Genomic DNA, 246,637 nt, shown 5'->3' with positions numbered 1-246,637 from the left:
GTATATAAATGTATATATAACCATGGTTGAAATGAAAATAGTTCAGCTACCATGTGAAGTTACAGCAAAACAAAGATCTTGAAATACAACTGTTTGCAATTTTCAGATTTCGAGAGCTCCCGCTGTCTTGACCTTTGCCATCCATGCAAAACAAGTCCACTCAGACAAAACAACTACACAAAGGTAGGTGATTCTGCAGGAAAACAGCAGACCTGGCAACCCGGAGCAGAACAATGTCTTTTTAATACTGGTCACACTGAGCCACTGTTAAAACCTAATGATAAACTGCATTATTTCCACACTTAATCAACATAGAAACACCTACAATAACAGTCTGACCAACCACCACCAACTTCTGTTGTTTGCATCTGCATTCTTGTACAGCAGTGTGTGCAGAGTGTGAGACATTTATGTTGTAAAAGGCTGCGGTGAAGCAGCGAGATGAGACCTTATTCATAGCCTCCACTTTGCTGGGTTCAAACTCCACGCAGTGTATAGTCTGTGGTGTGTGGACATATTATTTTGTCTGTATCTATCTATGTATATGTGTGTGTGTGTCAAGTTGTTTCCACAGTGGATGTCTCTGATGTCGAGAGCTCTGTACCAACAATGCTTGTTTTGTGGAAGTGGTAGTCTCCAGCAGAGAGACTATAACTAGCTGGGCCTCTCGGGTCACACTCTTCCACTCCACACACACATAAACACACACGTGCACATGCATGAACACACGCACACGCACACACACACACACACAGAAAGAGAGAGAGCTTCTTAGTACATTTCTGGCCCCCAAGGGCCCCACAGGATACTCCTTTTCACTGTGTTCCACACCAGCGACAGGTCTTAAATATGTGTGTGTGTGTGTGTGTGTGTGTGTGTGCGCACATGTGTGTGTGTGTGTGTGTGTGTGAGAGAGACAGAGAGAGACTACGGGGGAGCATTATGAAGGAGTTGGCTGAAATGGCATCCTCCATGGTTTTGTCACAGCGCACAAACACATCAATGCTTTTGCCTTTTCCCATACCACGTTGAGTTATACTCTGTTGGTCCAAAACAAGCTATGATTAATAGCTGTGGTTATTTATATTGGATACACACACACACACACACACACACAAGAGGGTTCGCAGTCTGATTAAGTGTCATCTTTGAAAAATGCCATGAGAAATCCAGCGAGAATTCAGAGTGGCATTTCGGAGTGACCGCTCTGTAAATCAAAACCCCTGGCGGCGCAAACAAACAGCGGAAGATATACAGTTGTTTCTCTCGAAAGCAATAAAAGTTGAAAAACCCAACAATAATTACCCAACAGTGAGCTGCCATTCCCTGTTATTAACTAGCCATTTAAACCCTTTGTCATCATGGCAACATGTTGAGTTTCTTGTTGCTGCTCTTTGTAGTATAGCACAAGGATACCTTTCTTTTTACACAGACTCTGCAGCTTAAATCATCCATTCAACGCAATTCTAGAGTTTACACAGGAATGCCTCAAAACAGTTTGAACAGACCCAACATATGTGTGTAAAAAAGGGGGCAAAAAGGGAGGGAGAGTCAAAGTGATATCTGAAACCATGGCATTAGGGTCCTAATAAATAGTCCAGGGGAGGAGACAGCCCGATACTTCGCGAGGACGACAACACCAAATGCCTCTGACCTCTAACCCTGAATATGTAGGGCAGTGTGAGATTAATGTCGGGCATTATCCACAATAATGCTCCGCTCTCCATTATGAGTGGAGAGCGGACAGCAGCATCAACGTGACCAGATCTGAGGAGATGAAAAACAGCGGGAGACAGAAAACCACTGGTGAATTCTTCAGAGATCTCTATAGGCACATAATGTGAGGCTATGGTTACACATGTCATTTCATGTGTGACTTTTATGTTTCTGCCTGAAGCATGCATGCATTAAGTGACAGGTCAAAGTGCAGAGGAATATTGTTTTGTTTTTTTCTCTTTTTGTCTTTTTGCGTCTTCAAAGCCACATGTGGAAGTCGTCACGGCTCGCACAGACATCGGAATCTCGCACAGTTTCATTTTCAAAAAGCAAGAAGCCACATTAGATGAACAGCAACCTCTTTCAGGCCCAAAATGTGGTCGAGCAGCAATGTGAACTTAAGATATCGCACAAATGAAACTTCAGCCATCGGCCACCACAGAGGCACGGAGCTGATACTTTGGTGCATGAGGTGGATCGTGATAAGTGGGAAAGAATATGGCAAAAATGGTCCTTTCCCAGAGTGAATGCTTGTTATATGATCCAGGACTTTTACCTTACATGGGGGTTATGCAGCCCATTGATCTCTCCAGCAGCACTGAACTGTGAAACTTGTTGTATTTGACCACTCAGGCTGTGTTACAGGGCCACACTGTGTTATAGTTTGTTCAACATGGAGGTCCCCTCGTCGGGCCGTCCAAACCAAACACGAGTTGCGCTCTGCTCTCTGTGGGGGCACGGAGCAGTGTGAGGAATGAACATGCCCGCATGTGTGTTTGTCTGTGTGTGGTGCAAGGACTGATGGCTGCTTCTGGAAATGCTCCTAATTTAACACCTTTCCTTTCCCTGGTATTGGCTGCGACTTTTCTGATTTCCAGAGCTCAGCTTTTAAAGGCCGACAGACGCTTGCGTATGAGCACAAGGAATTTCGTATGGATCAACTACTGGCCAGCCGACTTCTAGAGAGTGATGTTGTCACGCTTCGTACAAAAAGAACTGTGCCGTACCCGTACGGGGGACAGACACACTGGAGATGTCTCTTCCTCATAAGAATAAAGAGGGGGAAGCTGAAGTTGAGATGTTGTACATGTTGTGTAGCCTTCAGGATGTTTACAGCTGCTATAAGTGAATTTCCTGTCTACCTCAGCAATATTTATGGGTGGCCAAAACAACAGGTCACAATCTAACATACACACGGTCACTCAGGGCTGCAGGAGCTTTAAGGCAGCTTAAAGGCTGTTGTTAAACAGACAAAAATGTCCAGGTGAAAACTAAACTGCTGCTACATCACAACATTTTTTGCAGCATTTTTTTAAATATGACTGATGAACTCATTTGTTAAAAGCATATAAATAGCAAGATTTATCTTGCTTAAGATGTTTTTTATTTAAAAAAAAAATAATGTTTCACCATTTTAATCACCACAAACACATTTCCATTGTACACATTTGCAGTTGTCTTTTTTTTAATGCTTTATTTATAAATATAAACCACAGAGCAGGATGCAAAGTGAAACCGATTTGGTCAGATTTGACCTAACATGGAGACACAGGTTGGAGGTTAATGAAAGCACAGAAATCCCACCATGTGAGTATCATCCACTGTGTCTGGAAGGTATATGTGTGTGAGTGTAGAGCAGGAGCCAGGTTTTCTCTCTCTCTCTCTGTGACTATAGAGACTAAAGCTATGCTCGGGGTTGTAACTCTGTGACCCATTCACATGGTTAATAAAACATTCATAGAAGCAGAGGAATGTTATGGTTTTTGTGTGCGTGTGCATGTATGTGCGAGCAAATGTGTGTGTGTGTGTGTGTGTATGCTTTCATGTGTGTGAAAGAGGGTGAATTTGTGTGTGTGTCCTTGTGTCTGTGATGTTGGGCCTCCTGCAGTGACCCCTCGGAGTGCACCATTTTGTTCGCAAACAAAGGGCTGGCTGTTCCCCCCCCCACTTCAACCATGGACTGCTCCAACACTGGCGACTGTCCACTGCTGAGCTAACCAAATATTTCCCTTCCTGCTCGGAATTTGTCTCAATAAACAGGTTCGAGTTTGAGGTTTGCTTTCACCTCTGGCTCTTTGTTTTTGGTACAGCACTCCTGAATCCGCAGGTGGTCGTTGCAATTGTGCCTCGGGCTTCTTGTTTTACCTGAGGCTGAAAACTGCGGAGGCAGGAGCTTGACTTTTCGCACAGCTTCACCTCATGTGACGTTTCGATCCTCGCACGGAAAATCCACCCCGCAGTACAACAGGCTTTTGTGGGAGCACTATTTCATGTTTAATTGACGTCCGATTGATTCAGATCCATTTTCTTCACTCCTGTCCGTAGCAAGGTATAGAGAGATGTATTGTGCAAAAGATTACACTGACTGACAGAGTATTTTCATTGCTGCTTGGCTCAAACCTGCTTGACAGGAGAGCTGGTCGGTGATTAAGGAAAATAAATGGAATATGTGTGTGTCTCTGTAAACGTTTAAAACACTTGGAGGATTGATCTTCTGACATACAGCTTTTGGTCTCGCATTGGTCATGTTATCCACTGACAGAAATGTCAAGGTAATGGACCTTGAGTAATCGCTAGATTATTTCTTTTGGTTCACATTCACTTAGTTAAGATGGGTTTATGTGCAGACATCAATTTCCATAGCAGCTCGAACGGCTTCCAAGAAAACCTGCTCTTAGTGCCATACAAATGTTGTTTGTCAGTTTTTGCTTATCCGTTCATAAAATACAGTCGCCAGGGCGAATTATTGTACAGACCATGGTATATGAGCACTAACTCTGTGCTCAGACACTTAAGTAAGTGTGCGCGCAGAATGTTCAGTGGGTGATTTGAGCTGTGACTGGTGGTGCCGTGTTTACTCTGACGCCCATGATATTCATTACAGGCTGTGCTGTGTGCCGCTGCTTCCTGAACAAGTCCCATTGGCCTGTGACCTTCACCTTCACAGGCTTTCCTTAAAGCCCATTGGGCCTGAGAGCCAGGAGAGAGAGGAAATTGCACTGGGAGATTGATTGGCTAAATCCTTAAATGATTTGGATTTCTGAGCAACTTTGCCTTTGGTAGTTGACTGTCAGACAAAGATGGGAATGTTTTGCCTTCTTGACAGGCCACAGTTTAAAAAAATATTCTTGAATTTAAGTGAAATTTGAGGTTTTTTATTTTAGGCCCGGGGATTGCGGCAGGCTTCATAATATTGACAGAAACCGGAGACAAAACACTTGGGAAAGCGCTTGAGTATTTAAAACTGTAAAACAAATCAAAGCGCTCTTATTTGTCACTTCCTCCTCACTTCACTTTTCTGCTGTTTTCTTAACTTGACTTGTGGGAAGAATAGACAAAGTGTGTTTCTTCAGTGGGAGGTGATAATTGTGTGTGTTTTATCACAACGTGATATGCCCGGAGACGTTCATCACAATATCCTGCTGAGATTTACATGAGGTTTGTTTCTGTTGGGCTGACTTTTACCCGACGAACTCAAGGCTGTTGTCTCAGAGCTCCAGCTGCCTAAAGAAAGCAGATATGTCATTTGTGTTGGGAATATGACGGCGGGGCCTTTTCATAACGTGACGGATCTGTCAGACTGACCCTTGCTCTAATTTGCTTCTGTCTCCATCATTTAGCAAAGCTGGTGTGTGATATTTCCCAATAAATTGACCCTCCTGGCAGAGTAATAACTAAGATATCTATTTCCCATTAGTGGGGGTTCAGGCCTCCTGTCGCTTTCTGGCCTCTAATTGGACATGACTGATGCTCCGGTGATGTCATGTCAGCAGTTTTCCGAAAAAGCGGCGATAGTGGTGAAAAACTGATTAGTGAAAATTCAGGAAAGTAGAGATCGAAAAGAACCGTGTTTTTTTATTTCCCAGTCGTGTTGAATCAGTTTGATATTTCACCACGCTGGCAGTCGGTGATACAAGAATAAACATCTCATCCACTGAGGTCCATTGTCTCTGTTGATGTTACAGGCAGGTCAGTCCACAGAATAAATATACAGTATGAGAGAGTGAGATCCATGTACATCGTCAGCTCCAGAAAACCCGCTTAAAGGTCAAGGCCGGAGCAGATTTGATTAATTAACCCTTTGTTTGATAACTTCCTGGTTTTGAACAAAGTGAACATTCAGCTTCCTCCACATTATTGCTTTTATTCTGACATCAGCGGATACTTTTTTTTTCAAATAAACACAGGGAACAACTGCCACCATATATCACACCAAGAAGTTTTAGAAAAAGTTTTCGTAGGGCAAGTTGTAGTGACAGATGCATTCGAAATTCAATCATGAAAAGTGCTACGTAAATAAAATATTATTATAAATTAAAAATGAGTTGAGGGAATTCAGGCAGTGTGTTAAATACTAGTGGTTATTCATCTTTATTTTTGCTTGTCCTTGCTCAGAATTGTTTAATTTCAAAAGTTTGTTAAATATCTTAAAAACTGTGGTTCCACACATTCCCTCACAATTCTGAAAACAGTGACAGGAATTCAAACCCAGCGTTTGATTTGAGAACACAAATGGCATTTTTGCTTTATTAATTACAATGATCTTATATATTTGTTTGCTGGTTATGAGATTAAACAAAATAAGATATTGGCCGCTAAAGTTTCAAAAGTTTGACAACATCACGACAGCACTGTATGATCGATGGTGCTTCTTCCTTTTATTACAGCCTTTGCATATATAATATAAAAGTTATTTATTAATGGGTTTGGATATGTTAACACTCGTGTGTGTTAACATTCCGTCTCCATGTAAACCGACCCCCCCCCCCCCCCCCCCCCCGAAATTAATAGACTCCCCCCCCCCCCCCCCCCCGACACTGTGGGAGCAGCAGGGAGGCAGTGTCAGATGTTACAGCGCATGTGTACTTACTGAGTGTGTGCATGCACATTTGTGTCTGTTGTGCACTTGTGCTGCACTCATGAATGCCTCCAAGGCCATGGCCATGGACCATGAGGTCTCCACATTATGTCTGCTGTTTGGCACATCACAAACAGATTCTACAATCCACCCATTCAACTTAAAAGCATCCAAGTGACAGGAGTCGAAGAGAGAGAGAGAGAAAAAAAACACTCCTATCAATCTTAGTGACGTCTAGTCTCTACGAGGAAGATTTTCCCGATTAACACTTTCAACATATGAACACTCCTGTTCTACCCTCGACCTCCTCTACCTCAGAAATTGGTGGACAGAGAATGAGGTAGCGTTAGATGATAGATTTGGATAGACGATGTCTGAGGTCATGTTTGGCAATTAAATAAGCCCAAGTCAAAAATTCTGTTAGGAAAGTCATTAGTACAGTAACAAAATGGGAAATAAGCTAATTTGTTGAAAGTAAAATACTGTAAACTTGTATCCTTTACCTTTTGGCTCCATTAAGTGCTTTCACCATTCATTTTTCCATGAGATTTTTGCACTGGAAAAATCATTAAATAACAATTAAATCATAGTTAAGCGAGCGCGTGTTTTTGTGTGTTTTTGTGTCAGTGGCAGCTATGAATGATCTCACCAACATGTCCGTTTTAATGGAGTCGTGGGGCCGTATTAGGGAGATAAAGCTGTAACGGGAGTGCACGTTGGGTCATGACAGTGTCAGGGGTGAGACATGTGGCACACACCAGTGTGTGTGTCTGCTAACACCCAGACGTCTGCTGTGCCACACAGAGCTGATTGTTCCACAGCTACAGGCCCTTTAATTCAGGATCCAGCCCATCTCCAGTCCATCCTAGGTCCAGAGAGAGGACTCCCCTCTCCTGGGGTGACTAATGCTGAATGACAGGCAGACACAGATCAAAGCTGCTCCTGGAAGCCCTCCTGTCACAATTTGGAGGGGGCAGAGAGGAGATGATAAGTGGAGAGACAGGAGCAGTATGCCTGGTCTGGACTAGGGCCAAGGATCAAGGATCAGACAGCATGGCTGGACTTTATTAGCTTCATCACAGACAATGCACTCTCCATGGTCGACCTCCACCATTGCCAGATTATCTCGCCAGAGTTTCTGAGAGCAGGAAGGGATGTTTGGTTAATGGATGCTAAATCTGGACTGTACACTTTTGTTTTCGCAAATAAAAACTGACCGGTGCCTCATCAGAGCATTCTATTCACAGTTGCCATGCCCAAAAAAAGTTTCATCCAACTCAAGATGTCTTTTTTTTAATTTTCTTTTTAGAGATATCAATTTTATTGAGCAAAAACCATATAGGTCAACATAAAATGCTGTTCCTGGATTCCCCTGGAGGTGTTTACGTTAGTTTGATGTGCCGAGAAGGCAGCAGGCATGAACTGTAAAAGGACTGAGTGAAGATCTTTGGCAGTCGAAGGAAAAATACAGTGTGTTTGTGTGTGTGCGCGCGCTATTTTATGTCTAAAGTCCAGTCCTACCTTGGGAGAACATATGAAGTATAGTGAAACAAACTCGTCTTTAAGACATGTTTATATTTGGAATATAAAGTTAAGCACAATATGTCACGGTATATCCTGGGAGCATACATTTCTCCCATGTTAACCATTTTAACTGAAGCCAAAGAAAACACTTGGTACCTCAGGCTTCTCCCTATGTTAGTACACATGTTGAAAAGTGGGCCTTTACAGCAGGGGAGAAGTCAGGAAGCATAACGCCAGGTTTTTGTTCATCTGCTGTTGAACCTTTTTTTTAAAAGATAAAATTCAGGAAACCTTTGGCTGATGCATTCTGCAACAATCGCTACGGACATGTCTCATGTGCATGATGAAAACCTAGTTTTCTTGTATGATCTGTGGCTGATTAGAATGTGCTCTGAGGAGGACAAAAACACTCCAGGGGAGTTTATGAACGTAATCAGCAAGCTTTATCTTGCTTTGACACCGCTTTGATGCCTGCCTGTTGTTTCCAATACAAGCGCGAGGTTAAGGTATAGGAAGTTCCTTGTGACCTCCATGGTCTTGCACCCCGAGGCAGTCTTTACACTGGAGCTCAGTGGCATTAATTGCTTGTAGGAGCTCTGCGTCCAGAAAGCCCTTGATGTGATGGATGAATGAAGGGCACAGAGCAGCACTCTGGGCCTGATTGTGTTTCTCTTCAGTCACCACGTTGCCAATACAAACCTGGACAGGCAAAGACAAACAAGTGAAAGGCCAATAAGTCACTCTCCTTTTCCCTCAGAAGAGCAGACTGTGGTCACCAGCAGTTACATACACTGTTCAAGCTTGTTATGGTATGGAGCGACATGGCGCATTAAAGAAATGAGCAAATCTTTTCTCTTATCAGCACAAACACACTGGCAATCACATACATGACCACTGAGCCGTTTTCCAGGCAATCTAGTGTAAGTAAAAGCGACCGCCATGTGCTTGTACGTGTTGTACGTGTGAAGTTGTGGATGAAAGAGCGCCCACGGTATTCCGCCCCTCCCCCGTTGACTTCATACACCAATGGCTGCAAACAGTCGCATATTCTGCTTTGCATCTCTCATCATTAAACCTGTTTGGATTTGGGTAATTATTTTCTTTATTCAGAGGAAGAGTTCAGTGTTCTAATATTGCATTTGATCTGGAGCTCTTCAAACATGTTCTCATAAATCCTGAAATGCAAATCATAGACCCGGAGGATTGCTGTGGTGCCTTGAGGTCTGAGTGCAGTTTTGATGGGGTGAAATTCAAAAGAATAATCATGGTTTTTTGGGGAATGAAAACTGAAACCGTAGCCAGGCAGGATCCACTCTGAAGTGCTTCCGTATGCCTCCTGAGTCAGAAGGCCTATGATTTCATTGTTTAGCATAGTACACTATGTGTTCTGAATTCATATCGCTCCAATTATTACCCATCCAAATCCACCTCATTATGTCAACCTCTCCTTGTTCAAATTAAATGGTCTGTGTGAAGCTCAAAAGTGGCTTGTTTAATTTCAAGCTTCATCCACGGCAATAAAACACTGTTTTTGTGGCCCCCAGGCCTGCTCCCCAAATAGAATTCAAAGTGTCTGCTTTTATGGCTGAGATCGGTCTTTGAAAATAGATGTTGGTCGACCACAACAAATAGCTTTAACAGAATGTGGGTTCTGATCCTATGGAAACCAAAATGTGTTCAAGACATTTACTGTATGTTGCATGTCTCCAAATGTCTGTCTGGATGTGACACACTGGCATATGGCAGATCTGATGAAAAGCAACACATTTTGATCATTTGTAGGGAAAATAGAAGTAGAAAAGTACACACACGTTTGTTTGTTTTTAAACATATGAAACCCTGTTTTCTTCACCAGTAGCTGTGGTGCAAATATGTTCTTATTTTTGTTGTGATAATATGTCATGTATGACATCAAGAACTCACCAGAAAACAAGTTTAGTAGAAAACAGTAGAAAAAAGCAGCATGACAGAGGCGACGAGCCTTCATTGCCTCCATATGTTGCGGAGTGGAGAAAGCTCTTGTCAGATATGAACCCCCGGATGATGTCCAGAGATTTGGATCTGGACATTCTCAGAGTTTGCCGTTCACATATGAGGAACGAAGTGGAACATTGTCTGGGTGAGACACGTTCACAGAAACTGGAGAATCTCTGGAGGATCCAGGTGAAGGGAGTGACTTTCTGACTTTCTCCTGCTGCATTCTCACATGAGCTCACTCGGACGGATAAGCAACGATTGTACTATGGAGCAGACTCTACGCAATCTCAGTGGAATCTCCAGAGTTTATTGCAGGCCTGCGGCAGCGACAGCAAGTGTCGTTTTTGCACAGTGGAACTAACACATATCTGTGAATACAGAGTGAATTTCACTTTGGGGATTTAATGCAGATTGTTCACACTGAAAACAAGAGCCAAATGTGTGTACAAAACTTAAAACTAAGCCGAAACAGTGGTATTGGATGGAGTTTGTGCCTCCCACTCATTAATCCAGATTAATCCTAAAATCCTGGTTCTAAAAGAGGAAAGATTCAAGATTATATTGTCACGTAATTCAGATTATATTCACATTTTACATTGGAACTTGTGTAAATATAGTCAGATGGATGAACAGATGGACGGACAAACACAGTGATCATATCCTGCCAATATGAGAGGGAAAATGACATGAAAATGCTCACACACGCCTGAGCAAATTGAAGTAAAGAACAAAATCCATTCCCTTTATAAAAAATACACAGAAAACCAAATAATTAAAAGAATGGCACAAAACAGGGGGAGGAAGACATGAAAAGATGAGGAGAACAATGAAGTAGCAGAATTTGATGAAGAGCCAGAGGATGAAAAAACTGGGGTTCACTCTATTGTGTCCTTTATAAACCCACACGGTGCATGACCGGTCGTTTTGACAGCCTCGGAATAAGTCGTCTGATTCCTTTTGGCCACTGTAACCTCCTAAAATCCGTCTCTTGCTGTCAATCTGGCCGCAGTCACATCTCAAGCAGCTCCCTCACCCTCTGCAACATTCCTGTACTATTATGAATAATCATAGGCATGTGTGATGAGCACCAGAGCGTCTTTCTTCTGGAAAGTGGCTACCGCATGATGCCTGGGAGGAAGGAAGTGGACTTTTTTTTTTTTTTTTTTTTTTTTCTTTTTCACTGAGAGACTTTAAGGAAGATGACAGCTGACAGATGCATCGCTCTCAGTAGCTGCCGGTGCTGTTTGAGGACTTGGATTGGACGTGAGCGTGATGCTCATCAACCACTTGTCATTGCCTCTTTCACAGAGTACAGCTGAGACAGATCTGGAGGGACTGCGTCGTGTAATTTGGCCCCAAGAGAACTGCAACTGTGTCCTTCATTCTCACACGCCTGCATCTTTTATCTTGAGAACTTGTATCTTTCTGTGAAGGCTCTCATAGTGGGCGGGTCCTCGGGACTGTGCGAGTTCCCATGGGAATGGTTGATCTGCCCGCTGCTCCAGAAAGGTGATGTAGTTCAGCCATTCGGTTTTCTCGCTCTGCCACAGCACGGCTCTCACATGACATGACCCACAGTTAATTTGGATTCCTGAAACCCCAAAGCCACAACTTTATTCTTTCTTTGTGTTTTATGTGCTTTTTTTTTCTTCCGTGGAACTGCTACTGAGTGCAGCTTTATCAGCTCTGCTTGCCTGCTGTGGACATAAAAAACCCTATAGAGCTGGGTGTAATGAGTACAGCTTGTTGATTTATTCCACCTCAAGATCCAAGTTCTGCGTGTCTTTCTCTAAATCTGTTCCCTTTATTTTCTTTCTTAATCTTAAGGTCAGTGGCCAGGGAGGAGTAGATAAAGTTGTTATTTGTTGTTTTCTGTTTCTCTCCCACACACATACAGACTTTCTCTGGCCACTCTCACCAGCTGGCAGTCTTGGATTGTGGAAGAAGAGGGCTTTGTGATTGAGGGCGGCCCTGCTGAGCTCGCTCTAAACACACCCACAGTGCTTCAGGGGAGAGGAGCTGGGAAAGGAGAGGCCTGCAAGAACACAGAGGCCTCCAAACAGCAGCCAGTGACCCAGCCGGTTTGCTAACACTTTACATTATCGCCCCAACACTATTACAATACACAAGGGAGAGAAAAATCCCAGTCGCACGTTTGGACACATCTAAGTGGCCCTACTGTTAGAAATAAGTGTTATAAATACTCTCGGACTTGGCTGCTGCAAAAACGGCGACTGCTGTACAAAGTCAACTGAAGAAAGATCAGAAAATTGCACGTGCCATTATTAAAAAAAAAGAAAAGAAAAACAAAGTGAGCAGCGTTTTTGAGGTTTGACAGGCTTCTGTAATGTGTGGGGCACCTCAACATCTAACAGCAAAGCCAAATAAACCCAGTGTTAGTGCCAAGTGTAGAACAGGATTTTTAAAAAAAATAATCCCATGCATTATTCACAGATAAAAGAGCCTGACATGTCAGGAGAGAAAGCATAATAAACTTCCTGCAGGAGGAGGCCAAAGCACAGCAGAGACAGGCCTGTCAGTTGTCTAGTGTGTGTGTGTGTGTGTGTGTGTGTGTGTTTAAAGACAGCAGAAGATTGATGAGGCTGTCATCTTTGGTGGCATTGCGGTATCATGGTAACAGTCAACTGATGTAATGGAGTGGAAACTTGAACTGTGGTAACATCCAACAGGTGTGTTTTACCCATCACCTCATATTCTCCCATTTGAAATTCATTAGCATAAAGTGAAAATTCTCTTATAGCAACCAGGATCCACTGGTGGTGGGCATTTGAATGTTTTTATTTCACTGGAAAAGCCTCACTGAGTTTCAAAGTCTCTACAAATTACAGTACAAAATAGGCCATTGTTGTTAGAAACAATAAACATATGGAACTCTAGAACATGGTCAGGAATATAAGAAAAACAAAACAACGCTGATGATTAATTATATATAAAACAAATGCTCCATCTGGTTTCATGACCATTATATCATATTGGTTGTCACCATCAGAACTGAAGAAGCCTCTTGGATGAGAGATGAAACATCATATTCACTCTTGAAGATCCAGTGTGTAATACTTATGATGGTTTCTTGGCAGAAATTGAATATACTGAATATGCTAACCCATAAGTATGTTTTTATGATGACTTAAAGCTTTAATTTGTATATGTTTAGGCCACCATCTTGCACCACAATGTGTCTACAGTGGCCTGAATGGTCAAACCTGCCAGAGTGTGTGTTTTCTGTTTTAATGCAGAAGCTTATTTTGCAAAAACAAAAACCCTGTTCTTTTGAGTTTTTGTGAAGATTAGTTCCCTGATGCTGAAAACATTTCATGGAAAGCTGTGAATCCTGGAATGACACCTTCAGGTGACTATTCAGTTCTTAAAAAGATGCAACTATGACAAAAGATATTCCTTTACAGTTGCATCTCTAAGAATTGGAATGATTCGTCTATCCAGAGATGCTGTGGAGAAAAGATATTTCTTTTGTTTCGTTACCCATTACATCAGCTGGCAAATGGTCACTGATATTCCATGACATGTTTCATCCTGCCAGTTGCGATCAGCGAATTGTGCTCTCTGGTTGTGTGACATTGTGGAAAATGTTGGTGTCGAGATGCTGCACTTCAATTTTCGGTCCAGAAATTGTCCATCACGAACAGTGGGCGCCAAACGCTCTGTTTATCTAAAATCACATGTTTGGAATGAGAATCGTTAAATGCTAACCTCATCGTTTTCTCCTGCCCTGCAAGGTCAAAAGAAGTTGTGTTCCACTACCTCTGGTGGTTTCCATATGCTCCATAAGGCCAACTTTTTTTTTTTTTCTCACAATGTAAAATCAAATTGCAAAAGCTTTCCTCTACTCTCTCGTTAAAACTGGCTCCCTCGTTTAAGTTTCCATCCTGTGTTCTCTCTCGGGTCTTTACCTGGTAAACAGCAGAAACATCAAAATCAGTGGAAAACTTGCCTCATGGAGTCAAGGAGTGCTGCCCCCCTTCATTTCCTAGCTTTTATGTAAAGGTATTAAACATTAAACAACCACATTAGTCGGTCACCCCAGACTGAACAACAGCAATGAAACAAGGAGTAAAGTAATGACAAGGAAGAGGCACTGGTAAAGAGAGGGAGTCTTGTATTTAAAAGGCTGACACCGAAGTGACCCGGCAGAATTAGCCTCAGACTGGTGCCACTCCACACTCATACGCTCCAGCTACTTGATATCTTAATGAATCCAAACAACCCGTCGACTTCCTACACGTTTTTGTCTATGTCCAAGACAAGCAGAAATGTGCATGCTTCCCTCTTACTTCACGTATGCCTGTCACTGTTTATTAGCATGTAGGTGTGCCGGTGCCTGTGCAGGCGAGGGAAGAGGACATGGAGGAAAGCCCTGATGAGGTGTTTCACGTGGAATCCCCCTTTAAATGCAGCTATAAGCTCATAAGAGTTTCCATCCAGTTCCAGGTAAACACTGTGGTTTTAATACGACCACACGTTCCCGCTCTGTCCCACTTGCCAAACCATACATAACTGATGTAAGTAAGGTGTTAACATGCTCTACTGAAATGTTCTCAGATCATGAAGTAAGTCTATATCAAGCCGACTGTTACCTAGTTTGCTGTAGGATAATTCTGTGGAGGGAAGTAACGCCCTCCTTATGTGTTTTACAGCCTCTGCTATAGGTCACACACACACACACACACTGGAGTGGTCGCTGCTCTATAAAACTTGCACGGCTACAGTTGATTTCAAGCAAACTGATTGATGCTCCCCAATAATGATCTCCATGGCCCATGCTGTGAGGTTCACTAATTGTTTAACAGAGTGAAATATCGGTTTGCACTCAAGCTGCAAAGAATGACGAGTGTTTTACCCAGGACCATCTGTTAGTTTCAGCAAAACATTTGACTTGTCGTGCTCATAGTGGTGGCCTTGTTCAATCAAAAACCACAGAAACACTTGCACATAACATGAAAGTGTACACATCTTCGTTGTAGATTTGATTGATCACATAAGTGGGTGGATAGATGATGAGGTTTTTTTTTTTCTCCCTTTCTTTTAGCTGTCAGCAGGCACCTTCCTTGATGTGTGTGGGAAAGTGTCAGGAAGGTAGGGTAAGGTCAAACTCATGCACCCCACCCATCCCACCCACCCACACACACACACACACAAAACACACACATAAAAACTTAACGCAGTATACAGTGATTAATGGCCGTTCATCATATCCAACACTGATAAATGAAGCTTAAAATAGGACTTAATGATTTCCGCTATCCATGCACACATCCACCTAAATGGCAATTTGCGTCCGTGACGCCTCGTGTGACAATGAAGATATCTTGCTGTCAACAAACCCATGGTGACTGCAGGAGCCTTCATCTTCCCCCCCGTGGTCTCACGTCACACACAACATCACCGATAAAAGAGAAAAATGCCACTCTCCAGAGCAGATTTGCACGCAAAGTAAACATGTTTTCTAATTCTATGCTGCATCCAAAAAAGCTGTCAGTCGTGCTCTCTTCTCATGTAACACTCGACATGAAAACAGAATGGCTTGCATGGTTCCCCTCAGGCGTGATACAAACTCATGAAAACACACACACACACACACACACATCACAATAGCAACCTGTGCTTCCACATCTACACATCTCTATCTTCAACGGCCTCTGGTGTGGTCGTGCTGCCCTCTCTTTGTGCTCTAAACAGCATCTTCTCATCTTTAAAGAATGACCCATGACCTCTTTGACATGCATTGTTTGCGCAAGAGAATTTAGACTCCCAGCCCCTGGCCTTGGCCCTCGTCTGCAATCCAACCATAGGCAGGGCTGCCACTGTGACTAATGCCTTATGGACCTGTCTCTCCGAGCATGTGTATGTGTGGATGCATTTGTGTGTGTGTGAGAGTGTGTGTGCCAGAGAAAGAGAGAAAGTGTGACTAATGCCCAAAGAATGGTATTTATACATTAGGGGGCCATTAGTAGTTTAGGCTCCTGGATGGAACAGCAGGGAGGGAGACAGGCATTGTCGTAGCCCCCATCACCCCGATCACAGACAGCCTCCACCGATTCTACAGCAAACAACCATTTTTAGGATGTAGGAGAAACGAGCAACAGCTGCCTGGCACTTCGGTGACACCAATACAAATTAAAATTATTAGGGCCCACGCACCGACTGGTGCAAACGCCCTCTCATTTTACCATATGTTATTATCCTTTGAGGAAATCCATCCTTCTCATTTGAAAATAGACCAAGCTTGGCACATTGGACCACTCGCATGCCAAATTGTCTGCCATTGGTGGTGGCGGCACTGCAACAACCGTCTACAGTTCAAAGGTTTGAGAATGTCTAACAAAGCATTCTTATACACAAGAGCTTTCATCATAATCTAACCTGAGTAGTGAAGAGACTTTGGTACACAGCAATCTTTATTTCTCATTTCACGTCACATGACCCGATAACTCCATACCAAGGCCAAGGCCAGTGTGTAACATTCAACAGGGGTCGTGTTTCCTGCGCCCTTGATTCCCCACACCTGTCCAAATGTGCAACACCCATGTCTCATTGTCCCTTGTCCTTTCAGTATAATCTCCATGTTTCCCTTTGTTACTGGCCATTTTTTCCCTTTATAGTATATATATATATACATATATATGACCCAGTTTACTTGTAAATGTGTATTTGTCCAGTATGACCCTGATGCATATATCCCAACTATATTTTATTTTGTTTATTCTGTCTAGTTAAAGCATGTCTGGATGATAACTGAACTGAACTCTGCAGATTCAGTGCAAGTCTCAGTCGAGATATTTAGCATTTTTAATGTCTTTGCTTTTGAGACAAACATTAAAAAAATTGGATATATCTTAGCTCAATAACAATCAACATGACTTCACAAGAAAGGAGCAGCAGTGCAGCCCTGGACACATTTAAAAAAAAAACTCAAAAAGTAGAGAGTATTTATTTATTAGTGCTTCTTTGTGACTGGTGTGATTGCATGCATGTACAAGAATGGTGTGGATTTTGCAGGATCTAGGGTTTAAATACATCAATATACCTTGCTGAAGGTAAAAAGACATTTTCAAAGTGAAATTTTTTTTTTCCATATGACCACAGGACTCCTTCCTGGCAGGTATTATGAGTTTTCATAATGTTTGGAAAGTCTAGACTAAAGCCCAGACAAGGAAAACACCACTGTTCAGTAGAGGAAAGTCCATCTGTTCACAAAATATACCCAACACTCCCAGCAGTGCACCCTGATAAGGTGGTGCAATAACAAAGAAGCGGGCGTTAATGGTACGAGCAGACAAAAGCTGTGCAGACACAGATAACGGATTGTGGAGTGACGGTAAACACATGAATTCATAATGACATAAAAATAATTTTTTTGAGTTTTACCCATCCCCTGTTCTGATATTTACATTTACAAAGCATGAAAGTAAATAACACAGGAAAAAAAAAATCAGTGTGTGTGTTGGTTTGCCCTGCATTGGGTGGGCAGTACTGGATGCCCCGATGTGTGTGTGTGTGTGTGTGTGTGTATTAAAATGGCGGTAAAGAAAGGTGCAAAAATACCATACTGCTCCAAGATAAACCCTGTCTCCCACAGTCTGACATTTACTGAGGCCTGGAGCGTGGGAGTATATAAGGGGGTTGCCCCGTGTTGTGCACACTGTGCATGTGTGTGTGTGTGTGTGTGTGTGTGTGTGTGCATGTGTTTCCCTTCACCTAAGAGAAAAGCTCCATTGATGTAAGACGGTGCTCCCGTCCCAGATTCAAGTGCTGACCAGGGTCAGGAGGAAACTCTGGGTTTTTCCACATGTATTCAGTTGCATGTGTATGTGTGCGTTTCCCATGTTTCCCATGTTTGCACAGAGTGGCATGACGCGTGACTCATGCATAATTAAGGAGCGAGATTCTGTTTATATGTAGCACGGCTTCAAGAGGGAGACAGGTGCCTCTTTGGAGGCCCAGGCTTGGGGAAGGAAGTCTCAGAGTGAAAATCTGTCATAGTGAAATGTTGCGCACACACAGGCTGATCTGAGGCCCCTTTACACAAGTGCAGGTCAACTGGAGACTCTAAATGGCCTGTAGGTGTGAATGTTATCATGAATGTTTGTTTGTGTCCGTATGTTGGTCTTTTGATAGACTGTTGACCCGTGCAGGGCGTATCCTGCTCCTCGTCCAATATCAGCTGGGATCGGCTCAAGCTTCTCCTATGACCCTCTCAGTTTAGGCGAGGAAAGCAAATAGATTTGCAGATAAGCATTTATAGAACGAAAACTATTCTATTTTTGTTTAGTTCTTTTTGTGTTTATTCTATGTTATTTGCTAAGGAATAGGTGCACATATGTGTGTATCTGTATGCACACATGAATACATGTGTAGCTAATATATGAACACATGTATGTTCTTTTTAGCATGTTAAAGATTTACAAGTAATTGATTATTACCCCTGTGAGACATTTGAAGCATTGGAGAAGCTAGTATGTGAGGTTTGGTTTTAAATCTGCTGCTTGTTTTTCTCCTATAAACCATGAAAAGGGGTACAAGTGAGCTATATGCTTATTTAATTTGGAGGATTTGTTTACAGAAGTCATTAGAAAATGGTAATGCAAGGTAATATTATGGCAGCTAAGCCTCTTAGCTCCATCTACTGGAATCCACACTGAATACAACAAAATTAAACGGTCATAAATAACTTGTTGTAAAATGCATGCAAAGAAGCACTGTTGGTATAATGGGCATTGTCCAAAGTCACTCACTCACAAATACTGTATGATCCTTAACACTTAAGGACTCAGCAGAAAATACCTCTGCAGCACACGCACTAACTATACCGATGAATCCAAAGTTTAATTTCTATTTTTAAGTATCTGCACCATCACTTCTGCACATGGAAACTACATCTCTACCAGGACATTTGCATGTGGCTTGAGTTCATGAAGACAAAAAAAAATCTGAGCTTTTCTTTCTTCCAAATTGCTGTGTTTGACATTTTCACGTCCAACACAAACAGCCTTTAACCATCAGCCTTTGCTCCAGCCTTGTCACCCTTTCCAGCGGGCCCCCGCCAGAGACCTGTCAGGTCAATAAAATATGACCTTTGGCAGTGTACATCTGATAAAGTTCCTCACTTTACATGGTGACAGTCTGTACTGGAGTCATTTATCGGGTTTCAATAAAGGAGCACTCAGCGCCTTTGCCTCCTCTGGCTCACTGGTTTGTGACAGGCGGGCAAGTGGAGGAGCAGCCCAGTCAGTGACCCGCCATAGTGCATGTTCATCACAGTGACACTGACCTACTTAACTGCCATCTCGTCTTGGATGTCAAAGAAATCACTGCCTGACATATGGAGAAAAGCTTGGTCAATGTTAGTCAGCCATGACAAATAATAACACCAAGCAGCGACTAACGAAAAGAGAAAACACAGGAATGACTCTTTCGTGGCTCGCCCCCCCCTATTCCTTATCCTTTATCTCATTGGCGCTGTCTTTCAAAACGTAGGTTGATTTACTTACAAAATGTGCTCAGAGTGTACGCGCGCGCCTAAGTGGGAGCCATCACGGCTAACGTCTCAACTTGAATTAGACACAGATTGATGGTGGTGAGGCAGAGAAGGCTCCTCTGCTGCGTACTTAGTAAGAGGCGAATGTGGGAGGCAGTGACCCAGAGCAAAGGTCTCATCAGCGCCTGTCCCCATCTGAGGCCCCTCTGCCTGTCAAAGTCACATTTTAATCGCAAACATAATTTGAATTTACACTAATGAATACAAATGACTCCCAGGACTCCACAAGCGGAGAGTAATAAATTATTATCGCTGCTAACAATCGTATTTCTGGAGCCCTTTTTCAATTAGCTGCCCCTGTGGAGATGATCATGGAGGACCTGCTCAAATGAAGATAAACGACACTCCTTACATCACCGTGCGTCTGCTCCTCTGCTTTAATAGCTTTCTAATATAGGAACATCTTCGACGTGGCGAGGCGTGAGCCTTTTTTCCCCGTCTATTTCCAAGCAGAGCTTGATGAAAAAGTCACTTAATTGAGAGCAGGTGTTGATCAACTTTGCTCTGATGTTAGCACGTGGTTTAGGAGGCAGTTTGACAAAGAGAAGATCGTCCTTGCCACAGACAAAGACCCTTCAGTTCACAAACGCAGGCTTTTGCTGCACTTTTTGTATAACCTGGACCATCGAAAGTGGGGTCTGTGGGCGAACATTGGTTTCATTAGGCCTTTTTTTAAGTAAAGAACACTAAAAAAAATACATATGTATGTGTATATATAGACTAACATCTGTGCTTATGTGTAAATCATGTTCTGATTGTTTAGAACGGAGGTACCTGCACTTTAGAAGCTGATATAGGCACTTTACAAAAAATGTTTTGTTTCACCAACATACAATTGTTGCTTAATTATGTTTAAACTAAAAGAATATTAAAAAAAAAATGAACCAGGGATCATTTACAATACAATTAGTTTTGGTCCACGGCCAACTATCATGTTTAAATTTTGTTATATATCATTCATTGTGCATTCATTTAACCAAAAAACTCCACCAAATGACAAAGTTAAATTTGACGAATTGAACTAAAATTCAACATTTGAAGAAGAATGGAAACAGAAATAGGAATATCCTTCCATCCACGGTATATATTTGGACCCAATCAGCCATTAAAATCACTGTAAATTGTTGTGGCACATATTGCCGTCGCTCCCTCCTTCACGGCGCATCAGCAAACTCAAATTGTATGCCCATTGACAGGTGCTCATTTACTCTGGCTGCTTGAAGAGGTCACATGATAATTACAGCGAATTATGGTCATGGAAAAAAGAAGACTTCGCTGAGTTCTGCTGATGGACTTGATGCTTTGCTGCTCCAGAGCACACAAACCAAGCAACCTAAAAAAGGACTCAACTCCTCTGGCCCGTTCTGGAAGATACTTAAATAACTCTGATGCTATTTGCTTCTGATGCAGTCTGTCATTAAAATAAATCCATTCTCTACATCCTCACATTATCAGCTCTAGATTTTACACCGCTGTTGTCTTCATAATGTAGGCACCTACCTTTGGCAATAAAAGCAAGAATGCATCATTTAATTAAGATGTGCTTTAACCAGTGAAAACTAAATCCTATTTATCTTAATTCTCTTTTATGCTCTTTTTGAAATAGAGATTTGCCGTATAATCTCATGAAAGTATTTGAAATGGATGCTTTATGCTCTGTAAAGAAGTTGCTTTGATGCAAATTGGTTCAAACGTGATTGATAATGCATGTAATTTATGATGCATGACATGAAGTATTCATAGCAGTATTAGTTATCAAAACAAAGTGTTTGTGGTATGTCTATGTCTATTTTTGCAGTGATAAGGTTTTGTTTTATGTTTTCATACTTTTCAGATTTAGCAAAACACTCCAAACCCAGATGAGGACACGGTGTAAATCATTTACTGGATAGTGAACAATTTCAGAAAATTAAATCCTTTTCGAAAAACGTCAGTGGGTGTAATTTCAGACCTTGCTTGCCACTCACCACAGGAAGAAAAAAAACCCCGCTCACCCTTTACATTATCAACTCAAAATGATTACAAGTGAACACACCAGCAGAGACCGTGATCATTATGGGCTTCCTTTGACAAGTCTGAGGTTTTTGAGATTCTGGTGAGCCACAAAAGTGACGTTCTGCTCAAAGAGCGGATGAAAGACTCTCTCTGTGTCTCTGTCAGTAGCCTGTCATCATCATCGAGGAGCCTATGGGGGTCGACTTACAAAGTGCACAACCAACGGCAACTCAGAGGAAATACGTACAGTGCTGACTTTTTTTATTTTTTTTTTTTGTTGTTGCTTGAAACTCAATCAAATGTCACATTTTGTTATACGGACACAGCCCAGTTCAGTTCTCTGAAGACAAGTGTGTCCATTGTGTAATGCAACTGGGAAACGTTTTAAGAGGTGTTTTAGACGTTGTGGTTTTTCCACTTCCACTCTGTGTAACGAGCAGGTGGATGGACATTTCATTCTCTGCCTTCGTTCTCACAGACATGGGCAAAAAAAAGAGTTCTACAATCTGTGCATTTTCTGCCCATATGGTGTGAAAGCAGCAGTTAGACATGATTAAAAAGCTATAAATAGAGATTATACACTAGCTTTAGTCAAATTAAAATGAATGATGACATACTGTAACCACACATGCAAAATGAGGTTTGAAGCTGATAATTACTTTATTACTGTTATTTCTTGTATTCAGGTAATAAAGTTGCTCTTGTATAGGGGCCTATACTTAACTTTAATCCTTTAAGAATGTTGAGGGGAATTAAATCATAACATTAAATGCAACCTTGAATCTCAAATTGCCCAAAAGAACCACAACTCTCTTTAATGTCAAGGTGTAATACATGAAATGTGTATTAAAATGGCTACATGAGAATACTTAAAACTCTCAATGTATTCTAATGTTTCTGCCTTAAAGTAATTGGTTTTGAACATTTCGCCCCATGCACAGTAACATGAACAGCAAACTCAAAATGACCTGGGGGCCAGTGAATCTTCTCATCCGGTCAGGAGGTAAATAATGAATTATTAAAGTAAATAAAACACATTTATGATGCAAAATGTATCTGTAAATAACAAAAACAGATAGAAATAGAATCAAAACATTAAATCAAAAAAACATATAGACAATTGTAATTAAAACACTGGACACGCTTGTATTTATTTAAATGTTGCATTTAATAATGTGTCATACTGTATAACCTAATGTATTAATATTATTATTATAAATATATATATATATATATATATTGTTGGTCAGATTGGGCCACTTTTCATTATCATTTCAAAATAAGGGTAGGGCCACAGGACATCATCTGGGGGGCTGCAGATGTTTTTAACCCCCTGGTGTACAGTGATATGTTAATATATATATATCAGAACATGTTCAATGCGAGAGAAAAATAATATCATGTTGAATCAAATGAGTTTCAAGTAATAATCTGATTTTCTTTGCATGTAGACGTGGTTGTTTAAGACATTCAAGGTGAAATTTGACAGCAGGAGACAGGGGAGGAGGCAGTATGTATGTGTGTGTGTGTGTGTGTGTGTGTGTGTTGGGGGGGAGTTTGTGGCAGCACATTATTTGTGGGCCATGTTTAATCAGTGCACAGAGATAAAGAAAACAGGTCTGTGTCTGTGGCGTTAGACTGTGAGCCCGGCAAAGAGCAGCAGGATTTACCGAGAGCATATGAGCTCATTTCTTCACCTTCCTCTGGCCTTTAAATCACAGTCTCTGTCCGAACAACTCTCTGTTAATTACTTTAGCAACAGCTTTGTTCCCCGGGCCTCGCTGCACCTTCCTGTTTGTCGTATACTGTCAGACGTGTGCTGCACCACGATCATCGCTCACATTAATCGAATGCAGCTGACGTCGTGGCTCGACAGAATTCCTGTAATCACTTTTCAAGATCACTTATGAGTCAGTGAGCCAGTCAGTAATTCCTCTCCTGTCTGCTTGTCTGAAATTGAAAGGACAAGTGTTTTAATAAACTGATATTAGCCTAAATGGGAATGAGCTTTGAATCACCAAGTTGCTGTCATTCCTGCCATAACTTACAGCAATAACAAGGTCTGAGGTAGAGAGCAAGGGGAACGAGAAGGGGAGGGTGGGTGACTGGGTTTGTGTGTGTGTGTGTGTGTGTGTGAGCCATTGGGGCGGTTGCAGAGATAGTGCACAAGGGCAGTGGGAGTACACAGCAGGAGAAAGAGAGAGAAGGGAGAGAAAGTGAAGGAGTAAATCTGGCTTCACCTGGCATCAAGTTTATATGTGTGTTCACGGAGTGTGCACGGTGTTTCCAGAGGTTTCCATGCTGTCACAAAGACCCCAGTGAGCCCAGCTTATTTACCCTGCAGTAAAACCCGAGAGGGAGTATACCCTGCAGTAAAAGTGGAGAGGGGGCTCAGTGGAATTAGATTTAGGGCCACCTCTGGCTCTCTGTTCTGTGTGTGCTGTCAGGGAAAACCCAACTCCGCTGCTTTCCTGACGTTGTTCCCGTTTTGAGTTATGTTGCAGTGTGAGCCAGTGGGACAACTGTGGCACATAATGTAAAACACAAACAGGTTTCAGAATAGTTTTTAATTAAAGAGAGAGGTATTACATTGTTCTCACTTATCTGTTACATACAGTAGTGGCTGGTACAGTGACAAGATATTCATTTAGCGTAAATAAGCTGTTGTGCAATTAAGGGTTATTACATTTTTTTCTTTTTCTTCACAATGCTACTGCATAAGCACTTGCTTTACTGTACAAGGTGCATTTTCTACAGATGAATGCAAAATGCGCTTCTTTTTTTTTCTCGTTCTTGAAAGAATAATCATCGAGAGAACATGAACTTGTAAGTAACCAACCAACCAGCACTGAGTGGAAAGATATTGCATACACAGTACAGAGGCTGATGGCTCTGCGTGACCATCCACATGGCAAAGGTACAGTACTGCAAATGTCCTACCCGAATACTTAGGAAGATGTTTTCAGGTAAGACGTTGACATTCTAATGCCTTCCCCTCCTCCTCCTCCTCCTCCTCATGGACAGCATTGCTTTGCTACATTCCAAATTTTCATCATGTTCAAGACATTCAGCAATCAAGACTCCAGGCTCAGACGTCTGTGTTCAAAGAGTCTACATGCAATAAGAGAGCTGGTGTGTGTGTGTGTGTGTGTGTGTGAGAGAGAGAGAGAGATAGCAGCTAACAAAAACAAAGCTTACAAGCATTTACATCCAGAGGTTGAAGTTCAAACCACCTCACAATTGTCTTTGATCTGTGACTTGCAGATGCAGCTCTGTTGCTTTGTACATCATAGACCTCTACAGAGGCAAAATGGAAAGAAAGTCTGTAAACCTTGCAATGTTTTTTGTTTTTTTTGCATTTTTGGCTGAGATTGTATTAAAACAGCTATGGAATACAGATAAAGGATGCAGTCACATAACAAATTACACCCGAAGCCCAGCAAGTAATGTACATTGAAATCAGTTTGTACATTTTACCAAAGGCGTTAAGCCTTTTCGATATTTTTATTTTTTTTTTTAGAAAATATTTAATCGATTATTTATTAATTTATTTAAAAATGTGTTATGTGGAATCATTCTTTACCTGTGTAAGGATGTGCAAGTTGTGATTGTGTGTACTTGTAGTAAGACTTTCATCGTGACACTGTTTTGTATAAAATGGGCTCTCCAAAAAGAAAAAAAAAAAAAGAACTATTGAAAGGCGGTGCAAATTTCACATTGTTCCAAAGATACAATTTGACTAACTAAAAGGTGAGATGTTACCCTCCTCAAGTTTGGATCAACCAAAAAATCCACCTTGCATCACAAACTGACAGCTGCACATTCATCTAACCATCGTGACGTCCTCTCAAATCAGTTTGTTGCTCTCTGTCCCCGACTACTTGTATCAAATGGACAGTCAGGGTCAGTTTGGAGCAATAAAGTCATTCCAAGGCACTTGATTCTTTTCTTTTCCACGATAAACTGCAAAAATCAATCCTGTTATTTAGCTAATGCCCTTTTCTCCAGGGTTGAAATGCACTTAATGAAGTGATGACGCAATGCTCAATCAAATGCTACTCATGAAAGTTTCAAACATATACTAACTCTGGTTTGACGATCTTAAACTTCTGTTTAACCACTGCTGTTAAAAGATTTTTTTTATTTTTTTTTAAATCCATGCACCGTGAATGGTAAAAATAAATGTGATATGCAACGTGAAGGTGCTCAGGGGGAAAAATAAATAGGACGCGTTCACACAAATATGAAATAAAAACATGCTAGAGACAGAAGGCAAAACACTAGGCCTGAAAACATCAGCGATCTAAATTAAACTGATATAATCACAGCACAGAGGGAACATAAAAGAGCATAAAACCAATGCTGATGTCACTGTCACTCACCAAGAGGCCTCAACACAAAGTATCAAAACAGTGAAGTACACGTTTCATATTACCGCTAAACTAAACTGAGTAAAGGAGAGTTGTCACCTGTCAATGGTGCGTTTGACTGTTACACATCTTTAGTCTGTGCTTTAACAGGCAGGTGAAGTAAAAGTGGAAACATTCAAACTACTTTGTGGTCTCGGGGACTTTCCGGTTGCCATTGTGTGCCGTGAAGCTGTAAAATGCCCTGTAAAACCTCCAACCAGACTTTGTAGCAGAAGAGGTATTGTTCCTGAAACGAGAAGAGACAAGGGCCCACGTCTAGCTTTTCGGGAACTGTATGTTTTTTTTTAAAGCTTGAACTCTGAACTTTGGCACTGACCTTGGTCTGAATCATTCCGTGTCGCTGAAGTCTCATCTCTTTCACAATGTCGCTCACATTGATCTGAAGACAGAGGAAAAAAAAGGTTGTTGAACACGACTACAACATGTGTGTTTGAACTAGTCTATGGTTACAGTTTAATTCTGATCATATCAATAATAATCTGAGTAGAAAACCATCAAAGTCATTCTAGTAATTGTTGGATGCACTTCTGACAATGTGCTGATATCTGCAGTAATGTATAATGTTCGCCATCTTGGTTCACTATGTTATTGGTTATTCAGGTATTTGGTCATATACAACTATTTAATTAATAAATATTTAAGCTACATGTTTGGTAATCGATTCATTGGTTTGAGTGATTTTGAAAGCAAAAACATGTCCTGTGACTCTCTTAAATGAGAATATTTTTTGGTGTCTTAGCTCATCTACACATCATTTCTTACTTTGTGTGCAAAACAGGACATTTGACGACTCTATTGCTTGGGAACGACTGATCAACACTTTATGGACCAATAAGAAGACTTCATGATGCCACGTCACCCTCACGCCAAACATCACGCATCACAGTGGCTCCTACTCACTGGTAAGTCGTTTTCAATGAGAGTAAGAATAACGTCAGTGCAGATAAGAACTCCTGTGCGTCCGATGCCGGCACTGCAGTGGACGGTCACCGGCCCTTTGTGGTGGTGTACTGCCCTCATGTAGCGGATAAAGCGCACCAGCTGCTCGGAGCATTGCGGCACACCGTGGTCAGGCCAGCGTGTGAACTTCAGGTGACGAACAAAATGGGTCTCACTGGTCTGGAATCACAATTTCAAATTAGATTTTTGCTAACAGAGAAGCAACGTCAATGACCACACAGACCCGACTCCTCTCGTACCTCTGTCTCCACCATGCGGATGACCTTAATGTGGAAGTACTCCAGGTACTGTTGGTTCTCCAGGTGAATCTGGTAACGGTCTGTGTGCAGGGGCACACTCAGCTTCTCTGGCCAGTACTTGTGACACTTGACTCTGCCCCGTTCCACTTCCTGGGTCATCATGGCGATGACGTCCGATTTGTTCTCCCAGACCATCTGCCAAAAGGCTGACACTGTGCAGGGCAGCGGGCCCTGGCAGGAGACGTAGAAGAACTCTTTCTCACCAACTTTCATGCGGATGTAGCTGGCATTGATGTAGTCCTGGTTCTCTCCAATGGCAACACGTGTTTTATCATCTAAGGAAAGGAAAAAAAATGTATCTCCACTTGAATTTATGATCTAAACAAAGGGCATCCTCTAGCAGCATTCTCCCGGAGAACGACAACCACTTCTTACATTTTCACACTATTTTATGAATCGACTGATTTTTCAATCGTAAAAACAACACACACTGGAACGTCGTCTTTTCCCCTAAAGCACAAAATCTAACAGCTCAGAAACTCAAGCCAAGAAAACATCTCTCCGAGGTCTGGATTTATATTCCCCAAACCAGCACTGTGAAAACTGTTGTTGGTGATGAGAGGGGTGATAGAGTGAAGGCAGTTAGGAATGCCTTTTTTAAAACTACTCCCCCATCTCTGACTTGTGAGCTAAAAAAAAAAACAAAAAACCACAGTTTAAACCTGGCTTTTAAAATAAGATAAAAGGAAAAGGCTAAAACCAACAAACAGGCAATGAAGCAATACTAAGGTGCCATTCTGTTCCACTGGGGGTCACTGTCTTTTTTAAATAATAAGATATAAATGCTTATTTTGTGTGCATACGCTATTTAATTCAATCACTTAAAACCACAATGACAGCCTATTTCTCAACCCTTCGAAAGTCATAAAAACGACTACACTATTCATTTTAAACGTCCGCCCAAACGAAATGCATCCACTGATATTTCATGAAGAAAGATGTGACTATTCTTTATTAATTCATGGATATCTCAGGTTAAAAAACAGCTTGCTTTAAATCTGTAGTCTTCTTTGGAGGACACTGGACTTCTTTTATTCATCCTGTCTCTTTTTCTTTTTTTTTTATCTACCCCCTGAAATTCATAATGATAAAACAGCTTGTAATATTATTTGCTCCTGATTTATTTCTTAAAAGTATTAATCCCAGATAATTACAAGGTTGGTACCAAATGAAATCTACTTCATCGTCCCATTCTTGGCTGACTCGGAGCTAATTTTATGTGCTGCGTCGGTGAAATATTGCCATTGATGTGTGAAATGATTTGCCGCGCAGAAACGAGCTAAGTGCCGTAAACATACAGTATATCTCCACTACCGTCAGTTAAGGCTTTACATCCAACCCGAACAGAGCAGCCAAGGAAAGAGATACCAAACAGACCCACATATAAATGTCAAGTTTGTGTGTATCCAGGTTTTACAAGCTTTATGCCACCAATAAAAGAAAACACTCCAGTAGGCAAAGATGAAATGAGGCACAGGCGTTTGAACATATGGGGGAAAAATGGAAGAGAGAAGAAAATCCTCTTTAAAACTTACAGGGTAAGATGTCTCTGTAGCGATTCTTATCTCGGTTTTCAGGGGCTTTTCCCACCAGACAGTTGTCCGAGGGCTTCATATGTCCCAGAGCCTGAAATGCACAATATTATAACAGTGGAACAAGTTCTGTTAATCTCATCTGCTAATGCGTATGTTTTTCCTGCTTTTCTTTTAGTGTGCCATTGTGTTAATTTTACAACTATTAGACCATGTGGAGATCAGTTTTACAGTAAAACACATACACACCATGAACTCTTTGACCAGTTCCTGCTGGTCCACTTGATGCTGCAGAATCTGGATTAGAGCTTTGACCCTGGTCCCAGAATACTGACTGGTCCTAGCCGGGCTAATGAGAGCTAAAGCGGCCAGTTCCTCCTCAGATACTATAGGTGGGCCTGAGGACAGAGAACATGATATGATGAGGATGGGGATTGGTGTTATGGCTCAGTGTTACTGTGTATAAAATGTAGAGGTATAGACACCTGTCTGGGGGGAGGTCATCTCCTGTTGGGCGGTGTCAAACACATCATCTTCCTCTTCGCTGCTCCAGCCGTCGGACTGGATTTTTCGGATTTCTTTGCAGGACTGGTCCAAAAGCTTTGTCACAATTTGTTTCCTGGGGGAGTCAGGGAGCAGGGGTGAGACCAGGGGTGAGACCAGACCATTTCAGGAGGGGATGAAATCATGCAAGGCTGAGCTTCCTGTCCCTGCGACTTTTCCACCTAAAATACAGTATAGACAAGAAGCTAAAATGTCTTTTTACTGTCAATGATTGTTCTTTGTAGGCTACACAGAATGATGCTATCATAGATCCTAACTGTCTTTCTCTGTCCATGAGGGTGGCGTTTCATCTGTTACTCTTTGCTGCCTCTAAGTGGTTAAGAGTGGAACTCCAAGAAGGAGCAGGAGGGCGAGGGTGTGGTGAAGGGAGGGGAGGACAGACACAAAGTAAGTACATTACAAGAGCAGAGTAGTTTTTGAAATTGACTACCTGTCGGAAGCTCCATGCAACATATCAGTGACACTGAGTGATGGGCAGCAAGCTTGATGAGAAGGGGTGCTGTTACAACTGTCCTGTTCCACGGACACGCAGCCGAAGGAGGCAACAGACAGGGGGAGCAAGATGTTAGCGGAACATGTTAGTAAAGAGGTGTGTTAGAAATGTACTGTATTAACTCATTAACCATGACCATGATATGGCATCCCATATTAACCTCACTCCACTGGCTGCCTGTGCAATTTAGAGTTCATTTGAAAATGATTACTGAAATGGTCTTGCCCCAACTTCCCTCTGTTTGTCCTTAGGTCTATTCGGGTCTTATGTTTTTATAGTTTATTTGTTTTATTTATCTCTGATGTACAGCACTTTCAGCTGTTGTAGTTTATGAATGGAAAAAAAGTGCTTTATAAATAAAGTTGGATAGGAGGACCAGAGATTGAGGAAACGATCGTACAGCCAGTTACTGTTGCCTGTCGCTCTTGTCTCTTCTCTCATCATGTCATAATTCACCACTGCTGTGACTCTGCGGCTGCTCGGAGGTTTGGTTTTTATACAAAATAATAATCCCAGACATTGGGAGAGTTATGTGTGTGTATGTCCATGAAGGCAGTTGAAACCCCCTCCAGTATATAAGCATAGTTTGAGGAGGAGGAACAACATTCTGCAATATTTTGAGCTCAGACTGCACAACACGTTTTAAACGCTAATGGTTACATATTGAATACAGCCCCTTTAAACAAATAAAAACAACTCAATTAACGTACTTGAGAGGGTGTAAGCTTGCTATTGTGTGTGTTACCTGTCTGATTTCAGTCTCATCAGTTACAACAGTCAGTCGTCGTGGAGTAGGTGGTGGTGAAGTTAGGACAACACCTGTTTCTTTAACTGCAGGGTCTGGAATGACCTCTGAAATAAGAATTGAAGCACAGAATAGATGAATATATAAACTAGTTCCATTGTTTTGTCGTCTTACAAATTGTGAATAATACTGTAGGAAATACAGGGGGTCATATACAGTACCGGTGTGATGCTCAGCTGGTCTATTCAGGACGACATCAGGTGAGGGACAGGTATCAGGGGCCGGCTGCTCAGCTAAAATGGCTTCAGTCTGTGCGGACATGTTGGGCGGTGTGGGTGATTCAGAGTAAATCAGGGGCAGGATGTCTCTGCAAATGGTGAGCTGCACAGTGCCCTCAGCTTTACGCAGGATGTCCACCACCTTGCTGTAGCTCAGGCCGGAAACAATCACACCGTTCACCTGGAACACATCCAGTCAGGATCAGTACGTCAAGCACTGTTAAGACAGACTCACCGTGTGCTGGGTTGTTACCTCTAATAAAATATCTCCCACTCTCAGTCGACCGTCCTGCTCGGCTACTCCACCAGAGCAGATTTCTTTCACTCTGAGCATGCTGCCATTGGTTCCACCAACCAAGGCAAAGCCAAGGCCTCCTCCTTCTGGTTTCGTGAACTCCACTTGCATGATGCAACTCTGTGGGAACAAAGACCGAGAGGGGAAAACACAGAAAGAAAACCAGAATTTGTAGGTTTCTGTGGCAGGGCAAAAGTGACTCAGAAGTGACTAACACAAAAAGCTTTGACGCAGAATAGAGTCACGTTACATGCTCGTATCACAGACACTTCATAAGACGTGCAGTTAAATGAAATAAAAATGGATACATGGAGCCAGAGTGGCAAAATGAGCTTACAGACAAAGGTTAATAAAATGCTCAGAAACTTACATCTTGTTCTTGGCTGAGAGAGAGACATCTGAATTGACTAGCAGTCCTACACACAGCCTCAGCTGAAAAAGGAGAGAAGGGTTATTAATAAGTCAGTGACCAGAGCAGACAACTCCAGTCATTTCACCTAATCTAATGATTTAATATATGAAGCGAGGGAAACTGATGCAAATGATAAATAAGGGGGAAATAGTTAATTCCTGAAATAACCCCGGAAATTCCCTTCAGTACCAGTCTCCATCAGTGTATCCGTTTTCAGTCGAGGAATTTGTCGAAACAGGAAAAAAAAAACAAAGTCAAACATCAAAAAACAACACACACCAACCTCCCACCTCTTCGGCCATTTTGAAAGACAAGTGTTGATAGGTACGTCTCTTGTCTGACATGTGAACAAGGTCGGTCTTTTCAAGGTCTCCACTGTCCCTTACTGCTGCATGCAGTGTCACCAGGCAACTGAGCTACCTGCCCTATAGACCACCGTCTGTATGGCACTGTGCGTGTGTGTGTGTGTGTGTGACGCCTTTGCCCATGCAGTCCAATACACCAGTGGAGGGCCAGAGGCTTGGTAATTATTAATCTTGCTGCTGTGAGAGCCCAGGATCTGTCTGTCAGCATTCAGATCACACACACACACACACACACACACACACATATACACACACACGTACGCACACAGGGCCGCAAAGACAAGCATCTTTCAGCACTGAGCAAAAGAGAGAAAGAACTCACCCTCTTCAGTCGGAGAGTCTTTCTCTGGAGACACCGTTTCATCAAATCGAGCAAAGGACCTCTTGTCCTTTTTCCAGTCGAACAGGCCTAAAAAGGAAATACCTGTTATACACTAACATAAACTGTACAGAGGAACTCTTCTATGTATCAGAGGGCCGACATCTCTTGTGATAAAGAGAGTGTAGATTGGACACTATTGGTATGAATGCACGGATGGTGTCATTTTTATTTTGTTAAGAAAATGTCATTATAAAACTATTCTATTCTGATGCACACGTGAGTACCTGTCTTCCCAGAACTCCTAAGCTTTCTGGTAATGATTGAACTTTTGTCTTTGTTTAACAAACATATCTGGTTTCTAGGCAATTCATCAGAGCATTTAACACGTTTCCGTGGGTGAACTCAAGCAGAGAAAACATCCATAAATCCATACCATTCCACTTGGCCTTTGACGTCACTGGCTGCTCGTCTCTGCGGCAGACACAAACCATAGATTCATTCAAAGGTTTGAAACACATAAACATCTAAACAGCATTTCCCGTCAACAAGGGAACGTACCTGATAATCTTGAGTTTAACTTTGCGAGGGGCGTTCTCGCAGGCTTTGACTGCGTCCTCTAGAGTCATACCCAGCGTGCACCTGCCACAGATGTAGAGGATCTTGTCTTTCGGTTGGACGCTCCCCTCCTCGCTGGCTGGGGAACCCGGCACCACCGCCAGACAGTAGATGCCCTGCCATTTGCTGCCAATGCCACCTGTCAGTTTTATACCTAGAGAGCGCGCACACACACACACACACACACATCGATACCATTCAGTACGAATGTCTTGATGAAGCGCATCTTCAAAAACGTGCGAAAGCGTCTGCAGTGTCCCACCGAGCTGTCCTGAGGGCGTCTTGTACAGGACAATGTCAGGCAGGCTGTCGCAGGGTGGTGGGGCAACCAAGTTACCAACCGCCCTCCCGATGGTCATACTCAGTTTTCTTGGCGATGACCTGAGAATCGTCATGGCAACATCGTCTGCCACACTGGTGACATTATGACCATTTACCTGGAGACAAATTGTTGACAGTCATTTTGTCAAGCACATAGACGTTAGATGTAACGTTTCACGACAAAATCATGTTCGATAACACTTTACTTTACAATACAGTAACATTTTGGTCACGGTTATAACAAAAATGGAAAATATATGTGGGAAATAAGAGAGAAAAAAAGGACAAAAAGGAGGTAAATAGATATAAGATGGTGCTACAATTATATTACCACAATACAATTATTAACATACTTTTACCATATTGTTACTGTACTCTGATACAAAGTGGTTTTATTACGAGCAGACATGTACAGATGTGTGTCATGTCTGTGTCTGTTCACGCGTACAGTGATGAGTCTGTCTCCTGCCCTGAGTCGTCCATCTGCCCTGGCTGGGTTGTCCAGGATTTCCTGGATGTAGTAGCAGTTGTCCAGTTTGCTGCGAGTAATGGTGAACCCGAAGCTTCCGCTCCTGGACTTGGTCAGAAACACTTGCAGTTCAAACTCTTTTACCAATCCCTGACAGTCCAAAAACAAAGAACATTGTATCTATTTAATATATACAACAATGTAACAATATTAATCATATTTCCTGTTATGTGTACTTTAGCCAAGTAGATATAAGAACAGTATCTGTAAACATGTCTCTGAATTATAATATAAAATAAAGCAAATTGGTCAAAAATCTGATATAATTAGGAGAAAAATGTAGTGATTGTATTTTGAAAGCGATAATAATTTGCATTTACAAATAACTTTATGTTAATCTAAGTGTTATTATGTAAAAATGGATAAAACATTAACTTGCCTTTCTTCGACTCTCTTCCTCTTCTTCATCCAGGTCATCATCATCATAATCGTCCTTGTATTCCCTTTCTTTCTTCACCGGCTCTTCCCTCATCTGTATGTGGCTCTGAGCAGGAGGGGCGAGCACTGTGGTTGACAGCAGAGGAGGACTGGCACGAGGAGGCGCAAAGGACATGATCTGGGCAGTGATGGGGGTCAGTGGTACAGCGGGAGGCTGGGGAGGAGGTGCCACAGGCCGGCTGTTCTCGGACATAGCTTTGTAGTGACTCGGAAGGAGCCCCTGCTGGATCGGATGATGCTTGGCTTTCGGCGGCTGTGTTGTGAGCGGCTGAGATGGGTGGGCGAGGAAAAAGGGTGTCACGGTGTCGGAAGAGAGGGCAGTGGGTGGGATGGTAGTAGCGGGAACGTGGGGGCCAGGGTTTGGATTCTGACAGCCTAAACTAGACGAGCCACTGGAGGTCTGAGAGCTGAGGACTGTGAGGTTGCTTGTTGGAGTGCTGTGACTAGAGGGAAGGCTGTGAGGAGGCTCCAGGGTGGAGCTGATGGTCAGGTACTCTTCATCCGCCATGATAGTCAGCCCATTTCCCATGAGGCAGTAGGTCACGCTTCCATCTGCCTCCTCCCTGACACCGCTGTAGAGAAAACAAACTGTTTAAATGCAAGTGGAGCAACAAAACTTGGACTTGATTAAATGTTAGTTGCAATACTGCATACATCTTTAAAGCCATACTGAAATGTGAAATATAAATATTATATCAAGAGATAAGTAAACTGTGAGATTAAATATGACACACCTAGGTTATATACGGCAGTGATGCCCAAAGATTTTATGGGGGGACCCACTCTTCACTTGTGACAAACTATTGTGACTCAATTCACAATATCAATTGTGACAAGAGCAAATTTGTGCACTATATAATGTTTCTGACTATTTTAATAGCCAGTTTTTCAACAGACAAATGTTTCTGCAGTATGATAAAGTACATTACCTGGTGTACAAAGAGTTTGACGCAGTCTTAGGACAGATATCCATTAGCATCACAGTTGAACTCGATGTTGTTGCAACCTCCTCTTCCTCATCATCCTTCCTCTTCTCCTTTGCTTCTACTCCCACTTGTTCCTCTGGATTTCGTGCAGTTGTTTGTGACTCTGTTTGTGTTGGTGGCGATCCAGAGGTATGTGACACGGGCGAAGTGGGCGATGCAGGCGAGGCAGGTGATGCTGGTGAGACAGGTGACGGAGGGGATGTCGGTGACGCGGGTGAGGGTGGTAAGCGTGGAGGAGACGGCGGAGTCTGGTTGACCTGCCCTTTACTATCCAGACGCTCCCGGTTCTCCAAAAGTGTTGGAGCGGCATGATTTTCTGCTGTGATGGTCAGATCTTCCCCTTGACTCGGGGTTGGCCTCACAGCAGGTATGTTAACATCATAATGAAACTTGAGAAACTGGGTGTAGTCCTCTCCAAGTCGGATGTCCAGCGATTGGGATCGAACCTCGCGAAAGGGAGCAGGATTCTATAGAGACAGACAGGAGGTCAAACAACGTGTCTGAGTCACTGGATCTAACGAGGGGTGTTGTCACGTGCATGTGAGCTCACCAGTGTGTTGTCATCCACTTCACATAGTGTTCCCGGACTTGGTCGGCATACGAGCAGATGAACTTCAGAAGGAGCTCCACGTAACAGGAACAAAACCCTCTGCAACGGCATCGAATAGCCTGTAGCTTTGGTACAACTCAACACAGACAACTCAAAATGTACACATCTTTTGTTTGTTTACATGCTGCTGTGTAAATCCCATTGAAACTCCTTGGCAGTACACAAAAGATTAAATAGCACATCAAACGTTGTGACTCAACCGGCTGTCTATTTCCAGTCCCATCAGATTAAAGGATTAGTGAAGTAAATAGACCACTGCCATGGCCAAGACCTCAAGTAACAACAGGGTCAAACACTTCCCAGTCTATCTATTGATGAAATCACCTCGGCATAAAACATCTTAACGCTTTTAAAGGTGTAAGAATGAGTTACATCTCATTGCAAGAGTGCAGAGTGCAACAAACAGAGGACTCATCCCTTCATTCCCAAGCATGTCAGGGAACTGAAATGGCCTTCACACACCAACAAAAAGGATGAAAACAACCTTTCGCAACTCTCTTCTTTCTTCTTTGTTGGAAAGTAAGCTTTTACTTCAAAGCACGAGACACATAACGGCTGTTTGGTTTGGGCTGCTGAAGAAACACGGACTCCATAAAACAAGGCCCTCGTCTAAAGTAAATATAAAGTCTTATTCTAAGACCAAATTTGGTTTAATTGAAGTGATTATACACTCCATTAAAACATCATTTTCTGCCATTAAACCCAAGACTAGACCTTTAAGGTTGAAGTAAACACCCAGTTATTTTTTGACTGCGTCCTTGTTGAATGTTGAAATGGTGGAACTTTTAAGGAATTTGGAAATTCACTGGTATAAATAAATGTGTAAGGATCAGCCAATCCCTACCTGGTAAGACAAGTCCTTTACGGGCTCTCTGTTGACAGACAGAATGACATCTCCCTGTCGCAGGAGGCCACTGTCCAGTGCCGGCTGACCTGGGAACAGACGTTTGATGCGGACCACGGTGCCTTGGTCCGGCCCTGAACGCAGCTGTGAGATGTAAAAGCTGAAGCCAAGGCCGGACAAATTCTTCTTCAGTACGACCTCATGTGTGTTTTCTACAAAAAAAGGAACGAGATGATGAGGAAACCTGGTACGTAAATGTGTGCTGTGTAAAAATCAACTCTGCCATCACTCATATCAACCAATATACATCCAGAGTAGTATATGATTTTGCTAAACTATCTGGGTCTTTTTTTGCCTTACAGAAATTGGGACCTATTCCTTTAACAGAGCTGAACATGCAGCTTCCAGGTTTCAGCGCATGCTGTCTCGGGGGGGACTGAGGCATCGTCAGCCGACTCTGACTCTGACAGCGACCACAATGTAGCTGTCAGATGACTCACAGGCACCTTGGGCTCTGTGTGCAATAGTTTATGTGCGAGTGTGTGTGTGTGCGTGCCTGCCAGTGTCCATCCTTTTTTTTTTTTCCTCTTTTGTGAGCATATCTGTGCCTTCATGTCCGCTCTCACCATCAGTCACAAAGCTGTAGTCCTTGGCTCGACCAGACAAGGTCGTTTCCACGGAGACCTCGGTCCTGGGGGGCTGTGTGTGTGACGGACTGCGGGCTAATTGGGGGCAGGGTGAGTCAGGTCTGACCTCCAAGACTACTGTGGGCTCCCTTTCCAACAGCAGACTCACCACCTACAAGGAGCAGAGGCACATGATATTTCAAAAACATGTTTATATTTAAGGGCCCTTACTAAGAGATGCTAGGAATAACGAACGATTGACATTTGGGAGAAGGAAATCAATATTTCCTAAGGATGGTAAACAGGACCACAGCAAAAATATACTCCGGCACTGCAAAACATGTATATTTTTTCAAAAGCTGAAAACATTTGAAATGTGTGTGCGTGTGTGTGTGTGTGTGTGTGTGTGTGTGTGTGTGTGTGTGTGTGTGTACCTCCCCAGTCCTCCTCAGGCACTCGATAGCTTGTTTGTGAGTCACACCCCTCAGGTTGGACCCGTCAACCTCCAGCAGTCTGTCACCTGTCATACGCACAAACACACATCTCATCATCATTAGCAGCATCACAAAACAGTGTGTGTGTTTGTATCTGTTACCTCTTTAGGACCTTTGCTGGCATAAACACTGACCTTGTCAGGACCAGCAGTCCTCATGGAGATCAAAACCTGGTCTGAATGAGGCAGAACCTCATTTCTGAGGAACTGGAGAAGTTTAGGGCTAAGATTTGGATTATGGTTAGGTTTAGCTTAGGGTGTTCACTGGTTATGGTTAGGGACAACTTTTTGTTGAGGCTGTCAAAATGAATGGAAGTCAATACAGTGTTCCGAAGAAGAATAGCTGTGCAAATCTTTGTGTGTTTGTTTTTAAATATTTTGGTGGCACAAAAAAGGATGTTGAATTTTTCCACAGTTCAGTCGTCTTCTCCTTTTGTGATTATTCCATAAAACTACTCACACCTCAAACGTTTACAGGAACCTTTGAGCAGCCACTAGATCATACATTGAAATGATAAGTTAAAAGGTTACCAATCTGAATCCGCCCATCCTGCTCTGCAGCGCCTCCTGGCACCAGACTCTTGATGTAGATGCCTCCATATCGCACGTTGGTGTTCTTTCCTCCCTTTTGGCGAGAAATATCGAGAACGATTGTCAGGGTCACTGCTGGCCTAAAATAACAGCTCACACCTGACGCAGTATGAAGGGATCTAAGTCACTTAACATCCTAACTTGTTGCCTTTGGACTATTCTATTCTTGCGGGGTTTTAATATCTTATCTTACTTTCTATCTCAACTCAGCAGTAGTAATTAACCTAGATTCCTATAGAGAAGAAGGTTCATGCAGCAACCACTCACAGCCACACTGATGCCAAGACTACCACTGCTTTTCTTCAGCTCCACGATAAAACGCTCGCCATTTCTTAAACTTAAGATAGAGGGGGACCTGGAACACACATCCTGAAAAGCAGCAAAAAAAAAAAAAATAATAACAAAGATTTAGATTCAGAAGTTTTATGGACACAGCTGATGTAGGTAAATGACCACAACAAGAGTTTTATCACTGCACTGCATATTTAAGTGTTCACACAGGGTGAGCAATTATCAGCTCCGACCTCATGCTGAATGTTTTGTCGCTTCTCTGAAAGTGTTATGTGCCGAGTACTGGTTCTTACCTGGGCATCATGTATTCTCACAACAGGAATGTGAAGCTTCCTGCCATGCTTTGGCATCGCCATACTGGACAGGGTGATGGCCTCCTCCAGTTCCTCCATGGCGGGACGATACTCTGTGCCGCTCAGCGTCGTCTGTGACCCGAAGCTCCGCTCCAGTGCCAAGCCCACGGTGCTTTGACTCAAGGTACTTTTACTCTCCTTCAGAGACTCTGGTGGGAAAGAAGTTAAAATGGAGGACATGAGTATACGTTTGGTTTATCACATGTATTTGTATCAATCTACATTAATTATAGTAAGAGACATAAATTATATGTAATTACCATACATGTGTCCAAAATAGAATATCAGGATTTAAGATATGTTTATCTATGGTAACATGTCAAATTAATTCTACATTTTTTTCCACTTCTCGAGATAGTATATAAATCTGTGCATCTTATTCCATTTTTTTAAACTTACGTTTAGGCTGTGACACGATGAGCTCCACTTCTTCTGGGCTGCTCTGCAAAATGGCAGCAGCGTCACTGAACGTCACTCCTTCCAAACTAGTCTTGTTCAGGGAGATGAGACGACCACCTGAGTAAAAAAACAAACAACAACAAAGAAAAGCCATTATAAAATCCTTGATATGTGCTGACATTGATATTATAAGCCAGTTCTTTTACGATAGTGCTGCTCTTTACCTGGTCTGATTCGTCCATCTCTGTCCGCAGGCCCATCAGGCACAACAGAGGCAATGAAGATCCCAAGGTCAAGTTTGCCTGTATTGTCCTCTCCTACGATCACAAAGCCTGAAACAGGACCAGAGAGGAAGACAAAAGTCTCCTGTCAAAGGACCAGATGCACGGTGCTCCACTCATTAATTTTACATCACAGTTCACAGCTAAGTCCAGTTTAACAAACTCACCAAAGCCCAGTTTGGGATCTTTTTTCAGTGTCACACAGACAATCTCCCTCTCTGGGGGGGTCCTGGTTGGTGTATCAACTGTAAAGCACATGTTGTTGTACATAACGTAAATGTAGGTTGTAGAATAATGTCTTTGAACAGTGCATAACACAGAAAAGCCCCTACTGGCTGGATGTAGGTCAAGAAAATTACAACCGTGCCACTCCAATTTAAATTTAAAGACTAGCCACAGATTAAAGAAGACAACTTAATGGAGACATGCGGATGCTTCTACACAAGGCATGAGAATATGAATGATTGATGTCATGGTAACACTTCACATTACAGCACAGCACAGTAAAAACACAATTCTGTAATAGGCAATATTATGGCAACACTATCATGTTTCTCATGCAATTTCCAACATGGTGATAGTGTGATAATGAGGAGATAATAGTACAGTAATACCATGTTATTTCCAATTAAGGAATAGCTTGGTCATAAGAAGTGTAAGCAACCATCAGTGAATATTCTAAAACTTTGTAAATATTACTTCCCCACTGCAAAATTATTATCACACTAGATAGAATCAGAGCGTTACGCTACTGTAGTGCAATGTCACTTCAATGTCATTAAAGGTGTTGATGAAGCTCGTGGTGAGCAAACACCTGACCAGGACACTTGTGATATGCACCTCGTATGGAGGATGAGGCATCCGAGTCCTGCTTCTGTAGAGAGACACTGGACATCATCCTGGGAATCGGCTCTGAAGTGCTACAAAACACGCACAGTTGCGTTTAGTCAAATGTTTATCATTTTCTCTGTGATAAAAGTATGAAATGTGATCATCATCATCATCATAATCATCATCATCATCAGAGGGCTACCTCCAGGACTGTTGATCTTTCATGTCCCTGAGGTCTCCTGTTTCCGGGGGCTCTTTGTTCAGCTCTCTGCTCATCTCCCTCCTCATCTCTCTCTGCTGGCGGAGTCTAGCCTCCAGCTTGGCAGTCAGATCATCACAAGACTTGGAGATGGAGTCTGGTTGGCCTTGTTGGCCTGGATTCAGACCAACATGGTTCAACATGCCCTCTGAGCAGGAGATGCGGTTCAGGCTTAAGTTGCGAGCCCGGTAGAGAGACATGTACTTCAAGTTTTCATCTAGAGAAAGAGAAAAGAGTATGTTTTTATTCTTTGTAGTGCTTGGCTGTACGTTGTGCACACAATGGCTTTACAATTTTCTCACCTGGTATCATGGTGTGGTTCAGTTGTCGTGACGTCATCTCGCTATGAAACTTGTGCTGCGCCGAGCAAAGGTTGAGGATATACTGTGCTATTTTTGTGCTCTCCGTTAGAAAACTGTGCTTTTTCCCACTGGGCCCTCCACACTCTATTATAAGTTTACGCCGCTGAAAGACACACAGAAGTCATTGGGATTCACTTTGAGCCCCACAGCAAAATGAACTGTAAAAAGTAATATCTAACAAATTATGAATGAAAATCCTTTTTTTTATTTTTTACCCCTGTGGATATGGAGTCAGTCTCCCTCCACATAAAACGTCTGGTGACAGTCCGAAGGTGGTTCCTCATCTCGTATACGATGATTCCTTTGACGCAGACTCCCAACACCAACTCTCCCACTCTTTTCTCTCTCCCCACACGGTGGAACATGACCCCATACTCAGGTAACTGCTGGGCAATCTGAGGTTCAAAAAATTGGGGCAATTTTCTTTAATTCTTTTCTTGAAATTGTTCCATTTTCATGATGTCCAACAGAAGACCCATCATCATCAAATTAAAAGCAAATACTAGTAGTTTGCATCTTAAAAGGTAGAAAAATAACCAATGGACAGCATGAAATACTGAATAATAAAATGAATTTTGTCTGAGTGGATGTACTGGTATTCTGGCTACCTTTAAATACTCTATTTCTGCCTCTTCGGGCAGCATCTGGGCATGACTTGCATGCAGTCTTGGCAGCTCTTCCTTGACATTAGGCAGCGCCAGTTTCTCGAGCATCCTCTTGGACACATAATGCTCTGGCTGGTAATAATTCTTTCCATACAACTGGAATGACACACAGAAGAACAATATACACTGCTGTGACACACCCTGAAAGATGGGGCTGGTATTTTAAGATAGAAGTAAACGTTTTTTGGTACCTCTGGCATGTAATCCCCAAACTCAGCCTGCAGAGCAAGGGCTGCAAGAAACAAGCCTGTCTCCTCATTACAGTAAAGCCTGTCCTCCAGGATATCCTTACGCAGCTGTAAGTAGTACTGGTGTCGAGTCAGTTTGTGCCTGACAGAAACAGGAAAAGAAGATGTATTTTTGTAAGATGTTCTTAGAAATTTACAACATTTAATCAAAATACCGTACTTACAAAATGAAGGAAATATCATCAACAAAGAATTTCACTCGGAGATGCACCAAAAAGGAGGATATCTGCCCTTTTTTCCAGCTGTCGGACGCAACTTTGGAGATTTTTGTTTCGTGGTCCAAAAAGAAATATTCATCATCTGCAAATTGAAAAGGAAAAACCTCTTTAATGAAGTGAAACATTTAAAAAGGCTGCTATAAGTGCGCTATAAGTTACTTTTTGACGTGAATGTGTCCTGCCTTACCATCTAGGAAGGCAAGGCCAAAGTAGAAGTGTTCCACCAAGTTTGCATGAGCCACCACCATGTCAAACACGTCTCTTCCCTTGGACCTTATGTCACAGCGAACCACCACGTACTGTCCGTTTGGCATCGCCACGGCCACTTCTCTTTGAGACGAACATGAACGGCCCTTTCTGGACTGTGATGTACACGCACAGACACACTGACACTCATGCACGTAGAAAGAAACCTACAAACATCCACGTACTGTGCATGCACCTAAATATACAGTACTGTGCATGCGATTACGCAAAAACAGACATAGTTTGGCATGCAAGAAAAGACAAGTTAGAAGAGCGTGGAAAAAAAAAAAACCCAGCAGTTTACATTTGCGGTGATCAGTAGCAGAAAGAAGTGAAACAGAGCGCTTACCACAATAGATCCTGGAAGCTCAAGAACAGTTTGTTGTTCATCTGGCATTTTGATGAACTCTGGACCCAGAGCCTATAAATAAAAATAAATATTTACAATATAAACTGTTTGAGCAGCAACACATACTTAAAAGTCTATACAGTCAAATTTCTAATCCTACCTTGGCTTTCCTGTGGCTCAGACTGAGCGAAGAGTCACTCATGGTGAGGGAGGGACTGTGAGATCTGCCTGATATTTTGGGAGAGACGTCATGGTGGGGGCTTCTTCCAAGCCAACTGCAAGTGCTGTCCCTGTGACGCACACCATGAGGGATTCTGAAGGGACAGAATCATGTCCACCTCAAAGTCAATACAAACAGTAAGGGTAGCGGGGGAAAGGTAAAATCTAACTACAGTATTGGCTGTAAATACTGATAGATGGATACATATTTACAGTATCTTATACAGTGTTCTGAATGTTCTCAGTAACACAAGAATACAGCTGGCTTTAAACATGACCGTTTTCATCACCGTCCTGGATTAAACTGCTGTTCATCATCCTTAGATTTATTTAAAATGTGTATTTGGTATATTCTTTTAAACTGATTTATGTTTTGTTTTTTTGTTGTTTTTTTTAACTTAAATTTAACCCCCAAGATTGAAACACACATACTTTTTAAATTTGTCCTGGCACACTGCATTTTTAAATTGAGTTTCCCTCTTAAATGATATCTCGTCTTATATAACGTCTTTATTTTATTACTGTGAACAGTTCACAGTTCAGTACATACCTGTCTAAAGACGAATGGTATAGTGGTGCGGGAGAGCTCCTTGGTCTTTGTCTCCAACGTCTCTGAGGTAAACTCCCTAAAAATAGATTCAAAAGAATCAAAATCATCTTAGAAAAAAAAGGATTTCATTTAATAACAAAGCATTACATCCTACATCAAAGTGAAGGACACACACGAGAGACTCATACCTGACTTTGAGTCAGAGTCTGTTGAGTATCTTCTCCCCTCAGCACTCCCTTCACTGTAGTCAGAAAATGGCCCCCTCTTTCCTGAGATGAGAAATGACAGCAATATTTGACTCGTGTCCGTCTCCTTGCTTCCTGGAGAGGACTGAGGCTGGCAGAGGGTTTAGCCTGGAGCATCCACACTCAGTATCTGATTATTGGCTCTCACAGGATTTTAATCTAGGGCTTGCTTTAGGTTAAGATTTTAATCCTGTTGACCTGTATGCTATGTCAAGCCAACAATACAATGACTGTAACTATTTTATGCATGATGATCGTTTAATTTTCATTTATTCATTTTCATTTCAAGATGAATACAGGATAATTCTGTGCAACACATACAATTTATGTTTGTTTCTGTTTTGTCAAATAACCCAGAATCAGAAATGAGGCAGCAGAAATTGTGCTTAAATTATTTATAAACAAAAGAAAAGTGAGTCTTTGACTGGACTCACCATGAAGTCTCTCTCTGATCATCTGGCTCCTGCCACTCAGAGGGATGTTACTGTCTGGCAAAGAGCCCTGGTCCATCTGCAGGAGAAGAAATCACAACTTTGTCTCTCTCCATAACGCAGTGCTCCCATAATACTCCCAATACAGTATGCCTATAAAATCTGAGGAGTCATAAACAAACACTGGACAAGACAAGAGGAAAATACTGAATGAAGACATCCAGGACTCACTGGTTCATGAAAAACCTCCTCCACCAGCTGTCTGATGACTTTGGTGGGCGGCGGCATGATGGAGGCTTTATGCTGCGACTCGCAGGCTTCCAGGATGGCGATGAGATTGACCCTGCGCTGGGCCACGTCTTCACACATGCTGAGGAGGAGGCTGTTTAAACTGTCGCTCAACTGGACTGGCTGCGATGAGCACGAAGGAGGGAAAAACAACATTACAACAGAGCTGTGAGACTCCAGCGACACTAAAATAATATATATACTGTATATATATATACAGTATATATATATATATATATGTTGTATCGTTGGATGCCCACCTGATTTTGAGGTAGGTGAAAATCAACTGACCAGTAGAGAGTCATACCCAGTGAGTACACCAGCATCTGTTAGACAATAGAAACTCATTTCAATGTGAGATTATCAGCTAAAACAAAAGCTAAATTGGTTTTATGTAAAGTTGGTTTCATTTTACATGCGTGTTTTATCATTTATATTCAACCCATGCACCACAAACAGTACCTTATCAGTATCATCCTTATTATTACATGCAAACAGAAATGACGTTGTTACAAGTGTGTGCGTGTGATCAAGTTAGTTAGTGTGTTAAAAATGTCTGTGAATCTGACTTCAAATTCATAATCAATGTCCAGTGCATCATATCACGTATGTCGCCTAAGAGGCAACAATATTTGTGATATTTACAAATGGGAAATGATGTATTGTTTAAAAATGCAAGTTATGATTTTATGATTTATGGCAGTTTGTTTCTTTGCTGTAGTTCTCAGTTCTTTCATACTTTTTTCATACACTGAATTGCACAATTATTTCCTCAGCCACTAGATGGCAGGATTACATTCTGAGATTTTTACACACCACAGTAGTATATCATTTCACACCACAGCAGACTTTATAGAGATATAGCTAAAACCATATATGAAATAATAGCCTCTAATGTTGGGCATGTCTGTGGTGAACTTTCAGGCGACTTCTCTGCGAGGACAGACGCGAGGATGACTGCACTCACCCTCTCTATGGCAGGTTTGGTTGAGCTGGCGCGGCCCTGCAGCATCTCTGGAGCAGTGAAGGTGGACACTTCATCTGATAGGCCACAGTTCTTAAATGCTAAGGTACCAGTGGCTGACAGCAGCAAGGAGGCGGGGCTTATTATATTACACATATTGTTGTGACCTGGAAAAAAAAAAAAAAAAGGAAGATAACACACAATGATGAGGCTGAAACAGTCCTGTGGGAAAGTCACGCTGGAGTGAAGCTGGCGTTCTTCTAGTCACATGTTTATAGTATAGTCAAAATAACACACAGCATTAAGATGTGATGTATGCGGGGAGGGCAGTTAGTGTAAGTCCTTTACCCGTATAGGAGACATCCACTAATGATTCTGCAGTGCCCAGCAGCAAGGACCAGACCTCCTCCTCCAGCAGAGGTCCCCCTCGTGCCTCCAGTACTTCAGCTAATGTGACAAATGTGCTGCTCATCCTGCACACATTCCTGTACACAGAGTACACACACACATACATGTACAATTACACACATGAGGGCACTTAGCTCTGAGCAACATCTAACATCTCAGGTGTCTTCCATCGCACTGTGGAATGTGTATAGAGCCATTATTCTATCCCCGAGCTTGGTGTCAAGCTTGTTATCCACCGATTTCTTCTCTGGTCACTTTCACTATAACATCTCTGATTCATTGTCACGTCTCTGTGTGAAACTGTAGCAGCCGGTCAACGGTATTCTGTCTCACTTATAAAAGAGATTTTAATCTCAATGGGACTCGCTTGTACAACAGTTCCAAATATGAGAGATAGTTCTGAGAGACTTTGCAGGAAAAAGACAAGTCCTTTGTGCTGGACTCAGGTTACATTAGCCTACAGTCTCTGAGTCTTACTGCTTCTCGCCCTTTCTGCCCCTTCCGTTTCATAATAGGCTTTCATTTGACCCGTAGGTGGTTCTGAGGGAGCTGTACTTCTGGCACCAAAGCAACTGTGTCATGATCCCACTCATTAGCTCACCGTCACACTCTGTGTGGAGGAAAGGTAATGATGAGGCGGTGACGAAAACCTGATCTTATTGACCAGTGACGACATTCAAAACCTGTGTGAGAAACGCTACTTTGACCATTTCTACTTATTTTTTGGTAAAAACACAAATTCAATTCATGAAATCAATTCAATTAATTAGTTTTTTTTTTTTTTAGATTTTTAAAAAAAATATTTCTAATGAATGTCAGTGCTCAGATGAAATGTTTGTTGAGCAATAAAGTTGGAGAATATCTTTCCAGCATGCTCAACCTTAGATAAAGTTTTGGTGACACAGGAATAATACTCTGAGTAAAAACTGAGTGCAGCATTCTTTGGGTTTGATTACATTTTCTTTCAAATTATTACAAAAGCTTTTATCTGATAAATGATAAAGGCGAGGGGGGAATCTCAGCCCTTGTGGCTTTTTTATTCCACTGGGTCTTTTTACTTTGAGTGTCTCAGAGCAGTAACACTATAGTCTGCTCACAGTCAGACGGCTGAACACTTGAACACCCCTGATACAAACTAACCACAGTACTTCAGGCCTGATTAACTTAAACCGTTATCACTTAAACTGATGTTATCCTCATCTCATGACACCTAAAATTGTCCACTGAGCACAAGTGAGGCCTTGTTTGCAGCAACTACTTACCTATTAACTTACGGTTATTTTCAGGGTTCTTCTGAATTAAAGAATGATTATATTGTTTGTATACAGTTTTTGTTAGGATTTACAAAGAGATTGAGTTGGAAACCTTAATCAGATGGACCCACTCTTTAGAAAAACCCATATGTAGTAAAGATGAGTAAAGCTACATGTGTGTTATGAAAACCTGGCTATAAGTTGCAATTAACATTGTCACCAGACTGTCAGTGTGTTCCTGGATTTCTGGTGATATAAAGTGTCAGGTCCTGCTGTCACTGCCCAACGTACACTCTCTATAGATCTATTTTTAACGTCTGATAATCTGATGCTCTGTCTCTTCACACACCAGTTGCTACTGCTCTTTTTTTGGATATAAAAAAAGAGATACATTTCGTCATGAATAGGTGTGAAAGCATCTTCTATTCCTCTTCATGTCTGGACTAAACATGCATACTATTCTAACCCCCAGACAACTTATACAACACACATCACATGATGCAGACAGAGGCAAAGCTGTCCTGTGTATTCCTGGAAATTCGGGGCAGCACAACACCTTCTTCTGGATCTAGGTCTCTGTCGAGCAACCTTCTTTCCACCCACCTCAAGGTGAAATGTTCACATGTTATGAAATACAACAGTATAATGGATGTTGGATGGATGACCAGAGACCAGATTGAGAAGCTGAAGCACACACAGCCTCTGACAAACATCACCTTTTAAGATGATGATTCTGATCCACACAGGCCTGACCAACCATGAAGGCTGTGCATTATGGCTCTTAAATGTGAATAGTGCCCAAAGTGGACTAGTCACAACAGCTAAACAGAACAAATACATACAAAAAAAAACCATGAAAACATCCAACTCAAAGCTGCCAAATCCGGACAGTAAAGAATGGAGACACTACCTGGTAACATGTAACCTGTGTCTGATCCTCTGTGTTATCTTCAACGCTCCCACCACGGATCCAAAATAATCCTTGTGATCATGGCATTGCCTTTTTGACGTGCTCTCGCTGAAGGCAGCTCCGCTCTGGCAGGTAAAGCATCAGTGACATGAACCATACATGGTTCTCAATCATCCATTCATCTGCTCCATTACCACCAGCACCACGCTGAAGATCTGAAACTTTTTCTTTTTTTTTCCCAGTAATTGGCGCTATTCCTAGAGTCTCGCCTTTAAACACTTAATTGGATTATTAGCCTCGCGGTTTGACAGCGACAGGTCAGAGCAACCAATAGCGGGGGTGGCGTGAGATCATCTACACCGATTAAACTAATCCGCCTGACGCCCAAAGGTGCGGTGGATCCTCGGCGGTCGGTGCGCTAAAGAGAAGCCTGGGAAGGACGAACGACCTCGGCCAAAGCAGCGGACTGTAGCCTGCAGCTGCCGCAGCAGAGCTGCTCCCCCACAATGATCATAACACTGCGGTCTCTCTTCGAACAAGGGGTAAGAATGTGTAGTAGCCTCGTCTTGCTGCGGGAGTCGGTGCCGCTGCTGGGACGTCGATCCATGCCTCTTCTTCCCAGCAGCAGCAGGAGCAGGAGCAGGTCTAGTGCGCGCAGCTTGTCCCTGCAGGCCCCGGGCTGTCTGCGCAGGGACAAGGATAAATAACAAGCATCTAAGGCTGTCAGGTGGCTGCAGGGGAGAATTTAAACTACTCAGCGCTAAGTTAACGTAATTGTAACCAGTCCGTGTTCAGTCACATGTCCTGCATGCAGAGCGTGGCGCCGTGGTGGGTTCACTCTCGATGTTGTAGCGTGCGTGGAGCTGAGAGGTTTTCTGCAGAGCCTATGACTGCCGTAGTATACAAATGAGTACACATTTTAATGTGGGCTGGAAATGTAGAGATGATATGGGCTATCTATCTATCTATCTATCTATCTATCTATCTATCTATCTATCTATCTATCTATTTATCTATCTATCTAAATATCTAAATATCTATGGCATGCCATTCAACAATTGTTTACATTTAAGAATATATGGAATGAAACTTTAATATATGGAATAAAACTTGAATATATGGAATGAGACTTGAATATATGGAATATATGGAATGAGACTTAAATATATGGAATGAGACTTTGATTATATGGAATGGAAGTCTGAATATATGGAATGAAACCTGAATATATGGAATGAAACTTACATGGAATGAAAGTCTGAATATTATATATATAACATACAGACATGCAAACACAAGACTACATATGTAGTGAGGTGATAAGAAGACAACAATAGCACAAAGGCACACACATAGGAAGAAGATACAAATGCAATAGTAACACAAAAAACCAACATATAGTAAGAAGGTATATGACACTTACACTGACTAGACAATAACTATGATTCTGTGTAATCATAGACCTGTTTTTGTTCTACCGTCATCATCACAAATGGAAGTTGTTTTTGACACTGTGAATGTGCTTCTCTGTATGAATGTGTCCTTTACGGTGAGACATTCAGCTGTCCTTCCATTTCCTCCTGCATGTGTGAAGGATTTTGCAGCAAGGGCAGTTTGTATATAGGAGGGGGAAACATGCATGATGCATCACCTCCCAGTGCAAATTGTTTCACTTACAAAATAGATGAGAATGACCTTTTGACCCGAGACCTTATGATACACAAAACTATCAGACATTTTTTTTATACCACCAGCAAATATACAGGCTCAATCATACAGAAATGTTAAGTAATGTTATACTGAAATATGTCAATTATGGCTCTGACAGATTATATAATATAGTTATCATTAGGTCCTATAGCATACTGTACATCTACATTAAAACAAGGGGGTCATTCTATAGATAGAGCAACATAGACAGATGTATTTTTCATCTAAAATTTACAAAAAAGAAGAAAAACACATTCAACACCATTGTTTTTAAATCGTTTTAAATCCTTTTATTTTTAAAACTTCGACACAAGAAAAGAGGATATACAGCAGTTTATATTAGAGTGCTCATTTAAAATGAATGATTAGTTAATACGGACTTAATGATAACCATGACACTGAACAGAATCTAAAGCAGAGAACCGTAGGGAGAGACAGTAACATCAATAATGTGATGTAATGTGAAATAAGTTTTATAATCCATAACTGAAAAAAGCTCAAAGACTCAAAGCTCACTTATTCAAAATAACTTATATTCTCTGTAATTGCACTGTTCCACTTTCTGTTTACTGTTCTCTGTTGTTTTTATTGTTTTGTCTTTGTATAGTGTTCAAAAGATGCTTATAAATTAAATGCATTATTATTAATATTATAATAATTAAGTTAATCTTTTATGCGTACCCTATTGTAATAATAACTAATGATGAGCAAACATTAGCTGATCTTTTTGTGTATTTTATTATCGTTATGATAAGTAATTTATCTTTTATACATACGTTTCTCATCGTTACCTAATGATTAATATGTATTTTTGCATAACGTATTCTAAATTGTTGTTATAATTTTACTGCATTAGTCAGTTGTTGATTTTAATATACATTCGACTAAATTTTAACATTATTCATCAAACATTATGATTTCGTGAGCAGATTTTCTCCATCTGGAGCTTTCTGGGTTTGTGTTGACTGCGCCTGGTCGAGGCGGAAGGAAGAAAGGAAGAAAGGGGGGATGGATGGAGATGGTGGGTGTGTCTCTGTGGATGAGTGACGCGTTGCCTGGGACGCATGCCCCGTGCGCACTGCGCGTCCTGGCCTGTCAGTAGCTCCCAGATTGAAACGTAGGCGATTGAATTTGGTGAGGTCATGTATTTTAAGCCGCAAAACGGAATAAACCAGCGTTCACCGGCGGCATAAACAAACAGTCCGCTGCACCGGAGCCTCTCGCCGCTGATCGGAGCTCGGGTCGATCGCTTGTTTTGGATTTGATGACAGAGGTAAGATGAGAATCCGCACCTCTGCTCCTTCAGGCGTGCTCATTGTTTGGCCGTGGGGGAGGGTCGCATGTCGCTGTGTACACGCTCGTCTACCGACTGTTGTTGCTTAATAAGCGTTAATTCTCCTTTTGCCTTAAAGCCAGAATACTCCCTTAAATGTGCGTCATATGGACTCAGTGTTCGCGCATAGAATCGAGGCGAGCGGCGTCACCACGGACACTGAGTGAAGTGAACGCTGTGTTTGTCAAGCAGACAGAGCAGAACAGGCCCTGTCATGTCACGACGCCGGTTTGTTGTTATCGCTGCTATAATGTGTCCTTATTGTTGCGCGGTGCGCAGCTGCTCATCCAGGCTCTGACATGCATGTGTTTCCTCTGGTGCACCAGCAGCAGCAGCAGCAGCAGCAGCAGTAGCAGCAGCAGCAGCAGTAGTCTGTTCGCTAATGCGGGCAACTGTCCGTGTGCCGCCGCTACTGTCCACAAGACGAGTGCAGGGGTCGAGTGGCCAAGGTTAACAGTAACACACTGACAAATACGGAAAATAAGTAGCGCCTCGATACTGGTCCATCTGCACCGTCTTCATTATTAATCTGCAGTGTCTCCCTGTTTAAATCTATCATCTCCGTCTCTGTCTGACGATGTGCATGTGTGGACTGGAGCCAGATATGTTTGCTCATTCCTTTCCAGACAGTTTACTTATGAGTATATCATATTCGGAAACCGTGCAATATCGTTAAATATCGCGGTGTATTATAGAGTTTGTATAAATAAGTAGTATATACAATAGTGTTAATGTACTTTTGTTTTGGGCTGAAATACATTTTTTTTCATTTTGACAATTTTTACAATTTTAACTGTAATCTGTAATTGGTGAGCCAAATACAATTTTCCACCTTGGTGGATAATAAAGATTCTATTCTATTCTATTTTCTCTAAACAAAGTCATTCCTTTCTACATAGACTGTTGAAATAGATAGACAGAAATCCAAAAACAAAATTTTAAATAAGTGTGTAGACATGTGATTTTTCATTGTTGCAGTTTCCTCTCATCTAATTTAAGTTGGGGGTTTTAATTCAAGTGTGCTAGGCTGTTATTTTGTTTGGTTTTGGAGAAACCTAGTTTTATGTTAATTAGTTGGCCAAACAAAACTAGCTTTAGGAAAACTCTGCATTTACTCTAATTCAAGCAGTAATATCCTGCATTAATATGTGTATGTCTTCTGTGATATGATGCACATGTTGATGTTGATGTTGATGCTCACATGATCTTATAACAATTTTCCTCAATATCTTGCTGCGATTGTTTTTGACTGAAATTGCGAGTGCGATATGATTCGCTATAAGAGGGGGAATGGTATTTTGTACATAATAATTCTCATTTTCATTTGAATAGCATATTTAAAATGATCACTGTTTGATATTTGCACAGATCTGTGAGAATCAAAGATAGCAATAAAGAGATGGTCAATTTGACACACATTTTGGCTTTAAGTTATACTGAATAATTGCAATAGGCCGTATTTTGATAACATTTTGATTAATTGCTGCGCCCTCATTGTAAGATTAGGCTATATCACATATGTGATGATGTTACTTTATTTCCTAATCTGCTGGTGAGTGTGCATGCATGCAGCGTTTATGCATCTGTCACAGCAGTAGAACCAGTTAGTGGTCTTAATGTGGTGGCTGGTTGATAATGACACATATCACTAACACACTTTTACGAGGTAACACTTCTGCTGTACACGCTTTGAATGTTTTGCCTCAGTTTTGTGAAATGTTTCTGTGTAAATGATCCAAAATGACCTTTAAGTGTGTGGTTTGGAAGCCGTTCATGTGCTCTTTACACACACAGAGAGAGACACGGCTTGTGTAGAAAAAAAACAGTAGTTAAATCATTAGAGGGTTGTGTATTCCAGGAATGTCCTTGCAAAATGTACCTGAAAGTACTAGAGCTCTGCCTGCACCTTCAAATCTATATATTCACCAGAGACATCCTGGGTGCTGCATGAAACCACTTGTACTATGTGGCTGCTGCATCGTCTCTAAATACAGGAGCTGACACATAACTGCAATCTAGTGGCGTGTAATTGATTTTGAGGGATTTGTCGATGCTGCAGTTATCTGTAAGCATCAATAATTGTTGTTTTACAGCAGGCTCATTAATATTAACAGCGCCCAGGACTGAATAGAAATGAATAAAAAATATATCAGGTGAGTGCTCACTTGACCTGAATTATCCTCATGGACTGCCATTCTTTAAACAAACGCAATGACCTCACATATAACTATACACCACTGACAGTACTGCACTGGCTAATTGCAATGTCATTCATCATTCATAAGTCAGACGCGTGTAATTGTCTTCCTGTCAAAAGCATAGAAAGGAGCCGCATGTCTATTTTCATGTTGCGAGGGAGGCGGATGTCATGTACGTCGTTGTGACGTTGGATGAACAGAAGGAGGGCTGACTCATTTTATTCTGGCAGTTGCATCCCTCATATGGACTGTGTGTCTAGCGGAAGAATGCGGAGGGTGATTATGGTGCTTATGTAAGAATGGAATAAAAGAAAGCGGAAGTGAGCGGTAGTTTCTCTCCAGTTTTGTTTCTGATGATGAAAATGAATGATGTAGCGTCTCTGTGTTGTGAATCATCTGTGCTTAACTGCCTCTTGGTGCAGCTTCTCCCCCATTAGCATGTGCTTTTGCTAAACCTGCGTGTAGAACTGCACTGCAGTTCTGGGCCAGAGTCCAAACTCAAAGGAATTATCACTGGGCTTCATTTTCCAGAGTGACAGTGCCACTCTGAGAATCAGGTTTCATATGATGAAGTGGTAGACCTCCCCTGAGGCCTGCTGTCCTGCCACCCCAGCTGATCATATCAAATCTTCCATCCCAGTGTGCTTGCTGAGTCGCTGAGATAAGCAACTGCAGTGCTCGCCACAAGTGTGGAATTCAGCAGTGTCTTTTCTCCACTGCTCCTTATCTGCTCTCTTCGGAGCAAGGGTTTCCATTTGACTTTTACAATTCTCACGCTGATCTGCTCAGTGGCTGTTGTGGTATCTGTGGTTGTAGACCTGTTCCTATTTAAACTCTGTGTGTGTGTGTGTGTGTGTGTGTGTGTGTGTGTGTGTGTGTGTGTTCACAGAGGACATTTTTGGATGCACAGAGAGCAGTAATTGAAGAAATCGCCATGAACAAAAACAAGCGAGAGAGGGAATTCTACAGCCTTGATGTTGGAGATTCAACATTCACAGTACTGAAGCGATACCAGAACCTAAGACCCATCGGCTCAGGAGCACAGGGAATCGTCTGGTGAGTTTATCTTTAAATATGTGTCACCGGTTTCATTTTGTCACTGGAACAAATGTAAAGAACATTTAATTTAACATCAACTCAAGAAATTACAACGGTAAAGTTTCAAAGTTAACTGTTCTTTCGAGGAAGTTCAGCTTACTGTAAGACAAAAACAAGGACAAGCTACATGATATTGATATTTGAATATTGAAGTGACACAGTGCACATATATATATCCACTGCCTCATTCGACACCGCAGCTTGAAATCTTTCGTTCTCCAGCTCTGCTTATGACCAGGTCCTTGAACGAAATGTCGCCATCAAGAAGCTGAGTCGGCCCTTTCAAAATCAAACCCATGCCAAGAGGGCGTACAGAGAGCTTGTCCTCATGAAATATGTCAATCACAAAAATGTGAGTATGCAAACATCACGCGGTTACACATTACACATTGAACGTGGTATTTTGTCCTTGATGTAAATGACATGATTCTTATGATTTTATACCCACAGATCATTGGCCTATTAAATGTATTTACACCACAAAAATCATTAGAGGAATTTCAAGATGTGTAAGTAGACAGATGCGTGCTAATGTGTGTTCATTCATGAACTGTTTTATGATGCATATACTTGATGTGGCGTTTGCTCAAAAGCTTCTCCGCCTCCGTCTTCTCTGTCAGATACTTGGTGATGGAGCTGATGGATGCCAACCTGTGCCAGGTCATTCAGATGGAGCTGGACCACGAGAGGCTCTCTTATCTACTCTATCAGACGCTGTGTGGTATCAAACACCTCCACGCTGCCGGTATCATTCACAGGGTATGTACTGTATGAGCTGGCCAGCAATACACAGACTAATGCCATTCCTGTGTCACTAAGAGGAACGGTTAAACCAGCCATGTTACTTGACTCTAAAGTATAAGGGCAAATGGTCAGCTTGCACACAGTTAAAGGCTGAATATTATACTTTAATAACCAACAAACCCTCCAAAAATACAGTGGGGAAATAATAATAAAACATAAATGTTAATATTTGTGTCATTTCTAATTGGAAAAGCTAAATTTAACACATAAGTAAGCAACATTTCTCAATCTTTACATTGTCTGAAAGGACAGATTATTGTATAAATCAGCCATATGGATGAAATCAGGTGTAGAGTTAATGCCCATGATATAAACTGCACTTCATCTTGAATAGGGCAGCTTGTAATAGAAAAAAAAGAAAGCAAAAATCTGTAAATTTTTACCATTCTTCCCCGCTCGAATGAAGAAGCCACCTATCTAGAAAATGACAGTGGTCCAGATGTTGTAATGTGGGTCCATCTTGTGTTTTGGTGTGTGTTTGTCTGCAGGATCTTAAACCCAGTAACATAGTTGTCAAGTCAGATTGCACTCTGAAGATTTTGGACTTTGGCTTGGCTCGGACGGCTGCCACCGGCCTTCTGATGACACCGTATGTGGTTACACGCTACTACAGAGCACCCGAGGTTATCCTGGGCATGGGCTATCAAGCCAACGGTGAGTTTTAGTCTATAAGATAGATATTTACTGCCATGCTGTTAACACTTGAAATACTTTATTTTGTTAAATGTCATGGAGGAACCTGAAGATCAACATTCTGTTTACCTAAGCTGCTCTTGTACATAATGGGAATTTGTTGTTGTAAGAAAATGTTCACTAACCTGCCCTCTACTTGCAACTAACCTGTTGTTGTGCATTCCTCTCACCTTTTTATATTGGCTTTGTTCACCATGTTCCACATCACTAGTGGACATATGGTCTGTGGGCTGCATACTGGCAGAAATGGTTCGTCATAAAATCCTCTTCCCAGGAAGGGACTGTATCCTTGGGTCTTTTGAATGCTCCGTCACACTGGTTTTGTTCTCCCTGGTCAGTTCTTGCCTTGAATGTAATAGTTGGTTCCAGGCTTTGGGGAATGGTTTATTGTTCTTAATTCATTCATGCATCACTTTTCATTTCTATCTGCTCAACTTCACCTCATATTTGTCTGATGCTGCATGCATTTCCATGCACGACACCATCTTTTCAGTCTGTGTTATCATCATTTTTGTTGTGTGTTTGTATTGTTTTTTGTTTTTTTACCTTCTCATCATTTTGTTTGCATGTCCCCCCCCCCCCGTCATCTAATGTCTACCTCCAGTGGACGTATGGTCAGTGGGCTGCATTGTGGCTGAGATGATCAGGGGAAGTGTGTTGTTTCCTGGCACTGATCGTATCCTTCCCCATTGTCGATTGATCCATCACTTCATTCTGTGTGAAGAGATCCAACACCATCCTGAGTTTGCTTTCCATTTAGTACAAGTTTTCCAACGTCACGTCCATCATCTCAAAAAAGGGCAGTAACTGCAAGAGTTGTGTGTGAGAAATGTAGGAACGGAGTCAGTGGGTGCACCACTATAGGTCACGTGTGAGTACGTAGACTATATAATTAAAGCTGTGGGTCTGTGCACCTCAAAGAAAGATAAATGCCACTGCCCTAATGATGTGCTGACGACTGTGTAGAAGTAACAGTGTGTGTATATGTGTGTGTGTGGTTGGTTTCCTTAACATTTTCACTGCAGACATTGACCAGTGGAACAAGGTAATTGAGCAGCTCGGCACTCCATCCCAGGATTTCCTAATGAAGCTCAATCAGTCCGTAAGAACTTATGTAGAAAACCGACCACGCTATGCTGGATACACTTTTGAGAAACTCTTCCCGGACGTGCTGTTCCCTGCCGACTCTGACCACAACAAACTGAAAGGTTATATTTGTTTTGATTACATCGCAAAGCTAAATGACTCACGAGCACATTCATCGACGTGCATTCGTAGTCTTTTTGTAGTGATTGATTGCGCAACATTTTATGTTTGTCTGTTTCGTCCCTCAGCGAGCCAAGCGAGAGATCTCTTATCTAAGATGTTAGTGATTGATGCCTCCAAACGGATCTCTGTAGACGAGGCACTGCAGCACCCCTACATCAATGTTTGGTATGACCCAGCAGAAGTAGAAGCGGTAAGTGGATCTCCGATTTGGACCACCTGACCCTTGGATACTTGAAGTTTTTGAAATTAAACACAGATGCGTCATTGAAACCACGTTCTCTTGCTTAGCCCCCGCCGAAGATCCCAGACAGACAGTTGGAAGAGAGGGAACACACTGTGGAAGAGTGGAAAGGTAAGATGACACCAGGAGGATTCTTAACATGTTACTTTTCACTGTCAAATTCAGTCAGCGTGTGAATTAACTCTCTGGCTCCTGAGGTGGAGCAAGTAAACCCCAGTGCTCGGATAAGTTACCTATTGATTGATAAATACATTATGAATATGAATATAAAGCTGGATATTCACAGTCATTTAGTAGGGATTGGATGATACCACTTTTTTTGTCTGATACCGATATCACAAACTCAAGTATCTACTGATACTGATATTTGTGTGATATAGTTATTTTACACCATTTATGAACTATGAAGCTCTTCAAAGTCATTTCAAAGACAAAATTCTCCAACTGTGTAACAAATATTGTTCTCCCAAAAAAAGAAGAAATAAACATGACGAAACATGACTCAGCTAAAATGCTTTTGCTGATTTTTATTTACATTTTTACACTTTGTTCATCAAATTTGTGTCCAGTGATTTTGACAAATACCGATTCATATCTCTATAGTTTACCATTAAACATGCTATTGTTTAAAAGATGATGAAGACAAATCTTCACAAGACATGTATTATTGTACAATAATGACATCAACTTTTCTATGGCATCATTGTAAAACATACTTCATGGAAAATGAAGTACAATAAAAATGCAGAATACAGCAATAAAATCAACAATAAGGTGAATAGAATATGATAAAAGAAGTATCTTAATATAGTCTAAGAAGTAATACAATACTGGATATACTATTGATTATGACTGATATATGACTTTGTACTGTAATTATTAATATTTTGATTTGCAAATCAAATGAGTTTAGAATGAACTACAATAATTAGCTGGTCATGGTCTCTGTCAAGTTAATCAGTAGTGACATAATGTATAAAGAAATCCCATGGGACGTCCGGTAAATGTACTGTACAGACACACACTCATTGTTTCCCATGTAGCCGATTGTTTTCCGTCCGTATCCCCACCACAATACCAGGGGATGAGTTGTGTGACATGTTCTTTCATTAAACCTCGTTTCTAACGTATTCCACTGGGGAATCTGATTCTGTGGAGCACGCGAGGACTCACATTTGTGAGTGAAATATCACTTTCAGTTGTGCAACATGATGAGCTCATCCTCAACCGTGCCAGGTGATAATGACCCCTCATTCATTTTTAGAAGGGTCACACAAGCACAGCCTGTCCAAACAAGATATCTGATGCTTGGACTGTACAGTATGCAATACACTCTGACCGTAGAGAAAGAAGTTTATCGCATACTGTAGGCATATACATACAGTACATATGTGTGTGTGTATACAGTAACTATATATATATATATATATATATATATATATATATATATATATATATATATATATATATATATATATATATATACACATGTCAGTAATCTCTCTCCGTCTCCTCTGCCCTACATAATCTCCCTCTGTTCTTTTATCTGCAGATCTAATTTATAAGGAAGTGAGTGAATTGGAGTGGACAAAAAATGGAGTGATAAGAGGCCAGCCACCTCCTTTAGGTGAGTAATCATAACGAGGAGGATGAATTACATTGAGTCAGTACCATTTTTATTTTAGAGACACATGATGGCTACCATTATTTCAAAAAGGTCCAGTATGTATAAAGTAGTCACATCTAAAGGTGAGACTGAAGATTTGAGGATTCCACCACTCAAGTGATATGTGCCTTCACCTGCCAGGAAAGCTGTTGTTTTTGGTATGCACAGTAAGCTTCTGTTTCAAAACACGGGATGCATGTTGTGGCTGGTTTTTTTCTGCATGTGCTGCTGTTGAAACATGGACCCATATAACAAGGATTTTCCTTTAAATACAAATAAAGTGATTTTTCTATTCAGTGTTGCCAATAAACCCTCCTAAATGTTGCACATTGGACCTTTTAATATTTCAAGAGTAAAGTCATACGATGTTGTTAATTTTCATCCATCCATTTTCTAGCCACTCCATCGCAGGGCCACATATAGAAACAAACAACCATTCACTCTCACATTCACACTTAAGGTCAATTTACCTAATCCCCTTATTGCATGTTTTTAGACTGTGGGAGGAAGCCGGAGAAAACCCACGCGCACAAGGAGAGAACATGCAAACTCCATGCAGAAAGGCCCTTGGCAGCTTAATTTGTGACTGTAAATTAACTGTTTGTTAATTGTACGTTGGCCCTGTGATAGCCTGGCAACTTGTTCAGGTCTTCTATTTTGTCTAATTATAAAATTATAGTCAACCTACTTCAATTAAAGCACAACCTTTTATTCTCAAAGCAGATTTGTACTGTATTTGTTAAACTTTATTCTCATAATATGGATTCTTCACAACACTATGGCTTTAAATTATTGCTACTATTAATACCTATCACCCAGTTTAAATGAAATAGCACTTATGTGGAATTAAAAATTCAAAGCATTGCTGATGTGCATCTGTGACCCTTCGGATAGCATCGGAATCCTGTGTATTTCAATGAAACATATGCGTTTCCATGTGTTTTTCGCAGCACAGGTGCAGCAGTGATCGATAGCCCCCCTCAGCCCACGTCCTCCTCCTCCTCCTCGGCCAACGATGTCTCGTCCATGTCTACGGAGCCCACAGACCCCTGCAGTGACCCCACCATGACCTCTGAAACAGACAGCAGTTTGGACGGCCATACTTCCCTGGGTGCTCTGGCCTGCTGTAGATAACAAACACATACCACACACACACATACACAAACACAAACACACACCCATACCTACACACAAACAAACCTTTCTTCATCAGAGTATATGATGAGACAGGGTTCTGGCCAATGGAACATTTTTAATGTTAGTTTATAGAGCATCGCTTTTAATGTACAGTTTGTTTTTATTTCTCCTCCCTCTTTATGGCTGTAAATGACTGTGGTTTGAAATTGTATTATTATTATTATTATTATTACTGTATTTTTGCTGCAAAGATCTGTGATGTATGTTATGAAAGAGAGGGCTTTGAGTGTTCTTTACATTTGCTGTTTTTAGCTACTGCGGTTAGCACTGCAATATTACGTTGAGTATATTTTTTGGAAATGTTCATTTGGCATTTTTTTTGTATGATTTTTGGGACATTTGAATGAATCTACACCAGTTTTTCAAAAGTAGACTATAGCACATTTTTATCTTTGGTCCTTATGCAAATAGATGGTTTTATTTTGACATCAGTTCTCATCTTTCTTGTAGAAAGCATCCAAAATTAACTTATTTCTTAGTATTATGTCATAACTGATTGTGTGTATCTTGACAAGCAGACAAATGGCCTGTTGCCCTGATACATTATTTCTTTCTTTTTTTTTATGATAACGTACTGTATTTCAAATTATTTATTTACTTCAGTTGGAATTATAGGTAATGGTGATGGCAGAATGGGGTGAATGTACGTCAACAGAAATGTGGTATTGTAAAGGAGCCAGTGATTACCATTAGCGCTGTAACAACTTAATATTTTTAACAACCACGCTAACATAAGAGAACTTTATTTGGGGTCTAAATTAATCACTTTGACCTTTTGGCAGGTTCTCTCAGATATTATTGTCAGCTGTCGGATATTCAAGATATTTCATTTAAGTGCTCTTACTCAGTTCAGTGATTTTCAGCCCTCTCTCCGTGGCAGATGCTCCTCGCGTCTATGGTGCGTCTTTGAGTTCTACCTCACATGTTACACACACACATACACACATGGAACACGTCATTTGAAAGAAATGTGAAAAAAAAATCCCTGTATTTTGTGTTATTTATGTATTTATTTCAAGCTAGGAGGCATCTATTGTTTGTAATGTACATTTCATTCAGAAGTACTATTTATATGCATCTTGTTCTATTTTTTTTCCTCGTTTTCTGTGCAATATAATTCATAGATTAGTATACTTGGTAATCGATCTGTACATTTTAATGTAGATGTATGCATTTTTCTGAGAATCAGGAAACAGGCATTTGCTACCTGCCATGATAACCTTTGGATGTAACTGATGGCTCAAATTTGCCCTGTTCAAGGTTGGGCAGTCCAGGCAGTAACCCCTAGCATCATCTCCCAGAATGCTCTTTGGGGAATGTGACGCATGTCCTGACCCTTTCTGTATCACATTTCTGAAAAAAAAACAAAGGTGGCTTCCTGTCGTTGAGGTTGTTCTCTCCCCTCCATCTTCTCAAAACTAGAAAAGTTAGAATAGACTACGCATGAGTTTTCTCAGCGCAAATCTGGGTTTTAGTGCATGTACATTAAGAAGGAAAGAAAGAAAAGCCATTCAGCACTATGGGGATGATGTTGCAGTCTTCTGATGAGTTAGCCAAATACTGAGCGCAAAGAATAAATCTGTTGTTGTGTCTATAGTAAGGCCCAATGTCTGTATGTTAGCCTTTGGATTTGAAACTGCCTCACTGACGGATCAGTTATCTACATCCGAAATGGAAACTGTCTCCGATACGTACAACTCAAGCAAATAAAAGAGTTGAATTTTAATGTCTCATATCATTCCATTCTACCTCTTAAAACTCTATCAAGAGTTTTAAGAGAGCTTTCAAAAGTGTGAGCTCTTAACAGACGATGTATAAGAAAAGTACCTCATATCATTAGTAAGGGTTTTTCTGGTATCTTACACAGGAATTTAGTCAATAAATAATCACCTACATGACCTATGGAATATAATTGCTAGGAAGTTTGTGGAATGATAAAATGAGAAGTGCTTGGTCCAGAGGAGTTCTCGTTTGGCACTGGCATTGGTCAGTGTAGGCACAAGATGTCTAATGTCAAGTAGTACTGCACTAGAGGTATTTGGTCTTGAAAGCTTTGGGCTGGCTGGTCTTCCCAGAAATGAAGCCCTTCCTCCTCTGATAGACCAGATGATGGCAGGTTGATCTGGTTTAGTTGGTCCGTGTTGCTCCTGTAGTAAGGTCTCCAAGAGTTTTGAAGAACTCTTCCATCTCTTGCTGAAGGAGAGTGTTTCGGTTCTCTGCATCTTGATGTGCCCGCTCCGAGTTCCTGAGTCGGATCTCCAGCATGTGGAACTTCTTCTTCTCTTGGTCCAGCTCCTCTTCAAGGCGGTTAACCTGGGCCTGGTACTTAGAACAGGACTCCTCCAGCCTCAAAGAAAGGAAAAGGAGAGGTCATAAATAATACATCATTCTTGCTTTAATTTGTTTTTGACAGGAATGAAAAACAGACTTGTTCTTACTTGCGAATGCAGCTTTCGTTATTCATCCTCTGTTTCTTCAGTTCCTGTTTGAGCTGGAGGAGCATGTCGGTGAGGTCTTCATCATCTGCCCCTGCAATATCATCCTCAGTGCCACTTCCACTGTGATCCACTGTGACAGTATCAGCACTCTCCCTAACCTCTGTGAGGTTTTCTTGACTTTGCCCTACTTTAACTGCCTTATCGCTTTCCTCTGGTTCGGCAAGTGAGATCTCAACGGACGACCAGATTGAGGAGGTGTCAGCAGGCAGGCTGAGACTGGAGGGGGCAACATTGTCGTAGGCAGACAGTCTGTGGGACTGGTGGAAGGCTCTGTGAGAAAGGGACATTCGAGAGGAGTCTTCTTCAGAGTCTCTCTGTGAGTCTTTAAGTGAGAGTGTGGTCTCTTTAAGGGAGAGGGTTGAATCCTTCAGAGACAGTGTCGAGTCTTTCAGTCTTTCGCCAGATGAAGTGGTGCGCCGGTGAGCTCGGAGGGATGACAGGCCGTTCATCAGCCAGTTGCTCCCACCAGCTGCTGACACATCCCCTGCCGATCCCCCTATTTTTCCCCTTGTCCCCCCAGATGCTGCACTGCCCTTGAAGGAGCACCTCCACGGGGGGAGCGCTTTAGACTGTTTGCTGGGACTAACAGCTGCTTCACTTCCAACTTTTCCTTCAGTTTTGCTATCTGCTTTTTCGTCCACTTTCTCCTCTGTCTTACCTCTACTCCTCCCCTCAATCTGACCATCCTCACCCTTCTGTAATGCTGTAATTGGACTTGATGTAATTGGCTTATTGTCTAGGGAAGGGGTTGAAGATTGGAGTTTCTCCTTCGGGCTTTTGGCTCTTGTGCCTGAGGAGGGTGTTGGGTCACTATCTTCTTGTGAGAGCCATTCCACTTTGCACTTTTGGACAGGACTCTGTTGTTGTGGGGAGATCTTGGTCTCTGTTTCCTGCTCTTTACGTTGGTAAAGTCGAGAGTATTCGCTGATCAGCACGGTCATTAGGTGCTGCACCTGTGAACTTCCTGTTTACGATGACAAACATCAAGGAATTATACACTTTTGATTACAGATTTGGTTGCAGATGAACGTGCTGTATGTTGACATTATCACTGACCTTCCATCATGGTGACAGGATCCTCCACTCTGGGCCGAAGGATGTTGGGTCCAAACACGGTGGCGAGATTCTGAACACTCATCTTGTTCTCATTGGAGTGAGACTGAACCTCGTCCAGAAACCTGAGCCCGCAAGTACCCATGTGTGAACACTTCATGCTGTATTTTCCACATATAATCCTCAGCAACAACAGATGTTTAAACCCTCTTGTATGATATTCAAACTTGGGAAAAAGCAGGACTGAGTCACACCTCTGTCTGGTGTGTGGGCTCAGCTCATCTCATTATCATCATCATTATATGAAAGATGCTACAGAACGAACTAAACTGCCTGATGACGAGGACACATTGGTGAGCGAAGCTCAAATACTTGGAGGTGTTTACATACCTGCAGATATATTTAAGGAGGTTGCGGTTGACCTGAGGAAGGGATTTCACCTGTTTGCCAAGCTCTGTGATACCCTTTAACAAGAGAAAAGTGTTACTCCCACGCTAAACATTTTTTCAAATGAATATGCAGTGTGAAAAGTACGTTTTATGTTACCATTTCTTTGTCCTTGTTAAGTATCTGAGCACAAGACAGAAACTGAGTGTATTTGGAGAATGGAATTATAGGCTCTGGAAGCTCCCGTATGTACAGTTTTAACAGGGATGCCACTGTGTGGACATCTGTAGTACTGTAAGAGAGAGAGAGTGCACATATAGAGTAATAATATCTGGCACTGATTAAAGTTGGGGCAACATACATGAAACAAAAGCCCCCCCCGTCTCACCTGTCAAACACTGGCTTCTCACCACGGTCAAATGCGTCCTGCAGCTCTCGGACATGATTGGTCTGTCCAGGAGCCCTGAAAAGGCCCTCCTCCTCAAGCCCGTGTTCCCGAATGAAACACACACACTGTTCAACCAGCACTGGGACTGAGCGCTGTGGGCCACACTGGGCCTCGTACAACATCGTCTCCTCAAGGTGCTGCCCAAAGACTCCTAAATTCAAACAACACAGAAATTGAATACCAATCTTAGTGGTTTTTTAATGTATGTAGACTTGCATGTGTGTTAGAACACCATACAGTGTGTGTCTGCATAACCTTAAAGAACCAAACCTCCTCCAAGCGGAGCCCATATGACTCTACGTATAGCTCTGACCCAATCCTCCATGTCGCTCTGAGAGTTGGCCATCAGCAGGAATGATTCATGGCTTATCCCTGTTCGATCCTTTTCCCCAGGCCCTCCTGAAAGCACAACCATACTTTATTTAAATAATTCAACTACAGGACAAAATGACAAACACTTCTACAAGACAACTGTACTTTAGATATGTTGTACGGAAGCAATATCGTCTTTGCAAGTTGCGTAGGTGATCATCACGTACTGTAAATAGCATCAACCATATTAGCTCAAGCATCCCCACAAAGTACAAAGACACAGCTGCACAGCTCTGTTCCTCCTTCCTCTGGATACACACAGCGTGATACTTTCCGGTTTGACATTTTAGTTTGACATTTCATTTTATTTTACTTCAGCTTTGATTACACTATGTGAAGCTCAGTCCCTGAATGGGACTTTGTAAATGATTTAATACACCAAAAAGGGGCAGCACTGTTAAATTTGTAAGAGCAAGTGGTTTGGTGTGTGATATAAAATAGGTTTTTCCATTTCTACTGATGAGGCTGCAGGTGCCTCGCAGTGTAGTGTATTTATCAGTACCTGCATTCACAACAGTAAACCTGGTACTGCTGGCCAAGAAAATGACCAAGAAAGACAATGTGTTCCCTGTGGACACCAGTAACTGCATGCACACTCTTCTTTCTGTACAGGGCCTTTTTCTCTGTTCCTGTTCTCTTTCTCTCTCTCTGTTAGTTCAGACTATTTTAAAAGACCACGTCGGTGTATTTGTGAAAACAGGAAATGTGTGAATAACTGTGTGTTAATCATTCAGCTGTAGAAACTTTATGAAGAATTTGTAGGTCAATCTATGTTGGCACAACCTCTACATGAGTTTGGTCCATTATACCCTACCTAAAGCTGTCAAGAGCAGAATTGTAGAAACAAATGAGGTCATTGCACCATGACTAGCAATTGCATCCTTTCTGCTGTTCTGCAAACAGTATGTATATCCTCTGACTCATATGCAGCTATTGATTAACTTCTGTTTTTCATGAATCATTGCAAGATTTACTAAAATAACTGCGTATGAAGAATATAATCTCACATTCAAGCCACGCAGAAACAGCAAACCTGACATCAAGTTAAAATGTTGTGATCTTAAACAATTCCAGGTTATATCACAAACAGTCAAGTGTCAGGTAAAGCTATGTCTCAGCTTCTGGATCCAGCTTTGATCTTGATTAAGCAAAAACCTTTAAAATGTGCGGGATGTAATATCATTCTACATTAGCTAGACTACCTCAGGATTTAGTGACGCATATAAATTTAAATAAAAGCTCAAAGTCAGCCAAGTGTTTGGCAGTCAGCACTTAACAAATGCTTCAGCATCCCTTTGAACAAGACTTATTTGTTGACTTCCCTCCACACAGCTGAGTTGTCTCCACGCCAACTCACCTGGAACGATTTCAAAAAGGTGGCGACCAGGCTCGTCCTGACTGGCCGGCAACTCGTTGACCTGACTGCCCTGCAGAGGAATACAACCCTGTCGGAGAAAGGAGAGGAAAGCTTGAGACAGACGTACAGACAGGCGGCAAGCATGACAGCAACAACAGCAGTGACTGGCCAAGTCAATTAATGGTTCTGGACTTGGATGTGTAATGCAAGTTAAACATTAGCGTTCTGAGCACTATGGGCTCTGGGCATCTGTCCAGCAGAAAAAAAGCAATGATGGATGGAGGGATGACTCAGGGAAACATCGCTTCTTCTAGCCCTCTGCCACTTCCTGATGTGTTTGCATTTATGATAAGGCATAGAGAGGGTGAAAGTTCACCTACTAAGTACAACAGAACCACAGGGCAGACCACATAATCGGTGTGTGTGTCAGAGCAATAAGCACATATTATGGCTTTAATGGAGATTAGGGACATAAAGAGGTTTTGTCTGTGAAAGTTCTCAGTCGTACGGGTCATCGTCTGGTAAAGGCTTATTGTAGGAAAGATGAATGGATACTTATGCAGCTATAATAATATGAACATATGTATGTGCTTTTCTGGTTTGCTGGGAGAGGACGACACGAAAGTAAGAATATACTGAATAGCCACTAGGGGGCTAGGAAGTCTATGTGAAAATGGTGACATCAGTAAACATTTTCCTAAGGATTGAATGGTCTCAATCACTAGTTTCAGGTCTTTCTCAATAGCACATGATGCCAAATTTGTAAATTATGTTCCCATTTAGAGGAAAATAGATGATAAATTATGGCACATATGAGTGAACACCGGTGTGCCTGACAGCTGGAATGGACCAGTAGGTGCCTTGTTGCACATGATGTCTGTCAATGGTCAAATCAAGAATCTCGTGTCACCACTTGAATTTGACACAAAATGTATAAAGAAAAGTATGTGCAGCTCTAAAAACCATGGTCCCACAACAAGTGATGTGCTTAATTCCACACTGTCATCCTGATTTAAAAGAGTCAATAAGCTATTTTCAGATTTGGATAACACACAATGGATTAAGTGGCCCTGGGGCAATATAATACAATAAATTCATGAAGCTTGACTATGTATCAGGCTTTCGGCCAGAATTGATTTGAGTGCAGAGAAATGCAGCCACCTGGCGCAGTAAATGAAATCAGATAACTGTCTTGTATATTAAATATGTGTTTTTTTTGTGCATGTCACCTGTGCCTTGGTTTCATCCTGGTCCTTGTAGAAATACAGCGCTTCGGTCCTCAGGACAAACCAACGCAGCTGCCAGTTTTTCATGATGCTACGCTGCCTCTTCAGCCAGCCAACCTTCAGTGCCTTCTCCTGATCCAGGGGCGAGCAGGGCCTGGACACTCGAGACAGCTCTCCAAGCACCATGCTCTTGGATCGTGCTGCATGAAGACACACAGACTGTATTAATATGGTGAAAGGAAAAATCTTTTGAGCTGAAAAACAAAGAGAGTGGGAGTGACGAGGAAATAGATAAAGGGACAGACAATTAAGCAGAGAAAAGGGGAATTACTTATTTGTTGTTGTTTATCAGATGTTCTGAATATCCACCCAAATACAATCCAAAATAATCATTTAAAAAATTGTCCCTGGGGGCAAACTAAGCCCACAGGCTCAACCATGCATTCCAGATTTCCTATTTAGTAAATTTACCAAGTTATAGCCTCCATTTTGTAGAAAAGACATGCACTGCATTGCTTTGTGTTTCAGCTATTAATAATAACATTGCTGATGTCCACTTTAATTGAAATACAGAGACTATATTAGCTCCACGTAGTGCTTTAATAGAAATAGACTTGATTACTAGCATGGATTATATATTAGCAGCTATATGGCAAACGTATAGAATAGAAACAGCAACAAAAGCTTACATCCTCATAGGTAATCAGGACAGGAAAGAGAGAGGGAGAGAGATAAACACAAAGCAGAGGAGAGAGAAATCAATGAAGTTTTTTTTTCTGTTAATTGCATCTTGCTTTCTGCTGAGGACAGCAGTCAAGGCACAGTATCTGTAAAGGCCTACTCTGAAATTTCTCTCTGTTTCTCTGCCCTGGTTCCCTCTCTCTTTCTTATCAGCTCTCTTCTAGGGACTTCTCATTTCATTCGTGCCCTTTCTGGGTGCCCTTCATTTGCAGAGTCATGATTGCTGGGAGGGGAGAGAACTGGAGACCACGTGAAGCAGTCATCAACAAATCTGTATGCTGACAGCAGAAGCAGACAGAGCAGAATCTATAAATACAGCGCATGCGGCCACGTTGTGCTCATGTATTTTTTTTTTCTTTTAAAAGAAGCAAGACACCTCAGAGAGGAACTGTTTCTTTATATACGGTTGGCAAGGAAGTGAGTATCATCTCATTTGTAATTAAATAATGAACATATCTGCTATGATATACATTACTAATGAGCTGTTATACGTACAAGGTTATTACGGATAATGAAAAGTATTATTCAGAAAATTTACTGGGTAAAATTAGAGGTCCAATGACATCTGCAGTTTGTAATGGTGGACACCTGCTTGCCCCTCACTCTCCCAAATACATCAGAAAACCACATTGGCCTTTGTATACCAGAAACGAGAGTTGTGTTTCTTTGTTTGGACAGTAATCTCTTGCTGTTTTAGTACCTAAATATTGTTAACAAAGTGTTAGGAAAAACACCAGGAGAAACACACACAGAAGTGCGTTCCTGCCATGGTACGATTGAATAGTTTATTACATAACATTTTAGAAATTTCACATACAGTAATGTGCAAAAGATGTAGGCCACCAGTAGATTTGTTGTTTTAGCAATGCTACACTGACTATGCAGTACAATTATTGCTCAATGACAAAGAAAACAACACTTTTTAAAGGAAAAAAAACAGCTTCTAAAGTGTTGCATGACCCCGACTCTCTTAAAACTGGAGTTTTGAGAGACCAACGTTATTGGTAAACTATTCATATCAACGAATATCTGCTGTGAAAAATGTTTATTACACCAGGTTTATTAAACACATGTTGTTGTTCATTCCAGTCCAAATTCCACTGATTGCAGAATTTGACAGACATAAACACAACAAAGCTGCTGGTGCCCTGAGACTTTTGCACAGTACTGTACTGTAAATGAAAATCTGTAATGACAGTGGCAATAGATTTAAAAAAAGAAATACATATAGTTGAGGGAAAAACAAGGTTTTTCTTTTGAAAAGTAGTGCAGTAGAAGTTTAGAGCAAAGCATTCAATTGAAATAAGTAAAGTCCTGTACCACAAATGTGTTCTGGCATCTGAGATCATTCCACTTAGGCATTAAAATGGTCCCAGTTGGTGTGATGCCATATTACAATAATAATGATTATTTATGATGCATATCGTTGTATTGCCTCTTGGAACACAGTGATATCCCTGCACTGTACAAAATAGGATGGAACATCAAAACCTATACAGTTTGCATTTTCTCATGAGCAAATCCCTATTATTATTATTGATTCAAATGTACTAATGATGTTATTCTTCAACCCAACAGATAATGGAGGAAAAAGCCTTAACCACAGCTAATTACCCAGTTTGACCAGTGACATCAATGAGACACCACACACCGCATAACTGCTCAGGAGTCGAGTCTGATATTCAAGCCTCTAAATGTGCAGATCCAACTCTGCGATGCTGTCTGAATTTATTGGTAAATAAAAGGGTCAGAGGAGAGCAGGGCTAACCATTACAGCAAATGAGAGATGGCAAGCACAGAAATACGTGGCAAGCAAACCGAAGTGCCTACTTTGCCCTCTGACTGTGTTCACGAAGGAGAAACAAAAGGCAATTCTCCATCCAGTCAGTTTTTATGGTCTTATTTTTTACTGCTGGTGTAGAATTAGACAATGAAAGGCAGCCAAATGAAGCCAAACCTAGATACGCACACACACTTTCATGCAAACTCATGACGATCAGAATATCCAGTCAGTGTGGCAATGCCTTTAAATCTGCAATCAAGTAGAAAGCCAATACAGGTCTATTGCCATGACATCATTTGTGTAAGAAGTCTATAGAAACCACCTGCTCTGAAGAACACAGCAAGTATTTTTAACACTGCATCGTGATTCTCTCAGGACCAGGAGTTGTAGTGGTGGTTTACAGCTTCCATATCCTTCTTCCCACAGTCATGTGAGAGGCATGCATGTGTGGTGTCTAGAGTCGTGAGGTGGATTTTTACCCCACGTTAGAGGAACTATGTTTGACAGTCAGCTGTTGGGATTTAAAGGCATGGAGATCCGTGCATTCCCCTCACCAGCCTTAATGTAGAGTACCGTCACCTGCTACAGACCACGTCCCACAAGCCAGGGGGTAAATCTTGAACAAACACACACACACACAGTTGCAGAAAAATGTCACCACTCCTATGGCGAGAATTATCCCATCCAGCAGCCATGTTTATGACAATTTCACTGTATCTCCATCATGATCAAACCCTCCAGGACAAAAGATGGCACAATCCCGAGACATGAGGGATTACATCACCCCGTAGTAGTGCCTGTTAAATCTCAATGAACTTAAGATCATGTAAGAAAACTGCTGATATCATTCTGTGCTGGGCTGCAGAGTGACACCTTTTGATGTCATTATCGGTGAACACACTGACACCAATATTGTTATAATTACTGCTGTTACAAAGACAGCAGGTCAGATGTGGCTCTGTAGAGACAGAGAGGGTTGGAGGGGAAAGACAGTAGAGAGTACAGTAAGACACAAGAAAAGAAGAAAAAAAAAAAGGAGAGAAAAGAGATGAGGAAAGGGGAGGAGGGACTGCGCTTACCCCGGCGTGCCTGCTTTATCTTGGGGCTCAGCATGGTTACCGTTGCTGTGCTGCTCCCTCTCATAGAGACATGACTGCATCCCTCTGTTCACACTCTGTTCCTCAACCACACACACTCGGCACTTGACGCTGCTGCCTCGCCCTGTTACTCCTCATCCTCCTTCAGCATCTCTCTCCCCCAGCTCACTGTCTTGCACTTGGACACTGTCTCCATGTGATTTCTCTCACTCACACACACTCTTGTGCACACACACTCACTTACAAGCACTTAACCATTCACTCTCCTTCTCTCTCTCTCTCTCTCTCTCTCTCCCCCCTCCTTTCATCTCACTCCCCCCTCTCTGTCCGACAGATCCAGCGTGCCGTTGTTCTCACATACATATCTAGAGCCCTGCCCATTCTGTCTCTCCCCCACTCTCCTTTTGCTCTCTCTCTGCCTCCTGCTGCACATTTTCAGTATCAATTTCCCCAATGTCTATAAATATGTCTGGCTGTGTGCCCCCTCTCTCATCACCCATTTCTTTTCAATGGCACCCCCCCATCGCCCCACAATCCCTCCAGCTGTTTACTCATGTAGATATTTAATACGACCTCAAAGTACTAACTTAAATCAACACATTCAATTCAACAGACTTTACTCTCACTGTTAAATATCGGATCCAGTAAAAGTGGATATGCCATTGTGCGGTCTGTACCGGTACAACCGCAGATATGAGACAAGGCTTGACTGACCCAACAGGACTTGATCATGACTCGTTCAGGTTAGGATTTATAGTCTGGGGGGCGAATGTTACATTACTCACTTACTCAATCACTTGGTGAAAGCCAGAGCACTCAGGGGTGATGTGATGTTCTCGTTCATATCATCTGTCTGACTGGTAGTGATGTGATAAAGCAGACAAATGCTGCAGTTCGTGTGGCTGGATGAGGCTCAAATGCAGCACAGAGACAACTGTAAGTGACTGAGGTTTCTCGGATTTGTAATAATCTCTTAATAACAGCCTTACAGAGGCTGTGTAAAGAAGACGCAACACATCACTTCCTTACATTTTCCTAAAAGCTTCTCACACAAAAAAAAAGATCTGTGGGATTATAATAAAATAATATGCAAATAGACTAAACAAGAAACAACATACAGTAGATAACTACCACATTTAACACAATGTCCCATATATACTAAACAGAATTATAGAAAAGAAAACTTATACCTGACAGATCCTTTGGTTTGTGACTGGTCAGTGGAGACCTGGATGGTATCATGGCAGCGAACCCATCTGCATGCACAGTGTATGCTTCTCACTCAGGGTTTCAATAATTGCACTACTGAAAACTCAAGTCCTACTTTAGAGACAGACACAATGACATTCACATACCCAGAGAGAAGGGACTACTATACTTGCCACAAACGCACCAGTGATGTGTGTCTGAGGAATGCTGACGGGAACAGATTCTGATAGACGACAGGAAATCAAGACAGGCATGCGGGAGTTGCTCGCCATGTATTCACTGATGGGCAGTCCAGATGACTCTCAGCCCCGAGCCAGACTCTCAACACTGCACACGAGAGCATCACACAGTCCCAAGCAGCAGCTGTTTCACGGTAAAATGAAACACAGCTGTACGATGCTCTCCTGCTGTCCTCCTTATCTGAATATTCAGTCGGTCTGTCTGTCAATCAGGAAGTGAACTGCCGAGATGAAGAAGTGAAAACAGCTGATTCTGTTTAAAAATATTAGGTTTAGTTTCTCTCTTAAATGTTTTTAGTGTACATGTTCTCTCCTAGTCACAAGCTATTAATATGACATAAGAAAACCCAAATTAAACTGAGTCACTACAGATAAAATACATTAGGGATATCGACAAGTGGCTGCCAGTTAAATACACTGATGCAGGGGAAGAATAATGGAGTGAAAGCACTTCATGTCACAGACTTACATGCACTCATCTTAACCACTCCATATGCACAACACAGAGAACAGTAGACACTAAATTATACTACATGACTTCACCACTCACTCACATACTGTACTCCAGACACAACTGCATGTGAGGGGTGTGTGTGTGTGTGGGGGGGGGACATCATCTATAAACTAGAAATATGGTCCTGAGGGACACATAGGAAATGAGTATGTGTAATTGGACGCATGAAAAGAGCATGTCCTATTAGTGAGAGCAGAGGAAGTGTCATGGCGCAAATGACTGAGACATCAGGTCTGCAAGGAAATGACATTATGCTGGAAACAAGGACTTTCAGTGCACCTCCAATTAGTCTTAACACGTTTGATTTATAGTATGCTTTAGTGCATTTATTTGAAGCAACATTTAACAGTGATGTTAAAAACACAAGTTGTAAATGTGAACACTCTCAACATCAAAAAACACAGTTGTGGAAATATTCGCGTGCTATCCACAAGTTTAATCAAAAACTGTCTCTATAATCTAGATAAATGAGCAAGCTATTGCTAGTTACTATTATGAATTAGTTATCCTGCTAGTTACATAGTCACAGACATACACTCTGCTACTTGTCACAAGATTTTTACCAAATTTTATATTAGAGTAAAACACATTATGTGACATTACAAAAGTTACTGAATCGGAATCTAAAGGGAACATCATCACCAAGTTGAGTGTGTACCACGGAATCTACACTGAGTTTGTATATTAGTAAGTGTGTAACGATAAAACTAATTCACAATTTTAAATGTCTATGGCAGATTTGTCCTCTGCCGTTTGTCCACTGCCCACTCGTCTTTGACCTTCCAGCAGAAAAGACAGTATTACAGCCCAACGTTGTCCAAGTGTGTGCTGTCGAGCTGAGCTTTCACACTGCCGGAAGTAGGTCGTCGTTCCTGTGGCGATGGCGTTAAACTGCTCCGTCAGAAGCCACACCTCCCACAGAAGCGTCATGGCGTTCATAATCAGCAGGGCCGCAACCCAGAACTCCTCCCCTAACAGTGCGAGCCACGATGACAATCCGTGATCGCCTGAGGGCATCTTGTTGTACAAGTAGCTTAATGCTGACGCAGCGAAAAAGAGATGAGCTGTCAACATGGAGAGGATGAAGAGGAGGAAGAGGCGGTGGTTCCCCCGGCCGATGCAGCGGTTCAGGAAAAGGCAGTGATGGTCATAGTCTTTAATGCACACTTCACACAGCTTGCAGTGTTTGGTGTAGTCAGGCTGGAACAACTGAGGGAAAACAAAAAAGGGATGGGAAGGACAGATCTTAGTAGTTACAAGAACCAATTCAGCAATTTATGTGAGTTAACTGTAAAATATGCATCATAACTCTCTGTTAGTAGCTTAACATACAAATCCCTGCACCTACATACATTAACTAAGACTACATAATTGTTTTATGTACAGAAATCATCATTGCTGTCGGGTTTACTCAGTTGCATTCTAATATTTTATAGCCCCTTGCATTTTCATACCTTATCATAATATTCTTGACATTTTATTCTAATATTTTATTCATTTTCTTTCAACTGACTACTGTTTTAATTTCACTAGTGTCGATCAACTCAACTAAATAATTCACAATTGTTTTTTTTTTTACATAAACTACATTACATGCGGCTTTGACATATGAGATTTTGGCAAGGACGAGTGCATTCCTATCAAGATGAAGAGGAGGAAGCTTGCGTGTATCCTTATAGATCCATACATCATCATGATTATGCTATTGATATCAGTATATTATCTTGCATGGATAAATGACATTGTAGTTACTTCTGTCTCTTCCTCGCCTCCCTCTTTTCCTTTCTGTCCCCCACCTCTCCTCTGTCCCTTGTTTTTCCTTTCACCCAAACCAGTCAAAGCAGATTGCTGCACATCTTTTAAATCTGGTTCGGTCAGAGACTTCTTCCTGTTAAAGCTTTTAATGCTCATTGTGTTGTTGGGTTTCATTTCGCTCTATAATATTGTAAAGGTCTCTGCCTTACTTGTTCAGTGCCTTGAGATAAAATATGTTGTGATTTGGCGTCTTACCTCACAGTATGGACAGAACCTCTGAGGACTCTGGTTGTTCTCCACCAGGTCAGCAATACAGGAGAATCGAGGATCTGCGTTTGCTATGTCCAGTGTCCCGGGGTCCTGTGTCAACATCTTACACAGTAGACCCAGGACTAGAATGAAGTGGACTGTTAACGCCTGTGCTAGGGGACTGTTTGGCCACACACATTCAACAGGTTAAGGACAAACACGAGTCATTTTAATACACAAAACCTTTCCACTACAATTACGTTTTAATACCCATGTTGCTCTAAGACTGCACATTTTCAAAAGATTATCTTATAAGTAGACAGCAACTAGGCCTAAAAATGAACGTCGTCCATAAAAAAATAAATAAATACTAGAAAGGATATTTGGCATAATTTTTCCATAGAAACAAAGCAGGGAATGGGACATGCCAGCGATGAGGGTTCCCAGGTAGATTGGGTTGGGTAACCTGGAATGAAGACATGTTTTCTGAAGAAACGTGAACATATATTGATAAACAATTCAATTTCTTTTGTCAAACCTTTGGTAGGTGGTCATGCGGTGGTACTGTGAGAAGATGCTTCTGGCCAGCCACGGGAAGAGTAAGCAGCAGATTAGACCCCCATAACCTCTCAACATGGCTGCTATGAGCAGGACCGCAGATCCACTCAGAGTCGGAAAAAACAGTGTCCAGTAATATAAAACTGTTTCGAAAAAGAAAGAAACACAACACAAAAATAGATATACTTCAAATATATACATGCTATTTTTTTTGTCAATTTCATTATATTTTCTTGTAGTAGAGTATTATTTACCATGAGACTCTATTGGCCTGCTGTGTATTGGGTCTTTAATGTGCCGACTCAATAGTTTGGTGAGTTGCTGATGTCTGGAGAAAAATACAATATGACCATGTGTTAATCAGCTTTAGGAACCCTGGAGAAAATGGTTTATATCTATATATTTAAAGGTGCTGAGGGTTGTAACAATCCCTTGCACTTGTCTAATACTCAGTGTTTTTCCAGAGATTTCTAGGGACAGCAGATTCACCTGAATGTTTTCCCCTGCCTGCTTAGATCCAGAGGTGTGAGGCCGTTGTAGTTCTTCAAATGTAGCAGCCTGCATCCTCCTCTCTGCAGCAGTGCCCAGCACACCTCTATTCCACCCCTCTCTGCTGCAACGTGAAGCGCCGTCGCCCCCTCCTGGTCAACTGCTTCCACACTGCATCTCTAAGGCACAAGCAGGGTTGAGTTACACAGATGTTTATGTATCATTACACAGTTCCTTGAGATTTCAAGTGTTCCAAGAGTTATGGGAGGACTTATGAGTCCTGGTTACATTTATTATAGAAAGTCAAAATGATTCGATTTTAGTGGTGTTGATAATTGTTTTTAACCTTGTGAAACTGAGGAGTGTAATAATTGAGTGGCCTTGATGGAGGTTTGTGCTCTCTGAGTCCTTTCTAGTATTGATGCTTATAGTCATATTTCAGTAGATATCTTTACATGACTTCACCAAACAACATGATCAAAATGTTTAATACACTGGTATACAGCCACAAACATTACCATATGGTTAGATTAACCGCGTGTGAATTAGGAGGTTTCCATTCTGTCTTTTATGTTCAGCTACGAGAAAATTATGTACAGCGGGCCTGTTGACATGTTATCTGCTCCAGCCCATAATTATGGTGCATCACAAACATGCATGCACATGTACTTGGCTGTTTACATGTAGCAAGAATCTTCTCCACCAACACGGCAGTATCATAATAAATGATAACGGTCAACAAAAAAAGACATTCAGTCATTTTTCATCAGCAGGCAGACGTAAGAAATGCTCTATGCACATTAATTGTCAGCTGGTATAGCAGCAGTAGCTAATATTTTTTGTTTAATTTTGACTCATAGCGAGAGAAAGAAGACCATAACATACCCGCTCTTTTAGCAAATACCAGACCACTTCTGTGTTGCCTGTGGATGCAGCCAGGTGTAGAGGCGTCACAAGGTACATGTCTGTGTCCGAGAACCGGAACATTCCTGTCTCCCACAGATAATGCACTGCAATACTGGGAGCAATCATTTACAGTTTAAGTGTGCACAGTACATTTTAAAGATGTGACTGTGCAGTTACAAAATTATAGCCAACACTCACATGTTGCCTCCGGTGACTGCGTGATGCAGTGACGTCTTTTCTTGCAGGTCTATGAGGCGTAAGTCGGCTCCATACTGCATCATTTGGTGTATGATAAAGACATTTCCCTGTCTGATGAGAGTCACAGCTATGCATTGTTATTATGTACCAAATAACACAAGGATGTGGTGTGTTTTGCTCAAAACCTAAGACTGACCGCTCACCTGCAGGCAAAATGAAAGGCTGTCTGTCCTGCATCACATGTCAGGTTAGGGTCAGCTCCGTTACTTAGGAAATTGTCAACCAGGACACGGTTACCATGGAGGGCAGCATAGTGGAGTGGGCTTAAACCCCCCCAGCCTGCAAACAGATAAACGTGCAGATAAAACAATTGGGTTAGAAGATGCTCACCTTTAAAGATCTGCAGTATAAGCCTGATAAGAGTGTTATTCTGGTAAGTGATGAAACACTCTGGAGTTGAGGTTAGGCTTCCCTGCTTTAACACTTTGTCACAGGATCTCTTCACTGATCACAGCAGGGTTACATTTCATTTTGGCACGAGTAAAAGTCGGCCTTTGAAAATAAAATAATGTTTAATTCATTTTGATCTGTGCTGTGATATTTGCACTAAGGAATCGATGATATAGCCAAAAGCATCATCATGACCAAACATTTTAAATGATGAATTAAATAAATATAATTAAAAATGAGGCTAAATATGGCTATTATCTAACACAATAAATGTCAGACAATAAAATGCTGATTAATCCATGTGAATAAATGTGATTTTAAAGTTCGTATACAGAGAGACATATGAGGTAAATCATTCAAAGCTATGGCAACATGGCAACTTTGCCTTATTAACTGTGAACACTATTGTTATTGAATGATTGTTATAAGCCCTATTTGCACATCACACCTCATTATAATTGTGAAGCAGGATTCAACACATGGTTATTACGAACATATGACAGGTTAATTCTCATAACTGTGTTCATCTACATCTTTGAAATTGGGAAATAAAACCACTGACATTTAAAGGCTAAACACTACGTGCACATAACAACACAGGAAGTAGTGGTTGTTTCCCAAAAAATAAATAAAAAGAAAGCAACATTAAAAAATGATGATGATGATGCTTTTATGTTGCACATTACTCTCTATAGTCTTACCTTGATGCCTGAGGATCGATCGATCATTTTCAACGAAGTGCATACATTGTTCAATGGTTCCTCTCTGTATACAGTCAAATATGTCTCCACCGCTGTAGGAGCACGCCGGTGTCGGGTACATTGTGATAAGAGTGAGAGGAAGTGACAGAGGGAGGATTGAAGAAACTGAATCAACCGCACGCACCAAACCCTACAACATCATCATATGTCACCTAGAGTGGCGGATCATCTTTCGCTGCAAAGTAACGGCTATCTATCTTTCACTGTGCTAAACTGATTGTGGCAGTCAGACCACGCCCTGGACACCTCATTGGGCAAAGCTTGGAAACGTGACTCATGACGTCAGCGCGTATGTGTTGTCTTTGAACAGTCTGTGCCTTTATTGTTTTTTTAAGACATATATTTTTATTTGTGCGTTTTGTGATCCTGGGTTAAATTTGGTGTTTGAGAAATAGAAAAAGGAGGTAAAACACTCTACACACACGCTAATGTGGCCAAATATTTTAGACACAGTATTTAAAAAATAAATAAATAAATATATGTGTGTATGTAACATATGTATTGTTTTATGTTGTTATAAATAAATGATTATAAACAGTCTTTAAATGCTGTTAAATCCAGGAAAGCCTTAATCGTTGGCTGATTTGCATTTGTCTTGGCTTTATCATGAGATAGCAAGATATGAAGTGTTAATTATAACATAGTCAGTCACAATAATGGGATAGCTACTATCTCATAATTAAGAGATACTAAGTCATACATACTATACATACTAGATCTGTGCTGGTTTCTACATATATGTGTTTGCAAATGTTATCGCCAGTATTTATTCACAAATAAAGGTGGTTTGAAAAAAAAAAAACGTGGTTGTAAAGAAACAAAATCACACTGTTAAATTTGTGGGCCGATTTAAAATTTCTATATTCTATTATATTACTATATTCATTATGTACAAATAAAATATTTTGTGACTTTTATGAATTTTACGCAGTTATTTATGCGGTCAAAACACGGTGTGTATACTTCTTTCAGTACTTTATTTTGAAAACCGGATGTGGTTTCAACGTCTTTAAAGGTCAGAGAAATGTAGGTACGTCCGAATTTGACAGCACGTAAAAAAACACTAATGGCGGCAGCAGTGCAGCGTTCGGAATGAACTTCAGCAGGTGATAATATTTACTGTGTGACTGGTTATAACTATCGGTGACACTCACAAGATTTGTTCTAATCACAGTATTTATGGCACTCCCACTCACCATGACAGCGCTGAAAAACCGTACAGTAGCTCACGACATTATCATTGTCACAAAACACCAAATATAATAAATAACTGGTTGTACTAGTTTACTACTTTTTGTTTGTTGCTAAAAGTGAAACGAAATCTTTGATTTGAATGACTAGGTTTTAATATTGTCCATTTACTTTTGGACAGTTTAAATATGTCCTTTCAAATTCCCTCTCCCCTTTTGTTCCCCTCCTCGGTGGTTCCGGCTCTGACAAGAGGAAAAAGGGAGAAAGGTGGGGACTATTCTTCTGTCTTAAGAAACGCCACGAGATGGCGCTGCTTAGCTTAGTTTTGGTATTGCTGTGATTTCTCTCTTTCTTTTTTTCTGTATTCAATTCAAATTGCGGTTTCTCTAGCTCAGTGCTACTGTACTCGGACACATTACTGATAATTGCAGCCTCAAATATGGCAAAACAAACTTTACAACAAAATGAAAACAAAAATAATTAGTTAGACTCTACTTTTACAACTTAATTCATATAAAACTCTAGACACAATTTGCCCTTGCTGGGGTCTTTGGTGAATCATTGGGGTTCAGTCCCTAAAATTCCTATCAAAGTTGGCCTACATGACACAACTATTAAACTGCCTCCCATTTGAGTTGTAGTGGGAGGGCCCCATCCAACCAGCTAAACAACACTTTTTTTCACTTCTGCTTCTCTAAGGAAGTAAGAAGGCACATGACCCAGGCCAGCTGATCTAAGTTGCTCTGCTTGTTCAAAGTTCAGTCCGCTTGCTGCAGATTAGTAAGCAGTGGGTAATTTTACAGAAGTGTCCACAGCACTCCTAGCAGGCCTGTGCTTGTCTTTTCCTTCTGACATGGAAACAGAGAAAGACCACATTTGAGCTTAAGCAATAAGCAAAACCATCCAGGTGACAGTTTCCTCACTGAGCCAAGAAACTCCAGGATGGCTCTCACACAAGTACAGGTAAGAGTATGAATTCTGCTTTGGAAAACTACATTTGTGGATGTTTTTATACCCATGATGTCAGTGTTAGTCTCTCAGTCATCCTTATTTTACACACAAGGAAACAAGTGTTCATGCATTATATATAATGTAAAGTGACTGTCCTGTTAATTACTGTGCTGACTGATCATTCTGGTTCTTGATGATAAGTTTTTTATTTTCAAGTATTTCCTCATTGTTCAGCATGGGTGTTTCAAAACAAGACTAAAATCACTGTAACTATGAACCAAAGACTTGTCTGCTTGGGACAAAGAAATAAAAAATTTACACCAGTTGCCTCCTATGAATGATAGAAAATAATATTGTTGTAAAAATGGTCCTGCACATCCTAGGATTTTATCAGTGTCACGGCTACTGTTTTTATTTAACAAAATATCCTGATTTACTATTTTTACATAAATTACACCTCAAATTGCCTCACAAAAATAATAGTTCAAATGTCTTGATGTGACAGGGATGCCTTTGCCATTATTGCACAATTAGTGTTTGTGTTGGTTGATTAAATATTGTGTCAGAGCAAAGGAATAACATCACTACACAGTGAAAACAAGAGATACATTTATGTGTTTGGGGATTTTACGCCTGAAAAGCTGTCAACATTTTGTAATTTCACTAGATTGAATTTACTGGTGATAAATTCTTCCAATTACTGAAAATGTGTTTTCCTCTGTGTGGATGTTGGAATGTAAACAGCACGTTCAGGGTTGGGTTTGAGAAAACATTATCTGAGGAAGTCAGACAACATTTTGGATTTTATGTAAAGATTCCAAAAACAAATAGGAGACAGCGATCTCAAGATTTCTCTTTGTTTCACTCTAGGACCAGACTGTCAAAGGGGAGAGGATCAATAAGGAAACTGGGGAGCTGAGTGCTTCAGGGGAGTTATCTATCTCTGTGGAGGTGAAGGAGCAGAAAGTGGAGAGCTCTTGCAGGAACATTCAACTCTCACAGGAGCTCAAAGAACAGATACAGGAACTTGGAATCCACTCATGCACAGACCACAGACCTGATATTCCTATAGAGCAGAGGGAGAAGCATCTAGTTAAAGTCTTACCTATCTACATACAGGTATGCACCACTGGGACAATTTCACAGCTATATTTTGCAGTTCTCCAATCTACAAAGTGAGTTGTCTCTTTTTTTTCCCCCCAATTTTGAAACTGGGACAGTATCTACTAGAGAATCTTGAACTAGTCATGGCAGCCACAGCTTTAATCAATAACCTAACCATGAAAAGGTTAAATTCCAAACTGTTTGAATGAACAATTAAATTAAAATCAGCCAAAAGTCAGATGTTTGAGCCTCAGCTGATCATATCACTTTACGTTCCCCAAATGTAACATGTATATGAACCTGTAGTTCATGCATGCAGTTTACTGAACTGTCACATGAAATACCAGAGTGCCACAGAGACTCGGCTCCAGGCCTCACTTTGATTAACTCTCGCATAATCGGGGCCTGAATTGCGTCACAGTTGTGAATCCACCTCACCCCCATGCACACACACACACTATGTGAACTCCATTAGTGATCTGTGTGTGACACCATTGATCAGGTTTACAGCTGCAGACATAATCGCTCTTTGGTTTGTGTGCAGTTCTGTGTGAATGGATAAACCTCCTGACCAGAGTTTTGACTAGAACATAGGGCCTCACTTAAGAGAAGCAAACTCAGTGAAATGCGATATCCTCTTATAGACCTGAAGAGTGTATAGTAGGCACAAGCTTTCATTATTTATAGCGTAGTGCATTAGCAAAAGCACTTGAGATCCAACGATAACGCGGTTGCTCTGCCTCACTAAATATCATGCATTAGGTAGAGATGTGCTTAACAAATAAGGGAAAGATTACATTTAATGTGATTAATTACATGTAACATTACTTAATATCACTTAATCATCACAATGGTGCTTTCAAATCTTTCTCCCATAGCACATTTTAAAGCAACATAATCTCACCAAATGCTTTAAAAGAAACAAACATAAGCAGAGGAAATTAAAGTCCACAGAGCAGACGGCAACAACAAAAACTCTGCATAAACTGTACATACAGCTCAAAATTTTCAGTCTTTTTACAAACATATCAGTGTAAGTTTATCTTTTTTTGTGTAGATTCAACATATTTTTGGCTCTTCTCTTTCTTTCCTTCTTCCCCATTGATCCCAGGCCTGCGAGGATGGTGGCAGACTTGAAGGTTTGGATGTAAAGGGGCTTGCAGCTCTCACTGCAGACACTGTCATCTTTAACATCCACAGCAGAATGGCAGAGAGACCAGCAGGTACTACCAGACACTCATACATCAGCAGATAGAGGGACTTTCTACCTCCTTTTGTCTACTTCTGCTTTTCCAACCTGATGTAGTTTGTTTCCAGTAAGGTTTCTTAATGCTTTAAACGTTCTTTCTGGTGCGTTCTGTTCACAGAAGAGTTCAAGCAGCTCATGCGTAGTTAAATGCTTGAAGAGGTTGGTGTTCTCTCACGGCTGTCTCTCTCCTTGTCTCTTATTTCGCTGTTTGTTTACATGCAATGGTGTTTTTATGACATCAAGCAGAAACACATTTCTGTTTTAGAGAAGTAGACTTCCGTTTCCCAGTTTGATAATGTGTTTGAATAGTTATTGCATACTTGCAAAAAATGTTTCACTCCATCAACACTGCAAGCTTTCATTCTTGAATTGATCTGGCCTTTTTAGGGGATTTCCTGTTACAAACCATTGTGTTTCTAGTTTGAAGTACTAGAAAGAAATGAAAGAAAATGCAAATATCCCCTTCTGGAAATAGAAATGAGAACCCTGCGCCACCCTTATTGTTTTCACATGCAGGTTAATTCCTATTTAAACACTGGTTTACTTTACTGAAACACATTGAATGATTTCTATTTGCTACTGCTTTCAGAGGCGGCACGTGAAGAAGTGGTGCAGTTCTTTCAGAGGCTGGATGAGGACAGAAAGTGTGAAATAGGAGAAAGTCCAGGGTGGCTGCTGTTAAAGTCACTTCTGCTGCTGACAGCTGATACATCCGTGAGTTATAATATAACAGTTAGTTTTTAAGATTGAAGGAATATTTATGAACAAGTTTTTTTGTAGAAAACACTTTGGTTGGCGTTGAATGCTACTTAATGTACTGGAGATTCTATTCATATTTAAGTATCTTACCTTCACAATGCATCAATTATTATTAGCATTATACTTGTAATATTCATGATTTTTAAGTTATTAAACTCTTTCTCTCTCTCTGTGTAGGATATATTGTTGTGTATAAATCCAGGTCTCCCTGTGGCTTTGGTGAAATGTCTATACCTGCTCGTGTGCCTTCCAGCTAAACAGGAGAACACAGCCATAGAAGAGACCTTTCAGGAGCCACTAACACAGGTCAGTTGAGGTTTACTTGGTTTACATTTTTTTCCTCTATGTTGCATGACAGTTTTACCTTTCTGCCTTATGTGCTGCTTCTATTCTTTTCTATTGTCTTCAGGTCACTGCCCACTTCTTACCGCTGCTCTTTTCCAGGTTCTCCTCCAGCTCTGTCGGCAGCCAGTCAATGTGGAGAGGCTGGTGGAAACTCAGGAGTTACAGTGTCTCATTATCGGCCTCACGTCATTATGGGATCAGACCAGCGACTCCTGGAGACACCAGGCCTCCCGCGTTTTAAAGGCAGTGTCCGCTGTAGCAACAAGCAACACTGTCCCGAGCTTGCTAGGTGAAGTAAATCAAAACTTGAGTCAAGATGTTTATCTTGCCGTTTGTGCATAAACAGACTTTCTGGGCACAAAGGAAAAAAATCCCAGAGTCTGTAATTTGAAAGGCAGAGAAAACAAGACACAGAGAAATACAAAAATAAACACGCAGTAAAAGTGCAGAAAGCTATCAAGATAAGTAACTTTACTTTTTGTTAAACCTACATGGCCATTTAATAATTCTTTTACTGTGTTACAGCAGCTGTTGACAGAAGTTTGCTAAATTAGATTATTTTCTTGCAGTCCTTATAATCGTAAAAAGATTGATGATAGATCCACCACTATAATAAATGTTATTACACAAGTAATATAATCTATTATTTACATAGCTATTGCTGTATGTGCTGTATGAAAGGCTTGGGAAAACAGGATGCTCAGAAAGTGGATACTTAGATTTGATTTGAAATGACTTGGGCAGGGAGATGTTTTTATTTCAGTAATTAATTGATTACACAGAGACTCATGATCACTCAGCCCAGAAATAGATGTGCTGCAAATGTGTTTTACATGATGCATCCACCAACGCAGATGATTCACTCAAATTATTCATTCAAGTGGTGTTTTAGCTTACTTCAATTTATTTCGGACATCAAAAAGCCATCTAGATTTTCCACCCTGATGACATTCCAACATGACTGTTAAGTTCCTTCCTTTTGAATATATATAAAAACAATGAATACATTTTCTTTAGACCAAAGGTTCATGATTTTAGTCTACCTTGTGCATTATGATAGAAATTGTGCCTCGAGAGAAATGTTTTTTTCAAACATTGATGTGCTGTACATTTCACAGCAAATGTGACTAAACTTACCAAGAAAAACCTCCTTTTTCTGCATTAGGCAAGAATTGTGTGCGTATCTGCATCCAGAACCTGTTGCACATCCGCACAGACGTCTCAGGACTGCTGCTTGCTGAAGTGGCCGTGGCCGTGTTCAGCTTCATTAGAGACACCTATCCCCTCAATGCAGCCCTCTTTGTGGAGTTTGACACCAACAGTGGCTACCAGGCCCTTGAGAACATCCTAAAACGGTGAGATAGATGGACATGGACAACAATGAATGAAACAAATGTGCGATTTCAGCTGTAAAAAAAAACTTTCTCATTAAAACAAAAATGTGTTTTTTTTAAGATGAGAGAAAACAGGCATTCAGATAAATTCATTTTAAGGTGCAATAATTCTGATCTTACCATTAGTACAGAGACACGTTTATCTTTCTCTGCGACTTGTATGCCTTTCCCATTATGTTCTTATATGATTATACCACCAACAGCTGTGAGGAAGGTTTGTCCGTGGACCATTTCCAGCCTGTTGAGGAGTTACTGGCTCTCATTGCATCGTTCACTCTACTTGGAAAAACGGAACTTAAAGTGGCTCTTTGTGTCACCAACCCACAGCCTCCAAGCTTCAAGTTTGATCCACCACTCACCAAAGGTAGGTCAAGTTTTCAATGTTCTGCTTTGTTACTCTCTGGCTAACGCTCCCTAATTATCTCTAACAGTTTATTGTACCATGAGGATAAACTCTGAACCATCACTTCTAAATGCGCACTCCAAACCATCTAATTATTATCTTTGCGTGGCTCAGCAAAGATGGGCATGGGGAGGGGAATGGCTGCCCCAAATGACCACACAGTTCATCCCATCTTTGCACTTTAGCCCTCATATAACCCACCCGAACTGCACCAACCCCCTTTCCCCTCTCCTTGATTTCCCACACACCATGACTCCCCACTCCCCCTCTGCTACCCCGCTGCAGTGCACAGCACCCCTCACGTTAACAGGCAGCTGAGGTGATTATGTCTGGGATGATGAAGTGGAGGCTTCCCCTCTAACTCTGTTAGGATGCCCCACATCCATTCACCACTGGCCTACAGCAAGCATCCATCTATCATAGATGCACACACACCTCCATCCAACACTCATAAATAGAGTGTCCATAATAAACACACATATAACAATGCAAACATACACACACACACACACACACACACATTTTCAGCTCACATCTATCACACTGAGGAGTAGATATCTTTCCAGAAGAGGGTCGAGAGATTTTTTCTGTGCTGATCTTATTTGATTATGATGCAATTCTTTTCTATTAAGTGTGAAAATGAATCAGATTCATAACCTGGTATATATTTATACACAACAAACACAAGTGTTTTTCTGTTTCCAAATCTAAGACCATACCTAAATATTTTGACAATACAGCAAACAAACTCTATCAAGGCAGATTATGCTTGATTTTCTTTTGCCTCTGTGGATATTATATTGTTTGTTCAATCTGTCTATGTATGTATAACTCGGTTTGCTTGTAGAATTCAGCATGTGCTGTGTGTTAAAGGTTGCTCTTAATTTATTAGGTTTCCCTTTTCTATCAAATTGACTGACTGACCTTGCCAGAACAACAACGATAAAACAGGGTTTACATTCAAAATGTCTTTTAGTTGAATTGACCTCAGTGTGATATTGTTTTGCAATGCTGTATTTGATAAACTAGTAAAATAATAACTTTCCATGTTTCTATGGCCATGTTTTATTTCATCTGACGTGTTTTAAGTGCTTGAAACCTCCTTTGACACTGATATTTTTTCCATTTAGTTACTATTGTATGTTTGTCTCCAGGCTCAGCAGTAAAGAACCTGCAGGCCTTCCACCTGCTGCAGGCCTCCTTGCTGCGTTCCCAAGATTCTCTGCTGTGCTGCCAGCTCCTTCGCACCCTGCAGACAATATGGGAGAGCGATCCTGCCAATTTCTTCCTCCTGGAGTGGACCGTCCAGTCAATGGCCCAGGTGGCTGCCTGCGTGTGGAACAAACCAGCGCCTGTCCAAGAACTTTTCTTTTCTCAGCTAGAGATGGTATGACTTACAATTTTCACTCTAAAATCTTGAATCTTGTTGTTTCCTTAACACAATATGAACTCTGTTTAATGCTGGGTTTCCTACAGGTCGTATTTAAGCTGAATTACATCCCTCATGAGACCTTACGTGCAGTACTGGGTGTGCTGAAACAGATTTGGGCTGGGACGCTGGCTGGAGGCCTGGTGGGGATAAATTTTGGAGTGTTGGCTCTTAAATGTTTTCACAGGTGAGTTGGTATAATAAACCCTATATCCTTTTTTCCACCTTGGTTAATCATTAATACAAATATACACAAGTTTATCGGATGTAGTTGCCAATTTTAGGTGTAAACACCTAAAACCAACATCACATGTGCACGCTGCTATGTTTGTCACAATGCTTCCTCTATGTATGCTGATCATTGGCTACTGGGCCATCTACTTTGCTCTGTAGGATGACAGTACACAGTGGTATGCTAGCTGAGGTGTTGAGTGATTGGCGTCTTCTGGAGATGCTGCTCGGAGAACTTCGCAGAAGAGCTAAAATCCTCAGGAAGGCTGGAGTTGTCTCTTCCTCTCAAATAAGTATGAACATTTATCTCTTCAGCATCAGATGTAGTTACAATTATACAGCGACTCATACCTGACAGGTATTGAATGTTTATGAAAGCAGGCCATGGATGATTCAGTTTTGTTGTTGTGCTTTTTAGAATCCGAGCACCTGCCATGTGTGGAAGATAGCGATCATTTGCTCACTGCCTGTATGCTTAAAGTTGTGTCAAGCCTTACTTTGCGTTCCATTAAAAACACAGGTATGCACATTCACTTCCTTTTATGCACACCTTCTGTAACCATTTTCTGGTGTTTTTTCCACATAAGGCAAGAAACTGTAGTTGCCTACTTAAGCTTATCATGTGTATTCTAGTTTCAGTGCGAGACCTTGGTATGGTTCCCTACATAAAGATCTTCTTGGATGAGGATCAGTACAGGGGTCCCACTCTGAGCATTCTGGAGCAACTCGCTGAGATTAACCCTGAAGAGTTCATGAGTACAGCCATAGGAGCAATCTGCTCCTCAACACAGCAGGAACTTGGGTTGAAGTGGGACCTCTTGCAGGTACTTAGATTTTTCATCCACATAAAACAGCACACAAACATCGAGAAACACTTGGATACCGAGTGGTCTCGAATGTCTTCACTCAAATCATAACAAATTCTAATGCACTTAAAACATAATATGCTAGTGAATTTATTTTCTTAGCATGTGGGACCCTGATTCCATTATAGACAAATGCAGATTGATTTGCTAAAACAGGTTGAGCTGTTAACTCTGGACCTATTTGATTAGGGCAGCAGCTCTGAGCTGTGGCACTATGAGGATTACCACCTCTATCAGATCAGTGAATGGGACAGAGATGTGATTAAGCCTAAATAAGTTACACACCTACTGTATGTGTCCATTTTTATAAATGGCAGCAAGAAGAGCACTTACTTGCATATATTGTGTGTATGCAATGTGTGTGAGAGGGCTTGTTTGTGCATGCATACAGGAGTGTGTGCGTGTGTGTATGTGTGAGAGTTCTTTGTGTTAACATGGTTAAAGCAAGTGGCAATCAGATTGGGTGCGACCTGGGTTGGCAAGTGTTGAGAGCCATTGTGATTACTCCAGTATCAGTTAATCACATTTCCCTCTGCGTTCTGCCTCACACATTACCTACCTGATGGATTAGCTCTTAAAATTGAATAAACCTAATGCTATTTTGTTCACCTCCAAAAACTAGTTACCAGAAATGATTTATGATATATCTGTGTGTTTCATCTATTTTTCATGACATTGTTTTAATTGACTAGGGAGATGCTTTTAAGACTTTAAAAGACTTTGAGCAAAGTGTCTATCAATACCCTGCACATTCTTTTTTAAAATATAATGTAGAGAATCAGCTTTGTCACATGTTTGGTAAGGTGTGTTTGGTGTATCTGACTCCCCTCTTATATGTTTCAGTCTGTGCGGAAGGTACTGGACAGTCCCAACAGCTGGGATGGCTTTAGGAGAGCAGGAGGCTTCACTGGACTACTGTCTCTGGTGATCGACATGGAAGGAGCCCTGTCTGACCCTCCACAGAGAGAACTGTGGAAGTCGATTGAACATCAACAGCTGCTGGACCTCCTCCTCCTCGCTCTTCACACCTTGTCCTTGGCTGTGCATCTCCACCCAGTAAATGCACATTATTTCGAGACTGGTGGCTTTTATGAAAGGCTGGCAGATGCTCTGCTCCATCTTGGCTGCTTTGATAGCAGCAGCCCGCAGAAAGATAAATGGGATAGGGAGCAGGACTCCTGTCCTAACACTTCAGTGGACAACCAGGCTCCTGGAAAGAGCTTCCATCAGTATGTTGACTTAGCAGAGGCCAGTGAATCTCCCTCCTCCTCACCTGAGCACTGTCTGCCTGTCACTCTTCGGACATGTATCAAATTGCTCTCCTTTCTTGACCAGTTTGCATCAGGTGCTTGCCCTCATCAGGAGTTAAACTTGGTACTAGAGCTTGAGGATGGGTATGGACCAGATAAAGACAAATTGAATGGAACTGTAAGACATGAAGGCGTATTTTCAGGGTCCCCTCCTGTCCACTTAGGATCAGGCTCACAGTCAGTGCTGGAAACACAGGGAGGATCCAGAAGTACAGCACCTAGTATTTCTACATTCTACAGAGAATCTCAGAACAGGTAGATGATTTAACTGTTTGGAGGGGGTGGAAGACTCAACTGTATGAATGCATTTTCTCCATAGTCATATATAAATTGTAGTTTGTAGTTGGGCCTGCCCATGTTATCAACCCATTTTCTTTTCTGTGTATTTTCTTTTTTTATAAAGGTTCACATGCAATCATGTTATTCTTCATCCAGGAGCAATCCGAGTTGTAATGACTCTCCTCCCAGCATTGTTTACACCCAAGGACCCAAAGGTATCTTTCAGGCCCAAACATGTTATAGTCTTTGATGTTGTATCCCATTGATGACTCAATAATGCTCTGAGCATAACACAAATTTCCTCAGTCGCCTCCTCACCTGCCTTTCCCCTTTTTTTCCCCAGCTCTCTATGGAGGTTCAGTTCTCGCTGGCACACCATGTCCAGGCTATGGTCAAAACTGAGCAAAACCGGCAGATAATGTGTGAGGGAGGGCTGGTGTCCACACTTTTGTCCCACTGTCGTCACATGTTGCTGACTCCAAAGCACCCATTACATCTACCTATTACACGCATCTTAGAAAAGCTCTCCTCTCAGGCCATCACACATTCAGACTTCAGGTCAGTCATGTATTTGCATTTAAAACAATGTCTCAGTATTTGTGCGAACAAGATTCAATGTGCTCTTTTTTTCCTCCTCAGAAAGTTCCTGTGTTTACATGACCCTCTAATGTGCTTGACAGACCAAACACAATTGCTGTCCCATCCAGCTCCTGCATCAAATGGTATACATTTATATTGTTATAATGACAATATTCGTCTTGATTCCTGTTTTTTATTGAACCCATGCGAGGTGTACCTTTCAGACAGAAATATAAAGCAGATCACAGATTTTGGTTGTTTTATTTAAAGCAGGTCACTGCAGGACGGCAGAAGCCTCAGTGGGAACAGCAGTGAAGACATTGAAACGGACATTCAGCTTGTTACAGTCTTCTTCTTGTCCGGCAATCCCTGTCCATCAGATCATTAGTCTGGTATCAATGACATCACCACGCACCTTCAGGCCACACCGAGTCTCCTCCTCACCTGCCTTTGTGGAGTTTGACATGAGTGAGAGTGGATATGGGTGAGTATTGTAGTCCTGCAGATGACTAGATGATGTAAAATTGCTGCACCAATTCGTGGGAAAGGAAAGCTTATTCACATAATAGTTTGAAATGCGCTTATCATTATAGAATCAATGTAAATATGACATTAATTAAAAAGCATAAATTATTCACAAATTTCTTGAAATACTTGTGGTTTGCAGTTGCCTTTTCCTGCCTTCCTTGGCTACAGTGAAAGGAGTGACTGCGGATTCGATATCAACTGGTGGAATTGGACGAGGTAAGCAATGAGGCTAGGTTAGGGTTTACAAATCTGAATAACAAATCTGAATAAAATGTTAATCATCTCCCTTTTATTCATAGATTGCCGGGGATTTCCCCCGACAGCTGGTCTCTCATTTTCCTGCTGGTTCCAGATCAACAGGTTCAGTTCGGCCTGTGATTCACACCCCATCCGTCTCTTGTCAGTGGTTCGACACATGTCCCGGACCGAACAACAGTACATCTGCCTGTCAATCTCCTTCTCAGCCCATGATGGCTGTCTGGTCATTTCCACGGAGGAGGAAGCATTTACGTACCTGGGTAAGACCTTTAAAAGTTCATATTTAGCCATGGTGAATCTAAAGGTCAAGGGTGTCAGAGTGAATGACATCTAATATGAGACTGCAGTCAGATTGCAACAAATGGGGGACTCCTCCACTCACCTTTCCCTTTCCCAATCACCTCAGTGAACTGAGTGAAGGTCGTCAATAGTGAAACATCTGCTCTTGCTGGTTTGCTGTAGAAACATGGCGGTGCGAGATGGCGACCCTTGTCCTTTCATCGTACTTTAGGTCTTTGCTTAACGTTGATATTAAACACTTATTCTAAGGTTTATACTAAGGCTACCCCAAATGTTAAACATGGGACATTAGGGTTACATTAGAGACTTAGCTTTCTCTAGAATTTCTAATGTTCTCATCAACTGTATTTAAAGAGGGGGTACGTGTCGATTGCATCATTAGTTTATACATAATGATTGTTTTTCTCTGTCTGTTGTTTTAGATATGATGGAGCCAGAAGTATGCACTCCCACTTCTTTGACTTCATCACTGAGATTTCGCTGCTCAAGCATGCTGGTCCCAGGTCAGTGGCACCATCTGGCTGTGGTCATGGCTAAAGACGTGAAGAAGAGCTGTCTGACCTCAGCCTACTTCAACGGCAAGGTGTTCGGGACAGGCAAGGTATAACAAGAGGAGAGACTGATGATTAAACGGATTCTAGACCTGCTGTGGCATTGACATACTCATGTAACATGGAGACTTGTGTAATTTGAGAAAACAATGTCCGTGCCTTTTTCTGTCAGATGAGATATATTCAGCCATTTCCTGGTCAGTATGTCTCCATGGACCCAACAGCTGTGATCGATGTGTATGGACTGATAGGAACGCCGGCTCTCTGGAAGGAGCATGCTGCTCTAGTGTGGCGAGTGGGTCCAGCTTACCTTTTTGAAGAGCCTCTGAGTCCTGAGGCAGTGGGTCTCGTATACACACAAGGCACTGCCTACCAAGGCAACTTCCTGGCTCTGCGCAACATCGGTGAGCCACTCGATCTTATGCAATAATTTCACACACAATTTCTACAGAATGTCTTTTTTGTAACTTCACTTAATCATCTTGAATGAAGTCCATTTTATATATTATACATATATTTGTAAATAATACATTGAGTTGTCATGTTTTCAATTGTGAATATGAATAGATCAAAATCAAACATTTTCTCCACCAATCCATCCAAAAAAAAAATATATATAATCAAAATATAATACACAGTTAAAGGATTTTCCTGTTTTTCTTCTGTGACTGTAATGTGTGGTTAATTGTTTTAAGCCGTCAGTTGTAGTGTGTCTAGTTATATTATGTGTTTATGTAGTCTTTACTGCTTCTATTTGTATGACATTGCAAGTGGAGCTGAAACAATTGTAATTCGTCTCACAATAAAGTGTCTGTCTGTAAAAGTCCAAACTTTGACAGTGTAAATTTTACAGAAATTAACTTGTTTTTTTTAACCTCTGTGCACCAGATGCTGAATCTCCCCCTCTCAGACTGGTTCCAGAGGAGAGGATCTCATTTGGCATCAACCCAGCAATTTCTACATTAACGACTGTTGTGCAGATACGAGAGGATTACAATCAAGTGGACTGCAGACTGATTGCTAAAGAGGTACGGCCACACTATGAACCAATGCTATATGTTGTTTTTTTACACAGAATAACAGTCAGTGTGTGAAATTACAGATGGGGATAACGTCTCGTGATGACTCTACACCTGTGTTCCTTGCAAGAAACGTCAGTCAGCACTTGAGTGGTACAGCTCGCACCATAGGAGCAGCGCTCATTGGACATTTTGGTAAATGCATTATTATTTTGACAATTTTATTTCTGCTTTAGTTGTTTCTTGCCAGCACACTTGCTTAGCTCATGTCTGCTTCCTTCTAGGTGTGCGTACATTCACTCCCTGCAGTGCATCCAATGATTTCCTGTATGTTGGTGGACCTGCAGTTGTTCTCAGTCTAGTTGCAATGGCTCCAGATGACAGCTCTTTGTATGCAGCTGTTAAAGTTCTTCTCTCCGTGTTGGAGACCAACTCTGCCATGCAAGAGGAAATGGACCGCATCAATGGATACAAGGTCTGTCGAATCATTTCTTAAACATTTTACACATATCAAACTATATTACCTCATTGTTGTTATCACTTCTTTTGTATTTTCTCTCTCATTGTAGCTACTAGCTTTCCTGCTGAAGATGAAGAAAAGTCTGATCAGCAACAGAACTCTTCAGCTGGTTCTGTATCTCTCCAGATCTGTGGAGCTGAACGCCGGGTCTGGTTGCTTACAAAACATACCTGCTTTCCAAGCTCTGCTGTGTGACCTAGAGGTAAACATCCCCATTTTTCCAGACATAATTTATTTGGAAAAGTTTTTCTTTTATTCACCTGTAATTGTCTCCTTTTTGTCGCTTCATGTTTTCAGGTGTGGCAGAACACACCAGATAATCTGGACCTTTCAGTTTTGAACCACTTCACGGAAATTCTGAAAACCTCAAGGTAAATTCCACAGCTCTGAGTGTGTGAACAGACAGTTATTATGGTTCACAGCTTTAATCGAATTAAGTATTAACTGACATGGCTGGAAAAATTACACAAAACTATAAAGAGGCTCTTGTCCAGCATTGATGGCAGACCTCATTGACTGCTCTGTCAAAATCTGCAGTGGTCTGTCATTAATATCACGGAAATGTGCGACAGAAACAGACAAGGTAATGTTCAGCAGAGTCACAGAGGCTGAAGAGAAGAGCATGACTGAACATGTGCATGGATTCCTGAATTGGATTATCTGTCTGGGGGAAAATATATTAATGCTCTCACTGTTTTTCTCTCTGTAACCTCAACAGTGATGGCAGGAATGCAGAATTCATGCATACCATTGGCCTGCTACCAAAGCTGCTCTTCCAGCTCTCTGATTTCACAGTTACCTTTCGTAAAGTGAAGATGATTTCCTGTGTCATCACTTCCCTTCTTAAAGCTCACTTCACCCCTCTGGACTTGAGCAGGTACAATGTGGGAATACATTCCATAAGTGTTGTACAGTCTCCACATAAAGATTACAGATATGTTTAGAAATAGCCGTATATTTAATATACTTTATGTTCTTTTGTTTTGTCAGACTTGGGCTCTTTCTGGTCTCCACGCTCCCTCCTCTTAGTAGCATGGCTGAGGAGATATCTGACGGTGATGTTTCACACGATACACCAGGTACTCAATATAACACACAACCTTACAACAATTTTATGTGATGACATGAGGTTTAACCACATGTTTGTCCTGCAGCTCAGAGTGCCAGTCCAGTCCACCTCATCTGCATCCGCAACCAGCTGTTACTATCGCTCTTCGAAATCCTCAGCTCAGACAGCCTTCTAACCAAAGAGTAAGCAGCGTCTATCACAGTGTCAAACTACAGTTATTTTCCCACCATAATATCATGGTGTCACTAAATGAGTCTGTCGTGTTCTTATTCCCCACTAGTCAGCAGAAGTCAGCGTTCGATGCCCTGGGCAGTGATTGGTTCCTGCTCTTCCTTCAGCCCCACCTTCATCCTTCTACTGTGAAACTGGGTCTCTTACTGCTCACACATTTCCTGTCCAATCCGGTCCAGCAGAGCAGATTCAGAGAAGCCACGCTCCCAGGAACACTCATTGACGGCATGGAAGAAGCTGTTGCTGTCATTGGTATAGTTGTGATGCCGTAAAATAAAAGATTGCCTCTTTCAGTGGAATCATTGTGATGATATTATCAAGTTATTTCTACACACAACTACTATATGTAAATTTAATATAGTAGATTCAATAAATAAGCACTTCATTATTATGGAAAAAATTATCCTATAATTTTTTTCTTGACTTATTCCCAGACAACCTCCAAGCTCATTCTTGGTCTTATGAGTGTCCCAGCGCCAAGTGTCCAGGCTTTGATGTTCTGCGGGAGCTGCTGATCAGACACTCTCAGCTGCCTCAAGTGTATGAAGCTCTGGCTACTTTGCTGCTGGGGGAAAATACCGGTCACACTGCAGATGAAAAGGTGCATTTTTATCTTTCTTTCTTTTTGAAATAATCTCCATCATCATTTCAGTCTTATTACTGTATTATGTGTCATCTATAGGTGCCTTTGGATGATTTTCTACAGTCCCTGATTGACAAGCAAGGAGACACTCCTTCTCAGCATCTCTGTGTTGAAACTGCTACGATACTGCTGGAGTTAGTCAAAGTCATCATAACTAAGGTTATTCAATAATAACCTTGCAACCTATTTGTATTGTTTGCCTCATAATGTTAACTTGTAATGCATTTTTCATTTACAGTCTGCTCCTCCAACAAAGCACATGTCTGACAGTGAAGCATTGTGGGAGTCACAGCTTCCAGCAAGTGTGATGCAGTTCCTATGTCTTCTCCATAGTCGTCAGCCAAGAGACCCACTGTGGGCATCGCCAGAATTCCTCCATGCACTTGCTGGAGTTGTGTTCCCTCTGGACACTTCAGAGGTTTGTGTGCTACTCATGAAATTAAACAGTTCTATTCTCTCTCTGGTGTTAATCACTGGCATGGATGCTTCTTTCAGAGTGTTGGTGAGCCTTGTGTTACGAGTAATGATGAGGACACAGTCAAGAGTTTTCAAACCAGGAAGCCAGTATGTGACTTCATCCGGATACTGCTAATGGACAGCCTTCTTAATGTTTCTGCTAACAGCAGCACATGTCCTCTGGTTCTCCTGCTTGAGGTGAATACATACACGCCATATTGTCACAATAAGATGTTATTTATTTTCTCACAGCTATGACATATATTGGCATATAGACAAATTCATGCTGTAATAAAGAACTGAACAATTAATCATTTTCAAATTGAAAATGTAATTTCAAGCAACCAAATTACAAAGCAATTTAATTGTTTTATTTTTGATTGTACAATGTTCTCTACCTAATTAAAATGCAACACATACGTGTTTGAAATTGTCATTTCTTAAAGTTCTCATCCTTGCATTTTAGTATCATATTTAATTTTTTTGTTGGTATATCCTGTGGTACTGTTCCATCTTGTTTTAAATTCTGTACACAATAAAAATTAGAATGACACTTACTTATATATATATCCCAGTGCCAATCTCATCCACAATAGATGTCATAAAGAATAAACATTTTTAAGATATTTAATCGTCATTGTTAATCCCTACTGTACCATATATTGCTGTGAGTGCATTTCCAATGCAAAGGCTCTCAGTTTACTACAATACTGCAGAACCCTAATTTCACCAGTAGGTGTCACTCTTTGCTCAGTTACTGACTAAGGAAGAGCCACAAAAATTGTTGATGAATCATTTTTTTTGTCATTTGTAACTAAAGATTTCTGTGATGGTGTTTTCAGTTATCGACACACAACCACCACAGACAACAACACATACACATTTAAAAAATAGATATATCCTTCACTATCATATATAGTGAATTTTAATTTATTTGTTGTCCGTCATTTGCTTAAATTTGCTAATCAATTAACTATTTAAATGTTGCAGTTTTCCCCTGATGACGCTTTGCTGGAGCAGAGGCAGATTTTCCACACTGAGCTGCTGGAGTTGATAATGGACATTATCCAGATGCTCAGCTACGAGGAAGAAAACAACACTCATCTCAGCTCACAAGGTAGAATTGCTATGCAGGGTCATGTATCATATCTCAAATCCATGCCCATGCTCATAGGAATCTCATCTGAGCACATGACCTTTTTTTTCTACGTCTCTCAGACTCAAATCAGAGGCCTGAAGGACAGATGGGCATGCTGATGGAGAATGTGGTTCTCTTTAGTAAGACTCTGCTGCAGAAACTTTACAGTGGAACATTCTTGGGAGACTCTGAGAATTTGCTCAACTTCCTTGCTGATCAGATTGTGGTGGTGAGACAAACATACAGTATAGACATGTCACACAGATAATTGTTTTTTCTTTTAACAAGAAAATTAAACATTTATTTCATAAACTTGCAAACTGCAAATTTCTGCTTACACGGAGCTACAAATTTCATTTGGACACACTTACCTTTGAGTTAATTGGCACAGTGTATTTTGAAAATGTGAAATCTGCCCACAAGTCACTTATAATTATTTTCTACATTACACTAACTGATAATAGATACACTGCCATCTGGTTTTAGGCTCTGGAGAAAGGCCAAACTCAGAAGGAGAGGACAGTGTCAGCCCTCTACTCGTGCACCAATGAAGTCCTGCTTTATTTCTTGTCTCAACCACGGCAGTTGGAAGAAGAAAAGCAAAGGGTCATTAGGGTGTTACAGACGCTCATGGAACGCTGGGATGTTGTCATGGCAACTTACAATGCAAACGTGAGCTTCGTCACGTGCCTTCTTCATTGTCTGTTATTGATACGATCTGGCAGGTAATTGCAAAACCATCATCAAATGCAGACACAAAAATGTTGCTTGAAACCTGAAGTCATTTTAATTTACAAAATCACACTTTCTTTTTTTATTGTGGTAGCTACCTTGAAGGTTTTGGTCTGGTGCAAAAAATGCACAAGAGAAAGGCTTCAACTCACCTGTTTGCTCGCAAATCCAAACATCTTGCACGCCTCAGTAACAGACGAAAAACGACCACAGGTAACGCTGCCAGGTTTATATACTGAATATTAAGTGTGTTGCTTTGCAATTCTAAGTCTGTGGGATTTTACTGTGTCACAACATCATGCAAAAATGTATGTGCTCGCTCATGAACAGATCACGGAGAACTAGTGTCTTTGGTGGAGGCCTGCTGGTCAAGGGTCTTGGTGGAGAGACAACACTCACTCGAAGAAACCTATAAGTTAGAGATCTCGGCAACAAACAGGACAGCGATGGGGTCAGTCAGCATGAAAGATATCAGCCCTCTCTGGGAGGAGACGGCGCTCAAAGCGTGGCTGCTGCACACAGGTTAGCTCGTATTATACTGTACAGATAGAAGATGATAGAATCTTAAGCCCATGATCTTAATGTTTAAACTTGACAATTATCTTCTCAGAGGGTCAGAGGAAGAGGGTGGCCAGCAGCCCTCAGAAGAAGATCAGCAGTGTTGTTCGCTCAGCTTTGAGCAAACCAAGCAAAGAGTCACTCACAGTAAAGGTAAATGCAAAAATCAGTCTTTGATGCTTGTTCCCATGACATGTACTGTGGGGTCACCTTTTCCCAGGTTCCTCTGTGTCCCAAAGCCCAAACACTCATCCTAAAGTCACTGTTGTGTTTGTGCTGTGGGCCGTCCAGCCCTGTGGGGGTGTTTGATTATTTCTTTAAATGGATTTGTATTATCACAGCTGATTGCCCCTGAGTGGGCATAGTAATTGATATCTGTTAGGCCTATCCATGGGAACACTCACTACAACACACTGTTTGCTGCTGAAGGTTAAAGACGTGTTTATTGTTGTTTTTCCCCCCGAAACACGTGGCCCACATCATTAGTTCCCCCACACCGCTTAAGACGTCGAGCCATCTGGAGCAGGGAGCGGGGACATATTACTCAGGCACACAGGCATGAAATTACCGCGTCTGTGTGTCTGTCTCACCTCCACACAAGTGCGTGTGTGTTCTTGTTTGTGCACATCTAGCCCACAGAAATCGGGTTGGCAATTATATTGGTACCAATCTGATGAAAACATTATTCATTTGATGTTATTCTTTATCATATCAGTCTCTGACAGGCTATCAGAGAGGTTGATGAATTGTTTTTCCATCTGAGAGGCTGGGAAGGAGAGGGAGGGACGTTTGCCTTCTTGCCTTCTCCTTCTCTGCTGTGTTGTGGAGCACTTTGCTCTGAGTAGGCTGCTGCATGTGCAGTGAGCATTCAGAAATGCTTTTAATGTCCTCAGTAATGGTCAGCCAGTATGCTCACTTTACAATTCATCCTTATGAACAAACAAGTGAGTCATTAATTAATTTCGGGATCATCAACTTATGACCTTTATTTAGAAAGTCATGAGCTTATGGAGAGTCTTTTTCCCCCCTGTCACTGTATCCATATTAATGCATTTTTACAGAGGACTGAGCGTTCTCAGATATCTACTTTTACTGGGTAAAAAAAGAATTTTAAAGCCCCAAGTAGGCAATGAATGAGAATATAGAGACTGATAGGCAGCCTGTACCCTCAGTCAAGCTTCAGCACAATCCTTCTAGAGATTTATGTCATCAGCAAATGCAGTTCCCATAATCATATCTGTGTCCTCATATTAGAAAGATAATTAACAGCACTAATGATCACGTTAAGTTCATTACACATTCACTGCCAGCCCAGAATGAAGTTGACATTATGTTGCCTTATCATCAAAGGTGGCGTATTGTTGGGAAGTCATTAAAATGGAAATGAGTGTGATGTTCTGATGTTAATTGCTGAGGGAAGGGATGAGTTATGTATTTAATGCAACATTTAAAAAGCCAATGAGGTTCCTATCTGCTAAATAGGGTAATTAATGCTATATATTACTTATGTTTGTCCAAATGAAGGAATGAAATTAGGAGATGATGACGCAGACTTTCTGTTTATCTGTCACAGCACAGCTCTAACTCACAAACTTCATTATTACTCTCTTTTCTGTCTGTAATATTTCTATAATCTGCCCTCAAATTATTCCTTTATTTCCTTCTCTGCACAGCACCTCATTTGGATAGGCAGTCACTCATTTAGAGAAACAGATTTCATTCTCCAGAGGGCTTGTCAAATTTTTTTGTCAACTTTTATGCATGGGTTTGTTTTTTTTGGAATTACTGTCTGTGTGATTTTTTTTTTTTTTGCTTGTACTAGAGACAAAGTTGTTTTCTTTTTTGTTCATTTATTTATTGCAAAACACAGGTTTAGCATCTGTAAATAAGACTTGGTATAAAGAGTTACTGCATGTTCATTCAGTCAATTAAATGGTTTTCCTGGGTCAGCTGTAAGAATGGACACATGTTGTTTCACTAGTCTCTCAGCGAGCACCGCTGTGATGATGGGCTTAATGAAGCAGTTAACAGTCAGAATATGATCCCAGTGTGTCTGTTGAACATGAGCATCCTGCAGTGTCAACACGGCTCTGTTTGTGGTTTTTTCTATTTTTTTTCCTTTTCTCTTTTAATCGACACATGCACACTCGTTCACACACAATAAAGGCACATGCACACTAACCTTGCCCTTGACTGTGGCGAGGCTCAGTGATATTAATGTTTATTTTAATCAGATCACACCAACAAATGATTACATTTCCAGACAGGGTTATTGTAACACTGTAGCCACTAGCTTATTTTGCCCAGTGAATGCAATTTAGAACAGATGTAATTTTATGAATGCATTGTAATTGCATGAGGAAACAACAATACTGTTATGAATATACAATCTTTGTGAACATAATGTGTTGTGTGTGTACAATATGAGCTAGAGGAAGAGCGATTGTGCAACCTGCTCTTTTCATTTGCACCCATCAGGTTATTCTGCTTTCTTTGTAGGAGTTTCTGTCCTGCATGGAGTCACATCGACACAGAGGCCACATCTTGTTTGAGAAAATGAGAACAAACTACTTACAGGTTGGGCAGAAATGCTAATATTCATATACTGAAATAATTGTTATTAAAAAGCCAAAATTAGATCTGTAATAATATTCATCGCCCTCTCATCTATTCCATCCACCCTGGGCCTGTCTCTGCTTCCCAGTTACAAGCCACCGAGTGGGAGCGAGTCAGCTCCAAGTGGCTGCGTGTGGAAGCAGAGTTGCTGAGGGAGAGAGCTTTGTTCGGCCCTGGACCAGGAGTGCTGCTGAGCCGAGACTGGGTGCAAGACGCTGCTGAAGGACCCAACCGGACCAGGTTGCGCATCCGCAGAAAGGCCTTAAGACGATCCAGACAGGTATAGCATTTCAGTTTAGAGCAGGGACCAATTTAGTTGTCATATTATACTCTATAGTCTAACATTTAATAGCACTATTGTTGTTACAACAGGTACTAGGAAAATTGTGTCTGGGTTTGAGGACTGGCGCATCAGAGGAGAACAACAATAAAACAGATGGTGACACAGGTTAAGAAAAGAGCTACTTTTTTTTATTGTATTTAAATTGACTCTTCTCGATGTGAGTGTTGGATCTAAGCTCAGTGAAAAAAATTTTCCTTTGTAACAGAGCCCAAGATCCTGTTGGAAGTTGGCACTGAAGCAAAAGAGGATGAAGAGGAGGGAGGAAAGGACTGTCTGACCTTCTTTCCTGTTTTAAACGAAACACCTGCTTTAACTGAGAGTCCACCTGGCTCTATGACCCCCATACCCTGCTCCCATCGACAAGACTGCCCCGACATACGCATAATCCTGCAGGAATTGCACCCTGGAGAAGAGGTACTGTAGCACAGGAGGGTTTGTTAGTCTAAAAAAAACCACGGCTAAACACAAGCACAGCTCCCTTCCACCCGACTAATATTCACAATCCTAATTATCTGATGTAGACTGAGGGATTCCAATAGCCCAGCGCTGCTATCAGAATTTCATCTTTCCTCATTAGTGTAATGTTTTAATGTCGAGGCCCAGCTCAGCTCTTCTCATTCTTCCTGTGAGTTAGAAACCAAAGAACATGTTGACAGGGACTCTCATTGCTCCGGCAACCAGCCGCGCCTTTTAATGTTTCTGACAGAAGTATTAATAAAAACAGTAGGAGGTGATGCAAGCTGTCTTGCATCTGCTTAGTAAGTGTGTGTGATGTGTGCCTGTGTGGCCTGTTGTCTTGCAGTGGTGCATTGTGTGAGTCCTGCTGAGCTTCCTGTCAAATGAATACAGTCATTAGCTCTGAAAAATGCACACACACATACACACACATATATAAAGTTACACAAAGGGAGACCCACTCATAATTAGCTTGCCAGCGCCAATAGTGTGATTATGACAGTAATGTGTATGGGGAGAAATCAATGGTCTGACATTAGGCTCTCAGTCAATAAAAGTCCTCCTTTTCTCTCCTTCTTCCCGTCATCAGCTAAATCACCCTCGGACTGATAATGCATTTCTGTCCAGAGCACAGTGAAGAGATGAGGAAACAAGTTTATTGTTCTGTATTTAATTTTTGATAACAATAAATGTAACTATTTTTTTCAGTGGGGCTGATGCCAGATTGTGTTCCCTAATTGCACAAAATCTGACCATGATAAAGCTCAGTAAAAGGTTTCCAAGCCACATGGATGAGACTCACTCACCTTGACTCTTTTCAAATGCTTTCGCATGACAAGTGATATTATCCATCATCGTGTGTTTCTGTGTGCGCATTCAGACACAAGGTTCTGATCACTTAGCAGGTTTCCCATTGTGTGTGTGGCAGTGATTAATTCTCCTAATAATGGCCAGGCAGGGCCTGCTCCTCCTCCTCCACCAAGTGTGACTCTACATCTGTGGGTAGAGAGTCTGATTTGATTAGTATAAATTGTGAGGGGCCTGCGGGTATGTCGGGGCCCCATATGGTTTTTGGGCGCTTTGTCCCAGAGGGCCTGCAGAGGGGCCAACACAGGGATACGGCCAGGTGCACACACTCACTGTGAAATGAGGGGAGACAATAGAATTAGCCACACATGATCACAATGCATTTAGCATTAGCTGCAACTAGCGCCGAAAGCAGCATGTGGGTCCACTGCGGTGCGAGATAAAACACACAGTCGCATTGCTGAAAAAAGGAGCTGGGTCCTCGCCTCCCCATCAATCAGCTCTGATAATGAAGTGTTCAACTGTGTCTTTTTAATAATGATTAAAATATGTGATTAAAATGATCAATCAAGTAAAGCCTGAAGTGCCTGCATTGGTGTCATGTCATGTCCCAGGAGAGAAATGCCTCTCTCACATGGGGCTTAATGTATCTCTATCTCTCTCCATCCCACTTTGTTTCACTGTAGGTAAAGGCAAAGATGTGTGTAGTGATGGTGAGTGGCCTCGGAGTGACAGAGGGGGTGCTGCTGTTTGGAAAAGTAAGCCTGCTCTTGTGTGAAGGGTTCACTCTCAGTCCAAGTGGAGACATTTGCTGCAGGAAACACCAACCCAGCAGGTACACCTGTGTGTGTGCTGCACAGTTCTGTGTAGTTACAGAAAAACATATATACATTTATCTACTGATTTGGGTCAATTGATCATCATGTCCCTTTCTTTCTCTGCCAGTGTGAAGGACTCCTTCATCTCCACCATGCTGAGTAAAGAGCTGCCATCAGCCAGCTGTAGACGCTGGCTATATGATGATATCAAGGAGGCGCGCTTCATGCGTTTCCTTTTGGAGGTCAGACATCCAAATGGTCCCACTCAATCCTTAAATGAATATGCATTTATATCTGTGTCTGATGAACTAAAACGTTGTGCCTATCAGGACAATGCTATCGAGGTTTTTATGAAGAGTGGACACTCAGCCTTCCTGGTATTCCTGAATAAAGACCATGTCTCTGCATATAAAAGGTTGGACTTATGTAAAAAAGTTTTTATTTTTTTTAAATCATTCCTATGCTGTTGCTCATTCTTTTTACTCTCTTTATTCCTGCAGGCTGTGCACAGTAGTGTCAGCATTAAAAGGCAAAGGGGCTGCTGAGATTATCGCTAATGCCAGGTAAGCGTCATCTCTTAATCTTCACACCTAACTATTTTTTTTACTTAATTTATTCAAATGTAATAGTCAGTTTGACATTTTATTTACATATAATTATAAGAATAAGCTCCCCTACAATCTGGATGAGTTTGAACCTGTCTTGGATGACCGTGGCTCTGAAGCCCCCAGTGCAATTAGTCCCTGACATTTATTGAGTTGTACGTATGCAGCAAAACCCAATAATGTGGACCACGCTGGTGTAGTAGACTGGACCTCAGTACTCTCCAGCTTTGGCACAATGTCTATCTGAAGTGTGACGTGCTTTAGGACGTATTTCATCAGTTGACACTTATATAATTATATATTATATAATATCTCAGTCAAGTCCCTCAGCTATAGTTACATCAAGCCAGTGTCAAATGTAGATCAATGTGGGAAATCAACACTCCTTCCACGCAGAACCCTGAAACCATAACATGTAGGCAAAATAATTCTTAAACTGTTATTTGTAAACCAAAATTTACAAAATAATCAAGCTGAATCTTTAAGCGGGATTCCAAGTCACTGACCAATCAGCTTTTAGCTTTAGACACTTGTCAAGTGCATTATTGTGCAGCCTACACTCTCCATGGAACAACACACTTCTACATCTGGTTTCCTTATTCTTTTCAATAGAACATATTTTTTCAATTTACTGTATTTATAAGGCTATTTAGGTCTGCAGTTGTGATGTCAGCGTTTTGTTTTTTTTTTGCTTAGTTGACTGTCTCTTGTTTAAACTTTTTACGTATTCTCCACTCATCCTGATTGAGTTTAGCTACTGAGTTTGGCACCGTCAGCCCAGCATATCTCAGGCATCTCTCTTTAGACTTAACACCAACACTTTCTCCTTCTTTGTGCTCATCACTCAAACACAGGCTGCTTTCCCCTGCTTCAGATTTTTTTATGTCCTGGACACATGATAGAGGATTCCTTTTTGTGTTCAATTTAGTGAGATTTGGTAGGGCATCAATAAACTCTGGTATGGTGGTGAAGAGGTTGTCAAACAGACTTAATTCTTCAAGACTCTCTAGAGCCTCCATGGAGGGCGGAAGGCTGTCCAGCTTGTTCAGCCCCAGATTGAGGGTCTTCAACTTACTGAGGGAACCTAGTGTGGAGGGTAAACCTGCTGAGGTTAGACAGTTGTTAGAGAGGTTGAGGTGGGTCAGTGCCACTAGTTTGCCAATTGACTCTGGCACAGACTCCAGTTTGTTAGTGTGAAGATCTAACCATTTGAGTGAAGATAGGTTCCCAAGGTTTTCTGGGAGTTCCTTCATCAGGTTGCGGCAGAGGTGTAACTCATGCAGGTTGGGCAGTTTGACAAGACACACTGGAAATGTGGCCATTCTTAATTTGCTGTAGGTGAGTCTGCGCAGTCCCTCTGGTGTCTTCTGTACTGCCTTTTTTGCCGCCTTAAGGGTGACCTTAGTCCCTCCGCCTTTCTTTTTAGGCATGGTACTGCAACAAATAGTTCATAAACAGTTCAGTTTAAGTGGGCATGAAGCTGGAAGAAAACATTACATGAGCCAGTACGTCCAAATTGAGAAGCATCACTAACATAAAAGGCATGTTGTCAGATTCTCCTTTGATCTAAGTATTTGAGACTCACATTATGTGAGTAAAAGAATGTTGCTTACAAGAGTTTAGACCATGGAAAGAATGATCAGCTTTGTCAGTGACTATAGATGCAAGGCCCCAGCTGGACTACAAGATCTTAGTAACACACTACAGGTTTGATCTGCCTGTGCTGGGCCCGCCTTGGCAGAAGGTGTCTTGTGATTAAAGGGCCAGAACACCTGATGTTTCATAATAACATCCCTTGCTCCCAAGAAGCTGATTTACAATAATCTATGTAAACTACACCACTGTAAAGTACTTCAGCAAATAAATGTGTTGTGTCTATGTTTAGATGTAAGTATGTGTGTGTGTGTGTGTGTGTGTGTGTGTGTGTGTGTATCTGTGTGTGAGTGTGTGTGTGTGTACAGCTGATGTGATTTATTCAAAGACAACAGCTTATGTATGGCCCAGGGCAGTAAGGAAAGCATGCTCTCTGAGGATTGAGAGCCTGAGCACTGTGTGTGTGTGTGTGTGTGTGCGCGCGTGCGCTAGTGTGTGTGTGTGTCAGTATTGTGTCTGCACTAGCGCGTGCTCACCCAGTGTTGCCCATGGGAGTATTTAAGAGCACGACTCTCTAATTAAGGCTAATGCAGGGGAACAATAGGAGAGAGGCAACACTGGATAACACAGCAAAAACAAATGAGTGCTGATGCTCCCTCACCATTCACCATTCTACTGATTGAGCTGTTTGGCTCCTTTCAGGTGAGGTGTGTATGTATGCATGCGTGCATGGGTGTGTGTAGGCCAACAACATGCAAGTGTGTTGACGGACACGGATGTACTGTACGAGAGTATGTGCACGTGTGTGTGTGAGGAGTCAAATCGGGACTTTGATAAATTATAGTTGGGGAGTGTTGTGAGTGTGATGAGGGCTTCACTCTTCTCCCCTCCCTGTCTAAAAGAGCAAGGTGTGTGTCTGTTTGTGTCTGTGTTACACCCCAAGGCCCTCTCTCGCCTCATTCATCATCCTCAGGATGAGAGAGGTTATCCACTGGTGCTTGTTCCCATTATAACCTCCTATAGAAAGCTATTGCATGAAATTATTGCCTGCAATTAGATAAAACATACTGGGCCAAATGCAATGATTGATTTAAGAGTAGTTTTACAAAAATAATTTTGTCATGATTTATTGGACAAGGGGAGGAGAAACTGGTCTTTAAAACCAGACACACTTCAAGTAGCACCTTACTCTCTGCATATATCTATTTTTGTTTTTTTGTTCTTATTTTATTGTACTCTTGTTTAAACCTTTACTTACATTTTTTAAAATGAGTGAAAATATGTATACTCACCCTATTTTGTCTTGTTTCCATGTGACTTGGCATTATTCACACGATGAGCTGGTCTTAAGATTTAGAAACATTCCATCGGCTTTAGTTCTTGTGAACTGGCCGTTCACCCCTGTAGAACCAACGCTGTATTCATATTGTCACAAACCAGTAATTACTCCAAAATAATTACATTTCCACTTCAGCATGTCGAAAGTGTACAAACAGTACGTAATCCTTGCACAAAATGTGGCAAAGTTGAGTGGAAAGGTCAGGATTTCGCCGTTGTATATACCAACATTTCCTCAGCCTCTGCTACACCAAACACAAAGTCAAGGTTCCTCTTGTTTAATAGCGTTACTTAGCAACTGGGGTGCTTGGCGCCTGGACTTTATTGCCATGTTACTGGCCCACAGAGGGAAAAGAGATTCCAGCAGCAGTCGAACGCTTCGCCAGTTTCGATTAAACAAGTTTAGATTGGCTTACCGTGAGTAAAATACATAATAAAATGTTGAGGAACGTTGTCATTTAGTATAGATGTTTTGTTTAGCTGAACACACGCTCTGGTAGATTAATTGCAAACAAGGCAATTTGTGCGAAGAGTTTTTGTGCTCAGCAGTTTGCATAAACGGCAACTTTTTAACTGTGTGCTGTTATTTTAGTGGATGCTCATTAAAATATCACCTGACAATAGTCTTTGAACAAACACACAAGTGTTAAAAAAACCAAAAGAAAAAAGAACAGCTGGAGAAAGAATGTGTTTGCCATAGCAATGAAGCAGGAAGCTCAGTATCAGTGAACTATTTGAGGCACAAATTTTGTTAATTTTTTTTTCACACGTTTGAAACAGTGTAAAAACCTACTTTAAAATAGCTTTGTAAGAGAGCCTACAGTCACACAAATGACTGAAGAGTATATTTCTTTTCAGCCTACAGATGGCACCATGTTCTACATATATGTGAGGTGTAGCTCTCACTCTAGCGCTCTTCAGTCTCTTAACTGTTCCTACAGCTGTGCACACACAATTTCTTTTTCCTGAATCACTTACTCACCTCCACTCTGCTGTTTTTGAGCGCTGCTATGTTACATTTCCATCAGTGGTTGCCAGGCAACAGACCAGTATAAAAAAACAACTTTGTGTTGGTAGGTACTGCTTAGTGATCAGCCCCTGATGCTAATTCAAGGTATTTGTTTTTATTGTGTTTCAGAAAGACTCCAGTGGTTGAAAAGGCAGCTCTTGTTAAATGGCAGGTAATTCAATAAACGTGGCTATTCATGTATTTGAGTTGCAGTTACCGCTGGAGTTGTTTTTTGCTTTGACATCAGGAATGAATAAGTTCAATAGGTTTTAAATAATTATGAATATGTATTTTGTTATCGTTTGTTTTGTCTAGAAAGGGGAAATAAGTAACTTTGAGTACTTGATGCATCTGAACACCATCGCGGGGAGGACATACAATGACCTGATGCAGTATCCAGTGTTCCCCTGGGTCTTAGCTGACTACCAGTCAGAGGTAGTAGCATATCACGTTTTTCAAACGTGGCACCATTGTATTAAAATGCTATGGGTATGGTTACAGCAAGACAATGTATATGTTTCATATTAACATTTGCCACATCATCCTTAATAGACTCTCGATCTGTCAAATCCTGCAACGTTTCGGGATCTGTCTAAACCAATGGGAGCTCAGACGGAGAAAAGGAAACAGAGGTTCATCCAGAGATATGAAGAGGTGGAGAACAGCGAGGGTGAAGGTACCCGTTTGGCTCGTCACTGTTCCGTCTTTTCACCTTTCCCACCGACTGTACTCTTTGTTCACCCTACTTTTTAAATTAGTTCCCTCTGCAGGAGATATGTCAGCACAATGCCACTACTGCACCCACTACTCCTCAGCCATCATCGTGGCCTCCTTCCTTGTCAGAATAGAGCCGTTTTCACAGACTTTTCAGGCTCTGCAGGTGAGTCCTTTATAAGCACTTAAAACAACAATCAACCAGACTCAAATCTACTATTTTGCCAGTGAAATAATTCATGACTGTTATGTGTATTTTTTACAACTGTCTTGATAGTTGGCAGTATTTTGTTGTGCCCGTTTGTTTCTGTTTCTGTCATTTTCATAACATGATTTTAAAAATGCACTGACTAGGGTAGTTGTAGTATCATCTCAAAAATGCTTTCTATTATATTCTATTTAATTCTTTTAAAGCTGCAAAACTCTTAATTTATAAATCCATAACAAAAGATAAATTGACTTAACTTAAAATGATACACAACCTAATTTGTTGGTTTAATTGCTCCCTAACAATAAATACATTAATCGCATTCAAAATAATAAAATAAAAATATGATTAATAAAATGTATTCTAGACAACATTTTATCAGTACAACTAAATAAAAAAAGGTTTCTGACCATTTGAAATCACAGCTTTTAAGTCTCTCTTTTAAGATTTCACACACAAAATCAAATATACACAAATAAAATACAAAAATTAGAGTTAGAGTGATAAATACATAACATTTTAGAATATAATGTAGATTCTAATGTGAATGTAATCACTGCTCATGTAGGACTCTTTCCTAAAAATAACAGAATCTGTCTCCTCAGTAACACACAGGCCCTTCTGCAAACCCAGGATGCCCACTTACAGTCATCACTCATCACATTATTATTTAAATGTATTTTTTAACATAATCTTTCTAATCATTTAACTCTAATATGAGCTATTTTTTTTAGCAGTCCGGATCCTCTTTCAATGCTTTTTTTTTTGGAAAGAAACTAGATTATTCAGATTTCAATATATATGCAAATAATAATAATAAAAAAGAATTGTAAAGAAGCACATACTGATGTTAGGATGCAGCATCCAATTCATTAGAATAAAAAGCCATGCATTTGATCGTCAGAATAAAGCAATAAAGATGTTAGTCTGGTGCTTTTTTGTCTTCCAAAGCGAGTAACTGGTGTGTGGTAATATCCATAACTGAATTTACATCTCTAACCAAGTTTACTGAGTTTATTTACTATTTTGTTTTATTCTAAATTACATTCTCCCTCATGAGATTTCAATCGTGGATTACGGAATTATACAGAAAGATGAAAAGCTTCCTTCAAATAATAACAAATGTTCGCTGCTTAAACAATGCAGAGAAGAAAAATAAAATGTATGTGGTTCACCAAACAGAGTGGAGAAGACTGCTGGATTGAAATGCCTGTTCCAAGTCTGGTTCATCAGTTTTCTCAGGGTTCTGACAGTGTCGTTCCCCCCGTCTGTCCTCACAGGGAGGCTTTGATATCGCAGAGCGGATGTTTTACAGCGTGAAGAAGGAGTGGGAGTCGGCCTCTAGAGACAACATGGGGGATGTCAGAGAACTGATCCCAGAGTTCTTCTACCTGCCTGACTTCCTGCTCAACTCCAACAACATCCAGCTAGGTCAGCCTCTGAAATCATGTATCTAAGTAAATAATTGAAAATATGATTTCCTGTTAAGATTTATTAAAAGTACAGTGTGTAAAATTGAACACATTTTATTGGTGATTGGCTTGTTGTCGCTGAATATCCACACCACTCACTCTTCCCTTCCAAGTGTGTTTGCAAACCTATGCAGTTATGTAGTCTTCAGTTATATAGCATATATAGTGATGGGCTACTGTAAAAACATGGTGGTCCAAAACAGCGGTGTCCTCATATAATGTAATGAAAAACAACAATGAATACAATCAGGTGATTCTACATTTTACACACTGGGCCTTTAAGTGCTCCAAGTAATCAACATATTTCTCTATTTTCGTACTGTTGCGCAGTATCCTCTTACTCTTTCTGTGGTTTTTAGCCATAAACCCATTTTGGGAGGACACTGTAGTCTTTAGCAAACATTATTCAGTACATTATTTTTATATTTAGTCCTGATCTTAATCTATTTATGAGTATTTACAGCAGTTTGATCTCTTATTTGGAACTGAACAAAACTAAATTTAAAAACTACAGTATGTGCAGTAAGTCAGTCATAATTGGGAAGGTTTTAAGAAGGCAATAGTGAAAAATGATCATTCCAGGCTACACAGCCTGCTATTTTGGTTTTGGTCTTTCCAACGATTTTGACAGCATTCAAATATCACCAGTTTTATTGTCTTCATGTGTGCATGTGCTTTTTCAGCTCTCTAATATTTTAAAAGCACAGTTTTTTAAAGATACATATCTTTACAGGCTGCATGGAGGATGGTACTGCTCTGGGAGATGTGGAGCTGCCTCTATGGGCGAAAGGTGACCCTCAGGAGTTCATTAGAATCCATCGAGAGGTCAGTGACCCCCCCCCCCCCCCCGACCCCCACTCACTATGCCTGTCTGTTGCAGTTGGACAGACTGGCCTGTTACATGCAGAGAGGCCTAATAATGTCTGTATGTACACAGAAAATGCACTGCTTTAGTATCTTAACACAAGAGTCCACTGACACAGTTATTTGCTGTCATTCTGTTTCGCTCCATTCTTTTATACCAAAGTATAAGAGACAGATCGTATTTATAACAGCCACTGTCTTGTGTGTTCAAGTCTTTAAAGACCATTGCGTTTGGTTCTTCTAGCACGGACTGTTGTCAAATATAAAGAGCTGTTGTTCTTCTTATCAAATGCAAATGTGTGAAAAAGCAAAGAAATCCAGATGAAAGACACTGAAGGACAACCGGCCTATTTAACAGTGTCCAGGCTAGACACAAGGCATGATCTTTTTCATTGTGCCATTATTTCTGACAGCTGTTTATGGGCCGAATAGTCTCTCTCTTTGCTCAGCTCTTGCTCTCGCTCTCTCTCTCTTTTTAATCACTTTCCATGTGTAGGGTAAAACTGATCATGTTGGTCTGATTTCTTGTGTGTGTGACCCTCCCTTTTTCCATTCCTGGGGCAACTATGATGGTTATCACTCTGTAATCTACTGAACTACTCATATTGCCGAGCATTCTGATAAAATTAGTGACTTTAGAAGATTGTGTTTTTTTTTCCTTCCATAGACAAATTAACTTGTGGACAATATCTCCTTGTTATGATCTGTGCTTTTTTTTTCTTTTCGGCTGTTCCACAATGGGTTTATTAAGATTGGGTGCACGCATATGGCTGGTCATAATGCCCAGTTTTCCTTATTAACTCCTCAAAACCAATCTCTGTGTAATTCAACTGAAACCATTCTTTAATTCTAACATGAAGATATGCTCATAACACAGCTGTGCAGCTTCCTGCTGCTCTGGACTTTGAAATTGACTTTCGGAAAAAATCATACAGTACCTGAATAATTTGATTGGTATTCTCCTAGAAGTTTTTTGTTTCTCTAAACTCTCATATTAACTGCTTGACTGATGGTTCTGGCCTGATTGTAATAACAATAAAAGCTGCACACTGCAGTATTTCTTTACTGTACTGCACAATGCATATACTGTATAGCAATATTTAATGTTCCTTAAATAGGTGGTCTGAGTTTGTGCAATAATCCTTTGCACTTTTTTTTTTTTTTTTGCCTTAGGCCTTGGAAAGTGACTATGTGAGTTCCCACCTCCACCAGTGGATCGACCTCATTTATGGGTTTCGGCAACAAGGTCCAGCTGCCGTTGAAAGCGTCAACACTTTCCATCCTTACTTCTACATCCAGAGAGGCCGACAGAATCCTAAAGATCCCCTCATAAGGAGCACAATATTGGGATACGTCAGCAACTTTGGTCAAGTTCCCAAACAGGTGAAAAGAAAAAAAAAAGTGTGACAAAAAATACTTGACTTCTCACGTGCATCATATTTTATTTAAAAATGTGTTATCTGCTTCTTCGTCTTAGCTTTTCACCAAACCACATCCACCTCGCTTCGGCTCTAAGAAAGACGGCTCATCAACACCTCACCCGACTCCATTTTTCTTTAGACTGGACACACTGAAGACTCAGCCATTCAGAGGTACTGCCATATCATGGCACATGGGAGATAGCAGAATAATTGATTTTAATCTTAAATGACTTTTGCTAAATATGCTTTCCTGCCAAGATTGGCACCACTCTCATACCTGTGCACTAAATATGAAGCGACAGCCTGGTAAATTAGCCCAGCTATCTACCATTACCTCTTGAGATTCTATTTGCCTTTTCTTTTTTCTTCTGCACTGGCCTTTCTCCTTTTCCAGTCTTTATGCAAAGCAAAGCTTGGTGGCTAAGGGCTGTAGCTTCATCTTTAGCATACTCAACACAGAAAAGTATTAATATATCATCATATAACCTTATAATCAACAAATATTTCCAAAGTACTGAATCAACTATGCTATTTTTCTGCTGAGTAAACTAAATTCAATCAATTATAGTCATCTGCATTTGGTACTATTGTGTATTCTTCCCCCTTTATTTTATTTCACTCCATTTGATGTCAATTATTATATACAAGATGCTCCCTGGTCTCAAGAGAATCGTTGAAACCGGGCGAGAATGTCCATAGATTAATTTATACTGTAGAAGGGTAGAGGTAGTGATCTGTTAGAGCTACAATATGGAGATGACTCTTCCGCTGAGCCCTACTTAATAATCTGAATATCCCTACAGGCCCACTGAGGGAGAGGAGATGAATCTGCGAATGCTCAGGGAGAGATTCCTGCATATTACATTTCATATTAAATCTTTGAGTGTCTGATCTGATCAATAAGCAGATAGAGATGAATAGGAGGAGGAACGCTGAGACTAATGCAGGCACAAGTTCTTTCTGGGGATTTTAGAAGCAGAACTGGTGAAAGTATGTAATGATTTCTGCCTGTTCCTGCATGTACAGGTCAATTATGGGCACAATTACAGCCTATCTCTCTCACTGGCTCATGCACGCACATGCACACATGCACAGACAACTTGCACTATCCGGGATGCAGGTGTCCCTGAAGAACAGAGGTTTGCTCAGCTTTATGTAGCCTGGGAATAGTTGTTTTAATTGCCCAGTTTTCAGTGGTCAATTTAATGAAATTCTTTACAAGTTTACGGAGCTGCCAAACTCTTTAATGTGATGTTTTTTGAGCAGCCATTACCTTTATTCGGCTGGCCAAGTTTATTCGAGTACACTAAAGGAAGAATGAGGTCACTTTTTTTACATTATGATTTTTTTTATAGCAGCATATGGATTTCAAATATTTTTCAAAAAAAAAAAAAGGCGATCCCTTACTTTCTTTCACAACTTTTTGTTCTTGGTGACCCATTCTCAGTATCACTGTAAATCCCTCTGCAGAGCTATCGAGGGGCCCAGTAGGTCAAATACTGTGTCTGGAAAAAGAGGTCTTGGTGCTGGAGAAGAACCGTCTCCTCCTGTCGCCTCTGTCAACCTGCTTCTTCAGCTGGGGTTTCCCTGACAACAGCTGTGCCTTTGGAAACTATGTCACAGAGAAGGTACAGTATGTGTGTGGATTGATGCTGTATCACACAGTCCTCTAGGACTGAAAATCTATCAGTTTTTGACCCCCTCTGAAACAAGATGCTTTATCTCAAGGAGTTATCCAGTAATAAATTCTCTAAAATTCTTTGAATCAAATTGTAATAAGACTATTGCAATGTATTACTATTTACTAACTATTTTGAATGTGAGAATTGGGTTGACGGTTTAATTAGCTTATTGGGTTAAAAAAATAAATATATACATATACTGTATATATAATTGCATATTTTAATAAATAATGTCAAAACTATCTGCTAATCATATCAAGGTTCAATGTGTTTTCGGCGCAAAAAAATTGGCTTCAACAAGTTGACCTAATAAATTGACCAATACGTGTACATAAACTGTGTCATGATGGTGTCCTTATTTTTGTTTATTCCCTAGACCTTTGCTGTGTGTGAGAGTTTATGTGACTGGGGCACGACACTGTGCGCAGCCTGTCCTAACTCGATGACCGTCATAACTGCAGGAACCAGCACCGTGGTGTGTGTGTGGGACGTAACAGTCAACAAGGATAAACTCACACACATGAAACTTAGACGGGTTTGTTACAGATATACAGTTACATCTAGAGTAAACTGCCACACACGTAGTATAAACACACTCTGAAACCGTATTTTCTTCCCCTCCTTAGCCATTATACGGTCACACAGATTCAGTGACGTGTCTGGCAGTGTCGGAGGTCCACAACATGATTGTGAGCGGCTCCCGTGACCTCACCTGTATTCTGTGGGATATGGAGGAGCTCAGCTACATCACCCAGTTAGCAGGTCACACAACCAGCGTCTCTGCACTGGCTATCAATGAACTCACTGTGAGTCCTCGAAAGTATCTTCTCAGTAATTCTCTAAATGCTTTTCCTTCCTTTCTTTCTTCTTTTCATTTTTGGCACACTGTTTTTATGTTGTTCTCCTCTCATTCAGCATGACAGCATTAGGAAGGGAGGATTCTCATGTGTGACAACATGTACATCCTCTGTGTCTATGTTTTGTACATAACATGGGTGTCACCACCTTTTTGCTCTGTCAAAGGGTGAGATTGCGTCATGTGCGGGACCTGTGCTCTACCTGTGGACCATGAAGGGTCAGCTGCTGAGCTGCACTGACACTTCCTTTGAGCCTCGGACAGACATCCTGTGTGTAAGCTTCAGTCAGCGTCACGAATGGGACTCCAGGAACGTCATTGTTACTGGCTGTGCTGACGGCATCATACAGGTAACCCTATATATAACCCACAACCCTAACCCAATGGCTTTTGCTGCATAAATGAGAAAGAATGTTTGTTTCTTTGATACTAAAAAATGTCCCACACTCAAAATGTGGCTTTGATTATTACACACATTTGCCGTGACATCACTTATGTAGTGTCACAATGTTTATTTAAATCTACATGAAGGTGATTTCAAATCAAGAAAGAATGCACTTAGCCAATTGCAAAGACTGCAATTTAATATTTTTCAATGTTCCATGGCAATTAAAAAAAAGTGTAATAAATATATATTGGAAATAATTCATATCTATAAATCCTCATCCTTGCCTTAGAGTATAGTAATTAATATTTTAATAGGGTCAATTAATGCTTCATCTTGTTTTAAAACGACAACACAGTAAATATTAAAATAACTAAAGCTTTACTAATGCTTAAAAGCTTTTCTAAAACAAAAAAAAAACAAAAAAATCTCTAATCAAATTTATTTAGGGAGTTGGCTGACTTTTGACCTGAAGCAACCACAGATCATAACACTGCCCCCATATGGGAGACACTAACACATTATTAGAGTATTTTTGGCAGGGCAGTGTAGATCAGAAGGAAGATTTGTGTTATGTATTGTACAGTATTCAACTATAACAGTCACTGTTGTGGTATTTCCCTCTGCTGGTGGCTGTTTGAATGTCCATCACGGTATTAATAACAGCATATGGGTTGTGTTGGAGACTGACTGTCCTTGCATAGGATTATTATAAACATGTGGTGCCTCTATGCAATCAAAGCTGTAAACTCTAAATTAGGCTTCACTCGGTGTCCGTGCCACATGCACAACACATACACAAATGGTATTATTACTTTATTATTACTTTGAGTTATGGATTGTGTGTGTGTGTACTGGAGCGTGTGTGTGTGCGCGCACGTTTTGTTATTATGTTGAATTATGTCTGATTTTGCCACTCGTTATGTGTCTCTCATCCAGATATGGAAGACGGAGTACACCAGAACACAATTACCTGGCCCTCCAGAAGAGCCTGTGTCCCCAGGGCATGACCGAGTGGAGAGAGACGGTAATGTTGCTGTCAGTAGGACCGGATATGCTTGTAGGTGCTGTATTTAAAACAACACAGATAATAACAGAGGCTGACACAAGCACAACCCGAAGACTCTCTGTGATGCAACGGTTTCTTGTCTCAAAAAGAAACCCATCATTATTTAATTAGATAAATCCTGAAGTGTAAGATGATTATTTTTTTAAGCGCTCATTTCAAAGCTAGACAGCGTGGTTTCCAGATGAGAGATTGTAACGCTTACCCCCATCTCTCACTAGCGTTAGGGCTAGCTGAAATTATGTTGTCATAAAGTTATTAAACATAGAGGCAGTAAACACTGATGAGTAATTCTGCTGACGTGTGTGTGCGTGTATAATTTAGAAAGCAATAATACCCAGATCCAATTTGGCATACGTTGGTTACAGCCTCGCATCACCTCATAGGAGTATTATGCTTTGCAAATTACATCGAGACAAGTCTTTACGTAACACTGAGGCGTTTATTTTTGAGGGATATTTTTTCCTCTGTTTAACAGCCTGCTAACTGCAGATAAAAGCTGTGTTAATGCACAGGTAATTTGTCGCCTTTTTTGTTGTTGTTGTTTCTGTGGGTACCACAGATTGAGTTGCAGACAGTGACTCTGTAATAGATGGAGGAGGATGATGTATTGTCATGATCTATCCACAGTGAGTGGCCTGCTCCCGGATAAAGGCTGGAAAAGACATCTGGTGTTGTGTCGAGAGCTTAACAGAAGTCGAACAGTGTCACAACGCCACTGCAAGATAAATCCAGCCATCACAGCTCTGGCCATGTCCAGGTACAGTTAAATATCATTCACAACAAGAGCACAGGAATGACTCACTATTATGTTTTTTTTTGTTTTTTTGCTCTGACTTGCTTGTGTGTTTTATTTTTCCATTTTTACACCATTATTTTCCTGTGCAGGAGCCATGCTACTTTGTTAGCAGGCGATGCCTGGGGCAGAGTTTTCACCTGGACCTGTGAGTGATATGAAGCAACATTTCTATTGACCATATATCCTGAGAGAGACAGAGACGGTGACACAGAGAATTCATCTGACACCAGCTGAGAATGAGAGCTGCTGTATATTAGCTTTCCTGAATGCATCCAAGAGGAACGTTACAATATTTTTTACATCCACGTTTCAGACACTGTATTGTTTTTTTTGTGTGTATATACTGAATTTTCACCCATTTGAATTAAATTCTTGATGGCCATTTGCCTGAATCTTCTCATGTTATTCTTAGTCATTTCGATTGTGTCTGAAATCTGAATTTTTATTTTGATATTATCTTATTTTGCTTCTCCTGGGATTCATCAATATGTCCAAAAAAACATGCACAGACTGGTTCTAGGCCTCACTTGCAGCAGAGACATTAATCACAGTCAGATTTTCTTTTCTTGTAAGACAAAAATGGTGAAACTCAAAAGATTTTGATGAGAGAAATAATGTAAAAAAACACTCTTCTCTTCCAGTTATTTAAATACATTCTTGCTGTACCGACACAGTTAAGACACAACACAACAAAAACCTGTGATTGAACTCGGCAAAATGAAAGTAGAAGCAAACCGAACCGTTTGATTGATGAACAAGAGTGTGTATGTTCGTGGTGTAATATCTGGTGCTGTAGCAGCACACATTTTGCATCCAGCATCAGATTGTTATAAACACAGCATGCACAAATGTACCATTTTATCTGGTGAATGTTTGTGGTGTGTCAGGTTTTTAGTTTAGTCGAATTGTTTACTTGGAATTCCGATGTTGGTTTTCCACATAATTTGACTTTGCCTCGCAATGTGAGTATTTAAAGAGTGGCTGGTTGTTTGTCTCTATGTGTCGCTGTGATGGACTGGTGACCTGTCCAGGGTGTGATCCCGGCCTTCACGCCCTATGTCAGCTGGGATTGGCACCAGGATAAAGCGATAGAAGATGTATCAATGGATGTGAGTATTTGACTATTTCTTATTCATGATCCTAAACACGTTTATTGTGATCATGTCGAGCATATGCAAGTGCATTGGAGGATTTGTTAAAGTATCCTTTTCTGCTTGTTGAGGCTTTTTGTGGGGAATGTTCGTGGTTAACCAAGGACGGATATTCCTTCGTAGCCACATTGGACTGTTTCAGCCTCTGAAATCACTCCACAGCAACATCACCTGACCCATTTAAAGTGAGACAAACTTTCTCTCGGGAAGAAAAGTTGAACGCAACACACAGTCCCCACATCAGTGCGCTGAAGTTAAAATAGGTCATTTAGAATTTTAAACGATGTTAGATTGTGGAGGCTTGTTTTCTGCCTGTGCCTCTCACTTGCACCCTCATGCACATGCACCACTGTTCTCTATCATAAAGCAAGAGGTCTCTCTCTTTAACCTTTGTGTGTGTGGCTAATTGTGCTAAGTGGAGTAGCTTAATAGAGTGGAAAATGGTCCTCATAATTTTCCCAGAGAGCGAGCAATGACCTTCTCTAAAGGCAACGGCCATCTCCATTCTCTCTACCCCGCTGGTTTTATGATATGAAATGTCAAACCACTGAGTTCCTCAGAATAATTAAATCAAATAAATTATTGCACCTAGGCAGAACCATCTTGTAGCCTAACCCAATTATAATGCACTGTAAAGCTAATTATTAACCATGATTACAATTAGTCTAATTTGAATAAATGTAGTCATTAGCAGGTTCATCCTAGTCAGTGAATCTGAACTATGGGGGATGATCTCTCTCTCTCTCTCTCTCTCTCTCTCAATCTCTCTCTCAATCTCTCTCTCAAAATCTCTCCCACTCACAGAGAGAAGGCAGTGGATGTGCATCATTCCTTCTCCATGCATCTCTATCTTCATCCCATTTTTCTCACACTGACCTTCACAAAATGGCTCACACCATTCACCTTTACTGGGTACTTGAGCGTTAATGCCTGCTGCTGCCAGGATTCATGTTTATGTCTGTGCCTCTATGAGAGTCTGAAATGAAAAGCAGAAGACACTCCCTCTCCCCCCACCTTTTGTCTCTTGTCTTGTTTGTCTGGCATGCAGCTAAGCACTGAAACCACATTGTCATTTATATACATGGATTAAAGCAAACTACATAAATCAGTTTCATCACTGAGCTTTAGAAGTGCTGGCTGGAGTATTACTCGTGGACAGATGCAGGCTACTTACGTCCCTCGGTTTCAGTTCATTATACTGAACTGCAGCCTTACATTTGTCCTCATCACTCTCAGCCCCAAAGAACAAAAATGTTTTTAGTAAAACGTTGTGTTCCCCTGAACAGATTACAGAACTCACACTCATTTCTCCGCTTGTTTGTCAGTCACTGACTGTGCTCTACAGCTGTTTGCAATATCATGTTTTCATTTTTCCTGTCATTTAAAACAGATCTTGGTTGTGACCCCAGACACATTATTTCAAATCTGACAACTCAGCCTTTGAACAGATGATTTGCAGATACATTGATATGAATCTTTCCCAGGCATACGTTTATTAGTTCTGTTTATTAGTGCTATACTTGTAAATGCAGTTAAAAGGCTTGGTGTCACAAGTGCCTTATGACATGGCAGTAAAAGAGAGCCTGGGCAACGGTTTCTTTCCACAGTCTCCTGAGTTTATACAGAATGGTTACCAGTAACAACATTCTTATAAACATCTGGCTCACAGGCCAGCAATGCCAACAAAAAAAACAACTGAATTATAAGACCCAAAAAACTGCTGCGCTGGAATGGAACAGCACTGAGGAAACACAAAAGCCTCATTACCAACAGCTGTAACTTACAGCCAAAAAAACAAATGCTAAATGCCGTACTGATAGTTCATAAATATAGTCCTTTTTGGTGCCACTTTGCTCAGTTTTGAGAACTGAATCTTTGCCATATGAGGCACCAAGCTGCTGCGTTCACAGCTGTTTCTCCTGGAAGAGGATCTGAGCGTACACTGTGTCCGGGCTTGAGGGTGCGGGGTCAGGACTGGAGGAGGCTTGTGGCTCCGGCCTCGGTCTCACCAGCTCTAGTTCTGCATATGTCAGACTGTCCTCCTGTGATACTCGGGGCTATAGGGAGAGAGAGAGAGAGAGGGAGGGGGTGGAAGCAGGAGAGAGAACATTAGCTCACAGATGAGGCCTAAAATCCCCGCTGTCTTGAAAAGGCAAGTGTTGGATATAAACATTTCATATTCTCCCACTACGCATCTTGTCTGCATTAAATCTTTCTTAGAAGACAGCATTGTTTCACTTTCGGAGGTAAATAATCTCTGAAGTGTTTCTAAGCTGCAGAGGCTATGTGTTTACAGGGTTTGCTCGACCTCTTGGATGATTCAGTTTACTCATTCAGTACAAAGGGATTCCTTGGCTGTACTAATTCAATCAGTATGTGAGTGCACAAGAAATGCTCACATCTCTGGAGCAAAATCCCACTCCAAAATCACAAGAACGGCATCAGGAGAGGTACTAATGATCCTTAGTTTGAGTAGTTTTCTTCTGTATGTACTTGTTTGACACTTTTATTGTAGATATAAAACCAATGAAGCACTCTAAATAAATAATTGTGTTTGAGAAGCAATAAAGCTAAATAGAATTATCAAGCTCATAACTGAATGAAGCGATGGCAATAAACTGCTGTAGACAATCACGCAGTCATGAGACAAATTCCCTCTTGTATGTTTCTCAATAACAACTGTGCATAGAAAAAGATATTTTAAAAATGCTAATAAATACATTTTTACAATTAAGTTCATATCACAGTGTTGTACAGCAGCAGACGGAGGAATAACGGAGCGCGCGTGTGTGTGTGTGTGTGATGAGGGAGACTCACTGCAGCAGATCTCCTCGGCTGAGTCTTTAACCTTCTCGGCTTTCGAGGTCTCTTTGCAGCAACAGGCACTAAAAGCAGAGACAAATTTAATTGACTCAAAACAACAGCCAGGAAGGAAATGAATTCACAAACATGAGTGTTTCTTTTGATGTCAAAATCAAGACTTCTATCCTGCCGTGTTCAGTTAACTTAGTACAACGAGCAAAGATTTCAACGTTACACGCTACAAAGTTTTATTATCACTCTGTCTTCTGCTAATCTCTCTGCTGATGTGTTTGTCACTGGCTTTGAATTATGCTTCAGATTTAATTTTCTGCTTTTGCATTTGCTGTATATCTTCATTTAATGTTTTCTTTACCTGCTAATTCCTTTTCTTTCTATCGCCTGCAGTGTGTTTAGAATTTGAGGAGAAAGTCAAACTTAGGGAACTAAACTATCGTCTACTTTGACACAGAGCCACTGTCGTTTCCCTGAAGATTAGTTCATAAAAATGGTTCATCTTGGTTGCATAAAATTATTGTCAACCTAATTATGTTTTTCCCCTGAACATTTGCCTCTTCAGACTCGTATTCTATTCTAAAAACCTTCAGATGAAACAATCTGAGACCAGAGCATGTGAAAACGAATCAAATGCCTCTTTACCTTCGGCCGGTATGTGCGGTGGTGGAGCTACAGGTAGTTTAGGTGGTGGCACGATGACTCGTCTGTCAGTCTTATGTCTTGTGTCTTTCCTTTGCACTCTGGGAGAGGAACTGGAGGTGCTGCTGGAGCTGGTTACGGTTTCTCCTGAGCTGTAAGGAGCAGACTTTTAATTAGGGTTAAATATACATCATTTTTGTTTTTTTATTTAACCCGGTTTAGTCCCATTGAGATTGAGATGTCTTTTACAAGGTCAGAGGTCAGCAACACGTGTCATAATTAAAACTTCAAAAGACAGATTACAACAATAATTTAGGAATTACAAACATAATAATAATAATAATAATAATAATAAAAATAAAACTGAAGAGTTATCCAATTTAACTAAACTTTGTGGCTTGAATTGTGATTTTAGGACATTGTGAAACATGCTTCATTAAAATGATTCAATTCACATTTGTATAAACTATAATAATTAATTAATAATTATTTATAATTTATTATTGTATATACCTGCTTTCTGGACACTTGACAAGAAGGTAACTGGCTGCAGAGAAAACAGAGGAGAAATCATGTTGTGTGAAACAGTCATTTGTGTAGGACACAAATTCACTGTTGGAAAACCAACTATATATATATATATATATATAAATGTATATATATATATTTATATATATATATATGTATATATGTACAGTATATATGTAATATTTTTTTTACCTTTGAGTCTGTGTCTTTTGTAAAAACACTGGCATGTGAGAACCAGAGTGAACAGGAAGATGGAGAGCAATCCCAGTGAACAGATGAGCACAGCGCACAGATACACATCTACAAAGCAGAGACAGTAGATCGTTAAAATAGAAAGAAAAAAGACAGTAGAACATTTTGAAGCTGTTACATGGTGAAATGATCAGCGGGTCCGAGAGGAAAAACTGTACCTGATAATAAACGCCACACTCCTTCGCTGCTGCCCTCCTCATGAGTAAAGTGCACTGGGGAAACAATTGTTTGAGAAGGAATCAGCAAAAAAAACCTTATCCACATATTTATATTTGTAAATTGCTGTTGTCCGAGGGCACCGTTCCAATACATCAGGCAGCCACAACAGTTTCTAGAAATATCAAAACCGCCGTCATGAAGGGAGAGCTCTGCACTATCAGCCAAACCAACACACACACACACACACACACACACCATTGTTCTTGGACTCCCTGCTGCTCTTTAAATTGTCCGCCTGCTTTTATTGGTCCTGTCACAACTGTGCGTTACAGTTTTCACTGTGACAAGAAGAAGAAGAAGGAAGTCATTGTCAGTATTTACAAATGAATAATGGGCTGTGTATAGGTCAGGGGTATTTAACAAGGAGAGACGAGAGGCTATGTACATAAATTACCATCTCTCTCTCTGCTCGCCTTAATGAGATTTTAATATGTCTGTTAAAACACAGGTTGATAACCAATTAATAAGAAATGATAAGATATTAACTAATTGACTTCTCGCCCGTTTCGAGACAAACGCTCGGTCTGACTATCACACTCAGGCCGTCACTTCAGATAATACAAATGGAATGTGGTCTTTTTCATTTTAACGCGCTGTTTATGCTGTCACGAAGAAAAAGAGCAGAACTAAGTCACATATGAGACAGTTACCGGGAATCTGATCCAGGCTGGAAAGACTCCGATCTGAATTTTCTCAATTGTTGTGACTCAGGTCAGATTTTTTTTAGGACACAGAAATCAATTCTGATTTAAAAAAAAATCAAACTTGTGCCACTTCAGTATGTGACATGAAAGGACAGTGGAGGAACGTGTGTACATGTGTGCCATCACATCCATCTTTCACTTAAAAGTGTTTCAATCATTTCATGCTATACGATAATTGTGGAAAAGTGGAAGTGACTTTCACATGTACATGATCAGGGGACAGCCGATATGTAACAGTCATGTGTTGACGACCACATACAGTATCTGACCTTCACAGTGCGAGTAACAACGCGCTAAAACCCAACATCTGCTCACTGCATGTAGCCTGAGGTGAACAGGTCAGCTGTTGGGGAGATATCACAGTTCACGTTGTACACATATGTCTGCACCAGTGGCTGCAAAAGAGTTAATCTGAAAAATATGGCTTTTCACAAAGAGCCAAAAACCAATATTTAGGCTCATCTGCTTTCCCCAGTTGAGCTATAAGACGGAATGCAGCGAAGTCAGCGTTCCACTGAAGAACTGGGGTTTCGAAACCTGATGCCAGAGAGAAGCGAGACTTTAGCCTAACAGTGCAGAATGAAAGCGGAAAGTGTTCAACCATTAAGTCTGGAGTTGGGATTCAAGATCTTCCCTCTGTGGAAAATCTTTTACGAGTAGTCCAGTGATCTGAGTGGGCTGTGGGCTTTTGCTCTGAGCTCTGCTGACTGAGGGGTTTCCCTGGATTAAAGTTAGAGCGCCACTCTGTTTTCTTTGTTTACCCTTATAATGTCAGCTCTTGTGTTTTCTGGTTCTGTGGCCAGATGCATGTCAGAAATGCCTGAGGTTGTGTGGCTTCCTCAGCGGGACGTTTCCCTGAATATAGGGCAGGGCGTTACTGGACGGCTGTGTCTCACTTAAACTTTCTAGACGGACTACTGAAAGGTTAACCGTTTGAATAATTCAGGTGTAACCACATACCACACAATATGTCAGCATCCTTACATCTCACAGGTTCAGTCTGTAGCATTCGGGAGAGTTTATTGGCAGAAAATCAATATACATACAACCCATATGTATTTTTATAAAAGTAAATATCATTTGGTTTCCTTAGCCTTAGAATAAGCCTTTTATAATGACTTTAGGTGAAGGCCTTACATGATGGAAGCTCTTACGGCATCATGTTTCTTTAGCAGCCAGAATGGACGAGCAAGCCAAAGCATACATTTTGAATGTTGAAGTAGGAGCTTACTATATAAACGAGAAATGACTCTTCCAACACATATAAAGACAGAGTGTTTACATCCTTTCTGCTATGTGAAGGCCACTGTAGTTCCCTAATGTGCTTGGAAATGGGACGGGTGAGTGGAGGAGTCTTCCTTTTGGTTGCTATCTGCAGTCTCACCATTAGATGTCACTAGGTCTCAGACACTGGACCTTTCAATCTTTATCCAACAGTAACAAATGTCTTAAACCTTTTCAAAAAAGGTACTTTTCCTGACTTTTTTCAGGTCGTTTACTGTTGATATCTGCAGGAAGCTTGGCACAGGCTAAATAACTGGATTTGAAAGTGAATTTTCCCCTGAGTCTAGCGTTACAGTCAACCCTGACGTCATGTCTTTCAGTGTTTTTGAGTTTTTGAGGGAAAACAGGTTACTGCTTCTCCCAGTTAAAAAAATTAAAAATCTAACTCAGCAACACTCTACCTTTTACTCCTCATGCTAATACACACACAGCGTGATATTGTTGAGTGTGGTTTGGCTGTGTGAGCTCATTGTTTTGACATGGAAATGCCAGAGAACTGGGGTCACGCTGAAACACACACAGGCTCCATTACAGAGTCAAAGAATACGTGCAACTCGTTTCTGTTCACCCTTTTACCCCTTTAAATAAAAGCTGCTGCTTTTCCTTTATTTCAGTCATTTCTACTGGCAGACAACGGCATGCCAACACTGAATGTGCGGCTGTAAGGGGAAAATCCCTGGAAATGAGTATTCCATGGAAAACATTTTCAGAGTAATTACACACACACACACACACAGAAAAACAGTTGTTTGACCTTTTCATGTCAGCGACAATGGTTGTGTAAATGTTTTAATTTGAGTAGAAACAACATCTACCTGAACCATGTGCAGTTGAAATCTCATTTGATCAAATGAAAATGGAAATGTTATTACAATAAAATCAGCAAAATCTGAATTTCTCTATTATTTTAATTTGTATATATTATATGTGTTAATGTTCCCTGACCTGTGTCTAAGAATTTGTATTATATCTTTGTGTATGTTAAGGAATGCGGGTGCATCTGTGTATATATATTTTTTACGCCCCTGTTTATATCCGGTATAATTTATATAAGACAAATGATCAGCCTTATTTGCAGTTGCTGTGTGTGGGGAGGCGATTTTGCAAATAAATAATAAATAAATAAATTTGTCTAATTTGAACCCCCAGCACACAACAAAGTCCCACACCTGAACAGCCTTTTACTCGAGGACACCTAGAGAGCATGTGTTTATGGGAAAATGTCTTAAAACTAAATAATTTAAATTATTACTAAAGTATTTTGTGAGCTGACAAACTGGCAGAATCTCTCAAATCTCTGCGGCCTCATATCTTTCCACAGACAAAAGGCACCTGAAGAGGAAAATGTGTTTGTGTTGTACTCCTGATGTTACCTGTGAGCTGAGTGGTGCTGCTACCATTGGACGATGCTCTCCATGTGTTCCTGTGTTTGCGGATCTCCTGCACTCTGCAGGTGTAGAAACCCTGGTCTGTCCCCGTCGCACTGAACATCTGCAGCCGGTAGCGCTCTCCCTCTGTGTCCTCATACAAGCGGAACTTTGGTGACGGGAAACGACGGGTGTAGTTACCGTACAGCTTCATCTTCTTGATACCCATCTTCACGATGAGAAACTGAGAGGACTCGGTGGCAGGTGGAGAGGGAGACAAGGAGGGAGGAGGAGGAGGGATGGGAGTGGGAGCAGCAGGAGGAGAGAAGAACCAGCGCAGGATGAGAACACTGTTGCTCCTCTTCCTCTGAGATACCAGGCAGGACAGAGTCAAGTTGTCTTTCTCTGTTACCATGACAATAGGTCCAGGGGTCACGGTCACATTCAGGGCGTGACATACCTCTGTTGAAACAAAACACATATTTATATATTATGCCTTAAGCTAAGGGTTAAATATTTTTTTGTATTTATGTTTCTTTTACTCTAGTTTATTTTATGTATGTGTTGTATTTACAAATGAAAACAATTAACCACACAAGAGTGCTATGATCTGGTGGCCCGAGTGACTCCTCCCTGACTTTCAAATGAGTTGGTGATGAACCACACATGGAAAAAGTCTGTCTTCATTTTCGCATGATGTTTGATTTCCTCCCCATTAGACATAATTGTGGCATTTAGACAAAGTAAGTGTATACACACACACACACACTCATAATGGCCTCTTAGATTTATGGAGCTCACACTATCACTGGTTCCACTTTTATGGCAAATGTCATTCCATCACTGGGTGGGAATGTAGTTCATAATAACAATAGAGCGGGGCGGGGGGGGGCGGGGGGGGGGGGGGGGGGAAGAAGCAAAGCTCCTGGAGTTAGTTGTGTTTTACTGCTAACTCAGAGTCAAGTCTGTCAGACACTGGGTCTGGACCAGGTCTGGACACAATATGTGTGATCAGAGAAGGTCTACAGGTAAGAAACATTCATCTTCAGTAGAGAGACACGACAACATAAGAGGGACCATCTGGGCAGCCTTTGCTGTTTTTTTTGTTGTTGTTGACGTCTGGTCTTCTGCTGTGTGAAGTCAAGAATCTCCCTCAGGCTCTGTCCTTCACCTTTTAATGTCTAAGACCCCAACTAACACTTAAAAGTAAAGGGTTTTCTCACAACAAACTTGCATAACTCACCAGGTTCCCTTAAATCAAAAGCACATTTAAAATGTCCATATTACCATTCATGTGACAATGACATGCAACTTTTCTTTGTTACTTTGTACTTTTTTGACTTTATTTTCATGCCAAAGTTTCCTCAAATGTATGGTTCTACAACGTTGCATCTCTGACCAGCAGGTTAGCACATAAAACATCTTCTCTGCATGCTTGCTCTCAGTCTGACCTACGTTTTGCACGTGCTGTTAAAGAGGAAACTTACCTGTGACCAGAGCCTTAGTCAGGACAAGGACCACTATAGAGAAGTACATTTTCCACAGTCAGCGAATCCATAAACCCAGACGACTGCACAGCACTTTAACAAGCAGCTACATTCAAGATAGAGTCTGACTACGACGACCCAACAGAACCCTTATCCACCATTGACTCTTCTCCTCTTTCCCAACTTTTGTGTAATATGAAACAGTAAATGTTCTGTTCCCACTTAGAAACTCCCACTCACTCTCCCAGTGCTCTCTCTCTCTCCCCCCTCTCTCTGTCTCTGTCTCCCTCTCTCTCTGTCTGTGTGTCCTGCAGAATGTAGGAAATGTCATTTCCTGTGTTTCTGTGAGGAGTCTTGGACCAGGTCCCAAAACCCCAGAACTCTAAAGCGATGGTCAAGTCTCGTGGTTTGTGTGTGTGTGTGTGTGTGTGATTTTGAAAAGCTTTCACATTAAAGTGCTGAAAATGCATTTACTCAGTCTAAGTCAAGTTCCTCTCACAGTAAAGGGGCAATGCTTTTGTTGCATCTGCCAAAAAAATAAAAATAAATACAAGGAGGAAAGGTTGCTGGTCACATGTATGTAGCTGTTTTTGGGCTTACATGCATGTGTTAATGCATTTATGTGGATGTGTGTGTGTGTGTGCTGGGACCTCTCCCTGTCTGCTGGACAGAGTGGCATGGATTTGTCTCTGGCTGTGGTTGTCAGACTGTCCCAGTGGTACGAAGCCTGCTGCTTTATTGGGCAGCCTAAACTGCTGAGGCAGGGCTTCTGCTGGTGCTTTGAGCTCTGCCAAAGCCAAATGGAATTACACAACAGATTTAACCCTTCATACATATGGCCCATAAATGACCGTCTTCATGGACGGGTTCAGTGGAAAATCTACCCGCTAGGTTGATGATGTGTTTCAGTCATTTCTAACCAAGAGAAAAAAATATTTTTTGGGTTGTAAAGTGTCTCATTGTATTATAATTAAATCTTTATCTTATCAAGTAGGGACAATTTGGAATATGTCTTCTTATTTGTGTCCTTCTTTACTTGGGGTTTCCCTCAAGTTTTCCTTTTCATTAGTCTTAAGTTCAAGTCTTTGCTGTGGAGGAGAAATTACTCTCCTCTGCCCTGCAGTGGTGAAAGCAAGTTACTGCTTCTCAGGGGGACAACAATAATGCAGGTTACTTTATAACTGAGGAGTATATGCAGGCATTTTCATCAAACATTTAATCTGAGTTTGTGGATCAAGGGAAATCAAAGATGAGACATCTTCACCTTCTATTATTTCTATCATTGGATCATACTCAAACAAATGTTATCTCTTTTTGTGTTTCTGAACTCTCTCAAGACACACTGTAGAGCTCCCTGAACAACACTTTGTAATTGTGTTATGTAGTCAGTAAAAAGACTTTATATTTGAGTCATTCAGAGCCAGGGAACATTTCAAGAGACAGAGCAGGATGCTAGCGGCAGTTATTTTTATTATAGGCCGTTGAGTAGTAAAATAAAATCAACCTGCAGCAACAATCTATCATATTTGTGTTTTGTTTTTATTCATAACCTTTACAATGAGTTTTTTTTTTTTAAAAGATTGTCATTATGATGGCAGATTATTTAACTGAATGACTTGTGGTTTTATCGGTTTGAAGTCCATGTCGAAAAAAACCAAACACCTCTGCTTCACAGCAACACAGAGACAACTTTTAAAAATGGACCACTGCATAAGATTAACCTTTAAAAACTGCAACAATCATATCGCCATGTTTTCACTTTGACACAGAGGTTAAATGCATAAACTATGAGATACACCATCAGCAGGTCTGAAATACAGTAGATGTGGATTTAAAATACCTCACTCATGCATCACAAAATGACAAAATCATGATTTCTTAAACAAGAGAAAAAAAAAAGATAATTCACTTATTCAAGCCTGCCAGTGTTAATGGAGAACAAGATTTCTCCAAGCTACTAAACACTGTTGACGTTCTGGCACTGCAACACTAGGTTTAGGAGGCAGCGCAGTAATGATCACACTCTACTCACAAGAAACATATCTGAGTTTCATACATTCATACGCTAAATGGAATGGTGAACTTAACACAATAAATAGCTAAACAATCATTCTCCAAAATGAAGCAAAAAGCAGCAATTTAACAGAAAACATTCAGAGACTATTGACTCATTCAAGTCTCTTACAAACAAATGCTTAATACTGCATTACATGATCCATTCACAATGCACTTTTGTTTTTTTTGTTTTTTAAATCAAATACTATATTTAGCTTTTTTTGTAAGCTTTACATTTATACAAATAAATATAAATTTGTGTTTTCACCAGTCAGACACCTCCATGAAGTCTTCCAGTTCACCCATAGTTATTATATCACGGGGCTGATACCGTGTGTGGGCTGAGTTATCATTTTCACAAACTGAGCTTCCTGCAAGCTGGCTGTTTGTGTCACACTCTGGGAACGCCTCATATGAGCCATGTGTGTTGTAAAGTGTGTTATATGTTTTCTCGGTATCATTAACCGTGTCCATGTATGGTGTCTTCTCTGGGCTGTAGCGATGCCCTTCAGAGTTCTCTTGCACTTCAGAGGTCGGATAGCCGTAGCTGTGGTTCTCCCTGACAGGCTGTTGGTTCTGGTGAAGTGACAAAGGGGTTGATGACCCATTGGGGGGCACAGAGTTGATAGCTGTAGGTTGGTAACCTTGAGGATACCCGTGATAGCCTTGATACATCATTATGGGCTTGCCAGCCGGAGAGGCTTGGGAGTTGGGATGTTGTGACTTGACTCGCATTTGGGGTTGAAGTTGAGGCTGTTGGTACGTTTGCTGAGGCTGGGGTCGGGAGGTGCTCTGGCCGGACTCGCGCACATTCAGCTGAACATACTTTCCTGTCTCCGGATCAAAAAAAGTCTTTGTTTTCACTTGAACAGGCACATCCACCACAAAATATTGACCCGATCCGAGGTCTTGCAGCACTTTGCGCTGTGTAAATGGATAAGACTGGGGATAGCTTGACTCTACGTGGTACTGTGTCACTGGAGCTGGATGGGTGGCATGATGGAGAGTGGGAGAAGAGGAAACATGAGGTACTGTTTTCAAAACAGCATTGTGAGAGGCAGGGCTAGTAGGATTAGATGAGGCAACAGGGAGGGTAACAGAAGCAGTGACGTGGGGTGAGGCAATTGGGAGGGAGCTAGCACCAGCTGCATTAGGGGAAGCTTGGACAGGGTGATGAGATGATGGGTGCTCTGTGTGGGAGGTGGGCATATTGACTGGAGCATGAGCAAGGGAGATAGGTGAGGAAAAGTGAGGGGAAGCAACAGCGTGACGGTTGGAGTAATGTACCTCATTTGAGGAGGAGGGAGGAACTCTGCACACTTCTTGAGGAGGTTTCTCACCTCCAGCATGCTTATCTTCTTTTGTTTTGCACAACTCTTTGTTAATCCTCCGAGTCGTCAACCTTTTGGCTCTCTGCATAGCTTTGTCACTCTTTGGAGGAACAGTTGGCGGCTTTCCCATTGATCGGGACATGTCACTGCTGTAACTACAGGCTGATTCCGGCCTGTCGTAGTCATAGAGGCTCCGTACATCTGCCAGATCTGTTGCACTGGTGGCAAAACTCTCTACACCTTCCGACATGTTGCTGATGATAGAGCGAGAATCATCTTCATCCAAGGCAATGCTCCTCCTAGAGTAAGGCCTGTGCTGGGGTTGATGAGCTGAATAATCCTGTGATGAAGACGCTGGCTGAGAAGTTGAGAATTCTTTGATAACAGCAAGTCTGTTTGATCTTGTGTCAGCGCCATGTCTTATTATCTCCTGCTCTTCCTCTCCTCTTTCTGCCACCCTTTCTATGGGTGAACCCACACGGAAATCATCTCCAAAGTTCTTATGGAAGCGTGGTTTGACCGGCTTGGTGAAAGAGGAACCTCTGATGGTGTTATCCTTCACCCTAAACATTGAAGGCTTAGCTCCCAGAGCAGGCGAAGAGGTGTTGGATCGGGGAGCTGGAGATGCAGAGCCATGTGGCCTATAATGCCTTGTGTATGTTCCTGAGTCCTCCGTTGAGTCACATTCTGGTGGGTTGTGTTTCTGTTGGGAAGGAAATGGGGAGCATACTTGTCTTTCTTTGGTTTTTCTTTCTGATTCTGTTGAGTTGATGGCATAATACTGGAGAGCATCCATCATCTGTGCGGCTTTTCTCTGCTCTTCCATCTGAGTAGCTCTCTCTGTTTTTCTCTGAGTAGCACATTTTTCATCTTCCTCACTCACTGTGGCTTTGATCTCATCTTCTCTTTGAGTTAGCCATTCTCGCGCTACTTTACTTTCTCCCTCAGCGTTGATGTCCTCAAGTTGAACAGTTCTCTCCTCTTTGGCTTGTTTATCTACATTTTGCTTTGCAGCTGTTTTCTCTTTTTCAACAGCTTTCCTGTCCCCCCCTCCCTGAGCTCTTTTCCTTTCTTCCAAAATTTCAGCAAGTATTTTGTCCTCAGTCTGCTCGATTTGTTTTCGTTCTTCAATGAGGGCATCTTTCTTTCGCTGCACTGCTAGTGTGGCTCGTCTCTGCTGTTCTTGTGCAGCTATAATTTGTAGTTCCTGTTGTGCATCGCTCCTCTGCTGTTCCTCTCTTGCAGCTCTCCTCTGCTGCTCCTCATGCGTGACACCCCTCTGCTGCTCCTCTTGTGTGGCTCTTCTCTGCTGCTCATGTTCAGCTCTCTTCTGCTGTTCCTCTTGTGCAGCTCTCCTCTGCTGTTCCTCTTGTGCATTCCTCCTCTGCTGTTCCTCTCTTGCAGTTCTCCTCTGCTGCTCCTCATGCGTGACACCCCTCTGCTGCTCCTCTTGTGTGGCTCTTCTCTGCTGCTCATGTTCAGCTCTCTTCTGCTGTTCCTCTTGTGCAGCTCTCCTCTGCTGTTCCTCTTGTGCATCCCTCCTCCGCTGTTCCTCTCTTGCAGCTCTCCTCTGCTGCTCCTCATGCGTGACACCCCTCTGCTGTTCCTCTTGTGCAGCTCTCCTCTGCTGTTCCTCTTGTGCCGCTATTCTCTGCTGCTCCTCATGTGCTGCCATTTTTTGTTTCTCAAGCTCCACCCTTCTTTGATGTTCTTCTTGTAAAGCTCGTCTCTGCTGCTCCTGTGCAGTGCTCTGTTGTCTCTCAAGCCCCGCTTTTCTCTGCTGTTCCTCTTGTGCAGCTCTCTGTTGCTGTTCCTCTTGTGCAGCTCTTCTCTGCTGTTCCTCTTGTGCAGCCCTCCTCTGTTGCTCCTCTTGTGCAGCCCTCCTCCTCTGGTCTTCTTGTGCAGCTCTCTGCTGCTGTTCCTCTCGTGCAGCTCTCTTCTGTTTTTCCTCTTGTGCAGCTCTCTTCTGCTTTTCCTCTTGTGCAGCTCTCCTCTGCTGTTCCTCTTGTGCAGCTCTCCTCTGCTGTTCCTCTTGTGCAGCTCTCCTCTGTCGTTCCTCTTCAGCAGATCTTCTCTGCTGCTCCTCTTGAACAGCTAACTTTTGTTTCTCAAGTGCAGCTCTTCTCTGCTGCTCCTCTTGAACAGCTAACTTTTGTTTCTCAAGTGCAGCTCTCCTCAGCTGCTCCTCTTGAACAGCTCTCTCCTCTTGCTGTTTCAACCTCTTCTTCTCTTTTTCTTTTAACTGCTCTTCCTCTCTTCTCAGTTTTGCTCTTCTCTCTTCCTCAGTTTTTGTTCTCTCAGTTTCTTTCACCTTTCTTTCTCCTTCTCTTAGCTTTGCGCTCATCTCTTCTTCTTTTGGAGCAGCTCTGTTTTCTTTCATTTGTTTTGGTTTTCTGTCTTCCTCTGCTCTTTTATCGGAATCTCTCTGTTTTTCCCGCCTCTCCTTGATCCTAAGAGCGATGGCTTCCCTCTCTTTTGCTCTCCTCTCCTCTTCTCTCTGAGCTGATCTTCTCTCCTCTTCGGCTTGAGAAGCTCTGCTCTCCTCTATGATGCGTTTTTTCAAGATTTCTTCTGCCCTTTTCTCTTTTTCTATTAGCGATGCTTCTTCTTTCTCTGACTGTTTTGCTGTGGTTTCGTCATGCTGAGTTGCAAGCCCTTCTTGACTTGGCTTTTCTTCTCTCTCCTCTCTTCTCTTAATCCATTTGTCATCAAGTGGCTCAGCTTTCCTTGGAGTTCTGCTGTCATCTTTGTGCTGTTCATGTTTTTCACATGCATTAAAGTTCACAGGTGACATTAGATGTTGTGTTGCAGATGTATTTCTTGGCCTGTTGACTGCAGCAGATGAGAATATCATTTGCAGGTCAGGATTGTCTGACAGAGGATTACTTTGATCTACTTGTCTCTGAGCATCAGTTCTAGCCACTTGCTCTTCACGTCCCTGGTTCTTGCAAAGAGTTGTTGGTGACTTCATTCTTTCTTTGAGACATTGAGTATGTTTTGCTCCAGCATCTGATATACCTTGGGTTTCTGGTTTCTCTTGCTTTTCTTTATCTCCCAGTTTGAACATCCCAGTTCTTTGGTGTTCCTTTTCTGTGATGGGAAATACTAACGCTTTTGGCTCTTTGTTCACCTTGGCACTCATCTCTGGTTTATTTGGCATTTTCTTCTCTTTCACGGGGTATTCTTTCTGGTCAAGAGTGAACACTGGACGTCTGCAATGGCGACTCTGTATGAGTGGAAAGAATCCTTCCTTTTTCGGTGGGAATTCCTGGATTGTGCTTTCTTGCTCTTCTGAAACAATTACTTTTAATCTAGCATAGTCTGCAATTGCAGATATTTCAGGTATTGTGGATGATTTCAGTTTTGGTTTAACTCCAGGTTTCTCACTGATTGCGTTATCCCTTGTTTGGTCTGAACTTCTTGAGCTCTGGCTTTCCCTGGCTGATAAACTAGATTGGCTCACAGTCTGTTGTTTTCCGTTTTTCATCTTTTCACTACTGTTCTGTCTCTCTGTGGGTGTGTCAGTCTGTTTTGAAGCTAGCTTGTCCTCAGTTGCAAAGTTTTTCTTTTCCATGTTTTCATCTTGACCTTTTATTTGACTTGATTCCAGTGTTTTCTTTATAATGGGATCCAACACAAAGGCTTCATATTGTAATTCTTTGTACGGTTTGTTGCTGACAGGAGTCTTATTTGGTAGTGGCCCTGGAAGTCCCCCTCCCTTTGAAACACCATCTAATGTTTCTCCACCGTTTGCACTATTGTGTAGTTCGTCATTTGTTTCTTCTGCTCCTTGCACTTGAAAGTAGTCTCCCTCCATGGCTTTGATCTTCGATTCCACGACCAGGTTCTCCCTCTCCTTTACTGTTTCAGGCTTTCCATTTCCAGTTTGCGTTCCATTTGTGTTGCTGTTTTTTAAAGAATCAGACAGTTTTCTCACACTAGCCAACACATGCTGTACTCCCAATTTGTCTTCCACCTGTCTGTCACTATTTGCAGGAGCGAGGTCTTTGATTCTGTCATCATTGTTTGAAGTGTTCGCTCTTTCTTCATGCCTTGGTGGGGCAACTTCATGAAGCTCAGTAGCTTTGACCACATTAGAAGGAACAACTGTGACACAGGGTTTTCCTGCTATGTCCTGCTTGTCCTCCTTAGTTACTGATGGCACAACTCTGATGGCAATGCTGTCTATATGCACATCATCCACTTGATTCTTTTTCTCTGTGAAGGTTTCTTTGTACTGTAGTTTTGGAGTTACACATCTGTTTTGATTTTCATTTAAAGAGTGAGGTGGAGGGGTTGAGTCTTGTGTTTTCTCATCTAATAGGGGTGCACTCTTGCCATCTATGTTCCAGCTTTTGGAGGGATTTATGCAAGTCATCACGTCTTTTGTCGATGAGAGCTGAACATCATGTTTTATCGAAGACTCAGCATCTGTTCTGCCAGAGTTCGTCTTGAAATCTGTTCCGGTGTTATCCATTTTGGCTATGAATGTATCATGGGTATGTGCTACTTGTGTTTTTCGTGAATTTATCTCTTCTTCTGCTTTCATTGTGTTCTTTGCTGAGTTCTCTTTTGGCATTTTGTTTGAGGGGTCATTCATGCTACTTTCTATCATGCGCTGCTTAGAGGGAAGGGGTTGAGTTTCAGACAGCACTTTATTTTTAGCAGGTGCAGTGACTGTGGCTGGTACACTTTTTTCAGTCGTTGGTTTTTGCAGTTGTGTTTCTCTTTGGTATGTTGTATTTATTGAAGAACTCTCTTGAAGATTTTCTTTTTTCTCAGTGACACGCTCTGACTCATTGTTCTTTCTTTCGCTTAAAGTTTGCGGCACAATTTCTGGAGGATTCATTTTAGTTTGATCTTCCTTCTCTGTTGGACACATTTCCTGTACAACTCTGTTGTTTGTCTTTGCTGTGTTACCTTCAGTTGAAGATTCATTTTCTTTACTTGCTTGACCTGAACTGCCTTCTTTCTTCTTTGTATTCATAGATTCTCGGGCACTGTTATCCCTCTCACCGTTTGTCTCGAGTGGCTTTCTTTCTCGTACAATTACCATTATTCCCATGATCTGCAAGTTGTCATCAACCATGGGGGTCGTGTTCTGATCTTGAAGGACGAGATTTAGTGTCGGCGCTGAATCCTCAGGAACTGCTTCATGTTTAATTTCAGGATTTTTTGTTGGTGTGACTTTGACCAGAGCTGTGGCATCTGATAAATCATTTTTCTTCTCGTTGCGATGGTCACTGCTTGTGACAGAGTCATCTTTAAGTCTTTCTTCTTTCTGTTTTCCAGCATTTGCTTCATGATTTGATTCCTGTTTTGCTTGGTGGTCGTTGATTGCATGCTCTTTACTTTTCAATGGTGAATTAACTCCTGACTGATTCTTTTTCTCTTGATTTTCTGCCAAGTTTGTGATTGTGGTAGAGCTTCCTGTCTGTTTGGTGGTTCTGGATGATACTAGCACATTGTCATTACTTTTCACTGGTTCTTTGGGAACCTGTTTCTGTGAGCTGTCCACTAACTGACCAGTAGTTACTGCAGACATAACTGGTGTTGCAGCAGAGCTGGCAGGAGACACAGACTTGACTGTTTCCAACTGTATTCCTGGAGGCTCAATCTGGTGCTTTGGTTTATTATTACTTGACACCGTGCTTTCATGCTTTTTAGACACCTCTTGTATCAGTGGCCTCTGACGAATATTGATACTCTGACTACCTGCTAACTGCTTGCTGGAATTTTTTGATAACAATCCATCTCTTAAACCCTTTTCTCTAATTGCTGAAATCTCTTTTTCAGCATGAGCTTTTATCTTGGAAGTCAGAATCTCCTGCTTGGTCTGTGCTCTCTCTTTTTGGGACAATGCTCTGGGAGGGGTAAAATGCAGATCCTTACTTGAAACTGCGCTATGGTCAGTTGACCTGTGTTTTCTTTCGAGGGGATCATGTTTTCTTGAATCAGAATTTCTTAGCTGTGAAATATCTGTGTGTTTCACAGCTTCACATTTTTCCAGCTTTTCAACAGTGCCATTCTTTTCTTTATCGGTAACAGTGTCACAATTGCCTTTGTTATCTACATTTGTGGGCAAAGAACTAGAACTGAGTAATTTGAATTCTTTGGATGACTCACTGTAGACGTAGTGACTCTCTGACAAATCATTGCATTTAGAGCTGATTGCTTCTTCCTTATTTTCTGTGTTAGCTGTAGCAAGTCCACTCTTTGGACTTTGTTTGTCATTTGATTTGTTCTTAGTCACTGTCTCAGCTCCAGCAAGAGATGAAGTTGGTGTTTCATTGTCATCACCTCTTGCTGATTTGTTTCCGTTTGTTGAAACTGCATTTGTAAAATCGTTTTTAAAATCAAGTGAGTCTCTCTTATTTTGATAAATTTGTGTTACCTGATCCTTCTTTTTGAAATCCTCATTTTTATTCACATTAACCTTTAAAGGATCATCTTTCTTTGTGATGTCATCTGTGACGATAGTATTTCTCACTTTCCCCTTTTGTTCTCCTCTCATTTTGTCCTTTATTTTGGCCAACTCTGCTTTAGCTTTAGCTAATTCGGTTTTAACTTGTTCAACTCTATCTGGCTGACCTTTGACCTGTTGAATAACCTTTATATTTGGTCCAGGTTTCACTAACTTTTCATACAGGTCCTCTGTTTTTGGTAGCTCTGGTTTTGCCACCTCCACATGGGTTTGCGCTTCAGTTTTTGCCTCTTTGGTTGTACGTAACTGTGTTGTAGGTTGCTCTGTGTTTAGGCGACCTGCTTGATTTGAATCTTCCTTAGGTTTCGCTTGAATATCCTCAATTTTAATTTGATCTACTTTGACCCTTTCCACTTCAGCTTCTCTCATGTTCAGTTGTTCTGTTTTAGCCTTTTGCTCTTTTATTTGCTCATGCTTGGCTTTATCGTCTTTTCTTTGCTCCTTTTCAACTTGTTCTGCTTTAATCTGTTCCGTTCTGATTTGTTTTGCATTTTTCTGCTCTATTTCAATTTGTTCTACTTTTAACTGTTTTTCTTCAACTTTCTCCACATTGATTTTTTCTCTTTTGGAGTGTACAGTACGTATTCGTGCCTGCTCTGTCTCTTCTAGTTCAGTTTTTATGTGTTCTTCTTTTAGCATATCTACTTCAGCTTGTTCAGCGTTGACCTGCTCACCCTGCTCATTTTTCATGTGTGCGCCTCCTGCTTCCTCTGTAATATCGCTTGGCTTCTCAATTCCCTTTTGCACTCTGGTTTGCTTCACCTTAGTGTCTTCCTTTCTTGCTTGTTCTAGATGCTTTTCTTTGGACTGTTCTGTCTGTTCCTCGTTCCTCTGCTTGTCTTTAAAAGGTTCTGCTTGCCTCAGTCTTACTCTCTCACATTCTGATGGCTCTGCTCTGTCCTGTTCTGCTTTGACTTCCTCTGAGCCAGTCTGCCCTGCTAAAATTAACCTAGCCGACTCGGCTTTGGGTTGCTCCACTTGAGCCTGGTGTTGAGCTTTTGCCAGCTCTGCTTGGGTGTGTTGTGCTTTCATATGTTCTGTTGTGGCCTGTTCAGCCTTGACCTCGGAAAACTGTTTATCCTTCACTGGTGCTGCCATGGAGGTGGCAGCTGCATTTTCAAGACTAGATAATGGATTTTTCTGCACATTATGTTCAAACTGTGGTGTGGCTTGAATTTGCTGGAGACATTGCATTCTATGTCCCTCTGGAACTGGCAAATATTGTTTTCTCTGACCTGTTTCCTGTACGAACATAGTTTTATCTTTGTTGGAATAGAAGGCATGTTGGTTTCTATAATCCTGATCAGTATGCCTATTATAATTCTGTGTCAAAGAGTTGTCTTTTGTTTCCTTTTTATCATTGTTTCCATAATACGTTTGAAGTACATGTTTGTCCCTTATTGTTCCAGGTTGCTGCTGTTGTCCATAATAGGTTTTGTTTTCTACAGCATCATTGCTAATTATAGGAGGACATTGTGGTAGTTGTTTTGAAACGCTAGGATTGATAGAACCGGTGCTTTTATGAGATGTTCCCATCACAAAACTCTGTTCAAAGTCTAACTTATCAACTTCTGTATTTATATTTGGATTTTTTCCTCTGTATTTGTCTCTGGATAAATTGTGTTCCTCCTTAATTATGGCTGCTCTCTGGTACGCTTGTGAATGTTGGTCTCTTTCTATGAAAGCAGTTTTCTCTTGTTTCCATGGAGAGATGAGCTTTTCTGTGTCTTGTTCATTTCTCCACCTTTCCTGTGAGAACACATTACTGTAATCATGTTTGTTGTCTTTGGGCTGCTGATATCTTTCCACCTTTGTGAATTCCCTCTCCACTGTTTCATTGAAATATTGCTCAGCATTTGCATTACTTCTGAAATAATCACCAGTTTGATTGTTGACCGTATGTTTTGGTGTGTCTGTAGCTGTATACGATGCATTTAGCCCACACACACCTCCTCTCAGAGACTCTACATTATCTGTCATACCATATTGATAGGACGATAATGACTGAAAGTCTTCATGGGGATTCTGTCCATTAGCGAGCTGAGTGGCAGTGTAATTGTCAGGTGTGAAGCCAGTGAACGTGGAGTGACAAACCATCTCGGCTTGTTTCTCAGCTGTCTGGTAATCACTTAAGCTGTACTCTGAATACTGGCCTGCATGTGCTGATGTAGGACAAGGATTTTGTGTTGCAAAAGACAAACCAGGGTTTTGATACTGCTGTACGTATTGATGTGAGGCAGCATGCGTGAACTGAATGTCCGTATCTGGAAAATCAGGGATATCTATGACAGTGTCTCTCGGCTGCTGGGCAGAGGGCTGTTTGTTTTTCTCCAGCATTTCTGCGTTTTTAAATTTGGTGGGGCTGTAGGTGTTTTTTACTCTTTTCCTGTTGTCTTTGAGATTGAAGAGTAGGCTTGTGGCTCTGGATCTGTAGCCGGACATTCTAATGTCAGGGGTAGCTCCCCTACTTTCAGCTCGTACTGGAGGATGTTCCACAGGTTCTGGGGAAGCGGCACATTGTTGAACCACTGATGCTTCTTGGTGTGTTTGCCCTGAAGGTGTGAGCAGCTGACTGATGTTGAGGGGGGTTGTGTTGCTCCTGACAACATTTGGTAACGTTACTGCATTATGACCATAAGAAATTAAATCTTCTTCACTACAAAGTGCTCCTTGTTGATTTGCTGTCATCCCTGTTGCCATGTTTTGCTCTGTCATCTTTTTGATTTTTTGCTGCAGGGCTTTCACAGAGCTGATGGTTTCCTGCACACGTCGAGACATCTCACTTGTGGGTGATGCAGTGGATGGGCGTTGGGTTGGGAGCCTTTTCGTCCCAAGGCTCTGAATCCGCTTCCTGTGGGTATATTGACCCATCAGCTCTGACTCACAGCGTTTCTCCACAGCCAAAGCTTTCTGTAGCACTGTAGATGAAGAGCGTGGAGGAGAGGGAGGAACACCTGGCAGCAAGTTATTCCTAGAATATCCAATACCCCTCTCCTTAAACCTATACGAACCCTGTGGTTGAACCTCTTGTGAAAGCTCCTTGTACATTGGTGTCTCATACCATTTAGGAATCTCAGAGTGATGCGAAAACCCAGAGAATTGTTCTTGTTGAAAAGGAAACCTGTTATGATCCCTCCATACCCTGAAGGGACTAAACTCACTATGTATAAAGAAGTTAGAGTTGCAGTTAAACATGCTGTGGGAAGTGCCTGTGAAAGAGGGAGCTGAATTCACATGTGCCACTGCTGCTACTTGAGCGGAGTACAAGTTGGCGTTTCGAGAGGAGAATGGGTCCGCTGTTGGGAAATTATCTTGGGTAAAATTTTGCTGGTATGAATTAGAGAATTCAGAGAGTTCCCTTTGAATACTCATCAGCGCTGTTTTGTCCCAGCTGTTGCCATTATACCTCTCTCTGAGTTTGCCATCCGTCCATGCTCCATCACTCTGACTGTCAGAGTTGAAGGTCCTGATGAGGGAGGAAACTCGAGAGCGGCTTCTGCGTTGCTGTGAACTCAGTTCAGTGGCTCCATTGCTGAGGAAGGACAGCTGGTCTTCCCGCAGAGATTGCTCTTGCTGAGCACTTTCCACAAAGGAGTGCTGGAATGTGGCAGAAACCCTCCCTTGTGTCATTTCCCCATGAATCTCCCAATGTGGGTCCCTGCAGATTTCAGCCCCAGACATTCCTCCATGGACCCAGTCCTGTTCATACTGCTGCACCCTGAGCCTGAAGCTCTCATGTGCAGCTCTCTTAAGTTCCTCCCTTTCTCTGTCCTCTCTGTTCTGGCCAAAAGCCAACTGTTTGTCTCTCTGGCTGCAGGGTGAAGATGAACAGAGGTCTGAGTCATTGTAAACCGCCTCATCTCCAATGCAGAGACTCCTGAATGCTCGATCTGTCAGGTTGCTGACCTCGCGGTCAGTCTCGTCCAGAAACGACCCACTGCTGGACGTATCGCTGTAGCCTCCATCGCTGTGCTTTCGATGGCTGCCACTCTTTCGGCCTGAGCGACGCTTCTCAACTGAGGTCATGATGCAGGCTCACTTATAAAGAGATCTGTCCTCAGTTGTTCAGTCATACATGCAAACAGAGACCTCAGAAGTATGTGCTGTGTCTGCTGCTGTTGGTTCAGTCAGTCGCTCCTAAAGCATCTTGCCTTGCAGATGGCCTCTTTCCCAAAAAATCCAGACATTTGTTGTTCTCCTGCAGGAAAAAGGAAAGGAGGGTTGGTGAAGATTTGTACTCACATTACAGAAAAAAAAAAACACACACATACACAACATTTTTCTGATTCGAGAACCACAACTTGTTTATTTTGGTGCTAGCCTTGAAAGTAGTAGAAGTATTTTTTTTATTCCCTTTTGCATTAAGCAGCAATGTTCACTATGTGTGTCTGAAAACAGCCCTGTAAATCCTTCTCCTCAATCACTGTGACCTTCAACGACATGTTGTGAATAAAACCACACTGTTGCTACGACAGCACGTGAGTTATTTTGGGAAAGCAGAATGCATCTATACTCTCCCTCTCTCTCTCTCACACACACACACACACACACACACTTTCGCTATAACATGACATTAAAAGTATTGCTACAATGTGGAGAGACACTTAGGCAGATTTAGGCAGATTAAAATGTCATAGAAGTGAAGCGAGATTTCTGAGATAAAAATTCTGATCTGTCACCCACAATGTGTGCATGGATATGTTTGAATTAGACGAGATGTTAATACAAATTATTATCTGTAGAATCTACAATTCAACAAGTCTTAATTAGTCACTTGGTGGTTGTTTATCTAAAATGATTTTTCATGAATAAAAATACCCTGTCAGCTGAGATTGGCACAGCACCCGCCGCGACCCTCATGTGGAGGATAAAGCGGTAAAAGATGAGTGAGTGAGTGAATAAAATCTGATCTGTAAATCTGAAACAGCCAAAGCCATGAGTGAGAAATGTGTGTCTGACCTATCCTTGTTCGTCAGTAAGCTAGATCCTGTGCATTGTTTGTGAAGGCCTTTTAAAACTGCACTTGTGATCATGACTTACTTCTTATAGCCGTCTTAGCGCATGCTCCCTCTGTTGCACTGTGCATGTTAAATAAAAAATGTTTGTACATTTAGAGGCAGTGAGGTGACATCATGGATATGTTCTGGTTAAATTAACTGCAGCTGCCAGGCAGCACCATCTTGCTCGCAATACCCAGTAGTTCATTAATATCTTCTGACCTGGAGGGCATCCATCTCATATGCATCTACACAAGAGCTACACACACCACACACCACGTCTGTTTCAAATAAAAACCTGGCGCGCACATGAAAGAAGGTTTAAAATACATTGTGCCACAACTTTCTCCTGAAGCAGAAACAACTTTGGTGAGGGTACAATGTACATAAAAAGTCAGACATTTAATTTACTGTGTCACAACACACACACACACACACATTGATTTTTGGTCATTCTTGCATGTGACAGGTTTATTTTTGCTCGGTGACGCACTTCCAACACTAAAACCTGACACCAAAGAGGCCTCATTTTCAGATGATGAGGTCCAAATGAGAATCTGTCACTTGAGTGCACAGAAAGTACAATGCTTAATATTATTTTACTAATGTCTGCAACCCTATGGAAGAAAATCTAATTCAGGGAAATCAACACTGCACAGTTTTCTTCTTTTTTTTGGAGAATATTGCAGGTAATCTTGTCATATCTTTTCATTAATTTATTTTTAATTTTTACTTTAAATAAAATCAAACACATCGGAAAAATGCCTGCACATATGAAAGGTCAACTATTTCCACATATAGTTTTATTATCTTTTAAAAAGAATGTAGAATAAACTTATCTTACCTTCCAGATGTATACTCCATTTTCTGAGTTTTATTGTAGGCCTTCACTGGCAGCTCAGGTTCCTTTTTATTGAAAAAATCCAAAGCAAAAACCTCTTTATAGTCCACAGACAGGTCTCTGAGCATCTGACTAGAGGAAGGCAGCAGAACTCAGGCTGGAGAACAGACAGAAATAGAGGACTTGTCCCAGAGAGAGTGTCCACCATGGGGGGACAGAAAGAGGGCTTCACTTAGCATGTGGATCCTCGGTGTCAAGTGTCTGACAGATGAAACAAACAGCCTCTCAACTATTTATAAATCTGGACACCAAGCTGCTGGCCATTAGCAGCTACGGCTAACTGGTGACATACTGGGAGAAAGTCTCAAGTGGCCATTTTCACCAAGATGTGTTATTAGTGCCTACTGCTGCGAGAACCCAGAGTTTTGGACGACATTTTTGTCACATTTTGGACAACCTACTAACCTATGACTTTTTGTCACATTTTGAACGACATACTAAAGTATGATTTTTTGTCACATTTTGAAGGACATACTATGGTATGACTTTTTTGTCCATTTTGGACGACATACTAAAGTATGACTTTTTTCTCACATTTTGGACAACATACTAAAGTATGACTTTTTTGTCACATTTTGGACGACATACTAACCTATGACTTTTTTGTCACATTTTGAACGACATACTATAGTATGACTTTTTTGTCACATTTTGGACGACATACTAAAGTATGACTTTTTTCTCACATTTTGGACGACATACTATGGAACGACTTTTTTGTCACATTTTGGACGACATATTAAAGTATGACTTTTTTCTCACATTTTGGACAACATACTAAAGTATGACTTTTTGTCACATTTTGAACAACATACTATGGAACGACTTTTTTGTCACATTTTGGACAACATACTAAAGTATGACTTTTTTCTCACATTTTGGACAACATACTAAAGTATGACTTTTTGTCACATTTTGGACGACATACTATAGTATGACTTTTTTGTCACATTTTGGACGACATACTAACCTATGACTTTTTTGTCACATTTTGGACGACATACTATAGTATGACTTTTTTGTCACATTTTGGAAGATATACTAACCTATGACTTTATTGTAACATTTTGGACGACATACTACAGTATGACTTTTTTGTCACATTTTGGACGACATACTATATTATGACCTTTTTGTCACATTTTGGACGACATACTAACCTATGACTTTTTTGTCACATTTTGGACGACATATTAACCTATGACTTTTTTGTCACATTTTGGACGACATACTAACCTATGACTTTTTTGTCACATTTTGGACGACATACTATAGTATGACCTTTTTGTCACATTTTGGACGACATACTAAAGTATGACTTTTTTCTCACATTTTGGACAACATACTAAAGTATGACTTTTTTGTCACATTTTGGACGACATACTAACCTATGACTTTTTTGTCACATTTTGAACGACATACTATAGTATGACTTTTTTGTCACATTTTGAACGACATACTATAGTATGACTTTTTTGTCACATTTTGAACGACATACTATGGTATGACTTTTTTCTCACATTTTGGACGACATACTATGGAACGACTTTTTTGTCACATTTTGAACAACATACTATGGTACGACTTTTTTGTCACATTTTGGACGACATTAAAGTATGACTTTTTTATCACATTTTGGACAACATACTAAAGTATGACTTTTTGTCACATTTTGGACGACATACTATAGTATGACTTTTTTGTCACATTTTGGACGACATACTAACCTATGACTTTTTTGTCACATTTTGGACAACATACTATAGTATGACTTTTTTGTCACATTTTGGAAGATATACTAACCTATGACTTTATTGTCACATTTTGGACGACATACTACAGTATGATTTTTTTGTCACATTTTGGACGACATACTATAGTATGACCTTTTTGTCACATTTTGGACGACATACTAAACTATGACTTTTTTTGTCACATTTTGGAAGACATACTAACCTATGACTTTTTTGTCACATTTTGGACGACATACTAACCTATGACTTTTTTGTCACATTTTGGACAACATACTATACTATGACTTTTTTTGTCACATTTTGGACGACATACTAACCTATGACTTTTTGTCACATTTTGGACGACATACTATACTATGACATTTTTGACTGATTTTGGACGACATACTAACCTATGACTTTTTTTTCACATTTTGGACGACATACTATACTATGACCTTTTTGTCACATTTTGGACGACATACTAAACTATGACTTTTTTGTCACATTTTGGACGACATACTAACCTATGACCTTTTTGTCACATTTTGGACGACATACTATAGGATGACTTTTTTGAGTGATTTTAGACGACATACTATACTATGACTTCTTTGTCACATTTTGGAGGACATACTATACTATGACTTTTTTGACTGATTTTGGACGACATACTATACTATGACTTTTTTGAGTGATTTTAGACGACATACTATACTATGACTTCTTTGTCACATTTTGGAGGACATACTATACTATGACTTTTTTGACTGATTTTGGACGACATACTATACTATGACTTTTTTGAGTGATTTCGGACGACATACTATACTATGACTTTTTTCAGTGATTTTGGACGCCATACTATACTATGAATGTTTTGACTGATTTCGGACGACATACTATACTATGACTTTTTTCAGTGATTTTGGACGCCATACTATACTATGAATGTTTTGACTGATTTCGGACGACATACTAACCTATGACTTTTTTGACTGATTTTGGACGACATACTAAAGTATGACTTTTTTGTCACAGTTTGGACCACGTACTAACCTATGACATTTTTGTCACATTTTGGACGACATACTATAGGATGACTTTTTTGTCACATTTTGGACTACATACTAACCTATGACATTTTTGTCACATTTTACACGACATACTAACCTATGACTTTTTTGTCACATTTTGGACGACATACTAACCTATGACCTTTTAGTCACATTTTGGACGACATACTAACCTATGACCTTTTTGTCACATTTTGGACGACATACTAACCTATGACTTTTTTGTCACATTTTGGACGACATACTAACCTATGAATTTTTTGCCAAATTTTGGACGACATACTAAACTATGACCTTTTTGTCAAATTTTGGACGACATACTAAACTATGACCTTTTTGTCACATTTTGGACGACATACTAAACTATGACCTTTTTGTCACATTTTGGACAACATACTAACTTATGACCTTTTTGTCACATTTTGGACAACATACTATACTATGACATTTTTGACTGATTTTGGAAGACATACTAACCTATGACTTTTTTGTCACATTTTGGACGACATACTAACCTATGAGTTTTTTGTCACATTTTGGACGACATATTAACCTATGACATTTTTGTCACATTTTGGACGACATACTAACCTATGACCTTTTTGTCACATTTTGGACGACATACTAACCTATGACTTTTTTGTCACATTTTGGACAACATACTAACCTATGACTATTTTGTCACATTTTGGACGACATACTAACCTATGACTTTTTGTCACATTTTGGACAAAAAAGATGACTTTTTTTGGGATTTCAATTGATAGCACGGCGCAGAAAGACTTGAAATGTTGGAATGACATGCAGGATAGTAATGTTTTATGTGGGATTCGAACCAGGGCAGCCTGCGGTGAGGACTATAACCTCAGCATTAGACGACAACTCTACAAAGTGAGCTAACAGTGCCAAACCCAGGATTTGTTTGTCCCATTTTGGACAACATACTAACTTATGACCTTTTTGTCACATTTTGGACAACATACTATACTATGACATTTTTGACTGATTTTGGAAGACATACTAACCTATGACTTTTTTGTCACATTTTGGACGACATACTAACCTATGAGTTTTTTGTCACATTTTGGACGACATACTAACCTATGACCTTTTTGTCACATTTTGGACGACATACTAAGCTATGACTTTTTTGTCACATTTTGGACGACATACTAACCTAACCTATGACTTTTTTGTCACAGTTTGGACGACATACTAACCTATGACTTTTTTGTCACATTTTGGACGACATACTAACCTATGACTTTTTTGTCACATTTTGGACCACATACTAAACTATGACCTTTTTGTCCCATTTTGGACCACATATTAACCTATGACATTTTTGTCACATTTTGGACGACATACTAACCTATGACTTTTTTGTCACATCTTGGACGACATACTAACCTATGACTTTTTTGTCACATTTTGGACGACATACTATACTATGACATTTTTGACTGATTTTCGACGACATACTAACCTATGACTTTTTTGTCACATTTTGGAAGACATACTAACCTATGACCTTTTTGTCACATTTTGGACGACATACTAAGCTATGACTTTTTTGTCACATTTTGAACGACATACTAACCTAACCTATGACTTTTTTGTCACAGTTTGGACGACATACTAACCTATGACTTTTTTGTCACATTTTGGACGACATACTAACCTATGACTTTTTTGTCACATTTTGGACCACATACTAAACTATGACCTTTTTGTCACATTTTGGACGACATATTAACCTATGACATTTTTGTCACATTTTGGACGACATACTAACCTATGACTTTTTTGTCACATCTTGGACGACATACTAACCTATGACTTTTTTGTCACATCTTGGACGACATACTAACCTATGACTTTTTTGTCACATTTTGGACGACATACTATACTATGACATTTTTGACTGATTTTCGACGACATACTAACCTCTGACTTTTTTGTCACATTTTGGACGACATACTAACCTATGACTTTTTTGTCACATTTTGGACGACATACTAACCTATGACTTTTTTGTCACATTTTGGACCACATACTAAACTATGACCTTTTTGTCACATTTTGGACCACATATTAACCTATGACATTTTTGTCACATTTTGGACGACATACTAACCTATGACTTTTTTGTCACATTTTGGACGACATACTAACCTATGACTTTTTTGTCACATCTTGGACGACATACTAACCTATGACTTTTTTGTCACATTTTGGACGACATACTATACTATGACATTTTTGACTGATTTTCGACGACATACTAACCTCTGACTTTTTTGTCACATTTTGGAAGACATACTAACCTATGACTATTTTGTCACATTTTAGAAGACATACTAACCTATGACCTTTTTGTCACATTTTGGACGACATACTAAAGTAGGACTTTTTTGTCACATTTTGGACGACAAACTATAGTATGACTTTTTTGTCACATTTTGGACGACATACTAAACTATGACCTTTTTGTCACATTTTGGACGACATACTAAAGTAGGACTTTTTTGTCACATTTTGGACGACATACTAAACTATGACTTTTTTGTCAAATTTTGGACGACATACTATAGTAAGACTTTTTTGTCACATTTTGGACAACATACTATAGTATGACTTTTTTGTCACATTTTGGACGACATACTATAGTATGACTTTTTTGACACATTTTGGACAACATACTATACTATGACATTTTTGACTGATTTTGGACAACATACTAACCTATGACTTTTTTGACACATTTTGGACGACATACTATACTATGACATTTTTGACTGATTTTGGACGACATACTAACTTATGACTTTTTTGTCACATTATGGAAGACATACTAACCTATGACCTTTTTGTCACATTTTGGACGACATACTAACCTATGACTTTTTTGTCACATTTTGGACGACATACTAACCTATGACTTTTTGGTCACATTTTGGACGACATACTAAAGTAGGACATTTTTGTCACATTTTGGACGACATACTATAGTATGACTTTTTTGTCACATTTTGGACGACATACTAAACTATGACCTTTTTGTCACATTTTGGACGACATACTAAAGTAGAACTTTTTTGTCACATTTTGGACGACATACTAAACTATGACTTTTTTGTCACATTTTGGACGACATACTATAGTATGACTTTTTTGTCACATTTTGGACGACATATTAACCTATGACTTTTTTGTCACATTTTGGAAGACATATTAACCTATGACTTTTTTGTCACATTTTGGACGACATATTAACCTATGACTTTTTTGTCACATTTTGGACGACATATTAACCTATGACATTTTTGTCACATTTTGGACGACATACTAACCTATGACTTTTTGGTCACATTTTGGACGACATACTAACCTATGACTATTTTGTCACATTTTGGACGACATACTAACCTATGACTTTTTGGTCACATTTTGGACGACATACTAACCTATGACTTTTTTGTCACATCTTGGACGACATACTAACCTATGACTTTTTTGTCACATTTTGGACGACATACTATACTATGACATTTTTGACTGATTTTCGACGACATACTAACCTATGACTTTTTTGTCACATTTTGGAAGACATACTAACCTATGACCTTTTTGTCACATTTTGGACGACATACTAACCTATGACTTTTTTGTCACATTTTGGACGACATACTAACCTAACCTATGACTTTTTTGTCACAGTTTGGACGACATACTAACCTATGACTTTTTTGTCACATTTTGGACGACATACTAACTTTTTTGTCACATTTTGGACCACATACTAAACTATGACCTTTTCGTCACATTTTGGACGACATATTAACCTATGACATTTTCGTCACATTTTGGACGACATATTAACCTATGACATTTTTGTCACATTTTGGACGACATACTAACCTATGATTTTTGGTCACATTTTGGATGACATACTAACCTATGACCTTTTTGTCACATCTTGGACGACATACTAACCTATGACTTTTTTGTCACATTTTGGACGACATACTAACCTATGACTTTTTTGTCACATCTTGGACGACATACTAACCTATGACTTTTTTGTCACATCTTGGACGACATACTAACCTATGACTTTTTTGTCACATTTTGGACGACATACTATACTATGACATTTTTGACTGATTTTCGACGACATACTAACCTCTGACTTTTTTGTCACATTTTGGACGACATACTAACCTATGACTTTTTTGTCACATTTTGGACGACATACTAACCTATGACTTTTTTGTCACATTTTGGACCACATACTAAACTATGACCTTTTTGTCACATTTTGGACCACATATTAACCTATGACATTTTTGTCACATTTTGGACGACATACTAACCTATGACTTTTTTGTCACATTTTGGACGACATACTAACCTATGACTTTTTTGTCACATCTTGGACGACATACTAACCTATGACTTTTTTGTCACATTTTGGACGACATACTATACTATGACATTTTTGACTGATTTTCGACGACATACTAACCTCTGACTTTTTTGTCACATTTTGGAAGACATACTAACCTATGACTATTTTGTCACATTTTAGAAGACATACTAACCTATGACCTTTTTGTCACATTTTGGACGACATACTAAAGTAGGACTTTTTTGTCACATTTTGGACGACAAACTATAGTATGACTTTTTTGTCACATTTTGGACGACATACTAAACTATGACCTTTTTGTCACATTTTGGACGACATACTAAAGTAGGACTTTTTTGTCACATTTTGGACGACATACTAAACTATGACTTTTTTGTCAAATTTTGGACGACATACTATAGTAAGACTTTTTTGTCACATTTTGGACAACATACTATAGTATGACTTTTTTGTCACATTTTGGACGACATACTATAGTATGACTTTTTTGACACATTTTGGACAACATACTATACTATGACATTTTTGACTGATTTTGGACAACATACTAACCTATGACTTTTTTGACACATTTTGGACGACATACTATACTATGACATTTTTGACTGATTTTGGACGACATACTAACTTATGACTTTTTTGTCACATTATGGAAGACATACTAACCTATGACCTTTTTGTCACATTTTGGACGACATACTAACCTATGACTTTTTTGTCACATTTTGGACGACATACTAACCTATGACTTTTTGGTCACATTTTGGACGACATACTAAAGTAGGACATTTTTGTCACATTTTGGACGACATACTATAGTATGACTTTTTTGTCACATTTTGGACGACATACTAAACTATGACCTTTTTGTCACATTTTGGACGACATACTAAAGTAGAACTTTTTTGTCACATTTTGGACGACATACTAAACTATGACTTTTTTGTCACATTTTGGACGACATACTATAGTATGACTTTTTTGTCACATTTTGGACGACATATTAACCTATGACTTTTTTGTCACATTTTGGAAGACATATTAACCTATGACTTTTTTGTCACATTTTGGACGACATATTAACCTATGACTTTTTTGTCACATTTTGGACGACATATTAACCTATGACATTTTTGTCACATTTTGGACGACATACTAACCTATGACTTTTTGGTCACATTTTGGACGACATACTAACCTATGACTATTTTGTCACATTTTGGACGACATACTAACCTATGACTTTTTGGTCACATTTTGGACGACATACTAACCTATGACTTTTTTGTCACATCTTGGACGACATACTAACCTATGACTTTTTTGTCACATTTTGGACGACATACTATACTATGACATTTTTGACTGATTTTCGACGACATACTAACCTATGACTTTTTTGTCACATTTTGGAAGACATACTAACCTATGACCTTTTTGTCACATTTTGGACGACATACTAACCTATGACTTTTTTGTCACATTTTGGACGACATACTAACCTAACCTATGACTTTTTTGTCACAGTTTGGACGACATACTAACCTATGACTTTTTTGTCACATTTTGGACGACATACTAACTTTTTTGTCACATTTTGGACCACATACTAAACTATGACCTTTTCGTCACATTTTGGACGACATATTAACCTATGACATTTTTGTCACATTTTGGACGACATACTAACCTATGATTTTTGGTCACATTTTGGATGACATACTAACCTATGACCTTTTTGTCACATCTTGGACGACATACTAACCTATGACTTTTTTGTCACATTTTGGACGACATACTAACCTATGAGGGCCACACGGTGGTGTAGTGGTTAGCACTCTCGCCTTGCAGCGAGAAGACCCGGGTTCGAGCCCCGGTTGGAACAAGGGCCTTTCTGCATGGAGTTTGCATGTTCTCCCCGTGTGTGCGTGGGTTCTCTCCGGGTTCTCCGGGTTCTCCGGCTTCCTCCCACAGTCCAAAAACATGCAATGTGGGGATAGGTAAATTGAACACTCCAAATTGACCATAGGAGTGAGTGTGAGAGTGAATGGTTGTTTGTCTCTATCTGTGTGTGGCCCTGCGATGGACTGGCAAACTGTCCAGGGTGTACCCCGCCTATCGCCCGATGTAGCTGAGATTGGCACAGCACCCCCCGCGACCCTCTGACGGAGGATAAAGCGGTAGATGATGACTGACTGACTGACTATACTATGACATTTTTGACTGATTTTGGACGACATACTAAACTATGGCTTTTTTGACACATTTTGGACGACATACTAACCTATGACCTTTTTGTCATATTTTGGACGACATACTAACCTATGACTTTTTTGTCACATTTTGGACGACATACAAACCTATGACCTTTTTGTCACATTTTGGACGACATACTAACCTATGACTTTTTTGTCACATTTTGGACAACATACTATATACTATGACATTTTTGACTGATTTTGGACGACATGCTAACCTATGGCTTTTTTGACACATTTTGGACGACATACTATACTATGACATTTTTGACTGATTTTGGACGACATACTATACTATGACATTTTTGACTGATTTTGGACGACATACTAACTAATGACTTTTTTGTCACATTTTGGAAGACATACTAACCTATGACCTTTTTGTCATATTTTGGACGACATACTAACCTATGACTTTTTTGTCACATTTTGGACGACATACTAACCTATGATTTTTGGTCACATTTTGGATGACATACTAACCTATGACCTTTTTGTCACATCTTGGACGACATACTAACCTATGACTTTTTTGTCACATTTTGGACAACATACTATACTATGACATTTTTGACTGATTTTCGACGACATACTAACCTATGACTTTTTTGTCACATTTTGGAAGACATACTAACCTATGACCTTTTTGTCACATTTTGGAAGACATACTAACCTATGACTTTTTTGTCACATTTTGGACGACATACTAACCTATGACTTTTTGGTCACATTTTGGACGACATATTTAACCTATGACATTTTTGCCAAATTTTGGACGACATACTAAACTATGACCTTTTTGTCACATTTTGGACGACATATTAATCTATGACATTTTTGTCACATTTTGGACGACATACTAAACTATGACTTTTTTGTCACATTTTGGACAACATACTATACTATGACATTTTTGACTGATTTTGGACGACATACTAACCTATGGCTTTTTTGACACATTTTGGACGACATACTATACTATGACATTTTTGACTGATTTTGGACGACATACTAACTTATGACTTTTTTGACACATTTTGGACGACATACTATACTATGACATTTTTGACTGATTTTGGACGACATACTAAGCTATGACTTTTTTGTCACATCTTGGACGACATACTAACCTATGACTTTTTTGTCACATTTGGACGACATACTATACTATGACATTTTTGACTGATTTTGGATGACATACTAACCTATGGCTTTTTTGACACATTTTGGACGACATACTATACTATGACATTTTTGACTGATTTTGGACGACATACTAACTCATGACTTTTTTGTCACATTTTGGAAGACATACTAACCTATGACCTTTTTGTCATATTTTGGACGACATACTAACCTATGACTTTTTTGTCACATTTTGGACGACATACTATACTATGACATTTTTGACTGATTTTGGACGACATACTAACCTATGACTTTTTTGTCACATTTTGGACGACATACTATACTATGACATTTTTGTCACATTTTGGACGACATACTAACCTATGACTTTTTTGTCACATTTTGGACGACATACTAAAGTAGGACTTTTTTGTCACATTTTGGACGACATACTATAGTATGACTTTTTTGTCACATTTTGGACGACATACTAAACTATGACCTTTTTGTCACATTTTGGACGACATACTAAAGTAGGACTTGTTTGTCACATTTTGGACGACATACTAAAGTAGGACTTTTTTGTCACATTTTGGACGACATACTATAGTATGACTTTTTTGTCACATTTTGGACGACATACTATAGTATGACTTTTTTGACACATTTTGGACAACATACTATACTATGACATTTTTGACTGATTTTGGACGACATACTAACCTATGACTTTTTTGACACATTTTGGATGACATACTATACTATGACATTTTTGACTGATTTTGGACGACATACTAAGCTATGACTTTTTTGTCACATCTTGGATGACATACTAACCTATGACTTTTTTGTCACATTTTGGACGACATACTATACTATGACATTTTTGACTGATTTTCGACGACATACTAACCTATAACTTTTTTGTCACATTTTGGACAACATACTATACTATGACATTTTTGACTGATTTTGGATGACATACTAACCTATGGCTTTTTTGACACATTTTGGACGACATACTATACTATGACATTTTTGACTGATTTTGGACGACATACTAACTTATGACTTTTTTGTCACATTTTGGAAGACATACTAACCTATGACCTTTTTGTCATATTTTGGACGACATACTAACCTATGACTTTTTTGTCACATTTTGGACGACATACTATACTATGACATTTTTGACTGATTTTGGATGACATACTAACCTATGACTTTTTTGTCACATTTTGGACGACATACTATACTATGACATTTTTGTCACATTTTGGACGACATACTAACCTATGACTTTTTTGTCACATTTTGGACGACATACTAACCTATGACCTTTTTGTCACATTTTGGACGACATACTAAAGTAGGACTTTTTTGTCACATTTTGGACGACATACTATAGTATGACTTTTTTGTCACATTTTGGACGACATACTAAACTATGACCTTTTTGTCACATTTTGGACGACATACTAAAGTAGGACTTTTTTGTCACATTTTGGACGACATACTAAACTATGACTTTTTTGTCACATTTTGGACGACATACTATAGTATGACTTTTTTGTCACATTTTGGACGACATACTAAACTATGACCTTTTTGTCACATTTTGGACGACATACTAAAGTAGGACTTTTTTGTCACATTTTGGACGACATACTAAACTATGACTTTTTTGTCACATTTTGGACGACATACTATAGTATGACTTTTTTGTCACATTTTGGACGACATACTATAGTATGACTTTTTTGTCACATTTTGGACGACATACTATAGTATGACTTTTTTGACACATTTTGGACAACATACTATACTATGACATTTTTGACTGATTTTGGACGACATACTAACCTATGACTTTTTTGTCACATTTTGGAAGACATACTAACCTATGACCTTTTTGTCACATTTTGGACGACATACTAACCTATGACTTTTTTGTCACATTTTGGACGACATACTAACCTATGACTTTTTGTTCACATTTTGGACGACATACTAACCTATGACATTTTTACCAAATTTTGGACGACATACTATACTATGACTTTTTTGTCACATTTTGGACGACATACTATAGTATGACTTTTTTGTCACATTTTGGACGACATACTATAGTATGACTTTTTTGACACATTTTGGACAACATACTATACTATGACATTTTTGACTGATTTTGGACGACATACTAACCTATGACTTTTTTGACACATTTTGGACGACATACTATACTATGACATTTTTGACTGATTTTCGACGACATACTAACCTATGACTTTTTTGTCACATTTTGGAAGACATACTAACCTATGACCTTTTTGTCACATTTTGGACGACATACTAACCTATGACTTTTTTGTCACATTTTGGACGACATACTAACCTATGACTTTTTGGTCACATTTTGGACGACATACTAACCTATGACATTTTTGCCAAATTTTGGACGACATACTAAACTATGACCTTTTTGTCACATTTTGGACGACATATTAACCTATGACATTTTTGTCACATTTTGGACGACATACTAACCTATGACTTTTTTGACACATTTTGGACGACATTAACCTATGACTTTTTTGTCACATTTTGGACGACATACTAACCTATGACCTTTTTGTCACATTTTGGACGACATACTATACTATGACATTTTTGACTGATTTTGGACGACATACTAAGCTATGACTTTTTTGACACATTTTGGAAGACATACTAACCTATGACCTTTTTGTCTGATTTTGGACGACATACTAACCTATGACTTTTTTGACACATTTTGGACGACATACTATACTATGACATTTTTGACTGATTTTCGACGACATACTAACCTATGACTTTTTTGTCACATTTTGGAAGACATACTAACCTATGACCTTTTTGTCACATTTTGGACGACATACTAACCTATGACTTTTTTGTCACATTTTGGACGACATACTAACCTATGACTTTTTGGTCACATTTTGGACGACATACTAACCTATGACATTTTTGCCAAATTTTGGACGACATACTAAACTATGACCTTTTTGTCACATTTTGGACGACATATTAACCTATGACATTTTTGTCACATTTTGGACGACATACTAACCTATGACTTTTTTGACACATTTTGGACGACATTAACCTATGACTTTTTTGTCACATTTTGGACGACATACTAACCTATGACATTTTTGACTGATTTTGGACGACATACTAAGCTATGACTTTTTTGACACATTTTGGAAGACATACTAACCTATGACCTTTTTGTCACATTTTGGACGACATACTAACCTATGACTTTTTTGTCACATTTTGGACGACATACTAACCTATGACTTTTTTGACACATTTTGGACAACATACTAAATTATGACTTTTTTGTCAAATTTTGGACGACATACTAAACTATGACATTTTTGCCAAATTTTGGACGACATACTAAACTATGGCATTTTTGTTACATGTTGGACGACATACTAAACTATGACTTTTTTGTCAAATTTTGGACGACATACTAACCTATGACATTTTTGCCAAATTTTGGACGACATACTAAACTATGACCTTTTTGTCACATTTTGGACGACATATTAACCTATGACATTTTTGACTGATTTTGGACGACATACTAACTTGTGACTTTTTTGTCACATTTTGGACGACATACTAACCTATGACTTTTTTGTCACATTTTGGACGACATACTAAACTATGACCTTTTTGTCACATTTTGGACGACATACTAACCTATGACATTTTTGACTGATTTTGGACGACATACTAACTTGTGACTTTTTTGTCACATTTTGGACGACATACTAACCTATGACTTTTTTGTCACATTTTGGACGACATACTAAACTATGACATTTTTGTCACATTTTGGACGACATACTAACCTATGACTTTTTTGTCACATTTTGGACGACATACTATACTATGACATTTTTGACTGATTTTGGACGACATACTAACCTATGACTTTTTTGACACATTTTGGACAACATACTAACCTATGACTTTTTTGTCACATTTTGGACGACATACTAAACTATGACCTTTTTGTCACATTTTGGACGACATACTAAAGTAGGACTTTTTTGTCACATTTTGGACGACATACTAAACTATGACTTTTTTGTCACATTTTGGACGACATACTATAGTATGACTTTTTTGTCACATTTTGGACGACATACTAAACTATGACCTTTTTGTCACATTTTGGACGACATACTAAAGTAGGACTTTTTTGTCACATTTTGGACGACATACTAAACTATGACTTTTTTGTCACATTTTGGACGACATACTATAGTATGACTTTTTTGTCACATTTTGGACGACATACTATAGTATGACTTTTTTGTCACATTTTGGACGACATACTATAGTATGACTTTTTTGACACATTTTGGACAACATACTATACTATGACATTTTTGACTGATTTTGGACGACATACTAACCTATGACTTTTTTGTCACATTTTGGAAGACATACTAACCTATGACCTTTTTGTCACATTTTGGACGACATACTAACCTATGACTTTTTTGTCACATTTTGGACGACATACTAACCTATGACTTTTTGTTCACATTTTGGACGACATACTAACCTATGACATTTTTGCCAAATTTTGGACGACATACTAAACTATGACCTTTTTGTCACATTTTGGACGACATATTAACCTATGACATTTTTGTCACATTTTGGACGACATACTATACTATGACTTTTTTGTCACATTTTGGACGACATACTATAGTATGACTTTTTTGTCACATTTTGGACGACATACTATAGTATGACTTTTTTGACACATTTTGGACAACATACTATACTATGACATTTTTGACTGATTTTGGACGACATACTAACCTATGACTTTTTTGACACATTTTGGACGACATACTATACTATGACATTTTTGACTGATTTTCGACGACATACTAACCTATGACTTTTTTGTCACATTTTGGAAGACATACTAACCTATGACCTTTTTGTCACATTTTGGACGACATACTAACCTATGACTTTTTTGTCACATTTTGGACGACATACTAACCTATGACTTTTTGGTCACATTTTGGACGACATACTAACCTATGACATTTTTGCCAAATTTTGGACGACATACTAAACTATGACCTTTTTGTCACATTTTGGACGACATATTAACCTATGACATTTTTGTCACATTTTGGACGACATACTAACCTATGACTTTTTTGACACATTTTGGACGACATTAACCTATGACTTTTTTGTCACATTTTGGACGACATACTAACCTATGACCTTTTTGTCACATTTTGGACGACATACTATACTATGACATTTTTGACTGATTTTGGACGACATACTAAGCTATGACTTTTTTGACACATTTTGGAAGACATACTAACCTATGACCTTTTTGTCTGATTTTGGACGACATACTAACCTATGACTTTTTTGACACATTTTGGACGACATACTATACTATGACATTTTTGACTGATTTTCGACGACATACTAACCTATGACTTTTTTGTCACATTTTGGAAGACATACTAACCTATGACCTTTTTGTCACATTTTGGACGACATACTAACCTATGACTTTTTGGTCACATTTTGGACGACATACTAACCTATGACATTTTTGCCAAATTTTGGACGACATACTAAACTATGACCTTTTTGTCACATTTTGGACGACATATTAACCTATGACATTTTTGTCACATTTTGGACGACATACTAACCTATGACTTTTTTGACACATTTTGGACGACATTAACCTATGACTTTTTTGTCACATTTTGGACGACATACTAACCTATGACCTTTTTGTCACATTTTGGACGACATACTATACTATGACATTTTTGACTGATTTTGGACGACATACTAAGCTATGACTTTTTTGACACATTTTGGAAGACATACTAACCTATGACCTTTTTGTCACATTTTGGACGACATACTAACCTATGACTTTTTTGTCACATTTTGGACGACATACTAACCTATGACTTTTTTGACACATTTTGGACAACATACTAAATTATGACTTTTTTGTCAAATTTTGGACGACATACTAAACTATGACATTTTTGCCAAATTTTGGACGACATACTAAACTATGGCATTTTTGTTACATTTTGGACGACATACTAAACTATGACTTTTTTGTCAAATTTTGGACGACATACTAACCTATGACATTTTTGCCAAATTTTGGACGACATACTAAACTATGACCTTTTTGTCACATTTTGGACGACATATTAACCTATGACATTTTTGACTGATTTTGGACGACATACTAACTTGTGACTTTTTTGTCACATTTTGGACGACATACTAACCTATGACTTTTTTGTCACATTTTGGACGACATACTAAACTATGACCTTTTTGTCACATTTTGGACGACATACTAACCTATGACATTTTTGACTGATTTTGGACGACATACTAACTTGTGACTTTTTTGTCACATTTTGGACGACATACTAACCTATGACTTTTTTGTCACATTTTGGACGACATACTAAACTATGACATTTTTGTCACATTTTGGACGACATACTAACCTATGACTTTTTTGTCACATTTTGGACGACATACTATACTATGACATTTTTGACTGATTTTGGACGACATACTAACCTATGACTTTTTTGACACATTTTGGACAACATACTAACCTATGACTTTTTTGTCACATTTTGGACGACATACTAAACTATGACTTTTTGGTCACATTTTGGACGACATACTAACCTATGAGGGCCACACGGTGGTGTAGTGGTTAGCACTCTCGCCTTGCAGCGAGAAGACCCGGGTTCGAGCCCCGGTTGGAACAAGGGCCTTTCTGCATGGAGTTTGCATGTTCTCCCCGTGTGTGCGTGGGTTCTCTCCGGGTACTCCGGCTTCCTCCCACAGTCCAAAAACATGCAATGTGGGGATAGGTAAATTGGACACTCCAAATTGACCATAGGAGTGAGTGTGAGAGTGAATGGTTGTTTGTCTCTATCTGTGTGTGGCCCTGCGATGGACTGGCGAACTGTCCAGGGTGTACCCCGCCTATCGCCCGATGTAGCTGAGATTGGCACAGCACCCCCCGCGACCCTCTGGTTGAGGATAAAGCGGTAGATGATGACTGACTGACTGACTAAACTATGACATTTTTGCCAAATTTTGGACGACATACTAAACTATGGCATTTTTGTTACATTTTGGACGACATACTAAACTATGACTTTTTTGTCAAATTTTGGACGACATACTAAACTATGACTTTTTTGTCACATTTTGGACGACATACTAAACTATGACCTTTTTGACTGATTTTGGACGACATTAACCTATGACTTTTTTGTCACATTTTGGACGACATACTAACCTATGACTTTTTTGTCACATTTTGGACGACATACTAACCTATGACTTTTTTGACACATTTTGGACAACATACTAAATTATGACTTTTTTGTCACATTTTGGACGACATACCAAACTATGACATTTTTGCCAAATTTTGGACGACATACTAAACTATGGCATTTTTGTTACATTTTGGACGACATACTAAACTATGACTTTTTTGTCAAATTTTGGACGACATACTAAACTATGACATTTTTGTCACATTTTGGACGACATACTAACCTATGATTTTTGGTCACATTTTGGATGACATACTAACCTATGACCTTTTTGTCACATTTTGGACGACATACTAAAGTAGGACTTTTTTGTCACATTTTGGACGACATACTAAACTATGACCTTTTTGACTGATTTTGGACGACATATTAATCTATGACTTTTTTGTCACATTTTGGACGACATACTAACCTATGACCTTTTTGTCACATTTTGGACGACATACTATACTATGACATTTTTGACTGATTTTGGACGACATACTAACCTATGACTTTTTTGACACATTTTGGACGACATACTAAACTGTGAAATTTTTGTCACATTTTGGACGACATACTTACCTATGATTTTTTTACACATTTTGGACGACATACTATACTATGACCTTTTTGTCACATTTTGGACGACATATTAACCTATGACATTTTTGTCACATTTTGGACGACATACTAACCTATGGCTTTTTTGTCACATTTTGGACGACATACTATACTATGACATTTTTGACTGATTTTGGACGACTTACTAACTTATGACTTTTTTGTCACATTTTGGAAGACATACTAACCTATGACCTTTTTGTCACATTTTGGACGACATACTAAACTATGACATTTTTGCCAAATTTTGGACGACATACTAAACTATGGCATTTTTGTTACATTTTGGACGACATACTAAACTATGACTTTTTTGTCAAATTTTGGACGACATACTAAACTGTGAAATTTTTGTCACATTTTGGATGACATACTTACCTATGATTTTTTTACACATTTTGGACGACATACTATACTATGACATTTTTGACTGATTTTGGACGACATACTAACCTATGACTTTTTTGTCACATTTTGGAAGACATACTAACCTATGACCTTTTTGTCACATTTTGGACGACATACTAACCTATGACTTTTTTGTCACATTTTGGACGACATACTAACCTATAACTTTTTGGTCACATTATGGACGACATACTAACCTATGACATTTTTGCCAAATTTTGGACGACATACTAAACTATGACCTTTTTGTCACATTTTGGACGACATATTAACCTATGACATTTTTGTCACATTTTGGACGACATACTAAACTATGACTTTTTTGTCACATTTTGGACGACATACTAACCTATGACTTTTTTGTCACATTTTGTACGACATACTAACCTATGACTTTTTTGTCACATTTTGGACGGCATACTAAAGTATGACTATTTTGTCACATTTTGGACGACATACTAAAGTATGACTTTTTTCTCACATTTTGGACGACATACTAACCTATGACTTTTTTGTCACATTTTGGACGACATACTAAACTATGACTTTTTTGACACATTTTGCACAACATACTAAACTACCAAAAAACAAAAATGTTATATCTATCATCAACCATTCTTGAAATATGACACCTTTAAAACACGCTGTTTTCTCTGTAGGGTTAGGGAAGCACAGGTGTGTGCGTGAATACAGGTTTTGGACAGTTAGGCACAGGTGTGTGTGTGTGTTTGCGTGCTTGGAAGAAGGAGGGGGGGGGGGGGATTAGAGAGGGGCTTGTGAGTTTCTCTCTCTGCGTTAAAACTTGGTGTTTTAAAGGTGGAGGTCTAAATACGTCAAGTTTTAAAGGTTCAATCCACTTTGTCAGATTTTATAATGCAGGTGTTAGAAACACATTTTTGGAAAGGGGGAGCGGGAGGGGCTTATGAGTAATTCTCTTTTAAAGGGTGATTCCACCAAAATAACACTTTGTCTAAATACTTCAAGTTTTTAAGGTTCAATCCATCCAAATGTTACTCCTTTACCAGCACAAGTCCTGCACCCGACGACATCTGCAGCAAGAACAGCAGGCACACTCGAAATTTTGCAGCGGAATTTTCTAGTTATTATTGTTTGCCTTCATGGGTGGGGGTCGGTGGGCAAATGTAGTTTGGGTGCCCCCACTGGGAGACATAAATAACTCACACTGGAGTGGCCTCCCCTCTTTGTTGAACAGAAACGAGTGTCAACAAGTGGTTCTCACTCTGCAACTCTTATCACCACCACACACTTGAAAACGAGCGTTATTTTGACTGCGAGAGAGGAATATTGCCACAGATTTGAGTATACAGTCAATTATTACAGTACATAAGCAATGGATGAAAGTCTAATCTCCCTGGCTACAGTCTCACTCACCCCCGCCCCAACCCCCAGCAGGACAGTACCCCCAGCTTTCCACGACCTCCCCTCCTCTCCTACAGCTCTGCTGCTATAATAGGAGATTGCCATAGCAGATAGTTTACTGGGATTCTTGGCGGGTGCAGGGCCGGCCTGGCAGGATGATAGACACACACACATGCCCTTCATGGAGACGCACTCCTCCATATACGCCCACATTAACACACGCACACACACAAAGATGGCTTCACATACAGCTCACCAAACTTTCGGAAAGGCTGAGGTAATCCCTTTTTTTTTTTTTTTTTTTTTTAAACAAATCTTTTTCCTCCCTTCTAAACCTCTAAACCTCTCTCCACCCCCACAAACCTTCCAATCCGCTATTTTATTTTTTTTCATACTGGACACTGAAAAATCACATCTAGATTAAAAAAAAAATTTTTTTTAAACATCCCCATCACAATTTGCAACTTGCTGATATTATCCTCTTGTTTTGCTGCTCACTGTTGGGCCTTCAACACTCACAAATGTTTTCAAAACAAATTTAATTTTTTTTTTTAATTAATGATTAATAAAAATGCAATTTGCAAATACTTCCCTCAGCAAAAACTACACAGTGCGTGTTTACCCAGAGCACTCCCCCCACCATTCTCCCATTGAGCTTTGAGATACAGTTTGTTGTGTGATGTGTGGGCAAGTTTCCCGCTCACTACGCCCCTCTAGTGGACAAACTGAGAACACACATGCAATTCCATTTGGCCTGTGCTGTGATTTTGGATTAAATTACATTATCTTGATTTTTTTTTTTTTTAACACAGTGCAAATGTTCTACAAAGTTGAAATGTGAAGGAAGGCTGAAAGCACTGATGATCACAGACGCTGAGGATGCTCTTCCCCCGTGCTGCTGAGTAAGGAGGAGCCGAGAGCTGCGGTTATGTGGCAGACAGGCACTTTACTTGCTGCATTAAGATATGCTTTGTTTGTATTACCTTTATCAGAGATGATCTTAATTGATTCTAATTGATTGAGGTATTGATCAGCTTTGTAGCAGGAATTAAAAGCAGGGATGATACTGTAGTGGACACCGGGACACTGAAAGTGTCAAGCAGAAGAATTATAGGTATGTGGCCATCTTGCTTTAGTATATTATTGTCTTTTTCTCTTGGCCTTGTATTGTCTGTGGCCGGGGTGCATGTGCAGCCACATCTTTTCTGGTTCAGGACACATTTCCCCACATTCCTAAAAAAGAAAATATTTCATTACTGCAACAAAAGAAGCCCATTAACTGCACAGTAAGAACAGAGTTCAACTGTTGTTGCCCGTATTCACCATGTTTGTCTGCTTTTCTGGCTGCTCTCCAGCTAATTTGATATAACAATGCGCCACAAGAAACTGCCTCAGGACTTCTTCTTTTTTTTTAGGTGACAGAAAATTATCAAGGATGCCACATGCACAGCTGAATGTCAACACCAACTTGACTTGTTTATGAAATATTAAAGCTGTGAATTATGGGCGCCATGCAGGACTTAATGATGATCGGAGTCATTATAACTTCAGCATCCTTTGTTTTGGCTAATGATTGAATTCCACAACTACTGTATTCAATTGTGTCAAGACTGAATGTGTTTTTCACATCTTTTGTTCAGGCTGGCTGGATTTCATTGTCCACATTTGTACATTTTAGGGAAAAGGGCCTGATTTGTGTGTGGATATTGTGTTATCATCAGATGCCATGTCACGGGACTTAACGTTTTCTCTCAACATGAGCAAAATCATTACATTTGGTAATGGTGTTTTTGTTAATATTATTTTGGACATAAATATATCATATTTGTAAGGCCTGTGGTGTTTACGATACCAAAATACACTGTGTAAAAATAGGCCATAATAGGTTTAGATTTTGAAACTTTATTTTGACTTAATTTAGTCAAGTAAAGGTGCCACATTTATTGTGTTGTGTTTAATTTTTTTTTTTTTTTACAACACAATACAATACAATGCAATACAATAAAAATCATGATAATTCTCGACAAGTGCTTGTGTCACAAGAGGCTGAAAGTGTCATATTATTGTAGTATTTGTAAAGTATTTACAACATGCTCACATAAACGGTGTGAAAAAGAGGACGAGGGCTCGGCACTCTGTGTACAACCTGGCATGATGTCTGACATTATCTCTCTCTTCGGTGTCACCAGGGTGTTGCCTCATCAATTATTGAACCAGTACTTCATGGTAATACATAATTTACTATCAATTATTCATGATAATGTTTGTGTAGTTTACTTAATTGTGTTATTGACTATCAAAAGTAATTTCCCGAAAATCCTCAAGGACGCAAATTGAATCAGCCCAACTACTGGTTCTGTGCTCTGTGGTCAAGTATTCTCAGTGTGATCAGCTGATCATTTATTCAGGGGTCAATCTGGTGAGGACACATATTTAGGAATAATGAATCAGGGAATGTATTGCCTGTGATGAACTGCTGTGAATCAAGCCCTGAGGTGGTGATAGATTATATTCTTTTTAAATGTAAATTCAATATTAATAAATAGCATATATCATGTTTAATGGGGTTTATTAAAAACTGCTCAGAGAGAGGAAGTGAGGGATGGGGGGGGGGCAAGCATTCTTAAAAGTAAATAAATAATAAGCGTCACAATTGCTCTCCCACTGATAAATAATGTATAAGAACAGATGGCTGGAGCGAGAGGCAACAGGAGAGGAACATGAGCAGCTACATCTTTAATTGTTTTAAAAAACATGTCACAACAGGACGAGTGTGTTGCCTGTCTGCTGGCGCCACAGATGTGCTAACAGAGTGGACGGGGGACACACCACCGCTCTGTCCCTGCTTCGTCCTGCCTTGGGGGAGTCACACACGGACGTACTGTATTCTGGCACATGTACACATTTACACTGAAAATGGCTGATTAATATTAAAGTGCACTTTCACTTTAAAATCCAAAAAATAGAAGAAGGAAAAATTCAACATTCGATTGTTTGAGCCTATTACTGACTTAGTGGCAGAAATATTATAATATTGCCAAACGCCTGCAAAGTCCTCACTGTGCTGCCAACAGTTTTTACACTTTACATGTTTACATGCATTAACATTCACATTGTAAGCATCTGTCCTCTCAATGAAAACAAGAGCAACTGTATCAGGATTACTTAAATTCACATTATCAAATAGGTTGTTGTTGTTGTTTTTTGCACACATCTACGTTAGTCCATCAAATAGAATCCATAGTGCATGACGACAAATATAGATCCAAAACTTGTGCTTTCATGGGGCTAACAAGGCCCCAAATATTCAAATATTTCTCACTAACAGCAATAATTCACCGTCAATTAAATGTTTATTTTTTGCATCCACACACTGAAACATTAGCAAAGTCTTTTCCACGACTATTTCTGGAGTCACTCAGTACTTGTGCTTAGTTGCTCCTTGGACCAGAGTTCAGTCAGAGAGAGAGAAGTGATAACAGGCACAGTCACACAGATTTAGAGTATCCATGTCCATGTCCAATGCCTCACTTTTTCTCCAGTGGATCCTTGGAGCATTGAGGGTGTTTGTCAGAGCCACTGCCCAGAACCGGGCCCTTGTTAGCTGGGCCAGGGCTGGAGTTGTCCACTCCTCGTCCCACGGCGCCGGGCCCCTCCATGGAAGGACCCACCGTGGGCCTCGACACCCCGGCTGTGCTCACGCCGACCCCAGACAGCAATCCCACGCTGGCACCGGGCCCGTTTGCCGCACCGAGCAGGTTGGCAGACTGCAGCACGGCTTCTGAGTGCTCACGAGCCTTCATGCGCAGGGCGGCCACGCTGGCTGTACGGTTGCCCTGACAACCGTAGGGTGGCAGAAAGGACAAACCCATGGGGTCAGAAACGCAGCAGGAGCACAAGCCGTTACCTGGAAAACAGCAAAAAATGGCACATTAGAATTTTTCGTTTCATATATTTGCACAAACACACACACACACACCGATCATTGACGGTGAATTAAATTCCTGCATTTCACACATCCTTATATCACACACCTTGCCCTGTCCCAGGAGTCAAACGTGCAACCCCTCCCGTCACAAGCCAAATTCCCCAAATCCTCACACAAAAATCATCACCAATTTGTAATTATATTCGATGAGAATCATATTTACCTTTGAGCGTGGCGACCTGTGACAGGGCCTGGGCGTAGGTGGCAGAATTTAGCAGCGTCCCTGGTAGGCAGGATGGGAAGAAGGGACCACCAGGACCCACAGTCCTGTTGATACTGGGGAAAACAGACATACTGTATCCAATTATCTAGTGGAAAGTATATACAGAGAAATTTTTGTCTTTTTTTTTTTAACACACACACACACACACACACACATTTATTTGTACAAATATATGAGGTTTTTTTTTCCACTGCCAATGTTAACTCTGTGTGGAGATTTTAAAGTGTTTATTTCAAGCATTCAGATTGCAGCAAACCTTTCTGTCTCCCACCAACAAGATACTGTTTCACAACATTAACAGCCACCACAATCATCCATCTGCTTCACTCCCCCCCCCCACACACACCTTCCCCACTCCCTCCTGCCTCACCTCTGCTGCATGTCCAGCGGTTCTTTCTGTTTTCTACTTTGGTCCACGGGGGACTGAGAGTTGATGCTGCGAGAAGGTGGAGTGCCCTCACTTATCTGCTCTTTACCTCCTTCAGGGTCTGAGCTCCCTCGCTCCGTCTTCCTCCACTTTGCTCTGCGATTCTGAAACCAAACCTGCATTAATAAAAAATGAAAAAGAAAAGATGGAGAAAAAAAACACACCACACGATTACATTAAATAACTAATTAAAGATGGAACATTATTGCTGCATTTCCTGACACATTTGGCAGTTTGCGTCTCTTCAACTGTGTCGGTTGGATTTTCTATTTATTGTGCAGAGGGGTTTTTTTCAGCCAATTTTATAATTTTCCTTCTTTATTGTCTTGTGAACAGCTTCTCTCATCTTTTTTCTCATTTGAATCAGAGCAGCACTCTGATATCTCTCTCTCTCTCGCCCCACACACACACTGCAGTCAGCGACTTATCTCCAAAACTTCACCATCCACACTTGGGTGAGAAGACACAGCCAGGTTCTTGTATCTTAATTGAATGAAGGTCATTGCCTATAACAACATTTAATTGAGCAATTTTTCATTATCATATTTTAATGACTTCCCACTGACAGTTGTTCAGCCCGAGAGAGAGAGGCAGCTATGATGAAGTCGTTTATTTCCCTATTTAGTGATTGTTTGACAACATCAGATTCGATTAGGACTTGGTTCTGGCAGGCATTAATCATGATGTGTGTGTGAATGGAGGTTAGAGTCCTGTGTGTGTGTGTGTGTGTGTGCATGTGCTCTGCATCCCTGCCATTGTATGGCGAGGTGTAAATGATGTCAACAGCCAAACAAAACACATTCATGCATTCATTCGGCATAAAGAAAAGGACAACGATTTGGTGGCAGGACAACAATACAACCAATGGACTTATCTCACCCCTGCACCTTCCAGCTAGAAGTCATACACACACACACACACACACACACACTCTGAATGGGCTATAATTGCTCCATTAATCTCAATTTGCGGTGTGCTCTTAATGCGGGGGAGGCCCATTGACACTTTACAAAAAGGGGGGGCAACAACACTACAACAGAAAGGAAATTTATTTTCTGATAATAATGTAAGTTTAATATCCCCTGCATAGTGCCGCGGATTCATGTTCAGATTTAATAATAGGAATGCGGTAATCGGATTAGGAGGGGAATAATTTGTTTACAATCCCTAATTTACAGCGCCGGATTCCATTATCAGGGCCGCCATTGGGTTTAAGCGATAGTAAGATGACCCTGGGGAACAAAAGGCAAACTATTATATTCCCACAATTAGATCTGCGCGCACAACAAAAACCCAAAAGCAAATCTGGAATGCAGGAAATTACATACAGGACACATAACTTAATTACATCTGGCCAAGTTTGTAACCGCACATGTGCGCCAGGGCAGGAGCGGAATATAAATTGGAAAATTCTTTATTTTTTATTATTTCATTATTACTTTAGTGTGTGTGTGTGTGTGTGTGTGTGTGTGTGTCAGAGTCAGAGAGAGTTAAAGGCTGATGATGGTGGTTTCCTGTCGTGAAAAAGGTGGCTCGATCTGCACCGGATGATGTATCCCTTACCTTTGAGACGTGGACAAATTAGCGAGGACCATTATCGCTGGTTAATTATGAATGACCGATTAATCAGGCTAATCTAATATTCACCATTATGTTGATGTTATTAAAGTGCATCGCAGGAATGACAGAGTGGCTTAATTTACCCTCTCTCGCATGGTCAAACGTGCCCAGGACACACGAGTGTGTGTGTGTGTGTGTGTGGCTGCAGACCATACCTGCACGCGGGCCTCGGTCAGGTTGATCTTCATGGCCAGTTCCTCTCGCGTGAACACGTCCGGGTAGTGAGTCTGAGCGAAGACAGCCTCCAAAGCCTCCAACTGTGAACACACACAAGAAAAAGACATTTAAAAAAATTATCTATAAGTTTTCTTTCTTTCTTTCTTTCTTTCTTTCTTTCTTAAAAGAGAAAGTTGAAAATGAAAGAGCCATATTGAATGTTAATATTTGGCCTTCATCACATCCAAATCACCGCACACACACACACGCACACACACATAAATGTATGCCCACACATTATCTTCAAAATATTAAACAAATACTTTGGTTTTTTTTCAAAGAAACTAAAAGTGTGTGAACAGTGTTATTTTCTTTCAGCCTCTTGAAAAATAAGGCCCTGAAGTCCTTCAATTTATAAACTTAATTATTTGTTTTCATTGCAGTTAAATAAATTCTTTGCTCTGATTGAAGTTTAAGAGCTTTTCTTATTTCTGTACATATGTTTTTTTTTGTCTTATATAATATTGTTTTACCTGTTGCAAAGTAAACGTTGTTCTGTTTCTGCGCTGCTTTCTGCGTAGAAATCCATCATCAAAATCAGCCGGGGCGTGGTTGCCAAAGCCGCTTGAATTCACTGAAATAAAGAAGTTTATCAGAAAGAAAATGGTCTGAATAAAATGTTCATGATCATGTGTTTATATTTAAGTCATACTTACATTTGTAAACATATAATTAAAAAAAACCAAAACAACAACAACATATGGGTCAAATATTGGTCATTGTGATTTATATTTTCCTCTGGCACATCTCTTTTCTTTTCTTTTTTTTTGTCCATTAGTTGTATGAAACACTGATGTTGGGCGTCAGAAGGGAACCATGACGGACTAAGAGCCATGACACCCAACATCTGTGCCCGGGACAAAACGCCCTCCTCTGCCCTGGGGCCAAACCACCAGCGCCTTTCAGCGGAGCAGGCGGCAGATTGACACAGCAGAGGGGAAATCACACCCTTTAACCCTTTAAATATACACTTAAATTGTGAGGTTAGGGGAAAATGTTCCCAGAGATGCGATCACTAAGTATCACATTTGTGGGAAAGGTCGTTTATTACTCACTGGTTTGGTTTTTATTAGTACTTTTATAAATATAATATAAACTTTATTTATTGACTTAATACTTTAACATTATAATTAAAGATAATATGAAACAAAAGCGGGGGAAAAAAACGCTCGGGCCTATTGTCGGCAACACACACTTTGTGCGCGCACATGCGGCCAAAACACACAACTTTACGCACTTAAAAAAGAAAGACACTTAAAAGGAAATCAAACAAAAAGACATTAGGAAAAGAAAGATACGAGTGTAAACTTACATGTGTTGGAGCGACAGCACTCTCCGTCCAGCTGAGGCGGACAGTGGAAGTAGAACATCCTGACGCGTCTGTGAGTCTGAGTCTGAGCTGCTGCTGCCGACAAAAACTGAACCTGGAAGAAGAGACACAAAAAGTTTCAGGGCAAAGCCTCAGCAGATCTGTCTCTGCTGCAGGTGAAAAACACGTCTGATCAGAGAGGAAAGCGTCCCAAGAAGAAGAGGAAGAAGAAGAAGAAGAAGCAGCGCAGCAGCAGAGCGGGACTCAGAGATTCAGAGATGGGGATGAGGAGGGGGAGGAGGAGGAGAGCGCGCGCGCATGTACCTGCTGATGAGAAGCTGATGATGTGAGTGAGGAGAGAAGTGGCTTCTGCACTTCCACTGACTCTCTGACACTGTCTGGGAGTGTCCACATCTCTCTCTCTCTCTCTCTCTCTCTCACACACACACACACACACACACACACACATCTCTGGGAGTGTCCAGATGTCTCTATAACTGTGTAACTGTCTACAGAGTGTTAAGGCTTTCAGCTAGTGTCGCAGAATCTCACGTCTAATTGGTCCTAATCGGATTATCATGGCTTTGTCTCTGTCATCCCCCCAACTCCCGGTGTGCGCGCGCGCGCGTGTGTGTGTGGGAGAGAGAGAGAGAGAGAGAGAATAAAACAGAAAGAAAAAGAGGACAAAAAGAGGAAAGGAAAAAAAAGAGTGGGATATGAGGGAGAGATATACACCAGGGTGGCAAACGGCAGCTTCTGCTCCGGTGCCAAAAAAATTCATCACAAGTGATTGTTATTCCAGAGTCAGGCATATTCCCTAACCATAAACACGCGCACACATACTCGCTGCACTTTTTTATTTGGTTCTTTCATATATTAAAAAAAGGAGGATGACTGCTTTTGGGTTTTAGATTGACTGTCGGGTGGGTTAATTGCTCGTCAGGGTGTGTTAGGGGGTCCACTTTACAAGGGGTTGCGCATGTTGAACACTCACAAGGCCAAATTTTTGATTTTGTTCACAGCAAGGGGTCCTGCGATTTATTACGCTTCCTCAGATAAATGATGTGCTGCGGGACCCTTTCAATTAGTTTTAAAGCGCATCTGGGACGAAAGAGCGCAGACGCCATGCGTCTCTGAGGTGGAGGCAAAATGAGGCTTCGAGAAGCAGCTGAAATTTAGAAGAGGAGTGCGGGATTGAACTAAACCACATAAAGTGCAGAAAATCCCTTCTAATGGCGCGTAATTGGTTCTGTAATATCATTACAGGCGGATAATGGCCAGTTACAGGGCCCCGCGCTATTAAGGGTTTCCCTGGCGTGCAGCGTTTATGTTATTAAAGGGGGAATATAATGATATTTTAGTTATTAAATGCGCGTAATTAATTTATGCACCACTGAAAATAAAGTTGTTATTATGACCTCGGTGAGGTGCGTGGAGAAAATTGAAATCAAATAACGGTTGATAACTTTATCCCAATATCTGGTCTAGACAACTCTGACAAGAGTGCAGGCCTGAAGTGCGTGTGTGTGTGTGTGTCTCCTGTCAGCGCCTTTCCTCTCCTCCCTCTGATGATTACTGAAATGAATAAATGAAATAACACCGTCTCATCTCCACTGGTTACAATTATACAACTTTTTTAAGGTTTTAGGTCCCACTGCAACATGATTACAACAGTTATCTTTTTTTCCTCCACACTCAAATAAAATTGTGAAATGATCTCTCCGAGTTAGCATCATCTTTTAATATAAGAAATTAAATTAAACGTCAATATCTATTGTTCCCTGCACCGTTACCAGTAAATACTGACATTTACACACACAATTCATCATTTACTTCTCCTTTAACAACTACATATTTGACTCTATTCCTAATCTGTAATTCAAAGAAAACAGGAACATACTGGCAGCTTTGAAGATTTATTGCATATAACATATGCAGGCCACCTCAGTGAATTTCATTTTGTTTTCATATATTTATAAAATATGCTCCTGGCATTAACTCCCTCCAAAACAATAGTGAATTAACAAATACTTTAGGGTTTACAGTTAAAGAAAAGTCAGTCATGATAAAAATCCACCAACCCTGAGGTGATTCGGTCATATTTACACTATGGCATGTGATTTCGTAATGAGTTGACATTTTTGGAAAGTAAACGTATGATGGAGTGAATCAGAACTACAGGTTAGATTTTACTTGGAGACAAATAATAATAAAAAAGAAGATAATTCAAGTATGAACAAGTACATTTAACAGAAACTCAAATCAAGGTGAAATAAATTAGTCATTGCAACTGGTTTCCCCTTAATTTGTCAGTAAATAGATCATTAACTAATGACTTTATCAGCTTAACCTGACAGTTCATTGTACAGTAAACTGGCTTCATCAATAACAATCTTCAACATACAAAGTATCCATTTGATCCTCGTGTGGCTCATTTTTTGCATTTTTATACAGCTCTTCATTTGACATACGCTGACAAAGATATCGTTAGCTTGAACACGACTGGCTCATGTGTACATATGAGTCACAGTCGAGTCTTTTGCTCCACTTCCTTCTGTGTTTCACTCAGTGGAAGTGCTCCTTCAACCTCCACATTCCCTCCTGACCTGAAGTCCTATGGAAGTCACAGATGCTCCTGAGCAGCTCTCTGAAGACAGGAGCCTGTTCCTTGGTGAGTCGTGGTTGGAAATACCCCAGCACCTCCTGAGTCGTGGCCTGTCCGTCCACATTCGCCTGGAAGGCTACAAAGTTGCGCAGATCGACCAGCAGCTCGTCATGCTGGGTGGGCGGAGCTGGAGGGGAGCTCCTTCCCGGAGCGCCGGAGACATCCTCGTCTTCCTCTTCTTCTCTTTGGCCCGAGGGCATACTGAGGTGATTGCGGGCTCTAATCTTGGCCAGCAGGGAGGAGGAGGAGAGTGGGGTGGAGTTTGAGCCGCTCTCTGTGCACTCCCCACTGAAGAGAGCTCCTGAACCAGGCTTCTTTGACACCGATTTTATTACGACAGCAGCATCCTGAGGGGAGAAACAGATTGATTCATCATCACGATACAAATGCGTACGATATACAGAACATATTTTATTAATAAGAATACTGTTACCTTGCATTTAGTGGGCAGAGTGGCAGACTGCACAGAGGGTGCAGCCAGAATTGAATTCTTCTTTTGACCAAACCGTTTTCTAAACAATCGAAAACAATTGAGAGGGGTATTTATTCTTTCCACTGAGAACAGTAGAGCTCACAACAATGCCAGTACAGGAATGACTGTGTACCTTGCAGGTGGAGGATGCGGTCTACTGAAGGACTGTCTACATCGCTGGCGAGAAACCTTAAGAGCTTTCAGGGCATCTTTGGCCACCCTGTTGGCTTCTGCCTCCACAAGAACGTAGTCAGGGTTAGAGGACTCGATGATGGAGTCATGCTGCATTACACTGTGGATCCCTGAAGAAAAAACAACAACAATATTGTCTCATTGTTTTCCAAGACTGAAAAATATGTGCTTTAACAGATGGGGCTGGTGCACAAACAAAATCTCACCAGATTTCTTGAAGAGCTTCGCCAAGACATAATCGTCCGATTTCTTCTCGTCTCCTGTGCCATTGTCTTCATTCTCCGCTTTATTGAAGGTTTTTTTCTTCACCAAGTGAGAGATGCGTTGGCCTTCAAACCGAGCGTCATGAGATCGTTTGTGTTTCTTATGCTTGTGTTTGTGTTTGTTGGCTGAGTCACAGTGCTTCCTCTTCTCCCTGTGTTTCTGCGGACTAGTCAAAGCAGAGTCTCTGGTAGAGTTTGAGTTCTTGACGGCTGCTTTGGCTGCACCCCACTCTCTATTATTTTGTCCTGTGCGCTGCATATTTGTTGAGATATCTGGGTTTACATCCACAGCATTCTGGTTGGTGCTTTGACTCCCTGCCGGGACATTCAGTTTACCCTGAGAGCTTGTACTGCACAGAGAGGGATTTCCATCCCTTAGTGCAGTCATGTTAGCTGAGGAGTGTCTGCTGTCTGCACCACTTTCATTCCAGGTAGCTGAGGAGTGTTTATGTGCATGGCTGCCATGGTTTAATGTGTGTGATGGCTTTGGTCTCTCTGTTTTCTTAGGTGCCTTGACATCAGAACCTGTACCTGTTTATGATAAAAGAATGGTAAATTGTTATTGTTATTTCTGTGGGAAATATATACACCTAAGAGAGATAAATACAAACAAACAGGTATTAATGTTGTGGCTATTTGTCTGTACAAACCTGCAAATATGGCGCTGGTCTCTGTTCCCTGAGATCCATCGGGGTCAGTCAGGGTGAAGAGTTCATAGATGTCGTTTGATTTAAAGAACCGTCTTTGTTTGGGGTCCTTCAGCACACGATTGGTCAGAAACTGTTTGAAGATTTGCCTGAAATACAAGATATAAAATACAGAATTAGATGCTTGTGTATAATTTGGCATTTTACCTCAGCAGGCAACTTTAATCCTTGTGCCACCACAGAGTAGTTTAGCTGATGGATGAGAAAATTAGTTAACCGCACAACTGTAGGTATCAAAATAGAATCCCTGCAGTTCCTCCAACTTGCTTTCTGAAAGCACTTTGCAGACACAAACCAAACAGAGCGATGGTTTAGAAGTCCTAGATTGGCCATTTAATGATGCAGGAAAGCTTTTCAATTACTGAGAACTGGGATAGTGCAAGTACAACAGTGATGTGAGCAATTAGTCATCTCAATGAACATGGTTACCAATATTCATGAATGTGTTAAGTCAATGGAAAGGCAAATAAACTTGGAAGAATGGGTGGGAGAAAGCACAAAAGCAAGCAAAGGATTTATTTAAATCTCTCCTTTCCTATTAAGTTCTGTGATTAAATGTGTAACACATGTACGGAAGCAAATCCAAACATGAAAACAACCGTTCGCCGACCTGTGGTAGATTTTCTCCTCAATGGTCCCTGCAGTCAGCAGTCTGTAAATCGTCACTTGCTGTGTCTGACCAATTCTCCACGCTCTCTCTCTTGCCTGCAAACAACACAATTAATTTAAACATAAAACCTTAAAACCCACTGAATAAAATGGGAAATGCAATCTTACAAATAACACCATGCTCACATAAATGTTTTATTTTAATTATTTTGAGTGTGTATGCATGTCTGACCTGTGTGTCAGTGCTGGGGTTCCAGTCTGGGTCATAGAGGATGACTCGGTTGGCTCCTGTCAGATTGACTCCCAGACCTCCAACTTTTGTGGTCAACAAGAAAATAAATATGGATTTATCCTGAAGGAAATAAAAGGCAAAGGGAACAAAAGTCAGTTGTTAATGAATAATAACTGTCCACACTTTTATAATCAATTTTATTTGAACACTTTAGGATCACATAACCACAGATATAAGGTGAATAAAATAAAATAAAATATAATAAAATACATTTTTGGTTACTTGAGCCAGCCCACAGGTAAAACAAAATCAAGTTTATATTATACATCGTAAAATTTGATTTTGAATTACACAATAATTCCCCTGATTCAAATTGTTTTGCAATGTTACAACATATGTGCATTTAAATACTGTGACAATAAAGGATCTTTCTGTTTGAACAACAGATTGTCATCAATAAGTGTTTCCACCTCAGGGTAAGGAGGGTTTCATGAAGCATTTTCGTCCCTCAGGATAGGATTTTCATGGGAAACACTCAGAGCCATTAGGGATGACTAATCCTTACCTCGTTGTAGCGAGCTATGAGCGGCTGTCGGGAAGCTATCGTGGTAGTGCCGTCCATTTTCAGGTATGTGTAGTTATTCTCCCTCACAAACACCTCGAAGATGTGCAACATCTGGAAAAGACGGGAGACAATAAACAGACAGTGAGCAAATGAAAGACAGAGAGGAGGAAAGACGGGCTGAGGTTTGGATTATCGCTAAAAGGATTAGAGCAGATTAATATTACATGGACAGAGATACCGACAGGGAGGGTCTCAGGTTTCCTCTGAGGTATAATCTCATTGGTATTGACTGCAACAGCTGGGGCCTCTCTCTCCCACTCACTCTCTCACCAACACACACATGGTTTACAAGCACATGGACTGTAGTAAGCCAAAAAATACACACAAATACACAGTATGTGCATATTACAGTGAATCAGAGCAATGTTTCCTGACCTGTCTTGACTGAGTGAAGAGCAGGACTCTGTGGTTCTGTTTGAACCAGAGACGCAGCAGTGACTCCACCACTATAAGTTTCCCTGAGCGTTTCCAAAACCCAAAATGTTCCTCCTCAGTCAGCTGGTCCTCTGGGATTCCCTTCAGTATCTTGGGGCCGCCCGAGAAAAGGTCGGGGTGGTTACAGATCTTACGGAGTGCTATCAAACCTGAAAATACCTAAACGGCACCAAAAGAGTATGAGAAAAAGGAGGCAAGGTTAGTACTTTCATGGACACAAAACTGGTGTGAAAAGTTGATAGGTTTTAGTGACATTTTATAGCATTACACCTTTAAACAAATAAACTCATTTACTTTAGCGTACAGGAAGGAGTTACATAATTTATTTACGGACAATAAAGGCTGTGTTCCTAGATGAAGGCCCAATGGTCACTGCATTAGTAATGGTGGTTAATGGACTGAGAGTGACCACTGAATATGTTTGTAGGGGTGTGTGTGTGTTGTGTTGTGTTGTGGTGTGGTGACTCCTAGCTCTCAAACCACATCCATTTGGTCAGTGGTGATAAATGGTCAAGTCTCTCTCCAGGGTCTGGCTAATGTGAGAAGACAAACTGCACAACCCTCTTAAAGAGAGCGGCTTAAAGAATACTCACACAGTCACACAGTTAGTAGTTAAACAAAATTAACATGGCAAAGAAATGTAAATGCCAATGATCATCTTCCTGTATACAAGAGTGCACACACATATACACAAATATCAACAGTCAGGGAAGTAAAAATGAATAAGGAGTTTTGCCTCAACACACAGATGATGAAGTATAAATGAATATGCTTTAACTATGAAGGCTTACCTGCATGTCTCCATTTAGTATCTGGTAGACCTCTTTGGAATCCAAGAAGCCCTGATACACCTGCCGCTGATCTTCTGTTAATCTGCAAAACAAGACCTACACACACACACAAACACAGGGAAGTGTAAACGTGCGAGTGTGTAATGAGAAGTGAGCATCCGTTTTAAAGCCCCTTGATGAAGTGCAGCGTGAAGAGGAGAAATTAGAGGGAAGCTTTGTGTTTTTGGGGCCACTGCTCTCCTCAGGGACTAACTTAATGAGCTGAAGTGGACTGAGGAGTCAACCAGCGTCAGCCACGAGGATAGACCAGAGACCAGCCACCTTAATGAATACCTGCTCCTTTTACTTTACTAGGACTTTATTAGCTGGCTTCACCTGACAGGGGCCACGCACATTCATCAAATACTCCTTAGACATGGCACATAAAGTCACATCCAATCAGATAAACACCTCCCCAGTCAAGAGATCCCGGCGTGAGAGGCTGTACAACACTTAGAACAGGGTCAAATGTCTTCAGAGTGTGATGAATACCTGTTCATTTTTGTCAGGTAAGGAGAGATTGGCCTTGACGTCTGCCTTCATCCTTCTGAGCAGGTAAGGATTTATGGTGTCCCTCAGCACACATGCACACTTAAACGCTGTCTGGACCTGGAAAAATCAACAGCAGTTTTAGCGCACAGCAACCGCTTTGAAACAAAGGCAGGATTCACAAGAAGCTCTCACACCTGTCAGCGAGCATGTTTCTTGAGGCAGAGTTGTCGTTTAGTCCCTCTTCTGCCTTCTATCATCACATCCCTTAAGACTGTCCCTCTCAGCAGAAAGAGCCATTAAACATTGATCGGAGTGCTGTCGGTCTCTAGAGACAGAGCCCTCCTCTTTCATCACTGCTACTGGCTGGCTCCGTAGGAAACAGAAGGCAAGTCTTCGAAACACTCAACCCCACCCCATGCTAGGAGCCCCACTATAAATGACCTGCTACACCTTATCCAGAGTCAGTGCTAAAGTCCAGTTAGCCTTTAAACATTAACCCAATGGGGGTCCACAGAGAGATCAAAGACAGCCTCAGCAAAGCTGGAGGGGACTATATCATGGTGGGATTTAGGGCTCAGTGGAGGTTAGTGTGGAAAAGGAGAGGAGGTTAACAGATGATCCAGGTACATCCCTGCACAAGCTGCTGAGTGGATTCACATGGGGGTGCAAATGCACGCTTCTTTAATTGATCCCCCATCCACATGCTCACCAAGCCCCACCCAAAAACACACACATTTTCACACACATCTGCTCGTGCATACACAGGAACATCAGCCGAGGGCCTGTTTGCTGCCCTGACAATTTCAAGAGGAGAATAAGGCAGCAGAGCTTAGCCCTCTCTGACCATTTAATAACATTAATAATTAGTAAAGGTTTTTATTATCGACAGCGGAAGAAGCATCAATAGCCGGCTTAAATAATTAAATCCATACAGTCAGTGGGTTATTAACGATTGAACACTAATGACAAAGGGCTACAATTTAGCTCACTGGCTCTCCATTTTAGCCTCTCCCTCTCTCACACACACTAGGGATCCACTGAAGTTCCTTTGCATGGACCTACATTATCCTGCACTGCACTTAATAGCTCTGTTGTTCCTCTCTCTTCTTCTGACCTGCTTCCATCTAGCTCTCAAAAATTGTGTGTACATGCATTTGTATGAATAGTGTCATCAAGTGACACTTTAGCCTCCCATTGCCCCCTCCCTGTGCTACGGTTAGTATTTTAGTTTCTATATTAAATGAAGATGCTATGTTGTATGCATCTTATTTCTAGCCTTTCTATTATTCACTATGGACCGCAGTGGAAATAAATCATGTTGGTTTTTTGGCCTATTTTTTACTCTGACTTCTTTCTTTCTTTTAAGCTTCAATATTAGATCGAGATATGCACATCCTACTTATTAGGTATCTTAGGTACTTATTATGTAGGTCATTACACCCAAGTTCTCCTTAGCCATTATCTAATAAAAATGTAAAAGTGACAGCACAGGTTTTTTGAAATGAGGTTGTGTGAGGTATTGACATAAAATTAACGCTGACTTCGCCGAGCACACTGGCATTTTCATGAACCCACCTACTCTCACTGATAACATGGCTGCCATCAGGGACCAAATAAGAAACACTTTCAGCCACTAAACAAAAGGTTTGCCAAATAAAATCCACTCCTGCTTAAGTTTACAATATCTTAAGAATAGCTCTGCCTTTTATCACACTGATACACAGCCTTTTCCTGCTGGAAGGAGTTTGTAAGTGCTTACTCTACTGCAAATTAGTCCATATAGAGAAAATGAATGTTGGGACACAGGAGCTGCTAAACTATTGCTGCCTGGCTTGGTAAGTTTGTGCCTCTTAGGTAAATCCAAATGCAACAAACATTACTAAGATATACACTTTATGTAGGTGGTTGAAACTTGTTTTTGTCCCTGATGTCCCTATTTACACATACAGCCAAGAAATGTAACTGTCCCCTTAATGTGAAGTTAAGCTTCTTATTGTTCCTCATCACCTCCATAGTTGAAAAGTGTCCAGTACCTGCACAGGTGAAGCGTTGCTGTATCCTCCCATGGTGATTGGCACAGAAAACTGCTCCATGAACACAGGTAATGTCCCCAGTTTGCCGGGGAAGACAAAGTCAAACAGAGACCACAGCTCCTTTAAATTGTTCTGCATGGGAGAGCCCGACAGGATGAACCTGTGGGGAGTGCGAAACTGGAGAGAAAGAGGGAAGTTTATTTATTTTACAGTATCAGAATGAAAGGCAGTAAACGGCTTTTTTTCTTTGCCATTACTGACTGAACCCTTCAGGTGCTGTGATTAAACCACATGCGTGTTAAAAGTACCTGTTTGCAAGCAGTGGTAACTCCAGCATTTGGATTCCTGATTTTATGGCCCTCATCCAGTATAATGTAGTGCCAGTCGTATCGCTGTAAGGTGTCTTGCATATTTCTCACAGCTGAATATGAGGTAATTAGGATTCCGTGACATGATGCTATCTCTGGAATGAGCTTTTCCTGCGGGCAGAACAAAAACGAACACAGGCAGACCATCAGTGTATTTCTTTGCCTTGTCTCAAATGTTGTGCTTTTAAGAGTTTTCATGTAGAGCATCTCTGTCAATGTATTCTGAGCAGAGATGTGAGAAGGTTAGAGGGTAATGCTATATACACAGATCTCTAGTGCCCCCCAGAGGGAAAAAAAATGAATTATGAATTATAAAATCCAACATACAAACATGCATCTACCTTATTGCTGGTGAAGGAGCCAGTTTCATGTAGAACAGCTACTCTGAAAGGTGGCCACCAGGTGTGAAACTCCTTCACCCACTGGTGCATGACTGTAGCTGGGCACACAATGACTGTAGGTCCAAGACCAACGTACCTGAAAACAAACACACAGTTGAGACTTTATTCCCAAAATTAAGGATGAGTAAACAAGAATAAATCGGTTGTACTGCATGGAAAAGTGTAAAAAATAAATGCTTTTAATAATTTATATGTAATGCATTTTGTAAAATTATGAAACAGCAGAAGCCAACTTTCCAAACACAAAGTCTATTTCTGCTGCACCACTCATTCTCTGAACCAAACAAATGACTCAAAGGAGGTGCATGACCACATGCTCAGCTCCTCTGTGACGATTTACAAGAGCTCTGTCAAACAAACACAAACACACACACAAACAAACACAAAGAGACACTAATGGGCTGGTATGAACCTCTGCCTGGTGGAAGCTATTGATACTGGACCATAATTGAGTTTGCAAGCAATCAATTTGTGGGCGTCTATAGCAGACAGAGTATTGACCATCGGCGAAGCTCCACCTCCTAAGTGCATGTGTGTCGTTTGTGGGGTAAAAAAACAAATTACTTCCTCATGTTTTCCATGGTTGATTTGTTGCCCCACACCTGCTCCACTTCCACTTTATGAGTCCAAAATTCACTCTAAGTGTTCACGAGGACACTGACTCTACTCAAACACACTCTTTCTCGCACACATATGCACACACATACAGAGTGTCAGTGTTTCCTGTGATGCCTGCAGTAAGAAAGTGAAGAGTCTGATAATTGAAACATGTTTAATAATTCAGACGAACACTCTCAAGCAAATATCCACCTAATCAAATATTCATACCATACAGACACACAGTCTCTGGCCACAGTTTGTTTGTGTGTGTGTTGTGTACCTGTAGTTGGATCCTCTGGTCCTCAGTTTGCTGTAGCTCAGTCCAGCCAGAAAGCTGATGACCTGGATGGTTTTACCCAATCCCATCTCATCTCCCAGGATGCCACCTGCCTGCTGACAGTGAAGTTCCCACAGCCACCGCACACCTGTCTGCTGGTACCTGACAATGTGATGTACATGTATGCACTAACTTCACATGCCAATAACGGAAACCATGGACAAGAAGGAGTAAACAATTGACTTGGTGGCCTGAAAAGACCAAATTTAAACTTAAATCTGGATCAGCATTCTGCTGGAGTTTTCACAAGTGTGAGCAAACTTCACAATACCTACCAAATGCTGCAATAATCTAAAAAATTGGCTTGGAAGCAAAAAGCTAATTTCGTACAGCATTTAACCCAGTATTAGATTATTATTATTATTGTTATAATAAATAAGGTGAGTTTAATTGCTGTTTAATTAAAATTAGAATCTGGGTTCTCCTTTAACAACTCAGCTATACTAAAAGTGATCCCAGAGTTATTATTAAAAAAGTTTTAAAACAGACAAAATTAGTTTTACCACTGACCACTGGTGACCTATTACAAAAAGTTAATAGATGAGGTTTATAGTGTCTTGCTCAAACAAGGTTTATTTAATTAGTGTCATTTAATCATGCATGGCTGTAAGAGTGAAGGGAGTAACGTAGTAATGAAGAGTAATATACCAGAACAAGTACACAGTTACATCAATTACACAATAGTTATATTTACATCTCTTGGTCACAAATCACTTCTTAAAATGCCATCCATTCAAGAATATTTCTGACTGACTGTAAGATATCTCTAAATCCTTGATTCAAACTTACTTGTAAAGTTTTTTCCACAGGAATCCGGGCACTTTGAAGCCTTCATCAAACTCTGCATCACTGTCATCCGTGAGCTCCTCACCTCTTTCCCTCTTCTCCTCCCTTTCTTGAAGGCGTTGTCGCTTCCATCTCCTATTAACACAATGAATACATATATTGTAGTTACAGCACATCTATCTTATAAAACGATTTTTTTTATTTTTTATTTTACTGCGAAGATCTCAACATTGGTAAAACACAGGCCGACAAATTTTTTAGACAAAGAGTAAAAATACAACTGTTTCAGTTTGGTTTTCTTGTGACATTTTTGACCTATTTGTGGTTTACAGCACCTTGCAATCCTATTCATGTTAGGTTTGGTTACCTACAAATCTTAACAGGGTAGGTAATATATTTGAACCTACAGCCCTCAGTGATACATTTTAAGTTGTCTACATAGGTGTACGGACAGCAAGTCTTTTAAGTTTTTTTTTTTTCTCCGTTGAGCGGTGGAACGTCTACAACTAAAAGGGAAATGTAAAGGAGAACACTTTAATAGTGCAGGAGAGAGGGCAGTTAGAGGCACAGTCGTCATGCAGCAAATGAAGATTGATACAGACAATTAGTAGTGCGAGTTCCCCAGAAAGGTGTGAGGTGCAGAGGATAAGAATCCATCTTCATTTGGGCCTGGTCCTGTCACCATGCCACGAAAACTGGTCCTTTAGCTGGGCCTAGGAGACCACACTCTCTAATTAAGTCAAGACTAAGCATTGGTTCAGTTAATTACACTTTTCTGCCCCCACTCCACCCCACCACCCAACTACAAATACCACCAGCTCTAATAATATCATTCCTCATGTAAGCTTGCCTTACCATCCATGCCATGTCTATGCTGTTGAATTGACATTCAATCAATGTAGTGCAGAAAAAGGACACATGCCAACACAATTTATTTGGCAGCTATAAATATGAAATCTCATTAGGGCAGCTCTTCCATTAATTTGAGCATTAGAGTGGGTGAGTGTATAAAACCATGTGCAGGAGGATAATTAGGCCAGTGTGAGAGCAGAGAGAGAAGAAGAGCGGGGAGTGAATTTGCTTAGTCAAGAAACAGCTGCCAATCTCATCTGGGATTAACTCGCCTTCTGCACTATGGAGCCAGCAGGATACAACTGCTTGTCTCTCTAAGCAAACTGGAAATAACAATAGCACATTTGCACTGCCGCTATTACAAATGAGACGCAAAGTTAAAAGGTACAATCTAGTGTTCATAATTTACAGACATTCTCTTTAGAAGACTTACAGATGAAAACTTTTTCCATCTTTGCATTCGACCACTATTCCAAGTAAAAACCTGCACTGCACAAATTGGGAATAAAGTCAACAAACATTTTATTTGGCTTAATTTTTGTTTAAGTGGGGGCTAATAAGCAGCAAGAGCAGGGTCATACCTTATTCGCTGTCTGTAGTATTCCACATCTCCATCGTCTTTGCCTCTCATCTGTTTACCTTTCGGACCCTCTTCTTCATCTGAACTCTCGGGGCAGTATTCTTCCTCACTGTCCTGCTTTTTCTTGCCTTTCTTCTTCGTTCTCCCTTCAGTTTTTCTTTTGTACGGTTTTAAATCATAGTCTTCATCATCATCCTCCTCCCCAAAGCCCTCCTCCATGGCTTCTCTGTCCTCTACATCAGGATCTACAACTTCATCAGAGGGCAGATACTCTGACCCATCACTTTCAGTCTCCTCTCCCTCTGTATGAAGCTTCCTCTTTGGTTTAGAGAGTTGAGGCTCAACCTTAGCACGAGCTTTGGGATGAGCCTTCAGAGCAGTTATCTGGAGCTTCCGCATACGCTTCTTTAATTTTTTATCCTTGGGAGAAGAAATACATCTTTTGGTTTTTACCACGGATCCCTTGTCAGGACTGAGTCCCGAGGGCCTCTTCTTCTTTAAAGGAGGAACTTTCTTCCTCTCTGTAGCCAACTTGGCCTGGTCATTCAGGTACTGGTCAAAGGCCGAATTCTCAACAAGCATCACTTTTCGAGGCTCCTTCTTTGTCTCTTTCTGAGGGATTCGGGTTCCAAAAGGAGTCATGTGACCTTTCCGGATAAGCTCCTCCCATTCTGTCTCCTGAGCTGGCATGAGCATGCTGCCCAGAGTGGACGGCCCAGCTTCTGAAACAACACACAGATAGACAGTCTTTTTAAAATGACAGTACCATTTTTTAACAACCTTGTATTTTGATGGTAGTGAGATTGATAAGTGCCACCAATGAGCAAACTGTATGTGAAAACTTCCAAATATTCCAATCAGTCACAAGAGCACAAAGTGCTTCTTTTTATAACCACCCCAAAATGAGTGGTATTATTAATTTTGATATATTACTGTTATATTGTTATTTATAACCCCATGGTTATAAATATTTCTGGATTTCTGACAATTCTGTAAACAAGAAATGTTGCAGTTTACACTTATTGGCCATTATAACTCAAATTAATATTATTGCTGTCTTCATTGTTTCTTTAGATTATCATTTTTCCACTGCTAAACATGCTCCTGCTTTGACAGTATCTTTTTGTCAATAAATTGAAATGAAATCACAAGTCAAAAATAAAAACAGCTCACCTTCCTCTTCTTCATCATCCTCAGCCAAAAGCTCAGCTTCAACCCTTTGAGTGTCCTCTCCTCCAAGAATGGCCTGAAGTCGCTTCTGTTTGGCTCTAACTTTCTTCAGCTGTTTTTCCTGAATTAAACAGATACAATCAACGTAGTTACAGTCATGATCAATATATCATTTATGTAACATTACGAAGGCAGGTGATCTGCTGTGGTAACCCCTAAAGGGACAAGCCAAAGGAAGAAGAAGAAAAAACTTATGTAACATTACAATGTTAATGTTATCATGTATAGAATCTTACCTTATTTTCTTTCTGTCGTTTGACGGATTCAATCTTTCTACTGATATCTTTGCTGGAAGCAGCGTAGGGAGATAGCTGTTCAATAATCTTGTTAACTTGTTTCAGAGATAATGTAACGGATCTGAAACAGAGATTGTTGAAAGAAAATTTTATGAGATTTAGTTGGTGAGGACTTTGAAAACACCAGGCAAAAATAATTTTGACATTGCCAAGAGTAGCATGATCTATAAATTAGGAGTATTGTTATTACTACACTTATTGTCTTTTACCTGACATCATCGAGCACAGACTGGTACTCCTTCGCAGCCTCAGCTTTAGCAGCAGCATCACTGGCCTCCTGTATTGCCTCATCCACCTGCTGCAGGACACCTTGCTCAAGGATGTCATGATCATACACAGCAACACCAAGGCCTTGAAGTTCATCTGCTCCTGAGCTGGCACTAGCTGCTTGGATACGCTGTCGGTTGATCTGCAACAAGGCCCCAGATTTCTTGCCAGCTACACCACAGATGACAACACATGTGTTAAACATAAAATCTTAAGCATGTCTGATTCACAATATTTACTCTGTGAGTGCAGAGTGTTGCATTGCTCACCACTGTTGCTTTCTGCGGGTCCAGTGTTGGCAGGATAGGCTGCAGCAGCCTCAGAGCCCTGAGTGGTTTCAGGAAAAGAGCAGCCTCCTGATCCTCCTGCAGCTCCATCCTCCTCTGTCCCTCCTGGGGTGAGGGCAGCACTGGCTGGGCTGGAGAATGAGGAGGGTATCTGGTCCTCTGAACCCTCTACAGGCATAGTTGTCAGTCAGGGGGTCATTCAGATGTTATTAGACACTGCAGAGACCCACTGTCCACTCTGAGCCCCTATCCATGAGAGACACAATGACTGGATCAGAGAGTGCCATGCATCGCCATTTAACCAGCAAAAGTTTAGACGTTAACTTACCCTACACTCAATAGTAATCACTTAATAATGTGCAACTGTTCAACTGCTTATTAATGAAAATGGTTTACATCCAATCACGACAGTAACCCAATAAATTTAAGCACAAGTTTAAGATGATGAAGATGACAAAGATGAGAAACCGAGAATCAGAATGGGGACGAAAAGTGATTTTTAAACCCTGGTTCATGATTGTTGGGTCACATTGGGGTAATTCTTAGCATTTTAGTAAGTACTGATCTACTGGGAAATCCAAACACAACCATCTACACAGTTTACAGAGAATGGTCTGGAAAGAAATAATATCAAGTAATTCCTAAAATAATTCCTCGTTTCAACTAAGGTATGCAGAGGACAATCTCTGGACGCTCATGGCACAACACATTGAAACCTTGAAGCAGAAAAACAGATTTCTGTTTGCAGCCGATGAGTGTATTTAATTAACATTGTCTAGCATTGAATTGTTTTTTTCACATGTATTGAAGTACATTGTGAATATTGCACCTGTTGTGTTGCTTACGCTGCACATTTCGTTGTACTGGCTCCGTATTGTAATAATCATAAACTAAACTGAACAAAGTCATGCAATGGGATTGATGTCATGACAGCGGTGAGTTGACTTTACGTAGTTAACGTATACGTCATATTTATGTATAGCTAACGATTTTAAGCTAGTTATTATGTGTGAAAAAATTATTGAGTGAGCAAAGAAGAGGATGTCCGACTATTTCCGAGTTCCTGCCTTTGATGTCATACAATAAGCGGTTAAATAGACGGCTATAACGTCCACGTGGAAGGCACAAAGGGACATTTAACTCTTTCACGTCGGACCATTGTTTACGTGGCTAGGCTAGCCTGCTAAGCTAATCGGATAGCCGGACATCATCAGCTGTTCATCTTTAACGACCAAACCAGCAACTTCAGTTCCACTAAAGAGAGTTGAACATTAATACGGTCAATGTTCTAACTGTGCGTTCTATGTGACGCTGGACACATTAGGTCTGTTGTCAAAGAGACAATAACAGAAACTACTTACAAAACGTGCAGTTATTCAACAGCACAGGCTCGGTTTGTTATGTCACCAGGGGTCCTGGTTTCCGGTGCCAAAGAGGAGAGGAGAGCCATCGAGCTGACGGTTCAATGATTGTTAGACAGCGCCCTCTGCTGGTTTACAGCCGTAGCTGCCTTCAACCGCTAGATGGTGCCACAGAACCATGAATGCATTATGAGAACATTCATAATATAATATGAATATAGGCCCTGTGATGGAAAATAATATAAATAATATAACATAACATAATATAATATAATATAATATAATATAATATAATATAATATAATATAATATAATATAATATAATTTAATATAATTATTTTTTGTTTGCAATCTTTGAGAAGACATTGGCTGAAGATAGTAATAAGTGTTTTGTGTGTGTGTGTGTGTGTGTGTGTGTGTGTGTGTGTCTGTAATATGTTTGAGTAATATTTAATTTTTCTTAAATTAAAAATAGTTTTACACTTCAGGGACTCCTTGAGATGATATAAATGTGGTGGTGTATTATGAGGTCAAATTTGTTAGATATTTCTCAATGTATTCTTATTATGATAAATTATTTTACATTTGTACATGGAACTGATTACTTAAGACTAAAGCATGGAGAAAGTAACTGAACTGTCTGATGAAAATGTACTGGACCAGATTTTGACATGTCATATATTTTGTTGGTCTCAGTTTTGGAAACCCATCACATGAGAGTGTCAGAAACAGAGAAAGGAAATATCCAGGAGTATTGGTGTTGCAATCAGGATGCACTTCAGCCAAACTTTGAATAAACCAGACTCCCAAAACCACTACTCCTCCACATAACATCAACTCATTGACCACTGATGTAATATTTCTTCCAAGTTTTTGTAAATCTCATGGATGTTACAAATCAGAAGAGTGCCAAATACTTGCATCTCAGGGGAAGTTTATTTCTAGTGTCTTGCAATAATAAATGAAGGTCTTGATTAAAATATCCCCATCCACCGTGCAACTGCTGTGCTGGAGCAAAGGTCCGGCAATCTCTCCAAACAGTGTTATATGGGAAAACATTTATAAAAGGGGGGGGGGGGGGTATTGCTATTACCCTTGGAACAGAAAGTGAAGGAAGATGGAGACAGAGGTCTTTTTTATTTGCTTGACTAGCAAATGTGGGCCACCGTCAGTGAACCCTCTCCTGAGGCACAGGCGTGTATTTGAATTTGAAAGGCACTGAACCAAAAAGACAATGTGTCACAGTCAGAAACAGTGGAGAGTAGAAACTCAGTGTGCAGAGCTACGCATGGGCGGTCGCTGGTTTTTTTATAGCCAGATATCATCTGGACAATTGTTATAAAGAGGCCACAGATAGAAGCCAGAGACTTGTAAGATAAACTATCAAGCTACTGAAGAAATCATGTTTGGTGGGAAACAAACCAACACATTCACACAGTGTTGTGACTATCAGGTTGAGCTGCACAGAGGAATGTAAACCTCTCGTCCATCATCACCCTCCTCCTCCTGTATGTTCAAGCAACACTTGACAACTTTTATCACAGAGCAGGAGGAGATAATGTGCATGATTTGGGGTGTGCGTTTTCTACACATCATAATTTAGGTAAAAATGTGTTGATGGACCACACCAAGCTCACAGGATTTAGTGGGTGGCAAAACTGTCCATGTTAACTTTACGTGTGTGTGTGTGTGTGTGTGAGTCTGAGCTCTTGCAATGAATCCTGCTACTTTTGTATGTTTGTAGAGTTTGCAGATTTATAGCGTGTAGGAGGGCAGAGCGTGGTGTGATGTTAACGCCGCTGCTCTGCAAGCCTTGCATCCTGACAGTGGAATAACAACTGGCGCAAGATTTAAAGAGAGAACATTATGTGCAAAGCATGATGGGAGCCTTTAAGCAGAGTTGTGTGGCTCCACAACATGTGCATGGAGGGGTAAGCGAGGTTACGGATGATTCTGCAGCACACAGTTCCATGTGTGATACATGTTTTCTACTCAATCTTCTCTGTGTGGTGGAGGAGTATTGTAAATCATGGTGTATCGCTTGTTTGTCATCCTCCCTTTAAGGATGGTTTAGTCTGTACGCCGTTAATTAGCTGCCTGGGATCTGATGAATGATGAAAGGATGAAATTGAAATAGGGGTTTTCCCCTTTTATTGTGATATTTATCATCAATTATTATTAGGCGTAGGATTTTACTGACATTTTTGATGTGTTACCACTCTGCACTCTGATGAACTGTTTTGGTTCATCTCTGTTAGAATACATGCTCTATGCTGTCCTTGTGAATTGTGTTGTGGAATTTAATTTGTACCTTATCCTTGCATTTTTAACAGTCTTAGGATTTTTTTGTTTTGTGCTGTGGGAAATGTGAGGCTTATATGTGGCTATTTTTGCTCTCAAACATTTAGATGTAGTACAATTTGATGCTTTTCCGAACAAGTTTTATTTTTTGTGGCACAGACGCCACAAATGTTCCACTGCTAAAGGACATTTTGTTTCTGTCTTATTTCAGTTCTCAATTGAATTGAACAAGGTTGTTTTTGTTTTTGTTTGTTTTTTGTGGTGGTGGTGGCGGAGTGTCTCCTCCCTCGACACATGCACAAATATTCGTGTTCTAAGTGAGAACAATCAGTCAGTTAAAAGATGAGTTGATGGGGGGAAAAAGAAATCAGTGATTTTGATGTTTAATTGTTCCATCATTTCAAGAAAGTGATTTTTTTTAATTAAGTTTACTGTTGGCTGAAAATTAAATATCTTTGTTCTTGTTTAATTTTTTCCCCTCAAAAAATCAGTCAGAAAATGATGATGATTTTTTCATTATCTTTTTGAAACATGTCTGCAGTGCATAGTTACAATTTTATTTCTACATTATTTTATTACAGGCATCTGTTCACCTTGTCTCTACGGCAACTTGACACACAGTAATTGTGAGTGTGAAATTCTGTATCATGTATTTCTAGTTGGCACCGCAAACACACACCGTGTGAAATCACTATATTTCTGCAGGTGCATTTTGCAGTGGGTGGTTTTATTTTAGGGTTAAGTGAACACCTCAGGGTTTAACTGGGAGGAGACAGAAAGCAAGGTGTTTTTTTTCTGAAGCCATAGAATGATTATTAAATCAACGCGAGTAAAGCATAATCATGTCTATATGTGCAGGCCATTTTGTACGTTACATGTGTGTGGTCATATTGGCTAATGTGCTAATGTGCCCCATGTGTTCCCTCTGTCTCGATTAGTTCATGTCTGTGTCTGATAGTAATTACACAGGTGGGCCGGGCTCTCGTCCGGGTGCATCAGACCGCTGCCATGTTACAGTAGATGTCTAATGCATCTGCGTGTGGTTCCACTCAGCGGCAGGTGTGTGATTATGTGCGCACATAACCACAGAGCAACTGTACACTACTGTGCCCCAATAAACCTCTTAATGGAAATTAGTTTCGGAGGGGGAACTGTCCAAAAGTGTTAAAGGAGTTTTAATCTCTCTCTCCCTACAAAAAAAGTTTTACGGCGATCCCACGAATGCACAGGAAACCACCTGCATGTGAAGTGGTTCTGACCAGGACGGCACATATATTAACATGCTGTATGTCGACCTCTTCTGGGTCAAGACACCGCGCCGTGAGTTCACATAGAACTGTGTACTAAGTAGACCTCAAACACAGCTGGAGCAAACCTCACTGGGAAAAAACCAGGGCAAGGTTTGTGTGGTACAAGAGAGATCACATGAAACAGCCCGGACCACAACGTGAGCTCAGTTCACAGTATGTCTACGTGCATGTTTACGCATGTGTGGGTGTGGGTGTTTCAGTGTGTGAGGCCTAACTCGGGGTGTGCATTGCTCTGCAGTGATAAATGCAGCCCTTTTTTTGGATGTGGCTCCGAGGACGCCAGCCTGCGATAGCTGAACCCCACAACAATAGTGTCTGGACTGTTTTGGCGATACACAGTGGCAGCCGTGCCCTGACTCAGAGCCTGGGCTGAAACACAAACTGACACAAGCGCAGAAAACACAGTGAAATAGCCAGACTGGTGATTAAACATACCACACCTCATTTTTCATGGGGCCCGGTCTTACAAATTATAAAAACATACATATCCAGTTGCCAAACAAAAGAAGAGGATCTCTGCAGTCTTTAAGACAGCGCAACGATAGGGAGGTTTTTATAGGAGAGAAGATACATTATCATCTAGTAAATGTAAACATTGGGCAATCAGGAAATCTTTCAGATTTAAGCTGTTGTGACTCTACTTTGTCTAGGCAATATCAGCTTTTGTTTCTATTTGTATTGTTTAAAATGGACCCCAAACACTCCCCCCGTTCCGTGTGAATGGATTTGCATTTGTGTGTATATACATAATTCACTCAGCCACCTCCTGACAGACATTTGCAAACACAACAAAGTACCATAAAGTGAACCTCACCCGCCTCCCTCTCTCCGTGATGTCTTAATTCATCCATTCATCTTCTACTGCTTTATCCGGCACATGAAGGTCGCGGGGGGCGCTGGTGCCAATCCCAGCTGACACAGTGCGAAAGGCGGGGCAGTTTGCCAGTCCATCACAGGGCCACATGGAGACAAACAACCATTCACTCTCACACTCAGACGGTCAATGTAGATCAGAAGACATTTGATTTGTGATGTCTTCATTCTTTTTGTAAATTGTAACAGTGCACACTGGGGTCTTTCTTAAACCACACATGAATCAAGACACACGGTAAATTAATTCTGACACTTTCCATCACTTGTGGTGTAGCGCTAAATTTTCTCTGACTGATTTGACTGTGGGCAGTGATTTTTCATGCCTTTCAAAACTAGCAGTCTGTCAAATTGTTCCACATTTCTCTGTGCCGCTGCCATGTGGTGCCGGATAGGTCTGATGCTATTTTGCCCACATGGGATACAGCAGTAGTGAATATTCGAATGGCTACATTGCTTGTTGTGTATTTGTTCCCTCTGTCTAATCAGAAACACATGTACCATCATCAGAAATGTGTGCTGAACACACTGAACTTTAACAGGCAGACCACTGCACACCAGGGATGTCGCCCACCGGGTAATTAGCTTCTTGGGCATAAAAAACAGATTTGCAGTAAACTCAAGTGGTGATGATGTGCGGAACCAAGTAGTACACTGCTGAAGTAATCATACTGAGGTGCATTGTGGGACAAATAATAATGAGCAGGCGTGAGGGGGATGAAGTTGTTATTTAAAATTCTGCTGTGTCCAACTTCAGGGAAATGGGTAAAAAGATTATGATTTATTGTTTATCAACATGGAATCAAAGTTGGGGCAAGAGAGCCAAGGTCAAAAGGATCAGCGAGTGAGAAACAAAGGTCATGTCACGCTCCAAGTTCAAGACTCTCTCTTCCTGTCAGCATATTAAGATACTCTGGATGTTCTGGGAACAGGAAACTACTTGTTTTTGTCAACGTTACACTTTCATTGTGTGTGGTAGATTAAGTTTAATGACAGGGATTTGCTATTTAACTATTAATATCCTCTAAGAAATCCACTACGAAATATGTTCTTTATTATAGTTAGGAAACTTTCGCATTGTTCAATTACAGATGGTATTAATTATTCATGTTGCATAAAATAAAAAAAATAAAAACCCAGTGATACATGTTTTGGGAATCACAAAGGCAGGTCATCAGTTTTTTTTTGTTGTTGTCCAAAAACAAATATCATGCACACAATAACAACGGAACTGCATTGTGTAAATGTTTATTTGGCAGACAAATTAAAGGTACAGTGTGTAACATTTAGCAACATTTATTGGTGAAGCAGCAGAATATCCCTTGCTCCCTTCCAAGATAGCATTTAAAACCTGATGACCTGATATAAATATGAAAGGCTTATTCTGAGGTAATGAAAAACAACAACAATTCATACAATCAGCGGATGTATTGTATCTCCAATTTCTTCCTAATGAAAACACTGGTTGTTTATTACTCAAAGACAACTTGACATTCTGTGAGAACAAGAGGATTTTGTGGACAAACAATCCACTATTCCAATACAAATATCTGTTTTTATAGGTGTAAGCTCAGCGAGGAGAGTAGCAGATGGTTATTAGACATCAATAATCTCAGTGAGTCCAACAGAAAGTGGATTTTTAATCTGTTGACTCCTGTGTCAGCCAGCGTGACTTTTGTTAAAAAAAAATTAAACAAAAACCACGCATTGATACGAGACAGAGCGCTCTGCGTCTCCGACGACCATGGCCTCAAGGGAGCCCTTTGTACATCACTCCCTGATTTACGCCAGGACTATAAAGTGTAGCGAAGACGATAGGCAGCCTGGGCAGCTCTCGGTCTGTCAGGGTTTTGAGTGGTTGATTTACTCCAGGGTAAGATCACAAGGTGTTGAGCCCAAGGAGCTGGGACCAGCCCCCCGTCATAAATTAGGCCGAAAGCTTTGTTAGATGCTTTCTTCTCATTCTTACCCCTCCGCCACACTTGCCCTTTATCGTCACCCGATTTGGCCTCTGTCCTCACTTAGCATGATTAGAGGTACACCCGACGCTGTGGAGCCCGGAGCAAACAGAAGCGCAGGGAATGTCGCAGTACGGTAAGGTGAGGGCCTAAATGAGTAACTGCATCCATTTTTACTCTTGTGGCATGCTGCCTGTTTTGAGTTGCAAACAGAGATTTATTCAGAGTTTAATAATACATTTCAGCTATTTCTTTTTTTTTTACATATATAAATCTCTTACACATATGTAATGACCTTTTTTTCTGTGATTTTATGATCTGAAAAACTGACACGGGAAACAAAATGCATGCAAGTTATCTTTTTCTTTAGTGGACCAAAACAAACATGCTGACGTCTTCTCAGGCTCAAATTTATACCACAGACTTAGAAGCATTTCCAGCTGCACAAAGACATCATGGGAGGCAAGGAGCATTCTTAAAAAAAATCATCAGAGGGATATATGAAGTGCTGCACCAAATTACTTTTAAAGATATTGATCAAATTACCTGTCACTTTCTTATTAAGCCCCATTTCTTCTGGTTTCAAGATTCCGCTGACCACCAGGCTTTGATTAGAAATATTTTTTGTTTCCATCAATGGATAAAACATATCTTGAATTAAGTGAGTTAGCACATTTCGTATCAAGACCGAGTGAAACTGAGGTTTTGACCATCATGTGACCCTTCTACTACTACATATCTCTTGCCAGCAAATCTGCTGTGCACTCTGCACAGCAGATTTCTATCTGTCTCACGATAGACACACGCAGACAAATGAGGAGTATCACTGAGAAAGTGAAAAGTCTGCCCCGGAGCAGATAAAATGCCATGTCTGAGAGCCAAGAGTGTATTAACTGCTATGCAACCAAATTTGATATCAGCTCTGGGCCAGAGAATCAGCAAAGGAGTCATGTCGGTGAGGGAAAAAATGCTTTCTCTGCTTCTATAGGTCAGAAGGGAGCATTCAGACCAGGAGAGAAAGGGAATGAACAAATATAGAAATCGTAAAATGCCTGCTTTTCATCTCCATCTTATTGTCTTTGTGCATCCTCGTTCCTCCATCACATCCTTTGTATTGCTAATTCACACTTTTGTACAAGGGAGGCAACCATGGAAAACACATGTCCCCTTCCTCTCTTTACCCAAATGTCATTACCTTCCTCCTCCTCACTCAGCGCTGGCTTCCTGTATCAAAGGACAGTTAATACATGATGGGAGGACCTCCTCTGGTTACAGTGAAGGTGGAATTTGCAATTGTGGAATATGTTAATCTGAAAAATTTAATTGTCCTTAATATCCTTCCTAAAACAATGGCCTACGTAATTTTTTGACAATGTCAAGAGTGTATTTTGCCTCAAAAGACAACGTGATTTAGGCAATTTTTCACAAGCTTTCCAAAATGGAAGCTGCTTCAAAAAGAACTAAATTCTACACAGGCACTGAAGTTATTTCCATTTTTCAGGGCTCGTCCCCTATTTGTAAGTGATGAGGTTTACTATAATATAGGCTAGGCTATACATATTGCTACTACTACTTTTATTTCTTTGTCATTGCCGTACTATACTACTTTTATACCATGGCATTAGCAGTTGTAACGCACTGTTTATTTATTCAGTATATACCACTTATCCTTGGAGGGTTGTAGAGGAAACAGGAGCCAATCCCATGGGTGACATTGGGCAAAAGGTGGAATATACCCTCGACAGGTCACCAGTGCATCACAGGGCCAACATACAGAGGAAAAAACAACCACAAACATGGTCACAATCACACCTACAGTCAATTTAGAGTCTCATTTAACCTGACCTTTGGACTGTGGATGGAACCTGGCGTTACCAGAGAGAACTCCACAAAGAAAGGCACTTGGTAAGACTGGTGACCTTGCTGTGCAACGACAATACTAACCACCACTCCACTGTTTATATATCATGATAATTCATAAAAAAACATATGTTTTATGTTATTATGTACTTTTTTCATTAGCATTAAATCACGAATGTGGATGAACGACAATAAAAGTTGACTTGGCCATAGGAAGTCCCAGGTCTGCTGTTTTTATTGTTGTGTAAGAATTATTGGTCCTCAGTTCAAAAATGTTGATGTTTTCAGCTTCTTTTGGCCGTCTTGTTTATCTTTTCAATTTCAGTTTTGCGAGCACTGAACTTTTGCATTTTAGACCTTATGACTCCAGTACTATTCACAATCTGCTTACAGTCTAAGATTAGCAGCCAGTTTTTTTGAAGGATGTGCCTTTTTATTGTCACCTCTCCGTACAGGCATTTGAGCTTCCTGTGTCAGGGAAGAATTCTTTATTGTCCAAGTTCTTCCCCGCTATTAAATATCCTGAAGGGAGCCATGACACTGGTTAAAGGGGGGTCTTGTTATCTTGCCACATGTTTGCGATGACCCAGGGTCTGTGCAGAGTGGACATGAGGGGAAAGTCCTCCCTTAGAACTGTGATACATGGTGTACGGGAAAACAGGAAAACTGGGAGCAACTGAACGCATCACCTCTTCACAGCGTGTAAACAAGGAGATTATCAGGGAGATAGGGCTGCATATAAAAATAGGTCTATCTAATTATATTTATTTTGTATTATTTTGTTCAGATTTTGGTAGAAACATATGCGACTACTTTGGAGATGTTATATTGACAGAGTGTCAGAAGGGTTTTGGCGATGTTTGACGAGACCATACAGTGTATTGTGTTATAATGGCTTGTGTTTTACTGTGACTAATATTTCTGTCATCATAGATACAAACATATCGTATAAAGAGTATATGGATGATCTATAGTGTGTTTATTTATAACAGTATGCTACAGCTGCTGCAGTTTAAGTGCAATCATGCGGGTGACACTGACGAGAGGAAATGTTCCGGGCATTTTCATTCAGCAAGGTCAGCACATTTCATCACAAATACATGTTCTGATGATCCGACTCTTCCCTTGGCATTACAGCATGATCAGATGGTTCAAAACGAGACGTTTCCACAGAAGGAAACAGATGAACAAGTTCATTCAGAGAGTTGCCTATAGTTTTAGAGATGAAATACAAATGAACACTTATATTAATAATTTGGCAGTTATTCTTTAAATAACATAGCAATCAAAATTTGGCATTCGGGAATTCAACATATCTTATACTTTTATTTTAAAATTGTAAGAGTTAAATGGGCTGCCCAACAAAGGTTTATGACTCCAGACAAATCTACAGTCATCATCTTCATCGTTCAGATTGCTTCAGAGAGGATGACACAGTGTAATTGTGGTTTCCAGGTCTTTGTTTATGCGTCAGAGCTTTCACATGAACTGTGAGCAAGCATGAAAAATTAAAAGGCAATCCATCCCATGAAAGTCTGTGCTCACACAGAAATCTGTAACTTCATTTATTGTTGCTGCGAAACATTTGCACTACATTAACACCACTGTGGGAGGTCTCACCTGCTCGCTCTGATGCTCTGTTTCACATGGAAATGCCTTTGACTGACAATTACCAGTAAAAAAGCAGCTGATTTAACACTTGTAGCATCTGTTGTTTGGATGCAAAATATTTTTACAAAACTGACAATGTCCTGGCTCTCGGAGAAATGAAACACAGATGTTTCTTTTTATGTCTTTGTCCAGTGTGATCTAATGCATCCCTCGCAATGTGTTTATCATGCAGAGAGTTGAAGCAGTTCTCTATGAATGTTGGCATCATCGTATTCTCATAGTCTCCTGACGTTGACGCAAAATGGGCACGATGGCATCCAAGTCTCTGTGAGCTTTTGTTGATTACCTCCCTCCCTCCAGGGTAGTACTTTCAATGTGGCTGCTCGATGCCAATGGAAAAAGAATACATGACGCACTGATGGCGATTCAGTGACAGATCAAATATAGCGGACATTTGCCACATGAGCTGCAGCAACTGCAGATGAGAGAATAGGCTAAACATTCTTAATTGAGAAGATTTTTCAGTGAAACTTATCTTGAATAGAACTGAAACAAACATTCAAAATGGTTCTAGGGCACAGATATTTACAGATATGATAAGAGGACTGAGGCTACAGCGAGCTGTTTATGACTGGATCCATCTGGTTAGAAACCCTAGTAGCACTTCTAAATCTTAAAACACTTAATGAAACAGACAACTTTTTAGCACATTTTATGCAAATTAAACACACAAGACCTTTGACCTAGATCATAATTTGGGGGTAGAAACTACAGCACATAAAAATTACACAATTTTTAGCTCATCAATAGCCATTTTATATGCAAATATATGTCAAATTAGAAGCTCATACAACACCTAAAGTGTCAATGTAATCTGTGATAAGAAGGAATTTTCTAATTTGAGACTCAACAACCTCTGCTTACTCATCTCCCGTGGATTCTGATTTCCCGTGGTAATGTTGTTGATTCAGCTGGGGTCAGTCGAGTGCTATGGTTAGGAAGGACCTCTCATTTGTCCTGCTGTTATTCACCATCAGCTCCTAAACCCTCTTAAGCCCTTCTTTATTATCCTTAACACTTACCAAAGGCCACACTCTGCCTTCCTGTCCCACTCTCTCCATCTCCATCTCCACCTCCATGCCCACTCCCTCTGGCTCCCACTGCCTCTCCTTCTCAGCTTCCCTCCGTCTCTTTTTCTCAGTTTTAATGTATTCAAGTATATGTTGAAAAGAGTGAGTGTCCATGTTTTCAGAGCCCCTTTGAGAGTCTTTGAGGTCAGTGGGGTTTCAGGGTCCTGCATTGCCAGTTTCCCCTGAAGGGTTTGGGATTCCTGAGACTAAACATCTAAACATCCTCTCAAATGCCAAGCAGCTTGGATCAGCCTCAAGGTCCAAGTGTTTGCTGTGTTTGTGTACATTTCTAACAAGTCTCCTCCAGCAACATGCCGCCAAAAGTGCAAGGCTATCACTGACAACACTCAAGCCAAATATCCAACACATGTGGCAGGAGGTTACTAAAATACCATACCATGCAGATACTAAATCCAACGTTTCCCTTTTCTTTGACATGATGAGCCGTCATCGCTGCAGACGTGACGTGAATCTTTCACAGTTTCCTTTAGAAGGATGTTGATGTTTGTTGTCACATTTGCAGAATGAACAAACTAATTCATAAGAAACCAATTTGGCCAAATGTTATTGTTGACTGTAACTAGCCGCCATCTGCATGACAATGTTTTATTGGATTATGGTGAAAGTTGGTGGCAAAAAAAAAAAAAAGCTGCTGGTGATTCCTCCGGACTTAAACTTAAACTGACTGATAACAGCTTTTGTCAGTAAGAAAGACAAATAAACATCCACACCAGTATACCCCCCCCCCCCCTGCAGCACATCTGAAAACAGATCCTCTCTCCCTCCTGGAGCTAAGATAACAAACTCAATATCTGTTTTAACAGACACCGTGCTTCCCCAGAGAGCTCATCCTAGTGAGCGCTGCTCCTGTGTTCCCCGCCGCCGTGAGTGACTGCAAATATCATAGACTACACAAGGAGCTGGCACAATACAGCACATATGGTCATGTGGCTTGTAATGCTGCTTTGAACAGGTGACAGACAGCATGCTACACTTTGAAGTTATACAGGTTCATTTCCTAAACTTTACTGTGAATGTTTCGCCAACGTGTCAGAGCTTATTAAGGTACATGATTGGATTTGTTTTGACTGTTAGTGTCAGGTTTTAACTTGCAGCTGGAACATTATATGCAGTATTATATAATAGTGAGTAATGTACACATTATTCATTGTCTTTGGATCCAGATCACTAAAAACAGTGATTTGATATATGCAGTTGACAAAATATAATGTTTTGCCAACAATATATATTTCACAAAATAATGATACGGATATGTACTGATAATCTATACAAACAATTTCATTTACTGAAAATAAAAAAAAACTTTTTTGGATGTAAGAACATTTTCCCAGAATATGGGAAACCTGAGTTCTTATCCTTTTCTTTGGAGGTCAGCCTCTGCTTTTTGCTTGCTTTTGTTTTCCCCGTTGTGGCTTATTACTCACTGCTTGTGGTGGCAGGTTTGAATAGAGGCGGGTGCATCATCGTGAAGCATCTTTGCAAGACCAAACAGTGAAGTGTTTCCAGATCTCAGGGTCTGTGGTCGTCTGTGGAGAGAGAGGCTGATCAGTGCTCTGCTTTCTGTTTTGGGTATTTCCAGAAAAGAACAAAACAAGAACAATGTGGATAAATTTGCCAACATTGTATTCCTTAAAAGTTTCACAATATTATTTTAATTTAGTGTCATTCTGAAACCATTCTCTTGTTCAAGACTGAGAGAGACTTACAATATTTTGCAATCGAATCATCACGAGCAGAAGACGAGGAGTGGGAGTGATAAATAAATTTTCCAGAGAACAAATTAAGCCATGTGTGTTTGCGTAAACAGATCAGATTATGTGCTACAGTAGTGCACTCTGATGAAACACTTTCAATTCTCATTTCCTTTGCTTACTCATACATGTTCCTTTTGTTTAGTAGAATCCTAATATTTATCCTTGAATGATGAACTGAGGGGACTTTTCGTCATGTCTCCATGGTGATGTTATTGTGTAGTAGAGGGATTGTCATGAAAGGTTCATGCTGCATGACAGGTGATCCAGGGATTTTTCATCTATTGTGCTACCACAAGGGTGACGCGTGGCTTTAAGTAAAACTCATTTCATAAGTCTTGATAGACTGCAGTACAGTTTTGTAGTGGTGTTCGACTAAAGAGGAAGATGGATCATAACAACATTAAGTCAAATTTGAATCCTTTTATAGAACCTAGTTTTTGACAAAACTAATACAATTCAAACTGATTTATTCTGGCATATAATCATCCTAGCACAGAATGTGGTTTATATAGAAACCATGACAACAAACCTGCCTTAAAATGATGTTCACACACATCTAAACTGCATTCTCACCCAAAATCATTTACACTTAAGACTGTTTAATGTTTAAAACTAACTGTGCCACAAATATGGAAAAGAGGGTGATGATAACATTTACCTATTTATTAATGGGTGTTTTTCTACTGTCAGTATCCTCTCCATTAACTATCAGGTTAAATAAAAACCCACAGTGGATATCCTCATACCAGTGACGGTAGCATTGTTTGTTCTCACACTGGAACCAAATTGTGGTGTGCTGCCTGCTTGACGTCCTTCCTCTTGCTCACTTAATGCCACCACAGAGGCCTTCATCTCCTGCTGAGAATTAGGTCAGATACATTTGTCAAAAACAAATGTAATCTGTGAAAAAAATATATATATTTATTACCAAAACTTATTTGAAAATGCAGCTTGGTTGTCTGACTGTTAAAGCATGCATATTAGCGTTGTTAGTATGTATCATGCTGAAGTAAGTTAAAAGTTAGAAAATCTTGCATCTGCACAGAGCAGCTCGAGCAAAATCTAGTTCAAACTTCAACATGCTAATTATTGTGCATTTTTATCATTGGATCAACAGCAAGCACTTCTCAAGAGGAGCCTGAGAACGCTGATGACTTTCTCTGAACTGTGGGAGATGTCATGCTTTACTGGACACAGCGCTGGGAAAATCCACAACAGTTTCATTTGGACAACCAATCCCACTCCAGTTTTCACATGAGTGTATTGAAATGCCTTTTCTCATAACTAAAATGATTTATGGGGAACAAGAATCTGGAGATGGTCCATCTTACCGGAGGAATCGTATAAAATTGTCTCGGCTCAAGCAGTTTGTAAACTGTGCTGTGTAATGTTTCTGCTGTTTGTGCATCATTTAGATTCTGTTTCACATTCAAAAGAACTATATAAACCAAGTCCCAAAGTAATGAGTTTGTAGGAAATAGCAAAGAGGGCAATTTTCAGGTGCTTCCCAGGGGCAAGACAGCTATGATAACATGGATGTAACTTTAAGCATTTTCTGGACCGCAGTGTAATTACTAAACGCGACTGCAATAACCGCCTCAATCTCTGGAGTGAAATTAACAGGCCGGAGAAGGTGTGAGATGCTCTTTCACCTCAGAGGAAATTATACACAATGCAGCCACTCATCTCTCTCTTGCACACGTGCGCACGGGCGCACAAATACACACCTTTCATTGTTTTTCATATAACAGGAAGGGATTGTTCTTCCTCTCTGTAGTATCTCTAAGTGTTTGGTTTGCATTGGTTTATTCTGTCTTTTCATATCTGCTGAAAAGAAGAACAGATGCCCATCGTCCTCCTCCTCACATTTGTCTTCCTTACGTCACGTAATTGTTGCCAAAAGTCATCTGTTTTTATCACCAACAATGATATAGTTTGCCATTGTGTTTCAGACCAAAAATTCAATCCTCTGTTATACAAGTCAAATCTGTTGGAAGCGATCATCGTGACTTGCCCCGCTCAACGCTGTCAGACGTCTCGTCTTTTATGAACCTTTAACTGTGATAATGATGATGACAAAGATATGCAATAAAATCAGGCAGATCATTTGTTAAGGACATAAAAACCTTTCTGACAGTTGTGTTTCTTTTGTTCTGACAAATGTTAACCACAGCTTTCAGTTGCGTGTCACTTTCATTGTGTCTGAAATTTCATTCAAGAAATATTGACAACAGTCATTTCCATATTAATTCCTGATGGTTGGATGCGAGTGATGATAAAAAAAAACCCGCCAGTGGGGAGTCGGCGGCTGGAATGAACAAATGTGTGTCGAGCTCGCCATCAAAAGGCAGAAAAGTGTAGAAATCAATGTCACAGCGGCATTTTTCACAAGGCTCGGTGAGACTCAGGCCGCTGAGTGAGAAGAACAGACAGATTTGTCTGCAACTGTGAAAATTAGAGATGGGAGGGGTCCTGTATGGGAGGGGTCGCCTTTGTCAATAAAGAAGGCCGACTCTGATTGTTTGCGTAAGTAGCTTTAAAAAGCAGGGAATGCAGTATATGGCGGGCTGCTTTGTGGTTGTCTGAAAGGGACACAAAAGAAGACCGGTTCATCACACGGGCAGAAAAATGTTGGCTTATTTTATCTATAGAGTACATCTCTACACTACTCTGTTTTTATTTAAAGTACATAAGTACATAATACAAATTCTGCTCCAGAACCATCTGCACCACCTGCAGTCTACACCACCCCAGTGTTTTAATCGATGCACAATGGAAAGTTTAAAAGCAACTGTTGTTTTATGGTTGATTTTAGTTCGTTGTGTGTTTTAGTCTGAACCTTTGGAAACACACACACACTTACCTGCATTCACGTCTGCACTCATTCATAGACACAACACAACTATTCACTGTGAACAAAAAGCTCCTGAAAAACATACTTTCACTCGCAGTTGCACCATGTCATAATAAATCACCATAGTTGTTTTTGGTTCGAAGCACTTTCTGAAACTAATTCGAGAATCAAATTTGTTCCAAATGTATGCACCGGTCATTACATCGCTCATGTGATATACATTTTAGCCATGTTTGCATGGATGTAGATAACTTCTGATATTCTAACTGGCTTAGTGATTGTAAATGACCTTTAATATGCCACAGTGTATTTTCATAATGTTTCGTTTCCATAGTTATTTATTTTATAAGTAATCTCCTTGAAAGTTTGACTTGTTTTCTTTATTTTACCGTCATTTCCTGTTTTTAGGTTGGTGCTTTTATTTTGATACAGTGTGTAACCGGAAATCAAAAAAAAGACGAATCTGCAGATCTGCAGCGTTTGCACGGCACAAACGAGTCAATAAAAAGTTCCGAAACGCTAAGAAAATGTCTACTAATAATTTCGTTTAGCACCTGGCTGATAAGGGCACAAGCTCTTACGGTGTGTTCAAGGTGTGTTTTATTGGAGCAACGTTAACGTTAATAAACCTATGAACCATCAGTTAAGGAGTTCGACCATCATTCAGCCGGGGACGCTACAGTAAGAGCTTCACCTCATCAGTCCCACCACACTCATGTCCAAGGATGACTGCGGAGAGACTCGATGTGATGGTCTAAGGTTGTGGCACCCACTCATAAAATGAAAGCATCTCTAGACAGTAGCGACTCAGACTAGCAAATGGATATCTGCAAAGACAGTGAAGAGGAGGAGCTTCGCCGCTCTGGTCGCCAGAAGAACCCCACGGAGAAGATGCTTGCATTTCAGAGAGAGGAGGCTCACAAAAAGGAGAAAAGGCTCACTCACTTTTATGAACTATGGAAGACCCAAGCACGTAAGACTAGAGAGCAATTAAAGTCAAACATTCCTGAAAATGAGATTGCAGCTCTTATAGACACACTAGAAGAAGGAATGTCGGATGTTATTCGCATCTATATGGAAATCAGAGATCACCTCACTCCATCCAGTGAGACAAGACGTCGGATTGATGCCTGTGAAGCAGTGACGAGGGACATTGTTAGAATTGCATATGAAAGGATAACAGGCATAGATGGAGAATTTGACAGTGAAGCAGTAAAACAACGACTGTGTGAGCTGCTTAACAGAGACTATGCTCGCTCTATCTATGGATCCACAGCCTCACCTTCAAGTCGACACTCCAGCCAAAACTCTGTGAGCTCCATTGTAACTGCTAAAAGGGCAGATGCGGCGGCAGACTTAGCAGCAAAGGAAGCAGAGTATGAAGGTTTATTGGAGGAGGAAAGACAAAAGGAAAAAATTCAACTCCTAGAGGAAAAGCAGAGAAAAGAACTTGAAACTCAGAAACGTGAGTTGGAAAGACTAAAGGCAGAGAAGGATATAAGAGCTGCCCGAGCTAGGTTGATAACCTATAACAAAGAAGTAATGCAGGAAGCTAGTGTCCTTTCCACTGATCACAGCATTGGTGAACAACGGTACATGTCCCTACAGCAACCTGTGTCTTCAGCTCCCATCCAGCAGCCTGCATATGTCACAACGACATCATCACCTCCACAGACAGATGTGACCTACCTGGCTCAAGCAGTCCAAGATAGCATAACTCTGAACAGGCTCCCGATGCCAGAACCATCTTTATTCACTGGTGACCCAATCCAGTTTATCGAGTGGAAAGCCTCATTCATATCGCTCATAGACAAAAGGAATATTTCCTCAGCTGACAAACTGCATTATCTGAGAAAGTATGTGGGAGGTCCAGCTCGAAAGACACTCGATGGTATCTTTTATAGAAGTGATGACAATGCTTATAAAGATGCATGGAACCGTCTCAACGGAAGGTATGGTCAGCCCTTCATTATTCAGAGAGCTTTTAGAGAAAAACTGGCAAAGTGGCCAAGGATTCAGCCAAAGGATGCCGAAGGACTGAGAACATTTGCTGATTTCCTACACTCATGTCAAGAAGCCATACCTCATGTTAAAGGGCTTGATATTTTGAATGACTGTGAAGAAAATCAAAAACTGATTCAAAAACTTCCAGATTGGGCAGCATCGCAGTGGAACCGAAAAGTCACACAATCCTTGAAAGACAGGCAGGAGTTTCCTAACTTCCAGGACTTTGTCGGCTTCATGTTAATGGAGGCAGAGATCGCCTGTAATCCTATCACCTCATTCCAAGCCCTCCACTCATCACAGCCCAGTGTAGATAAACATTATCTGAAGGAAAGGAAGTCTAAATCCAGTGTTTTCCATACACAGACAGTTACAGAGGCTGAAACTCCAGAGCAGTTAAAAACAGATTTAAAGCCACCATGCATGTTCTGTCAAGACTGTAAACATCGCCTGCACTGCTGTCCTGGGTTCAAAAGAAAATCTCTGGATGAAAGAAGAAAATATGTAAAAGAAAAGAGACTATGCTTTGGTTGTCTGAAGCCAGGACATAACGCAAAAGACTGTCGTCACCGACACTCATGTGACAGCTGCAAAGGAAGACATCCTACACTCCTACATGACGACGGCTACACTAAAACCAAAACCATACCAGTTCCAAATCAGATCAGCGGAGACGAAGCAGCAACCACATTGTCTCTCAGCGTGGAAACAGAGGAACCATCGGCTAACACTTCAATGATCGTGCCAGTGTGGGTTTCCTCCATCAGTAATCCAGGTATGGAAAGGCTTGTTTATGCTCTTCTGGACACTCAGAGTGATACAGTTTTCATTGAACAGGAAGTTAACAACAGCTTACAAACTGAGACACATCCTGTGAGACTGAAGCTAACTACAATGATTGGTAAAGATGCACTAATACACAGTCAAAGGGTCTCAGGTCTCAGAGTGAGAGGTTACTACTCCAACATCCTCATTGATCTCCCTCCTACATACACAAAGGACTGCATACCAGTGAACAGAACACACATTCCTACCTGTGAAACGGCAAGGCACTGGAATCATCTCACCACAATAGCAGATGAAATCCCACCACAGCTAGAATGTGAAGTTGGTCTTTTGATAGGCTACAATTGCTCAAGGGCACTGGCACCACGGCAGGTAATACATGGAGGAGATGGTGAACCCTACGCAGTTCGCACAGACTTAGGATGGAGTATTGTAGGTTGTTCATCACCACACCATGACTCACCAAGCATCACCAACATGTGCCACAGAGTAGTTATAAAAGAGTTTCCTCCAGTGACTCCAGCTGATGCAATCAGAGTTCTGGAGTCTGACTTTAAGGATACCAGTAAGGATGGAAAGGCTGTGTCTCAGGATGACATCCTCTTTCTGAATGTGCTAAAGGAAGGAATTCAGATGAACACCCAAGGTCACTATGAGATGCCACTCCCCTTTAAAGAAAGACCCTACCTCCCTGACAATAAACAACTAGCCGTTGTCCGGCTCAGTCATGTTAAAAGAAAGCTGCTGAGAGATGAAAAGTACAAGGAACATTATGTGAAGTTCATGAACGAGGTGATTGAAAAGGGTGAGGCAGCGGAAGTATGTGAGCAAGGAAAGAAAGGAGAGAAGTGGTATATTCCCCATCATGGAGTCTATCACTCCAAAAAACCTGACAAACTTCGTGTGGTTTTTGATTGCTCCGCTAAATACAAGGGAACAAGCCTGAATGACCATCTTCTGTCAGGCCCAGACTTACTGAATAGCCTAATCGGTGTACTCATCAGATTCAGACAGCACCATGTAGCACTGATGTGCGATATTGAAAAAATGTTTCATCAGTTCCATGTGTGTGAAGCTGACAGAGACTATCTACGTTTCCTCTGGTGGAAAAATGGCGACCTGCATGCGGACCCACAGGAGTTCCACATGAAGGTTCATCTGTTTGGTGCTGCATCCTCACCAGGATGCGCCAACTATGGACTGAAACAACTTGCTAAAGATCATGAGACCCAATTTCCCCTTGGCTCTGAGTTCATCATGAAAGACTTTTACGTTGATGACGGTGTCACCAGCACAGCAAGCGTAGATGAAGCTATTCAGCTTGCAAAGGAAGCTCAGGAGCTCTGTTCTATGGGTGGGTTGAGGCTGCATAAGTTTGTGTGCAACAACAGATCAGTACTGGATAGTATTCCGTCAACGGAGCATGCTACTGAAGTGAAGGCTCCAAACCTGGCCTTCAACGATTCAACGCTTGAGAGGGCCTTAGGTATCCACTGGCACATTGAATCGGATACTTTCAGATTTCGTGTCTGCCTTAAAGACCAGCCAGCAACACGACGTGGCATACTATCAACAGTAGCCTCCCTCTATGATCCACTGGGCTTTGTTGCCCCTTTTCTGCTCACCGGGAAAAAGGTGCTTCAGGAAATGTGCAGGCATGGCACAAGCTGGGATGACCCCCTCCCCAGTGAACTGCAACCAGTATGGGAGCGCTGGAAGAATGATCTTGCAAATTTGGAGGAAATCACCATACCGCGCTGCTATGTGCCCGTCGGCTTTGGAAAAGTCATGAAAAAAGAGCTACATCACTTTTCCGATGCAAGCACATATGGCTATGGCCAGTGTTCTTACTTGAGATATGTACATGAAGATGAAGGTGTTCACTGTGCTCTGGTTATGGGAAAGTCCAGAGTAGCTCCTATTAAAGTCACGACTATCCCCAGGCTGGAGCTGACAGCTGCTGTTGTGTCGGTCGCAGCAAGCAACACCCTAAAGGAGGAGCTTGGTTTGGCCGATATTGATGAATACTTCTGGACGGACTCCAAAGTGGTCTTGGGGTACATCAATAACGAGGCACGTCGTTTCCATACATTCGTATCAAACCGAGTACAGAAAATACACCTCAGCACAGCACCCCAGCAGTGGAGATACGTCTCTACCAACAATAACCCAGCAGATCTTGCCTCTAGAGGTTCAAATGCAAGTGAGATTCTCACATCAAGGTGGCTCTCAGGACCTCACTTCCTATGGGAGAAGGAGATTCCCCCAGCTGTAGATGTCGTCACTGAAGTACAGATTGGAGATCCTGAAGTCAAAAGGATTCAGACACTACACACATGGACATCTGAACAAGTGAGTCTTTCTGATCGCTTGTCAAGGTTTTCTACGTGGTCAAGAGCAACTCAAGCCATTGCTCGTCTCATCCGTCGTGCTAGGGGTGATAAATCAACAGATCACAGCACTGTACAGGAACGAGAGGACGCATGGTGCATCATCATAAAGGACCTTCAGACACAAGTATACCCAGAAGAGATAAAGTTGCTCAGTAAGACTACTCAAGTTTCTTCTCAGAGCAAACTGCATCAGTTAGATGCCTTTCTGGATCAAGATGGACTCCTCAAGGTGGGAGGAAGGTTAAAAAATGCATCCCTCCCTTCTTCAGTAAAGCATCCAGTGATCATACCAAAGGATCATCCCATCACCAAGATGATAATTGCACATTGTCACGAAAATGTTCGACATCAAGGAAAATGTATGACCATCAATGAGGTCAGATCAAATGGATACTGGATCCCAGGAATCAATAGAGCAGTGGCAGCTCACCTGCATCAATGTGTTACATGTCGGAAACTCAGGAGAGTCACAGAAGAACAACGGATGGCGGATCTGCCTTCAGAGCGTGTAGACCCATCACCACCCTTCACATACTGTGGAATGGATTGCTTCGGTCCGTTCCTCACAAAACACGGACGCAAAGTGCAAAAGCGATACGGCCTCCTTTTCACCTGCCTGTGCTGTCGAGCTATCCACATTGAAATGTTAGACGACATGTCAACAGATGCCTTCATTAACGGACTCCGTTGTTTCATTGCCATAAGAGGAGCAGTTCGCCAGTTAAAATCTGATCAAGGATCTAATTTCATTGGGGCTAAAAACGAGCTAAGTGAGGCTCTTAAGCAAGTGGATACAAATCGTCTGACCACATTTTTGGCTGACAGGCAGTGTGATTTCAGCACGAACGCCCCTCATTCAAGCCATGTGGGAGGTGTATGCGAGAGGCAAATTAGAACAGTGAAGAATGTTCTTCGTTCCACTCTCTCGCTCTCACCAGGCAGGCTGGATGATTCCTCGCTGCGGACATTTTTCTATGAGGCCATGGCTATAGTGAACAGTCGTCCTCTGACAGTCGACAATCTAAGTGATCCAAAGAGTCCAGAGCCACTAACACCCAATCACCTGCTCACTATGAAATCTATCACAGCCTTACCACCTCCTGGCAGATTCATAAGAGAGGACATGTATGCTCGTAAGAGGTGGCGTCACGTTCAATATCTCTCAGAGCAATTCTGGAGTCGCTGGAGAAAGGAGTACCTCTTTAATATTGCTACTAGACAGCGCTGGCATACTCCTAGAAGAAACCTCAAGGTCGGCGATATTGTCATGGAGAAGGCAGATGATCTGCCACGGAATGAGTGGAAGTTGGCCAAAGTTATAGAAACAGTGACTGATACAGATGGACTTGTGAGAAAGGTAAAGATTCGTGTTGGAGATCAAAAGATGGGAAAGGAGGGACATCGTTCTGGCAAGCCATCCATCGTCGAACGTCCTGTGCAGAAGCTGATCCTGCTTTTAGAGACTGTTTAACCACCCTCTTCACTCCACAGATATATCCTTTACAGTATGAAGAGTTTTTCACGGGCATTATCATTGACTAAAGTTTTAAGGGTCAAAGGTCAGATTGAGTCATAAAATTATTCATGCTTTGTACCCCATATTGTTTTGAAAAGCACTCATAATTTGGTGGGAGTGTAAATGACCTTTAATATGCCACAGTGTATTTTCATAATGTTTCGTTTCCATAGTTATTTATTTTATAAGTAATCTCCTTGAAAGTTTGACTTGTTTTCTTTATTTTACCGTCATTTCCTGTTTTTAGGTTGGTGCTTTTATTTTGATACAGTGTGTAACCGGAAATCAAAAAAAAGACGAATCTGCAGATCTGCAGCGTTTGCACGGCACAAACGAGTCAATAAAAAGTTCCGAAACGCTAAGAAAATGTCTACTAATAATTTCGTTTAGCACCTGGCTGATAAGGGCACAAGCTCTTACGGTGTGTTCAAGGTGTGTTTTATTGGAGCAACGTTAACGTTAATAAACCTATGAACCATCAGTTAAGGAGTTCGACCATCATTCAGCCGGGGACGCTACAGTGATGTCAATCTTCCACCTCAGCCACAGGCTATTGTGTCAAAATGTTCCTTTAAATGACAATCACGAATGCCGTTGGCTCTGTGTGATCAGTACAATCTTGTGGTGCTGTCGTTACGTTTACTCCAGACGAGCTTTGCTCAGGTTCATAGACCTAAAATGAGGTCCTCTAATCAGTGAAGTCCACTAAAGAAAGAACAACGTAGCTCAATTTAAATCCATATGACAGTTGAGGTTTAGGATGAAATCATTGAGCCACATGCTGCAGGTGGGGAGACGTCTTCAGTGAGTGAGTGTGTTTACGTTTTCATCACAGGAAAATGAAGGATGTGTGTGTTTGTGTGTGTATATACTGTATGTGATGAACAATACAGCGATATTTGAACTCAGCATTTAAATAGTTTCAAGGTCATCTTCAATCTGCACCTTCTCACTAATTTGGGTATACATTTTCTTTTTCCATGATGTTGCTGTCACACAGATAATCCTCAGAAAGTGTTTTTTTGTGCTGAAATGTGTCCAAACTAATTTACTTGGATAGATCTGTTGTGTGCTTTACTATCTGGAGCAGTGACACTAATCTAGACTACATGTGAGATAAGAATGTGAACCACAAAGCAACCTACAGACAAGTATAAAAGACTATTTTAAAAGAAGCTACAACAGCGTTATTTTTGTTAGTATCTGAATTATAGCGCTGGTCATATCAGCATAATTAGTCTCGTAACTGATCATCCTCCAGGGTCAAGGCTCTATAGGTCTGAATGTGTCATGTATGTGTACCGTGTTAACGTTCCAGCTGCAGAATGTTAAATGTCACAGTTTCTGAAAAATGTTTCATGGTTTTTTTCTTTGCATTTAGGGTTTCGTTTGGTCTCCGTGCCAATTCACACATACTTTAAACATGGAGAAGAAATGGAAATATTTATTTTTGAGGGTTGAGTTATACTGTGTGCATTATAAGATCAACGCCTTACAAAATGTGAAAAACTGCTTCCTGATTTGTGAACTTCCACAAAGAGGCCAGGGGAAGGAAAAACACTCCCCTGCAGCTTCTCCCAGACAAAAGTCATGCCAGATCTGTCTCTGTCGCGTCCAACTTTTTTTCTGTTATATCTGGCTTGCATAGCAGTGTTTTAATACTAAAGTTCAACGCTTATACTCTTAACTCAGCTTGGACAAAACTTTAATGAGCTGTCCACTAAAATACACATGCTCCAAAAATATCTAGTGATGGGATTAATTTAGGATTTGATGGTTATTAAAAAAAAGTACAGTATTTTATTCCTTTAAATACCTCCTGATATTAGCTGGCAGTAGCTTAACACTGCACTTTGGAAATTAATAAACAGCCAACGTACAATACTTCTTCTGTGTACAATTCATTCCAGATTGATATGGAATTCCTTTCAGTCTGGGTATTAGTAGAAAGCCTTTGTTCTCACTTCTTTTGATGTGTTTTATATAAACTGCAGCAGACAACTGCTTGTGTTTTCCTCCACAATAGACGTGATTCCAGGAAAACCTTGTTAAGCCGGACAGATGTCGTAGACAAATGCACCGTGCTGATTGCAAGGTGGATTTTTTTTTTTTTTTTTTTTTTGGATAATATACTTCTATGCATCTCATGGAACCACTAACTTCACTTCCATGGTGTGGATACGTTTCCCAGGAGCTGAGTGTACGGAACCAGGGAGACATCGTGGGACATCAGAGGCATGAGATCATGTTTAGTTTGGATGCTGAACTTCTGGTCCTTCAGTCAGACAGAGAGAGAAATAATGATTCCCCTTATGAATAATGATTCCTGGTGGAGAATTTCTGTTTCTCACAAACAGAAATTTGTTCAAGAAATTAGAGCCATTTTTTTCTGATCAGTATTTAAAATTGGATTAACTGCCTTCTCATAGCAACCATATATTATATAAGCACTGCCTTTTTCTCATTTCTAATTGCTTACAGATAAAAACAATTGTGCTTTGGGCACAAGTTGTGATTTGAACTAAATGATCGTATCAGCACACTCACAATTACTTTCGCATATTAGTGCTGACTTATTGTTACTGAACACGAAGAAGAGCTGAGACTTGTGAAAATCAGTTGAGTATCTTATCAGTCAGGGTGTTGGAGGACATAAATGATGACCTGATTTAATGTATAACTCACAGGATCATCAACGTCATTCATTGTCGTTTATGAGATACTTAAAACAACAACAACAAAACATCTAATAGTAGCTTCTGTCTGGGCCAGAGGAGAGGACTCACTATTTGTCATGATTTACCTAATCAAATGATGTTATACATGAATGAACAATTACACTTGTCATATTCACTTGTCATATGACAAACATCACAAAAAAGATTGAGTCACATAAATCTAGGTTTAGTTCAAACTTCACTGAGTCATATTAGAGGACACTTTATTTTATTAAATTACAATTACATTCCATTTTTGCATTTATGCTAAATGTACTTCTGATGTGGCTAAGTTCTCTTATATCAATATCATATCATCTTTTAAACTTGAAGACTGTTCAAAGCAACACAACTATCTAGCAAATGAAATAAGACAATCCCAAGTTTTTCTTTTGGCTTATTACGTAGTTCGAAATACTATTCAGATGTACTGTCATTTTGAGAAAATGTAATTGCTTGAGGATGAACAATATTAGTTGATGGCATTAGGCATCAGACCTCCCTGACTGTTGCATCTGGACAGCGTGCTGCGACACTGAGTCACATTGCAGCCCAAAGAGGGCTCTCTTGATTCTTGATTCACCTCATGAAAAAAAATAAGTTATTTTGTGGTGATAGAGATGAGTGGAGAACAGTATGTCAATTTCAACTCCAGATAATGGCGTAATTGTTTCTTTCTTCTGGTGAGTCACATCCGCCATGGTTTTTTTTCCACATATGGGAACCCATTTAACAGACCTTTTCATGATGCCATCATAGACAGATCAACCATGGGTTGTGGGTGATAATCCTGAAAGGAATGGAGATGAAGAGCAACTATAGTGTGTGTTATGGAGGTAAATTGTAACGGTAGGGTATTATGGGTTCTCTAGGCCCCCACAGACCTCCTACTGTCCCCAGTGTGGGTGAAACTCCTTTGTGTTTCATCCATACCTAATATCCAGGGATCGCTGTGGTTCCCCTGGACTTGAAAACAGAATCACACTGAAGGAATGTGTTATTGTGTGGAGGGAAGGCCCCTTGTCCTGTGCAGCATGTGTGCTTGCCTCTCATTCAAAAATCTGTGCAAAGATGGATGGTATTGGGACTCATAACCTCTACAATATTAGCACATGAAAGGTAGCGAGACTGCAGGAGGGCTATTTTAACTGCTCATATGGGCCCCTCTATTAGCCTCCCATTCATTCTCACACAGACACACACAGGCCCCTGTTATTACACACTGCAAGTTGGTCACTCTCAACGTCCGTCAGAGCAACAAACTCTTTTGGAGACATTCAACTGAGTCATTTTGTCATAATGGTGATTAATGTTCTGGCGGGTCACTGGTAATGTTAGAGTAATTAACAGCACACAGCGCTTACACAATCAACAAGTCATTTACAAATCATTACATGGAACTTTCTAGAGCATGAGTGTGCACTGGCGAAAATGTACTGCAGGTCATCTGATACCAGAGCAAGCTATGAGTCTGCTAATGTTTCCCTTGAGGAGTGTGATTTTTGGTGCACCCGATGCCCCAGGGCAGTGGTGAGTAAATAACAACAGAAGTGGGAATAAGGAGGGGAATGTGGTTGGGAAGGAGCGGGTACTGCGGATACACACTTTCCAGATGCACATTAACGTCTCAGAGCTGTAGAAGGTTTCTATGTAAGACATGATGTCTATAAGCGAGGTTTTCATCAATGTATTTAGTAAATTATTACCAAATTTTATTGTCCTATACCGATTTCACAAACTCAAGTATCTACCGATATTAGTCCAAAACAGTCATTTTAGACCATTTTATGAACTATGAAGCTGTTAACAAGACATTTGTGCTACGTCATTTCAAAGACATAATTCTCCAACTGTGTAAGCTAAATTGCTTTTACAACACATTTAGATACAATGCTTCACTATGCACAGACTGTAAACATGTAAATGAAGGAATAGGATTTATATATATATAAATGATTTTTGGATTGCGTCAGATTCTACATTTTTATCTGACTGAAATCCGATCCAGTGATTTTGATCAGTATCGGACCGATACCGATACGATACTGACAGATAGCGATTCCCAGCTCTAAGTGAAATGCAGAAGCTGGAAGGACACATGTGACTTCTAGGCATCATCCTTTGTTTGCTGAATTAGTGTCATCACATTCCTTTGTCCCTTTTATGGACTTTTTCACTCTCTGTTCCTATTTCCTTTTTTTCATGTGCAATCAAAAATGAGCCTTCGAACAGATTGATGGTAACCTATCTGTAATAGTTAGTTCATCTCCTTTGTCTTAGAGAATGGGTCTGCATATGTGCTCAGGTTAGAAATGAGAGAAAGTTACAGTATGTGTCTGAGAAAAGAAAGAGGACTGCAGATAACTTTGTAAGCCAGGTAACAAAGTACATAATGAACTACATCTGATATGCAAGTTCATCATCTACTGTACAAGTTTAGCTTGAAGCTTCATATAAATCATCCCCTTATCTTCCATGCTGACAGTGAGTTAGAGGAAGCTGCACCGTGGACAGGTCGTCAGTCCGTCACATGAAGACTGTGTGAAACGACCATTCACACTCACATTCACACCTTTGGGCAAAAATTAATCTTAACACCCATGTGCATGTCTTTGGACTGTGGGAAGAAGCAGAGGAAACCTGGTGAAAACAAAGTTGTACGCAAACTCCACACAGAAATAGGAAAGCATTCAAGCCAATATATATTTAAACCATGCAATCTTTCACATGAAGGTGTCTACTGGTTACAGCCTTCGGATTTTAAATGATGCAACTTGATGTTTTTTTTGTCTTGTCTGTGTTGAGTTCTAAAGATAACCTTTAAAACTGGAAGAATAACTCAAGAATCAATCAATCCCACATGACGGCCGAGTGTCTGCCCTGCAGGCGTTGACCCTGTGCTCAGAGCTAATTGTTGTAGGGGTAAACAGCAAATGTCAATTTCCCCTTTGGGAGAGCAAATGTTTTTTTTTCTATGATCTGTTATTAATCGGCTGAATAAATACCACATAAACACACAGAGGATTCCAAATGCCCATTGGTGATAATGATTTGTATCATGTGTAATACAAGTGAGTGGGATTCAAATGGTGTGAAAACCAGAAAACATTTTACAGAGCAACAGGCCTGGTAGTTTTCATTTATCTTGAAGAGATTAGTGTTGTGTTGTGCAACTTAACTCTCAGGTCATTTTCACGATCCCTTGATATTTAACCATTTAAGGGCCCTCACGTTGCTTTGTGCAGCTGTACGAATGGCTGCAGGTGAGCTAAAGCAAAGTTAATGGTCTTGGAGTAGAGATAGAAAGTGATATCGCACATGCACACGTACACATACTCACTGATACACACATACAGACACACACACACATATTAAAACTGACCCCAGCTCAACGTTGTCTACCTCCTTGTAGATTTTATTAAAAAACCCTTCTTGAAGTGGCTTTCTTTGACCCCTGTTGCCCTCTCATGCACACATGCACACAAATATATTAAAACTTGATTTTTTTTTCATGATGAACAACCACTAAGTGGAGTTTCACTGGTTGCACATCTGGGAGCCCTTACACGTACAAAGACGGAGGGAACATGCACTGTAAGTTAAATGAGCACACTCACTCCGCCCTTCCCTTACTTCCCTCTGTCATTCACTGCTTTTCAGACGACAAATCCTTATTCATCTGTCAAGGTGTCAGTTTTTTTGTCTGACATTGTGGTTGAACTCTAAACCCCAGCGGAGTTTTGAAGGCACTGCTGAATATGAATATCATATGTCTCCTAATGTCTTGGTACATTCCTCTACTTTCAGGAAACCAGTGCAGTGTTTGGATCACACCAAGGCATTGAGTGGCCTTCTGGTTTCATTCTTTTCCATACTAGTTTCACACCATTTCATAGTATTATTTAAAAACATGTCTTGAATTTACTTCTAATTGTTGAAAGATCTTAAAATGAGCTCTTAGTAAAATGTTATTTATCGCAAAACTAATTATATGTGTGTACTCTTTTTGTTTCAGGTACAGAATGTGCAAAACTCACTGGGGTGAAAATGTGCGGGATAAGTTTATGTAGGCTTGGCGCCCAGTTTGCCTCAAGTACCAACAAGACATCCAAGGAAGATCAGTTGCGTAAATCTGCCGATAATTTGTTTAATCATGTTTGTTCCACCTGAATAAACGTGATGTGCAGATGCAGTATAGTGCTTTTTAAACATCTAACTTTCACCCTAAAGAGATAATGCAGAAACTTTTTGTATGTTTACTTGTTTTTTTCCCCTCAGATTTTATATGAATGACCAAGCATTACTGGTTTTTCACAAAAAAAAAAATTCTTCTTTTGCATTGGCAGGAAGATTTAATGTGCACATAAAATATCAAGTAAAACTTTTTACATCCCCTTTTTATTGCACATCAGTCTACATAGGTCCAGTCACGCCACCTGCATTACATAGTGGGTGTTGGCAGTGATCCCACTGACACAAAGACTTATGTACTATTATGTGCAATTACAACTGATTTACTTTAGTTTATGTTCCTGTGCACATGGAAGTCTGTGATAACTATGCCTGTGGTAACATTAAATGATTGCTATTATATATGATAAAAGGCAAATGACGTGTTATCTCTGGTCTTATAAAGTTTAATTGAAATATTTTCAGTGAACACATTTTTAAATGCTTTACAATAGTACAAATAAACACTAAACGATATCAAGCTCCATCCTCTCAGTCTTAACATGAGTAGAGAGGAAGGAACGTGTTGTATGCTGCAGATCTCTGTAGTGATACTCATTTAATACAGTTAAAAACAATCAGGGCAAACAGAGATTATACAGAATATGATTAATTTCCATTACAAAGTGGGGACACCGAAAGCTAAATCAATGACTTTATCTCCCACCGGCCTGTTCCAGAATCTACGTTTTATCACACGTTAACTGAGCTTCAGAGGTGATCAGTCAACTGTGCTGTGGAGCCTTTTTTTATCTCTCCATGATGTTTCAATCAGAGGACTACTCTCATCACATATACTACTGCGCTCTGCCTCACATAATGCCCTCAGAGCAATGTTAAAAGTTCATCCCTTTTAGCACTAATGTTTTCCTAATGGCCGCTTGTTGAGTTAATAGTTAAATAACAGGCAGGATCATTGTCCTTGCCTTTCATTTGCCCTCGTGAGTAAAGCTAAACACATGTTCTCACATCAAAGCATCAAATTTAGCCTCTGACCCCACGAGTGCAGCGATTAGCCCAGCTGTGAGGAGCTGGCTTTACACTTGATGTCTATTAACCAAATAAAAACATCCGTTTGTATTCATATCTATGATAAGGACTCATACCATATATATTATAAAGAGTAATCATAAGAAATCTTCCCTTACATACAATAAAACAATAACTAGATGGCTCAATTGTGTGAGTACAGTTCCTTCATTTAATGTTTGCACTGACTATATAAATGCATTAAAGTGTACAAAAATAAAACATTTTTTTGTATCATTAATAATTTTACATGTGACAAGACGATTCAGATGAGTACATGGACATATTTTCCCTAAATGCAGCTGCACATTCATTGATGAAAAAGAACAGAAGAGGACGAGCAAGACAGACGTGAAACAAAAAAAAAAAGACAAAGACAGGATTTAATGATCAGACATAGTGAGCGATAGTAAAAAAAAAAAAAAAGTGATGTTAAAATATCAATACATCAGCTATAAAGTGCATTGCTATTTGCATGACAGTTGTAGGTAGTAGTAATATATATGTACATCTATTAGTTGTCAGTAACTGAACTATACTTTCTCACCCATAGCACTCTTTAAAGTGGATATCCACAGAGGTTATTTGAACTGACATCCATCTTTTAACATTGGCTAATCTCTTCTTTATGCTGATTTAATGATAAATGTCAACTTAGGTAACATGGGATCACATTATGTGAGAGTGTGAGTGGATGGTTGTTTGTCTCTATGTGGCCCTGTGATGGACTGGCGATCTGTCCAGGGTTTACCCCGCCTATCGCCCTATGTAAGATGAGATTGGCACGCGACCCTCATGTAGAGGATAAAGCATTAGAAGATGGATGGATGGATGGATCACATTATAATTATAGCCACAGAATAGCTCCGGAAATGCTCGAGCTCCTTTGGCATGCTAATTTCCATCACAAAAACATTGTAATTGCCATTTTTACTAGGGTCTTGTATACGTTTTAACGGTATATACATTCTGGGGGATTGCTGGCACTGCAGAAAATTCCACTAATTAGAGTGAAACATGGTATACAACTTGGCAAAGCCTGCAGCTGAGCCCATTCCTCAGTTTGTAGATGACAAAACCAAACGCTTTGCTTTTTAGATAAATTGTGAGATTTTACATAACAGACGTTTGGGTTAGGATAAGTTTTAATGAATCTATTTTCTCCTGGCTCAGAAGGCTAAATGAGTCTTTTGCAAACTGACTTGTATATTTTGTGGAGAAAAAAAGACCAGATGAACTTAAACCTGACCTGTGGTCAGTTCTTTTACCTAAATGAAGGGATGAGAAAGTCTCCGAAAATAGCTCTTTACATTATAGTGAGGAAAAAAAAAAAACATACACTCACAGATATAATTGCACTTCACACTGATAACATCTGTGACCTCTATACGTAGTAAGAGTTGTGACCATGAAGACAGTGGCAGGGCTTCATTGTGTTGTAGATTCATTCCATGCAAAATGCCGCTGCAGCGTGGCAGCCTGGGTAAGTGCTGTACAACATACCAGATGATCTTACAATGGTACAAATCCTCAGTGATGACTAATGAGGATCTCTGCAGGCTTTTAAATGTTCTGCTTGTTTTTCTTCATCCTGGAAGGAAAAAGGAAAATTTGTTTTGAGTTACAATGTAAGGAGCATGAATGAAACAGACGTGGTGACAGCAACATCAAAACCATATTTTGACTCTTCACATGGTTCTTTTCTAAGCGGAGAAGATGAGGAGAATAACTTTGTGGCAGAGAGACAAAATGAAAATCTGCATCGTGCCCACTGGGAAAACCACTTGCAGTTAGCTTGTAACTAATAAACACCATACTGAAAATGTATTTCTACGGCCAAATACTACCTAGTTTACAAAGGGAAAGTGCCAAAGATGTGAAATAAAAGCAGCTGCTTGAGAAGGAAAATATTTTGATCTGTAAATATGGACATAAAATTGCTTATTTTGATCAATTCTGTTCTGCATTCCCATTCAATATGTTTCTTTGTTTAGGGTCCATACACACGGTGAACAAGTTTAGGAGAATCTGCAAAAGTTTTGTGTCATATCGGCTTTTTATCAAATTGGAATTTTGGGAAACAAGTCCCAGAGTTAAGAGAACCAGAGTTGTCAAACCGATACGCTCTAAGGGAAAACAATAACGTCATAGCTCAATTTTCTCTTTCGCTTTTCCATTAATTGTCACCATCTTCTTCTTCTTGTGTTTTAAGTTTGTTCACAGTGCGCAAGCTTAACGCACACACTTTTTTGGTCTGTTTCTGTGGCAGCGTTACAAACAGGCCTGACACATATATACTAAAGCTTATAGAGTCAGGGTTTTTTACAGGGAAAGTTCTGTTTCCGTGTGGATAAATAAGGCCTTGTTCACCCCCATCCACACTTAATAGTGGGTGAACAATTTTAAGGCGCTAATAAAATGACGGCCAGAGGTTTAGTAGTGTGCAGGAAATGACGCTGAAATTTGCTGCCAAAAATGAAGCAGTAATAGAAGAAATAAGCACGTTTTTGAAATTGCGGTTTAAGTTGGGTATTACTATGTTTAGTCCAGTGGTTACTATCAGGTTGTTTTTTTTCTTCCAGGAGATTGTAACGTTGCATGAGGTAAGTGTATAAATACTCCTCATCATGGGTGGGCAGTTTAAATACTGACCTTGGTTTAAATGTCAAGTCCCCATTTCACCTGGTTGTTTACCAGGCTTATGGGCTGGCATTGTAACCGTGTGCATTTTTACACATTGTAAATAAGTTTGTCACTAATTGGAGACCCATAAGGAGTGATCCATTGTAAATGACCACCATCGACTCTCTACACGAGCTGCTTTGTTATGCAGAGGATCGTTGACACCTTGAGAAGTCAAGGCTCTGCAATCATCCTTGAGACAGACAGACAGTCTGGCTGTGGCTCTGAAGGCGTGTCAAGTCTGTGGGCACATTATGTCAGAAGCTGGAGCTTGAGTGATTGGAGGACACTCTGCATTCAGTTAGTTTTCTTCATACAGCAAATCCACTTGTCTTTATTCCAAAACGACTTTGCGCTTCCAAAACAAAGAGCATCATTTGTTTCTTCAGGATTCTGTGGGAGTGCTCCGGGCTGTGACACACTGTGATGCACAGATTTCAGGGTGGCAACTTGATCCCTTCAATAAACTGTTATATAAATGGTGCCAAGTGTTTCTCAGAAAAGTGTCTCTGTCCTTAGGGCAGAAAGGAGATGTATGACATTGGCTTTGACACTTAGCTGTTTAGCCGCTTCAATGTTACATTACATGACCAAGAGAGAAAGATAATACTAACTCTCCACCCTATATATTACAAGTAAAATCATTATATGTTCTGCAAAAATGCATTTGCAGACCTGTCTTGCATTAGCGGCGAGGATTTTATAATAATAACAATAATAATAACATAATAATAATAATAATAATACATCATATTTTATAACAGCATTTTATTATAAACGGACTCCAGCGTGGTGTTGTACCACATCAAACCCACTGTTTGTGTGTGAAAGTGGAACCAGTCTCATTCCCCTACTTGGTCATGTAGCAGCATGTTTCGAGTCTGAGCTTCTATATAAGTTGGACTCTCACAATGGTCCATTGACTGATGTCAAATGGGCATTTCTTGCACTGGTTACTTTGAATTCGTATGGAGAGGAAGTGATTTCACGAAGAGGCCGGCAAATGTCTAAAGACAACAGAGGCGTGTATCCAACGCAGCAAACGTTCAATCCACACAGTCTGATTCATGCACACTCACTTGTTGATAGCGTTCTTCAGGTACTGCTGCAGCCACCGGATCTCTGGGTTCACACACACCTCTTTGTTTGACTTCAGCTTGGCACTGTTGAGATAAAAAAATAGAAAATAAATAAGAGTTGAGTGTAAAACCCCATAATAAATCAGCTGAAGATTAAAGGGTAAAGTATCTTGACACATTATCAGGGAGACCGAATTCACACCACCGTGCCAATTTGACACATGTGGAGAGCGCTTTCACAAGAGTGTATTAAGTTTGATAATGACTGATGACCTTTGCCTCTCCGTTTGTGAAGCTGTTGCATATATTCATCCATGTGCATTCAGAGATCAACCCTTGATTTGAGTAAACCTAATTAATATGCAAAGGAAATTTGACGACCCGCAACATATGGCTGCAGGCGACTCTAAATTCAGCATTCAGAGTGCTTATTTATAGAATGTATCATATGTCCTCGTGTCGGAGGTCCGTTTCACACTTAACCTTTTTGTGTGTATTGTTAATGCTTTCTAGTTTTATTCTAGGAACATTTTCACTGTGCTGCTGCAAACTTTGATCTGTAAATTCACTCCATACAGGCCAAAAAAAATTGTAAATACACAGCGTATGAAATGAAAAATGCCAGTAAGAAAACCCACAATTGTTGCTTTTCTGTTGAAAACAAAACTGTACCCAATTTCCACGTCCCTTTCACAGTCACTCATGCTCAAACGGAGCACTTCCTGTGCATGGGACAGTTGGCCTGTGGTAAAAATGTCTTGATTTCTGAGGACGAGTGACAGAGGGGCGTGCGTGGACACACGCATTCACAACTCCTTTCTATGACCTGTCACCTCTTTGAGATTGATGGTGAGAAATGTCCAGCAAGGAGGAACCCCGTCTGATTTTTAAGTGCCAGGATGAAATAAACATACGTTTGTGTGAGTGCCACACACTGAAGACAGTCATAACAACAACACTCACATCACTTGGAAAGGGCAGTTTGGCGTGTGGATGAACCTAAGCTCTCGGATGTAGGATCGAGGGAGGCTGTTGACGCTGGAGCGGCAGTAGCATCTCTCCACCAGGCTGATGGGCTTTGCTAAGGAAAACAGAGAAGCACATGGAATCAGTTAAATCACACTGTATTTACTGAAAGGCATGTTTTAGAGAATATGGATTACATGGAGGAGAGAATCTAATATGACTACAGGGAGATGTCTTAATGGCTTTTGTTGGAAGTGAGATTAAACATTGTTATTATTATTACAACAACCAAAGTGGTTGAAAATGAAATGATGGAGCAAGTTAAAGCACACATGCAGAGCCACTACAAACACACAGACATGATTTTACACATCATTTATATCTGGTTATCTATTTTGAGGTTAATTCTAAATGGTACGTTCTTTTCTGGCACATTTCAGAATCATAAACATTAAAGTTATTTCAGTCCTTCATGTGGTGATGATGTGTAAACTTTCCACTGCAACCTCTCAACTTTCAGGTTTGCGCACAGAAATGTTCACAGTTGACTGATGTTGAAAAATGAATAGGACAAAGTTTCCGTAATTTAAAAACCCTAATATTTACGCATGCATTTGGTGCCTAAGTGATGTTTTTTGAATAAACAGAGAACAAAAATGCTGATTTAAAGCGAAACTGATAAATCACAGTGGGTCACAAATACCAGATGGTCACACAAGCACCGCCGTAGATTAAACCCTATGTTAATTTGTTTTACACCTGGTTTAAGTGCATTAGCACAATAAAAGCAGCGACACCTACAAGTTGTGAGAGTGATGTCGCCGTGAAGACTATTTGGTGCTTGGTCTTATTGCTGCCTCATTTGCGCGTAAAGAAAACAAAGAGCACAACAAATACACACATCGATGGTCGAAGGAACTTGTTACAACAAGAACAACAACAAAAAACACGTTGACTTTATTTTTCCCACTATATACATTAATAAAATAACACAAATTGTTATTATACTTATGTTAAAATGTACGTGATGATGAACGTTGTTACACGAGTTTAAATCAAATGTAATTTGAGTAAAATGTTGTTATAATGTAAATGGATATCACATTACTGAATAAAATCAATCTATGAATAAAGCAACATAAACGTTATAACAAAAAGTTAGTTGCAAAAGTGTAATACGGTTTTATATTGAGAGAGCAAAATCTGCAGATATCATCATTTGACTCTACTTTACTTGTTTTTCCTGCACAACTAATATCCACGTTTTTATTTCCTAAACCAAAATCAGCCTTATAGCATAACCTGAACACCTACTATATAATAAACAATAAAACTATATAACATTGCATAACTCACGGCTGCAAAAATGGTCTAAATAACCAAATTCAACAAGCAATAATAATAAAAATATCGTCTTACCTTGTGATGAAGGCGCATATGTCACCACCGTGAGCGCAACGACCAGTGCCAGCAGTTTCACATCCATTCTGCGTTAATGCCACCGAGATTTGATCCTGCTGCGAGTTAAGTCCAGAGGAGATGTGACTGATGGGATCATCGTGGAGTGTTAAATTACGATCCAGAGTGTCAAGCTGCGCAGGAAAGCAGATACTGCTCGTGGATGTGCGCGACAAAATAAAAGCACCAAAAGCTACGACGCGCGCTTGGCTGAAGCAAACGTGTCCAAGTGATGATGAGAATGTGTTCATTTGCAAACAAACACAACAGATACTATTTCTGCACTAAAGCGCGTGGTCGGTGAATTGTTTTCACGCTGCTGGAGTTTTATGCTTTTACTTTGTGAAACGATTTCCCAGTTTCCTGTTTCACTGGAGCCACATTACGCACAGCGCTGAAAAGAAAGCGCGCGTGCACACACACACACACACGAACACAGCGATCCTTTTAAGAACACATTACATTGCATTGACATCCATTCATATGGACAGTCGAATCAAAGCCGTATCCCTCACATTAACCATTAACCCGTTTAACCACAATTTAAATCTTAGCCATAAACGTAACTACTTCCTCAGAAATCAGGTTCTGCCTTATTAAGACCAGGTTTTGGTCTCAATGAGGACAGAACAAGGTCTAAACATACACACACACACACACACACTCACAACTATGGGCTATATGCACTGGATTTTTGTTTTCCTTGTTCAGCAAACTTCACTTCACTTCAACTTCACTAATTTGATTTCATTTTATTTATTTGCTTTAAAAAAAAAAAAATATCTAATCTAATTAGAAACACAATTTGCCCACCAGGCTCCTCAGCTCTACATGCTCCCTGTGGCTGTTTCTAAGGCTATGAAAAGAAACAAGAGACATTTTAGTGTGTGTGTGTGTTTGTTTTTAGTCATGGTTTTGTCTTCTCAGGGGGCTTCAATAGCCTAAATTAATTAAAAGCCCAAAAAATGTAAGTCGAGATGACTCACATTCGTTGACATTGATGGTTCAAATGGACCAACATTTGGACACAACAACACACGCACACATTCACCTTGCAGCTTTTACTGGAATAGATTAAAACTGTTTTCAGTTAAAAGTGAATCCCTGAACAGTTTCTTGTAGAACGCGCTGAACATGTCCAATCTGGTGCACGCGTGTGTGTGTGTGTTGGTGAGTGTGTGTGTACACGCATCCTTGTGTATGGGGGTATTATTAGTGGATTTAACAGGATGCAGATGTGAAGTCAGTTTCCAGACATTTGGCTTTTCATGTTCCAGAGAAAACACCCCAGTGTACACGAGTGTGAGTGCTATGTGAGTAAATGTGTCGCTTTGTGCCATGTGTGCATACATATCAACATGTTGTCCTTTCAGAACTTGGAAGAAAACCTAAATGGGCTGAAGTGGCCGTGTTTGTTGCTTTAATACTTCTGAACATACATTAATGCAGTAACACGATGCAAATATATCGGGAAGCCCCTTTTACTACAGATAATAAACACTTGAAACTATGCAGAGCCAGAAAGTGCTTCGCTTGCCCAGAGTAACATTAATGACATGCATGAGTGCATGGTTCTGTATTTTCTGTTCTTTTCTTTATTGATTGGAGACACATTCTCTCATCACACAGCTGTGGGAAAGCAGACCACCTGCTGACAGCACACTTTATCATGAGAATGGGTGAAAAATAGAAAAGGATATTTCAAAGAGAACAACAGAGATTTACTGCATGAAGGAACTTTTATATGTAAAAAAAGTGGCCAAGATAGTCAAATGCATAATATGTCTCAGGAGGAGCGAGCATAAATATCCATTACGGAGTGCTTTCGCAAGAGCACCAAGAACTGTGTGACGTGCGTTTATCATTTTGTGCCTGATGTTTTGCTCCAAATTGTGCAGACAGTTTCTGAGCCTTTTGGATCTCACTTGTTATAAATGATTCCATGGAGACCAGACAGACCAGAGGAGAGTCGTCTGACAGCTCAATGGACACATATTGACTTCTCTCACAGACCACAAAGGCTAACTTCAACAAGTGTGTGTATGTGAGAGAGAAGGAGATAGACTGAATGCAGAACAAGCAAAGATGTAAAGAGTGGAGTATAAAAGCCGGAGTATTTGAGTAAGGTTCTCTCAGCTGGGAGTGAAAGGCGACTTCAGAGGATTCACAACTGCTCCTCGACCCGCTCGCTCTCACACAGGATGCCTGCCGTGTCATCACAATACACACTTAACACTCACTTCTCCATCCTCTTTCCCAAACCTGTGTGAGTCTGCACAAACGACAAACGTGTGCAGCGCGGTTTGCGCAAGCACCAACACAAATGGAAATCATTTATCTCGAACACACACACACACACACACACACACACACACACAGTGTGTGTAAGTGTGTAGGATGTAAATGAGGGCCATCCTGTGACATGACATCGGAGAGAAAGTCGGAGCACTTCCAAGTATTTTGACATTTCTGCCACAGTCAGTGGGATTTGCTCTGCTCCGAGGTGAACGGACTGTTTGGTTGCATAAGCAGGTTTGGCAGCACATCGTCTTGCCAAATTGTTTCATTCCTTCCGCCATTAAAAACTTCATGAGCCGCATCCTCCTACAGTAAAACTCCCTCTTTTCCAGGAATTGCTTAATAAATGCAACTGATCTTTGAGTGTTTTATGCTTTTAATGAGTATCTGTGTTTCCACGATGTTTTTGTTGATGCTGAGAAAAGTGATCTGAGCATGTTGCACACACACACTGAACACACAGTGTACTGTATATGCTACCTGTTGGCTCACACCTGTCCATTGTCTAGTATATTTGAGTTGTGGTGCAGTGTTCTGTAACCCATCTGTCTGTTTGGGAGGTCTCGCTCCAGGGGTCCATCTCCTGCTCTGTGCGTGCGTAATTCCTGACTGTAGTCTCAGAGAACACGGTTAAAAGCTATTTGACCGCGATTGTAAATCACGTGTCGCGTTTTTCTCTGAAGCTCTGAAGGCAAAGCAGGTTTCTTCCACGCTTCCTTAGGACTTGGAAAACCTTGATAGTAATGTTTAAGAATGCCAGAGTTGATCAGCTCTCCTTTGTCTGATTTTATCTGTTTGTCTTGAAATGCTTGTTTCAATTTGCTCTATTGGACTCGCATGTAAATACATTAGCGATGCTACGGTTTGAAGGCCAAAGAAAACAGTAGGTTCAAAACAGAGTCTCAACACAAAGTAAATAAAGTATGAACATACAACAAACTGATGCTGGGGTGTCTAAACACATCGGTTTCATATCTACACACACATCAAATGTCATCATATTAATTCTTTTATAAAGCAGTTTTAAATCATGTTCCAATCTGGATATTTTTTGTGTCATGTTATTTGATTTGACAGTGTGCAGTATGAACAAATAAAATGCAGATTGAATTGCACTGGAAACGGTGATTTGCCATCCTAAAGGGGACTTTGCTTTGTTGGCTCTTGAAAGTATCATGTACAGCATTATGCATTATGTTGCTTATGTTACATCGACCTGCATAGAGACTACAGATGGATTGCAATCGGTGACATTTACACATAAACGTCCATTCAGTCCCTAATTTTCAAAATAAAATAAAAACAAAAAATAAATACGACAGAATCTCTCCAGTCCAGACAAACCACAAAATTGTTGCATGCTAATTGATATGTTAAACATTCCTTAACTGCTATTCACCGTAAAGAGAGACCACATGAGGGGGGCAGCAGTATGGATGGTTGAACTTATTATGGTGGAGTGGCCATTTTCCACAGATCAGACTTTGGTTTGAGAAGGTACAGGCAACTGGTCCCAGTGGGGGATCTGCCACTGCTCCATTGAGGCACTGTGAGTCTCGACTCTGCTAACTGAGCCTTTGTCTGGTTTCTCCTACATCCTCAAGAGAATCACGGGCCCCGTGCCTTCACACCCACCATATGGACCACCTCAATGACCTGTCAACAAAGTCTTTAGCCATAGATGTTGAATCAAAAGAGAAACAATGCTTTGGACAATAGCCTTGCACTCATTCGTAGGTTTCAAGATCCTCTAAAATTCAGCAGCTGAAAAGAAATGTCCTGCCCTATTTTATGTGTTCTCATTAAACTTCCAGGTCAAATGTTTCCTGGAAATGCTTTTTTTTCTTTTTCTTTCTCATGAACTGTGCTGTCTCCATATTTCTCTACTTAATTTATGCCAAGTTTAGATCCTCTCTTTCCCTCCTACCATCACAGCCACATCATTTATACCAGTTAGTGGTTTTACAGTTGTGGGAGTTTTTTTACCTAGCAAATCCATGAAAATCCATTATTGATAATTCAGACTAAATTCTTTTAAAACAGGACATTTACAGATGAGGCTAAATTTATAGTTAGAGCAAAGTGGTGTAAATATGTTGGTAATATGATTTTTTGCAAGAATCCATACCTAACTCGGGATCCTTTTTTTGTACTTTCCGTGCCCTTTGTTGATAAAAACGCTATTTTCCCATGTTCCCTCTAAAAGATCCAGACACTTTTAAGTATAAAACTGAATTTAAACCAAATGCCAGTTGCGTTGGTTTTATGGTTTCAGCTGTGATTTTATGCCAGAGTGGGCCACATGAGCCACAGCTGGTGTGGAAGCTGCCGATAGGGATGGCGGAAGATCCGTAGAGTTTGACACCTGGTGTCGCCCGGGCCACGGGAACAAAAACCTCTCAGCTGCTTCTGTGATGCTGCTCAGGAGGAGCCGAGAAACTGCCCACAGCCCCGCGAAGTAACACAAGTCATGGTTAGCACGGCTGATTTGTCTTTTTGAGGGGAGCACCGATGATATACTGTCGTCAAGTTATCGCAAATGGAAGGAATGCTGCAGTAGTATATTATCATGAACACAATTTGAAGGCGGAACTGAGGTTTGCTGCAAAGCTGTGCAGAAAATGATCCTGATCTGTGGCACATTTAACTTCACGTTTTCTATTTCAGTTTCTCTACTCTGCACACGCAGTGAACCGTAACCTCGTATATACAGACGCGTTTATACACGTGGTTGTTACTGTGTTGCAACTGTTTACGTGAACACACACTAAATACAAGGACAAATACATGTAATGCAAACACACTTTTTCTCCCAAGCAAGGACCTACTGTTGTTTATTTTGTCACTGAAACTACAAAACCACAACAGAAACACAATGCTCGCCCCTGCGCTTTTTCGTCTCGACCACATGTTTGATCACAGACAAAGACACTAACATTCTCTTTTTCCATTTATGCCCCCATTTCTGCTTTCTCACTTTTTTCCTCTGCTTATTTTGAGCTCGCATTATTCAGAGCACAGCTACACATTTTACTTTTGTAAAAGACACATGGAGCCGATTAATATTTAATCATTCAGTCATTCCTCTGTGTCAAGTATCATCAGCTGCATTGATCCTGCTTGACATCAGGCTCTAATGTGGCCACATAATGATCCTAGGCGCAGTGCGAGACACTGAAATGGGATTAGGAAGTGCCAGAGCATAAATCGCCACCTTGTGTTTCTCAGTTTTGTTTGAAATATGTATAAAATTTATCCAGAATATTTTTTTATTTGTTTTGGTGATATGAGAAACTGCCCTTCAGTGTCAGCACTGTAGTAATAAGAGAATGTAAAAGATGCCGTCTGGAGCTGTTACATTTGTTCTGGGTTTTTTACACCTGATAACAATATAATTTTATGACCGTATGAACAGTTGAAAGGGAATCCATAAGGCATCAGTTCTCCAAACACCTGTTTCTGCCCGTTCAGTGTAGCAGACCAGGGCAGCACTAAATATTCAATAATATAATGATAACAACACATGAACAATATTAGGTCTTTAAAAACATCCAGCTGTTTCAATTTAGATGCACTTTTACTTTACTGTGACAAGAATGTATTAGGCAATCTACATTTACATAATCATAGCCAGGCTTTTAGATAGATGCATTGATATTTTTGGAATTCGTATTATAAATCAATCAAATGATAATGAGAAGTCTAATAAATGTGACTTTGGCTGGAATAAGACAAAAAAAAAAAAAAAAGAAGAGATGGTTCTGCTTATGGGAACTGAAAATCCAGCCAAACCCACAAACTGTCCAGATTGAGAATAATTACACTGAAAGGCTAATGTGCGAGCAAATATTATCCACTCTCTGGTGGTGCATGGATGTGCCAAGAGCAAAGAACATATCAGGTTCCCAAGACTGATCAGTTGTCAAGGAATTATGATTTTAGAGAAAGTAATTTCTCCCAATTTAGCTACATTGCTTTCCCTCGGCCACAACCCTCTAAGTAATAACCCCCCAGGACTTTCTATTCTCAGTCGTCCGCTGAGCCGTTCCACCACAGCTGCTGTCTCTTTACTGCTGCTCAATGCTCAGGTCACTACATAAAACACTTAAAGAGCATTTAAACAGAGTTGGAGCTACAGCTGTCAATGGAGCAGCTCAAATGTGACTGTCACTTTTATCTGCCCTCTTTGAAAAAGTTGCAGGCTACAAGTCATGCAGTTCTTTGGTCACAGGTCCGAAGCTGCAATCAAAGGCCTATTAATCAGTGTGAGGAAACGGTACCTGCAGAGAAGTGAAGACAGAGTATCTTGTCCCTGTCTCACATGGACAAATACGAGATATTGTTACATGCGATTCACCCTGTGTGGCGCCTTTTGAAGTCATTTCCCTGCTGGGACACGAGAGGGTGAATTTTCATGAAGCAGTAAATGAACATGAAGGGGATTATATACTGACACACAGTCACATACATGTGAATGCAAACACAAAGACACACTCCCATCGACACAAGGACAAACAAGTGTGCATGTTAAAGCTGATTTCATGAGGAAGAACTGGGTTCAAGTTACTCGGGAAACAGGTGAAGGTGAGCTTTTATAATTACACAAATAACATAGTTTTCAATTAAATGAGTTTTATTTACTTAAACGGGCTGAAAACAAATGTGAATGTCGGTGGTTATGAGCACTTCATTACTACAAGTGTAAAAACACCAAGTTTAAGTTTAAACTGTTATTTATTAAAAAGTGGTAACCTGCTACCTTGCCACATTCAAGAGGCTGCCATCACACTCTATCATCATGGACTTCAGGCTTGTCACTACGGCTTTTGGAAAAGTATTAAGTAAGGATATTTTTACAACTATATTGGCAAGATTATTACTGCAAAGGAGTTCTTCTTTTTTTTGGCCATGCAGATTTTTATGAAATCTTCTGGGATTGTTGGGAAAGAAATGCTTAGATTTCTGTGGTGACAGGAAACTTTGGCGGAGGTTTGCACAGTATAAGTAGTTTCTCTAGCTGTGTTATGTGTTATTTATTGCAGCACATTTATTATATTTGTCGTGCACTATACTTGTTATTATAATTGTGGGCTGTTGTGCATGCATCATTTTTTGAAGTAATGAAGTAATAATGATAGTGGCCTGATAGTGGATTTAGCAATGAGTCGACAAATGTCAGATAATAATTCTAGTGCTAAAGAAGAATCCTGTGTCTGAATAGCAACATCCATGCAATTTTTCTGTTTAAAAATGCTTTTATTCTGCCCGGATACACCTACAGTACTATTCAAACTACGCTGGTAACAGACAGAAGTGGACTAAATACACAACCTTGATGGCGTAGTTACCTGCATTCACTCCCGGATTGGTTCTTTCCTCTGAGTCATGCTGTGAATTGAAAAGTGCAGTTAACTCTTACTTTCAGATTCACAATAAATGCCTTGTTCGTAACTTTCTGAAACTATGCTGCAGAGGACAAACCATGCTCAGTGTACCTCAATTCCTGTACCAGTGTACCAGATTACTTTTGATACGAGGCTGAAAAGTGGTGTTGAAGCAAATCATTTCACCTAAAAAAGGCTTTAAACTTGTGGCATCGTCGTATTGCTGTAGCTTGCTACACAGAGTTGAGGTAAGAGTGTTCCCTGTGTGTGTGTGTGTGTGTGTGTGTGTTGACATGGTGGCTGGTTGACCTGCAGTTATTTGGCTCTGCTCCTCTGCTGTTCTTAATGAGCTGTGTGATCCTTGAGGCTGCCTCTCGGCTTTCTGTCAGCAACATTCAAACGTCACAGATGTTCCCCGGAGAGCAGAAGGGATGACAAATGAACACGGGGCGCAAAGGAAAAGACTGGCAGAGGGGAGAGGAAAAACAGGAAGCGGAGTCAACGACAGGTACAGACAGAGAAGAGGAGAGGAACAGATGATGTCGAGGAAAGACAAAGTAACAAGAGGTGAGCAAGAGAAATGAGTGGCCCGGCGAAAGGTCTGTTTCCAGAGCTGGCTTTGATTAGCGACTGTAACCGAGCTCTGTTCCTCATTAACTCACCACACAGTGGAGGTGAGGAGAGCGGGAGAGAGCTGACTTTCTTTTTGGGAGGTTAGGCTATGCAGATTGAGTTCATCCCTGTCGTGCTCTACATTCATCCTCTGCACGTCACCGCTGCCCCAGTCCCTTCAAACTAAGGTTACCATAATTCAGCAAGCTCTTCTGATCTCATTGGCTTTTCCACTGAGGGATTCACGCCCTTTACTGGAGTAAAATATGTGTTAGGCTAAAGCAATCTTCACTGGGATGCACTACACCTCACTCTCTTCAAAATGTGTCTTCATCAGTGATTCTGTAAGCTGCAGTGTGGGAACTCGTCTGTTTGGTCCACTGCAAAGACATAAATCCATGTTTTATTTGTCGTTCCAGACACATTTCTAGTGTAAAATGAGTCAGTAGTCTTTAGTGCATTATTAGTATAATGTGATCCGCTACTATGAAGCAGCCGAGCTGATCGACACACACACACACACACACACAAGCAATCAGTGTCCTCACAGACACAAATGAGAGCTCATTTGTTCCTGTCACTGCAGGAATAGAAGCAGGATTAAGTGCATACTTTGAGGATCGTACACCGCCCTTGAATGGAAACAGAAATAAATAGTGGTGAAATAAGAACGATTCATCTTTCACTTCAGAGGACAAAGTTACAGCTGAAGAATAGAGAGATTTTTTGATTGTGACTTCCCAAACCAACAGTGGACTGATTCCAAAAAAGCTCTGATGTTTTTCATGTTCTGCTTGTGCTTTGCCAAAGTGCAGACATGGGCTGTTTTCCATGGCAGCAAGAGAGTGGGTGAACGTAGAGAGGATTATCACCTCATCGACAAGTTTTCCTCCTCTCCTCCTGACTTCACACACCTGTCGTATCCCTCTGAACACACAGACATTAGGAATGGTTGCTCCTTGTTTTACATAAATTTCCCCATCTTTAAAAGATTACCGTCTTGTGCGTGTGTATTTTCTGTCATGTTGAGGGGTCACATGAGTTTGAAAATGAAACTGAGAAAGCCCAAGTCCTTCTTATATAATTCAGAATAAATGTACCGGTTTAGAGTTCATGTTGAAATTAGGATTTGTTATAGAAACTGTATAGCATTAATTAAGCCATTTTGGCCTCAGTGTGGTATTCCAAAAGTTAGTGCATGTGCTATAAAGCTTTACCCAGGCAGAGTTTAAATGTGTTCATTCATGTTTGTCACAAAGTCAAATCCACTCAACTGTGGACCTCACCATTTGTTTGTGATAATGCTCCATCTCTGCATTTCCCGACCACTAATTAAAAGAAGAGGGAGCAGATATCTCCAGCATTTCTCACATGTATTGGGTGTCTATGCATGGCAAATATTTAGAAAATTAAATCTGACAAGGCTACTGCGCATAAAAAAAAAAAAGCTAGACCACATTATTGGCCTGAAGTTTGACGACTGATGAGGGGCAGAGCTGAGTTCATGGAGGTGAATGTAGCCAAAAGCAAAACTGTTGTGTTATTATTATATTAGACGTTATTAAAGACGTAAATAGGAAGAGTAAATAGCACAATCATGCCAATTAGAAAAAGTCAACCACCACATACAGACAGGAGTGCCAATTTGTCTGTGGATTTAAACCTAATCGAGCATAATTCAGCCTGAATAATACAATTATACAATTTTTGGTATTCTCATTCCAGCATACAAGATAACAAAATCTGTTTTAGATTATAAAGATTAAGAATAGTGTGTGCGTGTGAGTGAAGGCACAGAGTCTCCCTCCGGTGTCCTCGTCTCTGGACCCTAACAGGTCTCTGTTAACCCCAGACTCTTCGGACAAAGACATCTTTGTGTCTGTAGAGCTGTATGTGCAGTGAAAAGGTTTCGGGAGGTGAATGTGAAATAAGGTTCTCCCTTTTCTTCTTTTGCAACCATGTCTTTCACTTCCTCCCTTTACAAATGTATGGCTGCCATTAACGGGGGAATCAAGACCATTCAATGGGTGTATAATGGTGAAGAAGCTGTGATAATCTTCTTTTCAGATGTTGGCTGGCCACTGAAATCTGACCTGGATTTTGACTCAAATCTGACAGTCTGTGTGTGTCAGCTACTCAGCTACAAAGACTTCACCGTTAAAGAGGAGACAAAATAAACGTACAGAGACGTCTGTCTTTGCTTTAGGTCACAACTCTCAATTATAATCCAATAATGAGCCAAAGCTATTCTGCATTTATTATGTGACAGTGGTAGAGAATTACAGAGCATCCTGTATCGGACTCACACTCAGATACAGGATGTACAGCGCTGAGTTACATGCCCGTCACTCGAACAGTGTTTCTGTGCAATCCTTAACTGTGCAGTTAAAAGTGTGGGTCAGAGACAATGTTGAGTTTACTACAACAAACCCTGGTGAGAACGTACACGTCTCCAATAATCCCAGCAGGCCGTTGTATGTCTAATTTAATTAGTGTTGATGGAATAAGCGCAGCATGTATTATTAAGTTGTGGATTATGTTGAAAGCCTGCACTTGCATCATTAACACCTTGTAATTTATGAGACTGAAGATTAGAATTTGCTACCCAGATAAACTATCTGTGTTAATCTGTCTCTTTGATGTAACTCTTCCTCTCCACATTCTACTGTTCCCTGCAGTTCCTTTTTACAGTCCCGCTCCCTCTCTCTCTTCCTCTGCTTATTGTGCATCACTGCTATCAGGTGAGGCTGCTTAGCAGGTCTGTGTCGCGCTGTGATTTTGATAAGAGACGTCTTGTTCCCAGGCCGACACAGGGCGATGCCCGGTGACCCTGTGTTGGCCGCCTGCTGTCAATTTGCCGGACCAGACATCAGGAACTACGGGAGGCTTCTGAGAAGTGTCTGAGCTTCAGTGCACTATCTCGAGCCTTGTAAAGCCTGATAACAGGAGGGAAAGGGCAGAGGAAGAGGGGGCATGAAACCGCTTTCATTTTAACACGTATAGTAGCTGTAAAACGGTTAAATGGAGATAAAAGGAAATGACTTTGCAGTGTGTAAAAGACTTAATCAGTGACCTTCTGTAATGAGAGGACACACACAGGAACCACGGCTGATGGCTGAATGGTTTGTTGGCTGTGCTGTGTTTTTTGTATTATCTGCTGTTTGCTGGAGTCTGTCATGATTAACCAGACTTCAAACTTTTAAATATGAGCAGTGCATGACTTTAAATGATGTTGGTTGTTATTAATGTTATTATTCTGTATCTGTTCAGTGTTAGTGAACCGAAACATCCATCTTCTACCGATTTATCCTCCACATGAGGTATGCAGGGGGCGGTGATGCCAATCCCAGTTGACATTGGGCGAAAGAACCCCAGGTCTCCAATCCATCACAGAGCCACATAGAGACAAACAAACATCCACTCTCACACTCCAATTTGCCTAATCCCCAAATCTGCACGTTTTTTGGACATCCATCCATCGTCTACCGCTTCATCCACTGTTTTGGGACAATGTAATATTATTTGCATGCTGCGTCCTTCATCTGAAAACTGGCTCTGTCAAGCAAAACTATCAGCCCTAACTGAGGGTGTGTTTATGTGTTTATATAAGAGGGTTTGGGCAGTAGAATTCACTTCTGAAACATCTCTTAGGTACTCGAAACCCGTTTGCAGTCGTCTCACTGTACTAGCACAATCCTCCATCTGTCTTGACACAAAACAAGTCACTTCCTGTGTGGAGTTTTGCCACTATCGTGAGTAATACAGAGAGTCATGTGGAGCTGATAGACTACATCAGCATAGTGTTGTTTTTTCTTTAAAAGTGACTCACTACCGCTTTAAGAAATATGCTTATTCTCATTATTGCAAGGTGATAAGTGAAGATGAAGTTTAAGACTATCCTCATATTTGTAGCCTGACTATGAAGCAATGCCCAATGGTTAAAAAATACACATATTCAACGCGGTGTAAAATGAGGATATGAGCTCAGAGGGCAATTCTTCTTTGCCTTATCGGTTGCTTTTCTTTAATTTATTCAGCTAAGCAGCTGAACTGCTGACTGTACCTATTATGTTTATCAGTCAGACATATTTAACAATCCATCCCTGTGGAAGTTTATTTAATGAAGCATCAAAATCGTTGATTTCCACTCAGGGATTTTCAATAAAGAAATACCACTCAGAGTGTTGAAGACACAAAAGCCTCATTGCCAGTTTTTACATCTCAGTTATCTCAGTCCAAAAACATCTCATCCCTCTGGAAAACATTAGCGAGCCTCCCTCCTACTGGTTGATGTATCTTCTATTGTTCTGATAAATTAAGTAACCCCCACCTACGTATTTTATTTCCAAGGTCTGAACTCTATCTTCCGCCGCTTGTCTGTCATAGGCCTCTTGTATAAAATGAAAGTTTATACTCCCAGTGGGTAAATCAATCATATTTGCACAGCTGGTCAAGGCGGCATGGAAAGACTCAAAAGTATTTGGACAACTAAACAACGTTAATTTGAAACCTATTAACATTCTGCTTTGCTCTGGGTTGTGAAATATAGTTTTCATGCTTAACAGGCAAAGAGAGCGGCAGCATTTGTTTTCTGTTGAGCAGACTTGCTTTACATTTTCATCCATGAAATCACCGTCACCATTCTGGACCCTTCATGGCTTTCAAGAGGAAAATTGGAATGAAAAACAGTCATTGAACTCCGGTTTGTTCTCTCGTGCTTAAATATTTGCCCACATGTCAAGCTGCGAGTGGTTAAGTGTAAGTGTGTGAGACAGTGTTGCATTTTTGCTGCATTATGTTATTGTGGCACCGATAATTATTTCTACCTGTAATTACATCTGTCTGTGGCTTAATGATCTGATCCAGATGGATTAGGCTGGTTTCTTGTCAACCCCTGCCCCCGAAACTACACATACTCTGCTAAGCACTTCATTCAAGCAGTTATGACTTGTAAAGACAGCTGGAGGCCACTTTATCCAACCATAATCCAACTTGTCCTCTAAAACAAACAGCGTCAGATGCAGCTTCCACACACGGGCAGCAGTTTGGGGGTTTCTGGGATCACACTCCGGCCTCACGATCACAGCTTAAGGCAGGATGGAGATTAAATGGGCTTTTCCTGCTGTGTTGAAGCTGAATCCCCTGATGTATGATTGATATTGAGCTTCCTGCACGAAACCTAAGAGTCTCCTCAACTATGCAGTGCCACCTCGATTTCTTGGATACAACACTTTTGGAAATGAAACCCAAACAGCTTAAGAATGCAGATAACGTATATAATAGTATCATGATCAATGTATTATTCATCTTCATACACTTGAGATTTCAGTTAAATGAAATTAGTCAAAATGTTCACAGTTTATGGTGAAAACCTTGGTTTCTACAAAACATTTGATCTTTTTTTTTTTTAAGTTTATTAATCCATGAGTTTCTTATACCAATGATCAGATGTGACTGGGTTTACTTTATCTGCCTGGCATTTGTTTAGACTTTGGTCAGGCTTGTTCCATGGCGTCTCCAGGGAAACAGCGCAAGCACAGATTCAATTTGGGAAATGTTTTACCTAAAAGAGAATTTGTTTTCTTTTGTTGCGTTTAGTCTTTGTCCAACTCAAGTTAGCATCAAGCCTTCAGGATTATAAAGGATTATAAAGACATCGTGGCTGCAAACTGTTGCCCAGTACGTGAGTCAATAAAGACTGAAATCCAATAAGCGACTCATACGACACAATACAGCTCATTATCTGACGACTTATCTTTAACTTATCAGTCAGAAGTGACTTTCCAAAGACCAGTTAACTGTGCGCAACTATGACGTCTATTCATGAGAACATAAACATCCATTTTACCGAGAGCTATTATATAAATTATGAGCCAATTTTTTAATTTGTTAGACAGAAAACGTAAACAGAAGCACAAATGAAGCCTGTTCACTAGTTTTCTGTCAAGCTTGCATCATGTGTTTGTGTTTTGATAACTCCGATAACCTAAAGGTTTAAGTCAGAAACATTAACTATATAAAACCCCTCATATACAAACCCTTACACGTGACAAATGGAACAACACATACACTCATTAGCACATGTGTTTTTACAGGCAGAGCCATGACCTCTGCATCAGTTAGCACAGGTTCAGCACATGTGTGTGTAGGGCATTCCTGGGGCAAAATGTTAGTATAATGATACAGTGTGAAATCTGTTTTATTTCACTTTCATTCTCTTTTTATTTCTCCAATTATCATGAATTACGAGTGTCGTGTCTGTTTTACTTAACTGCTCATGTAGTGAGTGTAGTGAGTGTAGATATATTTTGTGACGTTTGTGATTTCTCTTGTACGGATACTCTGACGAGTGACGGCACTGAAGATGTGAAAGCTTGTGATGACTGTCAACAGCGAACCTCCCGCACTAATCTCCCCCCTTCATGTTCGGATCACCCATTCACAGGTTGTGTGCGGTTGCCGGGGGCCACAGAGTTAAAGGTCAGGGCTGTAAGGATATATCATAGTGCGACCTCCATCAAACAAAGTGACCGTGAAATTTGGACAAGGTGCAGTGTCAGGCATCATTGGTCAGCTAATCCACAGGGTTTTTTTTTTTTTTTTTTTCTTTCTACGAATGCGGTATGCGGGGATTGAATTAAGCCAGCCCGGATTTTCCAAATGTTATTGGAAGTATGGCAAGGAAATGTTTGACATTTTGATTTAAGAGTTTGATTTGATCGTCATGCAGATCATTTTCTGTCCCGCACGCAGAGCTGGAAGAGGTATTCAAATCATTTACTTCTAAATGTATAGACTTTCAGGGAATCGATCAACTGAAATTAAAAACATCACCATCGACAGTTGAGTCTTCACTGCCTAAGTGTAAGTTATATCGTGGAGTCTTTATGGAACTTTGGTAGATGCCAAGAAATCTTAAATACTGACACCATTCAAATACTAAAGTAAAAGTCTGTTTTTTAAAAAGGGCAACTTCACCCAAAAAAATATAAGAAAAATAAGAAAAAATAAAAATAAGAAGAAATAAAAAACAGATTTAATCCAACTCTGTAACAGAATGTGAATTAAATAAAAACAGTAGCATCGTAATTGTTTTACGTTTACTCTTCATTTGACCAAGTGGGAAAAGAATGGGTGAAACAGCCCTTTGAGTATCACACAGTATTTCCAAATTCAGAATTTAAAGTTATAAAAGTTAAGTAAAACTATTGCCTGGACTTACAAAAGCATATGGTCTTACTACTGTGAGAGGTATTTTAGGTATTTAATTTCTTTGTTCAGGGTTGAGTTAATAATGCAGTAACTGCAAAGACTGTTGTGACAGTAGAGATGATTGTAGGCAACAGCAACATATTGGCATGTATAGGCCTTTTTATTTCTCCTGGCTTTTAAACAAACTGAAATGATCTGAAAATCAAAAGCATACACACAGCTTTTCTGAAGTTTTTTTTCATTTTGCTCATCACAGGTGGATTCTAGAGATAAGGAAAGTTAAAATTACAACAATGCTTTTACAAAACAAAGCATTACTTTTTTGTCTGGATCAGAACCAGAGCTGCTCTAACCAGAAACTGACATTGCAGACTTTAACTCTGAACAAATAATCATAATTTCACTTTTGTCTGCAACTGAAACCACTTTTACTTTCAAGTAATGTCATCAGCCCCAGTGAACAACAGTGCAAGTTCAATTCCCTACAAGGACCAAGTGAAACAATTACAGTCATTACTCTTGATGTTGTTTCTGTAACCGAATCATGGTCTGTCATATTTATGTAACCACATGTTAAATTCTTGTGTTTTGTCGCTGTGTTATGTTTAAAGCCCACATTTCATGCTTGACTTACTACAGTGCAACATGTCTCCATTCAGACAAATGACCCTGGCTGCAAAGAGACTCCAGGGAACTCGCACCTCATAGTCCACACTTTAAACGAGCGCTGCCTTTTCATACTCAAGCACTCGGCTTTATGAAATTGTATTGACTTTGCCGTTTAACCCTTCCCCAATCACTAAAATGGATCCCTTCCTCTTCCACTTTTCCGTCTTCGATTTTTTTGCTTCGCATCACGCCTTCTGCATATTTTTGTCCCCCCAATACTACAATAATTTGACCATTTAAACCGTTGCCCCCTGCCGTGAACTTTAGCTGCCAATACCCATGATGTCAGAGTCACCGGGAGAATGTTGAGTCTTAGAACTCTCAAGCTGGAGCGGGAGAGAGGGTTAAAATGCGGCCATGACCCTGCTGATGGAGCGCTTCTGTGTGGTCAAACAGGGTCACAGGTTCACGCAGGAGCAGAGGTGAGGTCAGGAAGGAGTGACAGGAAACCTTCATACAGGCAAAACAATCCAAATTATTTTCATTTTACTGCGTTCACACACAGTTTCGGCTCGGTGGGTGCATCAAAACGCATGAAATGTCATTTTTGTGACGCTGAATCATTGAAAGGAAAAACAAAACGATTGACAGTCTGTGGATTTGAAAGGTTTCACTATCTCCACCTCTTTTTAGGTCATAAATCATAAAGTTTTTCACTTCCATGGTTCATCTGTTGTCACTCATAGCTCGTTAGTGCATCCAGCTATGGACACACAAAGTAATTAGGGAGCATTCTTCCTGTGTGTCCTCCCTTACGTCTGATGTGATTTATGTATGTGACAGGTGTTCACACACACACGTGTGTATATATATATACACATATACATTCATGACATGCTAAAGCAATAAGTCAATGTCATGTTCTTAGCATGGCAAATGTTTGTGGATGCCAGAATGATCCACTTCTGTATTTCCAACGATCAAATCTCTCAGTTTTTCCATTAGATAATTTAATTTCATATTTTGGGAATTAAAGTGTTGACCTACTTTTACAGTGCCCTGAGTGGATTTGTTTGAAGCTACAGCCCATTGGATGCATGATGTATGCTTTACACGTGGTTATGGCGTTTGACTCCACTCGTTCTGCCTCAGAAATTGAACCAAAACATTTATGTTTGCTCCCTGGACGCAAATTGCGTCCCATAAAAACAAATGCAACCATTTGCACGCATGCATGAAGCATGTGCCGGCAAACCTGCAAATCGGACAGAGCAATCTTCCTGGCAGGCTGTCCTTGATCGAGGCCTCCTCTTATTTGGGCAAACAGCTGCAGTTAGCAAGATTTGCCAGCATGGAAGCATTTACCCAGGCTGAAGAATGGCCCTCAGCCTGACCAACACTCATAAAACACAGCCATATGTTAAGGATTGCAGGGACGAAGACTTCTCTTTTGATATTTAGTATGGGGGCAGTAGGTTTGACTAATGACATGGTGTTTATAATGTGGCATATAATAAGACATGATTCCACTCTCTTAACCCGGATCCTGAACTTAATCATCCAATTTATTAGCCGTCTTTGGACTGAGCTGGCATTTATAAAAGTCGGGCCTGAGGATTAGGGATTGTGTTTTTGGAGGAGACAGTCCACAGGGCCCCAAGGATGTTTTCTAACTGCCTGAAGGACAAAGACCGCAATTAAACACAGTCAATTTCTCCAGTTTCTAATCAAAGTCATTTTATCTTCTGGAATACATTAGATTCCCAAACCATGTCTCCATCCAACTCCACGATGACCAGTGAAACGGGAGCGGCGTTTGCTCTGGTCTGGTTTTCCAGTGGCACAGAAATGTGAAACACAAAGCTGATCACCATCTGTTCGAGCCTCTGAGGCTGTTAAATTCATCCTTGGTTTGTGGCCTTGACACACACCAGAAAGACAAACTTACACAAATTCCTCATTATAAAATAACAGTCAGTGTGTTGGATGCCAGCTGGTTCTCATCTGTGTACGTGATCTTCACCCAGTCTATCCACTAATGACAATCTCTCCTCTTGGTCTTATCTTACACAATTTTCAATACTGGTTTTATGATACTTTTGGCGTTTTATTTCATTTAATTCGTCTTTCAATCAGTAGACCTGAGTCTTTGACATATGGCGGTGGTATTCTTACTGTATGTAGCACTGAACAGATATGACACTTTATGTTTAAATCCATACAGAATACAGAAAACAAATAGGGATTGTGTCTTACTCCCTCCGTGTGTACTGTAACACTGAAATTTTACTTCAGCGAACTTAAAATACAGTTGGGCCACTTAACAGTTTAGTGTTATGTACCTAACCTCTGTCTTTAAATTGACCTTTTTTGGTAATACATAGAGTATGTGACCCTTTATACTGTGTTTTACTACTCCCAGATGGAGAATACAATAACGATATGACAATATCATTTACTCACTCTAATTCCAAACAGACCCTCAGTGCATTCTGGGTGAGCTAGAATCCTGAAGGTAAACGCTGTCCATCATTGTTCATATACACACACACCACGCTATGATTAACTGTACAACAGTGTTTCCTGATGTGTAATGAAAAGTCAGTGATACTGTTGTGCTCTGACAGTCCATCGCCCTCAGTAGTGTACTTAAGCTTCAGCTTCTTCGCTCCCATGTTCTTTAAAGTAGGACTTGTGTCTCTAAAGGAATCTCCTCTGCCAGGCCGCATTACCGTGAAAGCTTTCCTTTCACTCCTGAGTTGGAACAAGGAAGAAATGAAGAGCAGATTTTCTATGACTAAGGTTTGGATGCCTTTAAAAGAATGGATGGACTATATTTTGGTAAAAGGTTTTTCTGTTTACAATGAACCATCTCAGATACGATCGCGGGGAGATGACGCCGCGCAGCTAGGTTGGAGGTTCTTTCTGAATGTTTTATTCATGTGTATAAATCACTTTTCGATGCACGACCTTCTTTCCTGATGTAAATCGCGGCAGAAGGCATGTGTAGCAAAGCCAAAATGGGCCAACCAGACCATGAGAGACTCAGCCGTGACTCCAGAGGGAACGGTGGGGTCTGGGTTTGTGCTGCAACCTCTTAGTTACAGGGCAAATATTCCATCTTTAAGAACTTTGCACTCTAACCGCAGAATTGCTACTCAGAAACAGAAATGCCATTACATACAGAAATAAAATGGAGGAGAAATATCACAACCTCTCAGTTCCAAGGCCAGACTCTGATTGTTTGCAGGTGTCTTCTGTATTTGATATCAGAGTGTGTGTGTGTGTGTGTGAGTCTAATTGTGTGTTCACATGTGTGTGTTTATGTGAGCGATCGAGATTCTCGGAGACACATAAGGCTGATGCAACACTGTTCATGCTCAAAATAAAGACGTGGCGTAACAAAACATGACAGTAGTTGAACAGGAGGCCTTCTGTCATCTCTCATTCGCTAAAAAGAAATGATTCACTCATCCGGACAGATCATTTGTAAAGTTAAGTAAAGCTGATTCTGTAAATGAGGCTTGTCCTTGTCTGTCGGCTGGCCAGAGGACGCGCATGACAGATGAAAGACTGCAGACTTCAAAGCTGTGTATGAAGGAGGAAGCAGGTTATGATGCACAGAACGATACAAATTAGGTTCAAACACCGCCTTGGCTCAGCGTAACACGCTGTCATTCACAGTGAAAGGACAGACAGAGAGTGATCTGTAAATGCTTCAACAGTCAGTGACCTCAGGACTACAGTACGACATGTGGGTGCAGATCAAAGTCACGTTCTCTTATTGCAGAGGATGTCAACTTCCCCACTCTGCCAAAATCAAAACCTCCACCGGAGAGACGTGACAGCTTCAACATCAGCGTCGCAGGAGAGACTGAAGATAATTGTTTATTTGACAACGCATTAGTGAAGCATGGCCTCAGAGGTCAAAGGTCAACGCTCACAGTAGTACATGCACATATAGGCTCTATAGGGCATGTCGGTATGTGGGACTGCGTCTTGATAAATACAAAAAACGGACGTCTCCATGTTGTCGTAAGCCAAACTCATTTGCATCCTGTGTGAAAGGAAACCAAGACTTCTCACACCTCTGAGCCAAGTCACGCTCTGCCACTCAAAATTAAGCTCATGTGGTAAAACTGATCCCATTCTCATCTGTGTGTGCGCAGCCATTATATTTGTATTGTTTAAAACAGCTGGACGCTATATTCTTAAGACTGGAGAAACCACATAGGGCTTTTGTGGAATAGAGTAGAATAGGATCCAGTATCTATAATTCTTGGCCTTACTGCTACATGTGTCAGGTGTACTGTATCCTTACATATGCAGCTAGGAAGAATATTTTTTTTTATTAATGATAAAGAGCCAAATGTTAAGGGCGTAAGGGTTGCGGTTTGACTTTGTGTCTTTTGGAATACTTGACTATATCGCATTCAAAGTCAAATCAATTTTATAAAGTTTGGGAACCGTACTTGAATTATGTGGATCCCAGTCTATCTTCCATTTAGGTACAGGGTTTCCCTGAAAGGTTATAAGCAGAGGGCATATCACTGTAAACCTGTTTGTTTAGTATGTGTTGTTTTTTGTATTCGCTTTGTAACAGAGCGGTTGTTAGGGACAGCGGTCGCGCTGTGGAGAGTTGGCTGTCCGGGCAACGGGAAGCCGCGGCAACACGGATTGGGAGCCGGGCGTTCGGGGTCGTCAACGGAACGTCGGGAGTGACTTTCGGTCTGAGAGAGGATTCGTGTGGGCTGATCGAACAAAACAAACTCACCGGCGTGTAGCGTTGG

At 40.6% G+C, this 246,637-nt stretch overlaps 11 protein-coding genes across 23 annotated transcripts; 2 read left to right on the top strand and 9 right to left on the bottom strand.

The window, feature by feature from the left end:
- Positions 1-24,182: 24,182 nt before the first annotated feature.
- On the bottom strand, positions 24,183-48,452 carry ptpn20 (protein tyrosine phosphatase non-receptor type 20). Of its 4 annotated transcripts, XM_058652107.1 has the most exons (47): positions 48,163-48,452; positions 45,940-46,076; positions 45,595-45,758; positions 44,888-44,953; positions 44,571-44,750; positions 44,343-44,418; positions 43,852-43,932; positions 43,664-43,739; positions 43,055-43,208; positions 42,895-42,966; positions 42,487-42,661; positions 42,246-42,381; positions 42,025-42,163; positions 41,777-41,929; positions 41,384-41,563; positions 41,109-41,271; positions 40,750-41,023; positions 40,557-40,636; positions 39,884-39,961; positions 39,660-39,767; positions 39,436-39,552; positions 38,977-39,185; positions 38,660-38,761; positions 38,333-38,426; positions 37,743-37,828; positions 37,309-37,480; positions 36,683-36,894; positions 35,779-35,877; positions 35,172-35,695; positions 34,184-34,814; positions 33,724-33,894; positions 33,217-33,391; positions 32,898-33,108; positions 32,773-32,810; positions 32,340-32,426; positions 31,611-31,672; positions 31,199-31,360; positions 30,889-31,126; positions 30,668-30,774; positions 29,860-29,942; positions 29,351-29,484; positions 29,115-29,263; positions 28,869-28,959; positions 27,274-27,608; positions 26,975-27,193; positions 26,391-26,453; positions 24,183-26,300 (listed from the first exon to the last, which is right to left on the bottom strand). In XM_058652107.1, the coding sequence occupies exons 2-47, from the start codon at positions 46,061-46,063 to the stop codon at positions 26,190-26,192; spliced, it is 7,161 nt and encodes a 2,386-aa protein (XP_058508090.1). In that variant the 5' UTR covers positions 46,064-46,076; positions 48,163-48,452; the 3' UTR covers positions 24,183-26,189. The 4 variants fall into 4 exon arrangements, with proteins under 4 accessions (XP_058508090.1, XP_058508093.1, XP_058508092.1 ...); XM_058652109.1 differs by lacking the exons at positions 24,183-26,300; positions 26,391-26,453; positions 26,975-27,193; ... (1 more) ...; positions 28,869-28,959; positions 29,860-29,942 and having other exon boundaries at positions 29,130-29,263; XM_058652108.1 differs by lacking the exons at positions 24,183-26,300; positions 26,391-26,453; positions 26,975-27,193; ... (1 more) ...; positions 28,869-28,959; positions 29,115-29,263 and having other exon boundaries at positions 29,468-29,590.
- A 156-nt stretch (positions 48,453-48,608) lies between these two features.
- Positions 48,609-62,097, top strand: mapk8a (mitogen-activated protein kinase 8a). 5 transcript variants are annotated; one of them, XM_058652115.1, is made up of 12 exons: positions 48,609-48,704; positions 54,293-54,459; positions 54,724-54,853; positions 54,952-55,010; positions 55,122-55,260; positions 55,794-55,959; positions 56,603-56,674; positions 57,024-57,206; positions 57,333-57,457; positions 57,556-57,619; positions 59,061-59,135; positions 60,130-62,097. In XM_058652115.1, the coding sequence occupies exons 1-12, from the start codon at positions 48,669-48,671 to the stop codon at positions 60,306-60,308; spliced, it is 1,395 nt and encodes a 464-aa protein (XP_058508098.1). In that variant the 5' UTR covers positions 48,609-48,668; the 3' UTR covers positions 60,309-62,097. The 5 variants fall into 5 exon arrangements, with proteins under 5 accessions (XP_058508098.1, XP_058508097.1, XP_058508101.1 ...); XM_058652114.1 differs by lacking the exon at positions 56,603-56,674 and adding an exon at positions 56,210-56,281; XM_058652118.1 differs by having other exon boundaries at positions 60,125-60,276.
- arhgap22 (Rho GTPase activating protein 22) lies at positions 62,057-72,959 on the bottom strand. 2 transcript variants are annotated; one of them, XM_058652111.1, is made up of 11 exons: positions 72,727-72,959; positions 72,524-72,589; positions 67,716-67,912; positions 66,487-66,574; positions 65,028-65,156; positions 64,698-64,908; positions 64,469-64,601; positions 64,313-64,386; positions 63,926-64,047; positions 62,810-63,833; positions 62,057-62,718 (listed from the first exon to the last, which is right to left on the bottom strand). In XM_058652111.1, exons 1-11 carry the CDS (start codon positions 72,812-72,814, stop codon positions 62,499-62,501), a joined length of 2,352 nt encoding a protein of 783 aa, XP_058508094.1. In that variant the 5' UTR covers positions 72,815-72,959; the 3' UTR covers positions 62,057-62,498. The 2 variants fall into 2 exon arrangements, with proteins under 2 accessions (XP_058508094.1, XP_058508096.1); XM_058652113.1 differs by lacking the exons at positions 72,524-72,589; positions 72,727-72,959 and adding an exon at positions 71,316-71,823.
- Positions 72,960-73,605: 646 nt separating this feature from the next.
- Positions 73,606-78,895, bottom strand: si:ch211-223a10.1 (palmitoyltransferase ZDHHC13). Its single transcript, XM_058651864.1, has 10 exons — positions 78,602-78,895; positions 77,654-77,789; positions 77,451-77,561; positions 77,232-77,364; positions 76,347-76,525; positions 76,112-76,185; positions 75,838-76,000; positions 75,683-75,765; positions 75,306-75,496; positions 73,606-74,504 (listed from the first exon to the last, which is right to left on the bottom strand). Exons 1-10 carry the CDS (start codon positions 78,720-78,722, stop codon positions 74,016-74,018), a joined length of 1,680 nt encoding a protein of 559 aa, XP_058507847.1. The 5' UTR covers positions 78,723-78,895; the 3' UTR covers positions 73,606-74,015.
- Positions 78,896-79,699: 804 nt separating this feature from the next.
- wdfy4 (WDFY family member 4) lies at positions 79,700-118,188 on the top strand. Of its 2 annotated transcripts, XM_058651420.1 has the most exons (65): positions 79,709-79,767; positions 80,716-80,815; positions 81,674-81,922; positions 83,019-83,130; positions 83,746-83,870; positions 84,093-84,221; positions 84,360-84,549; positions 85,426-85,615; positions 85,858-86,018; positions 87,212-87,444; positions 87,534-87,673; positions 87,880-88,010; positions 88,136-88,237; positions 88,351-88,541; positions 89,427-90,148; positions 90,297-90,387; positions 90,516-90,730; positions 90,812-90,894; positions 91,022-91,235; positions 91,419-91,495; positions 91,579-91,797; positions 92,260-92,438; positions 92,561-92,792; positions 93,277-93,416; positions 93,491-93,602; positions 93,692-93,882; positions 93,977-94,129; positions 94,225-94,298; positions 94,646-94,804; positions 94,918-95,006; positions 95,082-95,178; positions 95,277-95,479; positions 95,662-95,828; positions 95,910-96,029; positions 96,109-96,288; positions 96,366-96,524; positions 97,317-97,443; positions 97,545-97,693; positions 97,951-98,189; positions 98,291-98,409; positions 98,527-98,718; positions 98,807-98,907; positions 101,254-101,331; positions 101,459-101,650; positions 101,743-101,818; positions 101,919-102,127; positions 103,663-103,811; positions 103,922-104,036; positions 104,124-104,209; positions 104,295-104,357; positions 108,469-108,511; positions 108,655-108,774; positions 108,892-109,015; positions 109,098-109,219; positions 110,542-110,692; positions 111,467-111,558; positions 112,771-112,980; positions 113,075-113,189; positions 114,489-114,646; positions 115,077-115,235; positions 115,327-115,506; positions 115,724-115,906; positions 116,881-116,968; positions 117,638-117,767; positions 117,896-118,188. In XM_058651420.1, exons 1-65 carry the CDS (start codon positions 79,754-79,756, stop codon positions 117,957-117,959), a joined length of 9,777 nt encoding a protein of 3,258 aa, XP_058507403.1. In that variant the 5' UTR covers positions 79,709-79,753; the 3' UTR covers positions 117,960-118,188. The 2 variants fall into 2 exon arrangements, 1 of the variants encoding a protein (XP_058507403.1); XR_009242241.1 differs by lacking the exons at positions 109,098-109,219; positions 110,542-110,692; positions 111,467-111,558; ... (7 more) ...; positions 117,638-117,767; positions 117,896-118,188 and having other exon boundaries at positions 79,700-79,767; positions 108,473-108,511; positions 108,892-108,910.
- On the bottom strand, positions 104,371-107,815 carry lrrc18a (leucine rich repeat containing 18a). Its single transcript, XM_058651421.1, has 2 exons — positions 107,285-107,815; positions 104,371-105,833 (listed from the first exon to the last, which is right to left on the bottom strand). The coding sequence occupies exon 2, from the start codon at positions 105,827-105,829 to the stop codon at positions 105,092-105,094; it is 738 nt and encodes a 245-aa protein (XP_058507404.1). The 5' UTR covers positions 105,830-105,833; positions 107,285-107,815; the 3' UTR covers positions 104,371-105,091.
- Positions 118,189-120,427: 2,239 nt separating the features above from the next.
- On the bottom strand, positions 120,428-128,624 carry vstm4a (V-set and transmembrane domain containing 4a). 2 transcript variants are annotated; one of them, XM_058650815.1, is made up of 8 exons: positions 128,255-128,624; positions 126,774-127,229; positions 123,352-123,405; positions 123,134-123,241; positions 122,927-122,960; positions 122,417-122,565; positions 121,775-121,842; positions 120,428-121,014 (listed from the first exon to the last, which is right to left on the bottom strand). In XM_058650815.1, the coding sequence occupies exons 1-8, from the start codon at positions 128,301-128,303 to the stop codon at positions 120,862-120,864; spliced, it is 1,071 nt and encodes a 356-aa protein (XP_058506798.1). In that variant the 5' UTR covers positions 128,304-128,624; the 3' UTR covers positions 120,428-120,861. The 2 variants fall into 2 exon arrangements, with proteins under 2 accessions (XP_058506798.1, XP_058506797.1); XM_058650814.1 differs by having other exon boundaries at positions 122,927-122,964; positions 123,135-123,241.
- A 1,082-nt stretch (positions 128,625-129,706) lies between these two features.
- On the bottom strand, positions 129,707-144,170 carry LOC131474343 (uncharacterized). The gene is made up of 3 exons (XM_058652155.1): positions 143,966-144,170; positions 138,279-142,322; positions 129,707-137,504 (listed from the first exon to the last, which is right to left on the bottom strand). Exons 2-3 carry the CDS (start codon positions 142,148-142,150, stop codon positions 130,574-130,576), a joined length of 10,803 nt encoding a protein of 3,600 aa, XP_058508138.1. The 5' UTR covers positions 142,151-142,322; positions 143,966-144,170; the 3' UTR covers positions 129,707-130,573.
- A 23,051-nt stretch (positions 144,171-167,221) lies between these two features.
- drgx (dorsal root ganglia homeobox) lies at positions 167,222-172,724 on the bottom strand. 3 transcript variants are annotated; one of them, XM_058650869.1, is made up of 7 exons: positions 172,608-172,724; positions 172,287-172,398; positions 171,448-171,548; positions 170,914-171,015; positions 169,082-169,254; positions 168,652-168,764; positions 167,222-168,407 (listed from the first exon to the last, which is right to left on the bottom strand). In XM_058650869.1, the coding sequence occupies exons 1-7, from the start codon at positions 172,695-172,697 to the stop codon at positions 168,028-168,030; spliced, it is 1,071 nt and encodes a 356-aa protein (XP_058506852.1). In that variant the 5' UTR covers positions 172,698-172,724; the 3' UTR covers positions 167,222-168,027. The 3 variants fall into 3 exon arrangements, with proteins under 3 accessions (XP_058506852.1, XP_058506851.1, XP_058506854.1); XM_058650868.1 differs by having other exon boundaries at positions 168,652-168,782; positions 169,082-169,242; XM_058650871.1 differs by lacking the exon at positions 172,608-172,724 and having other exon boundaries at positions 168,652-168,782; positions 172,287-172,581.
- Positions 172,725-174,180: 1,456 nt separating this feature from the next.
- Positions 174,181-189,284, bottom strand: ercc6 (excision repair cross-complementation group 6). Its single transcript, XM_058652038.1, has 22 exons — positions 189,204-189,284; positions 187,825-188,088; positions 187,498-187,726; positions 187,229-187,349; positions 186,936-187,053; positions 185,764-186,484; positions 184,334-184,465; positions 183,488-183,646; positions 182,548-182,683; positions 182,147-182,317; positions 181,839-182,015; positions 179,806-179,922; positions 179,275-179,370; positions 178,424-178,642; positions 177,989-178,099; positions 177,424-177,543; positions 177,193-177,287; positions 176,526-176,671; positions 175,819-176,406; positions 175,554-175,722; positions 175,382-175,460; positions 174,181-175,295 (listed from the first exon to the last, which is right to left on the bottom strand). The coding sequence occupies exons 2-22, from the start codon at positions 188,018-188,020 to the stop codon at positions 174,849-174,851; spliced, it is 4,347 nt and encodes a 1,448-aa protein (XP_058508021.1). The 5' UTR covers positions 188,021-188,088; positions 189,204-189,284; the 3' UTR covers positions 174,181-174,848.
- A 30,412-nt stretch (positions 189,285-219,696) lies between these two features.
- Positions 219,697-225,823, bottom strand: cxcl12a (chemokine (C-X-C motif) ligand 12a (stromal cell-derived factor 1)). The gene is made up of 4 exons (XM_058652045.1): positions 225,694-225,823; positions 224,272-224,389; positions 223,309-223,392; positions 219,697-221,138 (listed from the first exon to the last, which is right to left on the bottom strand). The coding sequence occupies exons 1-4, from the start codon at positions 225,758-225,760 to the stop codon at positions 221,111-221,113; spliced, it is 297 nt and encodes a 98-aa protein (XP_058508028.1). The 5' UTR covers positions 225,761-225,823; the 3' UTR covers positions 219,697-221,110.
- Between the last annotated feature and the right edge of the window lie 20,814 nt (positions 225,824-246,637).

Source organism: Solea solea, chromosome 15 (assembly GCF_958295425.1).
Source record: "Solea solea chromosome 15, fSolSol10.1, whole genome shotgun sequence".
NCBI classification, from domain to species: Eukaryota; Metazoa; Chordata; class Actinopteri; order Pleuronectiformes; family Soleidae; genus Solea; species Solea solea.
This window is presented reverse-complemented; position numbering and strand designations above follow the sequence as displayed.

Bases quoted from the DNA above. Each gene is read 5' to 3' on its own strand.
- ptpn20 (XM_058652107.1), bottom strand. From the start codon at position 46,063: ATGAGCAGCACATTTGTCACATTAGCTGAAGTACTGGAGGCACGAGGG. The intron at 42,164-42,245 runs GTAAGTACGGTA...TGTTTCTGTCAG, and splicing joins GATGATATTTCCTTCATTTT to GCACAAACTGACTCGACACC. The intron at 26,454-26,974 runs GTGAGTAGGAGC...CTCTGTCTTCAG, and splicing joins TCATTGAAAACGACTTACCA to ATCAATGTGAGCGACATTGT.
- mapk8a (XM_058652115.1), top strand. From the start codon at position 48,669: ATGATCATAACACTGCGGTCTCTCTTCGAACAAGGG. The intron at 55,011-55,121 runs GTAAGTAGACAG...CTTCTCTGTCAG, and splicing joins TTAGAGGAATTTCAAGATGT to ATACTTGGTGATGGAGCTGA. The intron at 59,136-60,129 runs GTGAGTAATCAT...TTCGCAGCACAG, and splicing joins AGGCCAGCCACCTCCTTTAG to GTGCAGCAGTGATCGATAGC.
- arhgap22 (XM_058652111.1), bottom strand. From the start codon at position 72,814: ATGGCGAGCAACTCCCGCATGCCTGTCTTGATTTCCTGTCGTCTATCA. The intron at 64,387-64,468 runs GTAACATAAAAC...CTCTTGTTAAAG, and splicing joins TTAACAAGGACAAAGAAATG to GGTATCACAGAGCTTGGCAA. The intron at 63,834-63,925 runs GTCAGTGATAAT...CATCGTAAACAG, and splicing joins TCCTGTCACCATGATGGAAG to GAAGTTCACAGGTGCAGCAC.
- si:ch211-223a10.1 (XM_058651864.1), bottom strand. From the start codon at position 78,722: ATGTACCCGACACCGGCGTGCTCCTACAGCGGTGGAGACATATTTGAC. The intron at 77,790-78,601 runs GTAAGACTATAG...ATCTGTTTGCAG, and splicing joins ATCGATCCTCAGGCATCAAG to GCTGGGGGGGTTTAAGCCCA. The intron at 75,497-75,682 runs ATATCCTTTCTA...AACCTGTTGAAT, and splicing joins CTATGGAAAAATTATGCCAA to GTGTGTGGCCAAACAGTCCC.
- wdfy4 (XM_058651420.1), top strand. The intron at 83,131-83,745 runs GTACTACCAGAC...TACTGCTTTCAG, and splicing joins AATGGCAGAGAGACCAGCAG to AGGCGGCACGTGAAGAAGTG. The intron at 101,651-101,742 runs GTATAGCATTTC...TTGTTACAACAG, and splicing joins CCTTAAGACGATCCAGACAG to GTACTAGGAAAATTGTGTCT.
- lrrc18a (XM_058651421.1), bottom strand. From the start codon at position 105,829: ATGCCTAAAAAGAAAGGCGGAGGGACTAAGGTCACCCTTAAGGCGGCA.
- vstm4a (XM_058650814.1), bottom strand. From the start codon at position 128,303: ATGTACTTCTCTATAGTGGTCCTTGTCCTGACTAAGGCTCTGGTCACA. The intron at 123,242-123,351 runs GTACAGTTTTTC...TCTGCTTTGTAG, and splicing joins AGTGTGGCGTTTATTATCAG to ATGTGTATCTGTGCGCTGTG. The intron at 122,965-123,134 runs GGTAAAAAAAAT...TCTGTTTTCTCT, and splicing joins ACAAAAGACACAGACTCAAA to GCAGCCAGTTACCTTCTTGT.
- LOC131474343 (XM_058652155.1), bottom strand. From the start codon at position 142,150: ATGACCTCAGTTGAGAAGCGTCGCTCAGGCCGAAAGAGTGGCAGCCAT. The intron at 137,505-138,278 runs GTTAGTGAAACC...TACCCCTCCCAG, and splicing joins ACAGAGGACCTGTATGAAAA to AGCATTGTCCCAAAAAGAGA.
- drgx (XM_058650868.1), bottom strand. From the start codon at position 172,697: ATGTGGACACTCCCAGACAGTGTCAGAGAGTCAGTGGAAGTGCAGAAG. The intron at 172,399-172,607 runs GTACATGCGCGC...CTCTTCTTCCAG, and splicing joins CATCAGCTTCTCATCAGCAG to GTTCAGTTTTTGTCGGCAGC. The intron at 168,783-169,081 runs GTGAGGCAGGAG...AATTGGATACAG, and splicing joins CCGCTGGACATGCAGCAGAG to TATGTCTGTTTTCCCCAGTA.
- ercc6 (XM_058652038.1), bottom strand. From the start codon at position 188,020: ATGCCTGTAGAGGGTTCAGAGGACCAGATACCCTCCTCATTCTCCAGC. The intron at 177,288-177,423 runs GTCAGACATGCA...TGTTGTTTGCAG, and splicing joins ACCCCAGCACTGACACACAG to GCAAGAGAGAGAGCGTGGAG. The intron at 176,407-176,525 runs GTTTGTACAGAC...TATCATAAACAG, and splicing joins GACCAGCGCCATATTTGCAG to GTACAGGTTCTGATGTCAAG.
- cxcl12a (XM_058652045.1), bottom strand. From the start codon at position 225,760: ATGGATGTGAAACTGCTGGCACTGGTCGTTGCGCTCACGGTGGTGACA. The intron at 224,390-225,693 runs GTAAGACGATAT...TGTTTTCCTTAG, and splicing joins ATATGCGCCTTCATCACAAG to CAAAGCCCATCAGCCTGGTG. The intron at 221,139-223,308 runs GTGAGTGTGCAT...TTTTCCTTCCAG, and splicing joins CTGAAGAACGCTATCAACAA to GATGAAGAAAAACAAGCAGA.